At 36.0% G+C, this 288,358-nt stretch overlaps 2 pseudogenes; one reads left to right on the top strand and one right to left on the bottom strand.

Annotated features, from left to right (window-relative positions):
- Nucleotides 1-25,882: 25,882 nt before the first annotated feature.
- On the bottom strand, nt 25,883-108,229 carry LOC112320860 (elongation factor 1-delta pseudogene; annotated as a pseudogene).
- An 832-nt stretch (nt 108,230-109,061) lies between these two features.
- LOC112320851 (keratin, type I cytoskeletal 18-like) lies at nt 109,062-237,093 on the top strand (annotated as a pseudogene).
- Nucleotides 237,094-288,358: the final 51,265 nt, after the last annotated feature.

Here is a 288,358-nt window from a genome sequence, read left to right on the forward strand (position 1 = left end):
AAATGACAGAAGCCCATGGTAATTACAAGTTAACTGGAGAAGTAGTACAGGAATGGGTATTAGAGTCATCATATTTTTACACATAAGTGAAATAGTTGATTGCTAATAAAATATGTTTTATTGGGGAGGGGCATTACAGGGAATAGATATGTTCCCTTAAAAAAAAAAAACACTTTTACTAAGATATCATTATGTTCGAGATTTTAGTTTTTGAGATTTGCTGGAGTAGGGGGATAGTTCAAAAATGTAATCTCCAATTAGTAGTAATGACAGAAAAAATATTCTGGTAGAAACTATACATTTACTTATTTTCTGGTATAATCTGCTTTGTCAGTGTTAGTTGCTATCTGCCAGCCAACTGTCTTTTTTTTTTACCTCCGAAAAGACAAGGTGACCATGACCTTTGAGCAAAGTGAACAAGCCCTTCCTGCTTCCTTTGTAGTTTATCTACCCAAAGTCTGCTAGCAGCCTGAACCACGTGGATGGATCAGAGGTACTGTTCTTTGTCCGTAAATCATTTTTCAAATGAGGTAACAATTTCAAAACTACTCCCACTAAATGGTGATTGTGAAGCATATGATGCTGTCATTATATTGTCTTTCACGATATATACAAGGCTTTCCCCAGAACACCCAGTATCAAAAAAAAGAAAAAAAGGATGAGAGAATGAGAATTCTCTCATTGAAAGCTCTGTTTTGCTTGGTTTGCTTAGAAACTTTTGTGTTTAGAATAAGCACATCCTGCCGTATCATTTTGATCCCAAATGTGACAAGGCCAAATTTTGTGTGAAACCAATGGCAGGCCAAAGTTTCACCATACCAGCAAGAGTTTTAAATTACCATTTTCCTGGTAATTTCATTTCCTTAAATATATTTTATAAAATATGTCCACTGGAACATTGATTTCTTGAGATAGTAACAGGTATTGCACAACAGGGGTTTTGTGGTTTTAAAAATATTAGATTCAAGTAGTCATATAAGTGTAGTAATAATAATTTAATGGTGATAATGTATTCAGTAGTTTCTAGAAAAAATAGCATATGACTTACTTTAGAACTATTTTTTCCATCTTCCCATTTATAAGTGAAGAATCAGAAATTTATTTAGAGGCTTTAAGTAAATGTTAAAAGTCACACAGTAGTAGCAGAACCAAGACCTAAATCAAGGCATTTCTACTCATTTTGAAAATTCTTTTACATTTAAAAGGTAAACAGTTCTTATTTTCTACTCTAGGCAATCTTTGAGATGCTGTAGTAGGCAGAGTTCTACAGAGAAACAGAAATAATAGGATATTCTATCTATCCGTCTATCATTATCGATCCACCCATCCCAGATGGATGGGCAGACTTTTTTTTTTCTGTAAGGACTTGGTTTACATGATTATGAAGACCGAGAAGACCCAAGATCTGCAGCTGGCCAGCTGAAGACCCAGGAGAGCTGAAGATACAGTTTTAATAATGTCAAAGTCCTGGGAACTAGGTGAGCCAAGGTTTTAAATTCTAGTCCAAAAGCCAGGCAGCTTAAGAGCCCTAAAAAGACAATTTTTCAGGTTGAGTCCGAAGGCAGGAAAAATACCAATATTCTGACTCAAATAGTCAAGCAGCAGGAGTTTCCTCTTATTTAGGCTTTTTGTTCTATTCAGGTCCTCAATTAACTGGATGAGGCCCACCCACTTTAAGAATGGCAATCTGCTTTAGAGTTTAGCAGTTCCAATATTAATCTCACTCTGAAACACCTCACAGACATACCCAGAATAAAAATAAGTAAAAATAAAAATCAGCCATCATACATGCTAACATGGAAATTTTAGGACTGAAGTGAGGCAAGAAAATGAGTATTTTCCAAATATTTTTAATGACAACTTTTATCCTTTTGAAGAGAAAATTTCAGGACCATTGTTCCACAGAATAGCTTTGGGATTTGTTTTTCAAAAAATAGAAAAACAAACAATAAAAAATTAATTATTAAATTGAAAAAATTTTTAAAAGACTTTACAGACTATCACTATGTATATCACAGTCTCTCCATAAACTTTGAAAGGTTTTGCTCTTTTGTTTCTTTTTGAATTAATGTGCCCTTAGAAAGCAATAATCCTAAAAAACTGTTAAAGTGTACGCGCTTTCTCTTTAAAGTAACTATGGTAGTTTGCTGTACTGATGGTCTCAAATTGACATACCTCTCTGTCCCAGGGTACTGACCCTGGGCACTCCCCGCGCATACCTCTCTGTCCCAGGGTACTGACCCTGGGCACTCACCTCACATACCTCTCTGTCCCAGGGTACTGACCCTGGGCACTCCCTGCACATACCTCTCTGTCCCAGGGTACTGACCCTGGGCACTCCCTGCACATACCTCTCTGTCCCAGGGTACTGACCCTGGGCACTCACCTCACATACCTCTCTGTCCCAGGGTACTGACCCTGGGGCACTTCTTACACACACTGACACTAAACTTGACCACAACACTTTCTTAAACCAATGAAGCGACAGCAATGAGACAGAAGCAAAGGCTTGACAACTAAACTGAACATAGGGATTTTCCTTATTTTACTGAGTTTGGAATCTTGTTGGATGAGAAGACTATGGCCCAATCTTTCTCTTCACCTCAGCTGGGAGCCAGCCAGCCCTCAGAGCTGCGACACCTAGATGACCAGCAGTTGAATTCAGATGCTTGAGTGACCCTGGCCATGACTGACAAAATAACCACCCGGCTGAGTCCAGGCAGAACTGCAGACCTCCAGAGTCAGCCACGATGTTTTAAGCCAAGGAGAGTCTAGAGGAGATTCAAAGTTTGGAATTAAAAGACCTAGCTCTAACAAGGTCTGGCTGTGTGACCCACCCCTAACAAGTTTTAGCTCCTCCTCTTTAATATTAGGACAGTAATATACTAAATAATGTTACTTTAATAGTTAAAGCAAATAATGATTTGGGGAAATATTTGGTAAGCTATAAACATTATATATATCAGTTACTGTTACTTTTTACATGAGATCTTATTTATTATTATTATTAGTTATCTAAGGCTAGCTATCATTTATTTGTATAATGTTATTTGCTGCTTAGTCAACATAGTCCTCAGCAGTTACACAGATTACTTGGTCCCTTGGCCAGGCCTATGTGGACCTGGTTCCTGGGCTCAGGCAAAAATAAAGGTTCAGAATGGGCATATAACCAGCATTTGGTTTGCCTTGTTCACACGAGCCACTTACATTGTTTACATCAATCTTTGTTGGACATCTTTGGCAAGTCCAGCACATGCAGAAATCCTTGCACAAAACAAAGAACAGTGAGGTCAGACCCTGCTGGGCTCTCTACTGCACGGGAGAAAGGAGAGGCCGGTGTGAGCCATCTCAGGTTGCAGGGTACCAAAAGCTTCCTTGCATATGTTACTTGATTTATCTGTTTCAGTTTCTTCATCTACTAAAGTAGGAAAATAAAACATAGTATCACTGTGAGAAATAAATGAGTCAATACTTAGAAAGTAATCTGAACCATACCTGGAAAACTGTAAGTACTCAATAATATATATTGTAAGTATTTAAGAAGGTGATAGCTATTATTACTCTTAATATTATTGTTAAATAGTTGTACTATTACACTGTAACTAATATTATTTTATCACATTATTTTTGTTTGGACTTTTCAATCTACAGTTCTGCTGGTTCTTTTATTCTTTGTAGTATATGCAACAATCATAAATGTACAAATATTCTAAATTGATGATCCAGACAGTTTTTGCCAGCAGTTATAACATTTCAGTAAGACAGCTCCTTGATGATTAGATTCATTTCATTGATGCTTAAGGTTTAATGAATCCTTGTATGTCTTCATGCTATTGTGTTGGCCAAAAAGTTCATTTGTTTTTTATTCCATAAGATGGTTCTAGTAACACTTAGTTGTCTTTAACTTCATTCAGAACAATTTTACTAGATTTTATTATGACAGCTGACATACCAGCATGATTTTAAAAAAATATCAGAATTGGTGAATTGTTGTGTACACATTTTAGTATTGAAGATGGAAAAGAATACACAACATTTTTGGCATATCAGGACTTACTGTTTCAAGAAAGGTAAACACACAATTGAAATGCAAAAAAAAATTTGTGCAGTGTGTGGAGAAGGTGCTGTGAATAATTGAACATGTCAAAAGTGGTTCGGGAAGTTTCCTGTTGGAGATTTCTTGCTAGATGATATTCCATGGTTAAGTAGACCAATTAAAGTTGATAGTGTTCAAATCGAAACATTAATTGAGAACAATCAATTTTATACCACATGAGAGATTGCCAACATACTCAAAATATCCTATCAATAAAGTTATTGGTGAAAATGAAAAATGTGTCTTTTATTTTAGGAAATAAAAGCAGAATAATACATGCCCCCTACTACTATCACATTGCAATTTAGAGAACATATATAACCAAGTTAAAAATGTTATTCAGCCCTGGTTGGTGTGGCTCAGTTGATTGGAGCATCTTCATGTAAACCAAAAGACCACGGGTTCCATTCCTGGTGGGGGCACATGCCTAGGTTGCAGGTTTCATCCCAGGTCAGGGTGTGCAAGAGGCAGCCAATTGATGTTTCTCTCCCACATCAATTTTTCTATCCCTCTTCTTCTCCCTCCCTTCCCCTCTTTCTAGAATCAATAAGCATGTCCTTAGCTGAGGATGAAAAAATTGTTTTTCAAATATTATGACTGTTAGATAAAACACAGGTGTTCATATTTATTGTAACAATATAACAAAATGATACAACTGGCATATTTATTCTTTATCAGCTTTAAATATGTCTGAACAAAGCTTTAATATAAAATTAAATATCTTGGGAAGATAATAACATCAATAAAATAATGATGCATAAAACTAATTCTTTTCTAGGTTCTAACCTCCTATTCTCACAATTCTGATTTTAAAAATAATTTTTTTTATTATATTGCACATTGCACATTTTATCTTGGAGAAAAAAAGAATTAAGCCAATTTAACTTTTACTTTATTGGTTATAATTGTCGGCACATTCATCTCAGAAAAGTCATTTACTGCCTTAGCTTTGGAAAGGGGGATTTGTAAAGGTGCTAAGACTTGCTCTCCAAAACAGACACTTGAACACTGAACTTGACTGTCAAGACACTGTGTTGAGTAGTAATGGAATGTCAAAGGTTGTAAATAGAAGATTCTCTATGAAGGATTCCTCTACAAACTTATTTTCTTTCATATTACCTGGCATCAAATGAAAACTATATATATACTGATTTCCTAGGTCACCAATTAATCCAATTATTACATTGCCAGTCAATTTGCATATAAAGAAAGGACTGTAACATGGAAAAGCAGTTTAAATAGAAGCTATTGTAGTAACAATTTAAATAGAAATTCGAAGCAGATTTGGAGAAAGAAAATGTACCTATTGTACATTTAAAATGATTATTTACAGATGGAAATGAATCTCTCTCTTACTTTAAAAAGTATATAAGAAATATCAGCATTTTTGCTTATTGGCTTTATTTTAAAAATGGAGGGAGCCGTGACCAAGTGTCTCAGTTGGTTGCAGTGATGTCCTCTACACCAAAATGTCGTAGGTTTGATTCCCGGTCAGGGCACATTTCTAGGTTGCGGGTTTGATCCCAGGTTGGGGCACATACAGGAGGCAACTGATTGGAGTTCTCTCTCACATTAGTGTTTCTGTCTCCTTTCCTCTCTCTCCAAAATCAATAAAAAGCATATACTTCAGTGAGGATTTAAAAAAATTGTGAGTATTTTAACTAAATTAAATTGTTTCATATATATAATCAGAAATTCTTTTTCTACTGTTGTTAGTTGAGTTGCTGAGTACTTTCTATTATTTTATTCATATTTTTCACTAAGTTCATAGCATTTATTATGTTCACAAAATGTTTGTGGTAGTTATGTGGGAACATAGCAGTATGAACAGCCACAGAAATCACACAAAGAAATTGAACCTATCATTATAGAAGATACTATCCCTGCCAGTCCTAAACTGGACCCAGCATTCCAGAAAAGGGATCAAAGGGAATGGTTCAAAGAGAATGGAGAGTGAAACACAAAAACAGCATGAGCAGAAGACTTTTTTATACCAGATATACCTAGTTAGTCACAGCATATTCATGTAAGAGAGAAGGGAGAGAAAGGAAGAGGTTAACGCAAGTGAAACCCAAGGAATTTTCCCCAAAGTCTGAAGGAGGTCATGACACTGAGGATCCCAGAGGTGAAGGGTCAGAAAGAGGCAGAAAAGGAGTCACTAAAGGTGTAGCAAGACAGAAAAACTCAAATGAGTAAATTCTTTATTTTAAGCTGGAAGCTGGTAAGGAAGAATTTAAATTACACTTTACTGAGGTATTGGTAGAGTAGCAATTTGTAACAAATGGAGAGATTATAGTCAAGGAATTTGCCTTTGAATGGGAAAGGGAAAAGGGTTTGTGGCTGAAGGAGACCATAATTCCAAGGGATGCCTCTTTTGGGGAGTTTGAGGAGGCCTAAACTGTGAGTGAAAATAACCAAAAGAAAATAATAACTTAAGGAATACATTCAGGAAAAAAATAATTTAAAAAAATGTTATAAGCTAATTGTACCAAAAGATTTAGTTTGGTGAGGATATATCAGGACAATTTCAATGATAAGGTAGATATTTGGCCCTGTTTCTGTGTCTTTAAACATTAAGAACCTAAAATAAAATTGAATGTGTAGTAATCAAAAATGTTTCTCCATAAGTCAATATTTGTGTTGTTATTTATTCTATAAATGATACATACATAAATCTAACTAAAAATTATTTTTAGCAATTCCGACCAATTTAAAAATGTTTCCTACTGTAACGTAACTAAGAAAATCAATACCAAGTAAAATAATTTTGGGTATTTTAATAAGCAAGAACCTACAATATATGTATATTTTGTATATATAGTTTAGTATGACATTCTAACAAATTATTTTTAGTCAAAAATAGTAACATACTTTGTGTTATTTCTTATAAACATAATTAATCTCACTCTCAGATATACGATAATATTGAATAAAGATTCAAATTCTGAGAAGCTGAAATCAGATTTTGGAGAATATAAGCAAATTCTGGCTATTTATTGCAAGTTAAAGATACAGGATAAACATTTCTTTTGAATATGAAAGCTAAAACTGAAATATATCCAGATAAAAATTATAGGAGGGCAGATCAAATAGACAAAGTGACAAAAAAGAAAGAAAAAAGAAAAGAACTGAAAAACATATAACTCACAGTTTAACACATATTCCATCTATAATTCTTTCTATCCTAACTTATTAATTTTTCATATATAGTTTTTCTATTTGACTAATCTTATAGCATTTAGGTGTTATTCTCACTGCTGTTTCTTTTGTATTCTTTGCCACTTTACCTATGGATTTAGAACTTCTATTCTTTATCAGTTACATCTTCCTTTAACACACAGATTACCATTTTACATGGTAATTAGGTATACAGAGCTCAATCATGTTTACTTTTTTTTATATCATTGTTGTTCAGTTACAGTTTTCACACTTTTTTCCCGTTACTCTCCCCTTCCCCCCCTCAGTCATCCCCACCCCATTGCTTGTGCCCATGAGTCCTGTGTTCATGTTCCTTTACTTGCCCCTTCCCCTTCTATTATCTCCCTCCGTTATCTCCCTCCCCTCTCCGCTCTGGTCATTGTCAGTTTGTTCTTTATTTCCAAGCCTCTGGTTCTATTTTGGTCATTTGTTTTGTTGATTAGGTTCCAGTTATAGGTGAGATCATATTTGTCTTTCACCCCCTGGTTTATTTCACTTAGCACAATATTCTCCAGTTCCATCCATGTTGTCACAAAGGGTAGGAGTTCCCTCTTTCTTTCTGCTGCATAGTATTCCATTATGTAAATGTACCACAGTTTTGGATCCATTCATTTACTGACGGACCCTTAGGCTGTTTCCGGCACTTGGCTATTGTAAATTGTGCTGCTATGAACATTGGGGTGCATAAGCTCTTTTGAATTGGTGTTTCAGGATTCTTAGGGTATAATCCCAGCACTGGGATCACTGGATTAAAAGGCGATAAATGACTCCAAATATTTACTCTTCTTAAAATCGGGATTAGGGGTGTTGTGGGAAGATGGCGGCAACATAGGTGGGAGCAGAATCCACCTCCCCTCAGCGCCAGGGAAATACCTAGCTGATCTGAGGAGCAGAGCGAACAGCCAACAGTACTCCAGCATATACGAAGATTAGAGACCAAAGATAGAGGACATTGAAAGATCTGACGGTAAGAAGAGTGCTCAAGGACAATAAGGTCCCCGGGACCCGGGACCGCGCGGTACAAGGGCTGCAGAGGCGCCAGCCCTGGCGCAGGGGCTGCTGCAGGAGTCCTGGGAGAGGGCCAGGCTGCGCTGTGAGCAGCCAGGTGCTTGATTGGACCAGGGGGGCTTGAAAAGGAGGAATTTCTCAAAAAGAAAAAGAAAATAGAGACACTCAGGGACTAGTTAGAGAACTCTCGGTGGTGGCCGAGGCCCCTGGCGCCCCTCCCCCCTCCGCCCCTGGACTGGGAACGGGGAACGCGGGATAAGCAGCACCGGCGCTCACCTGAGGTCTGGTTGCGCGCGGTAGCGCGAGCGCAGATTAGCGAACGGGGCCCATACATGAAACCCCGGAGGGGCGCCCACACCTGAAACCTCCGAGATCTTTTGGAGCAGAGACTAGCTGCTCCACCCACAGACCCAAAACCTCGGAACCGAGGACCGCGTGATTCGGTCCCAGGGCGGCCCCGCCCACCCGAGAGTCTCAAGCCCCGGGCGGCTGGATCGGGCCCCCAAGCGTAGAGCCTCTGGCTCGGCGGCAGGCTGCGCGCTCACCAAGCGTAGGGCCGGCTGGATGCGCACTTCCCAAGCACAAAGGGGCTGGCGAGAGTCATAACACCAAGGCGGCTGAACCAGCAGCTTGCAGCGCGCCAGCCTCCCGAGCCTGGGCGGCTCGATTGGTCGCGCCAGCCTCCCTAGCCTGGGCGGCTCGATTGGTCGGCCGGCTGCGCGCTCAGAGCCCAAATAACGTCACAAACCCGAAGCGGCTGGATTCCCCTGCTGCGCGCGCACGCGACCGGAGCCAAAGCGCCTGGAGCGGCCACTCCAGAGTCCCAAGAACAAAGCTGCTGGATTGGCTGATCAACGGCCTGATTGCCTGCCAGGGACCACACCTACAAAACAGTGAAGAGTGTGACCCAGGAAGGAAGAAAAGTGAAACCAATCCTTCCAACCACCCCCTCCCGTTGCACAGACAGGACAACAGCAGAAATAACCTGAACGGTTTAAAGCCAACAGAAGATTTTTTTTTTTTTTTTCCCTTTCTTTTTTTTTTTTTTTTTTTTTTTTTCTTTTTCCCCTTTTCCTTTCCCCCTGAACTCCTTCTTCCTCTCTCTCTCTTTTTTTTCTTTCATTCCTTCTTCCTCCCATCCTTTACCATTTTTATATCTTCTTCCTCCCTTCTTTTATCTATTTCTATGTTTTAATTTTTGTTAAAATTCCTTCTTATCTTGCCTCCGATCTTTCTTTAATCCTTCTTCCCTCCTTCCTCCCTTTCCTCCTTTCCTATTTCCTTTTTCCCTCCTTCCCATCTTTGGTTTTGTTTGTTTGTTTGTTTGTTTGTTTGTTTGTTTTTTCCTTTTCTTTCTCCCCCCCTTTCTATTTTTCCCACAGGTGCGACAACAAAACCTGGAGTGCTGAAAAGACTAGAGTTAGACCGTGTTAAACACATAAACGTCAGCTCAAGACCAGTAAGCACAGGAGAGTAAGGAGACAGCACCACCGAATCCCATTGGCATTCTACCATAGAAGTTCATATCATAAACCCAGGGATTCAGAACAAAGCAATTTAAGAAGCAGAGGCCAACAAGAAGAGCCTCACAAACAATGGGAAGACAAAGAAACAATTCCCAAATGAAAGGAAAGGAGGAAGTCTCAGAAAGAATACTAACCGAAAAAGAGGCAAGTCAACTATCAGATACTGAGTTCAAAGCAATGGTCATCAGGAAGCTCACTGAGCTCTCTGAGCTCAAAGAGAACTACCAGAAACTACAAGGAAACTACAATGAACTCACTGCAAACTATATCAACATGAAAAAGGAAATAGAAAATATCAACAAGAGCCAAGAGGAAATGAAGAATACAATTTCTGAATTGAAGAACACAGTAGAAGGAATTAAAAGCAGACTTGATGAAGCAGAGGATCGGATCAGTGAGCTGGATGATAAAGTAGAAAAAAACACCCAGAAGGAGCAAGAAAAGGAAAAGAGGCTCAGAAAGAATGAAGAGGCAATAAGGGAAATGCAGGACAACATGAAACGTAACAATATCCGTATAATAGGAATACCAGAAGGAGAAGAAGAAGAGCAAGGGATAGAAAACCTGTTTGAAAAAGTAATGATGGAAAATTTCCCTAATCTGAGGAGAGAAAAAGTCACCCAAATCCAGGAATCACAGAGAGTCCCAAACAAGAGGAACCCAAAGAGACCCACTGCAAGACACATCATAATTAAAATGGCAAATTTCCAAGACAAAGAGAGGATCTTAAAGGCAGCAAGGGAGAAAAAGGAAGTAACATACAAGGGAGCCCCAATAAGGTTAGCAACTGACTTCTCAATGGAAACGCTCCAAGCCAGAAGAGAATGGCAAAAAATATTCCAAGTAATGAGAACCAGAGGCCTCCAACCAAGACTACTTTACCCAGCAAGGCTCTCAATCAAGATAGAAGACCAAATAAAGAGCTTCCCAGACAAAAGAAGTCTAAAAGAATACAGCTCCACCAAACCAGCTCTGCAAGAGATGCTAAAGGGACTGCTTTAAGGAAAGGAAGGAAAAGAGAAAGACAGAGGAACACAGGTAGGAAATAATGGCAATGAATAACTACCTATCGATAATAACCTTACACATAAATGGATTAAATGCTCCAATCAAAAGACATAGAACAGCTGAATGGATAAGAAAACATGACCCACACATATGCTGCCTACAAGAAACCCATCTCAGGACAAAAGACTTACACAGACTGAAAGTGAAGGGCTGGAAACAAATTTTCCAAGCAAACGGACAGGAAAAAAAAGCAGGGGTAGCAATACTCATATCAGACAAAATAGACTTCCAAAGAAGGGCCATAAAGAGAGACCCAGAAGGTCACTTCATAATACTCAAAGGAAGAATCCACCAAGAAGACATAAACATTATAAATATATATGCACCCAACATAGGAGCACCCAAATACATAAAGAAAATCTTGGAGGATTTCAAGAAAGATATTGACAGCAACACAATTATAGTAGGGGATTTTAACACCCCACTATCAAAAATGGACAGGTCTTCCAAACAAAAGATTAACAAAGATATTGTGTCACTTAACAATACCCTAGAGGAAATGGACTTAACTGATATATACAGAGCTTTTCATCCCAAAGAAGCAAAATACACATTCTTTTCAAGTGTCCATGGATCTTTTTCAAAGATAGACCACATGATAGGACACAAAGCAAGCCTCAACAAATTCAAGAAAATTGAAATCATATCAAGCATCTTCTCTGACCACAAGGGTCTGAAACTAGAAACCAACCCCAAGGGTAAAAACCCAAAACACTCAAAATCATGGAGACTGAATAGCATGCTATTAAACAATGAATGGGTCAAGAACGAGATTAGGGAAGAAATCAAAAACTTCCTGGAAACAAATGAAAACGAACTCACAACAACCCAAAACCTATGGGACACAGCTAAGGCAGTCCTGAGAGGGAAGTTCATAGCAATACAGGCCTACCTTAAGAAGTTAGAAACAGTTCACACAAACAACCTAACCCTACGCCTACAAGAACTGGAGGAACAACAACAAAGACAGCCCAGAGCAAGCAGAAGGAAGGAAATAACCAAGATCAGAGCAGAACTAAATGACATAGAGACTAAAAGCACAATTGTAAGGATCAATGAATCCAGAAGCTGGTTCTTTGAAAAGATAAACAAAATCGACAAGCCTTTAAGTAGGCTTATCAAGAAGAAAAGAGAGAGGATCCAAATAAACAGAATTAGAAATGAAAGTGGAGAGATTACAACTGATACCACAGAAATACAAAGGATCGTAAGAAATTACTATGAAGACCTATATGCTAAGAAATTTGAAAACCTAGATGAAATGGACACATTTCTAGAAAAATATAATCTTCCAAAACTGACTGAAGAAGAAGCAGAAAACCTGAACAGACCAATATCAGCAAAGGAAATTGAAGCAGTCATCAAGAAACTCCCATCACACAAAAGCCCTGGACCAGATGGTTTCACAGGAGATTTCTACAAAGCATTTAAGGAAGAACTAACCCCTATCCTTCACAGACTATTCGAAAAAATCCAAACTGATGGAAGACTCCCAAACTCTTTTTATGAAGCCAACATCATCCTAATCCCAAAACCAGATAAAGACACAACGAAGAAAGAAAACTTCAGGCCAATATCGCTGATGAACATAGACGCTAAAATTCTCAACAAAATATTAGCAAACCGCATCCAGCAATATATTAAAAAGATCATCCACCATGACCAAGTGGGATTCATCCCAGGGATGCAAGGATGGTACAATATTCGCAAATCAATAAACATAATACATCACATCAACAACAGCAAAGACAAAAATCACATGATCATATCAATAGATGCGGAAAAAGCATTCGATAAGATACAGCACCCATTTCTGATAAAAACACTCAGCCAAGTGGGAATAAAGGGAGCAGTCCTCAACATAATTAAGGCCATATATGAGAGACCTACAGCCAGCATCACATTCAATGGACAAAAACTTAGAGCTTTCCCACTAAGATCAGGAACAAGACAAGGATGCCCTCTCTCACCACTCCTATTCAACATAGTATTGGAAGTCCTAGCCACAGCAATCAGACAAGAAAAAGCAATAAAAGGCATCCAAATTGGAAAGGAGGAAATGAAACTGTCACTGTTTGCAGACGACATGATAGTGTACATGGAAAACCCTTTAGACTCCACTCAAAAACTACTCGACCTAATAAATGAATTTGGCAAAATAGCTGGATACAGAGTCAATACCCAGAAATCAAAGGCATTCCTGTACACCAACAACGAAACTGCAGAAACACAAATCAGGAAAAAAATCCCATTCGATATAGCAACAAGAAAAATAAAGTACCTAGGAATAAACCTAACCAAGGAGGTAAAAGACCTGTACTCAGAAAACTACACAACACTGAAGAAAGAAATTAAGGAAGATACAAACAAATGGAAGCATGTACCATGTTCATGGATTGGAAGAATTAACATCATCAAAATGGCCATACTACCCAAAGCAATTTATAGATTCAATGCAATCCCTATTAGAGTACCCATGACATATTTCACAGATATAGAACAAACATTGCAGAAATTCATATGGAACCATAAACGACCTCGAATAGCAGCAGCAATTTTGAGAAAGAAGGACAAAGCAGGAGGTATCACAATACCTGATATCAAACTGTATTACAAGGCAACAGTAATCAAAACAGCCTGGTACTGGCATAAAAACAGGCTCATAGACCAATGGAACAGAATAGAGAGCCCAGAAATAAACTCAAATCTATACGATCAATTAATATTTGACAAAGGAGGCAGGAGCATAAAATGGAGCAAAAACAGTCTCTTCAACAGATGGTGTTGGGAGATCTGGACAGCTACGTGCAAAAAAATGAAACTCGATCACCAACTTACGCCATACACGAAAATAAACTCAAGATGGATAAAAGACTTAAATATAAGCCGTAACACCATAAAAGTCCTTGAGGAAAACATTGGCAGGAAAATCTCAGACATTCCACGCAGCAACATCCTCACAGACACATCCCCTAAAGCAAGGGACATAAAGGAAAGAATAAACAAATGGGACCTCATCAAAATAAAAAGCTTCTGCATGGCTAAAGAAAACAGCACCAAATTACAAAGAGAACCAACAATATGGGAAAGCATATTTGCCAATGATACCTCAGACAAGGGCCTGATCTCCAAAATATATAAAGAACTCACACGACTCCACTCCAGGAAGACAAACAACCCAATTAAAAAATGGGCAAAGGACTTGAACAGACACTTCTCCAAGGAAGACATACAGAAGGCCCAGAGACATATGAAAAGATGCTCAGCATCACTAGCCATCAGAGAGATGCAAATTAAAACCACAATGAGGTATCATCTCACACCAGTCAGAATGGCCAACATAAACAAATCCACAAACAAATGTTGGAGAGGATGCGGAGAAAAGGGAACCCTAGTGCACTGTTGGTGGGAATGCAGACTGGTGAGGCCACTGTGGAAAACAATATGGAATTTCCTCAGAAAACTAAAAATGGAACTGCCCTTTGACCCAGTAATTCCGCTGCTGGGATTATACCCTAAGAACACTGAAACACCAATCCAAAAGAATCTGTGCACCCCAATGTTCATAGCAGCACAATTTACAATAGCCAAATACTGGAAGCAACCGAAGTGCCCATCAGCAAACGAGTGGATCCAAAAACTATGGTATATTTACACAATGGAATTCTACGCAGCAGAGAGAAAGAAGGAGCTTATACCCTTTGCAACAGCATGGATGAAACTGGAGAGCATTATGCTAAGTGAAATAAGCCAGGAAGTGAGGGACAAATACCATATGATCTCACCTTTAACTGGAACATAAGCAATAGAAGGAAAAAGCAAACAAAATATAACCAGAGACATTGAAGTTAAGAACAATGTAACAATAGCAAGGGCGGGGGTGGGGGGTGGGGGCGGGGACAGTGGGTAGAGGGGATTACAGGAACTACTATAAAGGACACATGAACAAATCCAAGGGGGAGGGTGGAGAGGGGGGAGGGAAGTGGGTTCACCTGGGGTGGGGTGAAGGGATGGGGGAAAAGGCATACAACTGTAATTAAATAACAATAAATAAATTAAAAAAAAATAAATAAAATAAAAAAAAATAAAAAATAAAATCGGGTATTATAGCAAAAAAAAAAAAAAAAAAAAAAATCGGGATTAGGTTAATAAACACTCTGAAGCACACAGCTCTTATCTACTTAGGACTATCTGGTATCAAAACTGATAACTTAATGTGCCGGAGTTTCCTGGTGCTGTTGGATGCTTACTCATTGCTTGGCTGCAGTGAGCACATGAAAACTGCACTCAGCTGAAGGTGTTAGCACACCTGCTAGAGACTGAATGCTTTGTTTTCCTAAAATATATATGATAAAAACCTCATTGCAAGGTAATGGTACTGTGAGGTAGAGCCTGTGGAGCTTATTAGGGAATGAGGGTAAAGTTCTCATAAATGGGATTAGTGACCTTGTAAAAGAGACCCCCATAGAGTCCCCTCACCTGTTCAGCCGAGTGAGGACACAAGGAGAAGAGGTAGTCAGTGTCCGGAAAAGGGCTGGCACCCTGAGCTTAGACTCCCAGCCTCCAGAAATTTTAAAAATAAATTTCTGTTTTTCATAAGCCACCCAGTCTGTGATACTTTGTTATAGCAGCCTGCACAAACACCTAAGCATGTTATCTTTGAATAAATCAAGTCAATGTGTTTTTATTTTTGTGTTAGTTTTATAATTATAGGGATAAAAATAGGATTTATTTCTACTAATTCTAAATTCCAGCAAGGCTAATGTTAAATTTTTAAAAAATATTTTTGTATTTCATTTTTACCTGCTTTTGTGCTTGTTTTCTCTTGGTATGTGACAAATCACCACGAACATAGAGGTTCACAATAACAACATTCATCATCCGTGGCTCAAAGGCAGGTATCAGAGCCTCGCTGGGCGATATCGAGGTGTCGGGAGTCACTGTGTTTTCAGTAAAGGCTCAGCATTCTCTTCCAATCTTACTAGTAGCTGGAAGATTTCAGGTTTTTTCAATGATAGCACTGAAATCTCACTTTTCCTCTGGATGTTGACTAGAGACCACACTCAGTCTGAAAGACCACCTTCAATTTACTGCCATGCAGCTCCTGAATAGGCAATTCAAATCATACACTTTGTTTCTTTAATGTCAGGGGTAAAAAAACAACAACAACACTCTCCTGATTCAAATCTTTCTGACCCCTTTAAAAGGCTAACATGATTAAATTAGAATACATTAGGATAATTCCTCTTTTGAGTAACTAAAAACCACTGATTAGGAACCTTAATTACATCTTCAAAATCCCTCTGCCATATAATGTAACATAATTGCAGAAGTGATATCATATTACAAGTGCCTCCCAAAAGGAGGTGTTATATAGGGTATGTACACCAACTTGGTGGGACTGATGGGACATAATTTAGGATTCTGTCCACCATATCTGCATATTTTTGTCATCTGCATATTTTGAAATGTTAACTTGAATGCTTATGTTAGCTGTTAAACCACATAAACTTTCAAAAATTTACAAGCAAAAATGTAGTTTCTACCATGGCCTCAGAAGCTGCCACTGATAAGGACCATACACAATTGAATTGACTGTAGCAATCAAAGATGGCTATTTTGCTCTCTGAATACATAAATAAAATTATTAGCATTTTGTTGTGTTGTCTAAATAGCTACAGATGTTTTTATATTGAGAGGCTGGGTAAACATCTGGCCACATAAAGCTTTTAAAGAAAAATATGAGACTGCAAATTTTAGCTCTGATATATAAATAGATTGGAAGTTGTCACTTTCATTCTTATAATAAGAAAAATCTGAATAAACTAAAAAGTGATTTATTTTAGCCCATCAGAGGACTGAGGGATCTGGGCAAGTTGCTACTCCAAAAGTTGAACCGAAAAATGAAATCAGGTGAGATCTGCTTAACCAGGACAGAACTGCTGGAGCCACATACTGGTAGAAGACTTAAATGATAATTTTGTGAATTTCTGGAGGCCGAGCATAGATTAGCAGGAGCCTGAGAAACTCCTGGAAGCTGAAGACTTAGGGAGCTCCCCAGACTTTAGTAGTATTTACCCTCAGGTTTTGTGCCAGGATCTTATAGTGAAGAACTAAGAAAGAATTCCTTGGGGCTGTGGGGGTAGAGGAAAAGAGTAATTAGGGAATATGCCTATGGCATACTCCATAACAAAGACCTACTACTACTCTCCAGGGGCAACCTTATCCCAGCTCGGTGAGAAGAACTCTTCACCTCCACTTCCAGTTAGCTTGCCTATTTCACCTAAAAGGCGGGGGTAGGGGTGGGAGAAGTACTCTACACTGGAGAAACTAAGACCCAGAGCCATTAGATAACTGAAGTTTAATAGGAAGATTATAAAATGTCTTCCTTCCCCAACACCACACCACCACACCAACAGGGTTCATTATAATAGCAGACAAAATTACCACTGATGGGGCGGGAGGGAGGATGTATGTAGTCCCCTCTCTGAAGAGAAATACTTATGGAAACCCAACATCAAGAGTAGAGACAAAAATAAGAAACATGAATCTTCTAGCAACTATACCTACAGTAAACACTAAACACAGCCCAACTCCTAGTCAGATGAACCACATGCTATATAGGCCGATTTACCTAACTTTTAATCACTTAACACAACATGTCTGGCTTTTAATAAAATGTTACACTCACCAAGATAAACCATACTCTGGATCATAAATTTTAAAAAGCAGGAACAACTGTAATAGCATAAACAATAAAACAAAAAATAATAGGAATCATACCATGTATGTTCTCAGATCATAATGGAATTAAACTAGATACAAAAAAAAAGATACCTGGGAAATGCCGAAACATTTGGAGATCAAAGAAAACATGGATCAAAGAAGTAATCTCAAGGAAAGCTCAAAAAGTATTTTAACTGAATGACAATGAAAATTTGTACAATGCAGTGAAAGTCATTCTTGGAGGAAAACATACAACATTAAACACACCTATTAAAAAATAAGAAGGATCTAAAATCACTAACCTAAGATTGCACCTTAGAAAAGGAGAGAAAGCAAAGAAATTAGCTTAAAGCAAGTTGAAAAAATATTTCAAATGTCATCAGATAAAAGTGAAATTAAAAATAAAAACAATAGAGAAACTAAACTTTAAACTAAACATGAACAAAACTAAAAGCTATTTTTTAATGAATACATAACCTGCTTACCTGGTTCACCAAAATGGGAGGGAAGGAAGAAATACAATTTCTAATATCAGAAAGGGAGACCATGCAACCATGCAATAAATAGTATTCAGTAATAAATACAAATAAGCTATCAAGCCACTAAAAGATAAGGATGAATTTTAAGTACATAATACCAAGTGAAAAAAGCCTGTCTGAAAGCCTAAATATTGGATGATGCCAATTATGTGAATTCTGGAAATGGCAAAACTAAAGAGCTGCTAAATAGATCAGTGGTTGATACTGTCTGAATAGACAAAAAAAGATGGGATTATTTTTTTAGGAGAATGAAACTAGTATACTATATGGCACTGTGATGGATTTGTGACACTATGATTTGTCAAAACTCATACAATTTTATGGCATAAAGAATAAAACCAAATGTATATATATTTTTAAGAGGTCATTTAGGAGACTGGAGGACCTCAGGATAGAATGCAGAATGTGACAAAACAATTTAATTATGTTATAAATGTATGAAAACCCCTCACAGCAAGTGGTGGAAAGAGAAGTTGCTAGCCTAAGTAATTTTGAAAATCAGTAGAATTTGCAAGCAAAGCAAAAGGAACTGTACATAAGTACTGTGCTGTATTTGATAAAGTTGCTTGCTACAGGGGTTATAGGTTAACAACTGTGATACCTCTATACATGTATACTGGAATGTAATCATTAAGTTTATGGGTAACAGATAGTGAGAGCGAGGTTTCTCACCATTGGAATGAGAGGTGACAAATAAGCAAGGGGAGGGGACTAGAGATATTCATGTGGTAATTCATTGGAGTGGAGGCAGCAATATGAACTTCTTTAATATCTATTATTGTACAGCTACAGATACTTACAGATGTGTATTATATACACAAATATGTTGCCTTGTGTAACTGAGCAGCATGGGGACTGGCTGCTTGTCACCATGTATACCCATACCACAGAGATTTGTGGTAAGGAAATAGGTTTTCATGAACAGCGTTCCCAATTTGAGGGGGCTGGGAGCATTCCTGCTCTGTGTTGACCGAGGAGCTGACCTCTTTCTCAAAGCACAGAAAACCAGCCACTCCCAGGGAGACTGAAGTCCAAAGCCAGGTCCAGAAGTTCCGCAGTACTGCTAATATGTAGCCTAAGGCTGCTACTGAAATGAGTCTCTGCCTCTCCAGCTCCAGGCGCTCTCTCTCCAGTGCCTGAGTCACTATCACCCCGTAGCAGCTCTGGCCTCTGAGCGTGGCTCTCAGTCTTTGTGCCTGCTCTCAGGATCAGAGAGTGGAAGCAGTCCAGAGCCATGTGGGGGGCTGCACTGGGTCATGGTGTCCCGAGGTCGGGCGCCCAGTGAGGCATGCATCCTAGCATGGGACCTTACCTCTCTGAGCTGGCGTCCAACTTGCGAGGCCTAGGAGCCATCTCAGCAATCGCCACTCCCGCCTGTGCAGGGCAAAGCAAGACAGCCGCTTCTGCCCATCTTCGGTTTAAAAGTCCTCTTCCAGAATCCCAGATAGTGTCCGCCTTTTCAACCCTCGTCTGGTCACCATTTTCCACAAGGGGGCAGAAGTCTTGAACCATGCGGGCTCTGTACAAGCTCTGTTCTACTGAGTCACAAGATGCTTATCTGTTCTGTGCAATCTCCCTCCTTTGTAACCCCTCCCTTCACGGGGAGTGAAAGCTGCTTTTAATCTTCAATTCTGCCTTGGGGGTTTTCTCTCCCGCCCCTGCCTTCTCTAGTGATTTTACCTGATTGCTCTGTTACACTAGCTCTGTAGCTGAATAGGGCCTAGAACCAGACCCAGGGATTAGTGAGTGTGCCCAACACCCAGATCTTGGTGTCTATTACCTTTCTCCAGTAAAAAATAAAAAAATAAAAAACAAGGCTGATTCTATGACTTTATGATTCTAGGGCTGGAGCAGGATCCTGAAACATCTTGTAGTGTCAGGGAATAAAAAAAAAAATCTCAAACAATTGAAAAAAAATACATAATTGTGTTACTAAACAGCAGGTGGGGTTCTGCTGCCCACCACCACCCTCTAGGCAAAATTCTGGAGGCAAAGTTTTGGTGATAAAGGAAAGTAGTCTTTAATCAAAAGCTACACAAGTTTGGAATAACAGCTTTCCACATGCATTAGTCACTTAAGGCTATCACTTAGGGCTAAACTCTTAACACCTGAGTTCTCCTAGCATTCCCCTTGTTAGTTTTTCATTATCTTATTTCTATAGGGTTAGTTTACAAACTAAAACCACATAAAATACAAAATCTATACAATTTTGGAAGAATGGCAGGCTTCTGCCTCAGAGCTCATCCCCTCTAAAATACCCAAAGAATAATAAACCTGCTGCCCTCTGCCAGGCCAGACCAATACTAAGCTGCACCTGGAGTTCCTTCCCAACCAAAATACCATCCGTTGGGAAACTCCGGCAGCTGCAGCCATATCATCCAAGCATTCTGGAGGAAGAAAGCCCAAGAGCCAGTCTCTGCCCTCTTTTTTTTTTTTTAATCTTCAGGCCCATAATTCCATGTGCTGCAGAAGCCTTCAGCTTCTCAACCAATCCCATCCTAGACTGTTTAGCATTGCCCTGGGCAACCTCCTCCTTTGTCCCCACCCTGTTCCTCCCCAGGGATCTGATCAGATCTCTCTGTATCAATTAGAGTATATAAAAAAGGAAAAGGACTCACTGAAAGAGCTCCCAATGGCCAAAGCTACAGCAATGTGTGCAAGAAAATAAAGTAGTATTAGATTATAATTCAAAGCATAAAATAATTGCCCATGAGTATAAACTTATGTGTACTATAAACCAATGGGGGCAGATCTATGGAAAGTAATCTAACAGGGCGATCTGATTGATTATAAATTCCTAACTGGGCACGTCGCGGTGGGTTGTCACATCCCAGGCATAACTTTTAAGTAAAAGGTTTATTTTTGCTTAAGCAAGCTCTGTCCATTGTTTCTGGGCATCTAGGTTAACACATCTTTGAAATAAGACAACCAGCCTCAAGGGAGCACATAGTCTTGTTAACTATCCTGTAATCCAATCCCAGGTTTGCTTTCCTGCAGGTCCCCTGTAATATTCCTTATATGCCCTCCTTAATTTCAAATGTATAAAAGTAACTGCAAACTGTTCCTCTCTGGAGCATCGGAGATCTTGCTCCCCAGCATATGTTATCAGTTTGGCTCAAATAAACTCTTATAAAAATTCTCTACAGGTCTGGACACTGATTATGTAGACACATGTAAATGATTAAATGCATAAATAAATGTAGAAGAAACAAATTTTCAGTGCAGCTGAATTCTAAGTAATTTACACAGATATTCTTCCCCCAAGAAGGTGCAATGTAACTCCTGACTCCGTAAGTGTTGTCAGCAAATAGTTATTGCCTCACAGAGAAGGCAGTACGAAGAGGCCTACAAAAAGAGGAACTTCACAGTGGACCAGCACTGAGCCGACAAGCACTCCCTCACCTCAGCATCAATGTTAATACTGACAGTGATATAGCATTTGAAACTTAAAATTAGAAGTTTCTTTTCAAAAAATTATATTAAACAATCTATTATGAACTGATTGTATCTCCTCCTTCCCCCTCAGATTTGTCTGTTGAAGCTCCTAATGCCCATTGTGGCTGTATTTGGAGATGGAGTCTTTATGGAGGTAATTAAGGTTAAAAGAGATTATAAGTGTGTGGCCTTAATCCAATAGGACTGCAGAGAGACACCAGAGGGCCCTTTGTCTCTCTTTCCCTCTCTCTCCCTCTCTACACAGAGAGTAAAGGCAGTGTGAGGACAGAGCAAGAAGGTGGCCATCTGCAAACCCGGAAGAGAGGTCTCACCCAAAAATGACTCACCAGTCCCTTGACCTGGGTTTCTCCAAGCCTCCGAAGTGGTGAGAAAGTAAATCTCTGTTGTGTAAGCCCTCCAGCCTGTGACAGTCTGTTATGGCAGCCCGAGTAGAGCCATACACAGTCATTAACAGTAATATCAACTTGAGAACAAGGAATTTGGAGACATGAAAGTAAATTTAGAGACCAGATTAAATGTAAATAAGCTCTGAGGATATTAATAGATATGCTATTTGGTGTACAACTGAAATATAAATAGAATGTATCTGCATAGTGTTGGAGAACTGATTTTGAACAACAAGCAATCTTACTATTTAGAGGGAAAAATTGTTCTTAAGCAGCAACTGAAACTGTAACTCACCCATGGTTTAATATTTGTTGTGTGATTCAGCATTTCCATAGTGCTACGGGGTTGAATTTGATATACTGCTTCATTCAAACAAAGTATGTTATTTTTAAAAATATGATTAATGTTAGTAATAGAGTGAGCTAATCTTCATTAACCTCTGTAATATATTTAATATGGGAATCAAATAATTACCCCACTTGTGATTTCACTATTTCTTCCAAGTACAAAATATTTCCATATGTCTTATACTTTGGATAAGTTTCCTGTTACTCCTGATAGTTTGGTTTGGATTAATACAGTTTTGAAATAGTATTTTAGTATATAAAGGAAATATAATGTCAACATTACCACCATTATGCACTTTATTCACATATGTAATTTATGAAAAGTTACACCCTAACCAGAACAATAGCTTGTAAATTATAAATTTATATTAAATTAACAAAGTAATAGTTTTGCATGGGTACAAATTCAAACAACGATGTTTGTAGGCATAATGCCTGGTTTTATTCTCATTAAAAAAATTAAATGTCTACCTTTCTTTTTGACTTAATTCAGTAAACATTGAAGTAATTTTCCATCTTACTTTAGAGAATGAATTTCAGGAAGCATTTCCACCCACTCCAGAATCAACATTATTTGGAGGGTTTGTAAATTGGAGTTTTAATTACAGCTCTTCGCAAAGAATAATGAAATTACATAAAAATTTCATTTTGCTAGGAACAATAGAAAGCTATTAACTCATTGGACTCTGTTCACTGAAGGCATGATTCTTAATAACCTTAGTTAAATATCAGGGCATTATTTCATTAACTATAATAGCCAATAATTGAGGCTTGGAGCACTAAAATTTTCCATAAAAAGTGTACATTTCTGAGAAAGTAGAAGAGAGTTCACCATTTTATGTCTTGGCTGCTGCTTTCATGAACTAGAACATTATTCTTTGGTGGCAGCGATCTTTGCTTTGTCCATTCCCTCGTGCCCCCCCACCCCACTGGAAGAGCACTGGCACCTAATGTGCAACTGATAAATATTTGTTTAATGAATGAATGCATCATTAAGACTTTCACAAACATTATGAATTCAAAAATGATCATTGTTTTCATCTCAATAGACGTTTTTCCAAGAAGTCATGCAAATGCCCAACAGGTACCTGAAAAGATGTTCAACATTACTAAATATTAGGGAAATGTGAATCTAAATGTCAATTAGATAATTAAAATGTAAAAGTAACATCACACCTGTTAGAGTGACTATTACCAAAAAGATTAATAAGTGTTGACAAGGCTGTGGAGAAAAGACAACCCTGGTGCACTGTGAGCAAAAAAGTAAATTGGTGCAGGCACTATGGAAACCAGTATGGAGGTTCCTCAGCGAAATGAAAATAGAACTGTCATGTGATCCAAAAGCCTCACTTCCAGGTGTTTATACCAAAACAAAATGAACGAACACACACACACACACACAAAGACACTAACTCAACAAGGGTATATGCACCCCATGGTCATCGCAGGATTTACTATAGCCAAGAAACTAAAATAACCTAGGTTTTGGATGACTAGAAAAATAAATATAAGTATATTTACATTTTAAAATATTATATATTAATATTTAATAATGAAATAATGTTCAATCATAATAAGGAAGGAAATTCTGCCACTTGTGACAACATACATGGACCTTGAAAGTGTTAATGCTAACTAAAATAAATCAGGCAAGTGGAGAAAAGACTCATATGATCTCGCTTCTATGTGGAAACTTAAAATAATAGAACACATAGAAAAAGAACAGATTGGTGGTTGTCAGAAGCAGAGGGTGGTGGGTGGGAAAAATGGATGAAGGTGGTATAAAATGTTTTTATTTTTTCATTTTTTCTTTAAAGATTACTGTGGAATTTATGACCCTTGAAGAACCTAAATAAAGTGCCTCTTGACAAGGTTTGAAAAAGATGAAATCTATAATGTAGATATTATAGATCCATATTGTCATATGACTACTCTACGAATATTAACAAAATTATAGGATGAATCACAAACTGGAAACCACTTTTATGTAAAATAAAAAAACCAAAGGTAGACAAACATTACAGTGAACAATCTAGAAATTCTACCATATGAAGATTGAGCTATATTTAAATTGTTGATGGATTATCATATAGAAATGAATATGACTTACTCTTTGTTGCTCCACAAGGTATTATTTATTTTGGACCCTGGTTTAAAATCAATATAAGGAATACTTACCAGCTATAGCTATGGATTTATAGAGTGTGTACCCACTGGTAAAGGAGACTCTCTAGTACTGGAGGTATTGAAGGTATGTTTGACAAAGACGCTTGACAGTTAGAGACTTGAATAAATATTCATGAAGATTATACATAGTCCACAAGACTATGTTTCTTCCCATATATTTACAACCACCATCTATTTTGCTACTTTAGAGTAAGAAAAGCACTAGCCTTGGTAGAGATATTTTTAGTTGGAGTACTGACTTTGCATACTAATTTTGAGAAACTGTATTATATTATATTGGAAGTGTTAATACATTTTTGGGGGAATAGATCATGAGGATCAAATAAGATTTATAAAATCTCAAATATGATATAAATTATGCATATGTTAAACCACTTAGTAAGTGCCTATATACAATTTTCACTTATTTCCCAAATATTAATTGAGCAGTTCTACTGTTTTCCACACAATCAACTAGTCTCAAGAAATGCACAAGTGGGCAGAGCAGAGCAGCCCTCGTCAGCCTAACAGACGATTTCATGTCCCTCATGACGTCGTCATTCTAGATCCCAAAACTTGATCAGTTCACAGGAAATGAAGGTTAAGATCACCTACTTTGGCATGGACTGCTCACTACCTGGTGGCACAACCAGAGTAAAACCAGGTCTGTGTAGTTCCTAACCCCTCGTATACGATCGTTCCTCCAAAATATCCAACGATATTCCTGTACACTTTCACTATTTATTTTCATAGGAAATTGTTTCAATCACTACCTCTGTTAAAAATATAATGAATTTTAATTTCTTTAGAGTTACAATTTTTTTCATTATTACTACTAGTGTGTTTACATGGTAAATACGTAGAAGAAAGTTTTCTTTCAGAGTTCTACAGTCCTGTCATGTTTGGGAGCATAATTGTCAACTTTAATGAAACAAAGACTTATAAGTCTGTCATAAGCTCAGCCTGGCTCATGAATTATCTCCAGTTTTGGGAGGGATTTTGCGTGGAGCAGAGAGGGAATCTCAGTCTTTAACAGCAGCAGGACCTCACACTCAGGCCTGGTGCTAGGGCTTAGAATTTGTTAAAAGCAGCAATGTCCCCTTGACTTGCTTATATATATAATTAAGACATACATATGTAATTAGTATCTAACAAAACATATATACAATTAAGATATATATGACTTAGGTTAAGTAATCAAATATAACATTTATAAACAATTATGATGTATATAATTATATTGAACCATATGAAATGACTGTTGTTACCTTCAGAAACATCAGTTTTATGTAGTTGAACCTAATGTTTCAAATGGGCCAAAGTTATTATACCTGTTTAAAAATAAAGCTTAGTTTGTGTTCTCTTTTAAAAAAATGAAACAAACAAACAAAAAAGAAAAGCAGCAACATCAACACTGTTCACGTGCTCCTTGAACTTGGTGATCTCCTCCTCTAGCAGGTCAGTCTTCAACTTGCCGTCCTCCACCAAACAATGGATCTGCAGCTTAGGGATGCCATAGCCGATGGTCACCAGCTTGGAGGCACCACAGGTCAGCCTGTCCAGCTGGATGGCGCACATATGGGCCTCTAGCTGGGCCATGCACATCTCGTCATCCCAGGCATTAACATCCAGGAGGCTGGAGACCTGGGACACCAGGGCAGGCTTCTTGGCCTTCTCTGCATACTCTTGTAGCCACTCCTCCCACCAGCCAGACAGCCTCCTTGTCATCCTGTCACTGCCAGATAGGGCAATGTCATAGTCCTCATCATCTTCCATGGCAGTGGCCGCCTTCTTGGTGGGGGGCTCCATTTGGCATGTGAGAGACATGTGCTGGGTCTGCAGGGCTGTGGCCAAGTGGGCAGGAGAGCTCTTCTCCAGCACAGACAATTATTGTAACCAATTAACTTAATGGGCTGAATTCAATAAGACATAGTCATATATATAATTTAATATACAAAATTTATTAAATTTATATATTTTTTATTTTATGGAAATACAGTATGCATATAGAAAAGTAGATGTTTAATATGTGTACAACTCAACAAATTTTCAAATTTTAAGGGCTGTTTACACAGTCCTTACCACAGGTAAAAAACGCTAACATTACCAGTACTATAAAGCACCCCTCACATTCCCTTCCAGTCACAATACCCTTGCTCCTAAGGGTAACTGCTATTCTGAGAAAACAACAGAGTGCTTCGCTTGGCTTTCTATATTATATCGCTGAAGCCATGTAGTATGTACTCCTTTACATTTGGCTTTTTTGGCTCAACGTTGTATAAAATTCATTCCATTGTGATGCCACAATTTATTTTTTCCATACTACTGTTTGTGAGTATGGATATTTTGCTATTTTCACATTTGTGTTCATTATGAATAGTTCTAATATGAACAGTGTAATGCATGCTTTCTGTTGAAAAGATCTATGCATTTATATTATGTCTATGCCTCACAGTAGAATTTATGATTCTTACAATATGCTTATGTTCAATATTGCCCAATAATTTTCTAAAGTAGTTACACTATTTCTACTCCCACTAGCGAAACAAGAGCTTAACAACTCTAATTCTCTGCAAACACTTGGCATTTTTCCATCTTTTTCATTTTTTTAATTTTTTTTAAAAATATATTTATTGATTATGCTATTACAGTTGTCCCATTCCCCCCCCAACTCCACTCCATCCTGCCCACCCCCTCCCTCCCACATTCCCCCCCTATAGTTCATGTCCATGGGTCATGTATATAAGTTCTTTGGCTTCTACATTTCCTACACTATTCTTACCCTCCCCCTGTCTATTTTCTACCTACAATTTATGCTACTTATTCTCTGTACATTTCCCCCCTCTCCCCCTTCCACTCCCCTATTGACAACCCTCCATGTGATCTCCATTTCTGTGGTTCTGTTTCTGTTCTAGTTGTTTGCTTAGTTTGCTTTTGTTTTTGTTTTAGGTGTGGTCGTTAATAACTGTGAGTTTGCTGTCATTTTTACTGTTCCTATTTTTGATCTTCTTTTTCTTAGATAACTCCCTTTAACATTTCATATAATAAGGGCTTGGAGATGATGAACTTCTTTAACTTGACCTTATCTGAGAAGCACTTTATCTTCCCTTCCATTCTAAATGATAGCTTTGCTGGATACAGTAATCTTGGATGTAGGTCCTTGCGTTTAATCTTGGGTAATGTAATTATGATGTGCCTTGGTGTGTTCCTCCTTGGGTCTAGCTTCTTTGGGACTCTCTGAGCTTCCTGGACTTCCTGGAAGTCTGTTTCCTTTGCCAGATTAGGGAAGTTCTCCTTCATTATTCGTTCAAATAAGTTTTCAATTTTTTGTTCTTCCTCTTCTCCTGGCACCCCTATAATTCGGATGTTGGAACATTTCGAGATGTCCTGGAGGTTCCTAAGCCTCTCCTCATTTTTCTGAATTCTTGTTTCTTCATTGTTTTCTGGTTGGACGTTTGTTTCTTCCTTCTGGTCCTCACCATTGATTTGAGTCCCAGTTTCCTTCTCATCACTATTGGTTCCCTGTACATTTTCCTTTGTTTCTCTTAGCATAGGCTTCATTTTTTCATCTACTTTTCAAACAGATTCCACCAATTCTGTGAGCATATTGATAACCAGTGCTTTGAACTGTGCATCCGATAGTTTAGCTATCTCTTCCTCGCTTAGTTGTATTTTTTCTGGAGCTTTGAAGTGTTCTGTCATTTGGGCCATTTTTTCCTCTCTCTTTTTTTTTTTTTTGTCTTGACGCATCTGTTACTTTAAGGGGCGGAGCCTTAGGTGTTCACTGGGGCGGGGTAACGCTGGTTGTTGTGCTGTGACGCTGTACTTGGGGGAGGGGCCAAGAGGGAGCAATGGCTCCCGCCTCACTCTCCTCCGGATTTCAATCTTTCACTCCGATACCCACAATCAAATTGGGCCCCTCTGGTGCTGGTTCCTGAGTGGGTGGGCTTGTGCACACTCTAGGCCCCTGTGGGTCTCTCCAGCGACCTCTCCCGTGAGGGTGGGAGTCTCTCCTGCTGCTGCCCCAACCCCCACGGGTGTTTTCAATCAGAGGTTTGAGGCTTTATTTCCCTGAGCTGTAGCCCTGGGTTGCGAGGTCTGCTTAGTTCCCCGCCGTTTGTCCGGTTTATCTATGTTTGAATGTGGGGCTGTGGTGTGCTAGTGTCCCAGCGCATCGTCCCACACTCCTCCAATCTAGGTCCCGCCACAGCTACTCGAGTCCTCTCCACCCTGGTGCCCGTCTCTGCCCCTCCTACCGGTCTAGATGAATGTTCCCTCCTACCGGTCTAGATGAATGTTTATTTTTTATGTCCTTGGTGTCGGACCCCCTTGCCGTTCGATTCTCTGTCAGTTTTGGTTGTGCGAGGAGGCACAGTGTGTCTACCTATGCCGCCCTCTTGGTTCTCCTCCCATCTTTTTCATTTTGGGAAGCCTGATGGGTACGGAATAGTATCACATTCAATGTGCATATCCATGTTGACTGAGGAAGAGGAACATGTTTTCATACATTTATTGGCCATTTATAAAATGCTCATTGTGAGCTGAATATTCAAGTTTTTGCCTATTTCCCTATTAGATTTTTATCATGTAGAGTCATGTAGAGGAATTTTAATCTTGGAAACCTTAATATATGGTACTTGCAATCCCTAAAGTATAAATTCTTCAAGACGAGCGATATTAATATTTTCTGTTTTCCACAACAGTGTATGTTCAGCTCCTAGACCAGTACTTCTATTACTTAATTTTCAGTAAATATTAAATTAATATAAAAACCTTAATTATATTAAACTACATGTATTAAATTACCATATAGAACAGAGCTATATAGCAAGCTAGGATTTAAATGTAGAAATCTATCTTAAAGTTTTACTTCTTTAAATAGTTGGCTTTTGTTAAAGTCAATTGATCATCCAGAAGATGGAACTGGTTTGTGGTAAGTGTATTATTTAATTGTTTTCTATTCACATAGCAAACCTCTAGGGCTCCATTTTATTCCCCATCATGAAGCCTGACTCTACATTTCTTTTCCTTTTTAGAAAATCTCTTTGTCTTCAACTTGTACATAATTGTCATAATCAATCACAGTATTAATCTCAACAGTATTCTCCCTCCAGCTCTAACTGCCTTTTCAGCACAAGAGGTAGAAAAGAAAACACTGCTTCTTTCAGTTCAACACATTAGAGGAAGCTAGAAATCCAATTTCCTGATTCCCAGGTCAGTTTTCTGTCTGCTGCAAACATAATGTCACTGAGTGAACTTTAGCTACTATATCTATAGAAAGTTCTAACGTTCATAGCCACAAATCGACATGTGTACAGTCTTCTTCAAATTCAGAAGGTACAGACAAAAGGAACTAAGGGAAAAACAAAACAGGTTGATTTATCAACTTTCAGTTCAGTTTACTCTTAAACCACACACACCCTGTTTTTTGGTATTGCCCCTTAAGGTTGCTAGGGTGTTTGACTCAGAGGAGAATAACCAGAACCAAGGACTGCTGGTTAGGAATAAGAGAACAGGCATGGTAATAAATAAAGGCAATGCCTGGGGCAAAGGATTATAATTGTGGATTCCCACACACAACCACACATACAAACATCCAGACATCATGTATAATAAAGACAATACCTTTTGAAGAACATCATTAATAAATTACAAATGAAGCCTTCCACTGGCAAACTTTTTTATCTGATGGTAACATTAGAAATACTAAATCATCCAGCCTCATAAAATATTACTGTATTATAAAGATGTTGCACTGAATAATACCAAAATTATAGAGAACGCTAAACAGTATACAAATATAACTGGCATTACTCACATAAATATTACAACATAAAATGACACACTAAGAATAGAGAGAGGCATTTTCATAAAAGAAATTTCTTTCAAGCTGCTACTCTGTGCCATCGTTGCTTTTTTTGTGGACCGCGGTGTGAACGAAAAGCAGGTCTATAACAGAGAACTGTGGAAATTCTTGGTAATAGCGGGTTCTAAATTTCCTCTCCCATCACAACATCAAACACCATAAAGAGTGTTCAATAATAAATATCAGGATAGAATGTTTCTTTTGTAGCACCCTTTACAATGATTACTTTTAAAATGCAGAAGTATGAAAGCGATAGGAGCAGTGGTCGGTGCAATATTTTTTCTAACTTTTGTATTATATGTGAGCTTGAAAAATAAAAACATTCCCCAAAATAAGGTATGTTAAGGCTCTATTTCTTATTTTTAAATTAACAAAATATTAAGTTCATAACATTTTCACACTTAATTAAATCATCTACAAGCCAATTCACATTTTCTGAAACAGAATTTATATAACCTGACCACATTTACAGTATTAATTTTATTGACAATAAAAGATCATTTGGTTCCTGGGATGTCAGATCAATATGTAGGGAAAATGTTATCAAATTCAGTATTGATGTCTTTCAAGATTCAAAGTAAAAGTAAACCAGATAAAAACACAGCTAATGAGAAACATAGTCCCTTTCTATAGTAACATTCAAGAAGATGAATAACTGGTTTGTAGATCATAGGAAAAGAAAATTTTGAAAGAGTTTATTCTCACTCATAAGCACCAACCACAAGTCCCTTTTTGAATTAACTCTGACATTTTCGGTTGTATAATTTGCCATGCTTTATTAATCTAAATCATACATTTATAATCCAAAGTATAAATTAACCTAAATTTACCAGGTTTCATGTACAAATATTTTTTTAGAATTCTAAATTATTTTCATATATTGTATGTATATATTGTTTTTGTAACCAGTGTTGCATTAACCAAACTTGCATTAAAAGAGTCAGCATAAAGAACACTCAAGCGAACAAGAGGATGGGAAGATGGCGGCAACATAGGTGGGAGCGGAATCCACTTCCCCTCAGCGCCAGGGAAATACCTAGCTGATCTGAGGAGCAGAGCGAACAGCCAACAGTATTCCAGCATATACGAAGATCAGAGACCAAAGATAGAGGACATTGAAAGATCTGACGGTGAGACAACAAAACCTGGAGTGCTGAAAAGACTAGAGTTAGACCGTGTTAAACACATAAATGTCAGCTCAAGACCAGTGAGCACAGGAAAGTAAGGAGACAGCACCACCGAATCCCATTGGCATTCTACCATAGAAGTTCATATCATAAATCCAGGGAGTCAGAACAAAGCAATTTAAGAAGCAGAGGCCAACAAGAAGAGCCTCACAAACAATGGGAAGACAAAGAAACAATCCCCAAATGAAAGGAAAGGAGGAAGTCTCAGAAAGAATACTAACCGAAAAAGAGGCAAGTCAACTATCAGATACTGAGTTCAAAGCAATGGTCATCAGGAAGCTCACTGAGCTCTCTGAGCTCAAAGAGAACTACCAGAAACTACAAGGAAACTACAATGAACTCACTGCAAACTATATCAACATGAAAAAGGAAATAGAAAATATCAACAAGAGCCAGGAGGAAATGAAGAATACAATTTCTGAATTGAAGAACACAGTAGAAGGAATTAAAAGCAGACTTGACGAAGCAGAGGATCGGATCAGTGAGCTGGATGATAAAGTAGAAAAAAACACCCAGAAGGAGCAAGAAAAGGAAAAGAGGCTCAGAAAGAATGAAGAGGCAATAAGGGAAATGCAGGACAACATGAAACGTAACAATATCCGTATAATAGGAATACCAGAAGGAGAAGAAGAAGAGCAAGGGATAGAAAACCTGTTTGAAAAAGTAATGATGGAAAATTTCCCTAATCTGAGAAGAGAAAAAGTCACCCAAATCCAGGAATCACAGAGAGTCCCAAACAAGAGGAACCCAGAGAGACCCACTGCAAGACACATCATAATTAAAATGGCAAATTTCCAAGACAAAGAGAGGATCTTAAAGGCAGCAAGGGAGAAAAAGGAAGTAACATACAAGGGAGCCCCAATAAGGTTAGCAACTGACTTCTCAATGGAAACGCTCCAAGCCAGAAGAGAATGGCAAAAAATATTCCAAGTACTGAGAACCAGAGGCCTGCAACCAAGACTACTTTACCCAGCAAGGCTCTCAATCAAGATAGAAGACCAAATAAAGAGCTTCCCAGACAAAAGAAGTCTAAAAGAATACAGCTCCACCAAACCAGCTCTGCAAGAGATGCTAAAGGGACTGCTTTAAGGAAAGGAAGGAAAAGAGAAAGAGAGAGGAACACAGGTAGGAAATAATGGCAATGAATAACTACCTATCGATAATAACCTTACACATAAATGGATTAAATGCTCCAATCAAAAGACATAGAACAGCTGAATGGATAAGAAAACATGACCCACACATATGCTGCCTACAAGAAACCCATCTCAGGACAAAAGACTTACACAGACTGAAAGTGAAGGGCTGGAAACAAATTTTCCAAGCAAACGGACAGGAAAAAAAAGCAGGGGTAGCAATACTCATATCAGACAAAATAGACTTCCAAAGAAGGGCCATAAAGAGAGACCCAGAAGGTCACTTCATAATACTCAAAGGAAGAATCCACCAAGAAGACATAAACATTGTAAATATATATGCACCCAACATAGGAGCACCCAAATACATAAAGAAAATCTTGGAGGATTTCAAGAAAGATATTGACAGCAACACAATTATAGTAGGGGATTTTAACACCCCACTATCAAAAATGGACAGGTCTTCCAAACAAAAGATCAACAAAGATATTGTGTCACTTAACAATACCCTAGAGGAAATGAACTTAACTGATATATACAGAGCTTTTCATCCCAAAGAAGCAAAATACACATTCTTTTCAAGTGTCCATGGAACTTTTTCAAAGATAGACCACATGATAGGACACAAAGCAAGCCTCAACAAATTCAAGAAAATTGAAATCATATCAAGCATCTTCTCTGACCACAAGGGTCTGAAACTAGAAACCAACCCCAAGGGTAAAAACCCAAAACACTCAAAAACATGGAGACTGAATAGCATGCTATTAAACAATGAATGGGTCAAGAACGAGATTAGGGAAGAAATCAAAAACTTCCTGGAAACAAATGAAAACGAACTCACAACACCCCAAAACCTATGGGACACAGCAAAGGCAGTCCTGAGAGGGAAGTTCATAGCAATACAGGCCTACCTTAAGAAGTTAGAAACAGTTCAAACAAACAACCTAACCCTATGCCTACAAGAACTGGAGGAACAACAACAAAGACAGCCCAGAGCAAGCAGAAGGAAGGAAATAACCAAGATCAGAGCAGAACTAAATGACATAGAGACTAAAAGCACAATTGTAAGGATCAATGAATCCAGAAGCTGGTTCTTTGAAAAGATAAACAAAATCGACAAGCCTTTAAGTAGGCTTATCAAGAAGAAAAGAGAGAGGATCCAAATAAACAGAATTAGAAATGAAAGTGGAGAGATTACAACTGATACCACAGAAATACAAAGGATCATAAGAAATTACTATGAAGACCTGTATGCTAAGAAATTTGAAAACCTAGATGAAATGGACACATTTCTAGAAAAATATAATCTTCCAAAACTGACTGAAGAAGAAGCAGAAAACCTGAACAGACCAATATCAGCAAAGGAAATTGAAGCAGTCATCAAGAAACTCCCATCACACAAAAGCCCTGGACCAGATGGTTTCACAGGAGATTTCTACAAAGCATTTAAGGAAGAACTAACCCCTATCCTTCACAGACTATTTGAAAAAATCCAAACTGATGGAAGACTCCCAAACTCTTTTTATGAAGCCAACATCATCCTAATCCCAAAACCACATAAAGACACAACGAAGAAAGAAAACTTCAGGCCAATATCGCTGATGAACATAGACGCTAAAATTCTCAACAAAATATTAGCAAACCGCATCCAGCAATATATTAAAAAGATCATCCACCATGACCAAGTGGGATTCATCCCAGGGATGCAAGGATGGTACAATATTCACAAATCAATAAACATAATACATCACATCAACAACAGCAAAGACAAAAATCACATGATCATATCAATAGATGCGGAAAAAGCATTCGATAAGATACAGCACCCATTTCTGATAAAAACACTCAGCAAAGTGGGAATAAAGGGAGCAGTCCTCAACATAATTAAGGCCATATATGAGAGACCTACAGCCAACATCACACTCAATGGACAAAAACTTAGAGCTTTCCCACTAAGATCAGGAACTAGACAAGGATGCCCTCTCTCACCACTCCTATTCAACATAGTATTGGAAGTCCTAGCCACAGCAATCAGACAAGAAAAAGCAATAAAAGGCATCCAAATTGGAAAGGAGGAAATGAAACTGTCACTGTTTGCAGACGACATGATAGTGTACATGGAAAACCCTATAGACTCCACTCAAAAACTACTCGACCTAATAAATGAATTTGGCAAAACAGCTGGATACAGAGTCAATACCCAGAAATCAAAGGCATTCCTGTACACCAACAACGAAACTACAGAAACACAAATCAGGAAAAAAATCCCATTCGATATAGCAACAAGAAAAATAAAGTACCTAGGAATAAACCTAACCAAGGAGGTAAAAGACCTGTACTCAGAAAACTACACAACACTGAAGAAAGAAATTAAGGAAGATACAAACAAATGGAAGCATGTACCATGTTCATGGATTGGAAGAATTAACATCATCAAAATGGCCATACTACCCAAAGCAATTTATAGATTCAATGCAATCCCTATTAGAGTACCCATGACATATTTCACAGATATAGAACAAACATTGCAGAAATTCATATGGAACCATAAACGACCACGAATAGCAGCAGCAATTTTGAGAAAGAAGAACAAAGCAGGAGGGATCACAATACCTGATATCAAACTGTATTACAAGGCCACTGTAATCAAAACAGCCTGGTACTGGCATAAAAACAGGCACATAGACCAATGGAACAGAATAGAGAGCCCAGAAATAAACTCAAACCTATACGATCAATTAATATTTGACAAAGGAGGCAGGAGTATAAAATGGAGCAAAAACAGCCTCTTCAACAGATAGTGTTGGGATATCTGGACAGCTACGTGCAAAAAAATGAAACTCGATCACCAACTTACGCCATACACGAAAATAAACTCAAGATGGATAAAAGACTTAAATATAAGCCGTAACACCATAAAAGTCCTTGAGGAAAACATTGGCAGGAAAATCTCAGACATTCCACGCAGCAACATCCTCACAGACACATCCCCTAAAGCAAGGGACATAAAGGAAAGAATAAACAAATGGGACCTCATCAAAATAAAAAGCTTCCGCAGGGCTAAAGAAAACAGCACCAAATTGCAAAGAGAACCAACAGTATGGGAAAGCATATTTGCCAATGATACCTCAGACAAGGGCCTGATCTCCAAAATATATAAAGAACTCACACGACTCCACTCCAGGAAGACAAACAACCCAATTAAAAAATGGGCAAAAGACTTGAACAGACAATTCTCCAAGGAAGACATACAGAGGGCCCAGAGACATATGAAAAGATGCTCAGCATCACTAGCCATCAGAGAGATGCAAATTAAAACCACAATGAGGTGTCATCTCACACCAGTCAGAATGGCCAACATAAACCAATCCACAAACAAATGTTGGAGAGGATGTGGAGAAAAGGGAACCCTCGTGCACTGTTTGTGGGAATGCAGACTGGTGAGGCCACTGTGGAAAACAGTATGGAATTTCCTCAGAAAACTAAAAATGGAACTGCCCTTTGACCCAGTAATTCCGCTGCTGGGATTATACCCTAAGAACACTGAAACACCATTCCAAAAGAATCTGTGCACCCCAATGTTCATAGCAGCACAATTTACAATAGCCAAGTACTGGAAGCAACCGAAGTGCCCATCAGCAAACGAGTGGATCCAAAAACTATGGTATATTTACACAATGGAATTCTACGCAGCAGAGAGAAAGAAGGAGCTTATACCCTTTGCAACAGCATGGATGAAACTGGAGAGCATTATGCTAAGTGAAATAAGCCAGGAAGTGAGGGACAAATACCATATGATCTCACCTTTAACTGGAACATAAGCAATAGAAGGAAAAAGCAAACAAAATATAACCAGAGTCATTGAAGTTAAGAACAATCTAACAATAGCCAGGGCGGGGGTGGGGGGGTGGGGGCGGGGACAGTGGGTAGAGGGGATTACAGGAGCTACTATAAAGGACACATGGACAAAACCAAGGGGGAGGGTGGAGAGGGGGGAGGGAGGTGGGTTCAGCTGGGGTGGGGTGGAGGGACGGGGAGAAAAGGCATACAACTGTAATTGAATAACAATTAAAAAAAATTAAAAAAAAATTAAATAAAATAATAATTGTTAACATTTAAAAAAAAAAAAGAACAACAAAAAAAAGAACACTCAAGCACAGCTCTACTGTGGATCAACAACAACTTTTCAGAGAGAACCTGATAAAGATCGTGCCAGTAAGTTAACTGCATTTCTGCCAGATTCAGAAGACAGGAATTAAGCTGAAGTCCTCTTCCCTGTGCTCCTTCTGGTCATCAGCAATAGCACAGCAACAGGAGCACTAACAGACAGTTTTGACGGTCAGACTCTTTGTGCAGGCCAATGGAAGCTTCACGGGGATCAGAGACAGCTGCGGGCGTGGTCGCGACAGTTTCCTGATCTCTGGATTGCGTTCAAGGGAGTGTTCTTGAAATCAGGTAGCTGCCTGAGTCTCACTCCTCCAGCCCTATGAACCACGTTCCAAGTAATTAATTCCCTATATAGAATTCATAAGAATTAAAATATCTAAGGGTCCATACTCTTTCCACACTGTATACTACCTGATAGGAAAGAACAAAAAAACCTAAATACATTTGTATACATACACATACATATATAATGTAAATATATTACAGAAGACATAGAGATACACATCCTGTTTCAGGAAAGTATAAAATATTTTCTTGATATATAGGATTAAAGATGTTCCAATCAGAGAACTAAGGGAATTTGTATGAAGATTTTAAGATATGATTCTTAAGTTTACCTGTATATACAAATAGTTAATGATAAAAAAATTCAAAAAAGAAAAAGGATGTAGATATTGTACTAGATATTAAAACATATCTCTAGACATTAATACAGTATAGCAGTAAAGAAAAAAATCTGTAAAATGATTATAAAACAGAAGTAATGGTAGAGAAAATTTTATTATATCTAATCATTCATTGAACAAATTATCAAAATTAATAAGGGAAATATAAATTAAACAATAAATGATTTAAGGAGAAAATGAATATTTAAATTAAAAAAAGTTTTGTCTCACACCATAATTAAAAAGTAGTTCCAAATTGACTAACACACTAAACTTAGATGTTGGTATCATATATATTAAAAGATTAATTGAAAATCTATTTAAACATTATGTAAGTAATTTAAGAGTGGGCATTGGCTTTCTTAAAAAAAAAAAGGCACTGCAACAAATAACAAAGAAAAAGAATACAAAATTTGTCAGTATCCAAACCTCTTCATGCCAACGGACTCATATCAGTTTGAAAATAAAACAAAATTAAACAAATATTGGCAATGAATAGGAGAGACAAAAGGTTAATTTAATTACACAGAGAATACAAAGTGAAAAAGAAAGCATGTTACTAGAAAAAGCTGAGAAAAGAACCTCAGAAGAAAATTTACTAATGTAAGCAACAAACTAAGAACTGAATTTAAGACAAAAATATTCTTCCTCACATTTTAAAAGTAAACTTCCAGAAATTTTAATTATTAAATAATTAGAGATGCAGATAAATAGTATGGCATAAGAAATAATACAGTATTGTTTAAAATTGTACAAGTTTGAAACAATCTAAATTGACACACTAAGGGAACTTTGAATGAACAATGTTATGTCTATAAAATAGAATGACAAGGCGCCATTAAAATCTTATTTTGTTATATTTAAGAGAGAGCATGCACAAAACATAGGAATAGTTGATGAAAATAAGCATCTAATACTTTGAACAAAAAACTAGTCATCCAAAAATATTTTCATTAAAAAAATATCTAGCTAGCTAGGTATTTAGTTAAATACATTCTGGAAGAAAATGCAATAGAATATCAGTTGATTGCAGCACTATGGGTGATTTTTATTCACTTTATACTTTTCTGTACTTGCTGTAATAGCATATAGCATAAATTGCATAATCTAACAAAAAACAGTAATTTAATCTGTAGATTAGATGTTATTCTTTCCATGTTGAAAACAAATATAATATCACACATAAAAACATTTAGCTTAAATGATAAGTTCCAAATTGCATTTTCAATTTAAAAGTACTTCTCCAAGGCATCATACTTCTTACTCAAATGATATGACTACTGTGCAAGAAGAATTATTCAAACATTTAAAATCTGAGAGTGCATATTACAATTAATAATTAAGACAAAAATACCATGTTGATGGTACATTATAAGTTACACCTTTGATCAATATAAAGCAGATGTATTGCCAATGAAAAGAAACTGCATCAACTCATGTTAGTTGTTTTTCCTGATTTATATTCCAAGACTCAGGCATTGGAAATACAAAATGACATTTATACTTACTGTATCCAATTCTCAAATTTTTTCAACCATAAAAATGTAGGTTATAATGCAATCCCTATATTTTTCCACAAGGTTTAAAACAGACTAAAATGCAAGGCAGGAAAAAAAATGAGGAATTTAAAATAACAAGACAAATTGTTCAAGTCATACAAAATAGTCAGCTAATTTTTATAGTGTAAATTAGTTTAAGTCTGAGGATTTATTGGATGCCTTTGAAAACAAGTGACAAATCTAACCTACACTAACTGAAGAAGCAAATGTACTGGCTTGTGAAATAGAGTTTTTCATGCCAGTATGATCTTTTTTAGACAGCTGGATCCTGGGACACTAATAATGTCAACAAAACCTCAGATTTCTCAGCTCCAACCCATCTGTATTAACTCCATTCTCAGGGTGACCCTTACATTTCATTGTCCAGAAATTTTGTCAGTTTCATTCATTTCTGTCTCCCAAGTGAATGTGTTAGGCAAATGGTAGGTGTTGCATAAATATTTGTTGGGTAAGTAAATTAATGGATTAATGAAAATGAGATAGCCATAGTAACTCCAACTTCCCATCATCCCAGCTTCAATTAGCAGAAAAAAAATTATCCATCTATATTAGCAGCCCTAGTCAATATCTCATTTTGGAACCAGATAATGTGATCCTCTGTCCAGAAATGGGCAAAGGCCAACCTCAGAAAGATAACTGACCTACCTTATTCAAGGACTGAGGAACAGGTAGTAATCCAAATAAAAATATAAATATTGTTACCATAAGAATGTGGTATAGTTGCTAGGAATTCAAAAGATGGCAGTCACTATTGTTTATCTGTGTTAATAGAAATAGCCATACATAAGCTCAATCCTAATATTTAAATTATGCCTATGAAGCACTAAGTATACCTCCCTCAGTTATAAGACTTCAGGAACATCCCATAAAATCTTACAGGGTTAATGCTTTGCAAATGTTTTGGATTTGGTTGATTGAGCCAAGAGATCCCATGTTTGCAGTCAGCTGCTCAAAGTGAAATCAATATATGCTTTTCTTCAGGGAGGGGATTATACAGCATAGAGCATAAATCTAAAGTGAAATTTTAAAAAAAATGGTGATCTGCTAAGACATATTGGTTACCTTTGTTATTAAAAAGTAAAAACAAAGCACGAAAATGGATGACCCCACTCACTGAAGGCTTTTCCATTTACCTGCAGTGCCTGCAATGGATTGGTGAAAGCACTTTTGAACTGGTGTCAAGGCACAAATCCATCGATTTGCTCAAAGGTTCAGCTATCAATACAGAGTCTCCAGGATGTCTGGCACACCAGGCACCTCCAGGCAGTGTTTTAATGAAGAGTAGGAAAACTACCTTTATATTTATTATAGACTTGCATCTATTGATTAGGGATTATACTAAATAATGAAATATGAAAATTGCCTCCTCATATGTCCATATGGTGATGATGAAGCTCACTATGATACTATGAACCATTTCATAAAGTCTTTAAAATTGCTTTGTAAACATTTTGCAGGTAGGCTGCTAGAACTTATCTTGAGGATAGTGCAAATAAACTATTTCCCCATTCTGTATGTATGGAAATTGGAATGTGAATGCTCATGTTTGATCTTTGAGTCCTGGAGCTGTTTAGTTACTTGAAATATGTTCATTGTATTCATTCAATGAGCATCTATTGAGAGATTACTCTCCTGAAGACAGTATGCATAGTGAATTACACTCCTGAAGGCAGTATGGCACGTGGACTGTGGAACCAAACCCTTGGTGTACTGCATACTAGCTATATAACGTTGGTAAAATTTTTAAAACTTCCTGTTTCAACATTTCCCACTATAAGAGATATGAGATGCTCTATATTTATAAGGCTTTGTAAATAATCTAATACATGTTAATAACTTAGGAAAAACTGTCTAACAAATGTTTTATAAATATTGGCTAGTACTATTATATGTAAGGTGTTATAATAACCCTACATGACAGAGATGGGTAGATGAACACCTAAATTATCTGGACAAATATATGACTTATTTCTTGTTTAGTTTAGCCATGTGAGGTGTGCCTGTCCTATAAAATGTTCCTTCCGTTCAATGACCATTATCCTTTCTTGCTGGTTAGATGTTAATGACAGTGGTAGGCTTGGATGGTACTTGGTGAAAATGGCAGAGTCTCTGACAGCCTGGGTTCCTGAATGTGTAGATGACATCTGGACAATTAACCTGTCCACTTGCCCACAACTTTTCCATACACAGATATAGAACAAACATTTCAAAATTTATATGGAACCATAAATGACCCCGAATAGCCTCAGCAATTTTGAAAAGAAGAAAAAAGTAGGAGGGGCTACAATACCTGGCATCAAACTACATTGCATGGCCACTGTAGTCAAAACAGACTGGAATCGGCATAAGAACAGACACATAGATCAGTGGAACCAAATAAAAAGCCCAGAAACATACTCAAGTCTCTTTGGTCAATTAATATTTGACAAAGGGAGCAGGGAAATAAAATGGAGTAAAAATAGCCTCTTTAACAAATGGTGTTGGGAGATCTGGAAAGCTACATGCAAAAAAAGAAATTCTACCACCAACTTCCACCATACATGAAAATAAACTCAAAATGGATAAAAGACTTAAAAATAAGTCACAACATTATAAAATCCCAAGAGGAGAACATAAGCAGGAAAATTTCAAATATTCCTTGCAGCAATATTTTCACTGATAATGTCCCCTAGAGCAAGGGACATAAAAGAAAGAATAAACAAATGGGACTTCATCAAAATAAAAAGCCTCTGCATAAAGAAACCATCAGAAAAATGAAAAGGGAACCAACTGTATGGTAAAATATATTTGCAAAAGATACCTCAGACAAAGGTTAATCTCCAGAATATATAAAAAACTCACACAACTCCACACCAGGAAGACAACAAATGGGCAAAGGACCTGAATAGACTCTTCTCCAAGGAGGACATACAAAGGGCCCAGAGACATATGAAAGGATGCTCAGCATTACTAGCTATCTGAAAGATGTAAATTAAAGCCATAATGAGATACCACTTCACACCAGTGAGAATGGCCATCATAAACAAATCAACAAACAAGTGCTGGCAAGGTTGTGGAGAAAAGGGAACCCTAATACACTATTGGTGGGAATGAAGACTGGTGCAGCCACTGTGGAAAACAATGTGGGATTTCCTCAGAAAACTAAAAATGGAACTGCCTTTTGACCCAGCAATTCCACTGCTGGGAGTATACCCTAAGAATCCTGAGATACCAATTCAAAAGAACCTATGCACCCCAATGTTCATAGCAGCACAATTTACAATAACCAAGGTGCTGGAAGCAACCTAGGTGCTCATCAGTAAATGAGTGGATCAAAATACTGTGATACGTTTACACAATGGAATGCTCTGCAGCAAAAAGAAAGAAGGAATCCCACCATTTGCAACAGCATAGATGGGACTGGAGAGCATTATGCTAAGTGAAATAAGCTAGGCAGTGAAACACAAATATCAGATGATCTCACCAGTAAGTGGAACTTAATCAACACAACAAACAAGCAAGCAGAACATAACCAGAGACACTGAAATAAAGAACAAACTGACAGTAACCAGAGGGAAGAGGGGAAGGGAATAATGTGGCAAAGAAGGGGAAGGGTTGTCAAGGAACATGTATAAAGGACCCATGGACACAGGCAATGGGGTGGGGAGGACTGAATGTGGGAGGTGGGAGTGGGTAGAGCAAGGGGAGAGTAATGGGGCTGGGGGAAATGGGGACAACTGTAATGCACAAAAATAAAACAAAAAGAAAGAAATATCTATTGAGCAGAGCCATTACTTTGGGGGATATTTATTTACTATATCCTTTGTTCTACTTAATACAAGTAGCAAGAAATAAAAATCCTTAAGACACATTATTTGGTTTAAGGAACTTTTGAAGATAACTTTACAAATACACACAAATTAAAAGCTCAATGTTGTGAAGTTTCTAGGGAAAAATTATCTTGAAATACATGAACTCGGGGGTTTTCAGGAAGACCAGAGATAACACTGGCTTATGAAATCTCTGAATGTTTTATGCAATTGTGCCTTTTGAACTGTACCTTCAAAGAAGAGTGAAATCATGACAAACGCACGTAGCTTCTTGGGCACTGGGAACAGCATGAACAATGAAGCAAGGGGAGAAAATGCCAAATATTTTTAGGAGAACAGCAAAGGCTAAAGTTGCCTGGAGTGAAAGAATGAGTTGCCAAGGTTGGAAAGGTATGCTAGTATCAGGACTTTTTTAAACCTTTATTCCCATGAATAACTATTTAATATAGATTTGATATGGAATTGAGAACATCTGAAAATATTGTAGTGATTGTAGTTACGATTAAGGAAGATTTTAACCCCTTCATGATGTGACTTTTGATCTCTTTTCTATTGTGTACTCCATAACTCAGCAATATCTAACCCCTGGAACATCCTCAACTGTTGCTATTTCATATTTCTATACTTTGTATACACTGCTTCTTTAGTTACAGTACTACCTAGCTTAGATGTCATCTTCTTCAAGAAAACTCACCTAACTTTCTCCACTTTAAATATTTTACTTTTTAGGGACTGCCCTACATATATAAGTTTGGTACATAATATGTGCCCAATAATTATGTGTTTGGTAAATATACTTCTGTAGATTGCCTCATACTCTGTATCAATATGTATTACAACAAAATTAACTCATGAAATACTCTTACAGTGTCTCACCCTGCTTTGTATAACCAACATTTAGCACATTTTCTGGTACACAGTAGACCGTTAATAATGTTTATTGAGCTGCTCGGTGTGTGGTATGGATACATGCATTGAGGAAATAGAAGTAGGAAAACTCTTCAGAAATGTACCTAATTCTCATCCTTAAATGAGGACCACAAGGTTTCTTTCAAACTCGTTGTTCATGTTATTAGATCAACAAAAAAAAGCAGCACATTACTGAATTAGTAGCTAATACAATATAAATGAGTTTGGGATGCCACAGGCCATTTTTAAAAGCATGGTGTTGTTTGGATTGATGTTTTTAAATAGTAATGAGACTAAAGCTTATGTTCTCGCAGAAAACTAAGTGGCTTCACAGTAACGTAGAGAAATTCAAAGTTCTATTTTGTAGATAATCATACACTAACTCTAAAGTAGATGTAACTTTTAAATACAATATTAATATTAATTAAAATATGACTGAAGGCATGGTGCTACTTAATGTTTTGAAGACTCACCTGCCAGACTTAAAAGACATTTTGTGAGGACCGAACCTATTGACCAGCTGTCTCTGGCCAGTAGAATTTTAGCTCTATGTGTTGGTTTGGTCAGTTTGTTTCTTTTAAAAGTATTTATGTTTTTTTTTATTGACGAGTTGAAATTAAGAAAATCCTTATGATTCAGTTGCATCATAGTCCATTTTAGTGTTAGTTGACTACAATTGGTACAAAATACACATGATATAAAATCCTTTGTTCTTCCGTGTTATTAAAACCTACATGCATGAGCCATTAAGGCACTGTCAAATTTTTCTCTTGCCATTTTGCGTAACTTGTATTGATCATATTTTAATAGAAATGACATGCACATTTCAGAGACATCTCAGTCTACAGAATTACAGAATACCCAAACCTTAAAGTACTGAAACGTCATCATGTGCCCTGACATAACTCTAACAATTTGTGATACTATTGATCCTGCGGAGATTCCCTTCAATGCCATGGTTGCATGTGATTGCCTGGGAATGGCTTCTATGATGGGACCAAAGGGAATTTATAGATTTTCTCAACTAAAGTCTTTTTTTTTAAAGACTTTTAATTTTAATTTTTATTTTTAGCAAGAGGAGAAGGGAGGGAGAAAGAGAGGGAGAGAAACATCAATGTGTGGTTGCCTCTCATGTGTCCCCTACTGGGGGACCTGGCTCACAACCCAGGTATGTGACCTGACACATACGTACACAGGGAATTGAACCTGTGACTCTTTGGTTCGCAGGCTGGTGCTCAGCCCACTGAGCCACACCAGTCAGGATCTGCTCAACTCTTGGTGAGAGTACAAATGCTTCCACATGGTGAGCACATCATAGATGTTTCTTCCATTTTTAAAGGTTATGTCATATATGATTATGTCCTGTGTTGAACTATTAAGTATTTCCTCACATATCATTAAATAAAACTAAATAAAGGTGTGCATTTATTGTCTTACTTTGTGTTGTTTTTACATTTTTTTGTTTTATATCCTTTTTAATTTGGTTTACCTGGTGAGAAAATAGAGTGTAGGCAAAAGTAGGTTTACAGTTGTTCATATGGAAAAACACATGCAGGTTATGATTATTAAAATGGCTTTGTTAACTCAAAAGAACATCACTCACATATGTAAACATACTTTTGCCCACCCCTGTGCAATACAATAAAATAACTGATATTTATGCATACACAGACTCCATAGCTATTCCACATTGAGAAGCAGGTGAAGAGCCCCAGCTCTGGAGCCAGCAGAACTGGTTGTAATCTCAGTTGTGTCACATGAACTTGACCAAGTTACTAATCATCTATTACTAAATCTTTTCCAGACAAAATGAGAAAAATAATAGTACTTGTTTCCCATGATTGCCATGACAATTAAATGAACGAGTAACATACAAAACTCTTAGAAGGCAATTACCATAAAAGCAGCTGCTCTTGGAATATACAGTGGCTTGTGCTTAGTGTGAGACTATATTAGAATGCATGGGAAGTTTGAATTAGAGACTATTTTCAAGTAATATCAAATGTACCATATATCTCTGATTACTAAAAAAAAGGCATGCAGTTATTTAAATTATGGAGTCAAAAATTACTTCAAACATAATTTCATTTGGTTCTTTAATAACTCCCTAAGAAATTTTCCTTCAGGTGTCTCTCCTATTTATTGTCCTTAGTAAATATTGCTGAAGTTTCGCCCATGTTCTCAAAGCTCCATATTACTTACACATCAGTTTTAGCCTACTTACTGAGTAAATCAAGGACATCGACCAATAATTATTTCAACTCTCTTTCAGGCCCAAAACAAAGCTATAATGACTCACTTTGCCTTTTCTTCTTTGCTCACCTTTCCGTGAGAGAATATTCACCAGTTGTCTCCTTGTTTAATCGTCACTCACCTTAATGCAAACCCCGCTCCAGCAGTCCTCAACTCTGTACTGAACACATCTCCTTAGAGGTCTGTGAATACCTGAAGCTCAGCGTATCCAAAACTAAATTTGATTATCAATCCTAGTGACACAGGGAGATCTGGCCAGATTTCTGGGCCAAATGAGGGAGTGGCCCCAAGGCAGTGAGGGAGAGGCTGCATTCCCTGTAGTGAGGGAGGGGTGACAGAAGAGACCCAAAGTGGTGTGGCCCTGTGGCTTTGCCATGGCAACCAAGTCAGTGCAGTGCATGATGATAGATCCCCGGCCCTGTGGGAGACACAGCAGGAGGAAGCCTTGCACAGAGTCTGCACAAGGGTTGGGCATGATGGACAAAGGGAGAACCCTCCTACCCGCTTCTGGTTCCTGATTTAAGGGGAAACCAGAGGTCACAGAAGCCCACGTATCCAAAGGTTAACATGGCATCAGGGGGAGGTGTTGACCTGCCAGTCTAGCCTGGAAAGGGATACGACTGTCTGGGAAAGCTGGACATTTCCAGAGTACATGTCCAGAGCTGGGCAGAGGGAATTTGGGGCCAGGAGATTTAAATGGAGTGAGAGCAGAGGCTGGCTGCATCTGTTCCTCGGGAATCCTCACACAAATTCATGGGCCAAAGTGCCTGATGGCCTCAGGGGCTGAGGCAGCCTTGAGCCCTGCGGACTGAGTGCCTGCATGACTGGCTGCAGCAGTTGACAGCAGCCCCAGGACCCCAGAGTGGGAAGCCACAGCATGGTGATGGTGGCACCAGCCCCACATGCGCCGACTCCAGGGAGAGACTGAAGCCAGAGAGCCATCTGCTTAGCAGCCTCAGTCTGCAGATAAGGATAGAACAAGATTTCAGGAGACTGTTTCTGGTTGGGGGTGGTGGCTGGGTTTTATCTGTGTGAGATTGGCCTGGAGTCAGGGAGTGCTCCCTACCCCTAAATAGTGCAGCATCTTGGTAAAGACCTTTTCCTTCCCCACCAACATTTGTCTTATGCCTGTGTTTGACGATCAGCAGCTGGACTCCACTTCTGTTCAGTAACATTAGTAAGCCATTTTCTCCTTCTCTTCCTCTCTCAAGGAATAGGATTACCATCCATCCAGATACCCAGACTTGACCCTGCAGTCGTCCTTGAATCTTTATACTCCCGTCATATTTGAAAAAATCAGAAACCAAGTTATTTTTTGCTTTAGATACATTTTCCCCACTCTCCCTAAAATTATATTAGCTTATGTAGTATCATCAATATTCTCGTGTTTAAATAACTGCAACAGTCTTCTACCAGGACGTTCTACTTCTAGACAATGTATTAAAACAAACAGCCCTGGTTGGTGTGACTTGGTGGATTGAGTGCTGGCCTGTGAACCAAAGGGTCACTAGTTCAATTCCCAGTCAGGGCACATACCTGGGTTGCAGGCCAGGTCCCCAGTAGGTGGCAGGTGATAGCCAACCAAAAATTGATGTTTCCCTCTCTTTCTCTGACCCTTTCCATCTAAATAAATGAAATCTTTAAAAAAATAATGAATTATAAAAACAAACAAACAAAAAACAATAACACAAGTAACATACCTCTCTCTGGACAGGTGGTATGTTTGAGATAGCACCTACCAGTTCATGAAAACCTATCATTAAATATTCAGGGATTTTTTGAATAAATTGTCCAATCATTGGCAGCTTGAAACTGGCCATGGAGCAAGTATTTGTAGCAACCTAAGTGCCCATCAGCAAATGAGTGGATCAAAAAATTATGGTACATTTACACAATGGAATTCTATGCAGCAGAGAGAAAGGAGGAGCTTATACCCTTTGCAATGGCATGGATGGAACTGGAGAGCATTATGCTAAGTGAAATAAGCCAGGCGGTGAGGGACAAATACCATATGATCTCACCTTTAACTGGAACATAATCAACAAAGGAAAAAGGCAAACAAAATATAACCAGAGACATTGAAATTAAGAACATTGTAACAATAGCCAGAGGGGAGTGGGGAGGGGATAGTGGGGAGAGGGGTCTATAGGAGCTACTATAAAGGACACAAGGACAAAATCAAGGGGGAGGGTAGAGGTGGGGGAGGGAGGTGGGACTGGCTGGGGTGGGGTGGAGGGATGGGGAGAAAATGCAGACAATTGTAACTGAATAAAAATAAATTAATTAATTTAAAAAAGAAATTAACAGGCACTTCAGTGGATTTATGGTCACACAACAGGGATCCACTAGGAAGCAAGACTAACACTTTTAAAGCATAATTCTGATATCACTCTCATGCTTAAACTTGATTAGTGGCCTTGTTCCTTCCGTGGTCAACTCTGGTGATTGCAGTGGAGCAACAGGACTTACCAACCAGCACACTGCTGCTGCTTTTGTACCTGGCAAACCCCGTGTCCCTGTCAGCAGATGTATCACCCTTGTGCCTGTCCAAGCTCAAAGGAATTACCAGGTTCAAAATCCTCGGAAGGTCTGTCATCTGCATCTCTCCTGTTTATACACACATACACACATGCACAAACCTCGCTACTCCAGCTACTTTTCATGCCACATTGTGGGTAGCACTGCCTTATGACTCTGATCCCAGACATCCTTTGTAATCCGAGCTATCTTCCATCTCATCCCCATCCCTTTCCTTCCTTCCTGTATGGCTGGGGTCCCACCTGCTCTAGGGTGTGTTCAGAAGACTGGCGTCCTATGTCTAGTTTAGTTCAATCATTGGGGACAAAGGAAGCACTAGGTCATCACTGTCATCAGAAACTAGGAAATAAAAATGCACCTCACACCGTGATCAAATGTAGTTTTTACTTTGCTTTTTACAGAGCCATAAGATAGTGTTTGACTATCTGGAGTGTTTGGATATATAGGGGAAAACAAAGTCACAAAATGAATAGCTCCAGCAGCAGAATTTGGCTCATTTTATCATTCTCACCATCACTACCAACAATAAAAATGATCAACTTATGAAAAATTACAGAAGTGGATTTTTAAAAAGAGCCTACACAGTATTACCTAAACAAATTAGAAAACAAAAACAAAAAACTTAAGTGATGTCTTTCCACTCCCCATCACTGTGCTGAATAGAGATCTAATGGTAGAAGTAAGAATCATTGCCGAGAGCCTACCATTGAGTCATCAGTGACCTGAAAACATACATGTCACCAGATAACCTGATAATCACCTTCAGCACTGGACTGTCAATATCAGAATCTTTGTGTCAATGACAAATTCTCCCTGACTCTAACCTATTGTTATCATATACATGGTGACATCATCAAAGAGGATGGTAAGTATGGCCTGCCTTGCCAGCTTACTAGTTCCCGTGCACAAGCTAAAGTAAAGCTCTCGTGATACCTGAAGTCAAACTACTTTTGACCACATTTGATGTACAGTCCATAAAGTGAACTGTGACAGTTTGTAATGTCCTTTAAGTAACCACAGTTGAATAAATATCATAACATATCCATAAATATCATAAATATGCCATAACAAAGCATTAAAACATGGTCTACAACTGTTATTTCTAAATTAAACAAACTGTAAGCTCAATGAGGGCAGAAGCATCATCTGTTTTTGGTAACTATTGCATCCTCACCACCAAGAACAGTGCTTGGCATGTTCTAGAGGCTCAGTGTCAAAGGACACTCTTCTTGTCTAGAGGAGGTCCTGAAACGCAGAGCAAGACCTTGGTTTTGTCTTTCTCTGAACATGCAGTATAGGACTTAAGTGTATGTTTATGATCAGTGTTTTAACTAAAAAAAAAAAAAAGCTCTAATTGTATCCAGAGTCTTTGTTTGAAATAGGAACAGATAGTCCAGGTATTGTGGAATATGTTTATAACTAAAAGAAATGTATCCTGACTGTTGAAAGGACCCAGGCATTGGGCCACTGTATCTTTAAGCCACAGACCAGGACTCTGGATTTGATGATGAAGTTCAGCATAGAGCTCATCACAGGAAGGCAGAAAGTGAAATCACACTCTCGTGATACATGATTCAGGGTTGTTTGCTGATGGTGCAAACCTAATTAGGAACTTAAAGGCTATATTACCCCTTACAATTCTAACAGAACAGTGGTTGGAAGAAGGTCAAGAGCAGTATGGAATTAAAACATAATTACCTAAAATTTCATGGGAATCTCATATAGCCTATATAGAACTACCCTATGATTAAGCCAAAAAGCCAACCCATTTTCCTGGTGATAACCTATTCCTTGAACCTGGGACTGTGACCTTTAGCTAGGGGTGATGAGGCTTTTGAACACTGACCACCTTCATTAATTACTAAGGCTTATAGAGTCTCCCTTTTAAAATCCCTTGAAATCATTTCACCTCTGCTATTTCTCCTGCCATTCTCTAGGCACTCATCCCTTATTAATTGGATTACAATCATATCCTTCTAAGTCCATGAACTTCCATCTATTGTTACCACAGTGATTCTCCTAAAATGTAAATTTAATTAGTTTTATGCTTTTTATATCCTTTAATATCATTGGGATATCTTTTAGGATAAATTTTAGACTCTACTTGAAGGTAGTCCTTCTAATAGGTATTTGTATTATGAATACCCAGCTTTACAAAGAATCTATTGCCCCCAAAAGAATTTAGAAATACTCCAAAAATTTTGTTATAATATATGAGATACATACTATATGTAAAATATAAGATATCATGACTTATTTACTAAAAATAAAGTGTAGTGAAATTTTCTCATAATTCTAACATTATCAGCAGATTCACCCCCTATGATAACTATTCATAACATCCATAAAATTTTCATACATATTTTTCTCATTTTTCTTTTTTTGTGTGCTGATTTTGACATTTCTAGACATCCAGCCTTTTAGCCAAGATAACTTGGCATTCCATGCAACGCTGTAAGTCTTAGATACTAGAAAAGGTTAATAATTCCTAGTATATTTTCCCCAAGAATATTGTTTCTTTTCCTTTACAAGTTTTCAAACAGTTTTCCTTCCTCATTAAGTATTTAAATTGCAGGAACAGTCAGTATTATTGCCTTGTTTGTTCTACATTTTACCTGCTCATATCTGTTCATTGCATGCTCTCTGGGACAGTAGCCTCTTATTTGTCTAGGATTTGTCCATCATGTACATTTCCTGTCTGAAACAGTAAATAATAATAACCACCTGGTAGCTGTAATGTAAAAAAAAGCAGCGTGAACAGAGCTACAAGGCAATTATGATTCAGAATGTAACAATCATCTTGGGCACTCACATTTGCATCAAAGTGGTAGAAAGTCCAATTGCTCTGTCCTTCCCATCTAAAATACTCAGCACATATATTTATTTCTTTATGCTATGCTATTTTGTTTTGCTTGTTTTTTTCCCCTTGTACATACTAAAACCCTATCTTCTATATGGTAAATTACAGTTTTCTTGGATGTATTTTATTACTGCCAGTATATTTTCTGACAGTAATTTTAAGTTTGTTTCTTTCAGCTTTTATTTATTGGTTTTATGTGATGAGGTTTCAATTTGGATATTCAACTTCTGCGTGTTTGCCTCCATATGACATGTGTTTCTTTTTTAATGTAATTAAAATTTACTATTGAGTGTTCTTGTTTTCAACTCACTCAAAGACTACATTTTTATCTTTCTTATATTTTCATATTTTATTCTTATGCTTTGTCTTGCACAGTAAAGATTTAAAAAGAGGGATACTTCCTACAATTATAAACAAATGCCCTGTAAAATAGTGTTATATTTAGATCCCACATGATTATCCATAGAAACAAAATGGTGCTGATTTTTACAAATAATTTTATAGCAGAAGAGCTTTCCATTGTGTCTAACCATATACTGTCAAATTGTAAAAAAGTGGCTGCAGATTCCTCCCTCGCTCTATTCACGCATCTTCGCAGTGTGAGTTTGCTGTCAAGAGGTGAGCTCTTTCTCTTCCACCTGTTGCATCTGCGTGCAGCCACATGACTCGCTTTACCTAAATTGCACATTAACAAGTGGGTATAGAAGAGGCCTGAAAAATCACATTTACATTGTGTCTTGTTCCCTCTTGTTGCTGGGAACATTTTATCACCATTTGAAGAAGCCCAGACGAGCTTAATGGAACATAAGGAACCACATGAAACAGAAACAAGCTATATCAGTTTGTACTCCCTAGACTTGCCAACTGCCAATGTGAAAGTTAAAAATACACTGGACTGTTCAGCTCCAGTCAAGGCACCGTAGACATCAACTATGATAACCTAGACAAAAGGAATCGCCTAGAAGCTGACAGAGAATTGTGAATAAATGAAGTGGTGGGTGTTTTAAGTTTTGGGCTACTTAGTTATGCAACAGTACATTGATAAAATGCATAAAGTTTTGCTCTTTGTTTTTAGACAGGTAGAAAATACAGTGTTACAATGCACATCCTCAATTTAACAGATTATTATCTTGGTTCTTGCCACCAAGAGGCACTTCCTTTATCTTCCTTTACTGTTCCCTTTGCTTGTTTGTCTCAACCACTGTAGTAAATACTATCCAAAATCCAAAACCATCCAAAATAGCCCAGTGATGCATGCAAAAACAAAGATCAGAACTGGAAGAGAGGGTTGAAATGTGCACATTTTAATTGCTATCATTGTCATTGATTTACTACTAAATCTGATAATACATCTATATATTTCTAGGAACTCAGAAAGCAAATGTGGTTTATAGAATCAATGTAATTAATGAAAGGTGTTTTCTAATATGATTTTCAAAAAGATACAGAATCATTCTCCAAAAGACCATGTCTTTAATAAACTTTAGTACATGAGGTCCAGGGCATGAAACTAAATTATAACACAAAAAGACCTTTGTATAGGCAATGAAAATAGTATCATGAAGATATTTTAATTTATTGTACTCTAAATTAATACAAGCTATGCATGTAGAAAAAAAAATGTTTTGTGAAGAAGAAGACACAGTTGACCTGTTTCTTAGACTCTCTCTTTCAGATATTAGATGTTTGCTCAAAGATTTTGGCAAGTGGGGAATTACATATGATTCAAAGTTCAGTGTTCTATTTCTATATAACTTTATTCTATGAAATGATCATAAGAGCCATATATTATATTTTATAGTCTTTAAATTTTCCAAAACACTTTCTTTTCCTTCATCTACTCTTTTCTGCCTCTTTATTTTTTAATCTTTTTAAACTTTTCTTCCTTTTTTAAATTGTACTTTTTCCATTACCATTTATTCATCCTATACCCTCTTCCACCTCCACTCACACTCTCCATCTTATAATCACCACACTGTTGTCCATGCCCATAAGTTCTTTTTTTGGTTTGATCCCTCAACCTCCCAACTCTTCCCAGAGCAGTCAGCCTGCTCTCCATCTATGAGTCTGTCTCTATTTCACCTGTTATTTCAGTTTGTTCATTTGATTCCACATATGAGTTAAATCATATGGTACTTGTCTTTTCCTGATTGGCTTATTTCACTTAGCATAATGTTCTCCAGGTCAACCCATGATGTTGCAAAAGGTAAAATTGTCTTCTTTTTATGGCCAAGTAGTATTCTATTGTATAATGGTACCATTGCTGTTTAATCCACTCATCTACTGATGGACACTTGGGCTGCTTCCAAACCTTGGCTACTGTAAGTAATGCTGCAAAGAAGGTAGGGGGGCATAAATTCTTACAAATTAGTGTTTCATTTTTCCTTGGATAAATTGCTGGAAGTGGAATAACTTAGTCCTAAAGCAGTTCAATTTGTAATATTTTGAGGTAAGTCCATACTGTTTTCCACAGTGGCTGCACCAATCTGCGTTGCCAACAAGGCCGAAAATTTCCTCTTTTGTCCACATCCTTGCAGCACCTGTTGTTTGTTGATTTATTCAGGACAGCCACTCTGACAGGTGTGAGGTGATAACTCACTGTGGTTTCAATTTGCATTCCTCTGATGATTAGTGACAATGAACATCTTATCATATGCCTGTTGGCCATCTCTATGTTCTCTTTGGAGAAGTGTCTATTCAAGTCCTTTGGCCATTTTTAATTGGATTTTTTTGGTGCTGAGATTTATAAGTTCTTTATAAATTTTGGATATTAATTGCTTATCAGATGTATCAGCCAATATGTTCTCCTATTCAGTGGGTTGTCTTTATATTTTGTTGATTGTTTCCTTTGCTGTGCAAAATCTTTTTAGTTTGATGTATTCCCATTTGTTTATTTTTTTCTCTTCTTTCCTTTGCCCAAAGAGATATATTAGAAAAAAAAATTGCTATAAGAAGTGTCCAGGATTTTACTGCTTATGTTTTCTTCTAGGACTTTCATGGTTTCAAGTCTATCATTTAAGTCTTTAATCCACTTTGAATTTACTCTTTTGTGTGGCACAAGGTGTTCTAGTTTCATTTTTTCACACATATATGTCCAATTTTTCCAACACTATTTATTGAATGAACTATTTTTAGTTCATTGTACATTTAAGCCTCATTTGTCAAATATTAATTGACTATAAAAGTGTGGGTTTACTTCTGAGCTCTATTCTTTTTCATTGATCTATATGTCTGTACATCTGTTTTTATGCCATTACCATGCTCTTTTGATTACTGAGGACTTATAGTTTAGTTTGATATTGGGTATGTGATTCCTCTAGTTTGTTCTTTTCGAGATTACTGTTACTACTGGGGGCCTTTCATGGTCCTATATAAATTTTTGGAATATTTGTTCTAGTTCTGGGAAGTATGCCATTGGTATCTTGATAGGAATTGCACTGAATATGTAGAATGCTTTTAGTAATATGGATATTTTAATGAAGTTAATTCTTCCTATCCATGAACACAGTATGTGCTTCCACTTATTTGTATCTTGTTTAAATTCTTTCTTCAGTGTCTTATAATTTTCCTATAAAGGTCGTTTACATTCTTGGTTAAATTTATTCCTAGGTATTTTATTGTTTTTAAAGCAATATTGAGTGAGACTGTTTTCTTAGTTTCCCTTCCTGATAGTTTACTACTGGTATATAAAATGCAACTGATTTCTGGATATAAGTTTTGTATCTTGCTACTTTCCTGAATTCATCTTCAATTCTAGGAGGTTTGGGTTTTTTTGGGGGGGGTTGTTTGTTTTTTGGTGGAATCTTTAGGGTTCTCTATATACTAAATCATTTCATCTACAAGTAACAACAGTTTTAATTAATTCTTCCTTTCCAGTTTGGATGCCTTTTACTTCTTCTTGTTTGATTGCTGTGGCTAGGACATCTAGTACAGTGTTGAATAAGAGTGATGAAAGTGAACACCGCTATCTTGGTCTTGATTTTAAGGGAAATGCTTTCAGTTTTTGCCCTTTGAATATAATGTTGGCTCTGGTTTTGTCATATACGGCCTTTTTACATTGAGGTATGTTTCCTCTAGTCTCGCTTTGCGAGTTATCATAAATGGGTGCTGTATTTTGTCAAATGCTTTTTCTGCATCTACTATATGGTCATATAGTTTTTATCCTTCATTTTGTTTATGTGGTGTGTATCACATTTACAGATTGGTAGATATTGTACCAAAGTTGCCCCAGAATTAATCGTACTTGATCATTGTGTATGATCTTTTTAATATGTCTGTCTTCAGTTCACTAATATTTTGTTGAGGATATTTTGTCTATGCTTATCAGGAATATTGGCCTATAACATTCTTCCTTTTTGGTGTCTTTATCTGGTTTTAGAATTAAGAAAATGTTCATTTCACAAAATGAGCTTGGGAGTCATTCCTCCCCTTGAATTTTTGGAATAGTTTGAGAAGAAGATGTGTGAGTTCTTTTCTGAATGTTTGAACATTCAGCTATAAAGCCATATGGTACAGGCCTTTTGTTTGGGGGGAGATTTTCATTACTTCCTCAATTTTACTGCTTGTAATATGTCTATTCAGATTCTCTGATTCTTCCTGATTTAGCTTTGGAATATTGTATGTTTCTAAGAATTTATCCATTTTGTCCAGATTCTCAAATTTATTGGCATATAATTCTTTTTTACAATCCTTTTATTCTTTGGTGTCAGTTGTTCCTTTTCCTCTTTCATTTATTATTTTATTTGAGTCTTTTTTTTTTTTTTGATGACTCAGGTTAAAGGTTTGTCAATCTTGTTTACTTTTTCAAAAAATCAGCTCTTGGAATCATTGATTTTTGTACCTTTTTTAAGACTCTATTTTGTTCATTTCTTCTCTGATCTTTATTATTTCCTTCTTCCTAGTCACTGTTGCCTTTTTTGTATTTTTTTTAAAGTTCCTTAACGTGCTAAGTTACATTACTTATGTGGGCTTTTCCTTGTTTCTTGAGATAGGCCTGTAATACTATTAATTTCTCTCTCAGGATTGCGTTCCCTGTGTCCCACAGATTGGGGTGTTCTATTGTCAATTTTATTTGTGTCAAGGTATCTGATTTCTTCTTTGGTCTTGTTATTGACCCATTCATTGTTAACATGTTATTTACCTTCCATGGCTTTATGTGTGTTTTGGTTTTCTTCTTGTGATTGATTTCTATTTCATAGCTTTATGGTCAGATAACATGCTTGATATGATTTCAACCTTCTTATATTTACTGAGACTTGTTTTGTTTCCTAATATGTGATCTATACTAGAACATGTTCCATGTGCAGTTGAAAAGAATGTATATTCTGCTGCTTTGGGTTGAAATGCTCTGAAGATACTATTTAATCCACTTGATCTAGTGTGTCATTTAAAGCCATTTTCTCCATGTTGATTTTCTGCCTTGAAAATCTATCCATTGATGTCAATGGAGTGTTGAAATCCCCTACTATGATTGTATTTCTCTCAAGTTGTCCCTCTATGTCCATCAAAAGTTACTTTACACTTTGCAGAGCTCTTATTTTGTGTGCAGTGATGTTTACAGGAATCTCCTTGTTGGATTGTTCCCTTTATTATTATGTAGTGCCCTTCTGTGTGTCTTACTATAGCCTTGGTTTTAAAGTCTCTTTTATCAGATGTAAGTATTGCTTCTCCAGGTTTTTTAAAATTTCCATTTGAATGAAATATGTTTTTCATCCTTTGCTTTTATTCTGTGTGTATCTTTCATTCTGAGGTAGGTTTCATGGAGACAACATACATATGGGTCTTGGTTTCTTATCCATTCAGCTATGCTGTGTCTTTTCATTGGAGCATTTAAGTCATTTACATTCGAAGTGATTATTGATAGTTATATATTCATTGACATTTTTTTCTAACTATTTTCCTCTTTTCTTTTTCTTCTTGAATCTAGCCCTTTAACATTTTTCATAACATAGTCTGGTAGCAAGAAACTCATTTAGCTTTTTCTTGTCTGGGAGGCTTTTTATTTCTCCTTCAATTTTAAAAGATTGCCTTCCTGGGTAGAGTAACCTTGGTTGTAGGTCCTTGCTTCTCATCACTTTGAATACGCCAGTTCCTTCTGGCTTGAAAGGTTTCCATTGAGATATCAGCTGACAGTTACCTCGGTAACTGTCTTTCTTTTGCAGCTTTTAAGATTCTCTCCTTCTCTTTAACTCTTGCCATTTTTAATTATGATGTGTCTTGGTGTGGGCCTTTTTGGGTCCATCTTGTTTGGTACTCTGCACTTCCTGGATTTATGTGTCTTTTTCCTTTACCAGGTTAGGGAAGTTTTCAGTGATTATTTCTTCAAATAGGTTCTTGTTACCTTACTCTCTCCCTTCTCTTTCTGATACTCCTATGATGCAAATGTTGTTATACTTCTTATTGTCCCAAAGATCCTCATTTTTTAAACTATCCTCATTTTTTTATTCATTTTTTTCTGTTTGCTGCTATGATTGGGTATTTTTTTTTTACCTTGTCTTCCTAATCACCAATTCAATCCTCTGCTTCATCTAACTTACTGTTTATTCCTTACAGTGTATTCTTTATTTCAGATATTGCATTCTTCTTTTTTGACTGGTCTTTTTCTCTGGCTTGTATATTCTTTTTCATGCTGTTGAGCATCTTATAGTCATTACTTTCAACTTTATATCTGATAAATCGCTTGCCTCCATTTCACTTGGTTTTTCTTCTGGAGAATTCTCTTGTTCTTTCCATTGAGGCCTGTTTCTTTGTCTCCCCATTTTGACTGTTTCTTTGTGTTTCTGGGTATTAGGTAGATCTGCTATGACTCCTGGTCTTGGTAGAGAAGCCTTATGTAGTAGGTCTCTTTCCAGACTCAGTGGCACGCTCTTCCTGATCACCTGAGCTGGGTGCTCTAGGAATGTCCTTTGTGCATCATGTTATGTGGGCAGTCCTAGTGTACTTGATTCTTGATTGCTATTGGCTTGTTCGTGTATGGGATCAACCCTTAGGCTGGCTGACTGTGGGGCTCAGCCTCTAACACAGTGTGCAATTGCTGTGCAGGTTCTGATTACAGGAAACCAAATTTGCCTTAGCGGAGTTTGGTGCCTGCCAACATCTCCCTGTGGATATACTATTTGTGAAGCTTACTGATCTTGCTCTGTTGTTCTCTGTAGCTGGTACTGGGTGTGTTGGTTCTGGGTCTCTTCAGAAAGACTGGTCGAGACTTTTGACTAGCTTTGGGCAACCTGTTTGGAGCCATCAACAACCCCTTGTTTGTGTCTCCCTCTGTTGGGCCTGGGTGCATGTGGAAAGAACCAAGCTATGCACCAAGGCTGATTATTACCAGCACTGGGACTGGGGTGTCAGCAAAAGTATCAAAGTACTCAGGGGTCTGTTTCCACCTGTAGGCTGCCTGTTAAGCTTAATCACTGAAAGAGCCTCCAGCTGTACTCCTTAGCAGGGCTTAAGATCCACAGGTGGGATGAATGAAATTCCTGTGGGTGAGGTTATTGATTCCCCACAGGTGATGCCACATGGAGGGGAGTGCTCTGCCCAAAAAAGATGGCTTCTGCAGTATGGGGAAATGACTCAGGATAGGGACCCTGGTGGCTAAAACTTCAGCTCTCTCCTCAAAGTCAAAAAACCTCTGACTTGGCTCACATAGCCCTAGTCTGCTCTTCCTTCCCTACAACAGAGCCCAGAGTGAGTGGCTATGAACAAAATTTTGTGCATTGTCCCTTTAAGAGGGTGCCTATGTCTGTAGCCCTCTCTCCCTGGTGGAGAGAAACTCTGCTGCTTTTCACAGCTGGGTGTTATGTGCTCACCTTTCCAAGTTCTGGTGCTCTAGGCTGGAGAGCCAGGCTTAGGATTCATATCCCACACTTCTCAGGAGGAAACTTCCCACAGCTGAGATATTCCTCCAGAACTTCAACTACCAGCCAGTCCTCTTGCACCTCCACACTTCCTGAGAGTCTCTATAAGTCCTGGCTCATAGATCTGGCTGCTTCTCTAAGTCCTTGGTTATAAGGCTCCTCTTCAGCTAGTGTTCAGTTGGTTATTCAGGATGGTTTTTCTGTAATTAAGTTTGGTCCTGAGAGGAGGTTAGTATAGCTTCCACCTAATCTGCCACCATCTTGGATCTCTTTATCATCTCATCTTATCCACCTTGAATTAGGCATCTTTATTTTCAACAGAGCTCAGGGTGAGTAGCTATGAACAAATCCACCTTGATTGGGGCATCTTGAATTAGGCATCTTTATTTTCTATTTCTTAGATAGAGAAACTGAGGACCTTAAAGAAAAGTAGATTGCCTAAGATCAGTTTATTTGTTCAATTGACATTATATATTCACTGTCCTTTTATTTATTTATTTTTTTTCATTCTAGGCACTGCATTGGCAGTAGGGATATGCTGATAAATGATGTTAAGACACATGTTGTCTCTCAGCTGGTCCTTCCACACAAATCTCTTTCCTCAATCAGGGTATGTGAATTCCATCTGCAAGGCCCAGCGCAACCTTTATCTCTAGGTCACACACAAATTTCTACAGAGATACCTGAGGTATAGCACCAGGGAACATTTACTGGAAGTTTCTCTATAATTTTTATCCAAGATCTAATAACCTTTTTTCACCTAATTTCTTTATATGATTGATAATGTAAAGCCACATTTCTGGAGGAAGTTTCCTATGTTGAAGTCTGAAGTCAGCCACTTTTACCAGCTTTCCAGAGTATGAGAATATTACTTCAGGTACCCAAAATCAATATCCTCAACTGGAAAAAGTGAATAGTAATAATCTCCATCTGAAAGGATTTTCATAAGCTTTAGATCTAATGCATTTGAAACACTTAAAATGTTAGGCACACAATACATGCTCATTAAAATTAAGTGCTTAGTATTACATTAATGTTGACAGCACCACAGCGGCACGTGTGACTCTCAGCTGTCATTAGCACTTAATTCCCTCAACTCAGCTTAATTACCTACTCCAGATCTATTCTGCTAGATGGCTACCCACTTAACCTCAGTGCTCACCCTTGATCAGGTTGTGCTAGAGGCCTGGAGCCATCTGTAGTTGCAAGCTTTTGGTTAAGGAGGCTGGGCACCTGAGGTCCTCTGTCATCTGTCAGATGTATTAACTGCTTTTATCCTCTGAGTCACACTTGTGGCAGGGAAATCGCACTCGTGGCAGCCCCAGACTCTACACTGAGATGTCCTGTGTCACCATCCCTCTCTTGGGCTTTTTGTTCTCTCTCTGTTTCAGGACCCACATATTTCCATGTGTTCTAACTTCTATTTTTCCACTGTCCACAGTAATTTTTTCCTGACATCACACTACTTACATTTGCTTCCCATATTGGGTTTTAATTTTTAGAGAAAGAGAAAAAGCCCCTGAAACTGTTATCTTTCTCTTCCCCCATCCATCTCTAAATAAGTGAAAAGGAGAAACATATACTATAATGCCTCAAAATATTATTTGATCTCAACATTCTGGTCCTTCAAAGTCTGAGACTTGGTGGCCAAGTGTACCACGGCCTGTGGAGAGATTTCTGTGATGCCTGTTTGTGCTTCCCTCCATATAAAAACAGCGTTTATTCCCAATCATCTGCCACATCACTCTTCCTGTCTCAGGCAGGAACATTGTGCTCCCTTTACCTCTGAGAAGGCTGGTTCCAATGCCAAAGTCTGTGTAGGATTTTTCAGGCCTGAAGACAGGTAAATACAAAGTCATTGGCTACAGTCCTATGCAGAAAGCGGCTCTCCACTCAGAGACTTGGGCAAAGCCTGCTCACTGCAGTCTCTGGAACTGCAGTCAACGTCTCAGGTACTCCACTCTGCCATGCTCTTCTGCATGGCTGTGTTAGCCATGCCTTTCATTCACAAGCCTTTTATAGGCCACCTTCAGTTGTGGCCTCCCAGATGCCTGTGCTGAAACCTTCTTAAGGGTAAACCAGCCCTATACCCTCTTCAGCCTCTTGCTTACATTCTCACAGTAACTGACTAAACGTGTGACTGTTGCATTCATTTTGCCTTAATCAAGGAATCTGACACCTGGCCGCTTAGCTCTCTCCAGTTCAACCATGCTCTTGACAACATCCCATGATTATAGCAGACCTGGAACTCTGTCTGTTGCTTATTCCTTTGAAAACTACATTATTTCTATCTCATGCAACTTTCTTACACCTGCTACTGTGTCCATGGACTCTTCTCTACTCCCTGCATGCAAACCCGAATCAGGTTCCAGGATGGTCTGCCCAGCTCCCCTGCAGGTAACAGGGTCCTCACCAGTGCTGCCCGAGCCTACAGCATGTGAAGGATTTCTCTCCCAATGCCACCCACTGTCTTCTGTAAATATGCTCTAGGTACCCTAAAAGTCCTTTTATGTTTTAGAAACTTAGAAACCAAAATTTATGGGCTTATTATCTGCCACTAATAACAGTTGTTTTTTTCTAAGAAATTTCTCATGTTGTTTGTTGTACTGAATTTGAAGAACAATTGCACCTGTAGCCCGGGCTATAAAGCTTGACCCAAAGACAGACCCAATATATGAAACTCATGAAATATCAATAGATGTTTTAAATAATCTCATCAGCTCTGTCACTGAGATGAGGCCAAGGACAGTAGTCATCTTTAGACAGAATTCCACCTAAAGATTGACTTGCAATGAACAACAATTTAATAAACTTGTTAAACATAACTTGTTAAGAAAAGTATTTAATGAATATACATTAACATTATTCTAGAATTTAATGTAATGTGTCATATTACCTTTTTGTAGTCAACCGCATGCCAGGCCTTCAGCTGTAGGGAGAAAATGGGCTTTCTATAATCTCCATAATCACTGATCTCTGGATTATTTCTCCTTCTCACTTTTGTTTTTGCAGCAACAGCCACAGCAGGACCTCCCTATAATTATTGAAATCTATGTAAAACTACATTTCTCCACTTTTGTTTTTCAAACACTTTTACCACTGATTTCTTACAATAAACTCTTCTCTGTTTGAAAGGTGTGGTAGTTTCTGCCTTTGTCTGGACAATGAAGGATGCGCTGTGGCAGTCTGTGGGTGAGAGCTAGCCCCGTGTCATCTCTGTCTACTGCAAGACGATTCGATTCCGAGAAGTGAAGAATGCTTGTCAATGTGAAATTAAATGAACTTAATCTTATTGGTTTACAAGGTAATTCTTCCAACCTCATTCTACTTGAATCTTATAATGCTTGAAGGATAGGGTAGTAAGTAATAATTATAAATATGTAAATTTATATGTATGAACCTTAAGATATTAATTGATCTGCTTGGGGTCATAAAGCTAATTCACTTATGGAATAGCTATGGTATTAAACAAGGTCTTTAGGTTTAAGCAAATAAAACTAACTCTGGATATTTTAAGCATAAAAATAGTATATTAAAAAACATTAGTTAACTCATAGAATGACTGGAAGGCTCTGGTACCAGGCCTGGAAAATGGGCAGGAGCAAAGGGGTGCTGATGGCACCTTGACTGAGCACTCAGATAGCAGAGCCGTGCCACCTGGGTTTGAGTCTCAACTTTGCCCCTTTGTACCTGCAGGATTTCAGGCAAATTCTTGTATTTTCCATTTTCTATTACTTCATCTGTGGAATGGGAATAAAAATAGTGCCTACCTCAGATAATTTATATAAAGAACACATGAGTTTAATCAACACAAATTGTCTAGAACAGTGTTGGGGCCACAGGGAGATCCAGTAAATATTGACATGAATAAATGAAGATCTTGCCAGATGGGAGATAACAAGCACTCTCTCTCTTCTGTTTTGGTTTCCACACTTCCCATCACCAGACACTGGAGGTTGCCCCTGACACCACAGCACATGTACAGCTGGGAACACGTGGCTTTCCCCTCCCCCACCCCCATTACCAAGCCCTGATTGCTGGTAACAAGTCACACACATATGCTTTAGCTGCCATAAAGCTTAAAAGATCTCATGCAGGTTCTGCAACTGCAGGAAGGCCCTTCCCAAACAAGGCCCAGAGAGTAGAAAATTCTCCAAACATAGGAAGAGAGGTTATATGATGGGTGGAACCCCCCACCCACCCAATAAAAAAGGAAGAGGGAGAATGAGGAAGGGAAGGAGGGCAGGGAAACCTGTCCTCTAATGTTCTCTATTGATTCTCAGTACCAAAATCTGTTTATTTTTGTTTTTTTTAATTTGAGGATGAAAAGATAGGCAATCCATTATTGCTACATATTGATAGCAAGCACTTACTCATCTTTTACACTACCAAAAAATGTAATCCTGGGACCAGCCCATAGTTAGGGATTCACATCCAAGTTCTGTTATTCTGCATGTTTGTAAACTGAACAGATTAAACTTCATTTTCCTCTTCCTGTATCTTAGCATCTAACTCTACTCAGTTTCCCCCAGGTTTTTGAACAAAAACAAAAGATGGATAGATATAGTGAGTCAAAAGAGGGAACTTAATTTTTTTGTCATGTGATAACCAGCAAATTCAGTGCACCAGGTATAATTGTTGGGTCACATATTATTCTTGCCTAGAAGATTGTTTCTTCACTTCGGTTTTCAGCCCAGCTGAGTTTTATTGCACATAAACAGGGCTTACCCCCTTTTTCTAATTTCATTCTCATTTTTACCTATTCTCTCAATATATGAAATTTATGAGGAATATCTTGCATTCATAGCACATGTACACAAAATGTGACTCTATAATGATGAGTATGATTTATTCAGAAATGCAGTGGGATTTAAATATACAAACAAGCACTCTTTAACAGTGTCCCCTTTAAAGTCTATGTGCTCTTTGATTTCTATCACATCCAAACTCCTCTTTCAAAAACTGCTCTCTCAATCATTTTAGAGCCTACAAAAAAATTATCTTCTCCTTAAATTCCATTTTTATTAATCATATAAAGATAATACCAATAATATAACATTTTATTATGTTATTTATTAGACTTAGTTGTGAATAACTTTAGCAAAAAAAACCCCATAATCCATATTTTAAAGGTGATTTTTCCACTAAAAAGGATTTTTCTTTTTCCTTTTTTCTCTTTTCTTTCTTTTCTTTAAAAAAGGATTTTTTATTAGCCTTTCCTTTGTAAATAATTCCTAAGTATATTATATTTTGCTTGTATGGCTTTTTGAAACCAGCCTCATTTGATTATACCACGTCTTGTGGTTGTATTAGTCATAACATATAAAATGAATCTCATTACCTAAACACACATATAATCTGCAACTGATTTAAGGTCAGATTGCATCCTGTCTAATCAACTAGTCCTAGTTTCTTGGTATCTAGCAATGCATACTTACCAACAAGAGAAAATATAACATATGGAAAGGGAGAAAAGAAAGTGGAGTAAAGAAAATAAATGACATAGTTCTACCACTACGTAGGCAGCTATTTAACCCCCGAACCTTCACACCTACTGGCAGGATTTCTCTGAGAGACAACATCTCGAAGACTAATTCCATTTCCTTTAGAACTCTCTAAAAGCTTGAATTAAATTGTGTACATACACAGAAGCTGAACCAAAGGTCACCTACACAAGCAAACAGGGAAAACACATAATTGTAAAACATTCAATAAATGTGCTTTAAACAACTGCACAGAATGTGCCAGGTTAACTTCCAAATTATATAGTGGAGTAAGGAGCCAGCCTAAGTAACTGGCACATACTTGTTAATTCTCCTTCAGCCCCTCTGTTTCTAATCGAGACTATAATGTTTCTTAATCATTAAGAAAATCCCATTATTATTTAATGTGGTTCTTTAAATTCCAATGTGTCATGTCCATTAGCTTCACCTGGAAAGAACATTAATGAATATATTCTAATTTTAATTGGCTTTGGACTCACTAAACAAACTAACAAAAAAGCAAAATGTTAAATGAATCTTTAAGGACCTGGTGACCTATATTGTGCTGCAGTCACTGAAATATGTACCATTTTATAATCAAACAAAAACCCACTTCACAAATTCAGGAGGGAAAAATAAATGAATAGGTAGAAAAAAGAACAATATCTTTTCACAGCAGTTGTTTCTACAATGCTTGGAAGACCAGTGCTGGAGCTTTCTCCAACTTTATTTGCAATATTTCTGTAGCCAAGCCTAATTTGTCTACTTTATTTGTTGGCAAAATATTTGTTTTTGTAAAGCATGACCAAAAAGACAAATAAAATATAACTATAATGCATCACTTTGTAGGCCTACTAATTTATCATCTCACAAGTGTGACAAGAGAAATAGAGCTTATATTTTAGAAAGTTAATCAATTTTTCAAAGTACATAAGTATGGGCAGTTTTACAAGAAAATATTGCATAGTTACTGTCCCATGATTAGAAAAAAAATGAGATAAAATGTTTTGGAGGATGGTTTAAGTAAAATTTTAAAAATAAAATCAAAGTTTAAATTCATGAAAAAGATCACATTGTCATGAATTGATATTTTCAATTTAAAATGTACTCCCTGAAGATTTTAAAGACCTGAAAAATCCTCTATGTTGAGTAAAGAATCACACAAAATAATAAAGTTGCATAAACTATCTGTTTCCTTTTATGAAATCAATTCTGAGAAGCCACAGAAGGCAGAAGAAGACTTGGGCTTGAACAAAGAATTAAACTTAACAACAAGAACCGTAGAAACTGAGCAACCACAGAAATGACAAACCACTGGGGAAACAGACCGCTTGCTTCAAGGATGTGTGCTAGAGGCAAGGAGGATGGGGGTCTGTGTGCCACCATGGGTAAGGACAGAAATAGATGGCAGGAGGAGGTTGAAAATAGAGGTTTACAATCTCTTCTTCCCTCTTCCCAGCACAGACTTCAGCAAATTACACTAGGCCCTCTAGCGTAATCACCTCACTGGAGCAATCAACAGCAGCCGTCCATATGTAAGCACAGAAGTCCACAGGAGACTACCAGGAGAGCACAAGCCTTGCTCCCTACTAAGAGGAGGAGTTGTAAGCACAGTAGAGCATTGACCAGAAAACCATGGGAATTCACTCCCCTTCAAGTACACACAATGGCTGATGACAATCTGGAGAAAGTGGCTCCCCCAAAGCTGCTTCTCTCTAAGGATTTATAAATTTCCCAAGGCAATTACTGTCATGTTGTGGTTATGGAGTCGTCCATCTTGACACTCACTGTTTGCTTCCCCATAGACTCCATGAGACCAATGCAGACTAATGAGACCCACACACAATCCAGCCAGTATAGCTGAGAGTCCTTCCTAGAAGGACGTAAAGTCACAGGTCTAAGAAAGTGGATACCTGAGGTATACAGCTACCTTAAATATCAATTAACTTACTGGATAACATTCAAAATAGAGTTACTGAAATGAATACACATAATTTAAAATAATAATGATATATACTTTATACTTAGGAGATAAGATAAAATTAAATCAGAAGGAAATTATAATAATGAATCAAAAAAAAAAAGAAAATGAGGGAAAACAAGTGAAACAATATGTTGGATAAATAGAAAGGTGGAATCTGCTGAAGAACAAATTTTAGTGAGTTAGAAGATCTGATGCACATACTCTCTCAAGGGTAACAGGAATGGATAAAGAGATAAAAGATATATATATAGAGAGAGTCATGCCAGTATCAAATGGCAGAAAATAAAAAGCATAAAAAAACAGATATATGAAAAGTGAAAGATCCCAACTTTAAGTGATCTATACATTGACAGGAGGAATAGATAAGGTGAAATGTAAAAAAGAAAAAATAAATTTTATCAGCCTACAGAAAGAGATCACCTACAAAAACACAAGGATTAAAGAAAGTCAAATGTCAATGGATACAAAAGTATAATATTCTGAAAATACTAAAGGAAAAGAATATTGAGCCAATCATTTGATATCCAGCTTAATTATATATTTCATGCGGATGAAATAATAATAACAATAAAAATCCCAGACAAGGCCTTAAAAATGTGCCACACAGAGACTGGAATAAGAAATATATCTGAATAGAATAGAGAGCCCAGAAACAAGCCCATGCCTTTCTAGTCAACTAATATTTGACAGAGGAGTCAAAAACATACAATAGGTTTAAGATAGTTTTTTCAATAAATGGTGTGGGGAAAATCGGACACATACATGCAAAAAAAATGAAATTAGACCACCTCATTACACCACACACAAGAAAAAATTCAAAATTTATCAATGATTTAAATGTTAGACTCAAAACCATAAAAATCTTAGCAGAAAACATAGTCAATAAAATCTTGGACATTGCTAGTAACAATATTTTTTTGATGTATCTCCTCAGGCTAGGGAAACAAAAGAAAAAAAATGGCACTACATCAAACTAAAACATTTTGCACAGCAAAAGAAACCATCAACAAAATGCAAAGGTAACCCACTGAACAGGAGAACATATTCACTGATATGTCTGATAAGGGGTTAATATCCAAAATTTATAGAGAATTTATAAAACTCAACACCAAAAAATAAACAATTCAATTAAAAATGGGCAAAAAACCTGAATGTTTTTCAAAGAGGGTATGCAGATGGCCAATAGATGTAAGAAAAGATGCTCAATGTCACTAATCATTAGAGGAATGAAAATTAAAACCACAATGAGAAATCACCTCACATCTGTCAGAGTGACTATCACCAATAAATCAACAAACAAGTGCTGGGGAGGATGTGGATAAAAGGGGAAATTTTCTGCCTTGTAGTTGAGAATACAGTTTAATCAGCCAATGTGGAAAGCAGTATTGATTTACCTCAAAAAATTAAAAATGGAGCTGCCTTACGACCCAGTGATTCCATCATGCTAAGTGAAATAAGCCAGTCAGAGAAAAACAGGTACCATATAATTTCACGCATACGTGACATCTAATGAGAAAACTGAACTTACAAGCAAAGGGAGTAGTTTTGGGGGGGAGGGAGGAGCAGTAGAGGGATTGAAAAAAAGAACTCACAATTTACAATAGCCAAGTACTGGAAGCAACCTAAGTGCCCATCAGCAAATGAGTGGATCCAAAAACTGTGGTACATTTACACAATGGAATTCTGTGCAGCAGAGAGAAAGAAGGGGCTTATACCCTTTGCAACAGCATGGATGGAACTGGAGAGCATTATGCTAAGTGAAATAAGCCAGATGGTGAGGGACAAATACCATATGATCTCACCTTTAACTGGAACATAATTAACAGAAGAAAAAAGCAAACAAAATATAACTAGAGACATTGAAGTTAAGAACAATCTAACAATAGCCGGCGGGGGGGAGTGGGGAGGAGGCAGTGAGGAGAGGGGATTACAGGAACTACTATAAAGGACACATGGACAAAATCAAGGGGGAGGGTGGAGGTGGGGGAGGGAGGTGGGTTCAGCTGGGGTGGGGTGGAGGGATGGGGAGAAAAGGCATAGAACTGTAATTGAATAACAATAAAAATTTTTTTAAATTTAGGAAGGAGGCACTAAAAAATGATAAAAAGAAGAACTCATGGAGTCAGACAACAGTGTGGTGATTGCAGATGTAGTCATGGGTGGAGGTAGAAGACAGTATAAGAGTAATAAATGGTAATGGGAAATACAATAAAAATAAACCATAAAAAATGGATTGGAGATCCATGAAGTTGTTCACTGATTAAATAATAAACAAAAGAACCACCCGGGCAAGGGGAGAGAGAAAGACTTTTGGAATATAGACTCAACTAATAAGGAAACTTGGAAAACTTAAATATTTGAGCTGATATTTGAACTTCAGTTGACCTGCTTATAAAGTCCTATTCTTTTCACTTCACCATATTGATTGTAAGTTAACAGCAATATTATTTATATTTAATGTCTGTATTTTTTAAATATGGTATAGAAACAAAAGTTATGACAGTGGTTTTATGCTCTTACTAGGAGTTATATGGGATTATTTCAAATTCAATTTAGTAAATTACATAATTACATATTAGTCAGAACACCATTCACTATATTTATATAATTATAACTTTATGACCACTGTATAAATGAATTTGTCTGCTAATGAAAGTAAATCCCCAAAATAATTAGGGGGAGCTAATTTTCCAATTGACATAGCCCTTATCAAGTATAAGACATTGTGGTAGTATCTAATGTGAATGAGGAAAGTGATAGTTTAATAGCATACTGATAAAAAAGTTAGTCATTTTGACCATCATCTTCCTGCCCACCTAAGTAAATATATTTGTTCACCATGAAGATATACCCGAAATATAACTACTTTTCACAATGCCACTGACACCATTCTGTCCCCTTATCACTGCTTCTGTAGCAGTGGTCTTCTCTCTTCCCGACTTCAGACTTTTCGTCCTTCTACATACTGGGTTGGCCAAAAGCCTGTTTAGTTTTTTCTGCAAAATAAAAGGCACATTTTTCATTTTCACCAAAACCTTTATTGATTTGGATATTTTGAGTATGTTGGCTATCTCCCGCATGGTATAACATTGATTGGTCTCAATTAATGTCTTGATCTGATTGCTATCAACTTCAACTTGTCTACACAACCATGGAGTGTCATCCAGTCCAGTGAGAAATTTCCAGCACAAACTTCACAAACCACTTTTGATAGATACGATTAGTCACAGCATATTCTCCATACACTGCAAAAATCTTTTTCTTTTTCTTTGCATTTCAGTTTCATTACTATCTTTCTTGAAATGATAAAACACAATATAGCAAAAATATTGTGTATTTTATTCCATCTTCAATATTAAAATGGCTACGTTCACCATTTTAAAATTCACCAATTTTGAGAAGTATTTTTTAAAATGCATGATGATATGACAGCTGTCACAATACCATCTAAAAAACTGTTTCTGATGAAGTTAGAGATGAGAACTAAGTGCTACTAGAGCCATCTTATGGAAAAAAACAAACAAACTTTATGGCCAAGCCAATATTTTCTCAGTCTGCTAGGCAGGCGTGTCAAACTCATTTTCACCAGGGGACACATCAGCCTTGCGGTTGCCTTCCAAGTACCGAAATAATTTTCAGACTGTATGAATGTAACTACTCTTTAAGTGTTAAGGAGCTGAAATTACATTTGGCCCTTTGAAGGTAACCGCGAGGCTGATGTGTCCCCTGGTGAAAATGAGTTTGACACCCCTGCTTTAGACTCTCATCCTTACCTAAAGCATCAACAGCACATTATTTTTAACTTGGATGCTTCAAATTTAAAAAACAAAACAAAAGACACTACAAGCCTCTCTTGGTGCTATTTGTGGCCACGTGCTTCAGTTAGGGCCAAAACAGTGTAAGAAGAATTGTTCTGAAGATGTTATAGCAGAAACTTCCTCAGAAGATGTCTGGAAGGTGTGTCTCTGATGTTTCATCTCTTTATCTTTCCTGATTGTTGAGATGCAGACATGACAGCAGGTGCTTGGAACTGACAGAAGAGACCTATATTTTAAGGTAAAAAATAAATAAATAAATTTAGAAAAGACCTGGTTCCCTGATCATAACAAGTCCTGGATATCCCCCCTCCAGACTTGTTACTTGAGGAAAAAATAAACTCTATCTTACTTATGCACTGTTGTTAACGGGTTTTTTGGTTTTGTTTTGGGGTTTTGTTTCTTTTTTTTTCGTCATGGGTGGCCAAACTAACCTTAACTAAATAATGTTCAACTAAAAATGTTGAGTATTTTGGTTAGATATGAGCTGAGGCCATTTCCATTAGATATAAGAGTTATGTACAGGGTCCAGCAGAAGTAACACCTGCTTGTGGGTGGTTGGTAGGGTAATAACATGGATGTAATAATTGATAGTTTTAATTTGAAAATTTCACCTAGAATGTCACATGATGTGCTTCAGTGTGATATTGTTATGTCACAGAATTACATGCTAATGATTTTCTAATAAAAGATTTTGTAATAAAAAGGGGTGTTATTTGTGCCAGACCCTACATATCGCCAGGCTACACATAAATGCATAGATACTATTTAAACACATGGAAAAAATGAATATTGGGAATGCATATAGACATTATTTTCACATTTCTTAAATAAACCAGTGAGAGAAAATGCACGCAGGAAATAATTATATATGGAATTATGAGAAATGGAGATTCTCTAATATGTTTCTAATTTCTTGGGTTGATATCAAAGCTAATAATAATAACATATATATTAAGGACTTACTGTGTGCTGGGTACTGTTACACCACAGGGATTTATTTATTGGGTATTCATAACAACCCTACGAGGTAGCAGTATTTTTCTTTTCATTTGGGAGATAGGAAATTGAGGCTCAGAGAGGCAAATAGCTAACCAAAGATCAAAGCGTCTGTAAGCATTAGAAGCTGGAGTTGAACCCCAATCAACTGCCTGTGGTTACCTACATATTTGATGCTTCTGTCAGAGACTACGTAATTCTGTTTTATGATGATTACTTGCTTAGTGTTGTCTTTTCCTTAGTTTATGATATTCTCCAGGCCAAGAAACAAACCTCATGCTGCAGTACCTTTAGAGCTGGTAAAATGCCTGACAGGAGGCACTGAGTAGATATTTTTAAATGAACAATGAAATTAATTGAACCAAGTACCCCAACTCCTAATTTCTTAAATACAGCTAAAGGAATAGGTTCTAAAGCCATTTCTATTTCTTACATTAAATCCTTAAATTTCCAACATTTACATTATTTTTTAAGCTGCAGTAAATTCATTTCTTAACATCAGTGAAATGAACTAACAAATAACTCACATAGTACCCTACCTGATACAATCAAAGATTTATCCTGAATTTTCACTAAAGAATGCAACTATGTATACATTAAGCATTAAAGTCTGATTCAAATTAAAATATGCAACTTGATTGCAAAATAATGTGATGGAAAAATTTGCATACATTTAGTTTTGGTTTTGTGAATTTGAATGACACATTGGCTTTCTTCCTCTTCTGAACCCATTTTTTGTTTTGCTTCACACAGAGGCTACCTCATGCACCCCAGCCAAGATCTGAAAGATGCTGGGAGTTTTTGTTCGTTGTTGCCCATTTGCTCAGCCTCATACCCACTTCCATGCATACATCCACAGAGACACACAGCTAGAATTTTGGAGATGCCAGTAAATTGCACAGCCCCTGCCTAGTAAATAAGAGGCCACATACCTGCCACTCACTACTTCCCTCTCTGCCTTTGTTCTCAGAGTTGCATATGTGAAAGCAAGGACAACCAGTTTGTGTTGTCGAAAGTCAAATGCTGTCAAGCAGTCGTCCTGGCTCAGTTCCTACCTCCCAGCAGATGGATGAATATTTTCCCAGCCCTGCATTACAAATCAGAACCTGCATACCGCCCAACAGAGCCACTAAATTCTGGACTCAGATTCCAGAAACTGCAGAACGAGAGGCTCGCGGAATTGAATAAAGCCAAAATAAGTTCTCGGTGAGATGTTCTAACCCTTACCAAGTTTAACCTGGCCCATTCCAGGTAGAAATATTACTAACAACTGCCAGGGGCCAGGGGCCACACTGGCAAATGGAGAATAAAAGGCCTCCCACAGCCCATTCAGAAAACTCTAATAACATCCATATGACTTCCATTTGCCAAAACATGAGCATGGTGAGTAAATGTGATGCATTACACACATTAAAACAAGCAAAATCTCTAAATGTGAGACTAAACAAAAAGTAGAAGAAAGGTTTGCATGGCGAGATTTTAATTTTTTTTTCTTTCTATAATAAGTTGTTACAAATTGTGAGTACCCTAAGATCCCCACATGGAAGACATTTCATTTAATTCAGGCCTGGACATTTTCCTTCTTTCCTCAGTTTGGATCTTGAATATACACACTGCCAAACCTCCACTAGTATCATCGTACACATGCTTCAGATTCCCAGTGGGACCCCTTTCTAAAGTTTTCTGAGCGGATGCATACCGACCCTGAAACAGCAGCAAGGCTTGTAACATGTGCTCTTTCCAGCTACTACTGTTTAGATGTGGTACTCACCCCAATTCCATATTTTTCACCAGCTTCTCAAAGACTGCAGCCATGAAGTGTAGAAGACTGAGTCCAGGCCAGCTCTGGCAAAAGCAAAAACAAAGGACGTGACCTTTTATCCAGCACTGACAATGCAGCAGCTTCATTCTAAGCAAATCACTTGTATTAAATAATTGATCCTTTGGAAGATCCCCCAATGTAGTTGTCATTATTGACATTTTTTTCAAATGAGGAACCTGAGTCCCAGTTTGAGCTCACTTCCTAGCATCACAGCGGGCAGTGGTGTTTCAGGATTCCAATCCAGTCAGAGTCTAGTTTCTTAACTACTACTATACTGTGCGACCTCTCACTAATAATGATAGCTAACATTATTTAAGCACTTTCTAAATCTTTTCTAAATGCCTTGTAGAAATGAGGTCATGAGCAGCCATCTCTTTTCAAGGTCTCCTGCGACTGGGAAAAAAACCTTCGTGGATATTCGAGTCAACTTAAGGTGGTGTAACCTCGTATAATCGCCAGTCCATTTTTCCACGTTGGGCTTTAGGAATGAAAAGGCAGAAATGTGGCATAGCTGTATAAAAGGAATGTCTTTGGTTCACACCCTTGAAGCATTTGGTTAACTATGCTTTTCGCAAAGCTAAGACAAAATAGTACAAGATTAGTGTTGCAATTCACTATGATTTACTAATTTGTTAGTTGTTTTACACCACTTGGCAATCCCTTCTTGTATGCCCCGTTTAATATTTAAATATTAGAGGCAATTACTTTGGGCCATCTGAAGGGAAATTCAATCTGAATGCAATGTGGTTTGTGTTCACTGCTTTTTATACTGAGATTATTCAATGATGATTTAAATCATTGAGTTCAGAATTCTGATTCAAATTATAATTAGAATGAGGAAATGGATAAGAAATCTCTATAGATAGGAAAAAAAGAGGTAAGTATAGAGATAGGGATGAAACAGGATGAAATATTGCTTTTAAGGAAAGAAAATGGTTTTCGTTGCTTTTGTATGTTAAACACTTTGTAGAAACTTGCTGAGTCCACAACATTGAGAGAGTTGAGAGTCTCCAAGTCTATTGGAGGGTGATCGAGAGATAAGACGCAGAAGATGGAATTTCTCTGCCTGAGAAAGTAAAGTTTGGTAGCCCAGTGGAGGGAGCAAATGATATCAGGTAGAGAAAGAGGCCCAAGGAGGTGGTGATAAGCTGAGGTTTATATGAAGCAATGTAGCCAGCAAGAAATTCCCTTTGGCATGGAAGAAATAATAAATTTTTAGGACAGTGGTTTCTATTTAAATTTAATTTTTTCCTTCCTCAGGCTCTAATTACCTTTTGCTACCCTTCAGTAAATGTCCATAATATGCAATAACCTTATGCAAGTGGTGATTTAGGAAAATGAGGGAAGGACCGGCTGGCTGAGTCTGGCTTGATAGCAGTTGCAGGAGTTTAGAGCGATGATGAGAAAGAGCTTAAAATGGTGAAGGTGGATGCAGCATCTTCTTGCAAGAGGATTGTAAGCCTCCTGAAAGTGATGTGACCTCAGAAAGTTAGATCGTCCTTTCTATAGGGAGACTTCCCCTCCAAAACAAGACAGAAGAAGGGAGAAGAAAGGAGGGAGGGCAAAAGTGAGGGAGTGAGGGATGGAGAGAGAGAGGGAGAGAGAGAGAATTATTTTCGTTAGAGAATGTTATTTTAACTAAGTTGTCACAAAGGATGATGCTCGCCCTCTCTCCTTGCTCCTAGCCCCACAAACAACTATAGAAAGAGCTCACCTTTACACCTGCAGCACCAATGATCCCTGTAGTAGTCACTGCACTGAGATGGAGACCCAGATCCCGAACTAGAAATATGATGATCACATTATCATCTTTTCTCTAATACACACAATGACCACAAACCCGTGGTTTCATTCAAAACAGAGTGGGAAAAAATAATGCATTAGACTTGTAATTGTCTAGCTTTGTCTGCCAACAACAAATTGTATCATGTACATGAAAGAAAGTAAACAGATATTAAATAGAGTTGACTTTTAAAGTCTGGCTGTGTGTCAACTTTCATTTAGTGATCAGGATGCCCATGAGCACATGCATAAATGGAATAAAAAAATGCATTTTTATTGTATCTATATGAGAAGATGGATGTTAACTGAAACTATTGTGGTATCATTTCACAACATATGTAAATCAAATCATCTTGCTCGATGCCTTAAACTTATACTGTGATATATCAATTATTTCTCAATAAGACAGGAAAAAATATATTTTTGAGCTGATGGTGGGAACTTTTAGGCATATTACAAAACTAATCATACACAACAGTTTTTATCTAGGAGGTAAGAGGAAGGGAGAAGTACACAGTGTTATTCAGGATGGGGCAAAAGTACGTCTAGTTATTCAAATGGAAAATAATACAATTCTCAGTAAATAATACAAGAATAAACTCTGTGTTTGTAATACTCACAACTTTAAACCTACTTTTGCCCCACCTGGTATTTACAAGGTCATAAAAACTAGATGATATAGCCCTGGCTATGGTGGCCCAGTGGAATGAGTGCTAGCCTGTGAACCAAAGGGCTGCCAGTTCAATTCCCAGTTAGGCTACATGCCTAGGTTGCAGTCCAGGTCCCCAGTAGGGGACACATGAGAGGCAACCACGCATTAATTTTTCTCTCCTTCTTTCTCCCTGCTTTCCCTTCTCTGGAAAAATCTTACAAATAAAAACTAGGAGACATAGATGAAAACCTAGCTTAGATATTGACTGGTCATAGCAAACTTCCTGAACTCTGTGTTTGTATTAGAATTGATTGGCTTAGACTAAACCCACACCCCAGCTTGATGGCATCTTAGTCTGCCTGGGCTGCTCTAACAAAAATACCACAGACTTGGCTGAAACAACAAACACTTATCTCTCATATCTCTCACATTTCTTGAGATTGGGATGTCCAAGATTAAGGCACCAGTAGGTTGTATCTGATGAGGGACCACTTCCTGGTTCATAGATTCTTGTCTACTGATGGTCAGAAGGAGCCAATGATCTCCCTGGAGCCTCTCCTAAGGGCACTAAACCCATTCGTGAGGACCTCTCCAAAGCCCTGTTTCCTAGCCTGGGGGTCAGGAATTCAACATATAAAGTTTGGAAGTGCACAAACAAGCATAGCATAGCAGATGGTGACATGTGAAGTGACATGAAATTATCAGTCAGTTTCTAGTGAAGGACAGTGTAGGTGAGTCAAAGGCTGACTCTCCAGGCATAGCAGGACTGCCCAGAGCATGGAGGCGAAACTGACTATTAACAATAATTTAATCAGACACCAGGCCCTTCCTAACTCAGGGAAAACACGTACAACTCAGTGGCTATAACTTTTCTTGGTATTTTATGTGACTTAAAAATAACAAACCGTCTACAGTCCTATGTGCTGGCCCTTCCTTTGTTCTAGTGGGTGGGTGTTACTGAGCACTTCAGTTCCTGAATCTCTGAGAGAGTGCTGAGTTTCCATTCCATCAGGAAAATATGTGCCCACTTTCTCTTCTGGGCATCAAATATCAGGTGCCAGCAACTTTGTAGTCATCAGCCCTGGAAGGAACTGGTGTATCTTCTCAGGATATAAGACCTGTGTTGCTCTCTTCTTTCTACATATGGTAATTTAGAATAAAGACTTAATTATAATTTAAATTTTATTTTACAAATTCATAAGTACAAATTCTAAAGCTGCAGACTTTGTTTCTGCCTCTGGTATATTTAGAACTGGTTATGTACAACCACTTTGAAGGGAGGCTTGGTAGTTTTTTATAAGGTTAAACATGCACCTACCCTACAACACAGAAATTCTATTTCTAGGTACTTTTCTAAAAGAAAAAAAAATACAGTAGTCGCCAAAGACTTGTTCACAATGATTATAGTAGATTTATCCAAAGTTTCCAACAAATGTAAACAACCCAACGTCCATGTGGTATTTTCATAAAACAGAGTATTACGCAACAATATAAAGGGTCAATACATAAAACAACATAAATAAATAAATCTCACAGACATTATGCAGAACCAAAAAAAGCCATACCTAAATTATTACCTATTGCATGGATCCCGGTAACTGTTGAACTGACAACTCAAGTGGACCAAGTGTACTTAGGAGAGAGAATTATGATACATGCTTGGGGCAGAGCTCTCTCTCTTGCTCTTCCATTGGACACGAACAAATGAACATCACCTTAGGTATTTCTAGCAGCCGTCTTGAAGAATATGATGGGAAACAGGATCAGAGTGAAGTCTACGGTTAGGATAATGGAACAGAGAACTAGAAAAAACATGGGTTGTTGGGCACATTAACTGAACCAACTCTGGAGATCGCTCTACTCTGCGCTACTTCACATTGGAACTTACCCATTTTCTTAACTTCATAGCAATCTCAGATGTACTGCCGCAGACAGCCAAAGCATACGAAGTGAAATGGCTCCGTTCTCCTCTTAAGATTCCTGTTAAATTATTTCACTAAAAATATTCGGTCATAAGGTTTGCTCTTTTATCCTGCCCTATACAATATTTCCTTGACTTTAAGTAATTTTATACACCCCAAACCTTCAGATTATGTCCTGCCCTGACCAATCTCTAGACAAGAATGGTGGGACATTTAACCTCTATGCCCCCAAACTAGGCTGCCTTGCAATGTTCCTCATCTATGTGAACAGAATCTCCACACTTCCTGTTGTTCTTGCCAAAATCTTTGGGAACATCTTTGACTTTTCCTCTTAAATCTCACAAACAATCCAACTGGAAATCCTTTCAGTTTTGCCTTGAAGATATTTCTGTATTATTGCCTTGTAGGCTCCCCTTAGGAGTTGCACACTGAAGTATTTAGCAATAACATGTCATGCTTTTGCTATGAGTTGGGAAAAAAGTTGGATGTGTGTATATGCATACATGCATATTTATGTGTATAGTAAAGAGAGTGATATAAAGCAAATATAACAAAATAGTAGTTGATGAACCTAAATGAAAGTATATGGTTGTTTATTTTACCATTACTTAAGCATTCTATAGGTTTAAAATGTTAGAATATCAAGTACAGGGGAAATGCTAATTCTAAAAATATACAATATTTTCTAGAGTCTGACTACTTCTTAACACCTTCAACAAACTCACATGCTTGTTCTTAATAACTGTTTCCTCCTGCCTGGGCTACTGAAGCCCTTGTAACTCTTCTCCCTGCTTCTGCACATGTGCCTCTATATCATAAATTAGTTGCAGCCAGAATAATTCACTTCAAAACTATATCACTTTCCTTCTTTCCTTAAAAATCTTCCAATAGCTTCTTACCTCATTCAAATTAAAAACCAAGATTCTGACCATAGTTAAAAAGCTCCAGAATCTGCCCAGGTCACCTCTGGCTTTCCTCCTCCAACTCTCCTGTTGGCTGCTGCATGCCTACTACCCAGGTCTTCTTGCTATTGCTCCAAAAGAACACCCCCACTTGCCTGCTTGGGATCTTTACATTTGCTATTCTCTCTGCATAAGATTACTTCATATAAAGAACTACATGTTTCACTCTATCATTTTCTTCAAGTTTTTGCTTAAATGTAACCTTTCAGTCCAAAATAAACTTGTTCCCATGTAGCGAGGAGAGCTAGCTCTCCACCAAAGGCTGTTTTCCTGTAATGTGATGTAGTTGTTGCTGGCAAGTGGCTGCCCAGACGTGGACCACATTTCCTAAGTCCCCTTGCATCTAAAGAAACCATGTGGTTACATAATACTCAATGGAATGAAGGAAGGGGTAAAGTCAATTCCATCGTGTCTGCCTACCCCAAAAAATCTTCTGTGATATCTCTACATTTTCTTCTCATGTTAGCCATCTAGGTATTAATGCTCAAGGTAACATTAGGAACCATACTTTAAGATAATAGAGTCCCCATTAGTCTGGGTTTCTGAATAACTTCAAAGATCATTGTACCCCACTGTTACCACAAAGCCACCGTTTGAACTTACAGATGAACAGGAAATTTCATTATGGGTAAAGCAGTGCTGTTACAAGAGCTATTGTGTACTACAAATGATATGCCCTCCTATGTGCATTAGAAAACCCCTGAATGCCATTTAATAGAGTAAACATTTATTTGTTGTCTATTTTCCTTAGTGGGTCATAAGCTGAATGATATTGGATACTTATTTTGCTTTCATTTATCCTTACTTGGAGCACTTTTTTGCATCCACCCCACCCTCAACCATCTATTCTTATCACCGTGCAACCCACCTTAGTAAATGGCGATTCCTTTCTTTTGGTTACTTGGAGTTATCTTTCTCACATTTTTCTCAAACCCTGCCTTCTACTCATCATCAAAGCTATTCATTATATCTTCAAAATATATCCAGAATGTCACTACTTCTTACTATTTCCACTGCTACCACTACCACCTCCTGCTGGATTACTGTAAGAACTTCCTAACTGAGGGTTATACTACTGCCTTGCCCCACTTCATTCAGTTCATAACAAGTCACCTGAGAGCTACAATTAAAGGCCAAGTTCAATCATATTAACTCTCCATTTTAAACTCTACCATCTCAGAGGAACATAATTCAGGCTTACAATGATCTCCAAAGCCCTACCTGATCGAAATCCTGTTTTTTTCTTGCTACTTGACCTCTTAATACGCTTCCCTCAATCACTGCTCTGGCTACGGTGACTTGCTCTGTGATCCTGGATCAAGCCTGTTAGACGCCCAGCTGAGAACCTCTTCATTTGCTATGACTTCCTCCTCAAGAGCTCCTCTGTCAGATGACCCCACAGCGTGTTCTATCACATTCTTTGAGTCTTCACTCAAATATCAGTTTTTAACAGGGCTAACCTGGACACCTGACATTTCTTACCCCCTTCTTTATTTTATTTTTCCCATGGCATTTACCACTAACAAAAATATTATATACTTTATTTTAAGCCTTTTGTATCATCTATTTCTGTTTTAAATTTAAGGTCTACGAGGACAGGGAGTTCTGCATGATTTTGTATGCTCTACCCCTGTTTTTAGATAATTATCTGATACATAGGTATTCAACAAACATATCATAAATAAAATAATTATTAAAAATCTATGAATAAATATAAATCAGCTAAACAAATAGAGTGACAGATAGTGATATCTTCAGTAGGATGGTCGAGGAAGGCCTCTAGAAACAGGTGACAAATACTCAGACTTAAATCAAATAATGGGCTAAGCCATTCAGATATCTATGGGATGAAAGTTCAGGGAGAGAGAATAAAAATGAAAAACAATAAGGCAGGTGTGTGCTTGGTGTTTTCTAGGAATAACAAGGAAGAGAGCATGACCATAGTTTCTCAAAGAAAAGGAAGTAGTGGGAACCACAGTCAATTTTTTTGTCAGGTAAGACCATATTAGAAATTGTATAAGGCCATGATAAGAAGCTTGGATTTTAATTCTATGAATTGACTATGTAGCTCCAGGAGCTCTGGTAGAAAATAGAAACATGACAGTGGCCAAAATTTCTCAGTCCCTTATCTGTTGACAATCTGGCAAAGGGAAGACAGGTTAATGAACAAATTACATGAATACATGTAAATGTCAGCTGTGTTAAGACTTTCTCATAGTACATCCCATTTTCCCTGATAATTTCCACCACCAATAGAGTAGTTCACAGTGAGGGAGATATAAAGCTCTACTTTAGGTCTTCTAATTAATTGACACCTTGACTTTGAAAGAATTAACTTTTTGTTATTCCTATTTCTTTCTAGAAATTTCAGGATAATATTTTCAGAGGGAGAGAATATGTAATAAAATAATGAAGTTATTGTTAGAAATTTAAAAGAAAACATAAATGAAGAGTTATTTTCATACCATGCCATATATGTGAAATAAAAAGTGCTTTAGCTTGTTTTGAACTCGTATAAACTCCTTTTTCCTTCCACTGTCTCTCTCCTAATGACGCTATTTCTTCCTTTATTTTTCTCCTTCTTTGTCCTCATTGTTTCTTGCCATCCAGATATCTCCTAGAAATAAGCCCTTCCCATTTCAGAAGGACAATATGCTCTATGTTATTGTCCTTCCAAAAAGTTGGGGAAGAATGATTCATTCATTTATATATTTTAAAAACATCCTAATTCTATTTAGATTTTATGTTTATAAACATATAAGAACACTATGTAAGTTTACTAGTACTAAAATATTGAAAATACTACATTATATAAGAGGAAAATAAACATACATATATTAGGCATGATTGCTTTAAAATAAACAATAAAAAATCAATGAGCAGGAACTAATAATTGTATAAGTAACTTAATGAATAAGAAGACCACTTTTACACTATTACACCTGTGAGCACAAACAGAATGTTCATTCCTGCTTTTTCCTTCAATTTGGAATATGCTTCTAACATTATGAATCTTAATTTTTTATTTCTGACTTCACTCTGATTACTTCTTTTTTGGAAGAGAATACAGAAACTTTATTTTTTTTCTTAGTAGGAGAATGTGTAGTAGAGTATCAAGCATCAGCATCAGTCATTTATTTATTAGTCATGTCTAGCTGTCATAGTTTAAATGGTTGTTAAAATAGGCAATTTTTATTGTGATAGAGATATTATCGAGTGAGAGAAATGAGCAATAAACAATAACACAGATAGAGAGACAAATAGAAACTGTGATAAGGAAGACTGAAATATAACTGCATGTGCTAGTATAGCATTAATAATTCAGATTAATTATTAATAGTGCGTAAGGTTTGGGAAACATTTGTCTTAGCTGTTATGAACACATCAGGAAATCAGAATGCACACTTACAAAAACCTAGTCATAGTAACTAGTAAATGTTATTGTTAAATATATAACATCAATTTTTTTTGTTTTTCCCTCAAATTTTCTTTTTTATTGTTGTTCAATTACAGTTGTCCCAATTCCCCCCCCGCCCCGGCCATTGCTCTCCCTACCCTGTCTCCTTCCCTCAGTCAGTCCCCACCCTGTTGTCCATTACCATGGGTCCTTTATACATGTTCCTTTACTAGACCCTGACCCATCTTTCTCTGTTATCCCTCTCCCCCTCCCCTCTTAATTATCCCTGGAAATACATTTCTAAAATCATCATCATCATAATCATCATCAACATCATCACATCAGTTTTCACATCAAACCTTTTAAACAAGCCCCAAATCTAGTTACTTTTATCCTTGTTTTACAAATGAAGAAGCTAGATTAAGAAAATCAAGATTAAGTAGCTGTAATAGGGAGAGTTTGTATTGGGTTGTTTTTTTTAAAATTATTCTTCTACCCTCAGTTTTCAACTAAGTGTCAGCTATACAACAGGTCATCAATGAATATTTGTTGACTAAATGGCAATGCTTAGATTTAAATCCCACCTTTTAGACAACAAAAACCCCACTATTTCTTGTAGTACACACTAAGATACATGTGTTTTATTTTGTAAAACTAAAGGAGCATCTTACGTAAGTTTGAAGCGGGGTGGGAGTAGTGTTTGGTCATTATAGGGCTAGATGAAGCATATAAATAATGTGGTATACCGTCACAAAATACAGTAATAATGATAATAATGATGCCGTCTTATATTGTAACCATTCATTGAGGTAATGTCTGCGTATTTATACTCATACATGCAATGCAATTTTGTTCCTTCGCACATTCCTCAGAGATAAGTATTATTTAGTAAATTCTTCAGGATCCAGCAGACGTTAAATGGTTGTGCCAAGATTTATGGCCTGTGTGTCTGTCTTTGAAGCTATTATGCCAAATACTTGAGAGTGCTTTCCTTAGGGTAGGATGAGCCTAGGGATTAAAGTAACAGAAATATGTATGGAAAGGAGAGGATTAATTAAATTGGTAAATTGGTGATATCATTGGTAAATTTTGAAGAATAATTAGATATGGAAATAAAAGATATATTAATGTTAAAGATGACCTTGTTTTTAACCAGAACATATATCACACCATTGGCAGAGATTACAAGAGAGGAAGGATTAAGAGGACGGAGGTGAGGTAGACAATGATTTAAAACATGTTTCTCAAAACATTCATTTCTGACCAAGTGGAATGTAAGTTATAGTAGAGCAGTTGGAGACAAAAGGCAAAATTGAAGAAATGGAAGTGAATAGCTCTGGAAACATTAATAGTTTATATAAAGATGAAAGAGATATAAAATATAAAATTGCTCAGATAATGTGTTTCTGCTTATGTGAAGAGAAAACCCATAAATCCTTCCTTTGAAGGATAGTTTATAAGATGTACTACCTGATAGGTAGCATGAATAGAGTAAATGATCTATATGATATTGTGGTTGATAATAATACTTTTTGGAAGAAATATGTATATCCAATATTTTCTTCTAAAAACATCCTGGGAACAAAGCTTTATATGTTTCTCTCCTCCAACAAATCCTGAATTCTAGTCCTAATTTCCTGGGAAAATAACCCATTAGTGATTAGACTTAAATGTTTTCTATTTACCAAGCTTATTCATTGCTCAGCTAGAGTGGTAGGTCATATCCCCTCAGCCACAGGGAGCAAGATTTTACACCAAATGTTATTTCCACACACTGGTGTCAATGTGTCCATCTTAGTCAAATACAACATACATTCTGGCTCTTGATCTCATTGCCCAGGTCCATCTGCTATGGTGGCAGTGTGCCCATTCACACCATGATCTCCCAGGTGTAGCTGGACAAAGGTGCAAAGAGAGGCTAGAAAGAGAGTTTGTTAAAATGCAAATGGATATAATAAGGTAAGAAAATGTACCTGATCCTTGAAGACACCACATCTGAACTGTGAACACTGAAAAATTTTAGACCGTTTGATCCACTTTGTTCCTCAATGTGATAACCACAGGTCTCTTTCACTAAAACTACAGGAACTAACTGATGATTCTTTAGCACATCACTTTAGACTTTTAAGAACAGTAAGTCCTTGAAAGAGGAAAAATTTTATAGTAAAAGTTAATCTGTAAAAGTAGTAGCATCAATGAAAAAGTACAGAAAATTCAATAATTACAGTCTTTTGACAGGAACTAAATGATAATGTACAAACACCTGACCATTCTACATTCTTCAACTAGTTCGTTTTGCTCTTTATAATTATATTATTTCCTCACCTTGTTTTTCTATCATGTGAGATCAAAGGAATTCCAAACTATTGATATGTTACAGAATTTATATGAAAGTATAACATTCACTTGAGTTATGTTTTACTGGAGACTCTAGTCATCTAATAAATAATCCACCCCTTTCCTTTAAACAAATTATATTCTTTACATTTGTATAGAATAATTATGTAGGTAGCCAGTTATCAAAAATGTCATTATTACTGATATTGCTGTCATCAGAATTATATTTCATTGACTAAATAGCCATTGATTTCTGCCATACTATAGATTTTATTTATTTGACCATATTTATTTAACTATCTGTTATTTTATAAGTGATTATAAAATTCGCTAGAATTCTTTATGCACAAACACATTTTCACCTTCAGACCTACAAATATGCACCTCCCACACTCTTCTGGGCTGCATCTTTTCATCTTTCCGAGAACTGTTTCTGATATAAATAGGTTTCTTTTCTTATGTCACTGATTTTCTTCATAGAACTTATTATTATTTGAGAAAATATTTACTTGTTGATTGTGAATTATGTCTCCTCTAATATATTTTAACTTTCATACCTAGGGTTAAGTCTGTTTTGATACACCAGTTTATGTGTAGTTTCTAACCCAATGTCTTATGCTTAATGATTATTTTGAATGGATATATATGAATAAAGATTATCATACTAAGCAACTATAATGAGGCCCGCTTTTTTCAATTTTTAAGATTGCTCTATTACCTCAGGATTCTTAGTTGTAGATAACAGCGTCCACTCTTGTTGGTTTAAGCAGAAGAGCCCTTAGTAGCTAACTCACAGAATTTTGGGGAAGTCCATGGAACTATACTTGGTGCTCAACAGAATAAGATACACCCAATGTCAACACCAGAAATGTTACTGATACTATCACTGCTGTTCAACAGTTATGAAAAGCAAAGATTCATACATTCATATAGCTGACATTGTAGGAATAAAAGGCTTCCCAGACTATATTCAGGAAAGGGTACAGAGTTCCCCAATGTTGATTTTTGCCTTCCTAGTGTGGTTTATGTGTGCCTATTTGCTGGAGGAATGTCTCGCTGGAATCCTAATGTACTGAAATCAAAGAAATGCAGTCTTTAGCTTTTTAGTCTTTGGTTTAAAAGAAGGTATATGCTACCAGAGAGATAACTGTGATTGAATGAAGTAATCTACAATACATTCAACAATCTCTGTGGCTGAGGAGAGTGTAATGCAGCCAAAGAATGGAAAGAAAGCCAATGTAGCTGAAGCACAGCGAGAGTGGGTGTGTACTCACACGCATCTCCTCATTCAGTTCTCACCACAATCATCTCAGTCAGCCAGTAAACTATTTAAACCTGTTTATCTGACTACAGAATTGAATACTAATAATTTACGTATATTGATTCTACTATTTTTACCAAATATTAAATGGCATAAACATTTAGCAATTACTTCCATATTATACAGGGATGGCAAAAGTAGGTTTATAGTTGTAAGTACACCAGACAGATGCTGTATTCTTGTATGAATATTTATTCTTGTATTATATATTTTTCCATATTAACAACTGTAAACCTATTTTTACCCACCCCAGTATACAATATAGAGGTCTTAATAACTTAAAACTCCCCATAATGTTAGGACTCATTTCTAGTCTCCTAGTTGCCCTTTATTTTAGGATCTAAATTTTAAAATCCCCATTATGCTCATTTATAAAGCCCTAAGTGGTCCCACATGATTTTAGAAAATGAGATGTCGGTGTTATTTGTCTTGCGGGAAGCGGTCCAAAAGTATGCTGCTGGTCTCCTTAAACTCAGTCATGCATAATTTACTGGATAATCACTAGTGTCCTAATCAATATCTCTATCTACCTACTTATTAATCCACTTCAAGAACTATGTGATTTACATGCAACGGACTCATGACTAGCCCTTGGAAAAATTGAAATCAGTTGCTGGTATCTTCACTTCTCTGTTTACCAACTAGCATTCCACAAAGTCAGACTGTGTTCTCACTAAATTTAAACCAAAAATGACTTGAGAGGGTTTTATTTTTCCATGTCCTCTCTCTCAATGTGCGGAAATTAAGAGTTATAAACTATAAGTGACTGATCAAAAGTCATTAAATTAAACAATGACAAGGTCAAAGCTAACAACCTATATCTAGGATATGCTGACTCCACAGCCCATAAAACTGCCCATGGTCCCTCTCTAAAGTGTTTTTTTGGACTGTCTGTAAGTTCTGGTCAGTTTTAGAATAGATCTCTAGTTTAAAAGAGGAAAAAAAAGTAAAAAAAAAACCTGCCAGTGTGTTTCCATTTGGTTCCAGCTAAAAAAAAATACACGTTTGCCTCAAAGCAGAATTGAATATTAAAAAAGAAAAGGAAAAAAACTCACTAGGTGTCTAGTTTAGTTCAGGTACTAACCAGTTCTTTTCTTGGCCCTTGGGCAAATAATTTCATGTCCCTGGGCCTTAAGAATAAATTATTTATAAAACAAGAAATAGAAATCAATGGCCTCTGAATTTCTTTACAGCTTAAGAAACTCATCAGGCAATAGTACTGCTGCTATACTCATGAAAAGAATGACCTCAGGCCAGCGGGCAAATTCACATTTCACGTACGATAGCCGCCTGTCCCAGTGTGACCAGGACAGTGTTAGTTTACACAGGCTGTCCTCGTGTAATTAAACACATTCACTCTCAAAAGACAATTAAGGATACATTGTAAAAACAAACTTGTACATGTAGGAGGGGTTAATGCTGGGTCAAGCTGATACGTTTTTAAGTCAAGTAGAGTACTGATGCTAACAACAACTTTTATACTTACAAGGGTAAACTGGATGTGCTTAGACATGTTTTTTCACCATTATGCCTTTCCAGAAATACCGTGTTGGTGCTAAGTGGATAACCTCTTGAGTCAGACTGCTGTATTCAAAGTCACCCATGCATCTCAATGAGTTTTCGGAAACAGAACATGTTTATGGTTCAAGCATTATTATGTCAGAACATTATCACATTCAGGATGCTCTTGTGCCGTCTCTGATCACATGTCCCCCACAATGACAGCCACTATCTTGTCTTCTACTACTAAATGTAGTGTTACCTGGTCTTGAACAGTCTATCAATGGTCATACTGGATACATTCTTTTGTGTCTGACCTCTTTTGTCTAACGTTATGTTTGTGAGATTGATCAGCATTGTTTCACTCTCTGGATATGATTTCAAAAATGGTTTATCACTTATGTCCACAAGTACAAACAACTCTTGTTATTTGCACTACTTTTGTTTTATAAAGTTGAGGGAAAAACAGAATTCATAAATGTTGAATCGTCTCTAAGGGAAAAACAGAGTTCAGTTCCTGTATGCCTCAGATCACATGTTCATTACCCAATCAATACATAACCTTGTTGTATTTGTCTTTCAGTTTAAAGACACCTTATTTAATATATATTGTTGATTTATTAACATTGAACTTAACAACAGCAGCATTATAACTCATACATAAATGAATACATATCTAACACATGTATTTTCTCGGAAGACACACCACCGCTATCTTCCACTTAGAAACAATAGACGGCATTTCAACACTGCAACTAGGAAGTGTTTCATAAAACAAAATCACCAAAAAAGCACAAAAATATGGCACTAAAACACATGCATGTAATGGATATAACATGATGAGAACTGAAACAGAAAAAAACAGAGGGTCACCTTGTTTGACTTCATCTCATACTATTCACATCAGGCAACTCATTTTTTTGTTGCTGTGCACATGTATGTGTCCTCGAATGACTGTGAAAGAACCATGGGTGTTAATTGCTGGGTTACAAATATTTTAGGGACTAGGCAAATCTACAAACACAAAATCCACAAATGAGGACTCACAGTCCCTCTTTAAAAATCTCTACACCTTCATCACATGAGGTTACAATGAGAAGACAGTTGTCTATGAACCTGAAAGTGAGCTACTACCAGACATTGATTCTACCAGTGCCTGGGTTTTGGACTTCCCAGGCTGCAGGATTGTAGGAAATAAATTGTTGTTTGAGCCACCCATTCTATAGTATTTTTGTTATGACAGTCCAAACGAACAAAGACAGTCAACATTCAGGTTTCCCACAGGTACATCCAACTCAATGTATCTCCTCCAAACTCATGTCTCCCTTTGCATCTAACATTACCCATGACAGAAATTTGAGTGTTTCTGGGTATCTTCCTTTCCCTCAAAAAGTTAGTTTTATCTGTAACTTAGTGCCATTGATATATAGGTATATTTATTTTCTAGTCCTCCTTTTCTTCCTCTAAAGTTTCACCACTAACTCAGTTTCCATCATTTCTCACCTGGATTCCTGCCAATGTCTCTTCATTGCTTCCTCATTTCCCAGGAATTGCTGTTTATTTTTTTTTCTCTTCCTGAAGTTTCAGATGTCATACTTAAGACCTTTAAACTCTCTTGCTTGGAAATAAGATTGGTTAGCATCTTTCTTATGTGTGCTTCTCAGTGCTGCCCCCCACCCCAGACACATATTACTATTCTTTTAGATTCTCATATCATTAACTATGGAGGTTGTTATTTTATGTTTCAGTTTGTCCTTTGAAAATACAATAGAATCTGTTGGAGGCCAACCTATTCAATTCCGAACGCGTCTATCACTGTATTTTCTACATTATACCATGTGTCCTAGAGTATGTTAAATCCTTTTATTTCTTTTTTTTTTTTTTTAAGAAAAACCTGTTTGGTTTTTCCATTATTGTACAATTTTGTTAAAGACAAAAAAAATTCCATTTTTACTTCTGTGACCTAATTGATTATCATTAATAAATATATAAAACAATAATTGACAATGAAGAAAATTGCCTATTTTGTGAGTACCATTTTTTTCTTGATTGTTTCCATGCACCAAAATATAAACCAAAAGTAAAAGTCAGCTTCCAAGGACATCTTGTTTATACATTTTTCCTTTATTCAAAACTCTTAGAATTTTCATATTTATCTTTTACTTACCCAGTCTAGTTACATATTAAACAAGAGAGATAAAAATTTAACAGTTTTAGGGAGAGAACTCTTTATTAGTTCAGTTGCCAATGTACTAATTATTTCTGAGACTTTATACAACATAATAAACCTTTATTTTTTTAGAAATGTGTTTTAATTCATTAAGTCTGTTTCTATTTACCTGCTTTTCTCATTATCCCACATTGTTTTAATCCTTTATTGTCTCTGTTTTTAAATTAAAACTTTATAATGGACCACTAGGTTTAAACTCTTTCTAGTTAGCATTTTCCTACCTCTGGAAATTGATTTAAATTAGTAGAAATCAGCAATGCTCCAGACAAGGTAAAGGATTAGGGACAATTGCTAGTTCTCTCATATAAAGTAAAAGAATAAGAGTGAAACTGCAGAGGGAGAGACTTAAGTAAAAGAACAGGAAGAATTATTACTGACAGTTATATGAAAAATAGATTTTATAAGCAATTAGTGCTGCAGCCTGGATTCAAAGTTCTGGAGATATTTAGAGTATTGGGAGATTGAGTTCTAGTCATCCTGATAATTCATTCCCTGGAAACTTCCATCTCCTCAAAAGTCTTGGAAGATTTTTGTTGCCTCCATTTTCTCACCTCTTCCAAAGGAATTTTAAACTCTTTTCATTTAAATTCCCATGTAATAAAGTTAATCTGGTAATGGTCACCACTGATTTCTTTCTACGTTCATATTACATGAAATCTTTGGTGTATCTGGCATTTTTATCATCCCTTCCTTTAGGAACTCTCCTTTTTTAGTCACCCATCACACCAAATTCTGCCCTTTCTGATTATCTTTTTAATTACTTGACCGCGGGTATGTTCACACTTATCACTCAAACTGCCTTATTCTTCTTGCCATGACCATGAATATTTTCATTCTCTAACATACCATCCTCAATTCTTCTTCTTCCTCATTATACATTTTTTCACTGTGAAATCTCATCTACTTTTGCATATTCAACTATCACAGATATGCTTGAGGCTCTTCTTTCAAAAAACACAGAGCTATATTTAAACTGTCTACAAATTCTCAGCCGAATGACTCACAGGCATCTCCAATTCAACATATCCAAAAATGATTGTTCTGTCTTTTCTTCTGGGAGGCATTAGAGTGTGGTAACTGATTAAAAGCTTGGTCAGAAGCTACACTCTGTCCACACTGCTCCACCAGCACCAGTTTAGTTTCACCTTGAGCAATTTTTTTACCTTTCTAGGCCTCAGCGACCATATCTGCAAAGGGCAGAAAGAATAGTACTAACATTATAAAGTAGACATGATGTTTCATTAGGTTAATACACATAACTTGCTGAGCACAGTACATATTGAGCAACTGATAAGAAGAGAGCCATTTTCATCCTTACTGTTCATATTGTTAATTCTCCTTCTCTGTGAAGACCATCAATATCGGTGCATATGTCCAAGCTGAGACCTTGACGTAATTCTACCCAATTCCTCACTGCCCAGGTATTCAGTCACTTACTAAATATTTACTTCCTCTTCTGTTTTCAGACATCTCTTGGCGGCTGTCCTCTTCTCTCCATCCTATTGTTAATGACATAATTTCATCACTTACTTCCAAAACATTTTTTAAAACTGAAGGCTGGTGCAGCCACTGTGGAAAACAGTATACATTTCTTCAAAAAACTAGAGGTGGAACTGCCTTTCAATCCAGTGATCCCACTGCTGGGATTATACCCTAAGAATCCTGAATCATCAATTCAAAAGAACCTATGCACCCCAATGGTCGTAGCAGCACAATTTACAATAACCAAGTGCTGGAAACAGCCTAAGTGCCCATCAGTAAATGAGTGGCTCAAACTGTGGTACGTTTATGCAGTGGAATACTATGCAGCAGAAACAAAGAAAGAACTCCTACCCTTCACAACAGCATAGATGGAACTGTAGAGCATTATGCTGAGTGAAATAAGCCAGGCAGTGAAAGACAAATGCCATATGATTTCACCTATAGGTAGAACCTAATGAACAAAACAAACAAATGAGCAAAATAGAACCAGAGACATGGAAATAAAGAACAAACTAACAGTGATGAAAGGAGAGGTGAATAACGGAGGGGAAAGCAGGGGAAGGGGCAAGCAAAGGAACATGAACAGAGGACTCACAGGAACTGACAATGTGGAGGGATTAACTGTGGGAGTGGCAGGGGCGAGGTAGGGCTGAGCAATGGGGAGAAAGGTGACACAACTATGACTAAACAACAATAAAAAAAAAAAAAACCTGAATAATCATATTCTCTGTATCCAGTGTGTCTTTTTCCATAAGTGTGCTACTTCTCAAAAACAAGCTAATTCTGTTACTTTTTCAAAACTGTGTCTACTGATTACCATAGAATAAACTCCAAATTTCATAGTATGATGGAACCGCCACAATCTGATTCTTTCCTAGCCATTAGCCCTTACTGCTATGCTATGTCCCAATCCTGTTCACTTAAATCCTTGTAAGTCCTCCACGCCTAACCACTGTCTAAAGGGCCTGTACACCTGGCAAACTCCTATTCATGCCTTAGGCCACATTCCAAAAGAACCTGCTCTCCCGTATAGCTCTCTGACTCTCTTGACCACCCACCCAATCTCACTCGGAAAAGTTACTTACCTATCTGCATTTTCCACCCTATTATGATGATTTTTGCATTATATCATCATTTTTTTCTATTTATTTTACTGTAAGACTTTGGTCTTCTTGTAGGACAGAAAGAGTGCCTTCTTCAATATAATTTAGTAACCAATAGGTCATTTGATATTATTATATTAGTACGTAGTTGATAGTTCGGGTTAATTATAACAAATAGCCCAAATTTAAATAATGGCTCAAGCACAATAAAAGTTTGTTTCTTACTCAGCAAAATTTTCATGTCAGTAGAGTCTCTGCTTCACACATTGATTTAGAAACATGGACTTATATTGTCTGGAATCTTTAACTTATGGCCATAAAATTTGTTAGTTGGAAAAAGCATCCAACTAACAAAAAGGGAAGAGAATGGAAAACCTTAAAAATATATCTTTTTTGTTAAAATCCCAAATCACTTCTGCTCACACCATGCTAGCTAGAACTCAGCCACATGACTGCACCTAATGTAAAGGAGGCTGAGAAATGCAATAGTCTGTGGAGAACAAGAATTCCGGGGTGCAGGTACTAGAATGCATCGCTGGAGACATGCGGTAGGCACAGACACACACAGAAAGTGAGTTAGGTGAGTGGCAAAGTAGCGCTTCAAGTCAGAATTCTCCGTGGAGCTGATTTTAGAATATAAATGCCTAATCTACTGTCTGAAACCTTCTGCACCTAAACTTCCAGGTATAAAGTTAAGGAATCTGTATTTTATAATTCTTTCTAGTTGCACAGGCAATTTTGCTGTATAGACAGAGTAATAATTATACAGGTACTACCTAACCAGTCTATTGAGTAGCCCTTATAACATGCATAAAGTCATTACAGGACAGACGAAATCAGGTTTTTAAAAATAGGATAACTTCTAAATAGAACACGTTAGTTGATCTATCTGATGAAAAACTCAATAAAATGAATGTTAGATTCAACACAGCAGAAACTCTACATTGTTTTGTGCATTTTCTTAAATGTTCTCCTATAATATATACATACTACACATAATCAAATGAAGAATAAACTCTCTAAAAGGACATTATTTTTTATTTATTTTCTTGTCCAAGAGCACTTCTAACAATAATCGGTGCTTACTTAGGATCAATAAATATCAAAGGATATAGTTATATCACTTTCCCTTTGCTTTGCAATAGGTTTGACTAACATAAATTAGTGAATGACTTGAAAAAAAGATAAGTGGCTTTACTTAACTGATATAATATCCACTTTGGTTACATTATCCATATGCAAATAAGCCTTCATGTTTGTTTCAGCTTTAATCTGTGTTCCTCAATCACTTAAGGGCCACCTAATTAGTTTATAACCTGTAATCAATTTAGCCTTTCATTACCCAATGTGAAAATGTTTATTCACCAGTGGTAATAAATTAGTAAAAGTCATAGAGAATACCACACCAGCCTAGTCTGTGTTCACTAAGTTCTCGGGCCTTCTGTCATTTAGTGGGAATAAATTTCAAATTTATATAAGTATGAGCACACAAGAATGCAATTTTTGAAATAATAACTAATTAAGCATAAGATAAGTTAATCTGTACATTTCAAATAATATTGTTTGCTACACAGAAAACTATGAATTAGTAACTGTTTTTTCTGCAATTGCAAAAGTGAGATATTCAAATTTCCAAAATGATTGTTTTACTTTTGATTATGAGCTTATTTCAAAGCCTTCAACAGCATTTCCTGAAATGGGAACATTTTACTCAGATCTATACTGGTATTTGGATTGGTCCCAAACTTACACAGAGATGGCGTAGGCCAGGTCCTTTGTGAAAACATTGTTAAGATGTACTTGTTTCATAGAGATGTGATATTGATTTGTCATTGAAGCTTGAAGGCTTACCTGGCAATGGAATTCTACTTTATAGTCTAGGTGGTACTAAAACTGTGACTATAGAGACATTTTTTTGTAAGAGGCTAGATGTTAACAATAATGAAAAGGCTAAAGGAAATTGTAAAAAGATTACTGTAATAGAAGAGAAGAGAATCACATTTATAGTATATCTATGTAGCAGGCTTTAGCATAGTACTTTGTTTGTTTATTGTTTTGTTTTTTTAAAAAACAATTGCAGTTATAATGAAATGAGAAAAAAAATATCTAGGGAGACTAAATAATGCTCCGTTGAAATTTGAGGAAGTAGAAGGACTTTGGTCAGTTTCCTCATTTAAAGATCCAGTCCTCAGCCTGGCAGTTCCAGAAAATTTGGACCAAAGAATGGAGCAAGTTCGCAGAAACAACTCATGAAATATAAGTGCAAATAGTACGTAAATGAATAATAGAATCAAATAGTGCTTTCTTCCAGTGGTTACAGATGCAGGAATATAAGAAAACTAAGGAGATTAAAATATTTTCCAGAATATCATACAGAATGTATATATACATTAATTATTTGTGCAACTACTTATAAAAACTGTCACTGTATTACTAAAACTGATCATATATACTTAACCTGTCAGCAATTCCACCTTTAGCTATGTACCCAGCAGTAATGTATAAATATAAGCAATGACAACAAATGTACAAGAATGATAGGAGCAGCACTGTATATAAGAGTCAAAAAGTGAAAACAGTCCCAATGCCTATCAACATCAGAATTGACAAATTGCAGTTTATTCATAAGTAGAATATTAAATAGAAATCATATGAGCAAACAATTTGCTGTATGAAACACCATGGATAAGTTCATAAACATATGGTGAACCAAAGAACTGAGACATAAGAGAGCACATATTGTGTGATTCCATTATGCAAATTTAACCAAAGGCAAAATTTACACATGATATTAAAAGAAAGGATACAAATTTCTTTGAGAACATGAGGGGGCTTCTGGGCAGCTGATAATATTTAACTTCTTGACTGAGATTCTTAATATACATGCATACAATGGAACATACAATGAAATGTTTTCACTCTATGAAAATTTATTGAGCTACATATTTATAATTTGTAGATTCCTTAGTAAACAAAATGCTTTAAAACTGTTAACAACATGGGAATATGCAGATGTAGGAAGGAATACAGATAAAACAGAATCAACCATGAGTTGATTAGTATTAAGAAGGTTGATGAGTACATGGCAGATCATCACACCATATTCCCTTCTTTTGTCTACGTTTTAACATTCACAATATTTAAAAAATTAAATATCTAGCCCTGGCCTCTGTGACTCAGTTGGTTGGAGTGTCGTCCTGTAAACCAGTAGCTTGTGGGTTCGATTCCCACTCAGAGTACATTTCTGGGTTGCAGGTTCAGACCCAGTTGGGGTGTGTACAAGGAGAAATGTTTCTCCCTCACATCATTGTTTCTCTCCCTCTCTCTCTCCCTCCCTGACCCTCTCTCTAAAATTAATAAGCATGTACCTGGGTGGGGGTAAAAAAAAGAAAAAGAAATAAATATGAAGAAAAAACTTGTTAGGCATTTATCTAAGCTATGTATAGTATCAAAAGAACAATTCATTAAAATAATAAAATATGCTTTATAAAATTAAACATTTCCTCTCTTTGAAAGATGGGAATAAAAAGAAGAGTCACCATGAGGAGAAAAAAGCCAAATATTTCATATAGGATACTTATCCAAAATTTATAAATAACGCTCAAAACTGAGTAATAAGACTATAGACAACCCAACTTAAGAAAGGCAAACAATTTGAATGGCTATTTCAGCAAAGATGACATAGGGATGTCAAATAAGCTCAGGAAAAGGTGCTCAACACCATTAGATTTTAGGGAAATGCAAATTAAAACCTCGAGATGCCACTACGCATCTATGGACATTTGACATTGAAAACACTGAACGTACCAAGTGCTGATGGGGATGTGAACAAATGGAACTCTCCTACGTTGCTGTTGACAATGTAAAATCTTACTGCTGCTTTGGCAAATATTTTGGAAGTATGTTACAATTATATTTTTATGTAAACCTTTTGACTGATTATTTTCACTCCTAGGCATTTTTTAAAAAGTGAAAGCATGTGAACACACATAGACTAGCACATAAACCTTCTTACTGGCTTTATTTGTAACAGTCAAGAGCTGGAAACAGCACAAATATCCATCAGCAGGCAAATGGATGGAAACACTGTGGTAAATCTGCACGTGGAATATTACTCCACTGTACAAAAAATTAATGATGTGCCTATATATGCAACACAGACAATCTCAAAATAATTATTATTAATAATAATTAATGCTAATGTAATCTCAATATAATATAATAATAATATAATAATCTCAATAATTATTTTGAGAAAGCCACAGAAAAGTAGTAAAATCTGTATGATTCCCTCCATGCAGAAGTATAGGAAATGCAAACTAATTTATAGCAACAGAAAGCAAAGGAGTATTTGAGGATTGGGGAGAAATGGGAGGGGCAGAAGAAAGGGAGTACTAATGAGCATAAGGAAACCTTAGTGAGATAATGAAGATGTTCGTTTTCTTGACTTTAGCGATGGTTTCATGAGTATACACATATGTCTATACTTGCCAAATTATACAGTTATAATCAGTTTTTAGTATGTCAATTATACTTCAACGTAACAGTTAAGAAAATGAAATACCTGTCCAGTACATCTCTTGTATTTCTAGTGTGATCCTACTCGATATTCATTTTCTTTATTTATAATAAACTAAAATAACCTTAAAAAGTGTATTTTATTTAGGTTACAATGATGCCTGGATGTCTATTTCCACATCTCAACAATATACACATTCTCGATGGTCAGAATATTCAAGTCCATTTTTATAGACTAAACTGAAAAAAGGAAGCTAAGTTCTTATTTCAACAGTTCTAATTAATTATTCTGTGGGTGATTTCCCTCATGTCAACTTTTTCCCCCCTTTAAACAAGGGCTTTAACCTGGAGTCTCTACAACTTGATTTGAATTTGAATCTTCCAGTGTGCTTCATAAAATCACTATCATACAGTCATTTTTTTTTCTCTGATAAATCTTACTTACATCTGAATTGTCTATAATTTTCTTCTCACAACATAACTTTATCTTCATTTTTGAGGAATAGTACATTATGCCCCTATGCTCTGTCAAAATATGTATGAACTTCACAAACTCTGAAGTAGTTGTTATAACAAGCTTTTGCTGATGAGGTACTCAGATTAAAAGAGTTAAAGTGACTTGCCTAAAATTGCACACATGATAAGTTAGGGCACAAACCCAGATATGACTTATCATATTACATCACTTTCCAACAGAAAGTGATGGCACTTAAAAATGGAAGAAAAAGTTCCCATAACACTTTCATCTGATTCCTCAAAAGAAATGGTGCAGGCAAGAAGGGACTCGAAAGAAGTATTCCAAGTCATGAAAGGCAAGGACCTACATCCAAGATTACTCAGTCCAGTAAAGCTATCATTTAGAATGAATAGGCAGATAAAGTGCTTCCCAGATAAGGCAGAATTAAAGGAGTTCATCATCACCAAACCATTATTATATGAAATGTTAAAGGGACTTATTTAAGAAAAAGAAGATCAAAACTATGAACAGTAAAATGACAACAAACTCACAACTATCAATAACTGAACCTAAAAGCAAAGACAAAAAAATAAACAAAGCAAACAAGTAGAACAGGACAGAATCACAGAAATGGAGATCACATGGAGGGTTATCAGCGGGGAGGGTGAGAGGGAGGGGGAGAATGGGGGGAAAAGGTACAGAGAATAAGAAGCATAAATGGTAGGTACAAAATAGACGGGGAGGTATAGGAAATGGAGAAGCCAAAGAACTTACGTGTTCGACCCATGGACATGAGCTGAGAGGGAATGCTGGAGGGAGGGAACAGGGGTACTGGGTGGAGGGGGATAAAAGGGAGAAAAAGTGGGGCAACTGTAATAACATAATTAATAAAATATACTTTAAAATATTATATAAAAATAAAATAAAATGTTTACATTTTAAACTATTCCTTCTTTTACATCATTTCTTTCAGAATAGAAATTATTTAAAATGACTCAAATCTAAGGACACTTATATTCTACTACATAGTTTTCTTCAATGTGAAATTCAGTCATTAATAAAGGTGGTAACTTATAAAAAGAAAATAACGAGATTTTTCACATTAGACATACAGAAGGTCAAATCTAGATTCAGTCACCAACAACATGAGTTCAGGAAATCTACTTTAACCCCCTGGATTTCTATTTCCACATTCAATAAAACTGAGAAATTATACCTCCCTTTCTGACTAGTTTGAAGGTATTGCATACACACTCTGAGGTGTGAAAGTGCTCAATAAATGGTTGCTCAAAAACAAAAACAAAAACAGAAAGCAGAATTGATGAGTAAAGAGTGTACTTCAGAGGGCAGTCTTTAGAGATTGCTACCATTTTGTAACAGTTATCTGCATTTTTGAAAACACATTTCTAAAAATACATGGCAAAAACATTTGAAAAGGATTAAAAAATCTAAGCTCTATGTGTGACATACATATGTAAATATATATACACATATATAATTCTTTACAGTAAACAAAAAACATGTTCTGCAAAAAATTATTTGGAGATTTAGAAGACTCACAGATGTGAATCACCGTACCCCGTTTATTCCACATGTACACAGTATTAGGTGAGAGGTAAAATAGATTGACTACAGGAAGATCATGTTTCCAGAACCTCTCTACCAGCTATAGCTGCTTTGTGTGGCTCTGGGCAATTTATAGCCAAGTTCCCATGTATTAAAATCTGAGACAGTAGAACTAGATGTTCCCTAAGTTATGTTAAAACTAAAAAATTTCTTTCCTGTCTATATTACTTTTTCTAATTAAATAATATAAAATTAGCACAACTTGAGTACTCATTTTATCCCACAAAATTAGCACTCTGTAGGATGATAAATTAATCTATGCCAACTATATTCACAGTGCCTACTGTTGTAGAAATGTAGTGAATCACATTGGCTGACTTTCTCAGGTTAGTTGTTATAGGATTAATACTGTGCTGGGCAATTTTGAGTTTTGTTTTATATTTGCAGTGCACAGGCTCAAAATTATCAGTTCAGCCAAGAGAAAACAAATCCCTGGGATTAGATGTACTCTATAAAATTTAAACTAGTAATGATTCTTTCTTTTCTGCCACAGCAATTCCTCTCATGAGAGCATTGCTGATGGCATGCAAAGAACCTTGAACAAAATAAACCCTCCCTGGACCCCATGTCTTCTTATAATCACTACCCCATTTCCCTGCTCATTGGTCCTAGTATCACTTCTCTGTGTTTATATTATTTGACCACTGCTGGCCACCCTTTCTTTCTTGTAATTTCTTTTTCTTCCATGAGTCCGAAATACTTCTTTCCTAGCTCTCCTCTTCCTTTACTGGTTACTCCTTCTCACTCTCCTGGGCTGGCTTCACTTCTGCTAGACCTCTCACTCCTTATGGATATGATCCATCTTTTTCTCCATATCTTTCTTGACAATCCCATTTATCTCATGGCTTTAAACACAATGGTATATCTTTGACCTCCAAATGAATACACTTAGTCTTAAGGTCTTACCTGAAACTGCAGACTTATATATCTCGCTGTCTGTTTGATACATGCATTTGGGTTTCTAATAGAACTGTTTTCCTCCTCCTCCCACCCAACTCTTCAGCAATTCTGATGAACTTAACCTGTCTTCCTCTTTTTACTTCTCACCCAAGCCATCATTTTTCATCTAGATTATTTCAAAAGACTTCTAATCTCTCTGCTCCCACTCTTGTTCCCTCCAATCAATTCTCAGCAGAGCAACCAGAAGAACTTTTTAAAATATAAATCAGACTGTATGGTTCCTTTGATCAAAACCAACAAAGACCTTTCCTTTACACTTAAAGTAGAGTATGTGAGCATACAGTAGACCTTGATATCTATCCCCTGTCAACGTCTGCTCACATCTACTACCACTCTGTTCCTTGCTCAGCATGCTCTAACTATAGTAGCATCCTTTCTGTTCTTCAAATATATCAGTATCATTCAAACCTTAGGACTGTGTCAGATATTTGAATGTCTGACTCCTCAGAATTCTGGGATGAGTTTAAAATGTTATCTCTTCCACAAGGAAAGGCCTTTTGCTCTGTACTTATCTCTAGCACATCATCCTCTTTTATATTCAAGATATTATATTCATTATTTTGTATTTATCAACTTGTTCATTTTCTGCTTCCCCCACTAAATATAAACTTGAGGCAGCACCTTTCTATCCTAGTCATTTTTTTGTACCTAATGCTTAAAACAGTGTTTCTCTCATAAGAGACTTCGCACACACGCCGCAGGAATTAAGCATGACTATACACAGGGGTAGCTGTTCACAACAGGCATGGAAATGGCGTCAGATTGTTGAGCAGGGCTTAGATATTCTTTTCAGGAAGTTAATAAAATAAAAGCTAGGCTTATGCTAAGAGGAAATATATATATAATTTGGTAATAAACAAAACTCAATAATTTTTTAGTGCCTGTAAACAGCATAGGACTTCTTTGTTTTCACATTTTTTGTTGTGGTTCAAGTACAGTTGTCTCCATTTCCCCCCCACCATTCCCTCCCACCCCAGCCAGCCCCACTTCCCACCCTTGATCCTACCCCCCTTTGGTTTTGTCCATGTGTCCTTTATACATGTTCCTGAAAATCTACGCCCTTAGGACCTGTACATATTTTTGACCAGCATGTCTTCCCCACACTGAAGCAACTGTAGCAGGAAAGCAGCCACTAAGACAATAGACACCAGGGAGAAGCAGTGTCTGGAGGTCAGTACTGCTGGACTGTTAAATGTAGACACGTAACTGTGACTTCTTAGTCAGTTAAGTCTGTGGCTCTAATTTAATTTGAACAGGAAGAACTGAATAAGTCAAGCCAGTACTCCCATTTCTACACAGATTGCACTGACAAGCTCAGTTTTGGAAAGCTCCAGGCACAGGACTGACAGTTCCATTATTTCAGAGGTCATTATGTGTGAAAACAATACAAATCTGGGGATTTGGAATTAGGCTATGTTTCCTAGGCCAATAGTTAATTCTTCTATTGTTTTTGAAATATGTAGAAATGACTCAAATAATTTATATCATTGTACACATATATTTAAGGATTATTAATATGACAAGACGCTGTTTCCTTAGGAATATTCTAAAAAGTTACTATGGTTAGCCTTAGGTATTAGAAACCATATGTGCTCAACCCAGAGTGTCAATAAGCACAGACAAACTCCTTCCCTTCTGTGTAATTCATAGCCACACTTTGCAAAGGAAAACACAGGCAGAGAAAGGTTAATCTTTAATGACTGATATCTCCCAGGTACTTGCTTGAATGACAGTCGTCAGACAGAAGCTGAATCCCTGAAGGTTTCGGGACATTTGCCTACTTGTAGATTCTCATCCCTGCGAATGGCTCATTGTTAGGCCATCGTTTCACTAAGTGTAATAGGGCATGGGGGCCCGTCTTTTAATTTCACAGAGAAATTCTCTCTCTCCTCATTCTTTTCCTCATCTGCAGAGCGAACCTGCTACTGACACAGTTCTTTAACAAGTCTACCCCCATTTATCATTACATGTGATCTCATTTGGTTTCTTTAATTATTCTCCATTTTGCTAATTGTGATTATCCAGACTACCACAATTTATCATATTTCTCTATGTCTTAAAAGACTCATTTACAGTTCTTGTTCTTTCCTGGAGTCTTATTGACATTTTTAATTGCAGCTGCTCTAGAGGAATCCTCATGCTTCCCTCTTCTCAAAGCATAGCAGTATTTATCTTTAATGTCCCTAATCATTTTTTCTAATGTGTGCTATTCTATGTTGCCTTTGTAAGTGTATGTTCTTACCTAGGCCCTTCTACAAAAGAAATTGAAGTCTGTCATTGATTTTTCTGTTAAGACAGTAATGGCATGAACATCACCTTGTAGGAAAGTTAAAGCAGATAATAAATGTTTTATTTAGTAACTAATAAAATGCACTGGACTCAATTCAATGAACTGAATTAAAAATAGCCCCCCCCCCAAATAAGTAAATAACAGCAAAGTTCTGCAAAAAAACATATTTTGCAGAACTTGGCATGCAATTTTCTAACTTATCATTTCTTGACTTTCACCCATACCCATATTCAAGAAACATATGTTATTCACTAATGAGATTTAGAATGTTATTTTAAGTGCTGAGGAAACCCAGGGACGAGTTCCTATATTGAATATGTAGCATCTTATAGATGTAATAAAGTATGTGGAGTAATACTGGATTATTCCATGTGCCTTAAGATGTCAACAGAAGTTTCTTTGAACTAGGAAAATCATGGAAGACTTTGGGAAAGAGGTAAGACTTGAATTGGACCTTCAATAAGATTTGAAATATTTGGCATATTTGAGAAGAATATGATTATCTGCATACCAAGAAAACTAGTCTTACAGTGAAAACTCCAGGTATAAGACAACACTGTGTTGTTATTTACAGCACGCTGACACACTTTCAGTGGTAGGTTCTTTCTCAGGAGCTCGATTTAACAATTATTTATTGATACATCATTGCCTTTGAGAATCTTCTATTGGCACAAAATATTATTAAAATTCTGAATACAAAAAAATAGCAACAGACTAAGGTAAGTTGAACTAAGGTGGCAGGAGGGAAAAATGGAAGCTTGATTTAATGTTACACTTAGGAGATAGAGAGTAAATATATTGGTAACTATTTAAACAAAAATAAGGCTGACACCTAAGCAAGTCCAAGATTCTGCAGCCAGGTAATTAACAACAATAAAATAATAATTAAAAATAAACACCTATGAACAAGTTGCTTAATTTTTAGTGCTGCAAATGTATTGATTTATTTAATTCTCAGACCATTCCTCTGTAGCTAAGGAAATACTGTGCCATCAATATAAATTAGAAAATATAATGGTGGGATCGATGTTGGAGTGAAATGTAATGTTTTAATTTTGCATTTTAATTATAGTTTTAGTCAAAATAAGGTAAGCCATGATGCAAAAGTTATCATATCTTAAAAATAAAACACAATAAAAGTTTATTTTTCATGCTAATTAAGTGCCCTATGCAGATTGGTGATTCTGCTTATTCCATCTCAAGCTGATGAAGATTCTGCCCTCTTTTAACCAACATTTGAAACACAGGGCCTCTTAAGTTTCCGCAGAAGCAGAAAGTAAGAATGTAGTAGGCACGTACTTTTTTACTGCTTCAGCCCAAATGAACTGAAATTTCCACTCACATTCGTTGAACAAAACAAACCACATGATTTTAACATAATTGCAAAGGATATGCAGGGGAACACGCGTCCTACTTGGTCAGCACGGCCCTCACTTCTTGGTGAGCCACAGGCACCACCTGTTCCTTCAGGAGCATAGTAGTGTGATCAAAATGGGGTCTGGAGTGAAGTATGGGGTCCAAGCTAATTTTTCCAACTATACTAACTTATTTATAGGTCTCAGAACTCACTATTTTCCTAATCATAATTTTGTCTTCTACCGCGTGATTCCATTTGCTGAAAATTCCTTCCCTTCCTTGTCTACATAGTTAATCCTTGTTCATTCTACAAAATACAATTCAGTATATCCAAAACAGTGCTGTAGTAATTGGTTATGTATATCAAAGGAAACACTTACCTGAAATAAAAATATATCCTTGGTAAAATAAGAGTGAACATCAATTCAAAAAGATAGGAAACACTCAGAAAAAACATGATGTTTTGAGTACAGGTATAGAAAACATCAGAAAAAAAGATCAGTTGATCAAACTACATTTATTTCCAGATATTAAGTATATTAAAAGATAAATATGAAGAAGGATACCATTTCCAAAAAAATAAATATTAAAAATATTCCATCACCCTAAAACAAAAATTATAAAGAATAAGCCAACTCATTAAATAAATATAAAACACCCCAGAAATCTTTAAAACTGAAACATCACTGATTATTAAGGAAATGTTAAAATGCACATAGCAATGACATTTACTTTTATACTTCTAAAATTGCCACTTAGAATTCTAGTGAATGTTCCTGGAAAGTATTTACTAAGTGCATTAATTCTTTCCACACATATTTGCATACTTACTCTGTACCTAACATTGTTGTACATACATCAATTAAAATAATAATATTTAATAATAAAAAAAAAGAGTGTGTCTTCACGAAACTTACACTTTCATTGATGTCTCAGTTTGGGTTCCCTCAGAAAGAGATCCTGAGTAAGGTATTCGAGCAAAACTAATTTATTTAGAAGTGGATGGTTTATTTAGAAGTAGATACAACATATGGCAGTGGGCAAGTGAATTGGAGATAGAAAGGCAACCAATCAAAGATGAATTCTTATGTCAGTTATCATGATGGGAGATTGCCACTTCATCATGTGCAAAAATTCTGGGAAGGAATGCAAAAGCCAGCCTTGAGAATTATCCACAAGAGGACCAAGAGAGCCAGCACATTTATAGACTAGCTTGCGCAAGTGAATTGAGATCTGACTTTGGGGGTGTTAATTTTTCTGCACATTCAGTCTGTCACATGCAGGACAGCCTTCCACAGATTCAGATGGAGGCCATGAAGCCCAGAGATGCAGGCACTAGCACCTGGGTATGAGCAGGAATAAAGGGACTACTAAATATAGGTAGGACACTGGCAAACATGCTATACTAAGAAAGGCAATAAAGAACAAGCATTATTAAAAAGTAAACTACAAATATATTAAAAAGTTACAAATGCTGTTGGTATAAAGGAAAGAAGTAGAGTTAGGTAAGAGGGATTGGTGGTTACAGGCAGGGGAATAGCCTGTTTCTGGTATTTGACAGGGTGATCAGGGTAGACCCCACTGGGAGCATGAGACAAGACTTGAAGAAGAGAAATCAGCCAAACAGATATCTGTGTGGGATTATTATAGGCAGAAAAGACATTTGATCAAAGGGCCTATTGGATTTTGTCTGGAAAATTTGAGGAACAACAATGAGGCTAATGTAACTGGAATATTGGCAACAGTAGGAGGAGAGGTAATGAGTTGGCCAGGGAGGGCTATTAAGTGAATGTGTAGGACCTAAGATGACTTGTAAGACTTTCTTACTGGAATGGAAATGGGGATCCACAGCAGGATTTTGAACAGAAGGAGACATAAAATGTTTTCTCTTACAAAATGATTGTTCAGCACTTTCCTTTCTGATCCTGAGAAAGTAACTGGTGTCAGACTTACCCTACTGGAATAAACAAATAAAACATTAGGCAAAATAGATGAGGGAACTGTTTTCCCTCTTTGGAGACTAGGCATCTCAAGACCATGAACCTTAAGAAAAAGGAGTTTATAAGCTGACATAAAACACTTAGGAATGAATTTAATGAATGTCAAGTGCAACCTCTACACTGAAAACTACAAAACACTGTTATGAGAAATTAAAGGAGACCTAAATAAGTGAAAATATATACCTTGCTCGTAGATTGTGAGACTCAATATCATTGATGTATCAGTTTCCCCAAATTAGTCTATACATTTTAATATAGTCCCAGTCTGAAGCCAAATAAAATTTTTGCTAGTGATTCAGAAGTGAATTTAAAGTTCATATAGAAATGCACAGATATGGCATGAACAAAACTATTTGTTCCCATCTTTATTGAGATATAACTAACATATAATGTTGTGCAAGTTTAAGGTATATAACATGGTGATTTGATATATCTATGTATAATATATAGATATTGTATTTATCTATATTATATATAGATATATATAGTAAAAGTGATTACTATAATAACATTAGTTAACATATCCATTGCCTCACATAGTTGTAATTTATGTGTGTTGAGAAATTTTAAGATCTTTTAGTGATTTTCAAATATATAATACAGTATCATTAACTATAATCATTATGTTGTACATTATATCCCTGGAATTTATTCATGTTAAAAGTAGAAAATCTTTATATATGTATATTATATATATATATATATTTAATTTTACTGGCATGCATATGTGTGTGTGTGTGTGTGTGTATGACTTTCACTGCCTAAAAAGGTATTGCAGTCAACCAGTGTAGTATTGGTGTAAGGAGAGAAAAATAATTCATTAGACCTAAATAGAGGGCTCAGAAGTAAAACTTGCAGAAATGCGGTTTCCATCAGAGATGCAGTGCAATTCAGCGGGGAAGGGAAATCAACAAATGATACTGGAGCAACTGGATAATAAGGTAAACTGCAAAAGCTACTTCATACTATATACAAAAGGTAATTTGAAATTGATCACAGATCCAACCATAAAAGTTAAAAACAGCAACTTTCAGTGGAACCCACATGAGAATGTTTTCATAACATTGGAGTATACAAAGGTTTTCTTGAGAGGCAATTGAAAGCTATAACCATTTTTTAAAAAGGGTAAATTGATCTCCATCAAAATTAAACACTCAAATTTGTGTTTAAATATAAAGTGACACTACTTTGGAAAACTATTTCATCGCCTACCCTATGCCCGAGGACATCCATACATAAAAGGAGTTGTGCAAAACATGTTTAAAGCTGCTTTATTCATAACGGTCGCATACTAGAAACTACTGAAATGTCCAACAAGTGAATGAACAATTAGGTGGTAAATGCATACATTATACTACCAGTAAGAAGTTTAAAAAGTAAGCTTCTGATTCAGTCAACAACATGGAACAATCTCTAAAATGTTACATTAGATTACACATGGAAAATAAATCTAATATCATTTTGTTTGAATAATATATGCAATAAGAAATCAGAAATGTCTGTCTGTGGCCCAAATTCCCTTTAATTATAATTACACAGAAAGAGAAAACATGGCTATGGAGTATTTCACAATGTCCTTTCAGGTCAGCTTATTCATAGTGAAACGTTTCTCATTTCTGCATTTATGATGTCATAGAAAGTAAGTACTGAGACTACCGTCAAGAGTAGGGTTACATGTAGTTTAGTCGTATTCTGTCAGCATGACACTACTTTCAGGCATCTTCAGTTTCCAAAACCATCTTTGCCTTTTAAATATCATTTGGGGGATGACCTAAAGAGCATCTTCGTTGTTCTGAAGTTTGGGAGAGGGTGCCATTTTGTGTGTGTGTGTGTGTGTGTGTGTGTGTGCGCGCGCGCTTGGTGGTCGGTAAAGGAAAATACAATCTGCTCGTGAGCCTGTGATTCTTTCAAAGTTCTTATCCCAAAGCTGAATTCCAGATGGACAATGCAGCATTTTTATAAAAAGAAACGGCTGTTGCAGTTGAAAATAAAAGTCTCTAGTAAAATCTTTTTATAGTGTTCAGACCTTTGATATCCATACATTCATGCTAAAAGGGGAAGATTTGTTAGAAATTAAAACTTCTTTTACATCCACTTGTTCAACCAATGACCCGAATTCAGTGGAGTCATAGCTGAAATGATCCTAAACTCCAGGGACAAATACTAACAACAAGGATATTTGGACTCTCCCTACAGGTCCTGAGTATATGCTTCACTAGAATCAAGAATTCTCTTTCTATTCTTCCAGGTTTAAGTAACCACGATTAGGCATTGGAAGGTAAATGGATGTTTCCAGTATATTCTGTGGCTCTTCCCTCTGAGGTCAGAAGTCTCAAACTGAGAACCTCGGTTACTTTTAATTACAGAAACTTTGGTCTGTCCAGCATTCCAATGTCTCCCAATTAAAAACTTTTAATATGTGAAGTTTCCAGAGGAAGACCGCATGACCCTAACATTTAGGCAAATAGGACTCAGTTCTCCGAAACTTTAAATTCTTAAAGGAAAAAGTAACTTTCACGGAAAGAAATTGGAATGCAATGCTGCAGCTGCCTCTAAAATATGGTAAGTGGGTGTCCTAACAAGAAGTTAGATAGAAACGCAAACTGTGAGCACTACAGGGTTTGCTTTTGATTTCCATGTAGCTTTGGCTCTTGCTATTTTTAGGCCCACCGGTACATACACAGGTGTTGCATCGAGGAGCAGCTGAACCAGAAGGGGTCCAGGGCTTCCTGGAGTTTGTCAGCAAGGATCATCGTAGCTTCATAAACAGAAGGGGGAAATTCCAAGGGTTTATGACTGTCATTGTTGAAGATTCCAGAAGCAAGCTGTTCCTCCTCTGATGCTTCTCTTTCTGTTGTTCTGTGTCCCTTGTATTTTGGGGATGCAAGGCCAATGTCCTTGGTAAACAACATTCAACGTGATTTATTACTTTTCTGCTGATATTTAGACTTTGGCTGCTGTGTATTATTGTCAAAAGCACAGATTTCTATATGTTCTGGTGTATTCTGATGCTCAAAATGACCTGAACCAGAAAGGAAGAAGAAGTGGACAAAAATGTCTAGTGGGCTGTAAAAAACAATTTTAACCCTATGGTAAAGGGCTGCAAAAGTTCTTCAAGATCATCCTCTTTTCTTAAAACCTAACTTACTCTAAAAACTGAATTTCTCACCCCATAGAAGATTCTAAGGACTTTTAATAATCAGAAATGTTATGTATAATCTCTTGCCGGTCTCAAAGCATCCATCCCCAGCAAACACTAATTAAATTTCTGCCTTGCTCTCTCCTCCTGCTGTCCCTGTCTGATAAAAGTGTGTTACAAGTGTTCATTATCATTCTTTCTCTCTGTCTCTGCCTCTCTCACCCTCGAACATATACACATACACAATTCTACTCAAGAAGCTTATAATATTTTCTCTTGAATATTGCCACTATAATAGCAGTAGCTCTAAGAACATTGTTCTTTAAAAAGTACATCTGGGAATATGTATGTAAACATATCTGAATAATCTCCCTTCACTACAAAAACACAGATTTTTCCCCAGTCTTTGTGCATGCCACACCAAACTCCCAATGGCATTGCTCTGGTTTTCTTCAAAAGGTGGTGGTAAATGCAATGCTATCATCCCTTCCATGAACTACTCGATATTGTGCTAGGCTAAGACATACTACATGAGTGTGGGGATGGGTAATGGTGCCTGATCTTGGCCAGTGTGGATCCCATTACAGGGGATTAGGTTGACACTAATGGGGTTGATTCTGCAGCCTGTTCATCCTCTGTCTGCCAATAGTCAGAGTGAGCAGCCAGAGAATAGAATATCTGAGTGTTCGTGCCAAGACAACTGCTATAACAGGGGCTTGTTGCTATCAGTGCCTCCTCAGAATGGAGGCAGAAGGTAACACAAACAAGAGAATGGCAACAGTAGGGTTTTCAGACTCATCTGGCACGAAGGGGCAGAGGATGTCAGGTGTCTTGTTCTGTTGTAAATTCCTCTTGTTTGGAAAAGATTCTCACCCAAGTATGGCTATAAAGGCCATACTTGTCCTTGTGTCATCAGGCTATAAAGGTTGACATGAGGAAAAGCCCAGGATTGTCACAAATTCAATAAATAATATTTTCTGCTGAGGTTATGAGGACTTTTCCCTGTATTTGGTGTGCTATAGACAATATTGCAATTAGATTAGTTTTTGTTTAATTTTCCTGGCACAATTTCTGGCAAAGGTACAGAATGTGTGCCCCAAATGGAAAGTTTTTATGTTTCCACTGGAGCCTCCTGTGGCTCCATTTGGTGCAGCCACAGCTGGTATCCCCTGCAGATACCCAGGGCCAATTCTCAGAAGCAGGAAGGACATAAAATAATGCACAAAGGCACCTTCTAAATGTTTGGACTCTCAAACTCTCAGGATGTCACAGAAGCATTTGACAGCTTATACTCTTTGATCTTTTCTAAGAGAAAAAGAAAAGGCTGTGTTTCAAAATCGGAGAACCAAGGTAATAATGTCTTGATGGGACAGTTGACATTTTAGGTTCGGGTCCTTAGACGTTACTATATTGTCCCACCTGCCCAGCCTTGATGAGAGAGTTAAAACTGCCACACTGGCATATTAGTATTTCTTCAAATAAGAAGAAGATGTTAATAGTATTACAAACTTTTTAACATTTTTTTATTTTTGTTTTGTTTTTTTTAAGATTTTATTTATTTGTAGAGAGAAGAGAAGAGAGAGAAAGAGAGGGAGAGAAACATCAGTGTGTGGTTGCCTCTTGCACACCCCCCACTGGGGACCCGGCCTGCAACCCAGGCATGTGCCCTGACTGAGAATTGAACCAGTGACCTTTTGGTTTGCAGGCTGGAACTCAATCCACCGAGCCACACCAGCCAGGGCTTACTATTTTTTCAATGTTTATTATGGGCCAATTATCTTACAAAGTACTTCAATTTCATTATGTTTGTACTTGATTTTGGATCTAAGCATTCACATATCATATCAGTCTTTTCCTGGAAGTTGCTGTACAGATTTCTGAGCCCCTACTCAGTGTTTGGTATGTATCAGTGATCGTGACCATGACAAAACACTTTCCCCCATGCTGTAGAGTGTAGCATTCAAAGAATTTTAATGAGAAAGTGAGGCAAAGTCCCTTACTTCCAGAGACTACCACATCAAATAGTAATTCTTTGTGTACTAACGTCTTTATGCATTCCAATAGGGAGAGAAGCTAAATAAGACTGCATTTGTAGTTCTTGAATTTGAGGTGAGAAGAGATTAAACGGTCAACAAAAGGTTAGTACTGTGCATAGACCTGTTCTTATACACAATTTAATTTTTTTAATTTCATTAATTTTTTAGTGTAGTAATTTGTATTTCTCAAAATATTTTTAGCTAGATGGTTTCCTATTCTGTCAAAAAATACATCAAGTAAGTAAGGCAAAAATACATATTTTAATGTTTAAAAAGAAGAAGAAACAAATAGAAATTAAACATACTCATATGAGTTTGGGAATCGCCCACGCAACTGATTCCTTTTTTAATGTTATAATCTCTTCATGTTTCCTTCCGTACTGCACACTGTTTCAACATATGCCACTCATTCGTCTATCTGGTCTGCAACAAAGGACTTCACCAGACAATTCCAGAATATATGAATGTGTGGCTAGAATGAGATCACCATAATAAAAAAAGGGTGGGTTGGTTTTTTTTTTTTTTTTTTTGCTTATTTGTTTGTTTTTACCAAAGAGTTGAAATTAAAGCCACTTAACTTTTTCCTGCCCTAGCTCTAAGGGTTCCATTAGAAACCAAAATGCAGCCTTTTCTATACCTTAGACATTTTAACTAGCCAATGTCAATGATTCAGTCCTACTTTGTTAGTCAGAATCCAGTTAGATAGAGACCACACACATTATGTTAACAGAGTGAGTTTAATGTGCATAATTGTTAAGCAGGTGTGAGAGAGCTGAAAGGAAAATACAGACACTGAACTGTCATGAACTAGTAGCTGCAGAAGCAGATGCTAATCCAGCACTGGGAGAACAAAAGGACAAGGTTGGAAGGACTGACGTGCAGAATCTTGGAGTAAGGGACCCTATGGAACCGGAACTTAGATCCTCTGATAAGGGGACACGGTTTGGGTATAATTGGAGCCTCAGGATGTCAGAGGAGAGACGGTAAGGAGTTGGGATTTAGAATTGGAAGAGAATGTCTCTGCTGAGTCCGGTTCTCTGATATCTGGGAACACTATAGGTTGGAATATATGCTTCAGCTGTGGCAAACTGCTGCCATTAGGGGAAGAAGGGCTGCATAGCAGATGCTGACAGGAGTAGAAAATGTCTTTTGCCTCCAAGCCTCCCGTATTCCTGTGGCACAACCCCTTCCCACCACTGGAAGAACCTGACAGGAATCAGCTGGCAAAGGAGAAAACATGTTTTGTAATATGCCAGTCTTAGCATTGAAAACTAGAGTATGAAAGAGTAAGTTTGAAGCTGAGAGACAATAGCTTAATAATTGTCACACATAAAAAGAATGGAAAGAAATTATGAAGATCTTCTGATAGGTCATTTCACCAGTATTTATTCTCCCAATTTCATAGAAGGAGGCTCAATTCTGAAGCTGCATGGATAAGCACACAAAATACTTATTCATGAATTTCAGTGGTTTTCAACCCTGACTAGAGATCATTAACCCTGGAAGTTCTTTTTAAAAAAATACAAGGGCCCACTTTCAACAAATTAAATCAGAATTTTTACAAATGTGAATTAGATATTATTGTGGTTTTTAACCTACAAAGAAATTTTTATATTCAACCAAAATTAAGAAACACCTCAAAAATAAGTAATACATAATTCAATCTCAATAGTAACAAAAAATTCAAAATGTACAAGATATTTTTTACCCAATAAGTTGGCAGTATTTCTTTTTAACTAAATTCCTTTTATTTGATGTGTGTTTAAAAAAAGACACTCTCATTCATTGAATTAAAAGTTAAGATAATATTTATGAAAGAAATGTAACTCTTATTTTACAAAACGACATAAACTTATACCATTTGAACCAGGGATTTCACTCACAGAGATTCATTCCAAGAATATTGATCCATTTTCTTACCAGATATTATTGAAAACTACCACATGATTGATGGTGTGAGAAGAACTGGGAACATGGCAGGGAAAACAAAGATAATGTGGATAGTATGTGGAATTTGTATTCCAGGGGGCAGAGGTAAAAAATGCATTAAAAGGCATAATCAGAAATTAGAGTACTTTAATGAAAATGAATTCAAACAATGGGTACAGAATGAAGTTACTTTAGACAGGATAGTGAGGGATGGTCTCTGAAGAGCTAATATTTATAGAGTGAAATCCAAACAAATTTGTTACAGTTGAAGAACAGGAAGAAGTTTAACGGGGCCAAATTCAACAAAGGGCAAAAGAAGTAGGAAGGAAAGTCAGAGAGTTATTCAGGAACCAGCGTAAGTAGAGCCTGAAAAGCCACCATAAGGAGTTTGAACATTATTCTAAATCCAATATGAAATAATCTGTAGAGTTTTTAAGAGGAAAATGACAACCTAATTTTGGTTTCTAAATGTCACTCTGAATGCTGTGGTGGGGAGGAAAGGGCTGGCAAGTGTCGAATTAGGGGGACTAATGAGAACAGTTCCGAACTCTCCAGGTGAGAGATGAGAGTGGTTGAAACTAAAATAGTAGCTGCAGAAGTGAAAAAAAATGGATACATATCAAACATGTATTTGAGGAAGTGGATTGGATAATGAATGAATAAAAAAGGAAAAATGCGTATGGTTTAAATAATTACATGGTGTTGCTGTTTATTGAGATGGGATTCTAAAGCAAAAAAAAAAGATTTGGAAGAGGAAATTAAGGAATTTTTACTGGAGACTTTATGTTTTAGAGCATATGCCAATATGATGACTAGACACAAGTGTGTCAATGCAGAGAGCAGAGTTAAAAGTATTATTTTCGAGTCCTTCGATAATCAAAGATTCTGACAAATGTCTTTGCCAAGGCATTCACTGTAACATTTGTGTGTCATGGAAACCTTTGAAAACAATGTATGATAAAGACTAGTGAAGGGTAGAGTGTTAGCAGAGGAAGAATCAGGCTGACTTCTGTCCTGCAGCTATCGCCACATTCTCCTCAATCAGACAATGTTAGTGCATAGGAAGTGTGCAATAATAACCCCGTTACATGGCTCTGGAGACATATCTATGATTGTGACCGAGAAAAAAATCGATGTGGCTTATAAATGGTTCATTTATGCTCATATAAAGTCTATGTACAGAATTAATTAGGCTAATGAAAATGTAAAATAATTTAAATATTAAAATAAATGTAAGGGCTATCTACACAAAAAGATTAGAGGCATCCACAATTCACAAGAAGTTTTCTGTGAATAGAAAACTGTACCCCACGCACTGATGGGTCAGGAATAGGAAGACCTGGCATGTCTTGATTTTAAGGTTATGGTCCAATGGCAGTTGTTGTCGTATAATTTTAGACTTTAAGTATACAATATGAAGCTTCATTCATATTTAGACCTAATTATTCAATTCTGTCTTCATCTATTATCTTGTGGGCTTTTATTTGGAATTATTTCCAAACAATAGGTTTCAGAGATGCAAGAGATTAACTATACAAGTGCCAGTTTATATATTATTGACACAGCGCACCGGGAAATGGAATTCACACAAATGTTTTACTGTTGTTGCAGCTGCTGTTTTGTTTTGTTTGTTCAGCAGCTTCAGGTAAGCAAATTTTATTGTGTCAACTCTTTTTAATTCAGGAATCCTGGCTGGCTTGACTGGTTTCTCTGCTCCAGGTTTCATAAGAATATGAAATTCATGTATTGGGTCAGTGGGACTCATTGAAAAACTCTGGGGAGAATCTGCTTGTCTGAGTTTATTCAGGTCGTTGGGAGATTTTCTCTGTGACTATTTCCTCACTGGCTGTTTCCTGGGAGTGACTCTGCTCTTATAGACCCTCATGTTTCTTCCGATGCTTTCTACATGGTCTCCTTGCAACCATGGGTTGAGTCCTCTCCTGCTTCAGATCTCTCTGCCGGCCCTTTCCGAGATACCTCTGACGGGCCCTCCTGCCTTTCCCTTCTGCTTTTTACTGCTTATGTGGTTCCATTGGTCCCTCTAAGATAATTCAGGTTCATTTTATTTTAGGTCAGCATTGTTTGTTTCTTTTAATAATGTATTCACCTTTTTTCTTCTTTAATTTCCATACCTGGCCTCAGAAGTAATTACTTACCAATTGGAAACATATCTAGTTGAATTAAATTCAATGACTTCTGTATTACATATTTTTAATGATTTTCTTTCAACACATTTTGATAAAATATGTCAGACAGGATTCATTCCCATCCTGATACTCATTTCTGTTTTTATTTTATTAAATCATTCAAATTAAATTATTACCATTTAATTATTTTTCATATGGATGTTGCAATACACATATATTTTTAAAATTCCAACGTGGACCTCTTCATCAATGAGGGCCGTTACAATTACAAGTCTTTTAGTTTATAGTCAGGATATGACTAGAGAAATTTCTGCTAATGTTTAATAGTTGTGGAGGTGAAAATGTTTGCATAGCCTTCCAACATTAACTAAAAACCATTTTTTTAATGACATACTTTGTATTAGGCTTTTTTTGCAATCTCAGGCAGTGCTACCTATTCCTTGATTAAAATATTGGCATGGACTTCCAGATTCTTTTCCAGTTCTTTTCTCTAAGCCTGCAATTTTCAACTTTTTTCATATTATGGCACATATAAACTAATTACTAAAATTCTGCAGTACACCAAAAATATGTTATATTTTTTCCAATCTGACAAAAAATAGGTATGATTTTGATTCATTCATATCAGATGGCTGTTGTTGTGTTGGCAATTGCATTTTTTTCTTTGAGCATCTAAGGGAAAAGAGGTCAGTACCCCTGGCTAAACAGTCAGGTATTGCATATTTTAAAAATTCTTGTAGCACACAGATTGAAAATCACTGCTTTAAACTATAAGACTGATAAAGAAAACAAATGAAAGAAATAACCACCTGCATATACGGAACTATCAAAAGATAATGATAAATGAATAACCAGTTAGTTATTAAAAAACTAGTAAATGAATAAACTATGCCCTGGCTAGTATGGTTCAGATGGTTGGAGTGTGATCCTAGAGACTGAAGGGATCGACTCCCAGGCAGGGCACATGTCCAGCTGCAGGTTCAATCCGTGTTGGGGCGCATGTGAGAGGCAACAGATCAGTGTTTCTCTCTCACATGGAGTTTCTCTCCCTCTCTCTTTCCCTCACTTCCCCTCACTCTAAAATCTATAAGCATGTCCTAAGGCAATAATTATAAAAATAATTAATTAAAAAAACAAATAATCTAAACATGATACATTGGAATAAATTCAGAGTTTAGAAGAGAATGATTTCTTTTTCTGATAGCCTTTCATGCCCTATTCTCTATAAGCTGCCTAAATCAATCCTTTCCTCACAGAAGACAAAGGGAAAACAAGAAAATACAGCAGGAAAGAGATAATGTGGAAGAGAAAGTTTCTTATTTGTTTGACATATATTAGCACAAAAGCAAGAAAGAGAAAAAAATTATCCTCTTTAAAAATCATTCTTCCTATTTCTAACATGTAACTTTAAAAACACAACAATAGCTTCATTAATTAATCTCAGGGCTCATGAACTTTACTTTAGGTATCGTATGTCCTTTAACTTGCAAAGTATCTTTCTAAATAATTAAAGTAGTTGCTACTATACATAGAAAAACATTTAAAGTATGCTTATTCATTTTTAATTTTTTAAGGTGTCTCCATACTGCTTTCCACAGTGGTGGCACCGATCTGCAGTCCCAACAGGGCAAAAGGTCCCCTTTCTGCACATCCTCACCAGCACTTGGTGTGTGTTGATTTATTGATGATGGCCACTGTGACAAATGTGAGGTGATTATTTCATTGTGGTTTTAATTTGCATTTCTCTGATGATTAGTGACATTGAGCATCTTTTCATATGTTTATTAGCCATCTGTATGTCCTCTTTGGAGAATGTCTATTTGGGTCCTTTGCCCATTTTTTAATTGGATTGTTTGCTTTTTTGATGTTGAGTTTTGTTAAGTTTTTTATTAATTTTGGTTATTAACCCCTTATCAGATGTATCAGTGAATATGTCCTCCCATTCCATTCCATGGGTTTTCTTTTTTTTTTTTTCTTGATGGTTTCTCTTGCTGTGCCAAAACATTTTAGTTTGATGTAGTCCCATTTATTTATGTATTTATTTATTTTATTTGCCTTGCTTGGGAGATACATCAGATAAAACATTGCTCTGAATAATAACTGAGATTTTACTGCTTATATTTTCCTCTAGGATTTTTATGGATTCAGGTCTAATATTTAAGTCTTTAATCCATTTTGAATTTAGTCTTGTCTGCCTTTTGACCCAGCAATCACACTTCTGGGAATATATCTGAAGAAACCCAAAACACTAATTTGAAAGAACATAAGCACCTCTGTGTTCATTGCAGCGTTATTTACAATCACCAAGATATGAAGCAGCCCAAATGTCTATCAGCAGATGAGTAGATAAAACGAACAACTATGGGACATTTACACAATAAAATACTACTAGGCCTTAAAAAAAGGAATATTTACCCTTTGCGACAGTTTGCATGGACCTGGAGAATATTATGTTAAGTGAAATAAGCTAGTCAGAGAAAGACAGGTACCATAAAATTTCACTCATATGTGGAATCAAATGAACAAACTGAACTGACAAGCAAAATTGAAACAGACTCATAGAGAACAGGATGATAGCTATGCGGGGGTGGGGGGGGTGGTTAGGGAGTGGAGGGATTAAGCCAAAAGGAAAATGAACTCACGGACATGAACAGCAGTTGGTGATTTGCCGGGGGCGGGGGGGGCAGGTGGCAGGGGGGAGGGTATAAGGGGCTAAATGGTAATGCAAAAATACAATAAAAATTTAAAAAATAAAGTATGTGTATTCATATTTACTGGCCCCACTTTGTAAAGAGAACTAATTCTTTAAATTAGCCCTGCTTCTCTCTCATACATCAGACGTATGAATTTTTCTAGAGATACTTTTTCATATTCTTCTATATACTAAAGTGAAAAGAATACAAATTCTTTATAAATTGATTCAGAAAGAGAATGTGATGATATCTTCACTTTATCACAAATATTGAGAGTTTATCTTTCATGTGTGTGCAGATACTATGCACAATAAATCCCTGAGCAATAACTCAGTCCTACAATGCTGTAATAGTTATTAATTTTCATCAATTATTACATAGACCCTTAAATTCTGGATTCACCCCGGGGTTATGGAAACACTGCGGCAGTTCTCTTTATTGTAGTGGTAAACTGTGCTCAACACCTAAAAACCTCCTACAGTGTGGAAGAAACTGCTCATGATGTTTCAGAGCTAATCTCACCAACTCACAAGTGGAATAAAGCAGAACGACTGGGATAAAAAAGAACTGGAAAACAGTTGTTCTTTGACTCAGTTCAAACTCTTGAAATTAAAAAAGACAGAACAATTTGAGTAAAACTTCTAATGAAAATGAAATACTGGCTTTATTCAATCACTTGTTGAATGAATTCAATGGTGACTACTGAGCTTATTTTCTGTGCTCAATGTTGTGAAAAACACCAAGAAGTCTCACTGCATCTTATTCTATAAAAGTTTAAAATCCAGCTGAAGAATCAAAACATTGGAACACAAATGGATCAACTGGAAGCAAATAACTGGTAAATACTACACAAAAAGCACATAAATGTGATAAATGTGTATGACTTATAAGGCACAGGGTGATTATTGCAGATTGAAATTCAAAATAAGGTGATTTTTGCAGAGGCAAATATAAGATTTATTCATTCATAAAACCTACCTTATGAAGTACATTTTAGTATGTTGTAGATTTTTTGCTAATCCTAGATAATACTAAAGTGAACAGAAAGCAAACTCTACCCCATACATGTAAATTCTTAAGCCATTTTTATTGTGCGCTGCATTTGACTATAAGCCACAAGTTAGAGAAGTTTAGGGAAAACACTGCTTAGTTATGTCAAGAGATAGCAGAGAAGGTATCACATAAAAAGTCACAGCTGAGCCACTGTAAGTGATAAATATGAGACTCCTCAACAGAGGAATCCACAAGTCAACAAACAGGCATAAAATATTGGCCATTTCCTATGGTTGCCTCCTAGGAGAAATGTATATAAATATTCCAAATGCTGCAAAGATAAGTAAGAATCCCTTGTATTCAATATTAAGAATTTTAAAAATTGTCATATAAGTTTTGTGGAATCACTGAAAAACTGTAACACTGGACTGGCTGGATTTGCAATTTAAAGTATCAGGCTTTTCTTTGCAGAAAATAGGCTAGATGAGGTTTAAAAGGGGTAAAAGAGAAAGTGTGTTAGACACCTCTGATGCAACACTTGAGATCCTTTTAGGCTTGGCTAGCTGTCTGCGTGGCTCTGTCTGACCTCAGGTGTTTATAATCTGGCAGCACTTTCTCACATGGCCTTGTCTGGTCACATGCCTTGTGCTTCTAGTCCTGAGACTTATGTGTTGACTTTTGCAGTCCCAGTAGATACCCACTTTTGTGTAACCCAAATGGGTGATGCTATAAAGCCCTTGGACCAGTTTTGACCAACAGAATATGGGATCAAGTTGATAAATTCATCCACCATTTCCTTAACCTGTCTCCTTCCCAGCCCTTAACTCTGGGTTATAGGACTTCTCACGGGACGCATTCTCAAGGTTTAGCAGTCACACTTAGCCAGCTAGGTATTGTGTCCACTGACTGATTCTCTTTCCTTCTCTGCTTTACTCCTCCTCAATCCCACTCCTTATATTTCATTATTTTTTTTAACAGAGAGTTTATTTTAATCATAGCAGTGAAGGAAGGAAGAGATTTAATTTAAGAATTATTAAAGAAGAGAGACTCAGCATGGCCTGGGTAGTGACTGGATGTGGAAAATGAGTAGTAAACAGTAGGCTAAATATACTTCTAAGGTGGATGATTTGTTAGAGATTAGTGCCATTCAACAAAGCAATCAATACAAAAAGAGGCAGATTTGGAATGTTGAAATGTTCAATGTTAGCTATAAGATAGCATTTATTATTGAGAAGAGAATATTGAGAATAATCAAAAAGACTATTGAAAATAAGAGTATGGAGCACAGAAAGAATGTTCAGTCTAAGCACTGCAATTTGGGGGTCACTAGCTTCAGACAACCAGGTGAATTTTGAGGAGAAGAGAATGAAGGATGAGACTTTTCAGTATTCTATGATTAAAGAACGTAAGACAAAAAAAGTCAGAAAGAGATCGAGAAGTTGTAAATGAGAGTAAAGAGACCAAGAAATAATACAGGCTTGGAAGTCAAGGAAGGAAAGGATTTCAAGAAGAGAGGAATCAGCTGCATTAAATGTGGTAGAGATTAAATAACATTGAGTGGAAAGTGTGAACTACATTGAATAATGTCATTGTTGACCTAACAAGAGCATTTTCAGAAGTAAAGTGAGAAAAAAAATTCTATAGAATAAAAATAATAACTGGAAAAATGAAATTAGCCAGGGAAACTGTAAAATAACGAGTAGGCAAATGTTGGGAACCACCCCGCCTGGTTTCAGAAACTGTAACCCCTCATGGCTAAGGCTGAGTAAAAAGACCTTGGGACCATAAGCCATTAAGGAGACAAAGCTTATCTTCCTTGTAGGGGTACTGCTTCTGACCGCTTTCACTTCACCCTGCTTGGCCCCAGGGCAGATGACCGGTTAGCCAATAACAGACAAGATTCCTCAAAGAAGGGGCGACCTAAGACAAGCTTGGTTATGAAGGGTCCCTCAGGGAAGGACTCGGGGGGCTATAGAAAAAGGGTGTGATGGACCGTTTTCCCCCAGCTTTGACATAGCCTGAGTCCTCATTCTGTCTGCAAGGAGACTCCTAATCTCCTGGCTGCCTTACTTACCTTCCCTGATGGAAGTCTGAAACAATGCCTTAAGCCTGAAACAATGCCACAGGTGGGTGCGGCCCTGTGCTGGAAAGAGCAGGTTCCCTAGGCAATCAGGCCTAAGACAGAATACATAAGTGTCCATGCATGAAATGAGTTTATCCCCCCAAATTGCATAGCCCTTTAACTATCTGACCCTGACTCAGAATAAGCCCTCAGTGTTCTTTGAATGTTATCTATTATTTGATCATTTCTGCCTGACAATGATTGATGAGCTTTACATATATGCCCTGTATTCCTATGCAAATTAAACCCAATAAAAGCCCATTGAGGAACAGATTCCTGGCCCTTCTCCTTTGAGAGATCAGCCACCTTTCCTCCCCAAGCAGATCATGTCTTGGTAGACTTATTCTCACCCATGGCGGTCAGGGGGGGCCCTGTGGGTGGTGCCCCCCACAGGCAAATATGTATATAACAGGCATTTCCCAATCTTTCTCTCTCTTGTTCCATTAGAACTTCTTCTACCAGTTACTTGTAGATACTTTAAAGGAAAGAGAGAGGCCAGGCTGGGAAACTACCACTTAAAAAAAATAGACTTAAGCCTTCCATTGTTCTCCTAGAGATTTACTACTGCTATTATTGACAACTTTTTTACATTCTGGTTTCCACTGACAGTGTTCTTTTGTTTTAATCCCTTTATTTGAATGGTGAAATTGGGAAAACGTATCTATTGTTACACTTTGCAGGAGTAAATCGTATTTCCATTGACATATTTTTTTCATGGCATTCATTTATTTATGCATGGGAAATCTTTTTTCAGAAAACTGGGAGGCTTTTAGCCCCCAGAGTAGAGCAGAGCCATTTCTCACAACTGCACTGAGAGTATACATACTCAGGGTTTGCAAGATACTCTTCAAGCAAAGAAAACTCTGCCGCCAACTCCCATCTTCATGCTCCACCTCTCGCCCCTTGAAAAGTGCAGCATATTTCTCTTCTTTCTCTTCTTCTTTTTTTTCCATGACATATTTTGCTGTCACAGTTCTGGCTCAAGCATTCCTGTCCCATTTGGGATATTAGTACCTAAGCAAGTAATGAGAGTACAAAATAAACAGAATTACAGATTAACACACTTGAAATAGGTTTGTTCTTTAATGAGCAAGGACGAGATTTCTTATTGAAGCAGAGGGACTTCTGGTATTTTAATATGATTCAGAAGAATTAGAAAGTAACTTCATGCAAAGTAAATATCATAAAAGATATGATTTTTTACTTTTTATTCTTTCAATGCAACTAAAGAGGGTTTTCTTCTGTCAGTGGATTAATTTGAAACATCACTGCAGTGTAAATAATGCAGAAGAACACTAAAGAATTCCTGCACACTTTCTTTTCCTCAGAAAAGCAAACGTGAACACACCAGTATGTTAGAAACTATGTAGAGGGCATGCAGGATCAACTTTAGTAATTTTTAATGAGTAAGATAATATTGCTAGGTTATTCCAGCAAAAATAAAATAAGATGGGCTGATCTATAAAAACACATTCTAACATGTTCTGAGTCTCTGACAAAAATTAGAAAGAAAATCCAAAGTAAGGATAAAATGACAAGATAGAAATACTGGATAAACACAGTAACGATGTCTGACCTGCTCAGGAATGAAGAAGAAAACTAAATCCCAATGGTTCTAAAGCATGCTAAAATACTAGAAGTCTGTCTGGTTCAATAAGAAATGTGGCTCTTGCTAAATAAAGAACAAGCATAGTTCAAATTTATGATTATATATATATATATATACATGTCAGCTTTGCTCATTAAAATAAGACTAAAAATATTGAGTTCTTTAAAAAATGCCAGTGTTGAGAAGCTACTTATAGAAAGGTTAATTAAGGGCTTCCTAAAATATCTCTTGTGAAAATGGTTGCAAAATATTCAACAAAACACTAGGCAACTTTGTTACAGCAACATAAGTAGTATACATCACAACCACGAAGGATTTGTCCCAGAAATGCAAGATTTGTTCAAAATACAAAATGAATCATTATAAGATAGTATATAACTATATAACTATACACATAACTATATATATATACATATATATATTTGTGTGTACTATAATTGAATTTATATGGAAAGGGATAAGGATCAAAGTGAATGTTATGATAAAAATAACTGCGTTGTAGTAGTGGGATAGTAAATAAATATTTTTGTGTATTTATAACTTTTTCCCCTTAAGATAATAAATAAACTTGATTTAAGAAGGCAATATCTCAAAGTAATTATGTGGTAAGAAGTCCCATACATTTGACTATGAGGAAATGGGCTACTTCTATCTTTTTTAAAAAGTTATTTATGAGCTTCCAAAAAAGTTAACAATTGGTCTAATTTTTAAAATTCTGATTATGAGTCTAGGGTACTAATATTAGTACTAATGCTCATTTTAAATATATATATGCATGCTATTGGTGTTTATGTAAAAAATTTGCCATCCTTCACAAGGACATTATATTGTCATGGCAAATTTTTCTGCTATGTTAATGGTAAGACTGTTTACATGCCAAAGCTCTGTTATTCGTTTTGTTGTGGTTGTTTACACAGGAGTGAACTTAGGCCCCCCTAATGGGTTGTACCTGCAGTGCCAGATGATGACATGCAAGAAGAGGCTAACTAAACTAGCAGTACTCCAGAATGATTTTTTTTAATTTTAGTTTTTTATTAACTTCAATATTTTATCATTATTGTATTACATTACCCCACCAGAATGATTTTTAATACAGTCTGTTTTGAGAATCATCATAGCTGGACCTTCCAACCTATATACTATGGTCACTAAATCATCTTTAATGGGCCACATTAAATTTATCTGATAACCACCCTTTGGCATTCGCAGACTAGTTCTGAGTAAAACTGTGGAAACTATAAGGATCAATTTCTCCCATAAAAGGTCCTTTCCCACTTAATGGCCTTCTTTACTCCCAATCTCTTTTTTATTTTCATTCTTTATTACATTGTATTACAAAATCATACATATTTATTATAACAAGACAATGCAAAATATATAAATGTTAAAATTCATTTATCCATCCCTCTCCACCATCACGCCAGTGAGAAGTATTAACAGCTTAGTGTGTATCCTTTCATTATTTCCTTAATGTTAACAAAAGCATGTTTAGTATCTTTGTTTTTCAAAGACCTCTAAGACTCCCATAATCATTCCATAAGCTCCCTACTAAAAATAAGTCCTCAATTTTATTCTTTTATGCAGAAGGTATTGTGTTGGCTACAATTTTCATTTTTGATTTTGGTGGGGTTTTTTTTTTCCCCCATAAGATGGCTCTAGGAGTGCTTAGCTGTCTTTAACTTCATTTGAAACAATTTTGTTAGATTGCATTGTGACAGGGGTCATATCAGTGTACATCTAAAGAAAACTTATCAAAATTGGTGAATCTTTGTATAGCCATTTCAATATTGAAGGTGAAAGAAAATACACAAAATTTTTGGCATATTATGTTTTACTTTTTCAAGAGAAGCTAAGAACACAGCTAAGATGCAAAAAAGATTTGTGCAGTGTATGGAGACGGTGGTGTGACTGACTGAACATATCGAAAGTGGCTTGTTGAAGTTGATAGCGATCAAACTGAGACATCAATTGAGAACAACCAGTGCTGTGCCACGCAGGAGACAGTGAACACAATCAAAATAACCAAATCTATAAAGTTATTGGTGAAAATGAAAAATGTGTCTTCTATTTTATGGAAAACACAAACTTTTTGGCCAACCAAATATTAATCTAATAATAATAATTTATTGTTAACAAGCCCAAAAGCTGTAAATTAGAAATTAAATTATAACAGCAGAATTGCAAGCATTGATCAGTGGATAAAAAAAAGTGGATAGTTGGGGAAGGGTAGGGGAAGGGACAGGAGCATACGGCCTTCCAGAACCTCAGAAATATCTTTGATTCCTTATCCTTTCTTATACCTAAGGCAGTCTTTGAGCACTTCTTCCTCACTAAGTGTACATGATCTGGAAGGTTTCAGTTTATTGAGATTTTGGGGCATAACCTCACACTCACATGCATATGTAAATATGTACTGGGTTGCTCTTTCATCCATTTGCAGAATACACTAGTCCCCGCATGTTACTGAAAAGCTGCCCATATTCATCAGTGAAAAGTCTCTTTGTTGTTTATGCACTGACCTTTTATATGAGGACAAACGAGGTGGAAAATAACATGCAATGTATTAAACAATAAAGATCATTATGAAATAATAGAAAATAATGAGGAAAGAATGAGGCAACATAACAGCGATGTTTAGGCAACTCCTCTTACCCCATCTGCCCCAGGTAATATGTGGGAGAAAGGAATGCAAGGAATATCTAAGGTTTGCTTTTTCTGTATCTTTGAAATTCACACCTGTTTATTATACCACTAGACACTTAACTGTACAGCTTAGTTGAAGCAATTTAGGATTAGAAAAAAAGTAAACCTTTATAATACTACATACAAAACGTTAGGAGTTTGCTTTGTAGTAAAATCAAAATTCCAAAATACTATGATTCTGGAAGCAGTAATAGTGAAAGTTTAAGCATTGAAATGAAATATCACCAAATGTCATTGTTTAAAGCTTATCAAGTTAGGTAATCTTAGAAAAGAGATGACAAACACTTCACACATTCCTCTAGGAATATTTTTACTTATACTTCTCTGAAAAAGGCACTGAAACCATTTCATGAAATCACCAACTAATTCATGGTGCCACCATAAAATCAATATAAATCTTTCACATAAGCAGATGAGCTCAATTGCTCAAACATGTTTACATTCTTAATACCACACAATATTACAACAGTGAGAGCCTATGATTTAATTTTCTGTATTATTTCTCTAAAAATTTTGCTGGTTATTTTGATCTTGCATTTATTTTCTCACCTTTCTTGCCTAACACAGACCTACTTTGGTTCAAATAACTAGTAAAAATCATAGCCAAAGAGGGAAGCCAAAGATGTAGACAAGAGACACATTATGGATGAAAACCTAAGCTTGAGAAATGAAGTAAGATCCATGACATTAATGATATTAGTGGCCAAAGATTTTGGAAACGGGTTGGGATGTAGAGCACAAGACAGCGTAAGGTTATAGTTAGTAGTGGGGACTGGGCATATTACAAAAGAGGCAGAGGATGGGTTTTAATATCTGGCAGCTCACAGCCCTGGTGTACCTTCAAGGTTAGCATGGATATAAAACTGGATTTCTATGTTAAATTAAGGCACTATTTATGAATACCAGGTATTAAGCTTACTTGACCTAATATTTTACAGTCATTAGCATATTAAAAATTGATTTATTAGGTAGTCTTTGGAAATGAGGCACAAAATATGTGGTAGAGGTAAAGGTTAGGGCCAGAAGATAAATCATACTTAAGAGTGAGGCCTCTACAATATGGTGCCTGGAAGACCTGAGGCAGCACAAGGCAACTGGTACCTCAAACGACAAAATGTCAACATGAATACAATCCTCCTTTCCTGCACAAAAATGTATATATTTCATTCAATGAGCTCATAATAATAAATTGTCTTGAATATTTTTAGAACTGAAAACAGGCTTAATAAAAATCTCATTAGATTACAAAAAGAAAGAAATTGGGAAAATAATACTTTAAGAAAATATTAACAGATTTTTAAATATGGGTTTTTTAAAAGATCAAGTGTCAGACTTAAATATATCCTCAAAGTTTTGGTAGAAAACATTGCAAAGTTTTAAATGCCTTTACCAATTATTCTCCAATCAAAACAAACCAAAAACATGCACAATATCTACTATAGTTCAAGCTGAAATTCGTGAGGTCATGCCTTAAAGGAAGCATATAATTTAGCTAGAGTTTACCTGTCCACAGTCTTCATGCACAAAAATACGTTAGCGTTATGTTGCACAGAAAAGAATTTTCATTTCCTGATGAAATAGATGTAATCATCTAAGTTTTAATTTATTCCATGGGATCAAAGCAAATACACAGCGGCCACTGAAGAATTACAACAATTAGAAATATTTAAGCTTTGACATGGTTATTAGATCTTAGACATTAATAAATGGACCACTATGATGAAAAAATAGGACTTGTTTAATCTCTGAAGCAAAATAGATATTAATTATCCAGAGCAATTTTTTAAATTGAAATATTTCCAGTTTTGATTAGCTAAAAAGGTTAGTCTATATACTTGAACTTAAAATTTCTTAGGTTTAAAATGCTATTGAAATAAATTCAGCCATACAACTTTTAAGAAAAAGGAACTTAAAATAAGTTAACAAGAATTGCAGTTTATTAAGTTTTAAAAAATGTATTTATCATACAAAAGAATGATCCAATCATTCTTAGGATCTGATTGTAATAAAATTACCCAAAGTTCTTAAAAGTAATGGGTTTTTAATGAGGATATAAGCATGCTCCCTGGTATTGCCTCAGGCTACTTGCTTAAGGATAAGCCAGGGACAGCAGGTCATCAGGGCAGAAAACCCCAGGTGACAAGCAGCAGGCAAAATTGGGTGCACAAGTATTGTAGGGTGGGACCTCATCCCCAGGGTGACCTCTCCTCCCCTTGCATATGGCCAGTCAAGTGATCTAGACCCTCCCCTGAACTTTCCTACCCTGGCATGTTGCTATTAATGTGGTAGACGCCCTTTAGAGGAGGGACAAGGGGGCCAGAAAATATACTCATAGGACTCATACAAACACTTGCATGACCATCCTCTTAAGCATTAAGCCCTAAAGATAACACCTAAGCCTCAGCTGTGTTTCAGCTCCAGACCCAGAAACGCAGCAAGCCCAGGCAGGGCAATGCCATGACTGACATCAGGAACAACCGCACCACTAATAAACCCCTGACCTGGTGCCGACCAATCAATAGAAACTACAACCCTGAAAGGACATACCTGGGAAGTTGATGCATATTCTATTGAGTTCCTCCCCTGAGACTTCCCCTAAAATCCCAAGCCTTTGGAAAACAGCTAAAAGCCCTTAAGACAAAAGGACCCAGTCACTCAAATGTATTTACACACATTCTCTCTCTCTCTCTCTCTCTGGCACACCCACAACTTTCCCCACCCCTCTTTCGTCCCTCCAGGTGTGTATCTTTGCTTGTTTCCTTCTAAGCTCCAAGGCTGTTCTTTTACCACCGTAAGTTGCTTCCTAAGTCCATGCAGCCTAGCATGGATGGCTTACTTCTTCCACAGCTCAATTCTTCTATCTCTGTGACTTTTTAAATAAACTTTTGCTTGTATTTGAAAAAAAAAAGAAAGAAAAAGAAAACTTGTCTTCACACTTTGTGCTAAGTAAACCCTAATTTAACCATTGTTTCATTATTGCAAACAGAAAAACTTGATTTAACAATTGAAGCTAAGTTATAATATAGCCCCTTTCCCATTGTTACAATTAAGAGGCTTGATGTATTAAAAAAAAAAAAAAAAGAATGGAGCACTGAAAGAAAATGTGGGAGACCCAATTAGGTGCAAGGCATTGCTTATTGTTAGTTTGCTCTAATACTTTGGTCCCATCACATGATCTTTGACTCTGCTTTCATTTATGCAGTGAGTGAATTGAATAAGAGAATCTATCAGGATTCTTCCAGCTGAACTGATAAAGTACTAACTGAGGAAAAAATATTATAATAGACTACTACTTGATTTAATGGTCTATTATACATTCATGATTTAATAAATCAACTAAGAAAGTATTAATACAATGTAGTGTAAGAATATGCTTAAACTTTCATAGTTGCTTGGTATATGTTTCTACATATTTCATTGTCAGCTCTTGTTACTACTCTACAACTGTAAGCTTTTAAAAAACTATTTAACATCGAGGTTAAAAACCAGCAGTCTATAAGTTAAATGTCTTCAACAGTTGATGTTCAGTGCTCACTGTGTTTAAATGAAAAATATATAAACTTTTCAAATTAGGAAACCTAATTTTAAAAACATGGATTTGTAACTTCTTTAGGAATAGAAATGGAAGATTTGAAAACGTAAGTACATTCATCAGTAGAGAGGAACAATCAGCTGGTAATGAGCAGTAAGACCCTAAGGTAGAGCAGGAGTTCACTCCTCAGTCTCCACCCAGGCTCACTTTCTCATTTAGTTTGCAGGCTTGGGTTTGTTAGTATAATAATCTTCCCTCTCCATTTCAGTGATTCATCAAGAAATTACTCCAAGTTGAGAGAATAAAATACCACAAGACGTGGTCCCAAAGCATTGCCTTGGAAGGAGCTATGTCTTCAGAAATTGTAGCAGCAGATTTGAAATCAGCAATTTGACTACTACCTTTTTCTATTCGCCACTTAGAAACACATCCTAGTAATGTGTCATTAACATTTCTTCCCCCAAGTATGTGCAGACAAAAGGGCACTATCCTATTTTTTATATCTGTTGGATAGAATATACAGAGACTGAGCTGTATATAGTTTTGAATTGTAGCTGTAAAAAATTAGCTGTGTGAACAGGAACCAAGAGACAGTCTGTGCACTATATTTCCTGCTCATATGTTGTCTCAGCTGTTTTGCACTTTATAGTTTCAGCTGAAGAATGTCCATTTATCACGTAATGCTAATCAGTTATCATTCTACTCTACATTTTGTATAAAACATTGCTGGGAAGTCTGTTCTGGATTTGATGGATAGCCAGAATGGGACAGCACATAACCAAAAAAGACATAAATACTCACAGATGGCTGGTTATACAGATGAGTTAAAATCAAAGAAAATTAGAGCTGAATAAGACAGACGTGATCATAGAGCACATCAGGGGAGCGTAAACTTGCTTGTTCTTCACCTTTCTCATCCAAATGGATTTTCCTCTCATTAAAATAAATACTCAAACCAGAGGGTCTTTCATTTGTTTCCTTAAACTAGAAGGGTCTCCCCCGCAATGTAAACCCCACATCATGAAGACAAAAAGCAGAAATCCTGTTTATTATAAAGACATCCAAAAAGCTGTCCAAATCCAAATTAGAGCATATGGTGCAAGTCCCCACCCCCTTACATCCCCCAACATTCCCCACCTCACCCGCGCATCCCTCTCTTGTTCTGGTTTGAGAAATCTGAACGTTTCCTTATTGAAGAACCACTGAACAAGCCATTTTTGCTTTACCACAAATAATTATCTAGCAGTAAATAATTGTAAAGCAATAATTTTACTGTTTCTTTATGCCATCATTGATAGTGTATTTTTGTCAAGCAATTTCTAATAGTTATAAATGTCTGTCATATATTATTTTTTATTATTGAATATTATTCTTCTCATATATTGTTATCTGTCTGTGAGTCCTTTGTTTCTTCAATTTATTGGTATCTTTTTCCCAATGTCAACCAGCCATTACTCTCATAGCCACCTATTAAATAGTTCATCTGAACTAGACTCCGCCTAAGCTCATTTCTATAGATTTAATATTTTATCTGTAAAAATAATGAATTATTGATGTTTTCTCTTATAGCACTTTAATTAATGAGAATTTAAAATTAAAGAATACCAGCAGTTTCCCCCTGGAAATTTCTTTTCACATAGCATACTTTGAAAGGCAAAGTAATATATGACAAGGTCTGTCCAGAAAGTATCCATCCATGTAATAAAACAGAGACATTTATTGAAGAAGATACAAGGTATAAGAAACATTGTACATAGGATAATGATGCCTCAGTGCCCTACGAAGTAGGCACCTTGGGACCTCACACAGTTCTCCCAGCGTTTCTTCTACTGGTCAAAACACTGCAAAATCCTTTGTTGGAATCGCCATCAGCTGCCTCATTGTATTTTCCTGAATCTCAGTGATGGTCTGATATTTTTTCCCTTTCAAAGGTGATTTTACTTTTGGGAAAAGCCAGAAGTCACAGGCACCAAATCTGGGCTGTAGAGGGGCTGAGTCACCTGAATGATTTGATGTTTAGCCAAGACAAGACACTCTGCGTGAGACATGATACATGAGCGGGCACATTGCCATGATGAAGCTGCCAGTAACCAGTAGCCCATAGCTGCAGCTGTTTTCATCATATTTCATCTCTCAACTGATGAAGAACATTGGGATAGTACTCCTTATGAATTGGTCAGCCTAGAGGGGTGTGCTCATGATAGACAACACCTTCCCAATCAAAAAACACAGTTAACATGATCTCGATCTTGCTGTAATGTTGCTGTACCTTCTCCAGGCATGGAGAATCAAGCAACTTCCATGGGAACAACTGGGACTTCCTTTCTGGATCATAACCATAGACCTGCGATTCATCTCCAGTTATCACCTTCTTGAGGAAATCTGGTTCATTGGTAGAGGTTTGAAACAAGTCATTAGCAACTGCAACATGATGTTCCTTCTGCTCTGGTAGCAGAATCTTTGGAATGAATTTTGCCACAATACATTTCATGCCAAGATTCTGTGTCAAAATCTCAGATAAAGTAATTTTAGGAATCCCCAGATCAGCTTCTAGTTCTCACACTGTCAGTCGCTGATCGTTGTTGATTGCAGCCCATACACTTTCAACATACTCAAATGTTCTGCTTGTTGCAGGCCGTCCAGAACATGGATCGCTTTCAACAGATTCTCCACCATCTTGTTGTAGGTGTCTGCCATTGAAGTCTACAACAAGGAAGATCTCATAGGTAGTTGGATACAGTGTGGTCCAAATAGATTTGTATACTAGATCTGTTTGGAAAAAGTCCAGCCATTGTTAATATAACAAGAACACTTTGAGAGACATTGATGTAACCTGGCAGCCAAGAAGAGTGGACTGGAGTGCACAAATATGAACAATGACGACTTCACTGTACTAGTCAGTGGGGGCTGTAGATGCCGTTGAGTGAGTATGTGTACTGTGTGGCCATTACATTCAAAATGACTGAACGAGTAGAGCAACAAATCTGCATCAAATTTATGTTAAGCTTGAACATTCCTCCATGGAAACTAATTGGATGATTCAGAAGGCCGTAGCCATGGGCAACTGATGATTGGCAGCTTCATCACAACAACACGCCCACTCATGTATCACATCTCATGCAGAAATTTTTGGTGAAACATCATCACCCAGGTGACTCAGGCCCACTACAGTCCAAATTTGTTGACTTTCGACTTCCTGCTCTTCCCAAAACTAAAATCACCTTTGAAAGGGAAGAGATTTCAGACTATTGATGAGATTCAGGAAAATATGACAGGACAGCTGATGGCAAGTGGAAGAACTTTGTGAGGTTCCAAGGTTTCTAATTTAAAGGGGACTGAAGCAACATTGTCCTATGCACAATGTTTCTTGTATCTTGTATCTTCTTCAATAAAGGTCTGTATTTATCATATTACATGGCTGGATACCTTCTGCACAGACCTCATATTTGGCCTAACAGAGGTGAGTGCTTCTATTTTCTCTGTGATGCGGAAGATAAGGTCAGAGATGGAGCAGGAAATAAAATAAGTTGGAGTATACAAAGATTTTTTTTAAGTTTTATATAGTTGAACACATGAACTGGCCAGAGATATATAGTAAAGTTGACAAGCAATGCAGAAGTAAGTATCTTGCATTTACAGTGGAACTCGTACTCACCGAACTTTCTCTTTCAGTCTGGGGTATAGAGAAACTATAACTGGGTTCATCCATGGCTGAGGATTTGATGTACAAATATGGTGAAAAAAAGAGAGAGACAAGATGTTTGATACATTTTTGTAAAAGTACAGCTAAAGTTATTATCTATGAAATTTCATCTTTATAACAAGAAAAATGGATGAAGAAATGTGAAATGTTGGTAAAAATAGTTAGAAATGTTTTCTCATGATGGTGAGGAGGAATTAAAATAACAGCATAGAATAAGCAAGTGGAAGACAAAAGAGTGACGTTTAACTTGGAGGTTTTGGATACAGCAGTTATGGGTGATGACAGGGTTCAAAGGGTGATTGTGGAAGAGAGGAGCGAACGAATTCGAAGAACTGCCTCAAACGGACTATTGAAAGGTGGGATATTGATATGACTGAAATTATTCAAGATGAGGGCAAGATTTGTGAATAAGGTGCTTACATTTTTGCTACGTAAGGACAGGAGAATAATCAGGTCAGTGGTTAACAGTAACCAAGAGAGAAACACGGTGATAGAAGCTTATTTTCAAAGGTACAAGAATGAGTAGGAGGGTGTTATGGGCTGAATTCCTCCCTACCCTGCAATTCATATGTTAAAATTCTAACCCTTAGTATCAACGTCTTTAAAGAGGCAGTTAAGGTTAAATGGGTCATTAAGGTGGGCCCTATCCAATTGACCCATGACCCTATGAGAAAAGGTTATGGGTCCCAGATGTCCATAGAGGGAAGATGACGGCCATCTATACAGGAAGAAAAACCTCTGCCAACACCTTGATCTGGGACTTCTGGCCTCCAGAATCATGAGAAAACAAATTTCTGTTGTTTACATCACTCAGTTTGTGGTACTTTGTTATGGCAGCAAACTAACACAAGGGAATTAGAGGAAAAATCAGCTGGAAGCAGCAACAGAGAATTACCAACCCCTTTTCTTGGCCCTAAGGTTCTTGGAATATGGTAAGAGAAACAACACCCATTTAAACCTGCTTTGGGGAATTTAGTCCTCAAGGTTTCAGTTATGGCAAGGAGGAAGAATAGTACCCAGTAAAATGTTTGAGGATCTAGAAGTAATATGAATAAATTTCTATTTCCAATAATTTGAATTCAATTCTAAGGAAGAAAGCAATCAAAGTAGATCAAACTCTCCTAGCATCTAAGGTCAAGATACAAGACAATGGGCAATACGACTTTCAATAGGTATGGCTAAGTACAAACTAAATAGTTTAAGTAAGTGCATTGTCTAGATGAATCCAATTTTAAATAACCAATTTAGATCGCAGCCGGCCAGGTACGAACAGGGAAAACCAGCAATCTCTGTCTTTCACATTTCTTCTGTTTTCATACTGACTAAAACATGAAGCACTTAAGAAAAAAGATTTGCCATACATTTTCCATAAGAATAATGGGGAAAAGTAAGAAAAATGAAGGCAGACACACTAACTGACCTATGGAAAGACAGAAATTTTCCTAGATGTAAGTTAGAGATCTTAGAGGACAAGCTAACAGATATGAAAAAGAAACAAGATATGTCCACTTACACTGATTTCTAAAGAAGAGTATATAAAATGAAGATATCCTAATTGTTTTCTTAAGAAATGTGCCTAAGACTCATGTTGATTTAATAGAATGGTAAGATTTCATAAAGAAAGCTTGAATTGACTTACCAAGAAAGAGACAGATGAAGAAACATTTGAGGCTCTCTCTGAAAGCATGGAAAATAGTTTATAATTGGAACAACTGGGCACTTCTTTTTCACAATGAATCAACTTGGTTAGATGTAAATGCATTTGAATAGCAAAAGCTAGAAACCATGGGGAAGAATTCTTCTGAAACCACTTAGTAGTTTCAAAAGGATCTAGTGATTGTACGTGGAGAAACACTTCTGCCCTGGCTCGGGGAAAGTGGAAAGAAGGTATAAGAAAGACCAAATCCACTGAAATAAAAAGGCCAGATGAATCAATATGTCAAAGCCTATCGTAAAAGTCTATTTCCTGTGTGAAAAATGCTACGATTGGGAGGAGGATAATGGGAAGGTATTTGTTTAATTTTGTTTTGTTTGTTTAACATAACAGATGCTTTGGAGAGACCTACGAATCCTTGGCTCTTGTAGAAACTGACAAAGCAGAATACAGAAGAGTGTGTGCAGGGAATAAATGTCTAAGCCCAAAACAAAGAAAAAAGAAACATTTAAAATCCTTCCAGTAATATGCTATTCTTCTTGTCAAAAAAAGAAAAGAAATATGTGGAATTGAAAAGTAGATTGGACTTTTTTAAACATAAACCTTTGTCAGGATTGTGGTAAATCCTGGAAAAATGGAAGCCTTGAGAAATGGAACCCTTGTTTTAGAAGTAAAGGAAGTAGAAAGTATTTTTCTTGTGACTGAAAAAGCTAATAAAAGATACCATGGCTTAGAAAATTAAAACTCAGAAGGGAAGCACAACTTTGTGGAGCAGCAATAATCTAATTGTTTTCATCCTCTGAGTTGCTGAACATATTGCAAATTTAGAAATGTCAATAAAAACACATTAATCTGTTGAGAATGGCCCTCTAGTTAGCTCAGTGAGGATACCAGAAGGAAGCTTCCTTAGAAGGTAGCAGCAGTAGGCTCCATGACCCAGGGTAAAAGATGGAGGATACCGTTTGTATTGAAAAAATATAGATAAGAGTAAGTCATGTGTGGGATCAGGACAATTAATGTCACTCAAAAATTGACTGCTACAACAGTGAAATATACCACTCACAAGAGAAGATAGACATTGGGGAAGAAAGCTCTCCTCCTCGCATAGCCTAACAGAAAAGTTCACAAGTTATCGACTTTTTGACCTTGGGTGTTACTTTAGTCTCCCTCTACTTAGAATTTTCATCTTCAAAATAGAATCAGAAAGTGTCTGCTTCAAATGATTATTATGAGCATTAAATTGAAGATACCAACTATGTGATAAGGACTCAATCAATTTTAAATATAATTGAAATTACTTTCTCCTGTCAGATTAAACATACCCTCTGTCAACCAATACCAAATTCTTTTTCATCTGCTCTGCCCTCATATTCTCCCTTGAAGGAAAATGTATAGCAAAATGGTGAAGAGCATCAGCTCTGAACCAGACCATCTAGGTTCAAATCCCAACTCAGAGTATGATTTGGGGGCAGATACCATCATTGGACCTCAGTTTTCCTCTGTGCACGACCTAGCAGAGTTGGTATGACAATCAAATTAGTTGCTATATGTGAGGTGCTTACAGGACTGCCTGCACACAGTATGAATGTTTTAGAGTGCATAATATACACTCGTTCAGCACTACTTTTGTGAGTCTGATCGACGAGAACCTGGGCATGCTGCGGATCTCATTTTCCCATTGTGCCTTACAAAGCAGGGTCGCTGCTTCACCTCTCCTCTCAAACTTGGTACTCGCCATGGTGGCTGTGGAGGAAAACATGCCTACCTCCTAGGGCAGTCCTGACTCAGTGGCTCTCTGGGCCTGCTGTGCCCTCTGAAATTTTAATAGCAGCAGGAGTATGCAAAGTCGGAGATCCCACTTAGAACCCCAGGCCCATGCCAAAGCCCTGACTCAGCATTTCCCCCAATAACCTGCATTAGAGAATTAGGAAATTACACAGCTATTGAATAGACAATTCCAAATAAGTAAATTAATTCACTAAACAGCTTCCACGGGAACCTCATGGAGTTGAGGGAGAGGTCTTCGGCAGGATGCATGAGCCAGGCATTTGCGAGTTCCGAGGAATAACAACAGTACAACGCTAACATCTCACCCTTAACTCTAACACAGGATCTCTGATATCGAGCACAGTGTTTAACATTTGTGAAATTACAAAACGCCGCAAAGAGGAAAAATTGTAGAACATGGCATTTAGAGTTTAAAACCATTACGAAAACAAACTTCCAGCTTTCCTCATCTATTAAAAAAACAGAATATAAGTGCCCTATGTCAGCGGTTTCCAACCTTTTGGCGGCCTGGTCCCTAACGGCCGGCGAGCACCAGTGCCAGTCTGCAGGTCCAGGGTTAGGGATCTCTGTCCTATGTAACAAGATTTTGTTGGTTTTCTTGAAGGAGAGGATATAAGTTTCTTGTCATAAAATGTTCTCTCCTTCCTTTTTTTTAATGAAATCGCAATATTTAGTGTTAATAAATTCCTAAGTAATATAGTACAGCCAGAAAAGCTATTTATTCACCAACTCATAACATTAAAACATACTCTGGATTTCAGCTCTTGGTGTCAACCTAATATACTCCAGGAACAAGATCCCCCAAATGGTGCTATCTTTTACTGTACATACTTTACACTTGAGCCAGTAAAATTCATTCAATAGTCAATGAACAAATAATTAAACACTTTCCATACTGACAAGTTCTGTTTGGCGTTCTCTGCTGATTTTCACCCTCAAACCCATGGGCTTTTTATTAGCTATCAATGTGTGAAACCAAAGATCACTTAACGTCTCACAGCACTGCTCCTTTGAAGTTGCTTGTCTGGGAGACACCAGCTTCTCACGGCGAACCTCCCTGCACACGTACCAGATTGACTCGAGAAGTTGGAAGGGGACAGGTTTTTTGATTACCTGTGTAAAATGCTTTTACTAACTGGTCTCAAATATCCAACAGGGTTCTAAAAATGTCTTCTTCCAAAACACCCCTGAAAAATATTTTGCACATAGAAGTGTAAACAAGGAGAAAATTTCTGTAGGGAAAATTGATCCTAAGTAACAAAATTAACATCATATACTTCCTTGACTCAGTAATTTAAATTGTGTTTAACTAAGGAAATATTCAGAGAAGTTTATGAAGAGAAATATAGTCACAGGAGCGGTTTTGTTGGTTTCACTGCTATTGTTAGCTGACAATGTAGGAAGAAACTAAATACTTATTCATGGAAAATCGGGTCATTAAATACAATGCCTTTATACACCAAGATGTTGCATAATAGTTAAAAAGAACTTAAAGGATTTATATATATATTAAAATAGTTCAAAATAGATTAATTGAAAAGAGATCAGAGACTATATATAGCATTATTTCATTTCTATTTCTGCATATAGAAAATTTCTTAAAGGGAAAACGTTAAATTGTTAACAGATGCTATCACTCAGAAATGGAACAATGTAAAGACTTTCACTTTATGCACCTTTCCTCTTTAGCATCTTACGGTTAAGTGGTTTTATAGACATATGTATTCCAACAGAGAAAAAAAATCAGAGAAAAGAATGGGCTTCTGGGGATGAACTCCTCCAGTGGTCCCACATTCACTGGCATTCCAACATGGATTACGTAAAATTAACTGGCCAATTACTAAAGTACATTTATAATCACAGGAAGATAAAGGAATGTATGTAGAATAAGTCAATTTACAGAAGGTCAGGAAAACAAAATATTGGGTAGTCCTTGGTGAAGAAGGAAGGAGAGATGCGCAGTGGTGGTAAGAGAAGCTTTGAAAATAATTGGCCAACATCCCAATGTTTACTGGTAGCTAAGCCTACTATTTCAATTTTGGGTTATCTCACAACATTTAAAGTAACCTCTGATGAGCCAGAATTAAGAGGATGGACTTTTCACATCAAAAGTATAAGCTGATATAGCTCTCACCTATTTATCCCACACTAGTGTTAAAATTATGTAAATGAATATCTTGCATTTTACCTGTTAATAGAAGAAAGCATCCAATTCTTTGCATTTTTTTCCAATCTCAAAAGTTAGGAAATGCCATTTCTGCAGGCTGTTTCAACAATAAAATGACATCAAGCAGTGTAACTGTGGCTTGAAAAAACCAAAAGATACAAGAAAAGAATCTCACATGCAAAAAAGCAAATCAAGGAATGAAAAACAACTCTCCTATCCAACCACCAGCTTCTTCTCACAAATCATTTACGTTCCCCTTTCCTATTATTATCCTGACATCCAGAGTTCTATATCTGAAACTCAAAGCAACCTTAAATTAAACTATATACAGGTGACTAAATGCAAGCCTTTCACTTACCATGACTTCCAAAGTTTATGAGTTTTCCTTTTTAACAAATTTTTAACAAATGGTTCTTATTCATACTATGAAAAACTGAGTTCTCATTAATCACTTCTGGTGTATGTGTGTGTGTGTGTGTGTTCAATTTATTGCATAGAGCAACACTGGGCATGAAAGAAAAAATGTTCTGTTGGTCATTAAAAGCCACTGGTTTTAAAGTAAATAATTAATACTTTTGCTTGCATGGCAAATAAACTTTGTTTAGCATTATAGAGCTTTTAAAGATCTACTCATGAATGAGTCTTTAAATGTGCTTTCCCATTGCAAACCATACAGATATGCAAAGGGTTTCTTATTTGGAAAAAATGGAGTACATTACTGGGTAATATTGAGCTGCCTATGATCTAGCCAAAAAATACAAATAGTTCCATTTACTGAGGCCTCTCCAGAGGATTTTAAAGACCACAATTTGCTGCCTTCTAATTCTGAATTTCTGGCATAAAAATAAGACATCTTTGCAATGAGGTAGGTTTGTAATCTACCAATGAGGCTATTGCCAAAAAATAAAGCATATTTAATTTCATTTAACATTCAGAGTGGCAATGCTTTATGAGAAATTGAGTCCTACCGAAATTACATGGCAATATTTTGGTGAGTTTGAATCCTGTAGGAAGAGCTCATTCCACTGTGCATTCATCTAATTGAATATTTTCCACTGACAGTCCAACTAGAACTGTATTATTTGGCCAAGAGCCAGATGTAAACTTTTGAAGTATTGTAAGTGTCGTGTCAGAGAACTCCAAGACTGCAATAAATTTATGAAGTCAAGTCTTGCAAGACTACATGGGTTCAGGAAATCCATTGTTGCTCCTAATGATCTGCTGTAACTTATACTCTGTTCTCAAGATACGAGCTACATGACTCTAGACAAAGCTTTTTGCTATATCAGGTGATAATCATTAGAGGGGCATTCCAATAATTAAAGGCAAGTCTGCATTTTTCTCCCAGCAGTGTATTTCTGAACCACAAAAAAACATACTCATTATACACACACATCACACATCTATACCCATATACTCATGATTGATGAAGCATTACGTGTGATGATGTCAAAATATGTTTATGTATAGTGTGTGTGATTCATCATATTTTTAAAGATATACATTACATACTCACTTATATAAGCCTATATATGCATAGGTAATTTTGGAAAGATAAACTAGAAATCATTCCATAGAAAATACTCTGGGAAATATGACTAGGCAGTTGGAATTTATGAGAGAAATATTTATATTACACCATATGCTTCTTTGAACTGTTAATTTTAATTTTTAGTAGTATTTACAATTTTATAATTTAAAAGATTAGTTATAAATATTTATGTATAGATTAAAGAAAAGAACATCACTAATGTTGATTTCATACAGGGTGAGGAAAAAGTAAGTTTACAATTGTATGTATGCAAAACAGAGTTTATTCTTGTATTATTATTTTTATTATATTATTTTCCCTACAAAAATCTGTAAACCTACTTTTGCCCCATCTTGCATAAAAATGAAATTAATTCCCTATAAAAATCAAGAAAATTAATTCTTAAGAGAACTTTTTGTCATGTCTACAGATCTAAACACCTGAACAAAAAATTCAGTCTGATTTTCTTATGTTGTAAATACACCCTTAACACAACCTTAACTTTTATAGGAAACTTTTAACTTTCATAGGCTCCTTAACCCAGCAGCACAGGCTGACACAAATGTTTAGTCACACTGATGGCAACATTCTCCTATCCTCAGCTCGTTCAGCCATATTTCCAAACAGCGACGTGGATACTCTTGATCAACAATGGAACCTTCATCTCCTTGCACAGGACTCACAAATGAATTAATGAGAACCAGCAGTGTCCCCAACATGAAATATATGAAGTAATCTGAGGACTGTGACCATAAGAAGGTGGCACAACAAGAGAGTAAATATGGTCTGAGCTGGGCTACAGCCAGCATATTCAAGGTCTTTCAAATATTTTAATAAAATTTCCTTAAGGGTAGAGTGTACACAAAGGGGACTGCCTCAATTTCATGGAATATGCTCTTTGCTTGAAGAGATCAGTGAGGGACATAAAAATGATTTGCCTTCCAATAATCTGTGACTAGAGAATCCAAATTGCAGTAACAAAAAGTTGAAAGAGAGTCATATTCCATAAAGACAAGAAATCAGGCTCTATTATGATCCTTTGCAGCAAGATTGTATTCCACTGAAACTCAACCTGGAAACTATCTCCTTTGGCAGAGCCCAGAATCTCTGTGTCAGTCCAGGGGTCAACTCTAAATTGTGACATTACTCCCAACAAGATGCCACATCTATGCACTTTTTCTTTTTCAGAAAATTCCCATATGGCCCTTCTCACCCTTCACAGTTTTCCCTATTGTTAACAACGTGCATCATTAGGGTAGTACATTTGTTACAATTGATGAACCAGTATTGATCCATTATTATCAGCTAAAGTCCACAGTTTACACTAAAACTCCCTCTTTGTGTTGTATTATAGTTCTGTGGGTTATGACAAATGCACAGTGTCATTTATCCACCATTATTGTATCATGCAGAATAGTTTCACTGCCCTAAAAATTCACCTATCCACTCTCACCTTCTCTCTTCCTTTTCCAAACATCTGACAATCACTGATCTGTTAACTGTCTCCATAGTTTTGCTTTTTTCCAGAATGTCAGATAGTTGGAATCATACAGTATGTAGCTTTTTCAGATTAGCTTCTTTCCTTACACACATATGCATTTAAACTTCCTCTGTGCCTTTTCATAACTTGATAACTGATTTTTTATGATTGAATAATATTCTATTGTGTGGCTGTACCACAGTTTGTTTATTCATTCAGTTTTTGAAGGACGTCATGGCTGTTTGCAGATAAATGCACTTTTAAGTAAAATTACCTTTTTTTCAGCCCTCTTTTTTTAGCTTAATGCTGTTTCAAGTAGGTGACTGACAGCTGTATTACTCTCCGCTCTGCCTTCTGTTGAGAAACTGAGTTGCAGGTGATGCAGCTTTAATTTCCCACATCCAGTATTGGCTGTCCTTATCCTTTCTCCTTCCTAGTACCTCCTGAATAAAGAGACTCCCCCTGGATATACTTGGAGCTGTACTTGCTCCACAGACCCCTTCCCTTCATCCTGACACTTTATAATCCGTGTGTAAAATGGGGGTACATCTGCTCTTAGAAATACTAATAGAAAGAAATATGAGAACTTATAATATTACCCTTAGGTTTATGGATTGAAATGCATTCATCTATGCTCACTGAAACCATAAAGGTACTTAACCTTGAACATCTTAAGTCAAGAGTGTAGAGTTTGAATCAAAAAAAAATTCTGGGAGGGGAAATAAAAATAAATAGCATTAACTTCAAGTCTCTCATAAATATTTTAAATGAAAGGAAGTTGAGGCTTATAACCCTTGAAAGAAATTGGCCTGATGATAATTTTTACTTGTCATTTAATAATATGTAGGAAACAACAGCATATTTTAGCATAATCCAAGTTTTTCAGTAGATGAGATTCCTATTGAAGGTATAGACCATTTTTAATACAATTCTTGATAAAAAGAATAGCATGAAATTAATAGTACCATGTAAATTAATCTATTAAATTTTTCTGTAAATGTTTCTAGAAATTATATATTTATATACTATGTTATATAATATATTATATGTGTTATATATTGTATATTATATATTTTATATATTATATACTTTAGTAGTTATATATTAATAGTAATGTCTTGATTACTATTAACATATTTTTGTATATATCCTCTATTGAAAATTCTTGTCACAGGTTGATTTGAGAGAGTTAATTCAGTAAGTATTGATGACTTATTTATTCTTTAGGTCCTGCATTTAAAATCTGCTAAACAAGTAATGGCTGCCTACATTTGGGAATCCAAAATTTCCAAATATCAAGAAATAAGAAAAATATTAATCTGTTCACATCTTATCTTCTTATAATATGGCATATCTCAATAATAGGTAAATATAAAAATACCCTACAAAATTGAGAAAAGGGATATGGTAGGCGGATATGCCCCACCACCCCCTTCCCTGCCCAAAGTGTTGCAAAGTTATAATTTCTGGAATCTATGAATCCATTAGCTTACATGGCAGAGGGACATTACTGAAGTGGTTAAGTTAAGCATTCTGGAAAGGAGAGAGTATTCTGGGTTATCCAGATGGGTCCAATGGAATCATGAGAGTCCTTGTAAGAGGGAGGCAAGAAAGTCCAAGCTCTACAAAGGACGTGTGAGGATGGAACCAGAGGACAGAGTGGTGCAATCACCAGACAAGGCATGTAGATGGCTTCTAGGAGCCAGAAAAGGCAAGGCGCATGTTCTCCTCTAAGGCCTCCAGGACAACTAGGCTCTGTGATCACCTGGATGTTAGCCCTGTAAGACCCATTTCAGACTCTAACAGCCAGAACTATAAGATAATAAATGTATACGATCTTAAGTGTACGATAATTTGTTAGAGTGACAATGAGAAACCAATCAAGGGATAGCGCCATCTATTAATTTGCCTGTTTCCTCTCAGAGCCATCTTAGGCTCTACTCTATCTTCACGTCTTTTTTCCTCAAGTTCCTAGGAAAACGTAGCTAACTCAAGTGTGGACGGGGGACTGGCAGGTGGCAGGAAGGGAAGATCCAAAGAACTGCCTTCTCTGGTTCAGGAGAGTTCCTTCTGTGTCCCTCTATGATGTCAGCTCCTGCTGGGTATTCTTTCCTGTCTCCTCAAAACTGGACATATCACTCACATATCCCAGAGATATTAAAATTTTGAGAGCATATATTTTAAGACATTTATACAGTTTTTAGTAATGGTTTTTCAGCTATCTTATAATTGCATGTTGAAAAGAAAGCAAATTGTTAAAAACTGCTCACTTGCTTCAAAATGTTCTCTCAAATTTATCCCAGGCTCCAGCAATCTGCTACCCATACTAGATCTTCCTTTTTCCAAACTGAAATTCTTATAGTACTTAATGTTGGATTTTTAGAACTCGTTACTATTTGTCAGCTTGTTTTAGTTTGAAATTTCCAACAACCCTCTTTCCTAGTTACATCCGAGCTTTCATAATCCAGCGCGTCCTATCTCCTCTCTTCGTTAATGTCGCCTTTTAGCAGCATGGATGGTGCTACTGGAATTGCACTTGGCAACCATTTCGGGGAACCAGTCCCCCGAACCTTATCTCCACCTTTCACCCTGCATACGCCACCAAGGCACTTGGCCTTAAAAGCTACAATACATGATTTTTTTAATATATAAAGATATTTTTATATTATAATATAAGCTGATAATGAGTCTAGAGCAAAACACCCATTGATCTCATAAAGTTATGATAAAGTGATGAAAATGTACCATTAAATATTTCTTGAAATTTTCATACATAGCTATTAAATACATATCTTCATAGACATGTTAATAAAAAATTAGAGTAACAACAAAAATAAGAGGGTAATAAATCTGCAGATGTCAATAATTTGTCCAGGTCATACCTTTTAAAGGACAGTTTATTTGTCTTATTTTTTTTAAATAACTAAAAAATAACTTCAAATTTTTCTTAAAGAAATTATTTTTGAGTAATTTTTTCAGAAATCTTAAAAAATGAAATATTTTATCAATATAAAAGAAGCATTTCTACCATAATTTTCTATTACAAAAAAGTGTATAAAAGTAGGTGATTTTTATTTTTTTACTCACAAATGACTATTAGCCTTCCAGATATGAATTAAAATTTTATATCTTTATAATATCAAAGCCTGCATTACTCAGAGTACATACATCAACAACACCATCCAGTTCCTCTCGAAGTGAGCTGGGATTTCACAGTCATAGACTCTCTAAAATTGTATTTTTCTTCATAAGCCTATGCAAATGTATTAGTTGCAGACAAAAAGAAACATAGCATTAAGTTGTATTCGAGCCCAATTTGAAAAAAAATCTGAACAGACGCTATAGCACAATTTCCATAGTGCTTTTGGAAAAGCAGTAGGATGTGCAAGTGTGATTAAGATTGGTCCCTAAATCACAAAATTACATCAACTCCAGGAATTACGGTTACTTTCATCAGAAAGGTGAAAGTTGCCTGCTCAGTCAGATTACTTTCAGCAATATGCCAGCACTTGTTGGCCATATGTTTCAAGTTGTAAGATGTCCTGATAGAGTTATGGATGCCGTTCTGCAGTCAGGAAAATGACAGATTTCTCTCCCTTGAAGACATTAACTTTATTCCACTTTGTTGTAACACTGTGTGCAGACAATGAGGATGATATAGTAGTCCCCTGTTTTCTCAATGAATATAATTCAAGAAGAGCCTGTTACATCTCTCATGTGGTTTCTCTCTGACCTTATGAATTCCAACTTATTCTGATCCTTGTCTTCTACCAATGTTGTCTCACCTGTGATATTCTCTTACTCATTACTTGTTTATGCAGTAGTAATGAAATATTTATTCAAGAATAAAACATTGTTTATTATTATCACATGCCAGAGAAAAATATGAATCAGTTCAACTAGTCATACTAGACTTATTGCACAAGCTAATATTAAGCATAAAATTAAATAGATGACCAAAATTACAATTAATGGCCATTTTCATATTGAATACTTCACACTAACAGTGAAATTTCAAAATACACAGGCATTTTAATACCATAACTTGCATTGTATATTAATGTATGAGAAGATGCTTTCTTTCCATTCTAAATGCTGCAGCGCTTTGTTTGACCTACGCGTGTCTCTCAGTTGAGCTCCCATTAGACCGTCCTTATGATCCCTTCTAAGGCACACGTGCAGTTAAGGGTTTCTTCACCTCAGGGTCATGCAGCTGTCCTGTATTTCTATTCTACCCTAACAGGTTTTTGCACTATGCCACAAATTGTGCTTCTCCAGTGCATGCCAATCACCACAGAAAATGTTGTTGATTTTTGCTATCTCCGAATACAGAGAGAGCTCTACCTCATTTTTCCCCACCCCTGCAATCTTTATTCAGGTATAATTGACAAATAAAAATTATATATTTAAATTGTACAACTTGATGGTTTGATACATGTATACTCTATTTCCTTTTCTTAAATCATATCTTCATATTTGTCAGTATTTGTTTTATCCATTTAAAACCATACACAGCTAAAGAGCACACCTATGCATCCATGTTTCCTTTAGAGTCTGGGTTTCAGCAGATACTTAATAAATGAGGTGTGATTATAGTAAAATGCAGCCTTTGGAAGGGATTCTGAATCATCATGAAGTTTCATTTATTCAACAAGTAATGTGCACCGGCTGTGCGTCAGACACCGTTAGAAGCATGACACATATAGCAGAGAAGATGCCCTGCCAAAAGGGAGCTTACAGTCTTCCATTCTAGTTGGAGAAGACTATGAACAATGAATCATATAGAATTGTGATGCAAAAAAAAAAATAGTTCACATAATAATACATCTTTGAAAAGTATAAAACAAAATTTTGTGATTGAAAGTGAATGGGGATGGGAAACTACCTTAGTTTGAGGATGAAAGGAGGCCTCTCTGAGAAGATGTCATTAAGCTGAAATCTGAATGATAAGAAGATTCCAGATATGCAAAGATCTTGCAGATGAACATTCAGATATCAAGAAAGAACCTAAGGCAGAATTAGTAGTACTTTTTAAAATAGCAACTAGATACAAAATCAATATAAAAAAATTGGTTGTGTTTATATACACTAATAAACTATCAGAAAACAATCCCATTTACAATTTCATTAAAAAAGATAAAATACCAGGAAAGAACTTAACCAATAAAGTGAAAGATCTGTAAACTGAAAACTGTAAGACATTAATAAAAAAAAAGTTGAAGAAGATACAAATAAATGCAGACAGTTTGTGTTCATGAACTGAAAGAATTAACATTGTTAAAATCTCCATACTACCCAAACCAATTTACAGATTTAATGAAATCCCTATCAAAATTCCAATGACATTCTTCACAGAAATAAGAAAAATAATCCTAAAATTTGTATGGAACCACAAAAGAGCCCAAACAGCCAGAGCAATGTTGATAAAAAGAAAAAACAAAAAAATAGAAGGCAGGAGGCTTCATGCTCCTTGATTTCAAATCCTATTACAAAAGTATAGGAATAAAATCAGTGTGGCACAAGTATGAAAAAAGACACATAGATCAGCGTAACAGAATAGAGAGCCCAGAAATAAACCCATGCGTATATGGTCAAATAATTTATGACAAAGGAGTCAAGAATATACAATAGGGAAAAGACAGTCTTAATTACTATTATTTGGAAAACTGAATAGCCACTTGCAAAAGAATAAAAGTAGATCACTATCTTATACCATACACAAAAATTAACTCAAAATGTATTAAAGACTTGAACATAAGACCAGACATGATAAAATTCTTAGAAGAAAACTTAGGCAGTGAACTTCTTGGTATCAGTCTTCATGATGATTTTTTGGATTTGACACAAAAGCAAAGGCAACAAAAGCAAAACTGAAAACTTCTGTACAGGAAAGGAGACCATCAACAAAATTAAAAGGCAACCTACTTAATGGGAGAAAATATTTGCAAATTATATATTTGATAAGAGATCAATACCCAACATATATAAAGAACTTATTCAACTCAATAGAAAAAATAAATCCATTTAAAAAAAATGGATGGGGGCTCTGAATAGACATTTTCCCAAAGAAGATAGACAGGTGGCCAACGGGTACATGAAAAGGTGCTCAGTATCACTAATCATCAGGGAAATGCAAGGCAAAATCACAATGAGATATCACCTCATACCTATTAGAATGGCTATTATGAAATAGGCAAGAAATAAGTAGTGAGAATGTGGGGAAACAGCAACCCTTGTGCACTCCTGGTGGGAATTGAAAGTGATGCAGCCACTATAAGAGACAATATAACATTGCCCCAAAAGTTAAAAATGGAACTACCATATGTTCTAGCAATTCCATTTCTGAGTATTTATCTAACAAAAATGAAAACATTTACTTGAGAAGATATATGCAACATCTATCAATGAATGAATGAAAAAATGTGATAAGTCAACAGACAGAGAACAAACACCATATGATCTCACCTATATGTAGAATTAAAAAACAAAACTAGCTCATAGGCTTATAAATACAAATAACACACCAGACTGATGATGATTGCCAGGGTTGGGAAGAAGTAAGTGGAGGGGGTCAAAGACACAAACTTGTAGTTATAAGATAAATAATTTCTTGGTCTGTTTGAACAATATGACTATAGTTAACAATACTGTATTGTATATTTGAAAGTTGCTAAAAGAATAGACCTAAAAGTTCTCAACACAAAGAAAAAATCTGGGGCGGGGTAACATTGGTTGCTGGGCTGTGACACTGCTCTGTGACGCTGAACGTGGGGGAGGGGCCGAGAGGGAGCAATGGCGCCCGCTCCACTCTCCACCGGATTTCAGTCACTCGCTGTGCTACCCATAATCAAACTGGGCCCCTCTGGTGCTGGTTCCCGAGTGGGTGGGCCTGTGCACGCCCTAGGCCCCTGTGGGTCTCTCCAACAACCTCTCCTGTGAGGCTGGGAGTCTCTCCTGCTGCCGCCCCAACCCCCACGGGTGCTTTCAATCAGAGGTTTGAGGCTTTATTTCGTCGGGCTGGAGCCCTGGGTTACAGGGTCTGCTTCGCTCCCCGCTGTTCCTCCCGGTTTATCTGTGAGCAAATGTGGGGCCACGGGGTTGGCTAGTGGTCAGACTGCCTGCCCCGTTCGTCCCACACTACCACAGTCTCAGTCCCGCCACGGCAACACGAGTCCTCTCCACCCAGGCTGCCCATCTCTGCCCCTCCTACCCGTCTGGATGAATGTTTATTTTTTATCTCCTTGGTGTCAGACTTCCTTGTCATTCAATTTTCTGTCAGTTCTGGTTGTGCGAGGAGGCGCAGTGTGTCTACCTACGCCGCCATCTTGGTTCTCCCGGGGAACACCTAAAGCTCCGCCCCTTTAAGTAACAGAAGCACCAAGACAAAATAAATGGCCCAAATGACAGAACACTTCAAAGCTCCAGAAATAATTCAACTAAGCAGTGAACAGATAGACAACCTATCAGATGCACAGTTCAAAACACTGGTAATCAAAAAGCTCACAGAATTGGTTGAAAAATTGAAGGCTATGTTAAGAGAGACAAAGGAAAATGTGCAGGGAACCAATAGTGATGCAAAGGAAACTGGGACTCAAATCAATGGTGTGGACCAGAAGGAAGAAAGAAACATCCAACCAGAAAAGAATGAAGAAACAAGAATTCAGAAAAATGGGGAGAGGCTTAGGAACCTCCAGGACATCTTGAAACGTTCCAACATCCGAATTATAGGGGTGCCAGAAGGAGAAGAGGAAGAACAAAAAATTGAAAACTTATTTGAACAAATAATGAAGGAGAACTTTCCCAGTCTGGCAAAGGAAATAGACTTCCAGGAAGTCCAGGAAGCTCAGAGAGTCCCAAAGAAGCTGGACCCAAGGAGGAATACACCAAGGCACATCATCATTACATTACCTAAGATGAAACAGAAGGAGAGAATCTTAGAAGCAGCAAGAGAAAAGGAGACAGTTACCTACAAAGGAGTTCCCATAAGACTCAGCTGATTTCTCAAAAGAGACCTTATTGGCAAGAAGGGGCTGGAAAGAAGTATTCCAAGCCATGAAAGGCAAGGACCTACATCCAAGATTGCTCTATCCAGCAAAGCTATCATTTAGAATGGAAGGGAAGATAAAGTCCTTCTCAGATAAGGTCAAGTTAAAGGAGTTCATCATCACCAAGCCCTTATTATATGAGATGTTAAAGGGACTTACCTAAGAAAAAGAAGATAAAAAATAGGAACAGTAAAAATGATAGCAAACTCACACTTATTAACAACCACACCTCAAGCAAAAACAAAAACAAACTAAGCAAAAAACTAGAACAGGAACAGAACCACAGAAATGGAGATCACATGGAGGTTTATCAACAGGGGAGTGGGAGGGGGAGAGGGGGGGAAAGGTACAGAGAATAAGTAGCATAAATGATAGGTGGAAAATAGACAGGGGGAGGGTAAGAATAGTGTAAGAAATGTAGAAGTCAAAGAACTTATAAGTAGGACCCATGGATATGAACTATAGGAGGGGAATGTGGGAGGGAGGGGTTGGGCAGGATGGAGTGGAGTGAGAGGGGGGAATGGGACCACTGTAATAGCATAATCAATAAATATATTTAAAAAAGAAAGAAAAAATCTGTAACTATATAGAGTGATGGATGTTAAATGGACTTACTGTGGTGATCATCTTCCAATGTATACAAATAATGAATCATAGGTATTATACTTGAAAATATTATAATGCTATATGTCAATGCACCTCAGTCAACCAATCAATCTACCAAATAGCTATTCCTGCAGTATATGAGGCAGGAGAAGAGAGACACAACAATAAGACCGAAGGGGTAAGCAGTACATTTCCTTATAGGGTTGCAGCCCACAGTAAATGTGTTAAGATTTATTCTACATATGATAATGAGATGAGATGATTTAATTGCTCTGAAGAATGAAAGATGTGCTGGCAAGATAGAAAGGAGAAGGTCAATGAGGAGGTTACTATAACAACTAAGAAGTTCAGTTACAGTAGAGACTGAAAAAAAAAGGGAGCATAAAATATAGTTCACTGCAACACATTTGCAGTCTTTACATCCTCAGCACCGGACTATATGGCTCTCCACCTCGGAAGAGTTTCATTGATTCACCCACCACTAAATCTTTCAAGTCTCAAATGAAATATTTTCCATTGGTTTATATATTTATTGCTGTTGTTGTTGTTACTGTTTTTTTTTAATAAAGCAAGTAGTGGAATAAATGTGTCATATTTATTGCATATTTAAAACTACAATGTCCTACTTTCCTTTGATACGAGCATTTTGCCTTTGTATAGCTATATGGAATCAGTTGAATGACATCAAATCACAGGCAAGGTACAACGGAAAGAGAATACGCTACAAGGTGTCAGCTGCCAAGTGTGGAACTTCTACCATGTCCATTCACATTTTAGAGCTACGTTCAAGACCCAATTTTGTCTATTTTTATCTGTACACTTATGTATTTTATAGACAAACTGTCAGAATGCTTGTTTATAGACAAACAGGCAGAATGCTCTGCCTGTTAAGCTAAGGTGGTTATAATTAAATGTTTTTTATTTAATACAGAAAATATTTTTCTTACAAATTTGTGTTCTTGGAAAGGAATGGATCTGGAAGCAAGATGGGGAAAAGGTTTTGTTTTGTTTTAAATCTAGTACACAAGCTGAAGACAATTGTATTGGCTTAATGTGACAATGTTATGTCCTCCAAACACAGGATTATTAATTTATAATTTTGAGGAAAAGAAAAGTAATAGTTCCTACATAAACACTACTCATAAACCTGATTTTTTTTCTCAACTAACAATTTAACTTTTTTCTGAGGTCATTTTTTTCTTTTATTTTCGTAAGGCAGTTTGATTAATCAAGTATTTGTTCTTGAAACATATGTGAAGTTTCTAACTTCCATTCAAATCTCCCAATGTCATCTGACAAGATGTGAGAATGAGGCCAGCTTTTTACAAGGCATGAAGCCAAGACCCTCCCTGACATTTATAGTGATGACTAAAGCAGAGTAAATTCCACATTCCTGTTAGAGGAATGAAACTGAGCAGAGGGGTATATTTGGGAACTAGGGCCAAACTAAGAGGAAGGGCCTTTGTAGTGAAGGAAAATGTAACTGGATTTAGTTACAAAGCTATAATGAGGGCCAGGAGTCTAGGTGGAGGTCACTTCTAAGGAACAGTAATAAGTTATAACATAAGATTTCCATTGCCCTCTCCATACTGCTGTAAAAAAAGAATTTGTTGCAGCTAAAATTCAAACAAGATAGAAGTGTATTTTCGCCTTTTCTGAGACCCATCATCACTCTATTTTACCTGACAGGTGCTCACAACCCAGGTTCTCCCATCCAGCCCACCTAGTGTGTGGACAGATGAGGGGAAGAGACACTCCCCATTCTTAAGTTCAACGGCAGATGCATGTCTGAAGGGGGAAAAAAAAAGAGAGCAGTAACTACCCAGAACTGCTTTCCAATGTAGCAAACACAAGTTAAGAGCAGTCAGGTGCTTTTGTCTCAGCCCTGAATTTTAATGAACATAACTAAGGGGTTTGTTCATTCACCATGTTTGGTATTTCACGCTAATGCTTTTGAAAGGAAAGAAGAAAGAAGAAAACTTACAGGAATAGGTTAGATTTATTGTTATCATGCTTTATTTAGAAGGACTAAGGACTATGCCAGTGACTTGACTCTGTCTTTAATTTATTCCGGAGGTAGCGGTAGGAGAAACAAATGCTTCAACTATTTTTGTTTTTAAATTTTTCTCTGGTTGATTTTGGTGTGAAAGGAGCCTTATATGCTCCTACTGAAAATTAGTTGCTGACACAGTAGTGACTAAAGTTTGTCTTGTTTTGTAGTAATAAAAATTCATGCAATTATAAAACCAATGCTCACTCATGGGCACAAAGATACAGCACAAAAGATACAGCACAAAGAGGTATATGAAGTTATGTAAACATGATCTTTCTTCCCTATTCCCTTCACATGACTTCTAGTCCCATAGCTAACTGTAGCCATCAACAGCGTTCCCTTGTGTGCCCTCGCGGAGATTTGCTGTGTTCAATATTTAGAGTTGTTATTCTTTATTGAAAGAATTAACTTAAAAACAATGCTATGAACTTGCATTTTTATTAATAACACAAACATAAATGCTTCCATATTTCTATTAAGCTAAAATACCAAATAAAAAGCTGCACATTTTGTGGCTGGAATCAGTTAGAAAGCAATGTTAGAAACTCACAAATTTAAGTGAACAAAGGTATTTTCAGTATTTAAGACTACTTATGATCTTTTTAAAGTTAGCAAATGAGCTTAAAGGAAAATAAAGGAAAGAAATTTGAACTTTTGGCCCAGAAAGTACCAAAGAAGAAAACATAAAAATTCTAATCCCTCACCCATATGGCAAATGTGGAAATAAGTATCGATGTGGAATTTTTTAAATGAATGCTATTTTTACAGGGGCTTACCACAGTTGAATAGAGATATTGGATAAGCGAAGTAAGGAAAAGCTAATGACTCCACCGGTTAGTCTCTCTTAGTCTGTCAGTTACTCTCCAGAAATGTAAGTGTTTTGACAGAAGCATAAACTCAGCATCTTGCAGCTGGAATATAGTCCCCAGAGCAAAATTTACACACAGAATTTCTGGCTTACCATCAAGAAAACTTTTATCCAAATAAATCAAAAAAATATATAGTGCTGGAAGGGACAATAAAATTCCCAAAAGAGATGGAGACATTCCATACCTTCCAAAAGCATTTACCTTCTCTGCTTTCCAAAATCACCAGTGTTGATCATTCTCCAGTACCTTTGTGTGATGATGCAGTTCACAACCTCACAGACTTCTGGTTAAAATCACACAATTTTCTGGAAGTCTAATTGCAAATTACTTCCATTGTAATTCAGTCGATTCCTCCTTTGTTGTTAACGAAAGAGAATGGAACACAACCTTGCAGTTCATTTAGTCTAAGAAGATTATTAGCATGTGTCAGTCTGTAATATTCTCTAGAGAAATAGTCTTTCCCGGTTTACCATAAGGTAGCTAAAAGTTTTGGCCATAGCGTTATCAAAGCAGCAGCATTATTTACATGTGCTGCATGCCCTGTGTGAAGGCACAGGTTTGACTGAGTGCTGCTCTAATATCCATTACCTGGGAGGAAGCAGGAGAGAGTATATGAAATGTGGCAGCTCATCACTGCCTGAGATCTGTTTATTCTGTGGTAGGAAAGAGGCAAAAGCCATTTTGCAATGTCTGCTGCAGCCACAGAAGAAATAGGTTTGAAATAAAATAAAGTACGTGAAGAGCTTTCATTCTGGATGGAATCTGAATCTGTTAGTCACAAACAAAATTCCTGCACAAGGTCTTTTAAGAGCAACCAAACAAACTCCAAGAGGAAAAAGGCACAGTGGGATAGATGTGTGTTCTGCTAAAGGAAATACATTGAAACACCAAGTTGTAAGTGGAATAGAGCAAGGAGCAAACATACAGTATTCACGGGTTGATTTCAGGGAATTCAAAGGAATAAACTTTTATGTGAAGTTGTAAATGAGCCTTATGAAGGACCAGGGAAATGGAGAAAATGATCAAAGACCAAGAAAAAAAAAGGTGCATAGGATATTAACCTTGCAGAAACAGCCTGTTTGATTTAAAGAACACAAGGAAACGATCCAGAAAGTAAAGGCAGAAAACGAAATGGGGAACACAAAGGGCAATGAGATAGAGGATAAAAGGTTTTCAGATAAATCAAGCAACAATAAACTTATGAGAGCCACTGTTGCCTCTTGAGAAACCAAAAGGCAACTGGGTAATGGAAAAGGGAGATAGGATGGATGTGCCCCCCTTCTCTCCATCAGAAAGCAGAAGAAAACGTGCTGAACACAGATTCATTTCCTCCAAAGGAAATGAGACACTGAGAAAAAAAATAATGAAAATGGAGAGTAGCTCAAAAATACATTCAAAAAACAATTCTTAAGCCAACTAAAAGTAGAAATCTGAAAGAACTACTAGTGACAGAAGAAGTAAATATTTGCATGCACTGACTAGTAGAGAAAAATAAAATGTACAGTTAAAGTACATTTTTATGTGGGCTAACAATTCTTTTCTTACCATTAAACGGTAATATTTTAGGTACAGTATGAGATGGTTGTTTAGTCATACAAAATAAAATTTTCTTTCTATTTGAAAGAAATGGATATAAAGAGATTGGTGAAATATGTTATAGATGCACCATTTTTAAGTTTTTTCACGATATAATTTTACTTCACGTTTACTATACCCCTAAATTCTTGCACCTATAGAATGGTATATAATCTTGTCACAATCTAAAAGGAATTGTCAAGGTAAACGTTGCAGAGATATCATGCAGACATGGTTAGCAAATATCTTTGTTAAGTGCTTGCTAAATATTATTTTTATTACAATAACTTTCAGAAAATTTCTATAACATATATTAATATTATCTGTTCTTTAATGTTCCACTTTAAATTCATTACAAATGAAAGTAAGTGTAGTCAACATTGTATGTCAGTAAGGTAAGTGATAAAGAAACATTCACTTTGTTTATTGTGCTCATTTCCGTCAAATTCGGAAAGAAGTTATGCAGTTAAACCTGAGTAGCAACGGAAAAAGCCCGAAAATGTTGTTTATGTGCATGCTCTCTAGGCCACATGTCCATTTCCCGTAAGTTTCTGTGTCTGATAGCACCACATCTCCCTCCTTGTCTGAGAGGAATCCATTGTCCGCATCGAATCCAGCGTCATGCACAACCTTTATTTGATCCAGGTCACTGACCCCAGGCATGTAAAGTTGTCTTCGTTACTCTTCCTCACCACAAACAAGGAAGAGGTAGAAGTCTAGAAATTTTCAAATTCTCACCACCTTTTCATATGGAAACTAGTGTATTACCTCATTAGCGTCAGTCCGAGAAGAATTTCTTCTGTGGTATTCTGATACTTTAACTGTGGGACATCAATAGCATTCTCTTCGTGACAGCCGGAGAACATTACCGATGCACACTGGAGCTCACAGAAAACACGGGAAAACAACTCTAATGCATTCCTCAGAGAGTCGCTTCAAGTATCTGTAGAACATTATCTATCTGAAGCACTGGCTCTTTTTTAAATGATACATTTTACAAGCTCTATAGAAAATGCTTTCAATTGCAGCATAATTGTAACAGAAACGCAGGTATCAGGACATCTGTCCTTTCATCTCTCAGCCATGAATAATTTCACTAATGCTTAGAAGTGTCGAGCTCAAAGAGAGGACCTCTGTTGACCATTCAATCTTAAATTATTTCCCATCGGTAAGTGCTCTATTAAGGTAATCTGATTTATGCAATCTGCACTGCAGCACGGTGTTGATTTTAAATTGATTCAACTGGAGGATGCATACATTAAAATCAAAGCAAACATCCCTGAATAGATGGGATAGACGGGTATAATGCAATACTCTGTTGATATAATTAACACTATAAACAATTGACCCTGCCTGTCTTGCCACGCAGCTAGTGGATTCTGAAGATATAAACTGATCATCTACTATAATGAACAATGAGCGTCTAATTTTTGTCCAGTATAGGATTAATCACTATGCCTAAATGGCACATACTGCTGATTCTTTAGTAAGCTTTTTTATCAATGAGCTTACTCTCAGGAATATAAACTGTTGAAAAAGCTGTCTTTCTTTCTGTGGATGATGTCATTCATATTCCTCTGATTTTACTTTCCTTTTTAACTAACAAGTTTAACTCTAGCTTGCAAATCACCAACTCTAGCCTCAATCAGTTTAATATGATGTGATGTAAGGATAACCTTGTTAAATTACTTAAAACTCAGGGAAACAATTTTTTTTTTAAAAAAACAGAGGGTTTCTGATAAAAGTAGATTTTCTTGTTAAAGCAAAAATGTTTAATATCATGATAAAGTAGAACACAAATCATGGCTCTTACTAAACTATTAAAAATTAAGCCCATCAAAAATAATGCTATTAGCTGGGGAGAAGGCAATAGAAATTATCTTATTTTGTATCACACTTTATCCTCTTTCTCTAGTATCTAGATTAGCCTTAGTTTCTAAAGATAGACATTTAACTAAAAATACTACTAATTTTCTTATCACAACTGCCTTTGGACTGATGCACTCCCAAGTAAGCAAAACGAAAGCATTTAACATAGTCGTCTCTTAAAGCCCAGTCATCCTTGACATGTGAAGCAAATCTAGGCTCCCAAATATTACAGAACCTGTCCCACTGATGCGCTCGCTCCACGTGGTATGAGCCACGTTCACCATGCACTCTGTGAAGAGGCCAAAGAAATATGGGCTGAACAGAAGCATATATTTTAATGTATCAGGCCAGATTTTTTAAAATCCTGCGCTATTTCCAAAATTAAAATTGTTGTTGAGTGGGAACACCCTCTACTGCCTTTGACATTCCAAAGGCTAAGTTCAATATTTTGCACACTGTTCTCAGTGTATAAAATTGATGAATAGAAAATACCAGATCAGCTCTTAATACCAGAGGGACAGTTGTCTGGGAAACTATGGTTAGATACACAGATGAGGATAAGATAAAAGTAGAGACATGCATAAGCAGTTAAAAAAATATTGAACAAATACCTAGCATACACAATTTATTTTAAGCTAAATCCATAGAAAGTGTCTGGCAATGCTAATTTTTTTTTCCCAGAGCTTTGTGGTTAAAAGTATTCATTTAACCTAAGTCTAACTTTCAAATGCAAACACAGAGAGTGACATTGTTTCCAGATGTAGTTTTAGCAGATCATGTCTTGAGTAATTGAAGCAGTATAGAATACAGTTTATTGCCAAACAATTCCAGACACTAGGAAGAAAGTAGAATTAAAGTACTCCAAACATCACATTCCATGTTCTTGGAAGCCGCTTTTATGCCTTGAAGTAACAACATTCATTTTGTTTTAATACACAAACACACACATACGTATACCGTACATAAATAATAGTTAGTTTACTTGAAAAGATAGGGTAAGTTCCTGGAAATATATCATCTCCTCCTGGGCGTCCATTGTTTAGTTTTGCCTTGCTTTGTTTTGCTGTACATGTATACACGATGTTATTTAGTGTAGTAATTGTACATGTAATGAAAACTCTTTAGATGTTCACTTTATCCCACTCCACTTAGTACAAAGGACAGACAGTTTGACTCCAAATGTGCACATCAGCTCTTAGCTCTCAGCTCTGATGTGCTCAAAATAGTTTATGTCCACATATAAAATGAACCATCAGAAATAGGACCTCAATCCATTACAATGTCATAAGATCAAGTTCCCAGTGAGGCAATGGCTACATCTCCAAGCCCAGAGCCTGCATCATTGTCAGAGTCTCAGGATTACTTAGGTGAGCTGATTTACTAACATGGCAGCCAACAAGATTTGTGTTCTTGGAGGTTGATTTATAAATTTAATTCATTGTGTTCCACAAACTGTAAATAACATCTTCTTAGAAACAAAATTTCAAAAAAGCTGATTTTAAATATCAAAAAAAACATACAGAAGTCCCAAAATGTATTATTCCATTAGAGGGTATACGTAAAGGCCATAGGCAAGATCTGGTTAAACACATTCTCACTGGAAAGACTAAAATGATGAAAATAGATTTTTCCATTATTTATAACCTTCACTTGTCATTTTGAAATGAGACCTGCCCATAACAGAAAACAATCACAAGAAATATATCTTGAAAACACAACTGACCACAATGGAGGGAAACAGTCATAGGAAGGATACTTTTCTTCCACTTTGTTATGCTCTTAATCATTCCTACAATTTTTAGAATTAAATATTAGCATCTATGAGCTTCTGGGAAACCTGGTTTATTTATTCAATGTATCATTGCTACTTATATAAGTCTAGGGGTCAGAGAGTTTTTATCCCATCATGGAAATCAAGCACGTCCAACAGGATAAGAGGAAAATAGAACCTCGATAATGTTGTCTGAGCACCTGGAACCAAACATCCCAAAATCAAACCCCCAGGTTATCTCATTATATTAAACAATAAGTTTCTTTTTTTTTTGCAAATTAAATTTGGTTTGATTCTGCTCGTAACTGAAGGGATTTTGACTTCTACTATTACTAGATTATGGGACAGGTAAACATTATGGCTACCATTGAATTGGACAGTCCAAAATTCCATTGTATTTATGGCTCTGCTGTTTAGTAAATCCATTGATCCATTGGGGGCTTCTTTGGTGGGTTTTTTGGATAACATATCACAAGACAGAAGGAATTCAGGAATGTATTCACTCCATAAGAATTATTAACAACGATAACCCAAGGGAACTTCATCAACATGATCTCCGCTCTCAAACAGTTTACGTTACAGAGAGAAAGACAAGAACCAAACAGGTAAGCAAAAAAATGATAATTTTGTAAGTTTTATAAAGGAAACAAACAAGGTGTGTGTGTGCTTAATCAAAAGAAGATCAGCAAAGATTTCTATGATGCCTTAAGGCTGAAATCAGCATTTGAAGGCAGAGGAGAAAGGATTTTGTAAGAAGAAAGAACAATGTGTGCAAATACACTAAGGCAGAATAAAGCGCAGCTTGTTGCAGGAACAGAGAGAAGTCACAGCGTGACTGGACATGATCAGCAAGGGATCACACTGGAAAAGGAATGAGGGTTTACAAATCAAGCAGAATTTTGTAGACCATCCATCATTACCATTTTGGAATATTTTTTCTTAGTATAGTGCAAGACCATTGAAGATTTTAAGCATGGAAAACATGATTATATTTATATGTAATAGAATCACCCTTGATATTGTGCAGGTGAATTTTAGCGAGTAAGTGTAGAGGTAAATGAAGCAAGTTAGAAAACTGTTTCATAATCTAGAGGAGAGAGGATAGTTTCCAGACTGAGAAAATAACAGTGCTCTACAGAAAACATCTTCAAGATAAAATTAATGGGGCTTGATAATGGACTGGGAGTAGAAGAGAGATAAATTAAGGACCAAAACTGCTAACTAATATAATTGTGGGGTTTCAGGTACTCCAAGAGGGAATACTGAGTGAGCAAAGGATTTGGTGGACAGGAAAGTATGTGAGAGAAATGCAATCAATGTTGGCATGTTAACTTCTGAACTGTCTGTAATTATTGCTTACTATGAACCATGTAAGCTCAGTGTTTATATTAAAGTGAGGAAAACAAAACCAAGCACACAAACATTAAATAATCATATTTTACAAGTTTTATGAAGAAAATAAAAGTGTATGAGGCTGGCAAATAGAGAGATATGGCCTGAAGATACAAATTGAAGGGTCAGTTTGAGAGATTTGGCCTGAAGATATAAATCTGAACATGGGCACACACTCATGTCTGAAGTGGTGGCACTGGATGAGATCACGTTGGAAGAATGTGAACATGGAGCAGAAGAAAAGCATCGAAAGAAACGGAGAGATACTGAAAGGAAAATTGGTATATCATACTCTGGTTATACATACGCAATCATGTATTTTTCCTGCCTGTGTTTCTGTTTTGATAATTCAGGAAACATCCATCAAAAAGTGAACACTTCTGATAGATATTTAGTCATATTTTATTATATTTATTAGACTCTTCAATCTTTAGCCAATTAAAACATTTTTCAAATACATTATTTTATTATTTACATTTCTTTGACAAACCAGGTCCATACAACTCAGAAAGTAGTCATAACTTGTCTGACAATTCCCAGTCCCAGAACCAGAACTAGAACTCTGAAGACTCACTCTAATGTACTCATTGCCTAGATCCCATATGCTTTTCAGCACCTTGTTTTGCCTCCATTAGAAAGACCCACATAATAGAATCTAATGTGCAGAATTAAAGTTCACTAAGCCCTTTGTGAGAGTATTGGCTGTTTTGTACATTTACATAAAAATTATTCTTAATTATAGATGTGTAATTTAACAGGTCAATGGATTTGTTTCTAAATGTATAATAATAATTAGGGCATTTTTGAAAATATGCCTAATTACTAAGAAACTATATATATTTATTGCTAGTATTTATTCACACTTAAAAAGCTGTGCCCTTCACTTCTAACCAAGAAAACTGAGGCACTGAAGTTTTGCAGACAGGTTTCATCATGGGGTCACATATGTGGTAAGAAATATATTTAATTTTACAGTGTGTCACAGTTTAAAATATATTTTATTCAAACCAAGTTTGAACTTAAGCTATTTTACATATAAAATATATAATAACTAGTGACTGAAGATTATAGTGTGTATCTTTTAAAAGATAAAACATTTTCATTTTTTCTTCCTTCATATTTTTATATTTAGAATGTCATTGCTGAATCCACTTTAGAGTATATAAATAAATAGCAATAAATTGGGGCTAAAATACACTAGTTTGTCTTACTATAGAATTATGCTACAAAAGCTTGATAGGAATATTTAAACTGAATCACACATATTATAATTAATTTGATTAATTCTCATTATTGATAAATCTGTAACACTGAAGCTGAATTAAATCATGTTTTCAAAGAATACAAAGGAGGTTTTTAGGCTCACATGATGTTAGGTAAGTCTTTATCATGAGCTGGTATCCATTCTAAAAAGTTCAGTGAAAGATATTAAGAATAATATTTAAAATTTTTAATTCACCTTCCACTAAAAATGAAACTAGCTAATGGTAGGTAGTGCTGGGCTGTTGTTAAGTATACCACTCAAAATTGATGAATAAGTAAATAATTATTACTTTTATAGAAAGACATAGAGAGCTATGATTCACTTAAGAAAGTATTACATGTCATCACTAATTTACTTTTATTGTAGTCTAAATTCTCAGAAAGTCGACTGAAATATTTCAGTCAAGATTCCAGCAATAACTGTTGCACACCAACATGTCTATGTTTTGCATTTTGTAATTAAAATTCATAATTGTTTAATTCTTCTTACACATCACCCAAAAACGTCATTATAGTTTAGATCTGATTAAAACATGACAGCTGAGGGTACTAAGACATGACGTCTATCCCTGAGCCTGATTCTGACGGACTGGAGGAAGAAAAGTGACTTCGACGTGCATCCTGAGTATAAGACAATATCAAAATAAGTTTCTACGGCAGATTAGATGTTGCCATGAACACCAATATAAAATCCATAATGCTTAAAAACATAACAGCATACTGTATATTGTTTTTCATTTCATGCTCCTTAAACACTTGGCTCATTTTCTTAGTCAATCTTCTTTACTCCCTTATATGCTTTTGGCAGATAATTGTTTTTCTTCATGCTACTTACAAGTTGAATTTCCTTGCTTGTCTTTGAGATTCTTAGCTTTCCGGTTTGTTTTGGTTTGGTTTTGGTGGAGGCAGGGTTTCCTCCGTCTTTTTTTATTAAGAAAAAAATGTTGAATCCAGGTATATTTGACCTTATGCAATGAACTGTCTCAATATCTTGGTCATAAATAAATTGACACCTAAAATAACATATGGATATATTTTAATTTATGGACATATCAGTAAGCTACATATTTAGGCATTTATTCTATAGAGCATATAAGGACATACTTCCACACATTTTGCCTAATTCATCCTTCTCATTACACTCATGGTCAACGCTTACTTTTAATCTCTTGTGCAAAATCTATTTTCTCACTTTATTCTCATCAAATTAAGCATTAAATATTTATGCCGTGTTAGTAATTCTACATCTTACTTATGCTTGTTGTTCCATGGCAGCACCACCCCTGCAAACCTGGGCTAACAGCATTAGGGTCCCAGGGAGCCACTGAAGGCTGCAGTATGAGAGAAGCTTGTGGTGATTGTCGCTTCAGAGACAAGATGAGATGGAGAGATTTACCCAGAGTACGGGCTCCACAACATGTTGTTATTATTTGTTATGTCACCCACATTTTCTGTTTTATAACACCACAACATTTATAGTGTATGTCTCCCCCCCCCAGAAAAATCCTTGTTATTTCAAATATTTTAGGTATTTTTCTGAAACATAGAAGCATATATATTCTGTCTATATTTTCTGTTCCCCTGTTAATTCCCTTTGAGAGCAGGGTCAATATTATAGCTAAAAACATACCTCTATCACTAATCACATGATGAATTTTGAGGTAGTTGAAAAATCAAGTAAATTAATTTAATTCAGGATACCAACACACACAAAAAAATAGGAATTTTGTTCGAGGTCATACTGTTTTTCAAAAAAGTGAGAAAGCCAGAAGGTAATTCCAGAAGCACAGACACCCAGCATTTCTGTCCCTTAGAATACAAGGTCCAGCACAAATAATGCCCCTTTTTATTACAAAATCTTTTATTACAACATCACAAGCATGTAATTCTGTAACATAACAGTATCACACTCAAGCACATCGTATGACATTTTAGGTGAAATGTTCAAATTAAAACTGTAAATTATTACACCCATATTATTACCCTACCAACCACACACAAGCAGAACTTACTTCTGCCAGACCCTGTATATTTCCAAGATAAGTTATTTATCTCTGGGCTGGGATTTGGGGAAGGCAGGAGAGTTCAGTGCTTAGCATCTGGAAAAATAAGTTATCTCATGTCAAAAGCAAAGCAAAGCAAAGCAAACAACTGTTGTCAATCTGTAAAGTCCAAAGTAGAAAGCTTTTTTCCCATTGTGTATCTCCTGCTGAATTAAGGGCGCCTTACCAAGAAAACACCTACAGGTTTAGGGATTGGTTTTCAGTTGATCAATCAGCCCCCAGAGCCTGGTTGACTGGATCTGCCTCTAATTGTAAAGCATTCCAGCAGTCTTTAACTCTTAAATAGGCTAAATGGCTGTGGCAGTATTTACATACCCATTATGGTCTGTGCTGCCTCCTCTCACTGCCCATCCTGGGATTGTTAAATTGCTTAGAAAGTTGAGACACTGAAGAATTGCATCTTTCCATCACTTTTTGAAGACACAGGTGTCACCGGGACATTAGACAATATACTATCCAAAAACTTATTTCCTCTTCATTCTCATTTTGACTCTCATTTTTCTTGGTAAAATTATACCCTCAACTATTTTTGATGAAAACATGAAATCAAAGTTTTTAAAGGTCAAACATGTAAGCTATTTAATGTATTTACTTGATGACTGCTAATTGAATACTAAGATACGCTTCCTAAGTATCATACAGTAATTGTTAGGAGTGTTGAATCTGAAATTACACTGTCTGGTTCAAATGTTGAGTCTCCTACTTATCTAGCTTCTTATCCAGTGTGAATTTCAGTAGATTGCTTAATAGATGTTTTATCTATCAGTTTCTTCTGGTTTAAAATGAATATAAGTCCTTACTCGGTAGGATTATTTTAGATATCAAATGTGTTAAGATTTATAAAGCACTTAGAAGAATGCCTGGACTAAAAGTATTTATTAAATTTAAAAATATACATGTAGAAAAGTATATAAAATAATATGTATCATATAATTCATTTCCAGAGGTATCAACCCCATTTTATATATACAATAATTGATAACTCAACCATGAATTAATCCACTCATTCATCATATTTATACTGAAACTTTACATTCTGGATACCATGGTTACTGAAAAGTTTTTACAAACTAGTAGAGCAGTTAGGATGTGTTTTTTTTAAAATAAATAAACAAACAAACAAATTTAGTTTATGAAGAACATGCGAAAGAAGTGCAGAAAAGGATATAGTCTGAAGAGCAATTCAGAAGAAATGTATTTTTTCGTGACAAGCACTGTGATTCATGACCTTTCTATTTTCACACAATTGCCAGAAATCTGCCTATCTATATTTAATACAGCCTAAGTGGTCATTAAACAATGCATAAATGAAAAAAAATCGGGCCTCCTAGCAAAGGCCATTTTGTAAAGGCCTTTTGTACACAAGGGCAGGATCGATGATTAAGGGAAATCAGGGTGACAGCCAAAGTGTGCTGCCTCCGTTGCACTTTTCTTTCTGTTTTGTTTTCTGCAGAGAAAGTAATGAATTTGAGATCTGCTGAGAAGAAAAAAGATACGAAAGCTAAACCATTAGTGGCTCTATATGACATTGTTTAAAAGCAGCAGTTCTAAAGCTTGACTCCCTGGGTTCAAGACCTAGTTTTGCCACTCCTGCTGTGTGGCTTTGATCAAATAAATTTACTGTTCTGTGTAGTTGTTGCCCCAACTGTTAAAGATGATAATAATAATAACAATGACGATAACAACATCATTCTTTTCTTTATTAGCAAAATGGTATAGTGCTGGATATAAAAGAAGTGTTCAGTAAATGATAGGCAGCAAGCTTAGTTACTAGAGCATAGCCTCTGAAATAGCATTGCTTAAATTTGAATCCTGGACTCAGCAGTGGCAAAATGTGAAAAGCTCACAAGTATAACTTAAACACCCTATAACTAGCAATCAAAATGAAATGTTTTTTTTAAACCCACACATTTACAAATGTAAGAAACAAGGAAAATTTTTACGTAATTTACATAGAAATAATCAGTCAGTTCTAACTCATTAAACTATAACGATGATTCCATATTTAGCAGCTTAAACAACAACAGACAAGGTTCTGGAAAACCATGTGGGATTGGAAATGTTGCTGAGACCATTTCTGGAAACTATAATCTACCACAGTCTACCTCTGTTCACAGCAGCTTATACCCCTCTCATGTGCAAAATGCTATCACTCCTTCCCAAAGATCTCTGAGAGTCTTGTCCCATTATGACATTAATTTTAGGACAGAACTCTAGGATCTCATCATCTAAATCAGGTCCAGTTATAGATGAAGCACCTCAAGTACAATTTGTCTAGTATGACTTCTTGATAACAGATCCTGTTGATATGAAGACTTGTGAACTAAACAGAGAAGTTATCTGCCCCCCACAACCCCGCCACACTATGGTTACACATGCTACAGAGCCTTCAGCTAAAAACAGAGGGAAAAAAATCTTAAGAAAAAAAGGAATCACAGGTCCACAAAAATTCTAAATTCCAGCTGGGCACACATTGCCAGCAATGATTCTCCACAGATTTTGGCTCTGTTTTTTGGACATTCCTCTAAGTTATTCTTCATTTGTCACCAAAAAATTATTGGTGTTGGCAGATGAATTTTTAAGCCTATTTCCTCCTACGAAAGTTTGAGGACTCAAAGGCCTCTTTTTCATTGGACACTACCTTTGTCTTTTAGTCTAAGCTGAAGTGTTTCCACCAATGTTATTCTCTTAAAGAGTCTATGGATTTCTTACAAATCTTACTGTAGTTTACTCCATTAAATAAAATCCATACTCATTCATCTCCTTGAAAGAAGACTTTCTGTATCGTGGTTTTCTATAAGGGTATTTTAGGGCAATGTCCCTTAGAGTCTTTGAAGACTTGTTTTTCAACAGAGAGAATGTCTGAGATACAAAAAGGAATTTCTGTCAGGTCAGTACTACCTTAAATCCTTCCGAACTGTTAACACAGGACTATACAGTTACGTCTTTATCAATAGACCATGTTTCTTATGACAGTACACTGATACAGTCTTTCTTAATTTCTTGATTTCAGTATGTTTCCATCTAGAGAGGCTAGGAATAAGGAAAAAGTTTATTTTCAAGCCACCAAGTACTTTTTCATTTGTATTTACTAGTTCCTTCTCGGCTTATCTTTTCCTCTTAAATTTTACAATAGGCAGTAAAAAAAAAAAGACAAGAAAAACCTTCACTACTCTGCCAGAAATCTCCTTAGCTACATCATCAGTTCATAGTTATGTTTTTTGCTTCCATATTACTGCAGGCAACTGTTGTAAAACTTTCTACAACTACATACATTTTCCCTGGTCTCCAGGTTCCAGTAACATGTAAACTTACCTCATTGAAGCTACTATCATCAACAGCCAACTCAAATGCCATCAGGCTTTTTGCCTTATATTCTTCCATTTTTTGCCTGCCCCACAATCCCAGATCTACATGACTAAATTTGAGGATCCCTTACATCAACACTTCTGGAAAAAATTATACATGTATAAATTATAATAATTTACACATAAATTATATATAAAATTATATATATAGTTTTATGATTATGATATATTTATTTCTGGTTGCTAGTGCTACTCTATTAACTGTGAGTACTTATTTTTCTGTATTTTTATACTTTGACACAGAGGGCCTTGCTTTTCGTTTGTTTTCCCTCTCTTTTTTTAAATTGTTGTTCAAGTACAATTGTCTCCATTTCCCCCCCACCACTCCCACCTACTCCAGCCTTCCCCACCTCCCAAGAGACCCTCTCCCCCTTTCTTGGACGATTTGCACTTCCCAGCACCAGCCAATTCCTAGAGATAGTAAATAACTCACTTTTGAGTGCTCCTTTCAAATGCAAATAAGCAATCCAATGCCCACACTTCCAAACAGAGCCACTATTCCTCTGCTCTGATCACCTCAGGGCCAGTGCCCAGACACTTAAGCATGACATCTCTGCCACAGAGCCCACTGAATTTCTCCAATGAGCCATTCTTAAGCCTGCTTACCTGCCCTCTCCTTTCTGAGGAACCACCATGTGTCTTGACCACACTTTTCTTCCTTCTACCCCCTGCCAGACCCTGGCGCTTTGCCTTGTGTCCTGCTGTGGCATGGAAGGTCCCACCTCTTTCCAGTGTCAGTCCTCTTCTGATCTTTTGCCAAACCAAAATAGTAACAAAACCTGTACTTTAAAAACTGTTATATAAAAAGCCACACTAAGGTAGTAGCTTGAAACAACACATGAATTGGCTTGCTGAGTTTGGCAGGACCCACTAAATTTGATAATAAATTAGTAGAAGCAATATGGTTCTAGAAGAGTATATGGTGCTAGAATAGTACTGAAGGCATTTCTGAGAAGTAATACCACCCACATGGGTCACAGTTTAATTTTTTAAAGAGATAAACTAAAAGATATACTAAATTTATCTCCTTATTCTGGTAATTTGACAAAATAAGTCAAGTTAAATGTTTGATATTCACTGTCAAAAGCAGTAACATTCCTAAAAATCAGATATCTATAATATCATTAAATTTTAAGTTAGAATAATTACAGTTCATGAGATACTCCTCTTGCAACTGTCTCATATAATTAATGTTTCAATTCTGGGTGTTTTAATCCACTACTTTCCCTCTGTACAAATATATTAGATCATTTGTATGGATGGGCTGGGAAAACTGTCCCATAGCAGCTAGCCATAACAAGAGCTAGAAGTAACATTTCTACATTTCATACTTAATCCTTCTAACTACCAAATTATTCTTGCCCTTTATTTTTTTATACCATCCGTATGAATTAACAAATACCATTACCCAATTTTGTCCAAAAATTGGATTCAATAAAACAGCATCTTCCTGATATTTGAAGTTTTCACTTCAAGTGCCTTACATTTATTTATTCAACAGGAGAGATTAAACAGTTTGTAAATAATGTTTTTCTTTACAATTTGGGATTATACAAATCATCATAGTCTTCTTTTTAAATTCTGAATTCACATTTCTTTTAAAAATTTGAGATTTACAGATGTCTGACTTTGAAAATAATGATTTGATGTTGTATATTTTAAGTTATATATAAATTAATTTTTCCTGAAAAAAATGTGGGAATTTTATTCCAACTTTTGAAACAATCAAACATCTTCTGGGTCAAATGTAATAACAATGAACTATTTATAGAACTCATGTTATTATAAAATTTTAATTTCTGTCATTTCCTGTCTTCAGTGGTTGCTGGTGTGATCGTCAGAATTACCCTGGAGATTCCAAGATTTTTATTTTTTCACATTTTCAAGAAGAAATATCTGGGATAAAGCAGTGCTCTGATTAGGCCAAAGACACAGACTTTTTTTTTTTTTTTTGAGAATAATACATTTATAAATTGTTTACTTTTAATAATGAATGTTAGAATATTCATTCAAATTAAAAGTTTAGCTTATAAATTAGTAGAAATGAAATAAAATTGAAAAGGAGACTTTTCTATTTTCCCTGCTCAAGTCTGAAAAGATAGCAATGCAAAACAAATGTTGAATTCTTATTTTGACTGAATAAAAGCACCTAAAAAGTCTCAAAATCATTATGAGAACTCCAATTTAAGGCTATCTTCATACGATTTCTTTAACATGATAAAATTAGTTGTTGTTGACTTATCACTAGTATTTCCTAGTGGTAGATGGAGGGTTGAATTGCTATTATTTTGAAGTACATAATACAGGGGTGAAAATGGTTTTATAAACAATTGAAATCACTTATTTAATTTGAAGAAGTAAACGAATATTAGGCAGAACAAAACATACTTAACTTTCACCTGTGGGCAGTAAACTGAAGCAAAACAAATGGAAAAATACCAGTAACATTCAGAAAATTAACAGCATGTGAGCGCACGTGAGATAATGAGTACAAATCGTGAGGGCTGTGCGAGAATGTCAGCGCGCCGCGTCAGCTCCAGAATGCCCGTTCCTTTCGTGCAGGTTCAGTTGTTGTAGTTGTTGTTTTGGTCAATTCAGGGCAGATCAATTGATAAATCAGTTTGTACTCAGGCACTGCTCTGAGACAAGTATTTACATTTTCATTTCAGATGCTTTTCTAATATAGCTTAAATATTTTAAAAGAAAAATCTAATTTCTGGATACTGAGGGAATAATAGTTTCCTGATTATTTAGACAAGTCTGGAACAATAATTATATTTTGAAATACAAAATAAACATAATAATTTTTTTCCTTCAAACCTTCCTTTTTCTTGGCTTTCTTGAAATTACACTTCCCTCTTAAGGGATCTGTGGTAGCAAAGTCCTGTTCTCACTCTGCTGCCTTGTTTTTCTAGGCTGACTCTCTAAGTTCACTTATTTTCAAACCCTCAAATGGAGAATATCCTTGTTTTATGTTGACATGAATGAGAAGGAGAATATTCAGGGAGTTACAGAGAAGCTATATATAATCAGAAATTGCATTTGAAGCAAGCTACAGAGAAAATCAAATGATATTAAATTTAGCAAAACAGTCACAAAATGAAACTACCTTACTGAATCTCGTGATTATGCCAAACCACTCTTCAGACCCCAAATTAACATCAATCTGGAACTTCACTCACTTTATATCGTAGACCCACAGAATAAACACTGTTCAGAGTAAAGGAGAGACTATTTCCTTAACTATTTATGAGGTCTACAAAAAACAAAAACATGGATATAAAACTGAGGATATTCAACTCAAATGTAATCTTGTTAACTAACCTACAGCTGCAAGAACTGGAAAGAAACCAAAATCTTACACAAGAGACTGGATGGCTTTAAAAGAATGTGAAATGGATGATATTCTACTGGAATAAACCAATTTACTCCAACAGATAATCTAAGGAAACAACCACTGAGAATGATGTCTCTACCAGAACTAGCAACAAGCACCAACCCATTTAAGCCAACTATTCCAGATGTCCACCCATGGGCACAGAGCCGCAAAATCAGATGGTATGACCTGGATGCCAAAGAAAAACCTTAAAAAGCACCATGCACAGAAAAATAGGGCAGTTGATCTTAATGCCACACAACAGATGGCAATAGAATGTAGAAACATTATTTTTTTACACATTGTGCCAAGGTTGGAGAAAAAAGGAGCCAATAAAAATTCCCATTTGTGGTAAGAAAATATACTGTTGTGTCAAATCTAGAATATTCTGCCATCCTTTTCGAAATCAAGTAAAACACTGAGAAGCAAATCTTTATTTTAAACCAATCATACAATTTAATTAAACAGAGTTACATCTATTGAGGCCACATTTCTTTACTTACAACCAATGCATATACAGTTTGATGTTGCTTAGAAAATCATCCCTTAAATGTAACAAGTAACCCATGAGAGGTAAAATGAATGGGACTTATTCTGGTGATAAGACAAATGGAATTTTTAATTCAACAATTAACTTCTTCACTTCATAATTTTTACAACTTATTTAGCACCCATTGTATGCAGAGCTGAGCACCAAAAATATTTTTTTCAATTGTTCACTGCAGGAGGGCAATACCTTACCACAGGTGCAGGTGATGCAATACGACAGTGGACCAGTTTCACACCATCTTTGTGACATTCAGTAACATGCATTGACAAGAACGCACAATGTATTCTTAAAGACCCAGATGTGAAGTGCCCTTGGAATCATTTAATAATGCCCACTAGTACTTTGGCACTCAGGATACAACCTTCTCTCATCTGTTGGAATGTAGGCAAAGAAAGTAAATTAATGGTGACATTACTCAAAGTAAAATTCTAATAGAAAAATATATGTGTAGACCAGCTAGACAAACACATAATGCACACCAACACTGAGGAGCACAGCCTTTTGATTTGTCTGCTGCTTTGATTATGTGCCACTGTTTCCCAGTGCGTTTTCTAATTAGTGTGCAGCAATAACAGACAGTACAGGAAATGCTCCCTAAGTATCACACACATTGCACAGCGTCTTTGTGCTCATAACCATTTCCTTCAGGAAGAGTAATCTAATGCTTATTGAGGGCACATAAAGTGACCAAAGCAACACAACCAATAAGCCACAGGCCAGATATTATGCATATACCTTATTAATCTAAGGAAGTCTCAAGAACTGTCTACGTATCCAACTCTGAAATAATAAATAAGAGCTGTTGTGTTTATTTTATCTGTGGCATCATGCTGTTGGAAATCGTTAAGACATCCAGTGGGGATCATTAAAATTCTCCCCAAATATCTTACCAGGTATTAATATAATGATTTGTTAGGAGATGCATGGGTTTGAAATTGAGTTTTATCCTTTAAGACCCAAATAGGCCAGATGGTTGGTTTAAGTGGACTGAATTTCTAAGCTGTAAAGCAACTAATATTTGTATTACCAAAAGTATCTCTAGGGAAAAGCAAACTAATATTGATGCCCCATAAGTTATAGGCTATAGGAACCTTATATGTAAACAAATTGCTTATGAGGGATTTCATGCTGAAATATTTTGATTTTTAAATACCTTTATTTTATATTTGAACATCTTAGATAGCTTTGTAGGTTTGAAACTTAAAATGCTTTTTATTTCCAGGCCAGAAGTGTTAATACGTGAATGGGCCAATAGCTTACAATAGGGTGTGATGAATACATGTGTCAAGCCTAAATAATAATATTCAAGGTATTTTTACTATTATTCTTAATTAATAATGCCCAGGTGATAATATATTATATTTACATACAGCACATATTACACATCCCCTATTAAACTCATTTTATAGATACAATAATTAATAAGTTGACCATAAATTAATCCACTCATTTCAAATACCATTGTTCCTGAAAACCATCCAGAAAGATAATGATGAGTTAAATGAAGACACCACAAATAATTTAAAGGTATGGATATGTTATGAAAATATCACTGATTATCATATGAGATTTACTCTTTCACTATATACCCACTATAATGCCTTGAACATCTTTAGTCCCCAATATGCCTAATAACTTATTTAAACATATAATTGGTCAGCCACCATGGTTCCATGGGGAGGGTCAATATCAAGCTCTGGTGGATCTTTATGATTTACTAACAATAAGGTGATATCAATACCATATATTCTCTAAAATATAATTTGTTCAAATACTTCAATGGCAATAATTCTATTAGAGCATTGGCCAGAATATATCATAAGATAATGAATAAAAAAATTCTGAAAGCTAAGGAAGGAGAGAATATGATGACTCGGCTTCATCCCACTAGGTGTTACTTAATTAAGTGTCGTAACACATAAAGAATTCAGTTCAGAATAGGCAATACAAGGTTAGAAGCCTAGGATCTCCCTGTTGATAGCTCTAACCTGTAATTGAAGCCGGCTGCATTCTGCACCATCTGCAGATCCATGTGGTCCTAGAACATAGCAAGCAGAAGTGGACCCTTCCGCATGGACTAATCAGTCCTCTTCCATGGTCTGTCATAATTTACTGCAGGAACACATGTTATGGAGGAAAACTGGCATTAAACTTTATTTTTTAAATAAAACACTATAAAGAGCAGTACTTTAAAAGCAGGCCTGCAACTTCTAAGCATATCTAATCTCTAAATTACTGGAGTATTTTTTCTGTTGTGTTGATTTTATGTTTTCCTAAAGTAATATTTATTTTTGTTTCTTTCTCCATTCCTCCTGTGTTTTCCCGCAGCTCGGATGCCAGTCAATGCAATCAAGTTTGTTTATTTTACTAGGTTTTTTTTTCCCTAATTGCTGATACCTAAATAAGCTGTGTTATAAAGGAAAATAGAAAAGGTGACTGAGGAGTTTGGTTTTTAATCCCCTCTTTGGGAAAGTTCTCATCCACACCTTCATCTTTTCTTACAAGAACAATCAATTCTCTGCTAAAGCCCAGCACTTGTAACTCCTCGTGTGTACCCAGAATGGAGCAGCTCATAACTACGGAATTTTACTTGGGAATTTGTGAGAAACAACTGCTCCCACTTGAGCTATTCAGAGATGACTGCAATTATTAGTCAGCTTATTGGACTCCAGAAGTTGCAATACTAAAGAACATTCCATAACAGCTTGGAAAGTGAAAATATCATGGAGACTGATTTGCTCCCTCTCCTTTTGAGCCCCTTGGGAATTTTTGGTCAAACACCCATTCCCGCCTACAGAACAATCACCTGGATGATTGCATTTCCACTGTGAAACATGCAAAAGGAAAACAACCAAAAATAACACACAGCAACTCACAGCCAGTAAAAGAAACATTTCTGATTTTCAGTTTCATCTTTACCATCATAATTCTAAAGAACTTGGATCTTGAGGTAAACTACACTGAGAAATCATGTTTTGCCTTTATTGTCACTGGTGAGTGGGTGTGTGTTGGCCAGGCAATGAGTATGATACATTCCAGGAGGTAGACTAAAAGGAAAAAAAATGAAACATTTTTTACCCTTGAAGTCTTGGCTGGATAATCACGAAGGGAGAACATTAACCCCTTCTCCAAAGAGTCATAAGTAACAACAGACCTGATGAGAAAAACCATCCACAAGCCTCCCCTTCACAGCCTGAATTCCTCTCCAGCAAGGTCTAGGGAATTTTTTTATTCCAGGTGCAAGCTATTACCCTGTTTGTGACAACAAAACATGAGATCTTAGCCTGAATATTTACAAATGAGTACAGGTGGCATTACAAAATAGGCTTTGGAATACATATTAGCAAGCAGAAAAACAGCAGTCTGTCAAAGAGTTTTGCTTCAAAATTGTTTTATTACCACCTTTTGTTACTTAAAGACCAAACTTTCTGCCAGAAACCATTATCATTATTGTCCACAACATCCTTACATATTATTATTTATCTTATCATTACAAAAGTGTTCACCATCATCAATTATTTTCATTCTATTTATACAGACCAAGAAAAAGTTGCAATGTAATAAAATTTGAAATTTAGGCAGATTTTAATGATTAGCCCTTTTTCAACGTTATTAATCATGGATAGAGCTTTGTTTCCACAGAAATGATTTGGGAATATCAACATAAAAATGAGGAAATAATTATCATAAAAATGATTTAAAAATGGAGATCAATCATTGACCCTAACCCCTGTACATATCGTTTTACTTCTCATTCGTCAGCCATCAAACCACATCATAAATGTCTCATATAAAAAACTGCCTGTCATGGTCTCTGGCAAATAGTTGTTACACTACAGATATTAGTTCTTCGACTTCATGTCATTTTGCCCCAAGGAGAGTATTATTCACATATATACGCCTTTAGTTTTTCCTAAAGAAATCTAATAAAATGTTCTTCTTTAAAAAATTTAAGAGAGGTGACTGAAAAGAAAAGACAAAGAGTATATGTCTCTGTGTCTCAGAGAACTGAGTGAAGACTGTCTGGAGTTGAAGGTGTGTTGTCCAACTCTGACCTATACATTTTCTTAAATCTTCTTAGTGCAGCATATAAAATGGTGGTTGTTTTTTAAAGTTACAGTTATTTATAGATAAAGTTTTTGAGTAAACATGCTAGAACACTTTGTTTTTGAGTATCTAAATCAGCAAATTATACTACTAAGAATTTCATATCTAATAGTTTATAAAACTATTTATAAAATAGATAAAAATACAAGTTACTTCCATGCTTATAAACTTTGTTTTAAATCATGTTTAATTTCTAACTAAGATACCACATTATTTTAAGACCACCATACAACTTTGCTTTTCAAAATACTTTGCCTTAAAAAGTTGCATTTGAGAAACCTTTAGAAAAATTATGATTTTCTTCAAACATAAAAAAGTGGACACTGAAATTCTGGTTTATAAAATATTAAATTAGTGCTTAGAGCCTCATAGCAAGACTCCTTAAGCATAAATTTCCAAATACAGTTATATCAAATAACCACTTTATCTGAGGTTGAACTCCTAAATAAATAAATGTTTTAAAAGATTGACAGTATCATTTAATTTTAAAATTGCTAGAAAGACCTATTCAATTTTTCACTAATTCTAGTATTTCTGTTTTCATGAAAAATATCTTTTAGAATCTTAATATTTTTCCAAATGACATGGAAAAAACTTTTAAAGATGCAAAACCACTCTAAGTTTTGAAGACCTGCTAAATAACTTCAAATAATAATGTATTAATATGTCTTCTTTATGATTTTAAAATATAAATATGAAATATATGACTCACAACATAAATTAAAATTAAACCCCAAATCAGAAGATAAGTCTTAATAAACTTGGCTAATCAGAATGATCTTTTTCTTTATGATGCCACTTTTATATAAATACATGGAACATATATGACATTATAAATTATCTGAAATGACAATGATAACAAAGACATTGCATAAAAAACTAAAATCAGAGATTATTTCAGTTACTTTATATCAAACTATAATTAGTTCATCTATCAATAAATGGAATAAATCTTACTGATATGTTTTATGAAGAGGAAGGACATGCTTTCTACTTGGATTTGCTCTCTTTCTTCTTTACACAATGCATGTGCACATCCACATGTATAGACAGAACACTAACACAGTTCGACATTCTCAGTTCTTTCTCACCACCATTGTTTTTGAGATATTTTAGGAGGGTATAATTTTACTAAAATTTCAACAGGAAATAACATCAATTGAAAATATCCATATTGTCTGTCATTATTCAAGGATAATGCAAACGAAAGCCTATAGTACATTTACATTCATAACAGAAACAACAACAAAGAAGGTATACAACTCAGCAACTCCACTCCTAGGTACTTATCCAAAGAAAACAAAAACACTGATTTGAAAAGAATATATGCACACTTATGTTCACTGCTGCGTTATTTACAATAGCCAAGACATGGAAGCAACACACACACAATGAACATTATTCAGCAATGCAAAAAGCATGAAATTTTGCCACTTGTAAGGGCAGGAATCGACAGAGAGGGTATTATGCTAACTGACATAAGTCAGAGGAAGACAAATACCATGTGATTTCATTTACATGTGGAATCTAAAAAAACAACAATAAAACCGACACAGTCTCATATATACAGGAAACAAACAAATGGTTGCCAGAGGGGAGAAGGAGAAAGGCGAGTAAAAAGGGTGAAGGGAACAAGGGGTACAAACTTTCGGTTACACAACAAGCCACTAGAATGTAATGTGCAGCCCAGGGAATATCATCAATATCATAACCACTTTGTGCGGTGACAGATGTTCACCGGACTTACCGTGGTGATCACATTATACGGCGTATGCATGTTGAATCATTGTGCTGTACACCCGAAACTCTTATGACATTGTTTGCAAACTATACTGCAATAGAAAAAGCAATTTAATTATATTAACTGCAGCACATTTAACAAGAAAATTAACATCACTAACTGAATGTTTACAGCAATATTATAAAGATCAATGAACAAAAACACAAATTAAAAGAAACACTGGTTAGAATAAAACAAAATCAACTACTCACTTATAATTTTAGATTGCTTGTCTCCAATATGTATTTTTATGAAGTTAAATATTTCTCAGTTGTAAATTTCATACCTTCTGCTGTAAACTACTGTTGTAATAATATTGATGAATTTAAAATAGTTTTCATAAAAACTAATGGCTGATTGTGAGAATTCATTGTGTAATTTCTTTAACATATTACAATTCATCTTTCAATATTTTGACCATTTTCAAATTTTGCTTTCTCAAAAACAAATATTTTTCCTAATACACAAAATTTTGAAATGGAATCAAATAGATTTTAAAATAAACCACAGTAATAACTTGACATATGCTTACATTTTTAAAAAAAGTTCACATAAAATTTTAATTTTACTTTTAAATTAATGAATACAAGTAGAGAGTATATAAACAGATAAACTATTCCTTGATCTCATAAACTAGAAATATAAACCAATGGCTGTATTTTTTCCAGAATTATTAAATAACACATAATGTGTGCTCAGCTACAGTTTGAGTATAAGGAAAACTCCCCCCTGAGTTGAGAAAATAGAAAGAAGCAATGTTTTCTCTGCATTAAACTTAATCCAAAGGGGAAAAAAAGAGCTTGTATACCTATTTGTTAAATTCTAAAATTATAATCCTAGCTGCAAAAAGTAAAAATATTTCAATAAGTATGATGTACAAAACCTAGTTACAAGAAGTAAAATTATCTCGTGGTTTATATATACATTACCTTCTACATGAGTAGAGTAATTATCAGCTAGCTTTTAATGCAAAACAAACCTTGCAGGAACTTGGTGGCTTAAAACATCTATTGTTAGTTCACTTATCTGTGGGTCAGCTAGGCCTGAACAGAGCTGGACAGTTCTCCAGATTTCAGCTGGGCTCATTCACATGCCTGCAGACAACAAGGATGCTGTGCCCTGGAGGGTTGGAGGCTGTTGTGTGTGTGGGGTTGGAGACAGTGTAGGCTGGGCCATGTCATTCTCATCCTCTGGCAGGATTTTGCTCGTCTCTGTTTCTGTGGTAGCCAGACAGGTTTTCCAGAGAGGCTTTTGGGTGTAAGGCCTTTGGAGTCCTATGCTAGAAGTTGGCACAATATTTCATCTGTCACATTCTCTTATTCAAGGCAAGTTACAATGCCAACTCCAATTCAAGGAATGGAGTATAGACCCCAACACAAGATAGAGCTACAAAGTCATATTGCAATGGGAGTAGATACAACTACAGAAAAATTGGCCAATTACTTTGCAAATTACTATGGTACAGTTCATACTTTAACCATCGCATAAATATTTGTTGATTGACTGAATGAATGCATGAATAAGTAAATGTTCAGTGGTTAAGAGAAGAAATAATACAATTCTCCTCAGTAGTTCAATGGAAATGTAATACATGTCAAAGTTAATGACAATATTTTGTAGTCACTATGCAAATCAACTGTGTTGACTAAATTTGGTATTTGGGGTTTTTTTCCTAATCATTTTTATTTATATACCATTTTCTGAGTTTAGTAAACTGTTAATTCAGTTATTACTAAATAATATAATTGTTCAAACTCCTTTTGGGATAAAATTTTCAAACTTTTGTTTTATAGTTTAATTTACCTCACTGAATTAATTTTGTACTTTAAATAAAATTTTAGTCTAATATTATCAAGGTAAAAAGTATAAGGAATTAGAACCATTATTTATGTATTAAACCAGACTAGTTGCTATCAAATGTAAGAGATCTTATGTTAAAAACCTTATTTTCTGGTACGTTTTCTCTATATTTTCCATATCTATTCTTCCTTCTACCACAAAACAAAAAGAATTATTTGAATAGATTTTTTGATCCAAGTGGCACATTCATTTCTACTGGTATAGTTTTACAAAATGAAGAGTACTGTGATAAAGAGCTTATTAAAAAACCAACTGGAAATCATCCCAAATTAAACATCTGCCCACATGCAACACATCTCAAAAGAAAGGCACAGCTCTGTGAGGGCAGAAAAAAATGCAAAGATAATTCAATACATAAGTAATTCTCATATGAGTCTCTGAAATTTTGCTGTACTATAATAACACAATGTAGACCTCAAAAGTATGATGGTAAATACTTGTTCAAATGCAAATGTGAAATGCATTAGGTTAGAATGCATCCAGACATGAACTTGATTTTGGCTGGCATTCTACTTTGGTAGGTCCACATGCTAAATTATGTTCAATCTCATAATTGCACCTGCAGTTAGCATAGCAGTACAGAAAGATCAATGCTAGGTTATGATTCGAGCACAGACAAGGTACAGGGTTTTATTTTCCCTTAGCTTGCTTCACTGTGTGACATTACTACAATTTCCATGGAGCACAGCATTATACAGAGCTCAGTCAGACAAAGGGTAATACCCTTTGAGGGAGTTAGCTCATTTTCTTTTTATTGGTTGTAATGTGTGTGGTGCCAAGCCACTGGTTTCATCTCCATTGCTTTAAAGACAGAAGCTTGTACAAATTAATAAATCAACTAAAATCAACTACATCTTCTTTTTCTTTTCACCTACAAAAACATTAGTTTTGTGGGAAAATAATCTTCTATTTGTTTTATTCCTTGTAATGATGTCTGACAGCTGCCTCCAATGCCCTAGAAAACAAAACTTGAGATTAGAATATTAAAATTCTCTGTCAATGAATCCATTTGAATTTAATAAAAAATAGGAATAATAAAATTATTTACAGGAACTTTTAAGAGAAACTACATACTAATTAGTTTAACAGTATCATCAGTTTATTAATATCATTCAAAAGTCCTCTCTAGCTACACATAGGCGATTGTGTGTGTATAGATGATACTAACTGTGCACACAAATTGGTGTTTATACACAGCATGCAATCATTGCTTTGGTTGTCTACTACTGTTACAGACCTAAGTCTTCATTATTGAAAATGAAACTCGTCCTTCTAATTAAAGCTATAATATATGTTATTTACTATATATGCAAATTATTATATTTCTACTTGATAATCCCATTGGGGAAATTAATGAGTTTAAAGGAGTGAAGGAAAACGGTTTTACTATTCAATGGGGCTATCTGAAAATACACAAGAAAGTCAATCTGTGAGGAATAATGGTATATATGATTGTTATTTTTTCAAAGAACTTGGAAAAGTAGGCATTTAATAGTCCTTTTATGTATGCTGATTTTTATACTCAGTGATGTTGTTCTTCAAACCACTATAGAATAAAGAATCAAAATTTCCTCTCTCTGATGCAAATTAAAACCACAATGAGATACCACTTCACACCAGTAAGAATGGCCATCATAAACAAATCAACAAACAAGTGCTTTTGAGGTTGTGGAGAAGAGGGAACCTTAGTGCACTGTTGGTGGGAATTCAGACTGGTGCAACCACTGTGAAAAACACTAAGGAATTTTCTCAAAAAACTAAAAATAGAACTGCCTTTTGACCCAGCAATTCCACTGCTGAGATTATACCCTAAGAACCCTGAAACACCAAACCAAAAAAACCTATGCACCCAAATGTTCATAGCAGCACAATTTACAATAGCCAAGTAGTGGAAGCAACCTAAGTGCCCATCAGTAAATGAGTGGATAAAAAAACTATGGTACATTTACACAATTGAATACTATGCAGCAGAGGGAAATAAGGAGCTCCTACCCTTTGAGACAGCATGGATGGAACTGCAGAGCATTATGCTAAGTGAAATAAACCAGGCAGTGAGGGACAAATACCATACGATTTCACCTTTAACAGGAACCTAATCAACAAAAGAAAAAAGCAAGCAAAAGATAACCAGAGAAATTGAAATTAAGAACAATCTGACAGTAACCAGAAGGGAGGTGGGAGGGCATAATGGGGGGAAGGGTTTTCAGGAACAAAGGGCACATGGAAAAAACCAAGGGGGAGGGTGGAAGCAAGGGAGGGAGGTGGGTTTGGCTGCTGTCTGGGGGAGTGGTGGATGGTAAATACAGACAACTGTAACAATTGAACAATAAAATATATTTTTTAAAACTTTCTCTTTGTGAACTAAACTCTTCATTCAGCCTCATTGCAACAATCTGAAACATTTATCAAGGTCATCTACGCTTTACTGTGACCTAAGCTATGCATGACTTCATAACAACATGACAACATAAAATGTCAACTTAATGACTTTTTAATGACAAAGAAGAGTATATTTTGGCATCATATGTATTATTTTAGTTTCTATAAATTATGGAAATATGGATTTTATTGTATTTACTTCCCCCAGCTTTATTGATGTATAACTGACACATAGAATATAACCTATATTATAAATATTTATTGTCCCAAGAAGAAAATGTTTTTCTGAAACATTGGGAAATACAGAATCTTCAATGTTGAAATTAACCACATAAATTATCTGCTTGACTCTCCCATCCATCTTAGGATTCCCTTATATATAATCCCTAATTTGTGCTTTTAAAATCATCTGGGAAGAGGAGTCCATTATTTCTTTAAGAAGACCATGATTCTTTGTTTTAAAGGTCTTACAGAGAATTAATCATAATCACTTTATAGCCATTAAGTTCTGCCCTATGAAACTAGTAGAGTTGTTGATTCATTTCCACATGAACTTCTGTCCAAATATTTAGTAACAATTGTGTTAGCAATAATAATAAATGAAATTTATTGAATATTTTATTCCAGGAAAAATTCTATGTGCTTTTGCACATATCTTTTAATGGTAACAATGATCCTACAAAGTAGACTCAGTTATTAATGCTGTTTTGTAGGTGTGGGGAAATGGGGGAAGGATATTGTAGTAATTTACCAAAGGTTAAGCAACTTCCCCAATGTCACTGGATCAAACCCAAATCCTAGTTCTACAGCTCTTAAAGCTAACTATTGAATATTTTGTTGTAGTAATACAGCTCATAGATAATCTTCAAAACTTTCCTCCTCAACTAAGTGCATTTTATTCAACTACATTTCATGTACCAATAATTGGAGTTTATCACAAGAAAATTTATAACTATGTGTGGTGAAAGATATTAACCAGATTTACTGTGGTGTTCATTTCACAATATATACAAATATTGAACACTATCTCATATGCCCGAAACTAATATAATGGTGCATGCCAATTATACTGCAATTAAAAAGAATTGGAATGTTTTCACTATCCTTCGCATTTTTCCTATATAAACTGCAACTTTTCACAATTAAATGCAGTAGGTCAGATGCGGTTTATCTGTGGCACAGATCTTTGAGAACTGAGTTTCCCACTTCATGTAAAGACCATACTAGTTCTAGTGTAGTTCAAGCTGGCACGTGCTTAGGTTGCCAATATTAGTAATATTGTTGTTGTAACAGACTCAAAGAACAATGGATAAATTCAACTCATTCAAACAAACTTTTGCCAATCCGATCTTAAATCTTTACTTTGTAGTTATAATGATAGACCTATGTACAGCCCTATATGAGGTCGATCCAGGGGTATTCCGCCATGTAATATGCAAAGTAGAGATATTTACTGAAGAAGATACAAGATACAAGAAACAATGTACATAGGACAATGATGCCTCAGACCCCTTCAAAATAGGCACCTAGGGACGTCACAGTTTTCCCACTTGCCATCTGCTGCTTTGTCATACTTTCCTGAATCTCATTAATTTAGGTCCAAAATTTCTTCCCTTTCAAAGGTGATTTTAGTTTAGAGAAAAGCCAGAAGTCTCAAGGCACCAAATCTGAGCTGTTAGGGAGGCTGAGTCACCTGGGTAATTTGATGCCTTGCCAAAACACTCTGCAGGAGACATGATGCATGAGCAGGAGTGTTGTGATGAAGCTGCAAATCACCAGTTGCCTGTAGTTGCCGTCTTCTGAATCATCTGATTGGTTTCCATGGAGCTTAACATAAAATTTGATGCAGATTTGTTGTTCTACTCAATCATTTTGAATGCAATGGCCACACAGTGCACATGCTCATTCAATGGCATCTACCACCCCCCACTGACTAGTACAGTAAAGTCATCATCGTTCATACGTGTGCATTCCAGTCCACTCTCCTTGGCTGCCAGGTTATATCAATGTCTCACAAACCGTTCTCATTATATTAACAATAGTTGAAACTTTTCTGGACAGACCTTGTACATAGTATGTTAAATTTTATCCCATTCAATTTAACCTGTCAAAAGCTTTTGAATTGTATTCTTTCATCCTACATATTAGTTATCAATTTTAGTGTTATATGGCTCACCATATCATCATTATCATCAAAAATTTTTGCTCATAAATATTTCATTCTTGAACTAAAGTGATATTTTCAGTCTAATGGTCAGCCTAAGGTTACCCAAATATCTTATGTTTTATTCTCACAAATGTAGTCAGGCAAAACTTATTAAAACCGTTTTGAAAACTAATTTGCCTCTCATTCACTTTCCATTAAAGCTGCAAAGGAATAGCTTACTTGGTAAGGACCGACTTTCTGACTTATTTATGTATTCTCTTGCAACTCATTGGATTCCAAGATGAAGAGCAAACTTCTCCTAGCAGGGAATAAATGTGGTTTCACCTAAAAGTAGGAAAGCCTATTCTCACATTTGCTGTAACGGAAACCGACATGAAAGACAACAAAGTCACCATGATTGGAGAAATTCTGCTGGCGTTGTTGTTACGAACTCTCTGCCTAACTCCCTTTGCTGTAGTCATTTTTCTTTAAGTCACTTGGCACTTCAGTTATTTCTATGGGCTCTTTCTGGGGTTATTTTAAAATGCATATGAGAAACTAAAACAAGGAATGAAAAAACAATTTAAACTAATTAGTATCTTTATTCAGTTAACATTCCATTTCTGAAGTCTTTCGACAATACTTTCAGAAAACACATTCATGTTGTTCCAATGCTAATTCTTTGTATTCACCCATGAGAGAAAGAAGGAAGTCACATATACTACCAGAAAACACAGAATGGTGCAGGAGGACCATATTTTTATCTGATATGAACATGGCACATAATTTCTCATCTGATATAGAGGTCTGAAAAAATAAATGAAAATATAAGTTTTAAAGTAATATATACCAAGAGCAATCTATTTTTTGGTAGGAACTAACCTTGTGTAAACCCTTTAATAATATGATTAAGAATTCAACAATGCCTCTGTATGTAATTCACAGTTCCAAATGTCTACAGCTCTGATTCTGACCTTTCAAAACCCCATTAAGCTATGTAAATACAGTACAAAGAAATGTGTACTGTGCATAAACAGTATTCTAATGTCAACTAGACAAGGACACATCACCTCACTCTGGTTTGCAATACTTATTAGGGCACTATAGAGGCATTAATACATTTTTGCTATTGATTCATATGTGACATTTGCAAGGGGACTCTTTTTGTGGCCCTTCTGTTCAATCCGTGGTCACCGGTAACCCCTACTCATACTATCCTGATACATCAGACAGAACTTGATGGTTATTTTGTGTGTCACAATGACTGGGCTGAGGGATGCCCAGACAGCTGGTAAAACATTATTTCTGGGTGTGTCTGTAAGGATGTTTCCAGGAAAGGTTAACATTTGATTCTAGTAGACTAAGTAAAAAGATCAGCTCTCACAAACATAGTGGGCATCATTCAATCCAAAAAAGATGAACAAAGGGCAAATTGTCTTTCTCTCTTCTTAAGCTGGAATGTCTATATTTCCTTATCCTAGAACACTGCAGCTCTTGGGTATAGATCCTTCTGAATGCAGAACCTATAACTGCTACCTTATGATTCTCAGACTTTTGGACTCAGACGAAATTACACAACTGGCTTTCCCGGTTCTCCAGCTTTCAGACAGAAAATTGTGGGAATCCTGGCCTCCATAACTGTGTGATCTGATTCCTAGAATAGATCTCCATATATATCCTGTTTCTCTGGAGAATTCTAATACACAGATATTACAAACATTTAGTAGTTCAATGAAAATAAAAACAGTGAAATGTTTGGGAAAGAAAAAAGGTCTAGGACTTCATATTATATTTCATAAAATCCTGGAAGGACACTGTTCAGTATTTTTGATGGTTGATGGAACCTAGGCAATTTATATTTTTTAATTTTCTACAATAAATATCAATTGTGTAATTGTCACTAACCTTTGGGTATTTAACTTGCTAAGTGTTATTTGTGCATGTAGTATTCATATGTGTATATGACCATGATCATATAAACACATATGTAGAATAAAAATAAATCAACCAGTAAGTATGTTCAGAACCTTTTTTAATTAACAATGTAGTGGGAACATATTTTATGTCAAAAATAGACTTCCCAAATACCATTCTGATGAAAAATGAATATTACATTTTGTGTGTACCCCAGAAAAGAGCTTCCTTCTTGTCCTGACTCATGGCTTACCACGTTATGTGATGAATTCAAAAGAAGCAAAAGAGGCATTTGGCAAAGAATGTAAAAAATATACCACTTATCCAACTGCATTAGTTTTTCTATCTCTGTAATAAATTACTATATGTGTAACAACTTAAAACAACACTAAATTTTTATCTCATGGTTTCTATGAGTCAGGACTATGAGTTAGCTGGGTCCTTTGCTCAGGGTCTCAAAACTGAAACCCAATTGTCAGCCATGTTGCATTCTCATCTAGAAGCTTGTCTTGGAAAGATTCTGCTTCCAAGTTCATTGGGGTTTTGGCAGAATTGTCTACTTGCAGCTAGGTAACTGAAGTCCTTGCTTTCTTGTTGGCTATCCTACAGGTTGCTCTGCAGTCCTAGAGGCCATACCTGGCTCCTTGATACATGATCTTCAAAGACAGTTCGAAACCTGGCAGTTTGTGCTCTCCAGGCCAGGAGGAATTTATCTTCTGACTTCTTTGTCTGCCAATTGCCAGAGAAAATCCCCTGATTTAAAAACAAACACACAGACAAAGAAAAATCTTACTTGATTAGGTAAGGCTTAATCTGCACAATTTTCTTTTTGCTGTGCTGTATGACATAGTCATGAAGGTGATTTCTCATTCAATTCATAGATTTCACACACATTCATGGTCAAGATATTATATAGGGATGAGGGTTATTGGGGACAATCTTAGAATTATTCTTACTATAGTATTTGCTAAATTACTTGTAAATAAGATCATATACATATATATATAATAAGTAAATATATAATGCAATTTTAACAAAAACAAAAAAATTCATATCTTTTCATATGATTTTGATATGGGGTCACATTATGTTTCATCATAAATTATGTATATATCAAGTTTTGAAAGCTTAACAATGAAGAAAAGCTTAGCCTACAATATAATTATAATTGTAATTGTATATAATTGTAATTCCTTTTCAACCCAATAGAATTTTTATTTGTCTTTTTTTTTCAAAATTAACTCATCATATAACTGTCTAATATAAAACATGACATATACAATTTGAATTTTTATAATTTGTTGGGACTTTCTTTGTGGCCTGAGTAGAAAAATCTTCATAAATATTGTGCAGATGTTTGGAGGGAAAATGGAACTTAGGAGTTACAATAAATAAAACTGAGTTAATCTCTAAAAGAGTGCTTTCAATTACATGACAAGTTTTTGTGCATATCATAGCATTATGACCACTGTCATAGATTAAAATAAATCTCTCTCCCATCTGGCCAAGCACCTTCAATAGCTTTTATCATGTTTACTTGTCCCTAGTTTTTTGTTTCCTACTATCTATTCTCCTCTATCCCTTGCCCTCTGTGACAGCAGGTGAATGATTTTTAAGTGTGTAATCTCTTTGTGATCTTTTCATAGTTTGATCAGTTGTAAAAAAACAAAAAAGAAAACAAAACAAAAAAAAAACCTTTTCTCCTGTTTGGTTTTCTAGCAGTACATGGTCATCCTAAGAAACTCCCACTAAGTCTGATTTGGCTACAAATATTTGAGCTTAGTCAATATCAAATGACTAATCGCTCTTTTTTTTCTTGAGAACCATCTCTCCAGCCATATACTATGTAAACATTCTGTAAAGTAAAAAAATATGTATTTATTTATTTTTTGTAATTTTTCTAGCTATTAATGCTAATAAGACTGGCATTGTATTGCAACAGTTCGAGAATTCTGAAAATGGCAACGAAGTCTGAAAGAATTTCACATTTTTACATAGCATTCAATGAGAACAAATGACTGTACATTCTACAGTATACATTAGTGCATTCTTGGTGGTTTTTGGTACTCAAGTCCTGTGTATTATAGCAGTATAGATAAAATGAGACTTTGAAATGCTATGGGTTTTGAATCATCTGAATGTTAGGAATATTACTTAATAAGTTTTGAGTGAAATACAAAGTATAAAAGTGTGTTACTATTTGAATTGCAAAAATGAAACTTCAGCCTTGGCTGCTGTGGCTCAGTGGGTTGGAGTACCATCCCCACAGACTGAAAGGCCATGGGTTTGTTTCCCGGTCAGGGCACATGCCTAGTTGTGGTTTGTCCCTGGTCAGTGTGTGTGAAGGAGGTAGCCACTCAGTGTTTCTCTCTCGCATCCATGTTTCTCTCCATTTCTATTCCTCCTGTCCCCTCTCTCTGAAATCAATGACCATGTATGCAAGTGAGCACTAAAAAAAAGAAAATTTGAAACTATTATATTTTCCATCAAACTAAAATTGAAGCAAGAGACATACTTTACTGTGATTTTAAGGTTAAATATCTTTATGCTAAGTACTCCAAAACAGCCTTTGATTTGAGAATTTATGTGCAAGTCATTTATAAGAAAAATCTCCTGGGGAAACCATGGAAGCCCTAGAGGAAGCAGACCATTCAAGCCCATGTCCCAGATTGGAAGCTTCAGCCTGACCCCACTGAAATATTCTGGAGTATAAATTGTGCATTTGAGTTGACCTGAGTTAAGGCAAAGGGCTTGGAACTGGCTAATCCAGCCCCCATCAATCATTAGTTAAGGAGCATCATTCAGACAGGCAGAGGCTCAAAATGCAAAGAGAGTCCTCCTTAAATGCCTCAAGTGATTTAAAGCATAAGTGCCTTCAATCGCAAAATAAAAAGTGCGCCTTCTATAAACACAAACATGACAAAGAGGAATTTGAGGAGATATGAGGGAAGTATGCAAAATTATTCTTATTTGCATTCTGAGGTCTAAATTTGGCCAATTATAACATTTTACATGACTAAAATTAGGCAGATAGAATATAAGAAATATTCTATCTGAAAAATCAATAATTTTCCAGTAGCTATTTGTCAGAGTTGAAATATACTGCATATAGGGAGATTTGTTCTCTCTTTCTTTAAACAACTAAGAAGCTTGTATATCTACCAGAGACTCCAAACGGAAAGATACGATCAAAGTGCAATTAAACTGTATCAGAAACACAAATCAGTAATGCTCTCATGAAAAGAACTATTAAATCATGGAATTGTTCACTGTAGCCTAGGGTTAAAACATTTCAATGATACTTTTACTTTGAAACTGAAGTTGCCAGTTAAGGCACTACAAGACAAGAGCAGAAGCTTTAGTCTCAATATTGGCCAGAGCATCACGAGTTTGACTTGCTTGCTTGTGTTTAAGTTTTAAAACTACTGTGATTCATGTTGTTGGTGACAACAGGGTCCTTACATCAGGCGGCTCGCAGGCACTTTCCTAGTAATTTGTGTTACACTCTCAGCCCTACATGAACCAAATGAATATAGGCAAACTCTGGCTCATTTTGGCTTCCAGAGAGAAGGTGAAAAGGATGTGTTAGTGAAGGCATATTTACAATAAGAAGGAATATACTGAGCACAGAAATGGCCAATTTACTTCAGTTGTATGGAAAGTCCTATCTAATTAAGTAATTTTTAAAAGTTATTTTGGGATTTATTTGTCACTTTCTTTCCTCTTTCCCCTTGGTTACTCCAACTTGCCATTGGTCACATTGGCCATTCTGTATCATTTGCCTCAGAGAATAGCTATAATTGCAGATAGCAGAGAATAAGTGTGTCTCTTTCCCTCTTTTATGTTTCCAGAGTGTATGTTTTAAGAAACCAGGAAACAACAGTTGACTGAAAAAAAGAATAATAGTCATGCAGGTAATATCATATATGAAATGTTGAACAAATGAGTAGAAGATATATACTTAATTGCTTTCAAATACAAAGCTTGATTAATAAAAGTACAGTATGTAATTAAGTCCAGGAATCTAATATCATTTTTGTTGGTTTGAATTATGAAGTTCTTAACCATAATAAATTTGATATAAAAATGACTCAAAGATGTTTATTTGCTAAAATGACTACCTTGCTTTAAACTCATATGTTCACATACCTAAACACACAAATATACACATACACATATGTGTATATTTAAACTTTGTATCCAACATTTAGAGAATACATGTTATTTTCAAGCCTACATGAAATGTCATAAATTGGCCAAAAATATATTCTCAACAAATTTGAAAGATGTCATAAAAATCACATTCCGTTATATAACTATTATGAAACAGGGGTAGTTTGATGATTAATTTTTTATGTCACCTTGATTGGGCCATAGGGTACCCAACCAATTGGTCAAACACTATTCTGGGTATGTCTGAGAGGATATTTTTGGAAAAGATTAACATTTGAATGGGTGGACTCAGTAAAGCACATTGCCCATCTGAATGTGGGTGGGTTTCATCCAGTAGAACGAAAGGGCTGACCTTCCCCTTAGTAAAGATGGAGTCTGCCTTCCTGGTTGCTCTCAAGCTGGAACATGGACTTTTCCCACCTTCCAGCTCAGCTGAGATAGGGGCTCTCTTGAGTCTCTGGCTTACTGACTCACTCTGCAGATCTTGGAACTTGTTAGCTTCCCAAATCACATGAGCTTCAAATACATCCTTCTGGTTCTGTTTATGTGGAGAATCCTAATACAATTAGATATTAATAACAAGGGGGGAGTGGGGTGGGGACAGTGGGAAGAGGGGATTGCAGGAACTATTATAAAGGACACATGGACAAAATTGGGGGGGATGGTGGGGATGGGGGAGGGAGGTGGGTTCAGCTGGGGTGGGGGGGAGGTAAGGGGAGAAAAGGCATACAACTGTAATTGAATAACAATAAAAAATAAATTTAAAAATATATACATATATATTATTTTTAAAAATCCTTCTACACTTACAAATAAGAAATACATGAAAAAATAATTCTGAAGTCAAAGAAGAAATCATAGTGGAAATAAAATACAAAATACTTAGCTCTAATGATACAGATGATATCCTTTATCAAAACTTATGAGTTAACCGTGAAAAATTTCTCATTTCCCCTGGCCATCAAAATTCATCAAGGTGTAAAAGCAGCAATTTTGGTTTCCATTTTAATGACCACAATTGAGGCATTTCAAAATATCATCTCAATAATTGCATATTTGTTACTTTTTCCATTCTTTGCTTTAAATATTCAAAAGAACATAAGCACCCCTATGTTTGTTGCAACTTTATTTACAATCACCAAAATATGGAAGCAGCCCAAGTATCATCCATCAGTAGATGAGTAGATAAAACAACTATGGGACATTTACACAATGGAATTCTACTCAGCTATAAAAGAGAAGAAAATTTTACCCCTTGCAGTATTATGGATGGACCTGGAGAACATTATGCTAAGTGAAATAAGCCAGTCAGAGAAAGACAAATATATGATTTCACTCATATGTGGAATCTAATGAACAAACTGAACTAACAAGCTAAACAGAGACAGACTCATAGATGGAGAGCAGATGGCAGCTAGTGGGAGTGAGGTTAGGGGTCTGAGGGTTTGAGCAAAAAGGAAAAAGGACTCATGGACATGGACAACAGCGATTTCTGGGGGAAAGGTGGTGTAAGGTGACTAACTGATGATGGAAAAATTATAATAAAGATTATATATTTTAAAAGGATATTTAACTGTGTTCCCATGCTACAATTTATTTCATGTGTTGTAGTACATATGCCACCAGATTTTAAACTGTCTGGTTTATGTATTTGTTTCTCACTAGAATATGAGTTTGATGGGCTTGGAATTAGGATTACAAATTATTCAACTTCTTTATCATAGAACCTAGCACAAAGCAGGAACTAACATTAACTTACTTAATTGGTTATAACTATTTTTAAATACTTAAAATATTATTCTGTATTTTTGGGAGAGTTGAGGGTAGAGTAGACTTGTGGGATGATAAAATCAGTAGCAATGTATATCCTTACATTGCTACATTCCAAAAGTAAATGATAGAAAATAATTGAAATTGAAATATATACAATAGAAGACATCTACAACAGAAAATAATATCTTTCTGATTGGGATGAAGGAATCATTCTTTTAAATATGACTTCTCCCCCCTCCAAAAACAGCTATAAATATATCTACTTGCTTTGTGAAATTTAAGAAGTCTATGTTCAGAAAGTCTGTGGGTGAGTGCAAACACTTGCACTTTGCTCATGAAATGCAGTGTGGCATTTTCCGGAAAAAACATACATCCACATGCCCTACTACCCAACATTTTGATCCCAAGGTACCTTCCAAGAAACTATGTGCAGTAAGGATTACAAAAATGTACAAAATATGGATACAATGTAAATGTCTGTAAACAAAGGAGTAGATTAAAAATTATAGCATGTTCACGTGGCAGATTATAGAACACTGAAAATAAACATACTACAGCTACATTCAAAAGCATAGGTGAATAATTCAAATCTAATTTATGGTTTAAAAATACATTTTAGAAAACTAAAACTATATACAACTATGATGAATTTCTATGAAGTTAAAAAAATAGCAAAACAAAATAGTGTTTTAATCAAAGACTACTGATTTAAATGTTTGTTCCATCCAGCAAAATGCCTTCACCAAAATATCTAGAATGAAATAGCCTATGTACCGTGGCCTAGTCAAGTTGACCCCAAATTGACCACCACTGCTAGCATTCCCAATATTGGTTTTATATGTCATATATCATATGCAAAAAGTAAATACCAAGGGCAAACACGTAGGAGATTAAGGTGACAGAATGGGCTTCGGTGGAAAGGAAAGGGGGGAGGGGGAAAGGGGTGCTGCAGCTGGGCTGAGAACTTAGAATGAGATGCGTCTCTCTCAGCTACAAAATCTATGCTGTTTGGGGGGAATATTGAGTGTAAGTCATGAATTTTAAAAGACCGATATTTTCAACCAGCCACTCAAAATGAGTTACTGTGCACAAATTATTTCAGCTCACAGTGCCTTCTTTTCCCAGGCAATAAATGAGACTAATAACAGTATTTATCAATTAAGACTATGTTCATAATGAAACAAGGTAATGTATGTAAAGCCCAAAGAACAGTACCTGGAATATAGTAAATGTAAAGTTAATATTGTCATTGGCGAGGTTAGTATTTATAATTGTACCTGCATTTATTCAATATGTTTAATTGCTTTTGTTGATATTATTAAATAGAGGTATGATGATGGTCATACTTTCTTCATGAATGCCAGTTTAAATCTGAGGCTAAAAGGGAAGATACAAAGCTACTTTTGACTTCCTTCTCAATCTGGTAGAACCCCTCCACCGCGAAAGTGTCCATATGTGTACAGCAGGTGCTAAAGGGCAGGGGGAGAGTCATACCAACGTCTTTCATCCTTGTCTGCTCTGTGCAGTCATCTCACCTCTGTTCATTTTTTATATTCTTAGCGACATAATTCGAGAAGTTATAGCTGGGGTGTGGGTGGTCCCTTTCTATCATTCCATTGCCCATCAGAAATGTACTACATATGTAAAACATTCATTTTTAAAATAGTTGATTTAGTTCCAGACTTTGTAAAGGATAACATTTTAAATCCATGGCAAAATAACCTAAGTAAATATCTCTGTATTACTTGGAATCCAGGGTTCACTAGGTGGAGATAGTTTCTAAGATTTTAGTTGCAAATATGTATTTATATAAAACTTCACAGATAAAGAACTCATGATTTGATCTCCCTGGTCCTTGAAAAGAATATTTATCATTTACAGTAAAATAACTCAAAAAGTATAATATATTTTGCCAAATCACAATTTCTTGTGAGAAACTGCCAGCCTCAGAAGGTATAACTTATCTAGTATAAGAATGTTTTGAAAAGCAGTTCCCTCTTTCCCTGATACACTGACATAAAAATAGTAACTCTGCTGCATTATGAGTAATCCAGTCCACTTATCCGTATTACTAAATAGGGCTGCTTGTGTGATCCTCTGGCTTTTAGAAATTGTTCTGAAACTCCCAGTGTCCCCTCACTGGCCCACTTGATATTTCCCCTCTTACAACAACACTGGGAATAATTAAACTGTTAAGAGAAGATTCATAATGAAGCAACAAAACACCAAACAATTAAGGCAAATATTTTATGCTCATTTAATTTGCCTTCATTAGTATTTAAAGGTCAGAAAAATATTTATAATTTGGAAAAAAGAGAATAAAACATATACTAATTTCTTCATTTCCACTTCAAAAAATATTAACATTGTTCTGAAACATGAACCCAAAAGCAGTTAAAAAGAAATAATAATTTTTAGGATTAATGTGTGATGTATCATTCATGTGCAGTTTTTGAAATCATAAAACAGAGTAGCTAAAATTCTAAATTAAGAGAAGGTAGGTTTTAAAGCTTATTCTTACATAATCAAACAACTTTAAGTATTATTTAGAAGTGAAGAATACAACTTTTTACATGACTGATAGGACTTATATGAATATGCTAACCTTTTATTACCTTTCTCAGAGAAAGTCCGTGCAATGTAGGATGGAGAACGAAAAAGCTCTAGTCAAGGTGGGGGTTCTTGGTTTAGTCAGGGAACCAAAAATTCCATCACTGGTATTGAAGTTTATTTCATGAAATCCATTTCATGATGGGTTTATCATGCCCCATAAACAATTCATTTCACTTGGGGGAAATTTATCAAAGATCTATTTCAATTAATACTGTTCGACATTAGATGAGGTCAATTTAAAATGGCTTGTTCACAACAACATGCACTTTCATTCTCAAGTTAAAATATATTCCTATACATAGGAATAAAATTCGAAACAAAATTCCAAAAGTCACATTACATGCTGCTATTTTCTAATTTAATTTTTCAACTGCAAAGACTATTTTTGCTATCTAATATAAATGTCTCATATCCAAAATGAAAATATTTGATGAAAAGCAAGTTACACAATTCTGCTGTGAAGAAAAATATGCACTACAAAGATTAACATAAACATGATAAATTTTATTAATGCACAGTCCCTTCAAATTTTCAATAATCCAGAAGGAATTTAAAATGAATTTTACCTTAGTTTATCTATCCAAAACCTTTTCAGATTCTATAAATTTGTGGTATAGACAAAATAACTAAGAGTTTGCTTTAGAAAAGCAATAAGTCAAAGACCTATTTTTGAGAGTTTCTCAAGCAATTAACATACAGAAATATATTAATTACAATATTTTCTAGTTATTCATTTAAAAAGTTCTGCTGTGGTTTGCACTCAGAAAAAAAAAAAACAAAACATTTCAGGCTAGTCATTTTTTTCAGTTACTCTTAGGTAATTGCATGCCTCTAAAATTAAAACACTGTTTTTCCTTTCAATTTTGTCTAATTCAATTCGTAATTTATTAAAATGACCTTTAGTACAAATAGTCCCTACCGGGTAGATTTTTTAACAAAGTAGTAAATAATACTTAATTTTCCTATAAAACAGTTAAAAGCAGAAAATGTTTTTGTCCGTTAAGGACACTCGTAGGTCCTATTTATTATTACTATCCATACTGATACTAAATTGTGCCTTCTAATGCTCAGACTTCTTCTCATCTCTCATCATTATGTCCCTTAGAAAGGAAGTCTAGAGTCCACGCAACTCTGGAACACAGAAAACCCACACACAAACCTCAAGCAGCCATGTCCATTGCCAGTGGCTGCTCATAATTAGTCTCTGTGAAGTTGAGTTTCATGTATCAACTTGGCTAGGCCACGGTACACACATATTCCATTCTAGATATTTCTGTAAAGGTATTTTTGGATAGGATTGACATTTAAATCAGTAGACTTCAAGTAAGACTCCCCTCCACAATGTGGGGTAAGCCTCATCCAATCAGTTGAAGGTCTTAAGAAAAAGACTGACCTCTGCCTCCCACTAGTGACTCCCCTCCTTCATCCCACAGAGGGAATGTTCTGCCAACAGAGTGCCTTCAGACTAGAACTTGCAGCGCATCCTTGGGTTTTCAGCCTGCAGACCTTCCTTGCAGATTTTGAGCTTGCCAACCTCCACCACCATCACTTGAGCCAATCCCATAAAATCTTTCTCTTTCTCTCTCTCATACACGCACAAAAAGCTTTGTAAGATATATGTGTACACATCCTACTGGTTGTTTTTCTGGAGAATCCTGATGAACACAATCTTTAAAAGTGAGAAAAACAAACAACTTAGTGGAAAGTTATTTTACTATTGTCAGATATAATTCTTTCAGTTTAAAAAGTTATTTGACTATACTAAATTATATAATCCTTTATATACAAAATTAATTGTACTGATTTTTACCAATAGTCTGTGATTATTTGCAATTATTTTCAACAAATGTAAAGTTGGGTTTTCCTTTTATAATATGACTATGATGTGAAAAAACAGTAGACTTCAAGCTTTTTATAATTATAAAGTATCAGAAACAACTAAAATACCCAACAAGTGTAATGAAAATTTGGTCCTTCCATATGATAAAATGTTACTAAATGAAAATTTATAAAATTCTCCATATACAAAAATGTTAATATATTACACATAAAAGAGGCATTCTAAAATTTGATGTCCAATCTTAACTTTGTAAAGAAAATACATATATGAAATAACACATAGAGGAAAATATGTCAACATGTAAATAAAGGCTATTTTTAGATGGTGGTATTATATGTGATTATTATTTCATTTCCTTCTATACTTTCCAGATGATTTTCCTAATGAATTCTCCAATGATTTCACATGGTACTGTCTTTACCTGGCATTTGTCATATGCCTGTATATGATCATTGCTATCAATGTGTTGTAATCATCTATCTATAGTTCTGTCTTCCCTTGTAACCTGTGAGCTTTCTAGAAAAAGGCACTGTGTCCAGTTTGCCTAGGCATGCCCTCAGCACATGGCAGAGTTCATAATACTTTTTCATGATAGGCAATACATAATGTCTACAGATCTTTAATCATATTGACTATTAATAATTAATAATTGAATCCTGGCTGCCACCAACAGCATTATTTATTTTCCTAACCAATAGTACCTTTTTTTTTTTATTAGGGTCTATTGTTTTATGAAAAAGTACACAAAAAAAATTGATAGTGGTAGAACTAATCCCTAAATGATCCTCCTCTCCCCACCTCATAGACCATGATTCCCACTCTAATCCCCAGGCCTGGGAATGGGAATTCAATGAGATATAATGCCTGTGATTATGTTAGGTTACATGACAAAAGCGATTTTGCAGATTTAATTAAGGTCACTAATCAATTGACTTTTAGTTAACTCAAAGGGAGATTATTCCAGTGAGTGGACCAAATCTAATCACATGAACCCTTTAAAAGCAGGGAGTTTTCTTTAACTGGTAGCTGTGGAGGATATCAGAGAGATTCAGTGCATCCGAAAGACTTGATTTGCCCTTGCTGCCAGGACGATAAAAGTGGCAGGAGAAAGAATGCAGGTAGCTTTCAGGAATACAGAGTAGTCCTCGGATGACAGCCAGTGAGAAAAACAAGTACTTCCGACCTACAATCCCCAAGGAACTGGATTCTGCCCTCATTCTGAATGAGCTTGAAGTGGACTCTTCCCTAGACCATGTAGATGAGATCCCAGGCTACCTGGTGCTTTCGTTTCACCTTGGGGAGATGAAGCAAAGAACCCATTGGAGCTTGCCCAGGCTTCTGACCTACAGAATTATGAGCTAATAAATTTAGGTTGTTTTAAGCTGCCAAATTTGTAATACTTTTTTCTAAAGCAATAGAACCTTAATACACAAATAAACTGCCCTTATTTTAATGCAGAGATTCCCAATCATGCAAATGTTTTATACTATGAGTAATATTTTGCTGTGGTTTTAAGACCCATATGAGTACAGAACATCATATAAATGTGGAGGATTCTTAAATTTTCTCACAATGCACTCAGAGGTACATAGAAAAATTCAGCTCTTATATTCTCTAAACCTGGCCTAATCTTCTACCAAAGGCTATCCTGTACAAAAGAAAATTTACTTCTGCCAAATAATAGTATGTCAGTCTCTTCTGATTTTTATACTTCTGGTTATATACATTAAAGCCCAAATCCCTCACAGAATTGTTTTAAAGAGTCTTTTTTTTTTTACTACTCAGACTTCCTAGGCCCGCATTATATCTTTACATTCTTGTCCCTTTACTCTTATCTGCCTCAAAATGAGGTAGGATTATACTAGGAGGCGGGCATTGCTTTGGGACCCCAGGGTGAGGCAGTGCAGGAACGCCCTGGGTCCTTCCGCCCCTCTGGGATCCAAGGAGGTTTCTCATCTTATAGCTGCTGCTCTCCCTGCTGTAGTCCCCTGCTCTAATTTAGATTCTGAGCTCTTCAAGGCTTCCAAGACTTAATGGTGAGCTCTGACACTTAAGGTCTCACCTCAGCCCTTGCTAGTACCATAACCCTCTTTGAATCTCTTCTACATTTTCCATCCAGAGCCTGAAGTAGGCAATCCACCTCTAACTTGTAACCACTGCAATGGGGTCGTATCACTTTGAAATTTCCCACTGCGAGTAGGGCCATGCAAGAACAGTGCATTCTATTCACATTCATAGGTAGTGCAAGCAACTCAGGAAATCCAAACCATATCTGTTCTTCAGCCTAACCACACTGCGTTCCAAAGGTTAGTTTTTCATGGCCACCTGAGAAGGAATCTCCTTTTAGAGTTCCAGAAATCCAGGCAAGAGCTCTTAGCTTTGGCAATTTTTTCAACTTGCATAACAGTGCCTCTTTCTTTCCAAGACAAAGTCTGAAAGTGAGAGATCGGGGCCCAGGTTCTTCACTTCATCACCAATTTGCCTTTCTCTCCCTTTATTTCTCAAAATTTCTTGGGATCAGAAAGGGCAGGCTCTGAGATATCTATTTATGGATATTACATCATATCTTCCTACCATGGGAATCAGATCGTAAGGATGACCCATGAAAGTGGAAGTTGTGCTCTCTCTACATTTAGAAAAAAAATTTAAAAGTCTCTGCCATTGATGTTTTAGCATAGGTACGTTAAAAAATTTACAAAGTATTCATTCAAAAGTCTTCCTTCAAATCTTTTTGTGAATTTTTTTTTTGGTTTTGAGAAATTAAACACTAATTCAATATTAATCTTTCATAGCTGCATAAAGTTCTGAATAGCACTTACCCACCCTCTAAAATCAACAGAAGCTTCAGTTTAGCTGGATAGAAGGGCTTACGAACAGAAGACATCATAATAATATAATCAAAATATCAGCCCAGATATTTGAAACACCATAAAGTTGAGAAAAGAAGTCTCAACATAGATGATTTTTAAAAATTTTATCATACTTGATAGACATTAACCAGTTCATAAATTTATAGAAATAGATTTTACCTAATTCTAGCTGTGTCAATGTAGGAAAAACAAGTGTTATTTTACTTAATAATTACATTAAAAGCTATAATGAGACAACTAGCCTTTCCATGGCATTAATGACATTATCCATTGTAAAATGTAAAGAAAGTTTCCATATGATGACATAATTTGTTCACAATATATTGTTATAATATATAAATGGCCATGGTGGAAAAGGCTTCCTTCCTTAATTCATAGCAATGGCAGTATTTCCACATATCTGAAAGCATTGAAAACATCCAAGACTAGCATAGTGGACAGAAACAAATATAACATCATGTGGGGCACTTCCCTGCTGATACAATCTTGGATTGTAACTAAATCCTAGCTTTGTGTGAAATCGAAATGCTTATAAACTAAAATATGTTGCTTGTAAAGATTTTTCTCATACATGTAGTGCTCAAGCTTTTTAAATAGAGACTTGGCTGAAAATATAATGTTAAGAAACAACCTTTTCTCTATATTTCCAAAGCTCTTATGGTAAGAATAAAATAGAAGTATTGCATTGTCCTAATTTATTTTTAATCCTTTCATGCGACTTATTTTGTAGGACACTGGACACTCCCTAGAGAGCTAGAATTCTGCACCACAGCATATTCAATACTGCCATTTACTCATTTAAGTCTGTATTTCTGAAGCTGCAGGATCTGCTCTTACCAGGAAGTTCTTGCGGTCTTAGAGGGTTTACTAAAGGAAAACTGCTCCGCTCTTTCAGCTGCCAAGAATTTCACTTTCTATGTAGAAATGTCAGTAACAACTTAATTTCCTCCTGTTGTGTGAATATCTTTCATCAACAGAATGTTGATAATCACATCTCATTTTAGAATGCTACCTTTGGTTTATGTGGATGGAGCAGTTAAATGAGAGAAAGAGCAAAGGAATTGGAAAAAAATTAATTGTGTGATAAAGAGAGATCAGTGACTACTAGCTGTGTATGAAAATGAAAAGTGTTCAGATTAATCGATCTGATACCACTTCCATTAGAATCATTTATTAAAGCTACAACGCACTGCTTTACCCTGCTGGTTAGCTCTTGCAAGATTGACTCTGATCTTGTGAATGTCAACACTTGTCCGCCAGGTTTACTCAGCTTTCAGCATGGATACCTTTCCTGTCCAGATCTTCGAAGGAAAGAAAAGAAGAAAGAAAAAGAAAAAAAGCATCCAGTGAGCGATTACAACACCCTCCACAGGGAATACTTTCTGAGATCTGCTGACTGTAAGTTTGTTGAGAAGAAGCTCATTGTGCCACAGTCTATTCTTAATGTGCCTGGAAGCTTCTGTGCAAGGTGAGCCAAAGGTCACTCTGATGTCAACAGAGTCAAAAGAGAACCTGTATTTTATATCTGTAATTTCTTGTTGTCAGAGGCAAAGTCATTATTTCCTAAGGTTTTTCTAATTTTACCAAATGAATTACAACAGTGAAAAATATTTAGCTAAAAAGCTTAGGCAATTAATTTTTTTATTTCAATACTTGTAAAATAAACTCCAGCTGCATAAATGTGTTACTAAACTTTGCAGTAATGTTCCAGGTAATCTCAGCTCTAAAGAAATCTCTAGAAAATTTGAGCAGCTTATTAGTTACCTTAAGGCAGAATGGATGGTACTACATTCTTGTGTCATTCAATATGGTTATTCTAAGTCTACTTCATCTGAGCCCATTTAGAGAGAGCACACTTTATTACTAAAGGTTAGCCACTCTTACAAGAGAAGAACAAAATCATTTTTAAACAAATGCATATGTATGAGCAAATAGGATTGATTGGCAAACTCAAAGTAAGATATTTATCCAACAGATTGAAATATTAAAAACTTTTTTCTGTTACATGTCACCTCCATGTGTTAATTTCTCTTCTGTTCTTTCTATCACATCCTCATTTGAAAACTGTGTAACCTCTCACATTAACTATTTCAATAGCCTATTGTCAAAACTAACTTATTCCTCTCTTCCGTCTTCTCTCTTCACTTCCCCCACCTCCACTCTGACAACACTTTTAGCTTTCTAGAATGTAGTTGTGATGTTACTTTTCTATTGAAGCATTTCTGAATTTTCATCTTATACTAAACAAATTCCAAACAACTTGCCATTCAAGTATTTTTGCAATCTCTTTGAACTATCTTTTCAGACTCATCTACTCCTTCACTGCCACTCTACCAGAAGGTACTTTTCACCTCTGTGCCTTTGCACACATCCTGTGCACCTAACATGTCAGCTGCCTTCTATGCTCTTAATTGTTACTTGTAGCACAAATATTTTCACATCCCTCCCTGATCACTGCATATGGGGTCTATTTCTCCCACTACCATACCTACTCAAAAGATAATTCTTGGTTAGAGATAATTGTCCCCATAGACTCTGACCTCCTTAAATCTAGGGGCTTGTCTTATTCAAATTTTTCAATAGGAATTATAGAAATTTTCATTGAATAAAAGCAAAAAAAGAGTCTAGTAAATTAGCATCTGATGTTAGTCTCTGTGGATCTATCCATCTCAAAGAATCCATACTATTAACTCATTAGTTCTAAGGCAACATTATATTCCATTAATACCTGTGATATAATTGCTGAGTATATTGCTGTAATTCCTGAAAATAAGTAAATTAAAATCATACCAGCTGTGATAAAACTTTACTGAGATCTTATTATTTGAGTGTAAATTAATCAGGCTGAGATGATCCAATACATTATTTCTAGTTAGCAGCATGTTAGACTTACTGGTGGCAACATCACATGGCTTTTCCTGAACAGCAGTTTTCACAAATCTTGAGCCCTTACGAAGAACACTCACATGAAACAATGAGGACATACTGTATGGTCTCAAATCCAATTCTTTACAAATATAAGCCTGATGTCCTTGAGAATAGACTTTGACAATCTCTAGTAAATTTAAGAAAAACACGTTTTTTCCTCCTATAATTGTACAGGTAAATATTTTCAGTTTTCTTTCATTTCAACCATGGAATTTATTTTATTAATATACAACAAAGGCAAGGTAGACAGGAATAATTATTTTGTTTATTAAATAATTAATATATTCTTTAAAAATATTTAATTGAATTATCTTTTAAATTACTCAAATTATTTCAGATTTATAAATAAGGATAAAGCACACAAGCTTTCTCTGCTACTTTCTCCTATCTAAAAAACCAGTATCCTTTGATATAACTTTAAATATATTTCAACATCTAAGAAGTGTTTAAGAGACGTGTATAAAGATGTTTTAGAAAGCAATGTTATTGATTTTTAAAAAGTAGCAAAACTTTGAAACGCTTACTGAATGATAAAGGATTTATATACTAGGAAAGACAATCAATATTAAAAGAATTAAACATGGATTTTTAAAAAGCATTCTACAATCCTCTTGATTCAACCCAAAACTAAAACCAGTGACAGTGGAAAGTAGCGAACAAAATTATTGTTCTATTTGCTATGTGATTTCATTAGCATATCTCAACCAAGTTTGCAAAACAAATTTTGTGTTACCTGTCAAGTAGAATATAATTAAATGATTGTTCATTTGTAACAAATCCATGGCTTCTTGGACAATTATTATATTTTAGTTTCATCCCCTTTTGAATGCATTCCATTTTGTAATTTAAGAAAAAGAAATTGCCTTAGCTGGTGTGGTTCGGTGGATTGAGTGCCAGCCTGTGAACTAAAGTGTAGCTGGTTCGATTCCCAGTTAGGGCACATGCCTGGGTTGCATGCCAGGTCCCTAGTACGGGACACATGAGAGGCAACCGCACATTGATGTTCCTCTCCCTCTATTTCTCCCTCCCTTCCCCTCTCTCTAAAAGTAAGTAAATAAAATCTTTTAAAAAATGAAAAATTTAAAAGTAAATGTGTATATGAATATTAAAATGGAAGAACTCTAAAATTATTATAAAGGATTTAAGAAGGAATTCATTATCAGATAATCATCTTTATGAATTGTTTTCAAAATTATATAAATGTAAGGAAGACAGTGTAAGGTAAAAATCAAGATTCTCTTTTAAATCTGGTTTGAAATAACACTGAAGGTTGGATGAAATCTAGTTTGAAATGATACGATAGTTGAACAAAAACTACCAAAAATTTATCATCACCATTATGAGATATAGAGTTGTACAAAATAGTCTACAGTTGTTAGTACACTGAACACAGTTTATTCTTACATTATTATTTTTTAAATTACTGTATTATTTTACATACAAACAATGATAAACCTACTTTTCCCAAACCTGTATTTATTAAATACTTAGGAGTCCATAAATCTTCCCTTTTGATTTCACTGGAATTCTTCAAAAGAAGTAATCTATTTTTATGGTTATTTACCAAAATATTCTGTTAATATAGAAAATGCAAGTAAATTAATTAATAAGTAATCCATGGATAAACAAAAATTAATAAATAACTGAATTGAATAAGAGCAAAAATACCTTTAATAACAACAATCCACAGTAAATAAAATCTTTAAGCTTGAAAAAAATAGGTATGAGATATTTCACAACGTGATTAGTATTATCTGTGCATTTGAGAGACACGGCATGCAGTGCACCTGTGTTTAAGCACAAAACATAACTCTCATTATATTCTCTGTAAACAAAATCAAATTTCTCTATAATTTGTATAAACAAGATCATTTGTCCCTCTTAATAATTTTAGTAGTATGAGCACGTCAACAAGGACCCTTTGAGTCAGACCAAGTCAAGTGGCAGAATAGATTGACCTGGTTATCATAGTTGAGCACTTCCTACAGTACAATATATCCTTTAACCAATGTCACATAAATTATATAATTCTGCATTGCAAACTAGAAACATTCTGATATGTCTGGTATACTAACATTTCTTGATTATTTCCTTTACTGTTTTGACAAACTAATTTTTAAAGTTTATTTGGTGTTATAATTCAGTAAGCAGCACATTTTAGAGATGGATAAAATGAGGGGCATGAATATTGAGTCACTTATAGATAAATTTAGTTACCTGGCCCAAAACTTGGAATTAGAATTCTAGGTTAAAGATAGAAAGAAAAACAATTAGCCCAACGTCAGCATAACAAATGAAATGAATAGGCAGCCATTATACATAACATGATATATTAATAATTTATAGTTATTTGGAGTAATTTAAGTCAATTAATAGCTAAAGTGTACTTGGTGAGAAGTAAGGAGGAAGGGGATGAGTGAGGGCATTGAGCTACTTCATTTTTTTGCCATAAATATAAATGAAAAAGGTAAGAATCACTTGGGACTACTTCAGAGTTGTTTCAAGTCTTGTCTTACAACCTTATAATAGTTAATAATCCTCTCAAAAACTCTGTAATTATTTTCTGTATGCTTAGCAGTATGGATCATAAAAAATGTTTGGACACTTCTCATTTTTCCATTTAATAGGCACATCATCATTGGTAGCATCCATCCGGGCTCTTGCATGATTACTTTGTGTTAAATCATTTGCCTTCCTACTCTTTCTTTCAAGGTTACCTGCCTTTGCACTCCCCTTCTTTCTGCAGGTGAGACAACTTTGAATTAACTCTGTCCCTAGTGGGGGTCATCCTCACTTTCAGTCACATGGATATTGAAAGTCTTCAGTTTCACTCATCATTTTCAGCCACCCTGCTTTTAAACAAGTTCTCAAACTCTAGTTCTGACTGATTTCTGAGGAAAGTTTTTAAAATACCAACAGATGACTACTCATATAGATACCATATCTAAGTATTTTATATTATTATATTTATATATTATACCTTAAGGCTGTATAATCATAATTTATATCATGGTTTCATAAAATAAAACTGTGTATTAATTAATATATTATTTATTTTGAAAATATATTTTTATTATAATAGTATAAAAAACATTATTCTTAGCTAAAGATTTGACAAATGTTCCTCTACATGATTAGAAGGATGTTGTGAAATTTATATCTCTATTTGTACACATTTATTATGTATTTTCCCTCATGGATGCTTATAAGATTCTTGAACAAATCTCAAATCCTTTTAAACTTTAAAGTGCTAATAATTACAACAGTGTTAGATACAACAGCTAATTCTCAAATACAAATTATCAATAACTAAAAAATGAATTACATATACTTTGTTACCAAAATCTTCCTCTTGTATGTTATCTTAATATAAAGAATATTACAAAATTAATTTTGAGCTGCATAAATAGAGAATAAAAAATGGTTGTCATATTTCACTATATGAAGTTCTGATAATTATTTATTAAAACAGCAAAAGGAAATTCAATTTTTAAATATAGCTATATGTAATCAAGATTTGTGCATTTCAACTAAGTTCTTGCAAGTCTCTGCTACATTTGAAGTATATTAAATAGAGATTAATATTAAATGAGGATAAAGGCATAAATTCTTACTTGATTTAAAAAATTTTAAAATGGAAATTATATTCTCACATTTTGAACTGTTAATACTTGAAAGACCCTGGTGCAAAAGTGGACATATACACATACTGATAGGGGTCTCAACTCTTTCTAGACATTTCTGTAAAAGCCAGATGACGTACTTTATGACAACAACTGAGGATGGGAGGAATGGGAAAGTATTCTCTGTATGATTTTAACATTAACAATACTTTTGCTTGAATTACACCTTTCAGGAATCAAAAAGCATTATGTCATATATAACATATAATTATATACAAATAAGGTATTTTTCAGCCATAGTTTTAGATGAAATCTGCCTAATGTCTGTGTTTTTATCATCAAAACTTTTGAGCATTGTGTATTATCAGATACTGAGATGGGAGTACCCTAAAGTTTTGGAAGAAAAATGAGTCTCAAAAGAAGGTCATTTATAATCCAAGCCAAGTAAAAACAGAAGTAGCATCATGAAGAAATTGAGCTCTCTGTACTTACTACTACATTGTTCAGAGTTTTTACATATATATCTATTTTATTTTAGCTCATAACTGATGGTCTGCCCTAGGCAGTCTGGCCTTAGAGATCATGAGCCTGGCCAGTACACACTGTTTCTTGATACAGAAAACTGCAGCCATCTAAAAAAATAAAAACTTCAGTTTGCATATGAGTGTGAACATCAAGCCACATATATTTTACTATATATCGTAAAGTCCATGGAGCACTTTATCTCCCCCTCGCTTAAGGCATTTATTTCACTCCATCTAGTCCTATAAATATTTTTTACATATCTCCTCTCACATAAGTTTACATCAAGACCCTAAGTTCCTCGACATAAAAACTGAGCGTGACTTTTTATATCTTGCAAAATTCCTAGTAAATTCTGACAGATTCTTTAAGCATTCATTCAGCATTTTTAAATGATACAACATAAATCTGTCTCTTTCATTAAGAAACAGGATAAAAGAAAAATATAGTTAACACAATGTACTGCAGATCAGGATTAAATATTAACTCTTCATACAATTACTTCCCACCCCCTCAAAAAAATGGAAATAGATATCAACTCTCCCACTAAGACTGAATTCACCTCATGAAAACTGAGCAAAACTGAATATAAACCTTCAACCTATAGTGCTCTTAATCTTATTTTTTTATAAAACTTATAACTTACTATATTTAAAATTCAGTATACTACTATTTAGTAACTAACTTCCAGTCTTTTGAGTTTAATTGATAAAAAATGTTAGAAATCATAAAGTGTTTGCAACAATTGCAGTTTTAGTATTTTGGCATGCAAAGATAGAGGACAATGGCTAAGGTGAAAAGCAGAAAATGGCACAGATAATAAGAGATTAAAAATACCAGCAAAGCATATTGATGATATGGCAGTAAATTCATAATTTGATTGGAATATTGAGATATAATAGGAAGTAATAATGAAGTAGAGATTAGGCATAGAGACAGAATTGACACTTATTTTAAGATAAAGACAGACTTTGACTATTAATTATATTTCATGGGCAAGGGGATGATTATGCAAAGGAAAGGAAGAAGTGGAAAAAGAACTCATTGGCGTACTAGCTTAGATCATTTTGAAGGAAGCAGGCAAATGTAATCTTCAAGAAACAGAACATGGAAAGATCAAGTTTCAAATACTCTAGACAATGTAATTAGAAGAAGTAAAAAGAAGTGTAATTGAACACTCAAGACTGTTTAATTTTAGTAACTAAACACTATTAGTGACCATAAAATGGTTTTATTTGAATTTGGGAAACTATATCATGGCTGGTAAAGAATGAAGATTATGCCCTGGCTGGTGTGGCTCAGTGGATTGAGTGCCAGCCTGCGACCAAATGGTTGCAGGTTCAGTTCCTGGTCAGGGCACATGCCTGGATTGCGGGCCAGGTTCCCAGGAGGGGCTGTGCGAGAGGCAACCACATATTGATGTTTCTCTCTTTCTCCTTCCCTTCCCCTCTCTCTAAAAATAAATAAAATATTTTTTAAAAAAAGAATGAGGATCGTATGGATACTGAAAAAGGACATATATATATATATATATATATATATATATATATATATATACACACACACAGAAAGTACTATTTTAAGGAAAGATAGGGGTTGAGTGGTTGGACCTAGAAGTATACAAAATCATAGTCTAAGCATTAATAAGCACTGTTAGGACTCCTAGCAGAAGAAAAACGATTTTAAGTTTAAAACTTATACATATGAACATTCTTGAAGTGAAAGTCATTGAAGTTTTCTGAATATCACCCTATGATATGTTTGATTCTGAAATACATTTAAAAAGCTATTACCTTTAGAAATAACATCTTACATTTATATAACACTTCACATCTCCCTAACAACTTCCCTAGCCTTCAAAGCATTGTGGTCCTCACAATAACCATGTGAATGAGGAGGAAAATCGCCCTGTCTTTTCCAGTGAGGAAATATGTTTCCTTCAGGAGTATCATTTGACCCTGCAGAATTAGCCGCACTGCTTGGGCTAGGACTCAGTACGTGGAATCCCAGGACCAATGTTCTTTCTACTAAAACCAACAGAGTTCAGGAACAATTGCCTTCAAAGTTTATAACCAAGACTTGACGTAAAATACCCCAATAACTCAACTATGTATAAAATCAAAAAGTTAGAGACTCTTTCATTTCTGGCCACTCACTTATTACTATTGTTTCGTTATTCTCTCTCACAAATGAGTACTTGAGTTGATGTAGCAACCTCTATTTTATGGCAGAAATAAACAGAATGAGTTATTTGTGAAAGCTCACACAATAGGTCAATGACAGAACTAGCATTAGAATTTTTAAATCTCAATTCCTTATCCAGATGTTTTCATGGAATAACCCTGTTCTTCAAAAAACTAACTCTATTTAATATAGCAGGTTTACTCTTACAGCGAATATATATTATTATCTGTACCTGTATATGCACACATTTATCAAACATTTCATTATAGATATTTGAATTATGTAAAATTGGATTTTCAAGCCATTAGAAAAATCAAAAGTTGCTTTTCCCTCCTAACCACGCAAAACTAAGAACTGAGACAAATTCTCCTCCATTTTGTTGCTTCAGTTAATGCACCCCGTTCTGGACTTGACTTTGCTGCCCGTGATGCTACACAAGCTGTTCGAATAGCCAGCAATATACTTTCTTCAGTGTAAGTGGAGGAGAAAAGTATATAACTATGATAGATATAGAGAAATTTAATATAATTAAAGCTTATATATCAAGCATGATTTCAGAATACGAACAACATGGGTTCAGGTTGTCTGAGGGAATAATGATGACTCCCTGCAGGCATCCAATACCCAGGAAGCTATAACAAAACGTTGTTCACAGAGATATTTACTGATTGTAAAATTCACTTCGTGGGGAAAGAATTGAATGGATATTGCACCAAAAACAGAGAAAGCATAAAATATATCATATTGTATTTACAGGGGACATAAAATCTTATTGGATCAGGATAAATATTTGTGCTTCAGAAATGTTACTATTTTACAGACTATCTTCCTTGAAAATATTTACAAAATATATGGATACCTTATTCATCAGTATTCAAACGCAATTTTAAATCCTATAGCATGAAATGTGTGCAAAGCAGACACTGAAAAATATTTAATTAATGGGATAAAATTCCATTCAAAAATTATTTTCTTGGAATAAAATTCTCTTCACACAGAGACAACATTTATGGGGCACATGCAGACTGGAAGGCTCTTGTTCACAGAAGAATGTTATGCAAATAAAGTGTTTTGCTTTTGATACTAATCACATTTTAAAATACATTGATGTACACATTAAATATTGAATACAAACTTTTATTATATATGGCAGTCAGCTGCATTTACTTCTGATTCGTGAAAATTTAAGTAATTTTTTTTATTATTCTTAGTTTTTTATAATTTCTGCCAATCATATTCTACTCTGGTGCTACTGGTTCAAGGAATGTCAAGAATGTCAAGGAAATATTTAACTGTCCATTTAATACTCATGTGGTTAATTTGGAATAATGAGGATGTGCTTATTTTATAAATGAATTATTCATTACTAAAGAAAACATACCCATTAATACAAGCAAGTAGTATTAATCAAGACAGAATTAAAGTCATAAAGATGTTGTAGTAAAAACCTAAAACAGAAATAAGAAAATAATGCAGACTTTTAAATGCAATTATCTGAAAAAATGGACAAAAAACTACATATCTTGAATTCTTCCTCAAAGTTCACGTCATATTTCATAAATCTCATATTTTTAAGAATTTACGTTCTCCTTATGCCACCAAAATTATGTCATAATTCTATTAACAATCACCTCAGCCCACTCCAACATTCAAAACTAAATCAGTTTTCTCATGTCTAGTTTAGATTTAATACAATTGTGATCCATGTTCTCTGCAAAGCAAATTCTTTCTAACTAAGACGCAGAACAATAGCTTAAAACATATTGGCCCCTGGTTATTTGAATTCTCTTTTTCAAACTGAATAATATTAAATTATTAAGTAGCTGAAGAAATTCAAACACTGATCCAAGACACTTTGAGCCATGTTGCTTTTATCTGGAGCCAGGATACAATGGTGATGATGATGATGGCAACGAAGATGATGACAGCCACAAAGGAGCAAACCGGGAAAACACTGCATGTATCTTTTCTCACGGAAGACCTGTGAGATAGGCATCAAGAAAATGGCGGCTCAAAGAAAATATGTAAAGTGTTTGTTTAGTGTGAGATTGATTCAGTACTTAAACCAAGGTCTGTTTAACTGAAAGTTGTATTATTTTTATTTTGATGATATATTTAAGGAGTTGTCATGTAAGATCAAACATGGTAGGTTAAATAATTACATTTATCTGTGCTCCCTCCAAAATTCCACAAATTACAACAAAGAAAACACAAACACAAATTCGAGAAGACAAAGAGCAAAGAGGAGAGAGGAAGATAATATATAGAAGAAATAAATATTTGTAAAATGAAAAACAGTGGGTAATTGACATGGCAGCTAGGCAAAAGTAAATTTTTGTTGGAAGGCTCAGAAAAGATTAAGGCTGAAATGTGAGAGTTTTTAAAAACATAATTGATTTAAATCTTTAAAAGGTTGAAAACTTTAAAATTTCCTCCTAAATCCCTGTGTCTACATTTCCTATTTAGGAAATTACTCTGTCTCAACCTAGCAGAGGACTCCGATGACAGAGAAATTGAACCTGAAAACAATCTAGTCTTGAGAATGTTGGCACAATTTAGGGCAGGAAAAAATTCTATCTTGAAAAAAGGAGGTAGAGAATTCACATCCGAAATGATGAAGTCCATCTCTGGGGCATCTACCCTCAAGCTCTCAGAATGTTACCTAGGAAGATTCGACCACACCATCACCACAAACCTATCCCCACACTGCTCCAGACAGGACTGGAGGACTCCTCTCTTGAATAGCTGACCAACACCAGAAAAAAGTCCTTCAGTAACTGCTATTTGTTTCCTCAAAAAAATAGTACTCAGTGCTCAATCATTCTGTGGCTTTTCATCGATTGACTCATGTGTTTCAAGGCTTTTTCTCTGCTGGTAGTTTAATAAATTTAACTCTCTTATGGTTGCCACTTGCACGGTACATGATTTCTATTGGCTTCTATCTTTTTATTTTTAACCTCTTCGTATTATTAAGTCTAAAGTGTATCTCATATAGACAGCCTATAGTTGGGTCTTTTTTAAAATTTAATTTGACAATTTCTGACCTTTTCAATTAAATCATTTTATTATTGTTATTCTATTACAGTTGTCCCAATTTTTCCCCCCTCTCCTTCCTCCGCCCATCCCACCTCCCACTTCCACAGTCAGTTCCCACATTGTTGTCCATTTCCATGGGTCATTCATACTATTCTTTGTCTAGTCCCTTCCCCTTTTTTCTACCATTATCTCCCCTCTCCCTCCCTTCTGGTCAAGTTCAGTCTGTTCCAGGTTTCCATGCCTGTGGTTCTACTTAGTTCCTTAGATTATTTTGTTCATTAGATTCCTGTTATAGATGAGACCATATGGCATTTGTCTTTCATGGCCTGGCTTATTTCAGTTAGCGTGGTATTCTCCAGTTCCATCCATGCTCTCAAAAAAGGTAGGAGCTCCTTCTTTCTCTCTGCTGCACAGTACTCCATTGTGTAAATGTACTGCAGTTTTTTGATCCACTCATTTGCTGATGGGCACGTAGGCTGTTTCCAGCATTGGCTATTGTAAATTGTGCCATTATGAACATAGAGGTGCGTAAGTCCTCTCGAGTTGGTGATTTGGGATTCTTAGGGTATATTTCCAGCAGCGGAATCACTGGGTCAAAAGGTAGTTCCATTTTTAGTTTTTTGAGGAAATTCCATACTGTTTTCCACAGTGGCTGCATTCCCACCAATAGTGCACTAGGGTTCCCCTTTTTCTGCATCCTTGCTGGCACATGTTGTTGTTGAGTTATTAATGATGGCCATTGTGACAGGTGTGAGGTGATGGCTCATTGTGATTTTAATTTGCATCTCTCTGATAACTGGTGATGTTAAGCATCTTTTCACATGACTATGGACCATCTGTATGTCCTCCTTGGAGAAATTTCTACTCAGATCCTTTGCCCATTTTTTAAATTGGATTGTTTATCTTCCTGGTATTGAGTCATATGAGTTCTTTATATATTTTGGCAAATACGTTCTCCCATATAATCAGTTGCCTTTTCATTTTGATGATGGTTTCCTTAGCTATGCAGCAGCTTTTTAGTTTTATGTAGACCCAGTTATTATTTTTTCCTTTATTTCCCTTGCTCTAGGTGATATATCAGCAAACATATCGCTACGTGGGGTATATGAAATTTTACTGCCTATATTTTCACCACTCTTATTCAAGATAGTACTGGAAGGTCTATCCATAGTAATCAGACAAGAAGAAGAAATAAAAGGCATCCAAATTAGAAAGTAAGAAGTAAAACTGTCATTATTTGCAGACAATTTGATAGTATACATAGAAAACCCTATAGTCTCCATCAAAAAAACTACTTGACCTAATAAGTGAATTTGGCAAAATAACAGGATACAAAGTCAATATTCAGAAATCAATGGCATTTTTGTAACCAACAATGAAATATCAGAAAGAGGAACTAGGGAAAAAATCTAATTTACTATAGCAACAAGAAAAATAAAGTATCTGGGAATAAATTTAACCAATGAGGCAAAAGACCAATACTTGGAAAATTAAAGAACACTGAAGAAAGAAATTAAGGAAGATACAAACAAATGTAAGCATACACTGTGTTCATTGATTGGAAGAATCAATTTCAATGAAATGTCCATACTACTCAAAGCAATCTATAGATTCAGTGCGATCCCTACTAAAATACCAATGGCATATTTTACAAATCTAGAGCAAATATTTTAATGGAACCAAAATTTATACGGAACCAAAAAAGACCCTAAATAGTCTTAGCAATCTTGAGAAAGAACAAAGTAAGAGGGATCACAATACCCAATATCAAACTATACTACAAGGTCACTATAATCAAAACAGTCTGGTACTGGCATAAGAATAGATACATAGACCAATGGAATAGAATAGAGAACCCACAAATAAACCCAAGTCTCTACAGTCAATTAATATTTGGCAAAGGAAGTATGAGCATAAAATGGAGTAAAGATAGCCTCTTCAATAATTGGTGTTGGGAGAACTGGACTGGTACATGCAAAAAAATTAAACTAGACCACCAGCTTACACCATACACCAGAATAAACTCAAAATGGATAAAAGACTTAAATGTAAGTTGTGACACCATAAAAATCCTACGTGATAATATCTGACTTTTGATTTGATTATTTAATTTATTCATACTTAATTTTGTTATGAATATAGTTAGATTTACACCTGCCATTTTACATTTTTTTCTATGTGATTCATATCACTTTTTTCTCCTTTACTGCCTTCTTTATATTAAATGAATCTTTTCTAGTAAGATTTTAATTCCTTTAAATAATTTTTAATTATATTTTAAAATTATGTTCTTAGTGATTGTTCTAGGACTATAAATCTTAACCTCCCAAATCTACTTCAGATTTACAGTAATTTGATTCCTGTAAAATATAAAAGCTTTCCTGTTATATGGCTGCATTCTCCACCCCCATCTTATTGTGATGTTGTTTTACATATTATATTTATATATGTTACAAAACTTATAATATACTAAGATAATTATTATGTTTTATAATATCATGTCGTTTAAAGAGAAGAAAGAGAGCAAATATACATTTATAGAGTTTATTACATTATAGAGTTTGTTAAATAAATATTCTTATTTAACATTTCAAATTCTCATTATTTTTTCTTATGGATTCAAACTACCATCTGGTGTCATTTTTATACTCAAATAAAGCTGTGTTCACACCCATTCCTTTGTGCTGTTTTGTTCACATGCTTTACATTTCTATGTGTTATAATCTTAACAATATAATCATATACATATTATTTTATATATGTACTTTTTAAATGTTTTTAAAAAGGAGAATAAACATGCAATTACAGTGTAATTTATAAAGTTACCTACATAACTGCTTTTACTGACACTTTTTATGAATGCGTGTGGATTTGAACTACTGTCTGGTGTTGTTTTCAGACTGAAGTGCTGCATTAGTGTTTTTAGGTACAATTGCTAGCAAGAAATTTTCTCAGTTCTTGCTTATCTGAGATGATCTTTATTTCACTTTAATTTTTGAAAGATAGTTTTGCTAAATATAAAATTCTTGGATGACAGTTTTGTTTTGTTTTTTACTTTCATCACTTGGAATATATAGAATATGTCATGCCACTGCCTTCTTCTCTCCATTCTTTCAGAAGAGATGTTAGATGTTAATTTTATTGGGGTTAGTTTATATATAGCGAGTATTTTTTCTCTTTCCGATTTTAAAGTTTTCTGGCTTTCAACATTTTGACTACAAGGTATACCTTGTGATTACCTTTGTATTTATCCTACGTGGAGTTAGTTAAGCTTCTTGGGTATGTTGGTTATTATTTTCAGAAAATTTATGAAATGTCAGAGTTGCCACTTTTAAAAGGTGGGAAATGGAGGACAATCTTTATTTGTAAAGTTTGACCAGAAACATGAGCTGAGTGACACTATTTATAGTCTGCTCGTGTACTCAGAGTTTCTAAACTGCTTTGTGGTGTTTCTCTCTTAAATAGGAAAAGACAAAGTATGAACACAAGATGCATTAGTGTTCTATTGTTGTGTGAAATATCCCAAATTTAGCAGGTTAAAAAATCCATTTATTAGTTCACAGTTCTCTATGTCAGAAACTAGAAATGGCTCAAAATGGGCTTTCTGCTCAGTGTTGCAAAAGACCAACATCAAGATGTCAGCCAGGCTGTGTTTTCAACTACAGCATGAATAAGGAAGAATTCATTATGAAGACCATCAAGGTGGTTGGCCAGACTCTATTTTTTATGTTTGTGTAAATGAGGTCCTTGTCTTCTCGCTGACTTGGTTGAAACCAGTCTCAGCTATGTGGACAAGCCTCTGGGTCTAGCCTGCGGTCCTTTCCATACAGGGAGGTTCACTTTGTCAGAACCAGCATAAGACTTTCTCTCTAGTCTGCTAAGATGGAGTCTTTTATAACATAAATTAATTTCATGTATGACTATCCTACCATCTTTGCAGTATTATGTATACTACTCAACGAATGCATATTGACAGGTTCCTACTCACACAGGGGAGAGGATTATACAAGGCATATGCACCCACCCAGGACAAGAATTTGGGATCCATGTTAGAATTCTGCTCTTTGGGGGCCATCCTAGAATTAGTGCCTACAACACCAAATATCTCCAGGTATTAGGAAAAAATCCTTACTGTAGATTTAGAGAAAAAAGTAATGACTAAGAAAATTTTAAAAATCAGAAGAAATAGTGACAAGACAAGGAGCAAAAGAAAACTACAAAACAATACCTATGGTTAATATCCTAAGAGAAATGAGAGAAATCCTTGACCTTAAGAAACAAGAATAGGCAATGATAAATAGTAGATAATAATAAGAGAATAAAGAAATCTTAAAAATTAAAATTAAAATCAAATAACATTTTTAATTAATAGAAAGTTTGAAAAGTCAGGCTAAAAAATCTCCCATAAAGTATGAAAAATAGAAAAAATAAATGAGAAAAGAATAAGAAAATTAAAAGCACAATCCAGAAGCTCTAACATCTAAATATCATGAATTCTATGAATAAATAAAAAATAATGAGATAAATTTAGAAAAGAAATAATACAAAAATATTTCCTAGAATGAAGAAAAATGTTTTCAGGTTAAAAAGTCCTATCCAAAGTCCAATTGAGTAATCCTTAACATTTCATATCATTGTATAAATTTTGGGACTACATAGAACATCCAAATAAAAATGTTAAAATATCAGATAAAATATAGGGGTTCAGAATAGCATAGAACATATCAACAGCTACTCTAGAGTTAGAAGAATAATGGACCGGTTATCTCCAACTTTCTTGGGAAAAAAATATTTGCAATATAAAATTCCATATTCACCTGAAATTTTAGTCAGGAAATAAAAGAATAAAAAACACTTTAGACATTCAATAACTAAAAAGTTGTATCTCTCATTCACCACTTATCAAGAACTTACTAAGAGCTGCACTTCACTAAAATGTAGGAGTGAAGCAAAAGAGGAAGAGAGGGTACCTAGGAATCAGGAAATTCAACACTGGAGAAAGGGAATTCCCAAAGTTAAGACAGTGCGAGGTACCAAACAGCTTCTGTATTCCAGCTTTGAGAGAAATCTGTATTTTCTTGGATAGGTAAACACATTCAAGAGAGAGTTCTCCAAGAAAAGTTGGATGACCTAATGTGAGTAAATGTATTGACAGGAGCATGATAGATTTTCCAGAAATTTTGAAGTATATTAATAACAGCTACATAAAAGACTTGCCACTTTAAAAATTAACTCAGTGTAGGTGTGCAGGGTGGCCACAAGTCATTGTATTAAAATATAATTATAGCCCTGGCTGGTGTGGCTAGTGGATTGAGTGCTGGCCTGTGAACCAAAGGGTCGCTGGTTTGATTTCTAGTCAGGGTACATGCCTAGGGTGGGGGCCAGGTCCCCAATAAGGGGTGTGCGAGAGGCAACCACACACTGATGTTTCTTTCTCTCTTTCTCCCTTCTTCCATTCTCTAAAAATAAATAAATAAAATATTTTAAAAAATTAAAATAAAAGATAATATAATTATAGTTAACTATATAGCTTGGTCTGAAAATAAATACTAACCCAGGGTGCACTTCTTGAAGAAAAACTTCCCTGTGCCCTATGAATAAAGTTACAGCAATTCAGCATCAGCTTTTTGGAAGCCCAATATATTTATCTTCCATGCTAAAATAAGATAATTAATAAAACCCTTTTACATAAAATGCATTGATGAAATGATGGTAACCATCCTCTGTTCTTCAATTCTATATTAGACTGTGTTATTCCTATGTTCACATTCCTGACTGCCTTCCCTTAATTTTTAAAAACAATTTGAACATCATTGTTTAGCATTCAAAAACCTATGAGATTCTTACTTCTACCTACTTTTCAAAACTCACTTTACTCTCTGCTTCATTCCCCATGCATGCCCATCACCAGTCATAGAGTGAGCTACTCATTTCATAACCCTACACCTTTGCACATGCCATTCATTCTGCTGAAAGCATCATCACCATCTCTACTTCTCTTTCTTTATAATTTCCTCCCTTCCTTCAAGTCCCTACCCCATATTCATTCATCATAGATATTCCTTGACTATTTAGTACCAAACAGCTCCTCCTGTGCCTTCACAAATGTTTTCTAGCTTAATAAGCAATAATAAAATAGAGTTTCCCAAATTCCAAGACTGGATATTTATTCAAGATTCCTTTCTCTCCTTTATGTCTTTCATGAAATCAAGGATTAAATTCCATCAATTCTACTGACAACATCTTTCCAGATAGGTTCTCTCTCTTCTTATCTATTTCAATTGCCTACCTCAATCTCACTTTAGAACACTATCATTTCTACTCTAGAATATTACAGCATCCTATGTCTGTACTTCCTGTTGCCTCATGTTCCAATCCATCACCCATACTGCAGCTAGAGTGTTAAAGGGATCATTACATTGACTGCTACTCCAGCTCAGAGGGAAATTTCCAACTGATTACAACTAGCCCTATACTGAACATTAAGCAAGACTTTTCTTTCATTTGCCACCACCAAATTATACAAACCTCCACTATTTGTTCTAGATAAAGGTCCAATTAAAGTTATAAGTCCATCTGTTCTAGGGGTTCCTCACAAGTAACAGAGCTGAGAGGAAGCAAAGGCTGTGAGGCAAATGTCACTTTAAATTGATTGTCAATGGGATGATCACTACAGATTTTAATTCTCCCTGGAGGGTTCCAAGAAGAATTATTGGTCACCTGTTGGGAACCGCCCTGCCTGGTTTCAGAGGCTGTAACCCCCCATGGTTAAGGCTGAGTCAGAGTTGGGACCATAAGCCACTAAGGAGACAAAGCTTGTCTCCCTGGCAGGTGTACCACCTCTGCCCACTTCACCCTGCTTGGCCCTCAGCTTGGCCAGTTAGCCAACGACAGGTAAGAATCCTCAAGGGAGGATCAACCTAAAACAGGCTCTGGTCACGGAAGAGGCCCGCAGGGAAGGACTTGGGGGGCTGTGGGAAAAGGGGGTGATGGACCCTCGCCCCTCGGCTTTGAAATAGCCTGAGTCCTCATTCTGTCTGCAAGAAGTCTCCTAATCTCTTGGCTGCCTTACTTCCCTTGCCTGATTTAAGCCTGAAGCAATAACAGAGGGCAGTGCAGTCCTGTGCTGGGAGGGGCGGATTCCCTGGGGAATCAGGCCTAACAAAAATACATACATTCCTGTGAAACCTACTTAATTTGTACCCTCAGTTTAAGAGATAAGGGTCCAGACCAGAGATGAGTCTGGCGCCTAAAGTTTTATGGCCCTCTAACTAATTGGCTGTAACTCAGAATAAGCCCTCAGAGTTCTCTGTAAATCTTGTATTGTTTAACCCTTACTGGCTGACAATGATCGATGAGCTTTATCTGTATTCCTATGCGAGTGAACCTAATAAAAGCTCCTGGAGAGAGAGGCTCGGGGCCCTTCTCCCCTGGAGAGAAACGGCCACCTTTCTTCCCCAAGCAGATCATGTCTTGGTAGTCTTTTTCTTCACCTGTGGCGGAACCGGGGGGGCTGCATTAAAGCCCCCCGACATCTGGCGCCCGAACAGGGACTTTCAGGACCTGCACGGACCAGAGGCTTCGAGCCACCATCGCCACGGCTTCATCCATGGCGAACCCGGGAGGCTGCGTTAAAGCCCCACAACAGTCACCGAGTCAACTTCCAAAAAGATACCTACTACTTTACACCTTTTGCTGACTCAAAGTGGGGTCCATAGACCACTAGCAATTTCATCTCCTGGTACCTTGAAAGAAATGCATATTCTTAGGCTTCAACCAAAGCCTACTCAATTAAAATATGTGTTTTAACAGCATATCAGGTGATATTTATATGTACATTAAAGCATAAGATGCTTCTCTCTAAAAGAAAAGTTTTCTACTAATGGACCCTGCCCTGAGCTGCCCCCCTTTCAGAATTAAGTGGCATTTCTTCTGTTTCAACTGATGTGACTTCTTCATTCTCAATCTGAATCTTATCTAGTATCTAGATATAGAAAAATGTGCTGTGTTAGCACGCATCTAAATCTTCCTGTCTCGAACTTTGGCTAGAATCTTCTTTTAAGTCTTTGTCTCTGTTTGTCTTTCCAGAATCTGTGAGTCACACTTACCAGAGTTATCTGGCAAGGGAAAAGGCCCTCTAGCTCCAGGTGAAAGAATTCTGTGATGCTAAGGGACAGAGTAACTAATGGGAAACAATAGTTAGAAATTTTGAAATGAATCCTGACACTTGAATATATTAAAACACAAACTAAAGCTTGCCAGTCCACTTCATAAAAAGCCTTCAGTGACAACCTGATGCTCTCAGGAGAGAGCACATTCTCTTCAGCATGGCTTGCAAAACCTTGTTGGACACTTATTATTTTATAGCCCCCATTCCTTCTGATTTTTCTCAGAGCAACTCTGCCTCTTCCATTCTCAGTCCATGTGCTTCATTCAAACTGATTTAATAAAATTCAGGAATTTTAATTCCAGGCATGGGCATGAACCCTAAATATAAGCAATCTAAACATGAACAGCGTGACTACAGAGAGAAGGACCTATGTCCCAAGCCAACTCAGTCAGGTTCAGAGATAATCACAGGACTTTCACTTAAGAAAGTGTGTTGGGTCACATGGCAAACATTCTAGGTTTGAGAGTCCAGCCATACAGTGTCTCAATTATGTTTTTATCTTTGTTTTTGTCTACAACTTTTTCACAAGAATGAATAGAGCAGTTTTAGCTGGCTCTCTTAGATAGCTCGGTCTGTTCAGAATACCATAGAATGGGTGGTTTATAAACAACAGATATTTATTTCTCACAGTTCTGGAGCCTCCAAGTCCAAGGTCAGGGTATAAGCATGGTCAGGTTCTGTGAAGGTTCTCGTCCAGGCTGTAGATGGTTGTTTCTTGTTGTAGCCTCACATGGTTGAGAAGGTGAGAGAGGTCTCTAAGGCCTCTTTCACAAGCAGTAATCCCATTCACAAGAGCTCCACCTACATGAACTAACGAATCACCTCCCAAATGCCCCATCTCCTTATACCATCACACTGGGGGTTACGATTTTAACATGAATTTGGGGGAGACACATTCAGCCCAAATCACCGACTATACAACAAAATGCTTATTTTATTGAGGAACTGATTTGGCCATCAGACCATACTTTTCCAACCCCTGGTAACCAATTAAGATAAAGGGTTGTCTTTTCTGCTCTGTTAGAAACTGTGAGAGGTTAAGTCTTTTTAGCCAGAGAGAGAATACAAGCCTGAAGAAAGGAGCAGAAAGGCAGAGAAAGAGGAGACCCGGGGAAACATTGAGCCCCATCAGCTCTATTCCTGGATTTTCAGTTGTAGGACCTCATATTTTTCTCGTTAAGTAGTTCTGGACTAGCTTTCCTTTCACTTGCAAGTAGCAAAAGTCCTAACATAAAGATCCTTCTTGACTGTGTCCACACTTAAATCACCAGCATCAGTTCTTATAATAACCCAACTGCACACTCAATGCTCCGGTTATGCTTTTTTTTGTTTCTGGTAAATTACAGGATCTTCTCTTTTGTCCTGTAGTGACCTTTCCTGCCAATGTGACCACATTGAACCCAACTCCTCCTGGAAGATTCAGTAAGAAGTTACTGTCCCTGAGGAGCATTTGTTGATCCCTGCTTCACTTACATTATGCACTCTGTTGGTCCTATTCATAGAATATTTTCATGCAGTTTGGATTGTCTGTTTTTTTAATAATTCTCCTAGTCACTTATAGCTGCTGTTGCTGTGGCTCCCACCTCTTATTCCTCTACCTCCTCCTTCTCTTTTTTTCCTTCCTCTTTGTGTTCATAATAATAGAGGGTAATATTATATTATGATCACCATACGCTAGGATCCATTTCAACTCATTAAGTAATTTAATTTTAAGAATAATCTTATGAAGAATGTATTATTTTTCCATTTTATAGAAAAGAAAACTGAATCACAGAATTTAAATAATTTACCTCCACTCACACAAATGATTGGTGGAAAACTTAGACTTTATTTAGCTGATAAAGATAGTCCAGTCACCAAAGTGCACTGTTCTTGATTTCTTTATAATTACTTGCCATGGGGCTTGGAACAGAGAAGATCAGTACTCAGAGTGTACTTTCACATGAATCCAGAGCACCCGGTACCTGTTTCTATCAAAGCACCTTCAAACTGTGTTGTAAGGAATGATGTGCATATTTTCTCCATTTCCACAGTTGTTCATTCTCAGAAGAGGCCGCCAGTCGTGAGCCTTAGAGTCTTTAGTACTTAATGCAGTTCTCAAAAATTTAGTAGGTGTTTAATAAATGTATTGCTAAATGGTCTGTTATTTTCCACATGGTAACTATTTAGTTCTGCTTACATTGAAGAACTCAATCAAATATGATTTGGATAAAATGTTTTAAATCAGTGGAATACATTTGCTAAATACAACATATTATTTTTACTACAACTCTGAAATGTTTTCTTTGCCTTGAAATTTAGATACCAGAGGGAAAACACACATATTCCAAGTGTTCACCAACCTCAAGGCTATCGGTATCATTATTTTTTGTAATGATCACTCCCAATACTTACGGAGTGCTGAGGTGACCAAATTAAAGGATTGGCAGACAGTTTCCACTCTGTGATACACACAAACAAAATTAGTCAAATCTTACTTATGAATATGATACATACTTGCAAAACAAAATATTAGCAAGCCAAATTTTGTAGTGTAGTAAAAGCAAAGGTAATGATTATCTTTTAAACCTCTTTACATTGCAAGGAAAAGAAGCAGGAGAAGACTGCCTCAAAGGATACACATTAATTTAAATAATAAAGGAGAATGTAAGAATAAAACAGGAGTGACCCCACAGCCAAGCTTCCAAGAACCCAGGATACCATTTGGGTGCTGTTGAGATTGCAGCAAGGCATTCATCATCCTGCCTGGACTCCTAGATGAACAAAGATGAGCCTGAGCTCCCGCTGTGCTGCCACCCTCCAGCAGTGCAGATCCTGTGCACGTGTCTCCACTGCTCTTTCACTTCGTGACTCAGCTGCCCCTTGGACCGTGCTTCCACTCTTCCTATGACCTTGACTCTGCCTTCCTTCCTACGGTTCCCATTTACATAGTACCTGTTGCTCATAATTTCTAATAACAATACTTTCTCAAAGAATGATACTTTTAGATAGTTTAGTATAAGAGATTGAGCTTTTAGCTACACCTTTTACTAGTTTGGGGACTTTATACATAGTATACCTATTTTCTAGGTTTGATTTTCCAGTAAGTAAGGTGGGTGGTGGGGGGGGACTTAATACTATAGTCGTTTTGAAGATTACATAAAGTGGTTACAACAGATGTTCAATAAATGTCATCTCTCCTCACACCCTCCCCCTTTTTTTCTAGAATTGTATCTAATAAAAATGTGTGTATGTGTGTGTGTTTCCCAGTTGACTTATATTACATTTGCAAGGCATTACATAAATGTGAATACCCAGTTTTACTTAGGAGACAATTCAGACCGAGAAATATGATTTTGTGCATGGTCACGCAAACACACAGCAGCGGATCTGACATGAGGATCCAGGTGTCCTGGCTGACAGCTTCCTGCTGCAGAGTACACGTGAAATAGGAACGCTGAAAGTGAGGTAACCTGTAAAGACCTGAATGCCTAAAGGACATCCTCCCACGTTTCAACAATTACCTTCTTGTTTCTGCTATCTGTGAGGTGTCCTGACTTGGATGTGCCCAACTTATTGTCTTGGTTCTGTTTTGTTTTTAACAGGGATTCAAACACTGGCAATAATAAGGCGTTCAGACTTTTGAAATGCAAGAGTAGACTTTTCTTAACCATCAAGATTGGGTACCTTTATAAGGTAATGAAATTGGTAATGAAGAATTTATGCAAAAAACCCCGAGCATTTATTTTTAAAATAGTGGGTGAATTGATCCTTATCAACTAAACTAAATTGTTTTTAGAGACTGAATAACCCTAGCAATGTATTTGCTGAATATTTTTAAAACCCTTTTTTTTTACCATAAAGATTATTACAGTAGCATCATCTTTCTATCTGCCTACTCACCTTTGGAAAACAGGGATATAAAACCAAAATAGATTGTGCTTCATTCTGCCTGATTGTTTCAAGATATGTGGGAGAGCCATGTGTGTTCTTCCTTGCATATCTTTGTAAAAATATATTCCCGTGATCCTGTCGGCCTGAGGGGTGGTGGTGTAGGGCCATGTGGAGTTAGTAGTGTGCTGTGGGAAGAAAAGCTGTAGGAGGATGGTGTGATGTGTCAAGAACACGCATCAGTTATGGGTTAAGTATGAGTCGAGTGTAGACCTAACAGGCAGAGAAATCTTTTCCTCAAGTGGGGCAAAATTTATTCTCTGTAGACCTTGAATTAGATTTGAGCCCACCTGTTAAAAAATCCAGGAAATTTCTTCCAATATTACCTTCAGAGTTAAATATAAAGCAAAGGTAGCCGTGGTATCACAGGGGGAAGCAATTTTCAGAGATATGGAAACACTGCACTTCCATCACTACCACGGAATGAAAGCAAACGTCCTAATTTACCTCTAATTTAGAAGCAGTGCTGGGTTTTAACATGCTGAGCCCAAAAGAAATCAGTTTGAAAAGAATAGAGTGTGTGTGTGTGTGTGTGTGTGTGTATATATATATATATATATATATATAAAATTATAGTGTTGTATTCCTGAAACTTATATATAAAAATAGTATATAAGATAAACTCAAAATTTTGTCCATCATAAATATTTAAAATTGGTTCTTAAAATTATGTCATGTGACAATTAGATAAGTAGAAAATATACTTTTAATTGTTCATTACTGCTAATAATGTTGCTCAGGATTCATTAAACAATGCATTAATTGAAAGTCTATTAATTGGTACTAGGTAAACAAATTGAATAATATATTCTCCCAGTCCCGCAGTCCAATCTAAATAAAATACAGTTTAGTTTATTTTGTTTGTTTTTCACTGCAATCAATGGTTATCTCTATTCAAGTATTTCACCCAAAATTTAAAATTTTAGTTTGCTATTTGTTTTCACAATTAAAGGCAAATTTTTGAGAGGAGAGATGATATTATATTTTTGTTTACATGCTACTCTTGGTATGCCATGTCATGAAATGCAGGCACTCAAAAATATGGGTAAACTGAGTTCAAATAAAATGAACATGCAATAACTTATACCATGAATGTAAAGAAAGGGAATAAGAAGACAAGAAATTGTCTAAACCATAAAAACCTGTGTCCTGATGGGTACAAAATAGTCTGCAATGCAAATCTTGCAACTCGTTCATCTTCCTGAAGCACTACCACACTAACTCCTACACCGATCCCCAAAACATCACACTCTTATCTACAGAAAGAAGGGCTCTGGTAGTAGGTCTTACTAGCTCCCCAGGGAGGCAACTTCCTGGAAGGCAGTGTGTAGCACTGGGTCAACATTGAAGAATAATGTCAAAAGAAGTCACGCTGACTTTCCAGCCATCAGTCACATCAAGGAAATGTTTCAAAATAAAATAAAATGAAAAAGCCCCAGGTTAATGTGGGAAAAAAATAAAATGAAATGAAAACATTCTAAATATTGATACCCTAAATAAGAATGTGTTACTTTATTCATTCACTCATTTATCTGACAAAATATGCACTTACTGTGTGTTGGGTACTAGTCAAGGTTGGGGAGACAGTTCCTTTCAAACTCCTATTACTTTCTGAGAGCAGAGACTGCTGGCCTGGGCCCAATATGTTTCATTCACAACACAAAAGATGACATATTTCTCCCAGTTTTGAGTAGAAACATTCTAAAAATTAAAATAATTTCAAATAATAATCATAATAATTTCAAAACAAAGGCAAACCTATAAGAGAAAATGTGTGGCTGTTACAAATGTTTTCCCCTATTTGCAGTTACTTAACTGAACTTGGGGAAAGAGGGAGGAGATCTTCAGATCCTGTTTAATCAATCAAGATCAGCAGTTAGTCCACTCTGCTTTCTCCAAAAGAAAAAAATCTAACTTTGAGTGTCAGAAAATCTCAGTACTCATGAGTATCTCCCCAAGGTTTTCCCACAACTTGCCCTTATTTACAAGGACTCCGCAAAGTGACAATTCAATGAACATGCCCATAAGAAAAATTCCCAAACAACATATACAAGAATTGCTGTGTATACCGGTGTCATCTCAAAATGTATTGTGAAACATTTAAATGAGATCATTTTGAAACTTGTATGCAATCAATCCTTGTACAAGCCTAAGGCCTGGACCACTCATACTGAATTCTACCATTTGATTGACACCGATACAGTCATTTCCAAGTACATTTTATAACAGTTGTGCCTAGAACTTCTTGTGCTAGATTACCTTCTGGTAGTTCAGCAAGTCTCCCACTTCTCTCATCCCTGTATCACAGGGTCTGAAAGCCTGAGGACTACATTTTCCAGAATCTCCAGGCTAATTCCCACAAGCAGTAGGCATTCTTAGATTTGGAAGGAACAAGGAAAGCAGAATAGAATGTGCAGAAGCTTCCTGGGAATTACTCACCTTAGTTTCGTCTACGATCACCACCAAGTAGTTTACTGCAATTTTTAAAACTTCAGAACCAACCCAAAAACGATTATATAATTACCTTGTAAAAATCCATTGATTAAGAAAAATTTCCTGAGAACCTCCCCCTTTAGCCATGCACTGGCAAGGCGCTATTGATACAAAATCAAATAAACTTTTCCCTGCCCCAAAGGAGCCTATTACAATCTTTATAATTTTTCTTCTTTTCTCCTTTTATTTTTTTTAATTCTTGTTCATCCTATTACAGTTGTCCCAATTTTCCCCCTTTGTCTTCCTGCCCCCAGCCCACCTCCCCCTCCCACAGTCCATCCCCACACCTTTGTCCATGTACATGGGTCATTCATACATGTTCTTTGACTACTCCCTTCCCCTGTTTCCCACCATTCCTCTTTCCTCTGGCAGCTGTCAGTCTGTTCCATTTCCAGGTCTCTGGTTCTGTTTTTCTCATTAGTTTATTCTGTTCATTAGATTCCTCTTATAAGTGATATCATATGGTATTTTTCTTTCACCAACTGGCTTATTTCACTTAGCATAATAGTCTCCAGTTCCATCAATGTTGTTGCAATGAGTAGGGATTCCTTCTTTCTTTCTGCTGCATAGAATTCCATTGTATAAATGAACCACAGTTTTTAATCCAGTTATCTACTGATGGACACTTAGGATGTTTCAAGCACTTGGCTATTGTAAATAATGCTGCTATAAACATTGGAGTGCCTAAGTTATTTTGAATTGGTGTTATGGGAATCTTAGGGTATAATCCCAGCAATGGAATCCCTGGGTCTTAAGGCAGTTCCATTTTTAATTTTTTGAGGAAAGTCCATACTGTTTTCCACAGTGGCTGCACCAGTTTGCATTGCACTAGGGTATCCTTTTCTCCACATCCTTGCCATAATCAAAATGAAAAGGGAACCAACTGTATGGGAGAACATATTTGTTAATGATACATCACACAAGGGTTTAATCTCCAAAATATATAAAGAACTCACATGACTCAACACCAGGAAGACAAACAATCCAATCAAAAAATGTGAATGGGACCTGAATAGACACTTCTCCAAAGAGGACATATAAATGGCCCATAGGCATATGATAAAATGCTCACCATCACTAGCCATCAGAGAGGTGCAAATTAAAACCACAATGAGTTATCAACTCACATGAGTCAGAATGGCCATCATTAATAAATCAACAAACAACAAGTGCTGGCAAGAATGTGGAGAAAAGGGAGCCTTAATCTTTATAACTTTATGCCTACCACAAATGACTCAAATGTACAGAGAGTGATTTCTCTCACTTGCAGATGGGGAGTGCTGCTTTCCCTTTCCCTGAATACTGAATGCAGGAATTTGATCCTGTAAAGTTGCCAAGGCAATGCCAACTGTCTGTGACAGCATATGGGGGTAGACAAACACATACACAGACGCAGTGATTTTGTAAGTCTTCTTTATAAGATACCAAACTATAAATAAAAGATTTCATCAAGACTATATTTTATCACATTAAAATAGCCTAATTTGCCAGGCTGAAAAGAAGAGATGCCAAACCCCTTCTGGCAGTTTGAAATGTGATCTAAATGTATTAGAAGATGAAGTTTCTTTTATCTCATGTGCCTCAGAGTATCCTCATGGAATAGTGTTACAGGTAGCATAAAGAACAGAGTAAGAGTGTTTATCACACTCTTCATTCCTACATTACTTAATGGACACCACTTCCATACATGACACTGAAGAAGATTATATGAGGAAATAATGAATAAATCATGTAAGTCAATTATCTTTCTATATATAGTTTAAGATATGATTTTAAAACTAAAGCACTTATGAACCTAAAGTTCTTTGGACTGCATTCAGGATGTCAATTCCACATTAAATTAAAATAGGAAACACAGAGTTGTTTTTATAAGAGATGAACTGAGATAGCACTAAACTTTTGATGTTGTCTTTTTACGGAAATCAGTGAAGAAGCCAGAAGGAAATGGAATGATTTGTTTTTTCATTTTGTATTGTAGTTTGTACATTTCTGTTTTCAATAAAATGCCCTTTTTTGTTTACCCTTATGGTACTATTTAAGCATTAATATTATATACAGACTAATTCTTTGGTTACCAGAAATTAACAATAATGTATTCAGGAGCACTTAATAATAGAGAAAACCAGGGCTCAAAATAGTCTCAGCCAATATAAATCATTGACCTTTTCAGAACACAAACTTTCTATTAATGGCTCTGTGGATTCTCCAGAGCCTTATTCTATCAAAAACCCTGTATTTTCCTTCTTTAACTTGTTGAGAAGGACCGAAATGATCACCTGACATGGGCAGCATGTCAGTCTCATAGTCTCAAAGTCTTGAGATTTCTTTTAAATTAAAAAGGGGATTGTTTTTAATTTAAACAACTCTGTGTTTCCTATTTTAATTTAATGTGGAATTGACATACTGAATGCAGCCCAAAGAACTTTAGGTTTATAAGTGCTTTAGTTTCAAGATCATGTCTTAAACTATATATAGAAAGATAATTGACAACTGCACTTGAACAACAATAAAAAAAAGTGAAAAAAAAAAACAAAAGAAATCTCAAATATGTCGCGGTGAAAATAAGTCATAATAACAAACTGTAGAATAATGTGTCCAGGATAAATAACAAAATTTAGTTTTTAGTTATTGTAAAACTTCATGTTTTGTAAAATAATATTGCTAGTTTATGATTACAGTATAAATATGACCACAAAAGGCAGGAAAAGAAGAACAAATGAACTGCACTTCATGGCCATAAGATGGTTAAAAGTAATGCCACCACAGCTAGTGCTGCAATGTGGGTGTTTGGGATATTAATCAACGCAATGGCATAGTGCTTCCACGAGAAGGCAGCTGCCTTTAGTTTGATCCCCCAATGGAATGTGACATTGCTTAGTACTGTGCCGAAAATAGTAATGAATGAATTGGTTGAATAAATTAATGAATGGGTGAATAAATGAGTGAGTGAATGAATGAATTAATGAATGAACATAATATGGATCAATCCAAGAGCACATGGGATACAGAAAATAACAACCAACACAAATACAGAACAGCATACTCCAATTAGAGAGAAGCCATTCTCAAATTAAGTAATCATAGGCACTTGACAGGCAATATCTCAGGGAAAAAATGCTCATGGAACCCCTTTGATAAAACTTAGTGCTTGAAACAAAGTATTATCAGCAAAGGCAAAAATACGCTGAAAACTTTGTCTCTTGTGAACATAAGAATCCTAAAATAATAGCATGGCCAACTCTCACAGAACCCTCAGCACTGCTGATTAATGTCCTGCTTCTCATCCTCTGTTGTTCATCAAATACCCGGTGATGATCTTTTTGAAACTACAGATTTATTAACCTGACAGGTATACTTCAGGAAAAAAAAAGAAACAGAAGTTTGCAGATGATTTGTCAGTAACCTCATCACCACAAGTCATTACTTGGGAAGAACTGGAAGTTCACATCACAACCGACAAACTACCTTTATTGTTGTTAAATATGCTTAAGCTAATGCATCATAAAATGTATAATATTCTCATTCTAGAGAGAAGAGTCAGTAATATTTTTAAATTCCATATCATTTTGTTAATGCTTGAGCTAAAAACTATTTTAGTTGTTGTTTTAAGAAGTTCTTGGAAGGATACAACTCTACCTGACAATTTCAGTTAACATGCTCACATTTAGTGCTGTCAAAATGAGGTAAGCATCGCCTGTTAAAGAATTTTCCTTTTTTTTAAAGGGCTGTGAACAAGGGGTTGTTTTTTTAAAAATAGGATTTTATTTATTTATTTTTAGAGAGAGGAATTGAAGGAGAAAGGGGGACAGAAACATCAATGTGCAGTTGCCTCTCTCGCACCCCCACTGGGGACCTGGGCCGCAATCCAGGCACGTGCCTTAGACTGGGAATCCAACCGGTGACCATTTCATCTGCAGGCCAGCAATCAATCCACTGAGCCACACCAGCCAGGGCAAGAATTTTTCTATCTAGGTATGATATATATTACTAAAGAAAAATGTTTTCCACTATGATTACAATATAATTCTGCTTTTAGACACAAACCCACACATTTATATGAACTTTTTATAGACAACATAATAATTACAATATAGTTTAGCCTTCTGTAACAGCAAGATACAAAAATAAGATAGAAGCTTGTTTCTCTTTTACATAAGCTTAAAATACAAGCTTGTACACTGGCACAGAGCCTCTGCATTGTCTGGTATCCAGGCTTCCGTATTCCAAATTGGCAGAGGTGGCAAGCCTTCTTCTGTATAGTCAAGATGGCTCACCACCATTTAGTGAAGGGAGAAAGGGGAAAAATGACATGACGTCCCTACCTTTTAAAACACAACCTGAGCCCTGACTGGTGTGGGTCAGTTGGTTGGGCACCATCCAGAAAAGTGAAAGGTTACTGGTTGGTTCCCGGTCAGGTCATATGCCTGGGTTGCAGGTTCTGTTGCCAGTCGAAGTGCCTATGAGAAGCAACCAATTACTTCTCTGTCACATAAATGTTTTTCTCCCTCTCTTCCTCTCTCCCTAAAAAGAAATTAATTAATTAATTAATTAATTAAAACACAATTGGGAAGGTGCAACCAAAATTTCTATTCGTGTTGTATTTAACAAAGATTTGTGACACAATCGTAGAGGGCTGCAAAGAAGGCAGAGAAATCTTGTCTTTACTGTGAAAAGCCATGGCCCAGCCAGAACTCAAGGTTTCTAGTCTATGAGAGAGTACTTGAGGATGTCGGACATTGCTTCTTTGTTTTAGTTTCCCCCAAAATATATGCTGATTTTAGATAATGATCCCAGGAAGCAAAAATAAGGAAATGGGTAAAAGTAAGAAGAAAACCTCAAAATAATAAAGCACCTGTAAGCTATTTACTCTTATGGGCTACAGGGTTGTAGACCTCTGGGTACCTTCAGAGACATGACAGGAAACATGCATCAGGGCCATGCATCAGAGGCTGAGGCATTTATTTACAACACCCATCCCCACTGGATGAGGGTTGGCGGTAGAGATAGTCACTATCTCAGGTGCCCACGTGCCAGAACAAGCTTGCACTGTGCCAGAAAACACCCTCAGGCAAAGAGATAAAGAATCTCATCCAATTGAGGTGGGAAGCCAGCAGCACACTGGAAATTTTACTGCTTTTGCCAGTAACATCAGGTGAGTCACTGAGGTATGGGACTTCAACAAACATTTACAGCAGGCAGGAACTGTCATTCTTTGGGTTTCATTAGTATGACTTTTTTAAGTCAGAAAAGTTTGTCTCTGGTTAGTAAGAAGCCTACAATTATAATATCAAATGAATATCTCATGCAAAATAAACATTTGTGTTTATGTTTAAAACCAAATCTCAAATAACTGTCAAAATATTACAGGTTTGAGGACATATTTACATGATTGGCTTGAGTATCTTTTACATGTGAGGCACATAATCATATGCTGTTCTGCTTAGTCAAAATCAACTATGTCTGGCAGTCATTTTTAAGAGCAGAAATTGCATTCTCTAATAGGATTTTTAAACTTTATTTTTATTTCCGACACTGTTACAGTTGTCCCCATCCTCCCACCCTTTGTCAACATCTACCCAGCCTCCAGTCCCCCTTCCCCCTGGCCATCACCACACTGCTGTCTGTGTCTCTGGGTTACACATATAAGTTTTCAGGTAATCCCTTCACCTTTTATCTAGTCCCCCACATCCCTCCCCCTTCTAACAGCTCTCAGTCTGCCCTGTGTGTCAGTGCCTCTGTTTCTATTCTATTCATCAGTTTATTTTGTTTGTTTTGAAAATATAAGACCGGTATCGTTGTTTTAGAGATAATATTAAATATCGTGCTGTTATTACAGTTCTCCCAGCATTCTGAACTGTACCGAGATATATTTCCTATCATTATAAAACATTTGAGTACAAGATATTCGTTGTATTACCTTTCTAATCCTCATGGAGAAAAATCTATGCATTGTTCTCAATGGGTATTCAATTAAGGCTTACAAAACTAAAAACGATCTCTTAAACTTCATTCACAAAGAACAATGAATAAAGTCATAAATCCCCTCTCTGAAAATAGAAGTCACTGGCAGTGAATAATAAAATAATAACAATGAAAAAATACTATTACTTGTACTAGTAATACAAGAATAGAGAAAAAAAAATTTTAAAGCATCTCCTGCTGACTTTTATCATTCCGATCCTGCCCTAAAATTAGGTCCTGAATGGGACTTAGCTTACAGATGGACAGATACACCTGGCCACTTCTGGAGAATAGTATGCAAGTCATTATCATCATGTAAAGACCAAGAAAGTGGATTAATATCAACTTGGAATAAACTAGTTGGTCCAGAAACATACATATCCTCTACAGAATGTAATAATATATCATATCAGGATAATATACAAAACAATTTTTCCTGAAGAATTTGATCACAGGACAGTCCTCCTTGACCTCTATTTAAATTCCATTACCTAAAATAGCAAATGACCTTTTAGGCAGGGAAGTAATAGGACTTCATGCACTTGGAACAATACCATATTCAAACTACAGGACCTATAAATGTGAATTGTTTTATATTTTTTCTATTCCTAAAATGGCCCTTTTAATAGTATATGTTTTCAAATTCACATTTAATTAAGAAATATTCTGTAATTTATTCACAATATGACCTTGTGCTAGAAATTATTGAAATTTATGGATATGGATTGGTTTCATGAGAAAAAGACAAATAATGATGACAGATTATAGAATCTGTAATATTTCTAGAAGTGGATCCCAGCCACACTCTATACTGGAATCACTTAAGGGACTTTTCAAAAGGACCTTAGTATCTGGTCCCCATTTTCCACCAAAAGAATTAGAATCTCTGAGGTTGGAACAAAGTACTTTTCCAAAGATTTCCCAGGTTATTGCAATGTTGCAGGCAAGGTTGAGACCTGTAAAATTGTATAGATAAAAACATTGTTTAAGTAACATCATATCTCATTATAACTACATTATAAAATTATAACACTGCTATCCAGTAACATAAAATAATATTAAAGATGAAAGTTTAGAATGCAAAATGTCCTATGAAAAGATAAAACCTGGAATAAAACAGTCTAATAATAGTTTCCTAAAGAGTAAATCTTCAATTTTCTGATTATTTTCCTCATGTTATATTTTATCACATAGATTGAATTATAAAAAAACAACTTCCTTAAAGAGCTCTCAATAGATAACAGGAGCTGCACCATCAAACTAGATGAGGTAACAGTTCTTAATGAGCAGTTTTCAGAAGTAATAAATTCAGTTACAACATAAATTCCTCTTTCTTCCCTTCTTTTAAAAACACTCAAGGTATTACTTAAACAATCTTAAAATGAAAAATCAAAGTTATAGAATAAAATCTTAACATTTATCTTGTAGATCTTTTCTTCTTTAGAAATCAATAATTATAATGTTTTAAATACTAAAAGCTGTATATAATTTTCTTTCATTTTTAAAACATTTTTACTGTGTATCCATATAACACAACTAAAATACACATCTTTTACATGTTTTTCAATGAATTGTAACTCCTCATCTTATACATACAACAGTAAATTTTCTTAGGACTAAAAGGAACCTTCCAATTCACTCCTTATTTTCAATTAAGGGGACACTGAATGGTCACAATAACTTCCTCAAGATTATATAGAATAAGAGTTCTCAACAAGGATTCTCAACACACTGCTGTCATTAGTAGTTTTGAACCATATTGCAAGAAATGTGTTATTAATGATTGGGAAAAAAAATTTATTAATTAGTTTCAATGTTCTAGAGCAAAGAATTTATTAGCTTGTATCTACACTTATATATTTCTCTCTCACCTGAATGTCAACATGCTATTTTGAGTTCTTGCAAAAGTTTTAGATTTATGACTAGGATGCTGAAAATTGCATGTGAGAATGTATCACATAAGTTATTTTTATTTACTGTATTTTCATTTATTTATTTTGACATAACAAAAATTTTGAAAACCTCTAGTATCAAGTATTTGTTGTAGATTTAAGCTCATAATATGAAGTCGCTGTTTGTCTACTCAGTATCTACTCAGTTCTCTTTCTACTTTGACCAATGATAGTCTATTTGTTTTAGTGCAGCATCTTAAATGCACCCTTGTAACAAAATGCTAAAATGGAAGCCTTCGCCAAGACTCTAAAATAAGTGTCAAGTATTAAAGTAAGATGTCAATCTAAATTCAGATCTCAATGTATTTGGTAAATAACTAATTTGATGATGTGCTGACATTAAAAATATGAAAAGTTTTCAGTAGGTGTATACAAAGAAAAAGGGTTTTATTAAAGAGAATTTTTAAAAAGAAATTTTGGTTTACTATGAATCAAAAAAGTCCCTGTAGTTGTCCTTTAGCATAGAGTTTTGTCTATAAACTCATCACATGTTTATAATCTGCTAATGACGTTTGAAAGTGTGATGGACAATCTGCCACCAGAGGTCTCCTTACCTTCCCCAAACAAAGCTTTGAACTTGGATGCTCCATGTTGGACTGAGGGCCTGAAGGAAATATCTTGCCCCTTCACCAAGGCAAACTAAACTGAAACAATTGGCACTCTCCCTGTGAGCAGAGACAGCGGTACACACAACTCCACAGTATACCCCCATTGAATTCTTCCTGTTTGATTGTGTTATTAGATAATACAGGCTATTTTATTGACTATTCACTCCAGATTCTTATAAAATGTAATTTCAGTATTCATATCATCTAGAATATCAATGATTATTTTGAACAGGACAGGGCTGAGGGCATGTTAAATACATTAAAAATTCCTTCCAAGCTGGCCTTGATATATTAATCATATACTCCAGGGACAGCTTTTCAGCTACCATATGTCACTAATTCTAAGACCTATATTTTTTCACATCTTAACGTATCCAAAATCAAAATAGTGGCTCATAATCTCCAGACTGGAAAGTGGTCAATGATATAGTTTAATTGCTAGAGCTTGGACTAACATCAACATGGGCAACATGAAAATTATAGTTTGGGTAACAACTATTTATTAGAAAGTTCTGGAGACAATAGTGGAAGGTTATTTGATAATTACTGCATCATCAATTTGCTTGATGCTACAGAGGTCAATATTGTGTGGAAATTCTAGACCCTGCTTACTGGGATAAATGTGATTCAAAAGAGCTAAATGTGAAGACATTTTAGAAATAACTAAAGAAATGACTATTTAAATGCTTTAAGATATTCATAAAAATGATATATGAAAAAATCTATGTCAAAAATTAGCCTAAAACAGCATTTTCAGTAAATATAAAGTAACACTTCTATGGTGTAAGAAAGTATTGTTATATTAATTTTAAATGCTTTTTTTTCTTCCTTTGTGTTATAGGATGAGGAAATATACAACTAATGACATCTTAAATCCATAATATTTATAACAAAACATTTTAATTAATATTATTTTATTATTATATATAATATATAATTATATATAAATACAATGTAATAATTATATTAACAATTAATTGCTATATCATACATATATTGTATTTTATATATTAAGTATTATGATATAAAATATTTATAAATGAGCTGATTTTTACATCTCGACAAACTAGAAAAAAGAATAAACTAAGTTCAAAGTTATCCAAAGGTAGTAAATAATAAAGATTAGAGCAGAAATAAACAAAGAAGATAGGAAAACAATAGAAAAAAATCAATGAAACAGAGTTGTTTTTAAAGATCAACAAAATTGAAAAACCTTTAGCTAGACTAAGAAAAAAGACAAACAATTCAAACAAAATTAGAAATGAAAGAAGACATTACAATGGATACTGCAGAAATAAATAGAATTATGAAATTACTATGACACTTACATGCAAATGAGTTTGGCAACCTAGAAGAAATGGAAAATGTTTAGAAACATACTATCTACCAAGACTGAATCATAAAGAAATAGAAGATCTGAACAGACCAATAACAGGTTATAAACAATAATCGAAACCTCCCAACAAAGAAAAACCCAGGACCTAATTGCTTCACCTGAGAGTTCTACCAATATTTAAAGAAGAATGAACTGCAATCCTTGGCAATTCTTCCAAAAATTTTAAGAAGAGGAAATACTTCCAAACTTAGTTTACGAGGCTAGCATTATGCCAATCCATGTCCAAATGAGGACACTACAAGAAAAGAAAATTACAGGCCAATAAGCTTGATTAACAAAGACACAAATATCTTCAACAAATTATTAGCAAACTGAATTCAGTGACACATTAAATGGATTATACACCATGATAAAGTGGGATTTATCTCTGGGATAAGTGGATGATTCAACATATAAAACTCAATGTGTGATATACTATATTAATGGAATGAAGGATAAAAACCATATGATTACCTAAATAGATTCAGAAAAAATATCTCATAAAGTTTAACAATGCTTTATAATAAAAATTCTCTACAAACTAGTAATGAGAGATTACTTCAACATAGTCAAGTCCGTGTATGGCAAATGACAGCTAACATGATACACGACAGTGCAAAGCTAAAAGAAAACTGTTCCTCTAAGATCAGGAATGAGACAAGGATGCCCCTCTACCTGATTCCTTTTAAGATAGCACTGGGAATTGCTGGCTATAAAAAGTATGTAAAAAACGAAATGAAAGACATCTAAATTTGAAAGAAAAAAGTAAAACTATGTTTGCAGTGACATGATCTTATATGTAGAAAAGCATAAAGATTCCATTATTAAAACTAATTATTATTAAATTATTAAAACTAATAACTATATTCAACTAGGTGTCATATAACAAATTAACATACAAAAGTCATTGGATATCTGTACACTAATAGATGACCACAAGAAAAGGAATTTAAGAAAACAATATTTAAGTATAAACTTAAACAAAAAGACAAAACCACTTACACACTAAAAACAATAGAACATTGCTGAAAGAAATTAAAGGAGATATAAAAATGAACACATTTGTACCTTTTGGACTGAAAGACTTGATATTGTTAAAATGTTCCTACTACCCAAAATGATTTACAAATTTATTCCCATATCTATCATTGTGCCAATGGCATTTTTCATAAAACTAGAAAAATCAATTCTAGAAGTTGTATGTCATCACAGAGGATCTGAACAGCCAAAGCAATCTTGAGGAAGAACAAAGCTGGAGGCGTGGCACTTCCTGATTTCAAAACATATTGCAAAGCTATTATAATAAAAAACTTATGATCCTGGGATAAATATAGGAATATAGACCAATGGAACAGAGTAGGGAGTTCAGCAACAAACCCATACACATATGGTCAAATGATATTAGACAAGGGTGACAAAGACAGCATGATGGGGAAAGGATAGTCTCTTTAACAGATGGTGTTGAAAATACTGAATATCCATAAGCAAAAAATTAAAGTTGGGCACTTAACTAATCCATGCACAAAAATCAACATAAAATTCATTAAAAAGTTAAGTGTAACACCTGAAACTCTAAAACTCTAAGAAGAAAGCAGAGGAAAAGATTCATGATATTGATTTTAGCAATGATTTCATGGATGTGACACCATGAGCACAGATAACAAAAGGAAACATAGACAAAGGGGACTCTACAAACTAAAAACTTCTGCACAGCAAAGGAAACAAGCAACAAAATGAAAGGCAATCTACAGAACAAGAAAAATATGTGCAAACCTTATTTTGATAAAGGGTTAGTATCCAAAATGTATTAGGAATTCCTACAACTCAATCACCAAAAATCAAATATCCTGATTTAAAAAATGGGCAAAGTAATTGAATGGCTATTTCTCCAAATAAGACATACAAATGTCTAACACGTATATGAAAAGATGTTCAACATCACTCATCATCAAGAAAATGGAAATCAAAGCTACAATCAGATTTCAACTCATCCTTGTTAGGATGGCTATCATGAAAGGAAGGAAGGAACAATAAAAAGGAAAAGAAAGAGGGGAAGGAAGGAAGGGAGGAAAGGAGGGAGGAAGGGAGGAAGGAAGGAAGGAAGGAAAAAAAAAAGAAGAAGAAAGAAAGGAAGAAAGGAAGGAAGGAAGGAAGGAAGGAAGGAAGGAAGGAAGGAAGGGAGGCTGTTGCTGGAACCTGAGTCTTGACCTTTCACCTTCTTCCCTGAGCAATATTAGCTTCAGAATCATCTCCAGCTTCTCCACAAACTACCAAACTTTGGGCTCCATGCAGTTGCCTAGGCAACTGGCCAGCCATGTGGCCAGGGTCTATGGACGCACCAAGGACTTGAGCTCCCAGATCTCTGGGTTCTACTCCACCAGTGTGCAGGGCAGTGGAAGGTCCAGGGCCCTGTTTGTAGGAATGACAGGGGATCTGATAGGCATGATGGGGTGGGGGGGGGCATCCAGAGTGAGAAGGAGACCATGAAATGCCTGAATGACTGCCTGGCTTCCTACCTGGAGGGGGTGAGAAACCTGGAGGTTGATAATCAGAGACTGGAAAGCAAAATCCAGGAACACCTGGAAAAGAAGAACTCCCAGGTCAGAGATTGCGGGCATTATTTCAAGACCATGGAGGACATGAGGGCTCAAATTTTACAAGTTCTGTGCACAATGCCCACATTGTTCTGCAGATTGACAATGCCCGTCTTGCTGCTGATGACTGCAGAGTCAAGTATGACATGGAGCTGACCATGAGCCAATTGGCAGAGAATGACATCAATGGGTTCCCAAAGGTCACTGATGGCATCAATGTCACTCAGCTGCTGCTGGAGACAATGATCAAGTCTTTCAAGGAGGACCTGCTCTTCATGAAGAAGAACCATGAAGAGTAAATAAATAGTCCACAAAACCAGATTGCCAACTCTGGGTTCACCATGGAGTTGGATGCTCCCAAATCTCAGGACCTCAGCAAGGTCATGGTGGACAGTATGACAAAGCTGGCTGGGAAGAACCAAGAGGAGCTAGGCAAGTACCAGTCCCAGCAGACTGAGGAGAGCACCACAGTGGTCACCTCACAGACTGCTGAGTTATGAGGTGCTAAGATGACACTCACAGAGCTGAGACATACAGTACAGTCCTTGGAAATAGACCTGGATTCTATGAGAAATCTGAAGGCCAGTTTGGAGATCAGCCTGAGGGAAATAGAGACATGCTATGCCATGCTAATGGAAAAGCTCAACAAGATCCTGCTGCAGCTGGAGTCAGAGCTGGCAAGGGCAGAAGGGCAAGCCCAAGAGTAACAGCTCTGCTGAACATCAAGGTCAAGCTGCAGGCTGAGATTACCACCTTCCACTGCCTGCTGGAAGAAGGGGAGGACTTTGATCTTTGATCTTGGTGACTCCCTGGATAACAGCAACTCCATATATCTCCATCCAAAAGACCATCCCCCACAGCATGATGGATGGGCAAAGTGGTATCTGAGATCAATGACACCAAATTTCTGAGGCATTAAGGCAGCAGGAGGAGGGCACCCCATGGATGGTAGGAGACCAATAAAAAGTTCAGAGGTTATTGAAAAGAAGGAAGGAAGGAAGGAAGGAGGGAAGGAAGGAAGGAAGGAAGGAAGGAAGGAAGGAAGGAAGGAAGGAAGGAAGGACAGGAGGGAGGGAGGGGAAAGAAAATAGTAAGTGTTGGCAGAGATGTAGATAGTTTCTGGGAATATAAAATGGTATAGCTATTATGGAAAACCATAAGGACGTTCCTCAAAAAATTAAAAATATAACTACCACATGATCCAGCAGTTCCACTTCTGAGTATTTATTCAAAAGGATTAAAAATATATTCTCCATGAGATATTTGCACTCACTTTTCACTGAAGCATTATTCACAATAGCCAAGAGGTGGAAAATACCTAAATGCCCATCAGCAGATGAATGGATAAAGCAAATGGGGGTATATATGTGCAATAGAATATTATTCAGGCTTTTTTTAAAGGAAGAAATCTTGTTATGGGCTACAACATGAGTGAACCTCCAGGACAAAATAAGCCAGTTACAAATAGATAAATACTGCATAATTCCACTTATAGAAAGTAACTAAAGTAGTCAAACTGATAGAAACAGAAAGTAAAAGATTGCTTGCCAGGAGCAATCCCAGGAGTAACACCCCAGGTGGGATGTGTGGAAGTAGGGAATTGCTATTTGGTAAGTACATCAAGTAAAATTAAAATATCATATAAATAAATAAATATACAATTAATGCTGAATAAATATTGACAATTGATTGACAATTATAAAGTGTCAAAGGTGTCAACAATATAAGTGATTAAGCCAAGAACCAGCAATTAGTTAGTTGTTGCTATTAATTAACCCAACAGTTAAATTCCCCAGTGGTTTTTTGGAAGTTGTATGATGGTATCTTGGTAACCTACTACTCTTTTGTCATTGTTAATCTGTGCAGAAAGCAACTGGTAGAAGATCTATTACTATTATTTATTATTTCCTCAAACACTAACATTCAATTAAAACTATTTTTCATACCTAATTTTGCTTTTGTTAATGACATCAATACTAAACTGAATATATTAATACTATGAATACTATGCAGCTATATAGCATTAATTAAGATTATACAAAGCACTAAAACATGTCTGAGAACACTTTGATTCTGTTGATAGATATGCAGACTGGTGCAGACACTGTGGAAAACAGTATGGAATTTCCTAAGAAAACTAAAAATGGAACTGCCTTTTGATTCAATAATTCCACTGCTGGGATTATATCCTAAGAATACTGAAACACCAACTCAAAATAACCTATGCACCCCTATGTTCATAGCAGCGTTATTTACAATATCCAAGTGCTGGAAACAGCCTAAGTGCCTATTATTAAATGAGTGGATCAAAAAATTGCAGTACCTTTACACAATGGAATACTATGCAGCAGAAAGAAAGAAGGAGCTCTTTCCAACAGCATGGGTGGAACTAGAGAGAATTATGCTAAGTAAAATAAGTCAGACAGTGAAAGACAAATACCATGTGATCTCCCCTATAAGTGGAACCCAATCAACAAAATGAACAAACAAGCTAAAAGAACCAGAAACATGGACATAAAGAACAAACTGACAGGGGCCAGAGGGGAGGGGGCAGGGAGATAACAAGAAAGAAGGGGAACATGTACAAAGGACTTATGGACAAGGATGGGCAGGGGATTGCCTTTGAGAGAGGGTTTGGAGGGGCAAGGAAGAGAAACTTAGGGAAAATGGGGCAAGTATAACTGAACAATAAAAAATTTAAAAATAAAAAACTTAAATTAAAAAAAATTAATATATGCATAACCCATAGACATAGACAACAGTGTGATTATGGACAGAGGGAATGGGGTTGGGGGTTGGGTGGAGTTAGGCCAAATGGGAGGGGGGAAATGGGGACATCTGTAATAGTGTCAACAAAAAAATAAAGTTAAAAAGAAGAAAAAATATAAAACAAGTGAGAAGACTTTTTACATACAATAAGACTTTATGAGGATAAATTCATATGATGAAAATTTATTTCTGTTATGCCCCTTTTAACTAAACCAGGTTTTGTATTATATCAATTTGTAATAATTTAAATTTCTATATATAATAAAATAAGTCTCTTTTTTAAAAAAGGAATGCTTAGATTCTAGTACAGATTTCCCCTCTTAACTGCATGACCTTGGGCAAAATATTTAACATTCTCTGGGCTCACCTTTCTTCCTGAGTGGATGAGGATGAAAAACTGAGGTGCCTTCCAGGACTAGTGCTATTTCCTAAGTAACCTGAATACAGCTGGGCCTTCCTGCTTCTGCCTTTCGGTATATTTCCTATTAGCATACCATTCAGGTGATAAAAAGTCCCATTACAAATGCACTGAAATATATTTTTATTCAAGTTTCTTAAAATGGCCATCCATTGCATGACACAGAGCTCTAAAACTCCTGTTTGCTACTTTTTGTTTCCAAGTATACACAGTGGCTTGCTTAGAAAATGTCTCTTCTTTCTGACCCTATATTTGATTTCCAAAAATCTTTCCTTCCAAAACTCCCTTCAGTGCTTCAGCACTGGCTTTTATTGTTCCATGTTCTCTCACACCCCTCCACGCTCAGCTGCCCGTTGTGTAGATCAGTTAAGCCTTTTTAGATTTCAATGAATTATCTTTACCCATTATTCCAATCAGCCCCACAGAGCAAAGTAGGCAAACACTTATAACTTAATTCTTTTCCTCTTAGCTGTATGAAATCTTTAAATCTTGCCAGAAATTCAGTGTGTCCCAGTTCTGATCCAATCATGCATAACATTGAACATAATCCCTAGGAATATCCTTGTAAAGAGACTCGCAGCGTTGGCAGTACCAACAGCAACATTACTGCCAGACCCAAGATGCATAATTAAAATGGATGACACAATGCTTTTTCTCTTAGGCAACAATTTTGGTTGTTGAAAGAGTACATTACCGAGCCCAGACTTGGCCAAGAAATAGAAAATAACAAGTGAGTTAGAGTTATACTTTCTCCTATTTGCAGGGGATTCTTCAGTTGTGTTTTGTGCTCAACATGTGCTATTACACAATCTTGTTAATCAAATTGCTTTTAGAAGTACCTTGCAAAATTTGTTACTAAATATCACATTAAACAAATTACCAATATTTTTAAACACACTCTTCCTCAAAATAGTTAGGAGGATATAGTACAGCATAGGGAATACAGTCAATAATATTGTAATAACTATGCGTGGTGCCAGGTGGGTAGTGAATATCAGGGGGAATACTCTGTAGAGTCTATGACTGTCTAGCCACTGTGCTGTACACCTGGAACTAATAAAAATTATATAAAATATAAAAATATATAGACTTTTGGTCAAATGAAAAAAAATATCAATAATTTAAAAATGTAAGAAAAAAATAAAAACAATCTTCCTTACCAGAGCAAACCAGGGCTCATGCATGTGGAATCTTGGTTCATGAGCCAACACTTGGTGTTGAGGGAAACAGGGTTTTACTTACAGCATTCCAACTTTGGGGGTGGTAGGAGCATTCTTGCTCAGAGTTCTGTTTTCCCAGGAGACTCAGCACTTGCCTTTTGTTACAGGCTATAAGCCAAAACCAAACCCAGAAGTTCCCCATATCCTTATCTGTTCTTAAGTCGTCTGTGCAAACAGTTACCACTCCCTCCAGAAGGTACACTCATGGGTTTCAAAGTTGCCCTCCTCCCGCAGCAGTTCTCTCCTTCAGCATTTGGGGTATGCAGTTCTCAGCCTCCGTGTAGGAGTCCAGGCAACATGTGCTGTGTTGCACTGGATCATGGTGAAGTCCAGGAAAGAACACATCCCAAAGACGTGGCTTCTCTGTATGTCCTTCAGAGAAAAGAAGTCCACATCCTCAGCTTTCCCAGGCAGAGTTCAACATTCCAGGCATCTCCAAGGAATCTGTGCTTGGTTAGGCAGGTCCCCACAATTCCCAGCTCCATTAGCCCTGCTGCTGTGTTCTCCAGGCAGGTTTCCCAACTGGTCTCTTTCTTGCTCCAGGTCATTCCTCACTATGAACCACATGCCTCTTTCATTACTATACCAGGCCACATGGTGGAATCCTGACTATAAACTGCACTGCTGCTTGCTGCGTCCTCCCTTAGACCTCATTGCTCCTTCTTCATGTCTGCTACCTCTTTCTTATAAGCCCAAGTCACATGATTGAATCCTCAGAACAAATACAGCTTCTCCCTCACTACAGGCAGCATGGCAGAATCCCTCTCATGTGGCTGCCTTCTTCACTACAGACCAGTACGGCTACTTGTTGCTTCCTCACTACACCCTGGCAGACGAGCCCTCTCTTTCAGCCTACCTTCATGACGTAATTCTCAGAGAAGCAGATGTAGCCCCTCTCTTAGTACCTGCCCGCCCGTATTTTAAATGCTGACCTGGAGCTTCCTACATGGGCTCATATCGGGCCCCTCCTACAATGAGCTACCTTTGCCAGTTCCTTGTATGTTTTACCTTCTTTAAGCTGCCATTTTTATTCAGAGCAAGAGTGCCCCATGACACTGGAGCCTCTGCCTCCCTGCCTCTCATGGAGATGATCTATAAGATAGCCCCCACCCAGCCATCTATGTCACAAGTCCCTGAATGCTCTTAAAATCACACAGTCCTTTTTCCCAGCATGGTAACACAACTATTAACTAGCTATCAACTTGCCATAGATATGAAAAGTACCTACAACCACAGTATCAGTTCCTTGTTCTATCCCCCAACCATGGGCTGTGGGAAATACTCTATTTTGGGGACCCCTCACTGTGCAACCTGTTACATTTCTACTATTTGGCTCCTTTTATTTTTACTTACTTATGTATTTATCAGAAAATAAACTGTTAAGTTATTACTACATGTACTTAGAGATATAGTCTTTAAAAAATAAATGCCAATGATATGGAAAAACTGAACTGACTATAATCATTAATCGCATTTCACAGAGAAAGACAGTGAAACAAGCTATCTAAGTGTGTGTTGAATGGCTAGTACTTCATATTTCACCCTCACTGGCTAATCTGGTTGGAAAATACTACTAGGTTTAACACAAGCTTCAAAAATATTTTTAAGACTTTTGATATACCTAGGCATTATTAATACTAGCTTTTGTAAAATACGCAAATTAACAAAATTACTTCTCAATTATGATGGAACCAAACAGTAACAACATACTTTTAAGCCATTCAGTTGTTCCATAGTTTATCCTTTAGCAAATTGAAGAGACATTTGCAAATTTTGCTACATTGAATAATTTTTTTTATCCTATGCCTAGAATTTCAGACTTCTGAAACAAAAGCAGGCTTTTTCTTCTGCAGTATGTTTAATGAGCAAAACCACACAAAGTGTCTATTTCTTCTTATTCCTTGGAAGCATGTCTTTTTCAATCTCAAATTCTTCTGATATTTTTGGATTTGTTAGTAGATGTATGCACTAGTCAACCAAGAGGGAAATGCTACATAGCTTTACCAGCATGCCAGTTCTCATCTCTGATTCTCCCATAGCTCCATTTATGTAAAACCATTCTCCTCATAGCTCCTAATGAAGAGGTATCCCTAGATGGCCTTAACTTACACAACTTGTCTTAGCTCCCTCTTGGCCAAACCAGAAACAGATACTTAGTTCAAGTTCAACAATAATTAATAGGCTGTTCAGTGACATGAGATTGCTGCTATTCAAGGTAAGTTCTGTTAAGCTGACTTTCTCCAGCATGTAAGCTTGGAGAGAACTGAGCAATTGATGGAGGCACCTGAAGCTGAACAATTGCCTACGGTTGATCAAGAAGGTATAATCAGGGCTGAGAGGCAGGGGAATTGAATCTGTAAATGAGCATCACAGAACCAAATTCACGAGAACCCAGAAGTTATGAGGCACCAAAAAAATGAGTAGGGGGGGTAAAAACTGAGTTAAAAGCAAAAAAGAAAATGAAATAGGGAGGCTAAATGAGTTAGTGATTATATAGAAGATAAAAGTTAGGTAATTCATAACTAGAAAGGAGATATGTGCTCTTTCCTATTCAGATCACTGTAATAGCATCCTAACGTAGTCCTGTTATAGTCACCCACTATGATCCATCCAATCTCTGTACAACAATCAGTGTTCTTTAAAGTCAGGCATTCTACCTCTTGACATCCTAGGTCAAAATCCTCCAAGAGCCTCCCATTGTATCAAGAATAAAATCTAAGGTTGCACATGAGCTACACAGTTCCTACTGCTTCAACCCATCTTGTACCATATTTCCCTCCTTCTCACTTAGCAATTGTACCTGAAACATTATGTCTCCAGATCTTTTCTTCATTCAGACCTCTAATCAAATGTCAGCTCCCCTGAAAGAACTTCCCTAACCACCTACTCTAAGGCACTCTCAGTATCCCTCAACCTTTCTTGCAGTCACTCACCCATCACCTGGTTTTATTTTCTTTTGAGCACATGTCACTAACTGCCTTTCTCTTATTTGTTTACTGCTTAAGGTCTGTAAACAATTTTGAGGAAGATTGTGTTTCAAAATATTGGTAATTTGTTTAATGTGATATTTAGTAACAAATTTTGCAATGTACTTCTAAAAGCAATTTGATTAACAAGCTGTGTTCCCCCGCCATGAGAGTGTTGGCAGAAACCTTGCCTGATCCCCAGTGCTTAGAACATGGTAAGAAATCAATAAGATCTTTAATTAATGGAATGATGAAAAGATGAAAGGAGTGGAGGCAGGAAAGAAGGGAGGGAGGGTTAAAGGGAGGGAAAGGACGTATGAGAAAGAGGGAAAGAAGTTCTTCTTGAAGAAATCACTAGTGCTGCTTTTATTTTATAAGGAGTCTCTTTTATTTTATTTATTTTAAAGTTTACATTGAATTTCAATCAGTTATTAATTTCTGAAGATAATAAACCAACTTTGTTTCATGTTTTAAAATTTAAACACAAACTTCAACTAAAGTAACTCTAATTCATTTGTTTAAAATTACCCTTAATTTCTTTTTCTTATTGTTATTCAGTTACAATTGTCTGCATTTTCTCCCCATCCCTCTGCTTCACCCCAGCCAAACCTACCTCCCTTCCTGCCTCCACCCTCCCCCTTGATTTTGTCCATGTGTTCTTTATAGTAGCTCCTGTAAACCCCTCTCCCCACTATCCCCTCCCCACTCCCCTCTGGCTATTGTTAGATTGTTCTTAACTTCAATGTCTCTGGTTATATTTTGTTTGCTTTTTTCTTCTGTTGATTATGTTCCAGTCTCTTTTATTTTAGATTCTGCTTTTCCTCCAGGAGTCTTTGGATTTTTTATAGTTCTACAATTCCTGCTTTGTCTGTGACCTGATAGTTTATATTTTCCTGATTGTCTGATGAACACATAGCTTGTATAAATTTCAGTTCCTTCTTAAGAAAAGAAGAAAACCCTTATAGGCATAGTAGTAATGGCAGAGAAAAACTGATCACTTAAGGGTAAAACGGCTCTATTTATTTCTTTGCTAATTAAAAAGAAGAAAAATTCAAATAATTATATTCATTTTTAGTTTCTTTTACCCTATCACACAAATTATTTCACCTAGTTAAGTGTCTCCTTAATATAAAAATATGTTCATGTTGAAATCTCTAGAAAGTATTGAAAAGCACAAAGAAAAAGCAAAAACCTACATAATTTTACCACCCAGTGGTCACTAGTAATGTTTTTGCCTGCATTTTAAATAAAAGTAAAATCATAATCTCCAGAATTACAATATTTGTAACTTGATCATTCACTCATTAACATACCAATAATATTCCACATCTTTTATCACTTTGAAAGAATATATGCACTCCTATGTTCATAGCAGTGTTATTTACAATCACCAAGATCTGGAAACAGCACAAGTCCCCACCAGTAAACAAGCAGGTAAAAAAGCTGTGGTGCATTTACACAATGGAATTCTATATGGTCATTAACAAGAAGGAAATCTTACCTTTTGCAACAGACTGGTTGGACCTGGATATTATTACGCTCAGTGAAACAAGTCAGTCAGATAAAGATAACTGCCATATGATTTCACTTACATATGGAATCTAATGAATAAAATAAACTGATGAACAAAATAAAAAAAGCAGCATGGATATATGGAACAGGCTGACAGCTGTCAGAGGGGAGGGGGACTGAATGAATGAAGATAAAGTGCTTAGCCAAAGAGCATATATAATGCATAGACACAGACGACAGCGTGACGATAGCCAGAGGAAACAGGGCGTGGGGAGCTGGGTGGAGGTGGACAAAGTGGGGGAAATGGGGACGACTGTAACTGTCAACAGTAAAAATGAAGTTAAAAAATTAGAAACATTAAAATAAAAAAATATTCTTCTGCATCTTTTTTCATGTCTGCAATTTATTTCATACAAAATGAATGATTTTATACAGCCTACCATTATTTTACATTTAGATTCAATGGAAATTACACAAATATAAGTAATGCTATGATAAACTTTCATAAAATTATTTTTATATGTATTCACAATTTTTCTTTATGAAAAATGATTTATTTTTTCTGTGTATTATTTTGTCTTCTGAGTCACTATCATACAACTATAAAATACAAAATTTCAACAATCAAATTAAAATGAATTACACTTATCATTGAAAAACATTAAGGGGGAAGGTATATTTGTAGACGTCATAAAATAACTGGCTTTTTCTAAACAATATCGTAGAACAGTACAAATAAATATAATAACCAGTTTAGATAGTAGAAGAGAAAGACATTGCCTCAAAATATGCACACAGGAAACATTAGCAGAACCCAAATGAGCATTTTAAAATTGCTTAAGTTTTTTAAAAACCTACAGTGAAGAAAGAAATACAGAGTTAAGTTGCCAATCAGATGATATATTGACAAAATTCTTGTTAACAATCATAGATGTATTTAGGGTTTGTCTACAACACATATTACAAACAGTTAAAAAAGAAAAAGAAACAACAAACACCGAACCTTTCCACTGGCCTGAGATTGGTGTACAGGTTTCTTTAAGCAAGACAAACCAGAAGAAAGAAAGAAGAGAAGAGATAGGGAAAGAAGCTGTCTTTTCCATACATTTTTCAAAGAAGCTCTAGGTTTGAAACCCACCGGATGAAGAACGGCCTCACATGCTGAGAAGAGGACGAGCTCTCCTTAATCAGAGATGACACAAAATCAAGACTTTTCAGGGCAATACCTGCAGTAAAGGGTAAGTATTCTGACAATGTCAGTGTCTGCAAACATCTCCTGATGCCACCAGGTAAAAAATAATCACCATCAGCAGTGTCCGGTGCTTATGCAGCTAGTCATGGGCCTAAATGACCCTTACTCAGATTCCTGCTGCAAGATTTACAAAGGTAAAGAAGCTGAAATTCAGCTAAAAAAGAAAACTCACTAAAAAAAGAATCAAAATAGGATATGTGATCTCCAATAGTCAATTGCTAAACTGCTAAATAGCAGTCAGTAGGCAGTGATCTTCTATTTACCATTTTGAATCTTGCTATGTGTTATGAAAAGCATTCTTTACCTATGTAGATATAGTGTGTATACAGGTAAACCTAGGAGTGTGCTGAAGTCAGCATGAGAACATACTATCTTTTCCTATCTCTGCTTCTTTAGCTGGAAATTGTCCATGGCCGGAGTATTTAAATGGATATTTCCCTTTTCCCCACAATGCCAGTTGTTAATTTACCAGCACACTCCTGGAAACCTAATTATATTTTTGTGAATTATATATCCAGATATACAGCCTCTTCTGATTGATAAAATAAAGTCTGCAACAACAAAATAATTAGGGTCAGGCTAAGCTGGCTAATGATGTTAATATTAGGCCCAGAAAGCAAATTTTCAATATAGACCATTCAATGTGAGCAAAAGGCACTTAATTTTGGCTTATCTACATCGTCTGCTAGAATAATTTATAAATGCACTTTTTATAATTATCTTTTTTTTTACTAAGATATCTTTTACATGAGTAAAATGCACAGGTCCTAAAACAGCCTTGTGTTTTAACAGATGTACAACCCATGCAACTAATAACAAAATTAAGATATAGAACATTCCCATCACTTCCACATGCTCTCTTGTTTCCTTTTCAGTGAATAATGAAATCACCCCTGACCCCTGCCCAGGCAACCACAGTTCTGATTTCTAATGTCCTGTATTGTATGGGCTTTGTCTATGCTAGAACATCATCAGAATGGAACCATACAGCAAGCACACTTTTGGGCTTGACTTATCATACTCAGGATAATCTTCCGAAATTTACTCTTGTGTTCTTTAGCTGTTACTTTTCAAAAATATTTATTTGGGAATAATTTCAAATTTATAGAAAATTTACAAAAACTAGAGTAAGAACACAAAAACCTGTATACCTCTTAGCCAGATTCATTTGTTGAAGGTATTTATCTATTCTAACATGTGCATAGGCTCTATCTCTTGTTTTAGATAAACAAACACATACATGCAAATATAAACATGTATGTCTGCATATATATGATCATTTCTGTATACATTCTTGATATACTATATATTCTTGTTCTCAAACATTTGAGAACTTACATGCACCATTGTCTTTACCAGTATATACTCAGTAGACTGCCTAAAAATAAATATTCTCTTATAACATAATATTATACTCAGTAAATTTAGCACCAATAAGATTTTTTTAATGAAGTACCCCATATTCTAACTTTAAGACTAATTCCATAGACTCAGTTATGTACTCCACACTATCTTTCTCCCCCCATACTTCTCTCAGACTTTCTTTTCTGAGGGAAGTATTTTTTTTTGCATGGTAGATTGAAGTTGCTTATTCTTTTTTGAAGAACATTTGGGTTATTTCTTGTCTAAAACTGTCATGAATAAAGCTGCTACAAACATTTTTTTAAAAACATTTTTTATTGTTGTTCAATTACAGTTGTCTGCATTTTCTCCCCACCCCTCCACTCCACCCCAGCTAAACCCACTTCCCTCTCCTGCCTCCACACTCCTCCTTGGTTTTGTCCATGTGTCCTTTATAGTAGTTCCTGAAAATCCCTCTGCTCACTATTCCCTCCCCCCTCCCCTCTGGCTATTGTTAGATTGTTCTTAACCTCAATGTGTCTGGTTATATTTTGTTTGCTTTTTTCTTTTGTTGATTATGTTCCAGTTAAAGGTGAGATCATATGGTATTTGTCCCTCACCACCTGGCTTATTTCACTTAGCATAATGCTCTCCAGTTCCACCCATGCTGTTGCAAAGGGTATAAGCTCCTTCTTTCTCCCTGCTGCGTAGAATTCCATTGTTTAAATGTACCATAGTTTTTGGATCCACTCATTTGCTGATGGGCACTTAGGTTGCTTCCAGTACTTGGCTACTGTAAATTGTGCTGCTATGAACCAGCTGGTGGGAAAGACCCACCAAAGAAAGAGCCACAAACATTTTGTCTACATTTTTTTGAGGACATGTGCTATCATTCTCATAGATAAATAACCAAGAGTGAAATTGTTGAGTCAAAAGTTAGGAGATGTTTGACTTCATAAGAAATTATCATGCACTTTTCTAAAGCAGATGAATAATTTTATAGGCCCCAGAAATATTTGGGCATTGAGGTGTCTCATCCGCTCACAAATATTTGTTATCAGTCTTTAAGTGTTAACAATATAGAAAAATGAGAAATATTATATCTTTGTGGTTTACTTAATGATTTCCTGATGAGAAATTATTTTGAACATCTTTACATGGCTAATTGGTCATTTATACCTTCTTTTGTAATGATCTGCTCAAGTCTTTTCCCATTTTTTATTGATGTATTTTTTCCTTTATTAATGACTTATAGAAATTCTTTATGAATGCTTATAAGTCATTTGTAAGATATACAGATTGTTGTTTGTTGATATTGTTAAAGGTGTCTTTTGATTAGGAAAGATTTTAATTTTAAATAAATTCACTTATTTTTATTTAATTTTTCTAAGACATATTTGCTTAATCAAAGTCCTAAAACTTTTTTAAGTTTGAGCTTTAAATGATTAGATCTATGATCTGTCTTTAATTGAATTTTGAGAATGGTATACAAGAGTCAACATTCTTAGCTGTTTATTCTCCACAGGTGACCAGTTGTTTCAGAAATATTTGTTTTAAAAGCTTTCCTCTCCCCTTTCAATTTTACAGGTACATTTGTCTAAAATAACTTGAACCTATATTGTGGATCTATTTCTGTATGTCTGCGACATTCCATTGATCTATTTGCGCTAGTGCCAATATCCTGCTGTCCTCATTATTGCAGCTTTAAAGTAAACCCAACAATTGACTAATAAAACAAGTCCTCAAACAACCATAATTGCTTGTATTTTTTTAAGATTTTTTTGTTTGTTTCTTCTGGAGCAGGGGTGTCAAATTCATTTTCACCGGGGGGCCACATCAGCCTCTCTGTTGCCTTCAAAGAGCCGAATGTAATTTCAACTCCTTAACAGTTAAGGAGTAGTTACATTTATACAGTCCTAAAATTATTTCAGCCCTTTGAAGGCAACCAAGAGGCTAGTGTGCCCCCCCCATGGTGAAAATGAGTTTGCCACCCCTGACATAGAGCCTTTGCATTTTTCTGTATATATTCAGATCAGCTTATCCTTCTCTAAAGAAAAAAATCATTTATTGGAGTATGTAGGATTTCCATTGAAACTATTGATAAATTTGAGATAAATTTACCTTACGTATTTAGTCTTCTTAAAGCAAACACAGTATATCGCTTCATTTACTTGTGTATTCTTTAATTTTTCTCAGTAAAGTACTGTAGTGCTGTGCATTACCATGAGACGCAGCCATGCACTGTTGCTGGTGTAGAGAAATGCTGTTTTTTCATGTATTGATTTCATGTCATGGAAAGATGTTACATCTAATCTTTATGCTTATTTTTTTAATTGTTGAACTAGTAGGACTTTCAGAACAATGTTGAAAATTAGAATGAAAACAGATATCCTTGCCTTTTTCTTATCTTAAGGAAATGCATTCAAAACTTCATCATTAAGAATGATGCAAACTAAAAATTACTATAGATGAGTTTTATCATAGTGAAGACATTTCATTCTATTCCTTAATTGCTGAGAGTTTTTATTATCAAAAGATAGTGAATTTCATCAAATTTGGGGGGTTTTGGTACAGTTTTGGATTTGGTTTTTGAGAGGGTTTTTTCATATCTACTACAATGTGTATGTGATTTTTTCTTTATTCTGTAAATGTGGTGAGTTATATTACATAAATATAGTGCTAATGAGCTATAACTTACTGTTTTAAAAAATCCACAAAATTAAGTGTACAACTAGTTCGATTAAATGCACACAAAAGTCATATAGTAGCTACAACAGTCATGAGGTAGAACAGTTCCATAATCCCCAAAGTTATCTTGTGCTCCTCTCCCTCCCAGCAGTCAAACTCTGCCCTCACCTCAGGCTCTGATAATCACTGACTGGTCTAGAATTTTGTAAATGGAATTATATAATATAGAATGTTATGGTGTTTAGAGATTTTTATTAAAGTAATGCTTTTAGGACAATACTTCCTTATTGAATGGAATTGGTATATTTATCAAAAATTGATTAACTATACATGTGTGGGTCTCTCCTTGTCCATTTATCTATAGTATCCACACAGAAATGCCAAAAAGCCTAGATGATTATCATTTCAGAATTAATCTTAGAATTACTAGTTTAAGACCTCTCTGTTCTTCTTTCAAAAATTATTTCACAGAGAAGATCTTTTGCTTTTTCATATAAATTTTAGCATGTACTTGTCAACTTCTAGTTAATAAATTGCTTGAATTTTGGATAGGATTTCTTTGAATCCATAGATCCATTTGCAGAAAATTGATATGTTAATAATAGCAAGACTTCCAATTTATGAACGTAGGATATCTCTTTGTTTAGGTTTTTAAAATATTGCTCAATATACTTTGCAGTGTACAGATTCTTCTCATTTTTTAAAAAATATTTCAAAAACCATATTACAATGCATATTTATTTAGGATTGTTTTCTTGATGAATTGATTTCTTATACTGAAACTTTCCTACTTATCCTTAGTAATATTTCTTGTCCTCTACTACATCGTCCAATTTTAGTATAAACATCTCCGGATTCCTTTTGGTTATCCTCTTCTATCGTTTACTTCCAGTCAATCCTATCCCTTTCACTCAGTCTATGCCTTTATATGTAAAGTGACTTTCTTGTAGACAGCAGTTACATTATGCTTTTGGTATCCAATCTGACAATTTCTGCCTTTTAATTAGACTTATGGATCTTTTACATTAATGTAATTTTTGATATGAATGCATTTCAATTTACCATCCTAATATTTTTCTATTCATTCCATTTGAACTTTGTTTTTGTTTTTTTTTTAAATTTTTTGTGCTCTGATTTCCTTAGGATAAATTGAAAACTTAGGGGTTTTTTTTTTTCCTTTTCTCTTCTTTCCTTTGCTTTTCTTCTCCCCTTACCTCAGGATATGTTTATTGATTTTTTTTAGAGCCAGAGGAAGGGGAAGGAATAATGAGAGAGAGACGTCAATGTGAGAAGAAACATCAACGTGAGAGAGACACGTGGATCTGTTGCTTCCCGTATGCACCCTGACTGAGGAGAGGACCTAGAACCTAGGCATGTGGCATGACCTGGATGAATCTGCCACCCTTTGATGGATGGGACAATGCTCCAACCAACAGAGCCATCCTGCCAGGGCTTTGGTTTTATTTTCTTTCCACTATTCCCTTGTTAGAGGTACACATGTTTGTCTTGTTTTGCTTTGTTTTTAGTAAGTGTTCTAGTGTTTGCAATATATATATAAAATATATATCATATCTGTATGGAAAATAGAAGCATTTATTGAAAAAGATACAAGAAATATTGTACACAGGACAATGATGTCTCAGTCCCTTTCACAGTGGGCACCTTAGGACCTCACGCAGTTCTCCCAATTGCCGTTAGCTGCCCCGTCATATTTTCCTGAATCTCACTGACAGTCTGAAATCTCTTCCTTTCCAAAGGTGATTTTAGTTTTGGGAAAAGCCAGAAGCTGGTCTGTAGGGAGACTGAAGCACCTGGATGATAAATGTATGATAAATATATAACAGTATGTATTTATCATACATACATTTATCATACATTTATCATCATCTACTTTTAAAATGTACTTCTTGAGGTAAAGTGTAAGAACCTTACAACATTGTATTTGCATTTTCTTCTCCCATCCTTTGGCTCATATTTTCATATATTTTACTTCTACATATGTTATAACCCCCACAATACTTTGTTGTTCTTTTAGTATTAAATAGTCTACTGTCTTTTAAAAAGTCTAAAATTATATGAAGATAATTTTTATATTTAGATAAATATTTACATTTTCCAATATTATTTATCTATTTTTCTCCAGATTCAAATTTTGTTTCTGACATTTTTTTCAAATCAATAAACATTTTTTTGGAATATGTTTCTAATCTTCAAATTTCATTCATCTAAAATGTCTTCATTTTTTCTCCACTTTTAGAAGATAAAAGTTCAGTTTACATAGTTCAGTTTTTTATCTTAGCACTGTAAAGATGTCATTCAATTGTCTTCTGGCTTCCATTTTCTTGTTGTATGGCAAATCAGACATGATTCTTCTTGCTCTATAGTAACACGTCCTTTATTCCTCTGCCTACTTTCAAGTGTTTCTCTATGTCTTTGTCTTCAGCTATCTGAATATGACATTTCTATATGTACCTTTCTTTGTATGTATCCTACTTGAGTTTGGCTGAGCTTGAGTCTCTGTGTTATTCTTCAAATTTGTAAAAGGTTTGGCCATTTAAGAATAATTCTCTGCCTCATTTGTCTTCCCTCTCTGAAATTCTGATTTTACATATATATTTGACAACTTGTTATCACTGCACTGGCTACACAGTTTATTATTTTTAATATATTTTTCTGTGTGTTTGAATTTCTATAACAATATAACTATGTATATATTTATACATACATTTTACTATGTATGTACATCTAATTTATATATAAATCTTATATATAATATATTTAAAATGAATTGTACTCTACAATATAATTGCATTAGCCAGTGTTCACATTTACTGGTTCTTTCTGTTGCATAAGTGTTTCCTTCTGTAAATATAATTGAAAATAATATGAGATCATTAACAACAGATAATATAAAACTTTGAATTTGTACCTTATGAAAGGACACAAGGACAAAATCAAGGGGGAGGGTAGAGGTGGGGTAGGGAGGTGGGACTGGCTGGGGTGGGGTGGAGGGATGGGGAGAAAATGCAGACAATTGTAACTGAATAAAAATAAATAATTAAATTTTAAAAAATGAATAAATAAGTAAATAAATTGGAAAAAAGAAAAAAAGTGGGCTTTCTACTTCATTACTGATACTTCTTTTTTTAGCCTGTGAAATTGGGTTCACATACTTCCTTCAAAGTCCATTAATCTAAGCAACTGTGTTTACCTCACAATCCTTTTCCCAAAACAATTCATTTTTCCTTCCCTCTTCAGTGTTAACTGCTGCTTTTTCTTTAGTCTTGCTTGTAGCCGTATTTGCTTTTCATTGTCACAGGTGGAGACAGGAAGCCTGGACAACTGGTAAGTACTGGATTTTGTTTCACCCCCTAGGTATGTGAAGCAACTGATTACTGCCGCTGAAATGGGGGACCACTGCTGTTTGCTCTTCTTGAAGCTTATTGACCGTCAGCATCTCTGGGAATTCCCCTGCTGCATCTAGGGAATTTGCAGTTCTTACTAAGAAAATGTTCATTTTCTTAATGTTAAAGTGGTTCCCTCTAAAATATCATCGAAAGATCATTGCTACTGGCTACTGCTCTTCCCAGGAAAGGCAGCTTTCCTTTTAGCAGAATATATATTGTATATATATTTTAGCAATATATATTGTATATATTTATGATATATTTATTGCATTTGTTAAAATGACTGGGCCCCATAAAATAAATTTTGTATATTATAGCACTATTAACATGTATAATGAACATTTGGGAAATCATTATTTCTTAAAGTTTTATGAACAACCCATAAGAAAAAGATGAAAAATATAGATAGGCACAAATTAAGTACATGAATAAAAGCAGGATATAAAAAAGAGTGAACGTATTTGAATATTTTTGACATCCAAAAAATTCTGGTTTTCCATAAGAACATATATGGACTTAAAAAAATAGCCTATCAACTACAAACTCATGAGCCCTAAATACCATCATTTTTTGCAATATAATTAAAGAAGAAAATGACAAAGTGAGAGAACCTTGTTTCCTGCCTCTTAAATGAAGCTGTGCCACCACCTATAGCAGAACAAAGTTCCCTGTGTATTTGGACAAAGTACACCAAATTATACACGAGCTATATGCTTGCAAAATGCTTTTGCTGAACAATTATTATTCACGCTCTAGTGCTCTAAGCAATGTGTTTTGTTTTACTTTATTTTTATGAACCATACCAAGAATCTCTTCTATCTAAACCAATTACACTAAAACTGCCTGTTCTGCACTTCCCTAAATTTTGGAGAACACAAAGTTCCCTAATTGTGGACAATTAGTCAACTAAAGTGAAACTACAAGAAGATGTGATTTGTTTTCCTCACTAGCTAATTTGCACCTTTCCTGATGACTTCTTGGTGACTACTGGTGGTGTTAGGTGATCTTGGCAATGATAGAATGCATACATGGAATGATGCCAATTCAGAAGCAATTCTGCCACCTGATGCCTTCCCGAGGGTATAGCCTCTGTTTTTGGAAACTACCCCACTTTCTTTCATGCAATTTAGGTGGGAAAAACTCCCTTGGACAAGTACTGGCATGTGATCTAAACCAGGCTAATCAGTACTTCTCTCCTAGGTGTTTGCATCTTGAGCAAAATGACATGAGCTGTAGACACAGTTGAAGTTGCCACTTTTTTCTGCCACTGATGTGTGTGTGATACACTTCATTCTTCATTATATCTTCCCGCAAGACTTTCAGCAACCAGATATTGTTGGACAACAGACAGAATCAGAATCATCCCATTCTCCAATGGACTCAGATGAAAACAAGAAATAAAGTCATATGCAATCGGCAAGACATGGAAAAGAACCAAGTTGTGTTCATGACAAATTGTACATAAATGGCACACGTTTATGTTTTATTAAAGTCACTAGCATCTTATCATAATAAGCTGAAAAAGTCCCCATTATCCGGACAGTTGAACATGCTTTACTAAGAAAATGATTTTTCTCTTCATTTCTAGGCTTCTGTACTAGTAGGTTGGTTCAATAATATGTAAAATCTATTGCATATGAGTTTAGGGGTGGAATGGGGGGGCAATTGAAGCTGCTGCAAAGAAAGGCACTTAAGGAGATTTTTCTGATACTTGAAGCTGCCTTAGTTTCTCGTCTTCCCACAGCTTGGTTGTTCAAGGTTTTCTGTCAATTTTGTGAGTTCCTTTATGTATTTTCAACAAACTAATATTTTATTTAAATTAGATGGTCAATTTCAGTTTTTAACAAACAAAGAGCCCTAACTTATACACAACTGTACAAAAAATGTTTCCAATTGTTGACACAAAGTTAAGGAAAGCATTCAGACCTTTTAAAAATATTGTCCAATAAAATGCAAGCATGACAGAAAAAAAAATGAATAAATCCTCTTATGGTTAAAAGTAATATGTCATTGTATAGACACACCGTATTCTGTTTCTATAAAGTAGTTGATGCACATATGAGTTGTTTCCACTCTTGGACTGTTACGCATAACGCTGGTAGGAATATGCATACTTAGCTTTTTGTGCGGACCCGGCCGCAGTGCTCTTGAGCACATATCTGGAAGTGAAATTGATGTGTCATATGGTAACTGCATGTGTATTTTTTTTTGAGGAGCAACTAAACTATGTTCCAGAGTGGCTCTCGGGTTAATTTGAGTGGACAAATCAGTCATTGAAATGATACTTGCAAGTGCTAGCGTGTCAAACTGTCTATGACACACCTGACCCTAAAGGACTCCCAGATGACCGACAGGGTGCTGCGAGAGCAGCTGGTTCCTGTTCCTGCGCCCCTCAGGAGAGGCCTTGCTGATGACAGACCGGTAAACTCTGTGACTGGTCAGGTTCTCAAAAACAATTGTCTCTTTTTCCTGTTATCAGTAGTTCTGAACGTTAGATACATTTTTCCCCACGTAATCAAAAGTATCTAAGTAAATATGATTGCAAGTAAAAAAAATAGGGTGTGAGAATCAGGTTTTGGCTGTTTATTCAAAACATTTTTATTTGTTTGTGAAGTGTTAATATAAATGCATGGACATAGGTACTAATGCAGGGCAAAATGTTTCTGTGAAAAAGGTTCAGCAATTCAAATTTACAATAATTATAAATAAGCCTATTGATTTCTCTACACAATTCCAGCATTTGGATTTGTTCTTAAAAAGTAAATTTCATATTAGTGGCAACTAAATGGCACTTACAGCATTTTTATCATATAGTAGATTCCATCCATTCACTATACTTTTTTAACTGAGTTGTCTTACATGCAAGTAGATGTATTTTATGTTGTCTGCCTTCTGTGCTATTCTTGTAAATTTGTTTTTATTAAATATATTTAGCTAATAAAAAAAGAAATCAGGCAGTATAATTATACCTTGTGATGTTTTCTGTTTTAACATTATTTATTTAACTTAAGTAAGCAGAAATTAAGATTATAAATTATAATTATATAGTCCACCAACATTTTTAAAGTGAACAATTTTACTGAATGACATTTAGTACTCTCCCTAACTTTAAGAGACAACAAACTTTTCTAACTTCTAGTATAATTTCAAGTACAAGGAGGTAACCCTTCTAAACATTTTGTTGCTAGATATTTTGCATATGTGTCATATCTAAATAAACTGTAAAGTCATTGGTTGTGGGGGATGCAAAGCTAAGATGTAATAAAACAAAGGGAGCACAGAGTTGGATAGAAGGATCCAGAATCTGAATCCAGAGAGTGTTCCTTACCACCTCAATAAATGGGATCACACACTCAAACTCTCTGATCCTCAAATTGCTCAATGATGTAAGGTACATAAGGATACCCCCCCACACAAAGGATTTTTAGAAAAATATTACAGTATATAAAAATAACCATCTTGCATGACACTCAAAAATTATGTTTTTTCCTTTTTTCTTTTTAAAAATCTCAGGTCTTAGGGCAGTTCCTTGCATGGTAAGCAATCAACACAAAATGTAAGGAAGATGATGTACTATGTCTTTATAAATTCTGATCTCACAAGTGTGTAATTACTAGTTCTTTAGTAATTATTTTCTAAGATATCTACAAAGATATGGTAGTTACAACATTTAATGTGTCTGTCTGAAACTATTGATGATTAAAGTCAGTGATCCATTGTCAGGAATAAACTATTTTTTCAGCCACAAAAGTATTTATTTCCTCATCAAAATGTACAATATAACTTTGGTAGTCATTAGTGTGGGCCCTCATTTGTTTTATTCTCCTTTAGAGAAAAATGGTAGAAATATACTTCCTATCTCCTAGAAGTTAAATGTGCCATGTTTTGCCCAACAAAGTGTAAGCGAGGGTGATTGTAAAACACTCCCAAGCAGAAGCTTAAAGGGACAACATGCAGTTGTCCCCATGTTGTTCCCTCTGTCCTGACAAACTGCAGCATTTTGGATATGTGGCAATGCCTAAAAACATCTTTTGGTTGGCATGACTGGGGAGCATGTGAGCTGTATCTAGTGAGTAAAAACCAGGTCTGCACTAAATATTCCACAACCCTGATCCCTCCTACCCAAGCGCAACAAAAAATTACCCAGCCCAAATATTAATAGTGCCACTGCCGAGAAAACTTGGCTTGGTGTAAGGAAGATACCAATAGTAGTTCCTAGTTGTCCATGAACAGATTGTGTATGAAAACACAGGCTAGCTTTGCCTAACAGATGCAGTTATTTTGTGATTTTAAGAAAATTAGAGCACAGTATGCTTCCCTTAGTAGTGTTTAAATAATGCAGTTCTGAACTTCCGGGATTTAATACCCATTGAATAATTGACTTCTGGAATTAAAATTGAGGTTGAAATATGTTTAAAATAGAAAATAAATTGATCAGCTTAGAATTAAGATAGTTTAGATTGTCTAGATAGTTTTTAGAGGGAAAAGATTGTTCATGAGAAGAATCTGGTTTTAATGCCTAATGTCATTACTCTAAAAAAAACCAGCTATTCACTCAAATGCTTGGGGAGGGGGAAGATTATAAAATTTGCTTTTTAAAATTAAAATCCAGGTTACAAGTTCACTGGGAAAAGAAGAACTGTATATCAATTTTACTTAAATACTTTAATAATTTCTTCTAATTTACTATGAAATATTTTAATACATATATTGAAGTAATACCAGAAAGCTGTTTGGATGTATACTTTGTGGGAAAAAAATAAGTAGAAAAAAGCTATAATGACAAGAGATTATGTTCTATAAAATGTAATTTTATTGATAAAAATATTAGTTGTATATCAGCCAGAAATAAAACACTTATAGAATTTTAATTTGTTTCTAAAATCACACATTTCTGCTCTCAAAATATTCAATTCCCTTTTTTTATTTATTACTTTAAATAGCTAATATATTCACATCACTTCAAAGAATTAACAACCATAAAATGATAGAGAGAAAAAAAGCTATTCTCCCAGTCAAGGTCATCACTTATGACCACACAGGTTGTGTAGGGTATGATGCTGGTCATTAATGGCACCACTGGCAGCTGGACACTCTGTCATACTGACCTCATTCACAGTAACCCCGTTATTTCCATAGGGTTATGCAAATATTCACTCCCTTATACATTCATATGCATATATAACACTTCCATATGCATATTCAGTATATGCATGTAAATATAGATACATGCATCCATATGTATAGAGAAAGTAACATGAATTAAAATTTCCCTTGATTTTACTGTTTTTCTTACAATATCTGTAGGCTAGAAGATAATCTCCATGTCTATCTAGAATAAAAAGTTCTCAGAAAGAATTTCTGATTGTTGTACATGCCTTAGGTAAATAAACTTCAGTAACAGTTGCAGCTGAGACATTTGATGACATCTCTGATGACAAAGTTCTTGAACCAGTGCTCAATGGTTTAGCTGGCCCTCAGTTTCCTAGATGAACTCATAATCCTTCCTGTGAGTTCCTTTTTTACTGACTGGATTCAGTGTATCAGTTCCTAAAACAACAAATAATCTTCATTGAATCTTATGTCATCAAAATTGAAACACATCTTTGATATTAGAGCAAGTAATCATGAGATAAAGAAAGCAATATGAGATTTGGAAAATTTAAAACAACATGAAAATCAGGAGGTCAAAGTTTATGTAAGCTTTGGAAAACAATTGACTAACTGAAAATCTATTTAGTAAAAATAAAAGACTATTAGAATTCACCCCCACTTCTGAGAATCATAAATGAATAAAAAGAAGGGATTGCCGCAGACTGAATGCTTGTATCTCCTATCTCCCCGCAATACATGTGTTGAAGCCCCAATGCCCAGTGTGGCTATATTTGAAGATGGGGCTTCTGAGGAAGTGATTAAGGTTGAGTGAGGTCATAAGGTTGGCATCCAGACTTCTTAGGATTATTGTCCTTATAAGAAGAGAAATGAGAGAGTGTTCTTTCTTTATCTCTGTGCCTGTTCTCATGCACTAAGGGAAGGCCACATGAGGACATGGTTAGGAAGCCACCATCTGCAAACCAGGAAGAGAACCCTAACCAGAAACTAAACCTCCCCGAACCTTCATCTTCGACTGGCCTCCAGAACTGCACAGGAAAATAGAATATATGTTCAAGGATGCTTGTTGGGCATTATTGGTAATAATAGAAATTTAGAGACAAAACAAATAATCAATTTGGTAATTTGTGATATGACCCCCTCAACGAATGGTTAAAATATCATCGGGTGAATATTGGTGCTTAGGTTGTATGCCTGGGAAGGTTAGAAATTTAGAAGACTTGGTAAGAAATATGAGTATCAGAGAAGGTTGACTTCTAAAAACCTCAATAAGATGTTGCAAAAAGTACCATGCTTCAGTCTAAGGCAGGAGTTTTCCAAAATGTGGTCTGTCTCCAGTAGTATCAGCCTCAGCAGGGAACTTGTTGGAAAAGGAAATTCTTCTGTCCTGCGCCAGACCTATTGAGAAATCTGGGGGGTGGGGCCAAGCAGTCAGTGTTTAAAAAGCCCTCCTGGTGATGTTGACACATGCTAAAGTTTGAGAACCACTGATCTAAGGCCATGGTTCTCAACCCTAGTTGCTCGTTAGAATTACCAAGGGAACTATAAAATGCAGGGTTGCCATGGATCCATCCTTGGAGACTTTTAGTTAATTGTTATGTGTTAGGAGCAAGTATTTTTAAAAGCTCCCCAGGTTATTCAAATGTACAAACAGAACTGAGAACCAAAACTGAGATGACCCAAACTGAAATCAAGAATGGAAACAGAACGGAAATTCACTACAAGAGACATTTTTTGTCTGTGGTCTACACCATAAAACTGCTGAAGGTCAATCATGACTTTGGATGATTATAGTAGTTTTTGATTCTCGGTACCATCTTAAATTTTACATGAGCAAGAACAAGGAAGTAGGAATTCAAATAGAAGTGAAGCCTGAGCTCTTGATGGTGCCAGGAAAAATAAAAATGCCTGAAGCTCCTGGCCTAGACCATGCACAAGCCTCCTGACAAAGCCTCCCTGGGATTCAACCTGGGGTATTGTTTCCTTGGACTCCCCTCACAGCTTAGCATTGCTCACTGCTCTCCTCTCTGAGGAAGAAGCCAGGCAAAGTGTCATGAGAGTGTCATATGCACATACTCAGGAAATGCAATGCCTCAAATGAATTCTGACTCTGCCTTTTATTAGCCACGTAACTTGGGAAAGTAAGTTATGCCTCACTTTTCTATTCTAAAATGGAAATAATACTATTTTACCTACCCCATAGGGATACTGAGAAGGAAGATGGATGAATGTAAGACACTTAAAACAGTGCTTGCCACTCAGTTTTAGACTTAGAAACAAGACTAAAAACAGATCCTGTTATAGCTTGTTTCTAAAAAACCAAAAAGGTAAGTCAACATTAAAGATCACAAGTTAAGCGTAGGTTACTGGCTATAAAAATAATTATACATACACTATATGATATATATAATTACATGTATAATAATCTGTTATACAGATTATTATACATGTAATTATACATATGCATATGTATAACAGATTATTATACATGTAATTATACATATGCATATGTATGAATGGGTGGGTGGATATGTGGATGTATGTATGTATGTATGGATGGATGGATAAAATGTTTCAGACACCTTTCTAGAAAACAACAATGAACAAAATAGAGAAAGACATTTTGTGAAAGAGATCACATTCTAGCATTTGGAGGGAGTTATGGAAAATAAATACACAAAAATACATAATATCAGGTAAATATAAGCACTAGGGAAAAATAAAACAACACAAGAACTAGATGTTGACATTTGAGGAGCACCTTGAAAGAAATAAAAAAGTAGTCTTCACAGCTGGAGACAGAGATGGAGCCAAGAAGACAGCAACACAAAAACCTTGGGGCATTATGACCTTGAAGTGTTCTTTGATGAACAGCAAGAAAACCAGTGTGGGCGAAATGGCCTGAGCAAGGTAATACCTTCCAAAGAGGGAAGTTTCAGAGATGGTCATGGCCTGGACAAAAAGAGCCTTGCAGGATAGGGTCAGGATTTCTAATTTTACTTTAAAATAATTGGAAGACAGGCTTGTTGGAACAGGAAAGTTTCCATAACCTGGTAGTATATTTTGAAACAAAATCCGCATTAGCTGCTATTTAGTGAAATGACAATACGAGGTCAGGAGCAACACTTGGGGGCTAGTTATGAAGCTTTCGCGTCTGCACCTTTCAGCACAGGCAAGAACCTGTACTGGTTTGAACTAAGACAATGGTGGTGTGAAGTGGTTAAAAGTAGTCAGTTTCAGAATAAACTTGGACTTATAGGTAAGATTAATGAAAATTTTTGTCTGATTCATAGAGCCAGATACTAAGATGTGTAAAGATCTGCCATTTTGGCGTCTTTAAATTTAAACTTCCCACGTAGGGGTTCTGAGGAGTTTGAAATGTATGTGCTAAAGATTTTAATCTGGACTTACAACTGTATTGAATCAATGAAAATACATGATATCATGTAGTGAATAAGTGTACATGGAGGGAAAAATTTAATTGGCAACCAACCAGTTATCTTTGTAAAGTATTTGCCCTCAAGCCTGGCTATCAGAGACCTATGACTACCTAATCCTTAAAAGGAATTCCAAGGTTTCCAAAATTCATAAATAGGAAAAGGACTTTCAAAGTGATATTGCCGACAGATGGGAATTCTCCCAATATCCTTTGAAAAGTCCTCATGGAGGATATTGGGAGAGGCAGGCTCCATCCATTCTTGCTTTTAGGAAATATGTCTGCCCCCTTATAGAACTCACTCTTCAACCCATGGAAAAATAATTTAGCAACCATTATCTACTAGAATAAAATCTGTATTCTGGAGTTCTGATCATCACATATTGCTTCCCTTTTGTCCTGTTTCTAAAAAGGAAGTTGTACTGGTTGTTTTCCTTCTTTTATTTTGAAATGAATATGTTGAGGTAGTTTTACTTATCATTTGTCCCATAAATGACCAGATCATGAAGTGGCACACCCAGACCTGATTAAGGAAACTGAACATCATCCAGAGATTCTAAACTCAGTAACTGAACAAGATTTCACATGGCATTCCAAAAGAAGAGAATAAATGTATTTTCAGTTACATATGAACTAATTGCCTTATCTTAGGTATGGGCATTGCTGCAATTTATTTATTGTTAAAAGGTGTAAATATGTCTGTTTCTATTTTTGCCAGTTTAGGAACTCCTTCACTCCTCTTCCTGCCTCACCTCCCTTTCCTTATGGGAACTCGTCCTTCAACTCAAAGACATTCAATAACTCACTTTCCAGGTTTAAAAGGTGGACATGTAATCCAGGTCTAGATTTATTTCGTCAATTCGCCTGACCAGAGTAATTGGTCCAGTCCTGTTATATAATTTATACAGTCCAAACAGATTTCTTTCCTGAGGTTTCTTTCTTTAAAAAAAAGAAAAAGAAAAGAAAAGAAAAGGGTCTGTCCACCTGAAGTCATAGAGTTTAAAGAATGAATTGGGGACTGCTGGCATCTGCTGCCTGTCAACCTATACAGGACAGATCTGTCTGAAGTGAGAGAAAAGAAAGTAAGCAGAGGCAGTCCCAGAGGAGAGGAAGCTGGACAGAGCCTGTGCACCCCAATGTTCACAGCAGCACAATTTACAATAGCCAAGTGCTGGAAGCAACCTAAGTGCCCATCAGTAAATGAGTGGATCAAAAAACTATGGTAGATTTATACAATGGAATACTATTCAGCAGAGAGAAAGAAGGAGCTCCTACCTTTCATGACAGCATGGATGGAACTAGAAAGCATTATGATAAGTGAAATAAGCAAGGTGGTGAAAGACAAATACCATATGATCTCACCTATAAGTGGAACCTAATAAAAAAAAAAAAAAACAAGCAAGCAAAATACAACCAGAGACTTTGAAATAAAGGCAAACTGACCAGAGAGGAGTGGGGAGAGGGATAATAGGGGAAGGGGTATCAAGGAACATGTATAAAGGATACATGGACAAAGCCAAAGCGGGTAGGTTTGAGGGTGGCTTGCGGGGATGGATGGCTTGGGCAGGGAGGTGTAGTGTGGTGAAAACGGAGATGACTGTACTTGAACAACAATATAAATAAATAAATAAATATAACTATTTGAAAACATTTTTAAAAAATAAAATAAAATATGCACCCTTTTTTGTGAAAAAAGAAAAAACTGGCAGAGCTGCAGAGCTGAACTAAAGAAACCATGTAAATGTCAATCACTAGCAAAGTACCAGTGCATTTTATCTAAGACTGATCACAAGGATTCCCAAGGCTGTTTGTTAGTCTATCTTCATGCTTTCGGGCCAGTACTAAACCTAATGGTTGCAAGCCCAAGATTTAATCTCTCTTTAGTTTATCTTTAAACTAAAAATGATTACTTTATATTTTAGGATTACTCTAGATGCTAAAGATACTGTAATTCTCTCAAAATCAATATCATTTCATAACTATATAGCAATCAAGAGACCCTTAATACCTAAAACAGCTTGAATATATTTCCATTTATCAGAGTGTTGATATTTATCAGTTAGGACCCATAGACTGCTGACTCTAGGCATATCAGTCATTTTTAGAACTAAGAAATTTCTTTTATTTGTGAATACTTCCAGATTTGCCTCTCAAAGTCACTATGGCTCCATCACCAGAGATTTGTTTATTTGGCTTAGGGCTTTGCTTCTCTGTGATTCAATCTAACAACCTGGATGTTGAGCACCGAGGCTGAGTTTGTTTGAATCCTTATCTGGGAGGAGTGTTTTGCAGAGGGGAAGAATGTCATTTTCTTTCTGGCCCAATTCTTCTTTCTTCCTAAGACTTTAAATCAGAATAAATGAGATAAGAATAAGATTCCTACGGACATTTCTCCTAATCTACATCATAAGACTGGTCCAGTATTTACCACACAGTGTTCTGTGGAGATGTTAATAAATGATACGGTTTTCTTTAAATAGATGGTATTATGGTTATTATACCACAGAAAGACTTAGAGCACAATTAGAAGCTTTGAAAATATGTTGCAGGAAAAAAAAAAAGGTGTTTCTTTGTTCAAACTTTGTTTAACTTTGTTTTCAGAATTAAATGACCAATAAATAATTTTTGATAGCACAATTTTTAATCTCACATATTCCACCAATATTGGGGCCACTAGTTGGGAAACACTAGTTTAGTAGAAAATCTGGGTGTTTATATTCCAAATCAAGGTCACACTCTACCTCTGTAAACTATTTCTCCTCTCCAGTCCCTGTGATCCGGGAGCATATGAATTATATAGCATCCTCCATAAGGACTTACAACATGATTATGGACACTGAAGGTTCCTGTATATTTTTAAGAATATTTTTATTTTAAAATGAATACACACACACATATTCAGCATTAGCAACATAAAATTAAGGTTACTTGTATAGATTGATGTATATAGAATTACAATTAATGTATATTAGTTAAAATTCTTAGTTATATGTTCCAGAAAAGCAACTCAAACTTGATTATGCAAGTCTATTTATCAGCTGATGAAATGTGGGCATGTCCAACATTTGGATTGGTGTTTCAGGATCCTTAGGGTATAAACCCAGCAGTGGGATTGCTGGGTCAAAAGGCAGTTCCATTTTTAGTTTTCTGAGGAAATTCCATGCTGTTTTCCACAGCAGTTGCACCAGTCTGCAATCCCACCAACAGTGCACTAGGGTTCCCTTTTCTCCACAACCTCTCCAACACTTATTTGTTGATTTGTTTATGATGGCCATTCTGACCAGTGTGAAGTGGCATCTCATTGCGGTTTTAATTTGCATCTCTCAGACAGCTAGTGATGCCCAGCATCTTTTCATAGGTCTCTGGGCCCTCTGTATGTCCTCTTTGGAGAAGTCTGTTCAAGTCCTTTGCCCATTTTTTAATTGGGTTGTTTGTCTTCCTGGAATGGAGTCGTGTGAGATTTTTGTTTATTTTGGAGATCAAACCCTTGTCTGAGATGTGATTGGCAAATATGTGTTCCCATACAGTTGGTTCCCTTTTCATTTTGCTGATGTTTTTTTTTTAGCTGTGCAGAAGCTTTTTATTTTGATGAAATCTCATTTGTTTATTCTTTCACCATGTCCCTTGCTCTAGGGGACATATCTGTGAAAATATTGCTGCATGGAATATCTGAGATTTTCCTGCCTATGTTCTCCAGTAGGACTTTTATTGGTAAAATGACATATGTTTAAGTCTTTTATCCACCTTGAATTTATTTTTGTGTATGGTGTAAGTTGGTGATCAAATTTCATATTTTTGCACGTAGCTGTCCAGATCTCCCAACACCATTTGTTGAAGAGGCTGTTTTTACTATAGTTTATGCTTCTTCCCCCTTTTTCAAATAGTAATTGACCATAGAGACATGGGTTTATTTCTTCTCCTCAGTTTTTTAAAAAGGATTGGTGGTATTTGAGAAGGAAAAAAAATGAGTTGTACACTTAGATTTGTAATTGAAGGAATTAAATTTGCTCTCATATTCCAGTGATAAAATCCATACAAAGCAAATGTCAATAGCTTTGGTGGAAATAAACCTAGAAATTGTCTGTCTGTATATGGCTAATGTATATAAGAACATTAAAAATGTAAAAATAAAAATTAAAAAACAAGATAATTTGACCTAAATAACATCTCAGAGAAGTCAAATTGTAATTTTCAAGTTTAAAATGTGGGAATCAAATAAAATATTTAGAAAAAGATTTGATGAAGAGAAATATAATAGCACAATATAGGAAAATTATTCCAAAACAAGACACAAGTTTACAGTATTTAAAAGTATTATGCAGGTAAATCACACAGTGGTATAGAGATCACTCCTCAGGATTAACCACGGCCCAGAGGAAATGCGCATCAAAATCATTTACTCTATTTGCTCTAAGTCTATCATAATAAGCCATGTTTGGATTACCACTGTGACTTCCCACATGTAACAAGAGGTGTGGTAATCTGAATAGAAGTTTAAAAGAACCTAGTAATTGGAAATGCCTATTTTACATGGTAATGTAACACATTTCCCAGGCCCTAAAGTCTTGGGTATAAAATGGAGATGTATTAACAGTAAATTTTATTTATTCTTGTTTCTCCAGTTCTTGAAAGAATCTGTTCCAGTTATATTGGGAATGCCCCAACAGCTGTCTTCCTGTGTTCACAGGCAATTTTCCTCAGTAACCATGTGACAACACCATTTGTATGTTATTTGTTTTGGTTTGCCTCCAGTCTAACTAGAGTTAACACCTCCGTCCCTGCTGAAAGGCAAGCAGGCACTTTACTACTGTGTTAGTTTGTGCTCCAAAGAAGTAGAACATGAGTTGAAGATTCTTTCTGAGTGGTGATTTGGAGAGTACTTTTATGAGAAGTAGAATAGAAAAACAGGATGGGGCTTGGGGAAAAACTAAGCAAGGAAGTGTCTCCGCTGGAGACTAGCTTCCTTCTGATCCCCCAGTGAAGTTCTGAAGTTTGAACTGCGCAACAGAGATAGCCTTACCTTATGCAAGAAGCTGCCCTTTTGAACACCCATGTTCCACAGTCATTGGCCAAGGTGCACTTGCCAGAGGTGGGGGAGGTGGCTTCTGTTTAGACAATAATGGTTGCTGTGAGAAGAGGAGCGTTCTGCGGGTTGTTAATGGCCAACATTCAGAGCAGCAGGCAGGTGGGCATATGCAATGGCAGAAGAGAACTGGGAAATCCATTTGTTTGTCACATTGCAGATACTACATCCGGTCATAGCTTCTCCAGGATCCTGCCTAATCAAGTTTCCTGGGAAAACTTTATTTTTAATATTTTTTTAAATTTATTTTTAGACAGAGGGAAAAAGTGGGAGAAAAAGGAGAGAAACATCAATGTGGGGTTGCCTCTCATGTGCTCCCTACTGGGGACCTGGCCCACAATCCAGGCATGTGCCCTGACTGGCAATAGAACTGTCAAGCGTCTGGTTCACAGGCCCACACTCAATTCACTGAGCCATACCAGCCAGGGCTCCTGGAAAACTTTAAAAGAAGGGTTAATGGGATGTACTGTCTCCCCTGCTGCTGCAGCTAGTCCTAAAACCATAACTGAATCATCTCACTCTTCCATCCCCCTTTCTAGGTTCTCTTGCTTGTCAGCATCTCTGGTTAGGCTTGTGATGACCCTGACTGCAATTGCTGAGGCCCTTGGGACCCTTTGTTACCATGTCTTTTCCAGACGATGGTTGCTTTTCTTGCCCATTTTCAGTTACAGCCATAGAGATGCCCACTCTTTGGTAACAACTAGGCTTCCTCATGATCAGGATCAGTTATCCCGGCCAGTATATTACTTCATTTTGTTGTTTACTGATCTCCTGGCTTGAGGTGTGTAAAGTGATCTAGTAGTATCTGTAGGTTTAAGTTTGGTGGGAATCTTACTATGTCCTCTTGTGGAAGAGAGCCCTTCTGCAAATCAGAATCTCAAGATCTACAGAGCCTAAGGTAGCAAAGGTGAACATCTCAAATCCATAAATAAGACACCAGTAGAAAAGGTAGACACTCTTATTTCCCAGAATCATGTATTTTAACTATTGGATACAGGGTTCTACACAGTAGACATTAGCTTAAGATGTCCTAGAGAACAGCACCCAGTCATCTCAAGAATTATTGCCCAAACTGATTCTGGCAAGCCAACCCCTTTTGGAGGGTGTGCTATGTGGATGCCATGCTCAGGGTCCGCTGCTACACCTTCTTTACATAATGCAAGTCCCTTGGTCCAAGACTGTGTTCTACAAGACCCAACATCGCTAGATCAAACACCACAATCCCTTAGATAGTATTGTGAACTGAGGCACTGCAGGAAAGAAAGGCAATCCATATACAGATCATGTCAGTCCTGGTCAGAAACATTTCCCTTTCCATGGTGTTTAAGGTCTGATATAAACCACTTGACACCAATTTACTAGTTGGCCTCCTCAAGGAATGGTGGCACAGTGGGGCTCAGTGTTATCCTTTGCTGTGGGTGGGTTGAATATTCAGCCCACATGAGAGGGAGCCCATGCTGTTAGGCCCACGTATAGCCTCCTTCACAGCCACCATACTATACGAGCACTGACCTGCCCAAGAAAAGAGGCTGGCTGTTGTTTCCTAGCTGGGACATTTTGTCCACTTGGTTCTTTTATGCCTCTTCTGCAGTGGATCCTTTTGGAGGGCATAAGCATGTGATATAAAATGCTCACCTTTCATGCCTACTCATATGGATCCATCCACATGCCTCTTCTCCAGACCTTTTTGACCCTAATATTTCAAGCTTGCTGTTGTTCCAAGCCACTGATCACAAGCTAGGCAATTTGAGACTGCTTAGGAATCCATATAAATACTTGCTTCAGACCATGTCTCTCTTCCCAAAGACAGGATGGGGTGCTGCTCTTCAGAATCCAGTATATACTTTCAATCAATGGCAGTTGTAGTGGTGCACCCCTAGTAATTAGAATACATGGGTCTGGGAACCAAGGAGCAGAAGTTACAATGACCCAAATGGGGAATTTGCTTTGAGAAAGCAAAACAAAGGAGCTACCATACAGACAATGATTGGCTGTGATCATGAGCTACTGCTCATCTGTAGCTGCATATTGGGAATAATGAGAAATATGTTTGCCTGAGGGCAATTCTACAGGTAAGTAAGGGAGCATCTGTGAGTTGAAATCAAATAACACTTAGCAACTGGGAGATGAGTGTTTTTGACAGTAAACAGGAGCTGAGAAGACAAACATCATCTACTATCACTGCTGCTTCCCACAGAAAAACTGCTTTCCACCTGTTCTTCCAGTTCTGCCTGATAGCCACTCTTCCACTAGACTGTTAGCACTGTGAGTGCGTAAGACCAGCATGCTTCCTCTAGGTAACGCTCCTGCCTTTGATATAGCACCACTTCCACAGGCCACTGCCCCATCTGTGACAACCTCCCCCAGTTACTCTGGGTTCTGTACAATCTCCTCATCCAAATACTGCTGTCTCCTCGGTATATACCATCATTTCTTAAGGAACAACTGATTGATTCTTCTGGCACTTGCTGCTGTCCTCCTCCCATTACTGCTGTTATATGGGAGTCCTTGAGAAGTCAAAGTTCTATCCCAATGTTTAGCTTCAAGTGATGAATGTCTCCTCCTCTTTTGTTTCATACCCTCTTAAAAGAGGATATTTAAACAGCACAGCTATGGCTCCCAATGTTTTGTATTACTTAATTGCAGCTCTCTTGACTTAAGATTCAGACATAAGTTCACAGAAGGTAGGATGGGGATTAATTTACATGGTAGATATCATGTTCTCCTCAGAATTACTTCTTCTGTTTGAGAACTCTCTCTTCTTTAGGAGGTGTTCTTTCCTAAAAGGCTTCTCTATGTCTCATACAAACAGAGCTGTGGAAGCCCTGCCTTCCCAGGCTGTGACTGAAATTTCCAGATGTATCTAAATCCCATGAGGGAATATTACTTATGTTTAAACAAAACTGATGTATACAATGCTTTGGCAGATATTGCATATACTCCAGTGTCATCTAAATCTAATTGTTGCATCTGCATCCCCAAGTCTAGCCAGAGATGCAGTGAAGACTGTTTACATCCTGAACCTTAACGAATTCACCAAAATAATGTCATCTTATGGAGCCTTTTTGGAGGCTACAATCAAGGTTTCTCCTCAAGGAACCCCATTTCCATTCTGAAACACATGCATTTCTTACACATTGTTTTTTTCCCTTTCATTCCATTCCTATAAACTACGTTTTTATTATTTTTATTTGGTTTTATACCAGACAGATTGCAAACAACGTTTCAGAAGCTCATAAAACAAAATCTAAAGGTTGTAAAACACATGCTGCAAATGCTTTGTAAACACTTTTATTTCATACTTTTCTTTATGAAGATCTGAAATGTTTGAAAAGGCTTGAAGATGATGGAATTCAATAGGCTCAAAAATATTTTTTGTTGTTTTTTCAAGTGTTAGATTTATCGTTGCCTTATCTTTTTGTTTATGTAATCCTTAATATACATTAATGCAATAAAGTAAATCAAGTAATAAATAGAAACAGTCATTGAGTAATAGATATCATTCATTTTAGATGACTCTAGATATAAAACTGATGGTAATTTGTTTTCAAATGCAAAGTAGTAGGCAACAATAGAAGCATATTTTCTCCTGTCAAATCTTTGTTTTATAATCTCATGATGTATAGTATTCTTGTAACTAAAAAATTACTAAGTTTATAAAAAGGAAAGAAAATAAGGTTAAATCATTTGAACTCACATTTCATCTCTCAACAGTTCATTTTTAAAGACCAGAGTGTGTTTTTCTATAGAAGAATGTCCTGAATATTGCTGTCTGCAAATAGACAAGGGGGGTCCTGCTATTTTAGTATGTGTCCGAAGTCAGGAAACCTGAGTTCTATTTACAGCTGTGATTGACATTATCAGCTAAGACCAAATATTTCACCTATTCTTTCTGAAGTTTCTATATTTGTGCTATCAAATAATAATTACTGTGCCTGCTGCATAGTGAAAGATGGTTGTTAGGGTTATTGTGGTGATCACATCCCAAGGTAGGTAAAAGTTGAAGCACTACGTCATACACCTGAAAATAGTATAATACTGAATGCCAACTATAAATAACATAATATTGCATGTCAATTGTAAAAACTCAAAAAAATTTTAATACAATTTTTTAAAAACAATTAATTAGAAGAGTAACAGAATGTTTTTTAAATAAGTTTGATGCTTTAGAAATGAAACACGCTTAGAGACTCTAAGCATTAATAACAAGCATACAATTCCAGAAACTGCTTGTGTTCAAATAACAGTCAAATAACAGTACCCACTTGTATACTTCATGTGAGTTGTTGGTCATTTCTCTGCCTCAGTTTCTTTACCTATAAAATAGGGATAATATTAGTACTCATTATAAAGGGTGTTTTAATGATTCAAGCTGACCATATATACATAAACCTCTTAGAATAGTATTTGACACATAGTAAATATTTTTGTTAATAAATACTATTCAGGTAACTATCACAAATTTTAACATAATTTAATCTGTATGCATGTTCGCAGAGGGGGCCTAATGCAATAAAAAAACAAATCATCATCTTTTAAAACAATACATAAAATGATATTCAGCAATAGCAGAAACAAAACAATGTTTTTTGCCAGTTGCTAAGCAATAAAGTACAGTGATTCTATCTATGTAGTGGATAGAATGGTGTACCCTAAGTTTGTCACTTGTCTTAGATTTTAAAAAGATGGTCAAAAGGATGAAAGTCAAATCTATACATCTTTCTTCTTTGGTTAGCATCAACTTAACTTTTAAAATACTATTAAATTCTTAAGGTTTCTTAAATAATTTCAAAACATAATAGAAAAATCCAGAATTTTAGAGAGGAAAGAGTCTGAAATTTCTTGGAAGCAGTGCATAGATGTTAAATGCTAACTTTCCTGCCTCCTTAGTACCTAGATATGGCAATTAATATCTAAGCATTAGTGCTATGTGAAACTTTTAAGATGCCTGCTTAAAGAGACTCCTTTTTCCCCTTTCCTACCCCTGTAACGGAGACATGATGGTGGCGCTCCAGCAGCCATTTTTACCTGAGGCAACCTTGGGAACAGCGGTCCTGCACTGAGGCTGCTGGAGCAGAAAGTCAGGGTGTGGCTGGGTCCTGATAACTGTTGGGCTACCAAATCAGCCTTGAAAATCACTGAGGCCATGTTTTTAATTTTGAGAGAGAAATACAATTTTTGCATAATTTAAACAAATGACATTTGTATGCAGCAAAATGTAGTCTTAAATGAGGTCTCGCACAGAAAGCAGGTAAACCACGTTGCCTTTTTCCTTTACCCAGTGAGATGTAGAAGTATCTGAGACCCAAGCTGTGTGGAGAGAACAGGTGGGGCCGGGGGTGAGAGTATGAAATAAAGCAGACATCATCCCATTACTTTGATCGGAAAATATCTACCTTAGTAAAAAGAAGTGTTCTAGTGATCCAGTTCAAGTTAACAAAATTCTCTACATTGGAATTTAAGGCAAAATCAAATCAGAAAATTTGGTTTTATTCCATTTCTTCCTGGGGATGGGCAGCAGGATTTGATATTTCTGGGCTCCTTGTTCATACGGTCATTTCATGTCTTCAGTGTCTTTTCCTCTCCACAGCCCCAGTGTTCCACCAGGACTCCTTACCCGGTGGTAATTAGAGTGCTGGCCCCTGGTGAGCAGGGAGGGTCTCTGACAATACTCTTACACTGAAGACGCCGCAGCCCCTACGGTTGGAATAATTGGTCAAAAAATTCCTTGTGGATACCAACCTGTTATCAACAAAGAAGCTACTTTTAAACTATGTATTTAGAGTGGAGCTTTAAATAGTTCAGAATTAAGTAAGGAAGTTGAGGGCATTTGTCTGATTTTATTTTCTTTTTATATGATGTATAATAATTTGCCACCTAATGGACAGATCTCAAAGAGCTGGCGATTATAACAAGTGGTTGTTTCTTAAGTAGCCAGAACTTACTGTGTTGATTTTCTCCACTGAACAGGATTCACCTTGGGTATGTGTTCCAGATAACTCGTTTCCGAAACTTGCACGGGAATTATAGGTCTAATCAAAATGACTAACAGTACAAGGTGAGAATATCTGGAACAGACATAGTTTGCCTGTTCTCTAAAAACATTAATTTTAAATACTGCCAATACTGAGGACTCATTTGTAGTACACTTGGTCAATTCCTTATTAGAAACAATACTTCTTATAATTTTACTCAGCAATAACTAACCTCGTGGGATTCAGAAAATCCATCAATGTATGGATCTTCTGTAACAGAGAAGGCTGTTGTTCATTTTGCTTTTTCCAAGAGAATGAAGTAATGGAAGCCGGAGAGATAATATTATTTGAGAGACATGAAAAAGGTGATGCCTGATAGAGACTGCCATATTCAAAGACAGAATGAGACTAAATTTATTACTCCATGTTCATAATTCAGTTGGTCATATAAGCATTCCCTGGACTGAATAACATGTAGAAGTATCCCATCCTGAGAAATAATCTGTAAAAAAAATGCTCTAATTCAAGTGACCAGGAGATAATCCCAAGAGATGAAAACTAAACTCATTTCCATGTCTAAAGCTAAGACCCCAAGGAGAGGGTCTACAGAGTTAAGAAAGGCCAACCTGAAAAAAGAAAAGTTGGCATGTTTATGCAATGTTTCCCAGGGACAGTGGAAACTAGATCCTACTAGAGAAAGAGTTCATTCTAGTCAATAAAATGCATACTCAGAAAAACAAAGTTTTTACCCTATTTTATTTAAAACTCAGTACCCAAAGAGCTAGCAAGTTAATATTACTAAAACAAAGAGGTGGGTGAGTCCTGACTGATGTGGCTGAGTGGACTGAGCACCAGCCTATGAACCAAAGGGCCACTGGTTTGATTCCCAGTCAGGGCACATGCCTGTATTGTGGGCCAGGTCCTGGGTCGGAGCACATGAGAGCCAACCACATATTGATATTTCTCTCTCTCTCTTTCTCTCTCCCTTCCTATCTCTCTAAAGATTAGTAAATAAAACCTTTTTTAAAAAAGAGGTGGGTGAGAGAAATGGCAGCACAAGAGTGAGAGGTGTCTAACCATGAAAAGCAGGAACAGAAGGTGAAAAGCATTATATTTTCAATATAGTTTAATCAATATTATCTTTACTGAATCCTATTTCTATTACCTGGACAGAGGAGAGATGCACTTCAAAGGATTATGAACACAGCGCTTTGTATATAAGGATATCTCACCATCAAACATATCAGGTACAAATCCATGTATTAGACTATCAGAATGAGAGAGAGAGGGAGGGGGAGGGGAAGAGGAAGAGCACCCAGGGTGGAATTTTCCTGAAGAATATGTACTTATGCCTATCCTGGAAATATGTCACTACTTTAGCACTTTCTTATATATTCTGATAAGAAGTGTGTAAGTATTTTGATCTTTAGATCTCATCATAAATATCTTAAATATCACATAAATTGATTAATGTTCACTTATGAGATTAGGTAGCATGGGACCCACACAAATTAGAAGTCCCTGGAGGGCAGAATCTGAGTCTCATTCACTCTTCTGTTTCCAGTTGTGGTTGGCAGAAAAATGGCTGGAACCTATGAATATTTTATTTTACATAACAAAAGGGACTTTGCAGATGTGATTATCCTAGATTAAGTAGGCGGGTCCAATTTAATTACACGAGTCCTTAAAAGTGGAGAACCTTTCCTGGTTTAGAAAGCTGCAATAGCAAGAGGAGATATTAAAAAATGGGAAGCACCCAGGGAATGTGGGAGGACCCTAGACACTGAGAACAGGCCTAATGAACTGACAGCCAGCAAGAAAACGCAATCTCAGTCCTACAACTGTAAGGACTGAATTTTCCCGAGAACTGTTATGAACAAGGGAACATTTCCCCCAGAGCTTCTAGCAAATAAGGCAAACCTGCCACCCCCTTGATTTTAATATAGGGAGACTCAAGTCAGACTTCTGAACTACAGACCTGTATGATAATAAATTTGTGTTGCTTTATACCTCCAAATTTGTCATAATAAGTTATGACACCATAGAAAACTAATGTACCAGCATTTAACATTTTGTCTGGCATATCAGAAACATACAATACAAGCTTTAATTAAATGAGTCATTCATTAAAAATATAAGAAAATCTATGCAAGCCCATTTACTTCCTATACTTAACAAATATTTACTAAAGTGTTGTCGTTCAGAACAGCAATGCCAACACATATTTTGCGGTGATGATTCATAGTTTACACTAGCATAGTAAAATCTCAAAGAAATCCCGCAAAAATGAACTTTATAAACTCCATTGAACTTCATGTTTCTCAAAATTATTTGAGCTCAGAAGCCTTTTTCCCTCATGAAGTTTTTTTAATAGCTCTGAAATGAAATAAGGCACTGTCATCTTAATGTAAACACTGTTATTTGTCTAGCTTGAGTCTCTTTTCTTCATACTATAGGAGAATCAGTTAAACCTTCCTTGTAGAAAGAATCATAAAATGGTCAACATATTTTGCAATTACAAAGGCCATACTGTTACTAATAATGCCAAAAGAATAATGTTCTAAAAGAGTAGACTGTAACATGGCATGTTATGTATTTGTTCTTCTAAGAATATTAAACCACAAAACTATCTTTAACCTTCCCTTGGTGGCAATTTTCTATTTCTTGATATATGTGCAGAAATGCTATTATAATACCAATAAGTTAAACACCTATAAAAATCCATGTCCTTGGTCTCATGATAATATTTTGTCAAAAAGTGCCTAAGTCTAAAGGTTAAAAAATGTATAACATCACAATAGATGGTGGTACTTAACCAAAAGCAACGAACAATAGTTTCATATTTTTCCCATTTTCATCTCTTCCAACACACATGACAATTTCTTTTAGGAAAGAAGAGTTAAATGATATTGACTCAAAATCTTCCACTAGTCTTAATAATTAAAACTTCAGTTTGTTTTTACTCTAACATTCATTCAACGAGCAGGTTTTAATTTGCACTAAATAAAGTAATACATCAATCTGGTCTACCCATTAGACTATTAAATGTTATTTTTAATTCATAGTATGACTTGAAACCCAATAATGAAACTAGAAATCATAAAAATAAAATTTAGTCTATGCTTTGATATGCTTCCTGACAGTATAGCCTTACATTCTTCTACAGGAGACGAATATACTGGAAAGACAAAACTTCCAACTATAATTTCTTTTCGACACTGGATTCATTGGGATTGATTGATTCTAGATTGGAAAACAAAAGATGCTACTGTTATACAAATTAAAAATTTTCTTTGACAAGTTTATTATAAATGTCTTATCAAATGTTAAATTTTTACTTAAGTCATTATTGCCAAAATCCTAGAATTCTAGCATTTTGATGCTATGACAATAGCATTAAAATCATATAAAACATAACAAAACAAAACAAAACCCAAAATACAATTTCAAATTAAAGATTATATATATATATGTATATATATATATATATATTACATAGTATTATACTCCAATTGAAATGTGATGGTAGAGCAGTAAAAAGTATTCATTTGTAAGCTGAAATTTTTCATCGTGATTGCATCAAATTTACCTTAGCCTGGAATGTCAGCCCCTCCTCTGTTCACATCATTTAATGTCTTGTCTTTCCCTATGAAATACATGAATTCTGGTCCAACCAACCCATTATTGCAGTCAGCATAACTGAAACCGACCACGGTTAGGCTGATGTAACCAACATCAGTCGTGGCAACAAGGGCTGAAATGGATGGTTTTTCCAGGACCTGGTGTCCTGATCAGCAGCTCCTGAGAGACAGGCTCAGCTGTGGAGACTAGAGCCATCTAAGCACTTAGCAGCTCCAGCCATGGATCAGCTGCAATTAATGAACCGTGGCTAGGTGTAGATTTGGGTAAGTTTGAAGGGACAGTCATTTTAAACAACTCAAAACATATCCTCTAAGACATTGTAATGACCTCATACGAAAATAATCCTTTTTTACAGATAAGAGAATTATTAGTCTAAGAATCACCTTTAATATTTGTTTTGTACAATCTTGATAAAGATGATTTAAGGATACAGGAAGGTTATCAGGATGACCCTTTAAAAAAAGAAAATTCTTCTTTCTCTGAGAAACTGTATATTCCAAGCTCACAAATAATCTGAATCACATATTTGCCTGAGTCATTACGAACAGTAGAGTTGAGGATGACTCGTCCTTCCATCTCCCAACTTTCTGCTCTACATACACAAGACTGCACTTCAGTGTGACCTAGCTTAGTAAGCTCAGACATTATCTTCTGTGTTCTTACCTGCAGGAGAGGTAAGGATTAAGCTTCCTGTTCAGCTTCAGACGGCCTCCCAGAGCCCCATGGAAATTGACTCCAGCTGAGTGCTTAAACAAATTAATCCCTGTAGAGTATGGAGGAGGGCTACAGGAAACTTGTCCACTCACTAGTACAGAAAATAAGTCGTAAAAATACTGACACGTGCCCTCCGTGATCATCACATCAAGAGACAGTCTGAGGCTCCCCTTACTGTAGTGACTGAATAGGGCGGAAAACCAGGGTTCGCCATTTGTTGATGTTGCCGTGGAATCCCAGCTCCTGCTCAAGCATGCCTTGAGGACTGGCGATCCCCTCATCCTGATGTGGAACAGGTACAAGCCCTCCAGGCAGGCTGCTGGCGATGATAGGTCTGGTTTGCTGTCCTTGAAGGTGATGGTCAACAGCAGACCACTGTGGCTCTGGTTTCTGTGAGTTTTCTCAGGAAAAATGGTTTCAAAAGGCCTATTCTCTGTACACTATGTCACCATTCATCTTGTCTGACTGACTTGCCCCAGCATCTGAAGTCCCCTAAGCCTGTTTTGGTTCTTGCAAGCTGAAAGGGCGCAACTTAAGATACTATCTTACATAGTTCAAATGGAACGACATTTCCATACAGTTTTCTTGAAAATACAGCTCCTTCCATATAAACAAATATTGGCAGCAAGAAGAAAGAGCTAAGATTTTACTGACAAAGTTTAATTTTAAGAACCTGAGATTTTTCTGGAGAAATGTTTAATATTTCAGGTCTTTTACCAGAAAATAGTATATATCCTCTTTTACAAAGTAGGAATCAAAATGATGCAATCAAAAGAGCCCTGGATTAGAAGTCAATAGGTCTGGAGTGTAGACTGGATTTGAAAACAAATCAATTGTTTTACCTGGAGCGACTCACTTACTCTTTCTGAAAATGTTGGAAAGAGACTCTGTAAAAGAAAGAGCAAGAATTGACACAGCAAATAAAAAGTATCTAGTCACATATATTCGATGACTTGAAACTTTGAGCCAGTAGAGAGTGTATATTACACAGTCATATGTGGTCAAAGAGGAACACCCAAATATTTGCATTTTGAAAGGCCCACCAATTCATAAATATAATGAAAACATTTATTTTACCATCAGTGGTTTAATGTCTCTACATCCAGCGCTGACTGAGAAAGCAGATAAGCACTGTGTTATAACCTTTCGCTGACATAGAGTATATCCAGAAACTTCACACAACAAAATCACAGTGGAGTGAATAAAACTAGTACGTTTTGAAAAGCGTAAAGGCAAACGCAACAAATAGCCACTGCCTCTTCACTTATTACCTAACACGCTTTGAGAAAATATTTAAATGCAGAGAACTTTTACAATGTGTTCACTCACAATGTAGTTACACATTAAGCTCACGTTCCATTTTGTTTTTCTAAAGAACTCAAAAGAGCTTTGCAAGATTACATTCTTTCATTTCAAGGCGTTTATTTTCAATAAAGAAGGAAAGATATCCAGGCATAAAATAGCTATATTCATAGAAAATATTAATAAGTACCAACTAAAGTCAGGATATTAAGTATAAAACTCTCTGGAATACCAATCTTAGTTTGAGAATTTTTGTTTAATTTTTTTGTTTTGTTTTTCCAACTGATCTCAGTTGGATTTTAGTTTTCTTTTGGATTTTATTTTTATTTTTCTTTGTTGGATTTTATTTTCCAAGTCCACTACTTGGATTCCTTAGAAGTTAATATTTTTCAAGTTCTTTAATTAATAATAACAATAATAAGAGGTTTTTGTTTTGTTTTAAATTAGAAGATTGATGTGTTTTTTTATTATTTATGGAACTGATATCTCTAAGAAGTATATTAGGACATCTTGACATTCTGGGTTGCTTCATATTCTTTGTCTTTTTTTTTTTTCTTTTAACCAAGAAGGTGGAGGGCAGAGCATAGACGATGGGAGTGGTGATAACCGCCATGAAGTGAGAAGGGAGGATGCCAGATGCACATGAATATATGTGTGTGTTCTTGTAGACCTTTGTAGCTGTAGTTGTCATCTCCTTTCTTTCTCAACTTTCCTTTGTCCAAATCCCATCTCTCTTCCTGTCATGGCAAGTTCACAGCTGTTTCACAGAATAAGCAACATTGGGAAACAGTGGCATAGAGAAACTAGTGTGAAGAAACACACGCTGAGGAGGACGACTGTCTTGTCTTACCAAGACGGTGGCAGCACAGATTCGTTCTGGGTATCTCGAAGACAAATTCCATCCGTGTGGCAGAACGCTGCTCTGTCTCTGCATTGTATTCTCACAATATCCATGTTGGCCTTCCCGTAGTATAATTAAGTCTATTACTTGCAGTCCTTAGAAGTTAATGTTTTTAAAGTTTCATGATTTAATAGCAAGTTCTAAGTTGCTTTTGTTTTGTTTTAAATTAGAAGTTCTATATCAGCTTACCAAATTATACAGCATTACAATACAGTGTAAAGTGTACTTTCATATGTATTAAACTGAGTGGCATCTCTCCGGTGTCTTTCTTTAGATAACTTTTTGTCTTAATTTAAGAGTGATCATTTTATATTGTTTTATTTTTAATGGTATAAATTTTTTATCTTAGGAAGACAACTAAGAAATGACTCACAGTCTTTTATTTCACAAGGTATGAAAATCATCCTAAAATTCCTAATTCTGTACAAATAAATAGAAGAATTCTCAAAAATATTTACCTCTTTAGAAGCCTGAATTACTAGGTAGTCAGTAAACAAATTTTTTTAAAAAACCCACAGTGGTTTCAGAACACAATAATTTATTTAAACTGAGAGCCTGTTTTCTATGTTTCTGTATTGGTCGACTCATTAGTTCATTATAAGAAACACTGAACACATTTGTCTGGATAAAAAAAAATACATATTAGATGTCAAAAGTAAGAAACAGACTTTTGATTTCAAAAACTTACATTCTCCTAGACAAAAAGACAATAATACAGATGACTATAACATAACATGGACTATGGATACAGATACTAAAAATATATTTTAAAATGATAGAGAAATGATTAGAGGAAACTAATCATTTTTCAAGATTCATCCAAAATACATTTATTTGGGTAGAATCATGAAAAACTAATTGAAATGGGTCTGGAAATACTGATATAATTATAATTATCTTGTCTACTGATAATTGACAGAAAGTATTCTGAACAGAGGACCGAGTGAGCAAAAGCTTGGAAGCAGTGAGGCGTCAAGCACGTTTATTCTACTGCGGGCCAGACACTGAACCTTGCACTGGCAATAAAATGATAAATATTAAGGATTTTCTATATTATAAAGTTCACAGTCTGTCAACAATCTGAGAAGAACAAGTAGGGAAGTTTTGCTAATAAGACCAGAACCACCCACAGTAAGAGGAGTTATCCAGTGAAATGCTAGGGCTGTGTGTGTGGGCATGTGGGCACTTGCACGCAGACACACAAGGGCACTTTAAACAAGTGCAAGACATAATCATGGTTGTCATTTAGAAAGACTAATTTGGTAGAAATATTGTGAAGTCAGTAGAACCGAATTGATGAGGCCAGGAAGGAGTTTACTTTTGCATCTCAAATTCACTCTTTCTTTTTTGAAATAAGGTTTTGCATCTTATCTCTCTCCTCTTTTTTCTTTATTTTATTCATTAATTATTATTGGTTTGGGTTTTGGTTTTTAATGGGAGATGGATGAAAGTGAACAGGATCTCCTGCCTTTTCCTCACCTGCCACCTGCTTGGGCTTCTCTTATCGTATACCTTACCTGGGCTGTCGGCTGCTTCTCGCTGTTTATCCCTGCACCCATTGTTTTTTCTGTAATCGGCTTTGTCCCCAATGCCAATCCCCAGCACACAGAAACTGGTTGAATAGATGACTGCCCACTTTCAAACTCTGATCTTTAACTTCTTATGTTTCATTCAGGTTGTCAGTTCCATTTATAATAAGCAGAATTTATACTGACAGAATCATATATTCAGGTCTTCTCATTTAAAAAATATCTGTGAAAGGAAAGAAACTCTGCTGCTTCGGATAAAAGCACTGCCCAATTAAAAGGTGAAATAGGACCAGATGTGCGACTGGAGAGAAAGGATTAGGGATCATAGTAGATAAGATGACAATGGGTCACCAGTGTGGGACTGTAGTTTAGAAAGGGAAAATGATAGTGGGATACATGAGCAGGATCATAAAATGTAAGAACCATAAGGTACTCAGCATTAATCAGTCCCTACAGATCTGGGCTTATCATCAAAAGAAGCGTAATGGCAGGCCCTGCCTAAGGCACAATTACAAGGTAAGTAAATTCAGTTTCAGCAGCTGCTGACCAATCTTTTCCAGACCCAGCTCATCCCCAGCGATGCCTACCACTGCAGGTAGTTAGCACTCTGTGCTGCCACAGGTGGCCCACCGCCCTGCCACTGTCCCCCGTTGTGATAAATACCATTCGGCACTCTGACTCTCTTTTAACTTTCCTCAAAATTTGAGGTTAGGATCCCAGAACTCTGATAAACTACTTCAGAAAGAGAAAGAAGTTGTGTTTTCAATGGGCAGCTTAGAATAATAAGACTTAAGCCCAATGCAATAACACTGCAATGGTGCAATTTCAGAGAATATATCATACCATATAAAAACATATTGGGATGAGGAGATGTAGTGAGAAAGGCTTTATATTTTCTTGTTTGATAAAATATACTTAAACCCCAAACACATTATGCATGTAACTATCTACCATAATACATAAATCTGGCACAAAATGTTTCAGAATGGCTTTAGACTACTAAATGGGTAAAAAGATAACATAAGTCACGGAATTCTAAAACGTATTGCTCTGTATTTTTTCTTGCTGAATTTTAATGTGTTTCTGACCAGTTCTTCAAATAATAAAAATAATTTAAATACATAAATATATACATATATTTAAAATATATATAAATATATACTATATTAAAAATATATTTATAAATATATACAAGGTGGGGCAAAAGTAGACTTACAGTGGTGAGTATGCCAAACACAGTTTATTCTTGTATTATTACTTATTAATTATTGTATTATTTTTATATGACAATTGTAAAGCTACCTTTGCCCCACCCTGTATATGAAAGTAAATATATATAATTTAAATATATATATAAATATATGAATGACTATATATAATCTATGTCATTATTCATTTCTCCTTCAGTTTTAAATTTGGTCATTCACTAAAATATTTTAAAACATTAAACCAAATTAGAGAGCAGTTGATCTCATTCTTTTTCTCTAGTCTGCAAATAGGACTGTATACATGGAAACTCAATGCCACATCTCTCAAAGCTTTTTGATATATATCAGAATATATATAGAAGTCTTCAAATCTATATTTTGGAAGGTTTAATCAATAATATGAATCCCAGCACATCAAAAGAAAACGACTGAGAATTCCTTGCAAGTCCATGGTCATTACAGAGGGGTTGTGTTCAAAGCTAACCACCACAAATAGTGTTTTCATTACATTTCCTCACTAGTTAGTCAAATTTGCCTTCTAAATGTACACATTTATTCATTCTTCCACCAAACTTTTGTTTAACATTTATATAAAGTCTGTTCAGAAAGTATCCAGCCATGTTATATGGAAAATAGATATATTTATTGAAGAAGATACAAGAAACATTATACACAGGACAGTGACATCTCAGTCCCCTGTGAAGTAGGCACCTTGGGAACTCACACAGGTCTCCCAATCACCATCAGCTGCCTCACTGCATTTTCCTGAATCTCATTGATGGTCTGAAATCTCTTCCCTTTCAAAGGTGATTTGAGTATTGGGAAAAGTCAAAAGTCACAGGTTGCCAAATCCGGGGTATAGAAGGGCTGAGTCACCTGGGTGATTTGATGTTTCACCAAAAAACTTTGCATGAGATGTGATGCTTGAGTGGGCGTGTTGTCATGATGAAGCTTCTAATCACCAGTTGCCCTTGGCATCACCATGGTATAGCTGTGGCCTTCTGAATCACCCAATTAGTTTCCATGGAGGAATGTTCAAACATAATGGAAGATGTGATGCAGATTTACTGTTCTACTCATTCAGTTATTTTGAATGCCACAGCCACACAGTACACATGCTCACTCAATGACGGGTACTACCCCCACTGACTAGTACAGGAAAGTCATCATTATTCACACATGTGCACTCCAATCCACTCTCCTTGGCTTCCAGGTAACACCAATGTTGCACAAATTGTTTTTATATTAACAAAGGCTGGGCTTTTTCTGGACGAACCTCTTATATGCCTATGAAAACATCAACCAAGTCTTCCTTTTCATGGAATTTGAATTCTAGTTGAAGAGAAAAGAAAATGAAAAAATAAAATAATAAATATCTTATGAGGATGGGTGCTCTGAAGAAAATGAAACACAGTGACAGAACGGGGAGTGGATGATAGGATGAAACTTCAAATAGGAGAGCAGCAAGGCCACTTTGAGGAGATGACCTTTGAGTGGAGACCTGAATTTCACCAAGGATCTAGCAATGCAAGGACCTGAAGGAAGAGTATTCCAGGCACAAAGAGGAGCAGATTCCAAGTCCTTAAAGCAGAAATAATCTTAGAACAGAGATCCCCAACCTTTTTGGCACCAGAGACCAGATTCTTGGAATATGGCAGAGGGCGGGGGATGGGGAAAGTGCAGGATAGGAAGCGGAGCTCAAGTGAGCTTTGCTAGGGGCAGGTTCCTAATAGACCACTGACTGGTATCAGTTCATGGGCCTGGGGGGTGGAGACCCCTGGCTTAGAGGATTTGAAGAATTAAATGAAGGCTGATGTGTCCATGGTATAGTGACTGAGGTGGCAAGAAAAATGCAAGAAAAAAGGTGATCGGGAGGAACAAGATATGCCAAATGATGTAGGACTTTCAGGTCTTGTAAAGAACTCAGATTTGATTCTGATAAAGCAGAAGCTAGTGGAGGGTGTTAATGTGAAGAGTGAAATAACCTTTTTTTAAAAAAGATGATTCTGTCTGCAGTGTGAGGGGCAGCCTGCAGGAGGACAGGACTGTAGGAACAGGGACTAGTGGGAAAGCTGCTGCAGTTCTCAGGGACGGAATCAAGGCGGCTCAGACTAGGGTAGTAGGAATCGAATTGGGATGGAGAAAAATAAAAAGTTCAGGCTACATTTTGGTGATAGAACAAATAGAATTTGTTTTGTATTCCATGGGAGAGGAGAAGGAATCAAGTTTAATTGTAAATCTCAGTCAAACAATGAAATTTATATCTGTAGAAAAGAAGTAAAAATTAAAAATAACAAGATGCATATAAAGTCACTTATTTAACTAAACTTATTGAAAACAAAAACTCCTTTAATTTTAATACAATAAAATTATATTTAAAAGTATGTGTTATGAGCCTACTATGTGCAAAGCACTTTGATAAGCCTTACAGATAACACAAAAGATGTTATTTGTGCGCTCAGTAACTGCTAAAAATAGAAGACATATAATTAACTAGAGAACTAATTTTTAGATAATGCTTTCAAATCAAGTAATACATTTATTGAATGCCTACCGTGAGCACAGCACCGCTAAGAATAAAAGGTGGCTACACACAGATGAACAAAATGTCCTATTGGCAGAAAGTAATTTAAAATCTAAATGAAAAACATAATTTCTCCCGGAATGAGCTCCCAGAGATTATAAAGTATACATCTTTCCATTTCATCTTCAGTAAGTTGGGAGTTATCATTTTACCACTTTCCAATCTATCTCCATACTTGCCCGATGATACCTAGTAGTCATATTCCTTTCTACGTTCATGCCATGGCTCAGAAAAGCATGTTGAAGCAACTGTAGCAATCAGCACATTGTTTTTTTACAGGCATAGTGCACTTGGTTCATGCTGTTTTAGGTAGAGAAGCTGCACTGAGAAATTAAAAGGCTATGTACTCACAGCAAGTGGATTCTGATGACCTGAATGATTGGAAAGAGAGTAATTTGCTATGCCGTCTGAACTCTGAGTGTGCAGAGAGGAGTCATGCACAGGGCACAGCTCTGTGCTTTTCTGTGCACTCTTGCGCTAGGATTTCCCATTCCACACAATTAGTCACTTTATATTAAAATAATTAATAAGAAAGGGTTTTAGGATCTTGCTAATGCTGTGTTTCCACTAGCATAAAAATGCTTCAGATAGGTCTTTGGAATGGGAAAGTGTCTCAACTGAACATCCAGCATTTTCAGGGCTGGGTGGGAGAGTAGTGGCAGAGGTTTTGGGTTTTTCATCATTGAAATTACCTCGTCTGCTACTTATAATTGTAGGTGTTAAATACCAATAGTCTGTTTTCATTTTGAAGGGAAGTTTTATATTATTTCAAAGCCAATGGTATGTTTATATTCATGAGGTTTATGGCACAGGTTGGTAGAAATGCTTAAGGAGTGTAATTTTTACATATGGGAGCAATCGAAGGGCAAAACACAGAATCATATAGGACAAATCTACTTTTGGCAATTCTGAGTACAGCTGACTTTTCTTTGAGTTTAGATAAGTACCTAGAGGCTGGATCTGGCCCTCATAGAGACAAAAATAACATGTTCTCACACTTATGATGATAGACACCTGTTATTTAGACACTTTCTACCAACAGCAAAAAAATAAAATAAAAAATAAAGCAAATTTCTCATTGCCAGCACTTCCCTGTTCACAGCTGCTTCTTCTCCACACTAATCACCGCAAAGCAGACACGCATCTCGGAATTGACCGGAGAATGCAAATGGAAATAAAAGTCTTCAATTGCACATCTGAATATGATAACTGTCTGGCAACAGTGCTGAGGAGAAAGGGAAAAATTCAAAAGAAGAAAGTGAACTGAAATGGAACAAGAAAAAGCAGTTTAACATAGTACACATTGGTGAGTGCATATTCATTTAGGGTTAAGTCCTATACATGTATCAATGTAACATTAAAGATATCTGAACAGATATGTCTATCTTTTTCTAGATAACACTAATTCACTTAACATTTAGACAGCGCCTGTCGTGAGAAAAGAGAAATTATTTCTTTTTCCTAGATTGGAATGTGGAAATAATGGCATTTTTCCTGGGTCTTAAAGAAGAACCAACATGTTTATGTAGAAGAAAGATGGAACATGACAATGTTAAGCTAACAGCCCTTTCCATCCTGTAGACAGGGAAAATGGATCCTACTTTGGTGACTGCCTCAACCATGCCCGGGGAAGCTGCCTTCTGTAATCCAGATCGGTCGTTTTTCCCAATAGAGCCAACACTGACGTTACTGGCCGGTTTTCCAGCTGCGCTTGTTTCAGAGTTATCTAGCTGTGCCGTATGGTTTAGGATTGTGGTTTCAGAATTCCATCAACATTTTCTCCTGCCATTTCTGAAATTGCCCCATTTTAACTAAGAGCAAAGCAGGCGCTCACATAGTCTGCTGCACTCTACTCTTCACACGTTGCCTCATCGGGCATATGAGAGTTACAAACATTGTGGTTTCGGTGATCACAAACTGGCTGTTCCAGGGCCAAGTTGTTGATTGCACTAACTTTGTCTTATCACTCGATGTTCAGCAAAATGTAAACCTGGTGTCATGGAAACACAGATGACACAAAATGACTGTAAATGTTTTATTTCATATGGAATCTATGAAAAATTTGCAAAGGTACCTTGCAAAAAATTTATACAAATACAAAAAGAGTAGTTGCAGCAACATTATTATACCGTTGCAATCCCAAAGATCACACTTACCTTGAGTTAATTTTCCCTGTGGTTCTCACTAGTAGCATCATTAGACAATACACCTATCTCTACCTGGTGTTCATATAACTTATACCTAAACCCTGGCAACCATGGGTGGAGTTTGGTTGCTGCAACTTCAAAGCACAGTTGACTCACTGAGAACTAATTTACTAAGGTTGTAGTTGATGCTATCAGCATAGATGTTATCTCAACCAGACCTCTCTCTAACATCAGTGAAGGGAGAAAGAGCTATGTGTTCATTTCACTTCTAAGCTCACAGAATGTTGAAGGACTTGAGAAGTTACCCGGCTGGCAGGTCCCAACAGCGGACTTGTATAGCTACAAAATTTTTCTAAAAATTATGAGAGTAATCGGACTTTTTCCATAAGTTAATACTACACGTGGACACAAAATAAGTTTCTTTGATTTTAATTGGATTTACATGAAGATGTGAAGGAAGAAAATAAGAAATCATTTTTTGTGAATTGTGATCCATTAATAATTAATTTGATAATTTCTTTTGAAACAAGTTACTAATTTAAAAAAATCTCCTACTTGTCTCTTATTTTGCCTTTTTCTCTACCCCATTCTCTATGCTGCTAACATTATGACATTTCTAAAAAAGAAATCAAACATAATCAAGAGCTTCCTTATTTGTATATCCCACTAAAAGTTCTCATTTGCCTAAGGGACAAAGCCCAAACTCCTTATCAGAGTATACCAGACATCCAGTGTCCTAGCACCAGCCAATCTTTTCAGCTACGTTTCTCGTCTAGCTTCCCATTTCCTTCTACCCACTCAACCACCTTACTCTTCTCAACCTCAAACCATACAAAACTGTATGACTTGCAGTTCTTCAAACATGCCAGGATGTTTCATGCCACCTTGCCTTTGCACACACTGCTCCCTCTGGCAGGAGTGCTCTTTCCATCTCTGTTTGCCTAGCAAACAAACACCTACTCATCTTTTAAAATGCAG

Source organism: Desmodus rotundus, chromosome 4, assembly GCF_022682495.2.
Source record: "Desmodus rotundus isolate HL8 chromosome 4, HLdesRot8A.1, whole genome shotgun sequence".
NCBI lineage: Eukaryota > Metazoa > Chordata > Mammalia > Chiroptera > Phyllostomidae > Desmodus > Desmodus rotundus.